This window comes from Psittacula echo, assembly GCF_963264785.1.
Source record: "Psittacula echo genome assembly, chromosome: 1".
In the NCBI taxonomy this organism is placed as follows: Eukaryota; Metazoa; Chordata; class Aves; order Psittaciformes; family Psittacidae; genus Psittacula; species Psittacula echo.
Window position 1 is genome coordinate 153920218 of NC_137735.1, and position 226015 is coordinate 154146232.

General features: G+C 40.0%; 2 protein-coding genes across 2 annotated transcripts; one reads left to right on the plus strand and one right to left on the minus strand.

Moving 5' to 3' along the window:
* Positions 1–6641: 6641 nt before the first annotated feature.
* Positions 6642–10451, minus strand: LOC308217405 (prolactin-like; the record flags this gene model as incomplete). Its single annotated transcript, XM_080610465.1, has 4 exons — positions 6642–6836; positions 8485–8662; positions 10042–10152; positions 10258–10451. 4 exons carry the CDS (start codon positions 10449–10451, stop codon positions 6642–6644), a joined length of 678 nt encoding a protein of 225 aa, XP_080466591.1.
* Positions 10452–57156: 46705 nt separating this feature from the next.
* On the plus strand, positions 57157–210452 carry NELL2 (neural EGFL like 2; the record flags this gene model as incomplete). The annotated part of the gene is made up of 20 exons (XM_080634423.1): positions 57157–57211; positions 57362–57490; positions 77562–77712; positions 92453–92626; positions 92729–92825; positions 97187–97259; positions 97435–97517; positions 98527–98655; positions 99909–100011; positions 119709–119800; positions 122614–122716; positions 125721–125849; positions 139830–139955; positions 168605–168727; positions 171320–171415; positions 194124–194264; positions 203907–204100; positions 205042–205218; positions 207346–207570; positions 210402–210452. The coding sequence occupies 20 exons, from the start codon at positions 57157–57159 to the stop codon at positions 210450–210452; spliced, it is 2451 nt and encodes an 816-aa protein (XP_080490549.1).
* Positions 210453–226015: the final 15563 nt, after the last annotated feature.

Consider the following 226015-nt stretch of genomic DNA (forward strand, 5'->3'; position numbering starts at 1 on the left):
GTACACATGGGGATGAATCATAGAAGCACAGAATGGTTTGGTTTGGAAGGGACCTTAAGATCATCCAGTTCCAACCTCCCTGCCACAGACAGGGACACCTCCCACTAGACCATGTAGCTCAAAGCTCTGTCCAACCTGTCCTTGAACACTTCCGGGCACGGGGCATCCACACCTTCTCTGGGCAACCTGAATTTATTGCCCGATTGTCCTCTTGAAATCCTAGTCCTGCCCTGTTTGACTAGCTCCTACCTGAAGGACCAGCAAGCTCTGGTCAGCAAGTGCTCGTCCTTCAGATGGGAGCCCAGTAGCCCGGATTCTTCTTCAGGTAGCCGGGATTCTACCTTCAGGTAGCCCGGATTCTTCTGAAATGATGTTTGCTAGTGTCTGCCTACAATGAAAGGCATAGAGGCATTTGCAGATTACCATCAAATGATCAAGTGGAGGTACACGTGTGTGTGGGTATTTACCAGTGCTTCCCATTTTGGAGGAAATAATTTTGGGGTGGAGGTGATTGGGGTTTTCCAGTCTCACCTTTCAGGGAAAGGAAGTTTTCACAGCTGCTCATACTCTTTTACTGCAAGTTAATTGAGCATCAATATTAGAAGCAGCGCTTCTGGAGAAGGGAGGTAGGATTTAGAGTGCTCCTTGGGAAATTCTTCCAGTTGATGGTTTTGCAAGCCCCAAAAGTGATCTGCTCTCAAAACAGAGCTGATGTGCTAAGCAGAATACATCTGAAGGATGTACCGCTGAGGCAAAGATCAAGCAAGGCTCATGCAGAATTAGTTTCACGGTTATATGTGTTTTAAATTGGCTCTCCAAATCTCTTTAACACCTACTATCAGTATTCTTACTCCACGGCTAAAATAAAGTTCCACTATGCCAGATAAAACATTTTTTACTTGAAAATACTGATCAAGCTTTCTTAAAAACCCTGAAAGTATAGACGTAAATTTTGAATTATACCTAAAATAATCTTGATTAAATTAGTCAAAAAGGATTTAGGCCCGTCCATGGCACATACAACCTCAATTTCTCTCATTTTAAGCTATTGAAAGGAGAAATTTCCCTTCAGTCCATACTGTGAAAACTTGGTAAATACGGAACAGCACCCAGTATGAATACAAAAATAAGATGTATTTACAGTGCCAGTCTTTCCTGTGTGACGGATCAAGTAGTAGTTGTTTTCTTCAAATAATGTATGCACACTAGTTACAAAAGAACAAAGAAAGCATAAATTATATGCAGAATCCCCAGCAGATGTTTGAAGTGCTTTGCAACAGGCTTATTGCAGAGGCGTAAGTGTAGAATGCATCTGGTATTATGGAGTGATGTGATAGGTACTTCACAGTTAAAATCAGCAACGTATCACTTTACTTTGAAGATACAACCTACAGGGTAACCTTGCAGCATTGTTGTAGGGTATCTGAGGTATTTCCTTTGTGTGGCATTTTGAGACTATAGTTCCAACCTGTAGAGTATTACGAAGGACATTTGTTGAGATCCTGGGGCTGGGAAGAGATCAGGTACCTCGAATTGCGAACTGCAGTCAAAAAACCACAATTCTTCAGAGGCCACAAACAAAGCAGATACTTTATTCGCTGGGCACCTCTCTGTTTAGTCTGGCAATTTATCAATGCTAATGTAATACAGAATACAACAGGGAGAGAGGGCTCAGCACTGAGACTCAGTGCCTGCTTTGTTTCCCGAGTTGCAGACTCCTGTGCCCTCAGGCTGTGCTGCTGACACATGGATCTCGCTGCCCAACCAAGCAGCCTCTGGAGCAGGAGAGACTTTTCTCACCCCACCTATTGGAGATCCTCCAAATGGGTCTGAATGTGGAGCTTGAAAGTCTATTCTTAATGTCAGGCACCCAAAGGAGCTCCTCTGATACCTAACAAGAAGGTACCAGTCTACATCAGGCGTGGCAACAGTGACATTTTACTGTGAGACTGAACACGAGAGGCCAGCTAGCTCCTCTGTGGATCTCATATAGCACTGCTAAAAGCTTGATTTGCTGACCACACCTGTGTCAGCACTTACACTCTGGTTGTATAGATCTAAAGTATGAAATAATTTTCTACAAATTCTCTTGATTCTTTGCCAAGCAGATATTAATTGTTATGATCTGTTGAGGAGAACAGGACTGCATTAAGGCACGGAACTGCATTACTAACTTCAGTGTCAGAACAATAGTACAGGGGTCAAATGTCACTAATACATCAGATTTGTTTTATCTGCTGTAATTTACTAGTACTGGGTTTTAAATACCAGTTGCCATCACTGTGGCCACACAGCTCCTCTGATGAATATATGTTCTACAGTCAAAAGACTGACATAAATTAAATGCTTTCACATGCTTCAGCACCCTCTACCAACAAGACCGTTACTGATTTCCACAAACTAGAAGGAAAGACAAACCAATTTCAAGCAGTTTAGCTGTAAATTCAGTGCCTAAAAAAAAGACTGGGGAGAAATTAGGGTCCAGTTAACTTACGACCTGGCTTTGGACCATGGGGAGACTAAAAAGCCCCTGCAGAGGAAAGTTCACAGTGGATGGAATTGCCATTGAGCATAGAAGTCTTTAATATCCGTGCTCCTAAGTTATGTTTCTAACAACTGCTGCTGTATAAGATAACCTGAGGGATGTAAACCTGGATCTCAGATGTTCCTCATGTGGGCTTGCACCTAAGTTAATGGCCAGAAAATGGCAACTCCCACTCTTTGGTTTCCTGTACAGGCTGGTTGTAATTCTAAGCAATGAAACTGGGCAGGGTGGATGGGGATGTCACAAAGCAACATCTCAACAGTGATCCTCCAAACACACGGAAGTCTCACCTTTTATAAACATACAATCCTTGAGGAATTCCTAAGTTTTTCCAAGTAAGTTTTCTTTTGCATGTCAACATTTGAATGTAGTTCAGAGTAGCTGAACATTCATGTTCATACTGTTCATATCCATTTGCTATCATACAGATTTATTTCAGAGTTATAACTACAAGTGACATCTGTCACTTAATCTATCATGAAAACAACAGCACGTATGAGATTGAGTCTAAATTTAATGTACACTACCAAAACCATTTAGCACATTATGAAAGGAACAAAATGAATTTTCAGTCACTGAGAGTGTCTCTCATATCCGTCTTCCTCATTCTGAAAAACTGGAAAAGTTATGACAAGGAAATCTCTAAAGTGCAAAAGCAGCTTCCAATAACTGAAAAAATTAATTGGACTATGCAAAAATGAGGTTACCCTGCAGCATTTTATGGAACAAGGTCTGAAGAAAAAGGACGATGGTTGTAATTATTAAATTTACTTAGAAAAATAAGGAAAGTTAATGGAAACAGGTTTTTTCACAAACAGAAATTAGGCTGTGACTTACCTATCTCTGGTTTCTGATTTTCCAGTTATTTACAAAATTGCAAACTTTGTAAATTAATGTAATGGGAAAAGGTGCAAATGATGCATTCTCAGACTCCAAAGCATTTGATTGTAGTGCACAGTTTTGCATTTTCAATGTATAGTTCCATATTCCTAACTAGATTTGCTGCTGTTTTGGAGAGAAACCATGCAGGAGATGAAGTGTTTCCCTGTGTAAAATGCAACCACTGCTGGCATTGCTCTTTTAGTTGGTGGCCACCAACACCCCCCCAAGGCAGGGCCACCTAGAGCAGGTTACACAGGAATGTGTTCAGGCAGGTTTTGAATATCTCTAGAGGGAGACTCCACAACCTCCCTGGGCAGCCTGTTCCAGTGCTCTGCCACCCTCAATGTAAATAAGTTCTTCCTCATGTTGAAGTGAAACTTCTTGTGTTTTAGTTTATGGCTACTGCTCCTTGTCCTGTCGCTGGGCACCACTGAAAAGAGCCTGGCACCATCCTCCTGGCACCCACCTTTGAGAGACTTATATGCATTAATGAGATCCCCTCTCAGTCTTCTCTAGTCTAAACAGGCCCAGCTCCTGCAGTCTCTCCTCATAAGAGATGCTCCAGACCCCTGATCATCCCTGTGGCACCATCCTGAGCAATGTGCTGTAGGTGACCCTGCCTGAGCAGGGGGATTGGACTAGATGACCCGCGGTGGTCCCTCTCAACCTCAACCAGTCTGATACAGTCTGTGGCCTGCTCCATTTCAGCATGTTTTCCACCTCACTTCACATGTTTTCAGCCGCAAACCCTGGGGTGTCTTCCCAGCGGCGGGAGTTCCTCCTAGCCATTACGGTTGATTTCAGAGTCACCTGGCAACTCACGCCGAAAGCCACCACGACCCTGCCCGCGGGGACACGGACTCCCTCAGCTGCGCCACACAGCGCCCCCTTGTGCCAGCGCGGGGCGCAGCGCGCCAGTCCCGGACCAGGGCCCCGCGGAGCGGGACAGGACGGGGCGGGTCACAGCCGGTGCCGGAGACAGCGTCCTTCCGTCAGCCTTGCGTGAGCCAGTAACGCCTCCCGTGTCTGTCACCTCTGGTCTGCTGCAGGGTGGCTGCCGCGGATCTGCTGTGCGCGGCGCCGGCTTTGCCGGGATGTGGAGGGGTTACACCCAACACCGTTTTTCTCTTTAAGGAATACGCACTCGCCGAGCTTCAGCATTTCAGAGCCAGCAATAATCCCTAAAAGGCACAGCGGGGACACACCGCCAGCGTGCTGCTGTACCCTGGGGCTGTGGCTACACTGTGTGACGGGATAAACCCTAAACCACTAATTACTGGTACATCTGTGATTGCGGATAGATGCAGGCAGAGTCCCCTCTCTGGTTCCGCTTGCCCAGAGGAGCCTGCATTTACTCTCTTGAAAGCTGTGTTTTGTTTGCTTTGTTTCCGGAATTTCTTTAAAATTTGCACATGATGCTGCTATGTTGTTATTTGTTGGTAGGATCTTACTCCTTAAGGAACTGCAGCTAGTAACTTCTTCAGGGCAGGCACTACATAACCCCTCGTATTTCTACCATACCTGGCACAAACAGGAAATAGAATGGCGAACGCTCATAGCTTCTAGCTGAGAAAGTCCATCAGCTGTCTACTAGATAGCAGATATCTGAGGATATTAGTAGTTATGGAGATGTAACTGAAAAGATTTTTCCTCTGTTCTCCGTAAGCGTTTCTTCAAATTGTTTCCCTGCTGAGTTTCTCAAGCCCAAATCCAGGATCATTATTAAATAATCAGCAGCATTTCAGTCTCCATTCTTGGCAGCCTGAGCTTCAACTACTGTCAACAGCCATCAAGATCAGGGGAAGCCAGGAAAGAGCATTCAGGGATGAAATAGTCAAGAATATCAAAGATAAATCCATGCTGATTATAAATGCCTGCTCAAATGGCTCATTTAGGATCTGAATACAAAGATGTTTTGTTCTATAAACAACCATTAGCACCACCCTGCTGCTAAGAAAATGCGACTGCTATAAAATATCTGACAGCTTTCAGATTTGTATTAGCTATGGAGTTTGTCATCATTACTGCAAACCCCAAGCCCTGTGTCAGAGTGTGTGACAGGAAAGAGACTTATTGCTACAGCAGCCATGCTCAGCTTTTGGACTGAAATGGTGCTTGGGTTAGAATTCATAGAATCACAGAATCATAGAGTAGTTAGGGTTGGAAAGGACCTTAAGATCATCCAGTTCCAACCCCCCTGCCATGGGCAGAGACACCTCACACTAAACCATGCCAACCCAAGTCTTCGTCCAGCCTGGCCTTAAACACCACCAGGGATGGAGCATTCACAACTTCCTTGGGCAACCCATTCCAGTATCTCACCACCCTAACAGTAAAGAATTTCTTCCTTATATCCAATCTAAACTTCCTCTGTTTAAGTCTGAACCCGTTACCCCTTGTCCTGTCACTACAGTCCCCGATGAATAGTCCATCCCCAGCATCCTTGTAGGCCCTCTTCAGATACTGGAAGGCTGCTATGAGGTCTCCATGCAGCCTTCTCTTCTCCAGGCTGAACAGCCCCAACTTTCTCAGCCTATCTTCATACAGGAGGTGCTTCAGTCCCCTGATCATCCGACTTATCTTTCCTATGAAAACTTTTTCTTTAGAAGCTTCCATTTAAACCAATGAAGTGTAGAAGAGCATTCATAATGAATGAACATGCTAGGAACTAGATCTTATAGGGCACATGTGGAGACCCATATAAATTAATAAGAAGTATGATGTGAACATAAAAGTCTGCTGTGGGTACTGCAGTTATATGAACTGATCCACAGCAATACCACTCTTCAGTGTTAAGCAATGTTCTGCAGGTATGTGTGTATGTCGAAATAGGTAAAAACTATTTTTTTTACATAAAAATATACTTTATTGATAGTATATAGATACATTTGTATGGAGATTTAACAAACTGAGTTTCACTTTCAGTTACGTTTATATCTAAACTGTGTGAATAATGTCACAGTGTAATGGGCAAGGACATCTATTTATCTGCTGCTAGAGTACTCTTTTTTACATGGTGCGTTAACCCACATCCACATAATGGTGCTTTATTTAATATTTCATCTTAGCATAGGACAGCTGTGTCAAGTAGCTGCCAAAGAATTTCAAAACCACTTTCCTTAATAGGAATTCCTGCAAATGTGATAGTTTCTAAATTCTATTTTTCCACCTTTACAAACAACACGCTAAAGACTACTTGTCAAGACATTACAACTCAACAACTATTTTCTGGCATAATCCTACATTTAAGAATTTTTAAGTAGCTTTGTACTTTATTGGAATCTCTCCTGAAGCAGTGAATAAAGTCTGAGTCACTTATCTTGTTTGCTTCATTACTAATTGATAAACCAGCGGCTTCAGAAGATGCCATTCCATTTAATGCATTTCTGATGATCCCCATTGACTGCATCTGTATTGAAAACAGGAAAAGAAGTACAATTTATAACAACACATATAATAAATCTTTAAAATACTAGTGCAGAAGCCAGCTGAGACGTCACTATGTTGGGCTGTTTTACTCCAAACCTTTCACAAACTAATTGAAGGTACATATAAATAGAATAACATTGTCTTTTTATCTTAACGGTATCCACACAACCTTTAAACTAGCCTGAAATGATCTGATATACTAATAGTCCAAGAATACTGGGATATAACTCCATCTGAGTTTAAGTATAGGAACCCCTGTTTGATAATTGTTATTTCCTCTTGAAGTAATGTAGCAAAGAAGTATTGAGATCTTTTTAGCCATTTATTTTAATAAGTTTTGTGAAGGGAAGCTTCTCATGTGAGCACTTGCCAGCGCTGTTTAACCTGGAGAACTCTGCAGCCTGTTACCACCTCTCAGAGTAGGAGCTTCACAACAGAACCAAGCACAGAATTAGTGTCCTAGAAAAAAGCACAGCTGCAAAATGCTGGGATTCAATTGCATTTTTGCTTCATTTTTTTAATTATATTTCTACCCTGTGGTATGTGCTTGGTACAGACAGGTCAAACCTTCAAAGCTTTCCTTCTTAGTAGTTCCTTCAGAGGGCTGTTAGAAAAATAAAATCAGGTAAATATACCAGAAGTGCGTAGCTAGTTTAGAGTTGATGGATTGCTTCAGTTAAAGAATGAAGCAAAGAAAGGTCAGGCTGTGAGGTTGTGCACCTCTAAGTTTAAGGTCATTTTAATCCAGAACCATGGCTGCATTTGGACTTCCCATTTGTAACTCTGAGTGACCTTCATGAGGGCTGCATTTTAGAACAAGGTTCAATTCCTCCTATTCTAGTAATGAACTACCTATCATTTTAGAACTTGTATTTCCCATCTGTGTTCATAAAGCTGAGAGGTGATCTACTTGTGTAAGATAATTAGTTATTATTCGCATTTTAGTGAAACAGGTGCCTTGGCTGTGTAAATATTTCTGAATGGACACACAGCCCATTTGTTTAGCCAAAACTACAAATAAATTTGAATATGAATGCACAAGAAATGCAAAGATCAGGACTTCTAGCTAGTAATGAGAAGACAGAAATGTAAATAACAAAAAATTACATCAAATTATTTATATATGAGCTGCTAGGATTTGGAATGGAGTTTTGAAATTTGTCTTTGATTGGAATCTGACTTAAGCAATGACACTGTTGTCTTGAAGAACTTATCCCAGCATGCAATTGTTGCCTTAGGAAAGAGGTCTTTGCAGCAGACAGCATTGATACTTGGTTTACTTAAAATTCAAATACCAGTAAAACTAAAACCAATAATTATGTGTGTTGTCAGTCTGTCTACACCTCCTTACTGCCCTAGAAAATTCAAGTCATTACTGGCTCATATATGAAGATGCATATAGCTCTAATCTCTGTACTTGTGTCTTTCTCTTATATGTTTTTTATTAATAAAATACTGCTCTACACCTATGGACATTCATAATGCTATCTATGTATCTGCTAACCCATAAACTAAATGACATCCTTTGTTGGCATTAAGCTATAGTGCACATGAAAGCAGATATTGCCCCATCCCAAAGTCACTCACACCACATGACTGATATAAATTAAAGCTAATTCAAACCTTGCCTTTTCTGTTACTTTCTCAACCCCAGTCTTCAGCTCATGTATCATATTGCTGATTTGCTTAGCTTTGCTAAGACTATCATCAGGTAGCTTTTGATGGTGCTCAATATGCTGGTTAAAGTGGGAAAGTAGTTCCTTCCAGGCTTGCAAAAGTCTCAGTATCAAGTGAGTTAGTTCTTGTCTCGTATAAATTAAAACAGTAAAGAATGTATCTGTTAGTTTGCAGTATTCGGTCAGCAGTTTTCAAATATTAAGGGCCACTCTGGTTATTTGCTTATATAGAAGCAATTTCATATTTGTCTTGTTTTCAGGTTTCTTAGATTCCTAATCTCATTAGTACCTTAAACAGTGAATACAGCATTAGCAAAATGGTGATGTTCCTGTCAAACTTGGTACTCAAACAGCTTTCAGAAGCCCCTAGAGGTCTCAAGAGCTCAAGAAGCCTCACCTAGAGATCTCTGTCTGCTGATGGAAGTGCTGGTGTTTCCTCACACCTGATGTGGTTGTAGCTGTGTTGGTTAGAGATTTGCTTCAGACACACTTCCCAGAGGGTGCCTGGTGGTCAGGATGGTTGCTTTTTGCCAGGAAAGGTTGGACTAGATGATCCTGGAGGTCCCTTCCAACCTGCTATTCTATGATCTTCTAACAGACTCAATGGCTGTAAGACCTCACTTGCAATGTAAGTTCAGAAATAAGGTTGGGTAATTAAAGCTTTCTAAAGCAGTCAGGGCCTCGTTTCCTATTGCCTTTCCAGGGAAGTTTCTAAACATCTTGGGGGAAGCACCTCACTCCATCACAACCAAAGAGCAAAACATTAACATTCATCTCAATCTGTCTCCTAAATGCAAAAGTTTCTCCAACTGCTGTATCCTTGACTTTAATTTGCTCTTTCTCTGTAAACTCTTCCTGCTCTTCTCTAAACAAGTAACAGTATTTTTTTTTGCTCTTTGCCATTACATTTGTCTAAAACAATTTGCTGTTCTTTTCCCCTTACCCAAGTACCGATTCAGAGATAATGACTGTTATTTCTTTCCCCTGGCTGCTTTTTGTACTTTGCAGTGACACAGATTAATTTAACTTATCTTTAACATCTTTAACTTATCTGTCACATTCACGGGATTCTCAATTTCTGTTCCACAGAGACTGCCACAACAAAATCAAAGGGATGTCTGTCTGTCAGTCATTTGGACGAAGTACTACTGCAATACCCTATAATAAATATGATCTGAGCATATGTAACCATATACAGCTTTTAAAACACAGCAAACTAAGGATTCTTACGCAATTCCTCTGTGATGTGCAGTTCTTTAGGGTCAAAACTTACCAGCTTCTTCAACCCAAACTAGTGTTGAAGCACCAGAGGCTCTCTCTGTCTACCTCTAGCCCTAGCTAGGGGGGACCAGTTCAGCCTGAGAGGTGGGACATTTTAGGGCTCAGACGGGACGGGGGATATTTTCACCTTTCTTCAGGGAGGCAAAGGCGGTGGTGTGACTCGCTGAGCGCCCACTCAGCCCCCCAGCCCCGCGGGGGCCCCGCTGCCACCCCGTCTTCGCCCGCCACTTTACCGGGATATTTTGGGCGTATTCTTTGCCTTTGGGGGTTAGCATGCCCGACGTGTGGCACTTCCGAGCGGGCTTCCCCAGCTCGCTGACACGGGGAGGAAAGTTTTTCCTATGGGGGAAGAAAACCTAAAGAAACACCGAGCACCCCGCCCCACCGGCAGCCGCTCCCAGGGCGGTGGCAGACCTGTTCGCGGCGGCGGGGCCGGCCCGGCACTCACCAGCTCCGCGCAGAGCGCTGTGGATCCTGGCCCTGTGCTGGATCACCCGGTCCAAGAGATATACCACAGTCAGGAAGCGGCAGCCGGCGTCCCGCGGGGCGCAGAGCAGCATCCACAGCAGCGCCAGAGCAGCGGTGGCACCTGCGGGGAGGCCGGCGGCGTCGGGGGGCGCAGGGCCCTGGCCCGGCATGGCACAGCCCTCCCTCTCCCCTCTGCTCCCCACTGTCCTCACCTACTCGCCTCGCAGCCCGGATTAGGGCCATGGCAGCGCGGAGCCTGCTGCCTGGCTTCGAACAGCTGAGATCGGCCAGAGACGGCGTTGGCCCCGTATCCCATGATACATGTATTTATATGAGGGATGGGGTTGTACGTGGCGTTGCACGGCTCCCTCCGTGGCGTGCCCATCCAGCGGCCACCGTAAGCAAGCAGCCCGGAGCGGGGCTTCCGGCTCGGCTGGCTGGCGTGAGCGCCCTCGCACCGGCGGGACCAGCTTCCCTCGGTAACCCAGAGGACGCAGCAGAAATGGGTGTCAGTGGCTTTGCGATGCGGCTGCTGCTGACCCCGCTGTGGGACCAGGGCTGCCCGGGGGATCGTGTCACGTCCCGTCTCTCCCGACAACGAACAGAGTGGGCGCCTTCTTCACCCAGGGGAGCGGCGCGGGCAGATCTGTACCAATGTGCCCTCTGCCGCCGGGGGAGAGCACTGAGACCCGGCAGATACACTGCTCTTGTCACTGACGACGGGAGGCAGTTTACACAGGACAGCGATGGGCAAAAGGAGGAGTAGGGGAGAAGCCTGGCCTGATGGCTTCACCTCTCAACTATCTGCTAATCACACGGTTAAGATCAGATCTGCTTTCCCTTCTGTCTTGCAGGCGGTCAGAGGTAAGTTCACTGGAGGTGTGATGGCTGGTGATTGCACACTTGTGGAGAAAGCGTGCTTGAAGATGGTTGGTGATGCCCCTTATAGCTAAAAGGTTAAAGAAGTAACACAGCAAAGCACCTAGATGAGGTTCCCCAAAGGGGTGCAAGTCCTGTGGACTGAATTGCTGTTCTTAGTTTCTGTGTTTAAGGTCCTGAGAAACCCTGCGAGACATACAAGGAAAGCTAGGATGTTTGTCATGAGGCTTATGACTGCTGACACGTCAAACGCGAGCTGCTTCAAGCTGACCATCAGGGAAACCTCAGAACAAGGTCTCACTGCTGTGTTTTCTAGGTTTTAGCACCCTACCCCTTTGAACAAGGACTCACAGGCCCTTGTTCTCCTGGGGGACGTCGACTACCCTGACATCTGTTGGAGCTGTGGTATGGCCCGGCACAAGCAATCCAGGAGGTTCCTCGATTGCATGGAAGACAGCTTCCTTCTGCAAGTAATAGAGGAGCCAAGCCTTGGTTGTAGCAATCATGAGATGGTCGAATTCGAGATCCTCAGGACAGCGAGAAGAGCGTGCAGCAAGCTCACTGCCCTAGACTTCAAGAGAGCAGACTTTGGCCTCTTCAAGAACCTGCTTAGTACGGTTCCATGGGACACAGCCCTAGAGGACAGGGGGGCCCAAGACTGTTGGTTGATACTCAAGGATTATCTGCTACAGGCTCAGGAGTGTTGCATCACAGCTAGAAGGAAGTGCAGCAGGAGGGCCAGGAGACCTCCTTGGATGGATAAGGAGCTGTTGAGGAAAATTCAAAGGAAAAAAGAGGCTTATAAAAGGTGGAAGCAGGGACAGGCGGCCTGGGAAGAATACAGGGATGCTGTCCGGGAAGCTAGGGACCAGGTTAGGAAAGCTAAGGCCCAGTTAGAATTAAGCTTGGCTAGGGATGTTAAGGATAATAGGAAGGGATTCTATAGGTATGTAGCGAATAAAAGACAGACTAGGAACAACGTAGGCCCCCTTCGGAAGATATCGGGAGAACTGGCTACCCGGAATTTGGAGAAGGCTGAGGTTCTTAATGACTTCTTTGCCTCGGTCTTCACTGGCAAAGGCTCTGACCGCACCACCCAAATCTTGGAAGGCGGATGTAGGGACTGTGAGAATGAAGACCCTAGGCCCACTGTAGGAGAGGATCTGGTTTGAGACCATCTTAAAAACCTAAATGCACACAAGTCCATGGGACCTGATGAAATCCATCCGCGGGTCCTGAAGGAGCTGGCGAATGAAGTTGCTAAGCCACTGGCCATCATATTTGAAAAATCAGGGCAGTCAGGTGAAGTTCCTGACGACTGGAAAAAGGGAAATGTAACCCCTGTTTTCAAGAAGGGGAAAATGGATGACCCGGGGAATTACAGACCAGTCAGTCTCACCTCTGTGCCTGGCAAACTCTTGGAGCAGATTCTCCTGGAAGGCATGCTAAGGCACATGAAAAACAAGGAGGTGGTTGGTGACAGCCAGCATGGCTTCACTAAGGGGAAATCCTGCCTGACCAATTTGGTGGCCTTCTATGATGGGGCTACAGAACTGATGGACAGGGGTAGAGCAGCTGATGGACTACCTACCTGGACTTGTGCAAAGCATTTGACACTGTTCTGCACAACATCCTTGTCTCTAAATTGGAGAGACATCAATTTGATGGGTGGACCACTGGGTGGATAAAGAACTGGCTGGATGGCTGCACGCAAAGAGTTGTGGTCAAGGGCTCGATGTCCGGCTGGAGACCGGTAACGAGTGGTGTCCCTCAGGGATCGGTGTTGGGACCGGTCTTGTTCAACATCTTTGTCGGTGACATGGACAGTGGGATTGAGTGCGCCCTCAGCAAGTTTGCCGATGACACCAAGCTGTGTGGTTCAGTTGATACTCTGGAGGGAAGGGATGCCATCCAGAGGGACCTCAACACGCTTGTGAGGTGGGCTGATGCCAACCTTATGAAGTTAAACCAAGCCAAGTGCAAGGTCCTACACCTGGGTCGGAGCAATCCCAGGCACAGCTACAGGTTGGTCAGAGAAAAGATTCAGAGCAGCCCTGCGGAGAAGGACTTGGGGGTGTTGGTCGATGAGAAACTGAACATGAGCTGGCTTCAGTGTGCACTCGCAGCCCAGAAAGCCAACCGTATCCTGGGCTGCATCAAAAGGAGCGTGACCAGCGAGTCAAAGGAGGTGATCCTGCCCCTCTACTCTGCTCTCGTGAGACCTCACTTGGAGTATTGTGTGCAGTTCTGGTGTCCTCAACATAAAAAGGACATGGAACTGTTGGAACAAGTCCAGAGGAGGGCCATGAGGATGATCAGGGGACTGGAGCACCTCCTGTGTGGAGACAGGCTGGGGAAGTTGGGGCTGTTCAGCCTGGAGAAGAGAAGGCTGCGTGGAGACCTCATAGCAGCCTTCCAGTATCTGAAGGGGGCCTGTAAGGGTGCTGGAGGAGGACTCTTCATCAGGGACTGTAGTGACAGGACAAGGGGTAACGGGTTCAAACTTAAACAAGGAAAGTTTAGATTGGATATAAGGAAGAAATTCTTTACTGTTAGGGTGGTGAGGCACTGGAATGGGTTGCTCAGGGAAGCTGTGAATGCTCCATCCCTGGTGATGTTCAAGGCCAGGCTGGACGAAGACTTGGGTTGGCATGGTTTAGTGTGAGGTGTCCCTGCCTGTGGCAGGGGGTTGGAACTGGATGATCTTAAGGTCCTTTCCAACCCTAACTATTCTATGATTCGAAATCCAATGGGAAGAGCTCAGGGTCTTGTAGAGCTAGAATCAGGCACCCTTCCTACCTGTGGGTATTCAAGCTGAGGATGGCTGGGGGACTGCCATAACTGGTGGCTCTTATGACATGGAGAATGAATCAGCTCTGCCTTTCATCGTGTTGAAGTTTTTCACTACCGAGGTAGCAGTCTGTTTAGAGATGAGTATACATCTGACATGAAACTGTCATCTTTCTTTTGTGAGTACCCCAGCCACTATGCTAGAGTCATGGATCTGTTTTCTAGACCCTGAATCCCAGTTTCCTTTATGGAAAATGGAAGGACCATACCTTCGCTAGAATGATGAATAATATCCCTCTCTCCTGGCTTTTGAGGACAGTTGAGTGACTAGGATGCCTTCTAGAGGTGGAAGACCAGAGTTTGACTAGCTCTTGGCCAAGGAGGAAATTACCTGGGTCACTTATACTTTGTGTGTGGATGCTAAAAAATTGGTAGAAAACAAGTAAAGGCAGCTTCTATATCCCCATCTTAAAAGTAATTGTCATGCCACTGCATTCTGCATGGAGTCAAGTGGCACTTCCAAAGGATTCACATTTTGAAATAAAAGCTTTTCCAAAGAGTTAGGTGTCAATTTCTAGGCTCTGAGTAGGTGTCTTCATGGCTATTCACTGAACTCCAAAGCCTGTCAAAGCCGACACATTTTGGGACATGAACAGCTTCAAAACATTGAGAGGTGAAGACCTTAATGCTCGCAGAAGTCGCTGTGAAGTAGGGTCCCCTGTTTGCATACTAGTACTTTCTGTGTGGGTTCTGTTTTCCTTGTTTGCATCTGCTTTGGATTTGACTCTTTGGAAATGAGTCAGATTTTTGAGTAGGGAAAAAAAGAGATTTTGATTTCCTTTTGCCCAAAGGAAGGTTGAACAGACAGCACATGAGAAGGGATATTCAGATGCCTTTCTCACACAGTCTACATAGCCTTCATTAATACAGACATCTCAAAGGAAGGTTACTTCTCTCTGAGCTACCCACAAATTGTGTGTCCTTCTGGGGACCTTGTCTTGCTGTGATGTGCCCTGAGCTAGCTAGATTTGATATAGTTAAGTGACTGCAATCTCCAAAAAGACTTAACCTTTTTTCTTGATGGAGTTAGATCAGTATCAGTAAATACTGGATATCTCACCACTGGACTAGTCCACAAGCTCCTCAGCCTTTATCAGCAACCAGCTCAGTCAGCCCTTCAAGTCAACCTATTTCTGAACCCAATGGACCAAAGTCACTACTCTAAAATTCCCCAAAGTCACTTCTAAAGGCTGATAGTGCAGTGGGTCCCTTTTGTCCCTCTTAAAAAAAATAATTCTAAAATTACTTAAAAAATTAGTTAGTTAAGATGTGTTTAATCATCTACACTATACAGCAGACGTTATTCTCATTCTCTTGCCTCTGCTTTATTTCTAATGAATAAAACAATGCAGTTAATTTGAGTGGTTGGAGCTGCTGAGCCAGTTTTTTATGGGGATCATACACTAAGCTTTAGCAATAGCTTTAAGCTCTTTGGCAGCTGATAAAATAGATCTGACTTGTGGTCCAACAGAAGGCTTGGAATACCAGTATTATTTCTGATAACTATCAGAAAATGAGCAATCATGCATATGAAGGGATCTGAAAAGCACTGGTAGTGTGCATACAGGAAGCACATGGATAAATCACTTATTTTTGTTGGCCAATAGCCATTTTATTTTGGTTTTCTTGGTCTTGGAGAAATCCTGACATATACAAATCTTACCCTAGAAAAGGTTCTTTAAAATGTTAAAACGACTTTGGAGTTTTGAAGAAGCTGTGAACTTGTGCTGTGGAAAATGTAAATGACTTGCACAGCAAAAAATGCAAAGTCTCCTGCTTTCCTTGTCTTCTCTTGGATTCTACAATTGTACACTTTATACATCTTTTTCTCTAGCTGCTTCTTTAGTAGAAACAATCCACAGTAAATGATGAAGTTTTTTTGAAGGTTCTGTTTTCTAAAATGGATGGTATTTTCTTAATGAAAGATATATTGATATTTTAAGTTTGTAGATGGCACCAAGCTGGAAGACGTCACCTTCATTTTAGAATTCAACATGATCTTGAAAATTAGAGAAATGGCCTGAAGAAAGGAAGGTACAGTTCAGTAAAAAACAAATGCTTAGACAGGAGCTTAGACTGCCCAAATACAGAATGAGGAAGCAGTTGAACAGAAGGGGATTGTGGCTTGTATGAAATGACAACCTGAACCTAAGTCAGTAATATCTTACTGTTGCTTTGAGTGGTTTATTCATTAATTTGTTTTGAAATCTGGGTTATGTCCTTTGAAATGCTGTCTGGGTCTTCTGCCATACCTTCTGTTTGTAAGGCCTCTGCTAGAATACTGTGTTCAGTGTTGGACATCCCATTTCAATAGAGATATGAGTCAGATGGAAAGAGCCCAGAGGAAAAAAGCAAGAATGATCACAGGTTAAAACACACCAGGGCCTACAAGGAAAGACTGAAAGAAGTGTGTTTGCTTACTCTCTAGCAGGGAAAGATGAGGCAATGATACAGTTTTCAGATGTGTGGAAGGTAGCAGCAAAGAGGAAGGGAATCAATTATTCACTACATTCATTATGGATACAAGATATAATAAGATTAAACTGCAGTAAGGGAGATTTAAATTAGACATTGGAAAGAACTTCTTAATGGTTAGGAGAGTTAAGGCCTGGAACAGATTGCTCAGGGGCACCATGAAAGCTCCATCATTATCTAACCTTTCTTACAAGCTTTCAAACAATTTTCAGACAGTCAGTAGTGATGTTCATCCTGCCATGGGCAGCAGGGTGAGTGGGCTATATCAGATCTTTCTCCTGTCCAGCCTGCCAGAGTTTTATAGTGCAAGACCAACCGAAGTTCATTATGTCCTCAAAATCTCTCCTAAATTCACATCAGAAAAGAGTAAAAGCTGAAATGAAAAGGTTTGTTTTAACCAAGTGCTGTTTGCTATTGATTCGCCCTTTTCCTATAACAGTAATAGGGATGTTCTACAACTCAAGAAGGAACAAATCACACACTTTTACTCTGAAAGTTGATAATATGAGCTCTCGAATAAACCAGTATGGAAATCATGTAGCCTGGATTTTAAAAGTGAAATGAAAAAACAGCTGACTACCCACTTAAAGGGTAAACAAAAAAGCATGCTTCTGCTTTTGTAAAAGTGTTTGGCTTTTCTAGTTTCTAACTTCTCTGCTCTTCTCTTCTCATGGAAAGAGCTGTGCCCAATTCAGTGTCTCCCATACTCTTCCAGTCATTCACAACAGGATGTCTCTCCTCAGTTGTGAGCATCTAGGGTTTAGAAATGGGCACCCTCTGAGGTTCATCTGGACATAGATGCCCATCACTTATCTCTGGGGGTGCCTGGTTTTGCCAGTTGATTGTCAGGGGAGCTTAGGGTGATAAGTATAGACTAAGTTAGGGCAGAGGAATCCCATTTTCTGTTTGCAAATGTAGTCCAGGAGCTGGCAGACCATGTGCTTGACACATTGAATGGAAGAAGAGTGCTGCTTCTCCCGCTACTCATCTTCTGGACAGCCTATTATAGATCTTGCATGTCTGCCTCTTCTGGGGCTACAAAGTTTGTCCTTAGCAGCCAGGTAAACATCTTCCTTACTGTTTGTGATAGAGATGCTAGCACACAAGTAGAGAGAAACATGTTCTTGAAATCTCTGTTCTGTTCCAACCCTCTGGAGAAAATTAATCCCTTAGCTGATCTTCTGACTACTCCTCAGAATGATCTGCTGTGCTATTTTAAGGAAGACGTGCATGCGCATAAAGATTAAGTAAAACAGAAGATAAAAACCCAGTTACAAATTCAGGAACTTTAAGTTTTGGAGTCCTTCATTATACATCCTGCTAAAGAGGTGGAACCAATTATGTAAAGATGGATTGGTGTCTATGTGTGAGAAAAAATTAGCCATGTTAAAGAGATATTACTGTAAATCAGTGACTTCCACCATTATGAAAGTGTCACACAAGTCCAATGGGAAAATCCGTGCCTTGATGTTTTATCTACAAAGTGATGTTCTTTTGGGTATTGTTTCAGTTAATTTTTTAAGGGAAAAACATTTCTATTCTCATCTCTGTTGACTTCAGTGGGATTGCTTATATGTGTGAATTTAGTTCTGCTTGATAGGAGATTTACTTAATATTCATGATTTGGAGGGACTGATCCAATCATAGGGAAGGGTGGGTTCTGCGAAAACTCTGATCTTCACTTGAAACTTGAAAGGGTAATATTCCCTACAAGGTCTTGACTTTGAATCTTAGATCCTTTTCTACACCAACTTTTGTTTATGAAATTTAATTTTTTCAAATATGTTGCATATTTTATATTAGATTTTATATATTTCAACTTTACAATGCTTGAAAGTGTCCTGGGGAAACAAACTACGGAATTTGAGCATGAAAGGTAGAATCAATAATTATAACATTTAATATAACATTTTTATTTAAACAATGAAAGTTCAGGAGAAAATAAGCTCTGTACTCTGGGATGTACAATTCCATTGAAGAATGCATTCATGTACAAATGTTAAATATTTCTAAAAAATATAAAAATGAAAGAATATAAAATAGATTTAGAAAAGAGAAAGGCAAGACTGAATCCTACTATTTGAAGATTTACGAATTGCCTAAAAAAGACAGGGAGATATGAGGTGTCATATTTTACCAGCTACAGATTTTGTGAGACATTTTTTCAATGGAACTGAATTTTCCTTTGAACTGCTATAAAAGAAGGAAGCCTTCTCAAAGTAAGTCACACACTAACTATAAAGGCACATCAACATTCTTTCTACTCCTTACAGTGTCCATATAGGATAGTCTGTACAGTACCTCTAATGTGCTATAACAATACTAAGTGTTTCAAGCTTAGCCATGTTTCTCCTGCTATAAAAAGTGTCACTGCTGTGTCAGCAGGATCAGCAGTAGCATAATAGAGACATGCTAAATTTTAAAAGAGATGGACTTGTATTTGGAGCAACCTTTGTTGTAGATAAAATTAGACATGTAATGTGTGTAAGTGCATCAAGCAAAAATGAATTCTTTAGCTCACGATCAGAAATTATGTGGAGATAAATAGCAGGCAAAGCCATTATCCCAGTTCCGAGAATTTTAAGGAAATAAAGATACCTCCATTACACACTGGAGGCTACCTCAAGGTGATGCCCTTGTGCCCACTGAAATCTCTAATAGGCTTCAGCTGACTTTAATAAATACTGGACTAGAGTGTCGTGCTAGTATAACTACACTCACTTTAATGAATTTACTTTTAGTTCACTCTGGTGCCACAGAGATGGGGTTTAGGTCCTGAGTCTATATTATTGTTAAACATGCACAGTTGAAAATGAACTGTAACCCCCAGGGTTAGTTCTGTAATACCCATCTGGAATAAAATACATGGTATGGCCTCTGTTTAAGAAATCAAATTATTTAGAGCATTTAGTGGAGAAGCGAAGCAGACCCTAGCATTACCCTATGCGCATTTTTGGTGGCAGGACTGTCCAGAGATTTGAAGTGATGCTTCATTTAAATTGTGACTTCCCATCTGCCACCATATTGAAATCATCACTGTAGAAGAGAAGCATGTCAGAGATACCGAAGGTCCAAGTTTTTTATGAGTGCAGTATGGACATAAGTTAACTGCAGTTCATTTAACATCTGGCTACTGTCAGGTGTTGCCAAGCTGTGTCTTTCCCACTGGCATAATTTTTTACAGCATAGTTTGCAAGATCTCAAGCTTTGCTTTTTTTATAGCAGGACTCATGGGCAAAATGACATAAATATTTGAGTCCTCCATTTTGTCAAATACTTCATCGTTTCTGTTGTTGCTTTTCATATTCTCAAGTATTGTAAAGAAATCTGTCATTATAAAACGCTCCTTACTGCAGTTGAAAATACTAAGCATGCTATGGAATCTTCCTTCACATTCCTTATGTCTACAAGGGTAATACCTTTAATGACATGACTGAATCGTATTTTTTTCACATAGTTTCTTCTTGGTTTTGTATGCTGCATTCAGCTGAATAGGCAGCTACAGAGTTTGATTTTTCTTTTGCTGTTCACTGGGTACTGCAATGCCTTATTTACTGCACACCATTCAAACCCATTCTGAATACGGAAGGCAGAGAACCAGATCTCTTTCTCCTAGGAAGTATTAACAGTATGCACTATTCCACTTAGGAGGTAGGAGGTATTTTTTGTTTACTTACAGATGTAAGAAACACTTAGTGGAAAAGTGACTGACCCAAGGTGCTGCAAGTTTTCCTGGCCAGGAATTAACTCCCCTGCCTTTCAGAGAGAGTTCTTGTCTGTGAGGTTAGATCACAGGAGAGGATGCTTCCTCTAAACAGACTGGGTGCTCCTTGTTGAGGCAGGACTGGTGTATTTGCTTCTGACATTTATGTTCTTGGATCTGTAGGAAGTTCCAAATTATACTCTTGTAGCTTTTTAATAAATATTTTATAAAGTGACAAGTTATTCAGGAGCAGAAAAAAAAAAAAATTGCTCCTGCTTGTTCTCTTCGTGTTTTTCTTGATATTTTTTTTGTGTGCGTGTTTCCAAATCACTGACTTGTACTTCCATTTATATTCGCATACTTATAGGCTTTATTCCTCTGTCATCCCCTGACTGCAGCCACATGACAGCATAACGATAGCGAGAAAGCCTGCAGGTTTTCTTACCAAACTGCTGCAAACCGTTTAATAGATTGGAATAAGTGGCTAACCTTCCACTTTCTTATGTAAGATGATGAACATAGATTATTTATAGAGGCTGCTGTGTCTAATTTTGTTTACTGTCACATGGAATGTGTTTCTGCTTTTCACGTGTCTCTGTCATAACTCCTTGGAAAAAATAAACCTACCACCAAATGTTAAGAACCCACTGGTCCTGTTGTGCGTTGTAGTTGACAAGGATGAAAAATGACATACTTATAATAAAACAAATTGGAATGAGTAATCGTGTATATATATAATTATCATGCTCATATGTTTGCATCTAACTCATGCCAGAGGAAATCATTAAATACCAAATTACTGTAATGTAACCTAAGGCTTCGTTTCAGAATATCCTAATAATCCTTTGCATTCTCAGGACAGGAATTATTTAAAATGGGTGGCCAGAATATCCTTCAAAGAGGGAGAAGCAGTCATGCAAGTTAAAATTTGCTTTCCCCTGTGTATCTGCCATAACTAACTTTTCATGAAAGAAGTGCAGAGTAAAAACCCTCCTACCCTGAACCAAGCATAACTAGGCAGGAGTACAAGATCCTTCCGGTCTCCTTTTTTTATCTTCTCATATTTCTGAGAGAAGGAGTAATCATCTTTACTAGTCTCTATTCTGGAAACATAGGTTCTGTGCAACTGCAGGGTTCTTCTGGACTGAGCTGTAGGGACCAGTGTGTCACTTGCCAAGATCTCCACCGTTCCTGGGACCAGCCCAAGGGGAATTGCAGCTTCAGGCAGTTCACAGCCAAGTGCAGCACTGGCATGGATAAGACTTTTCCTCCTCCTGACTCCTTTGATCTCCCTGACCACAAGACTAAATAGAAGGAAGAGCGATGTGAGCAGGGACAAAGTAACCAAGCAAAGGCCTGCCATGGAGTATAATGATTTGTGTTTCTGATTAATTCCATGGTGTTGTAAGACTCCAAGACAAACCAGTTTTGTGGTGTTGTGTGGCATGAGGTCTGATGACCCTATTCAGCCACATCCCTTTCTGAGGAGTTCATAAGTCTGCCCAAGGTGTAGGTGACTGTCTCTTCAGTAGCCTTAAGGCATATCTGAATAACATCAAATTCTTTTCTTATTGGGTGTCCATCACAGTAAATTGTATGGTCTTGAAAGAAAGAAACGTGGAAAAAATGGTCTGGAAAAGGGTGGCTTGGGGTAAAAGAATACCTGAGAAGGAAAAAGTAAACAGTGTTACAGAAACCACAGGCCCAGCTGGAAGGAACTAATGGATTTTCCTGTAAAAATGTTCTAATTGCTTCTCTATGCAATGACAAAGAAAAATGTGAAGCCTGGAAGGAATGAGAGAAATAGGAAGGGAAGCAATTCTGAGGGCTAGCTACGCTGGTGAAAGGAGGAGGATCCCAGGGGGTCAAAATGTTCAGCATTTCAAGCTCACTGCATAGACTGGTCTGTCACTCAGCAAGTGAGAAGAGTGAACAAAGTTTTCCCCATCTCTGAGATAGGCCAGAGAAACCTTTGTGTTCCCATCCCTTCTGATTTATTTTTTCCAAGTTCGTAGCATTGATTTTGTATTTTTTAGGGTCAGCTGAAAACAAATTCTGTAGGAAATGAAAAAAGGGAAGGAAACGCAAGACTGGTTTTCTCAGTGTTATCTAATGGATGTGTGGTTGGAGTTTTCACTTGTTCTTAGGTATGCAGGTATTTTAATTAATATTTGCACAGAAATGAGTAAACCGTCACAGAATCAGACGGAAAACTGTATGTGGCATTAAGAAATAAGTTATAATTGTGTGTTACCAGCTTGTAATGGTCTTTTAGAACTGACAATTCCTATCAGTGAAAGATTGTCCTAGACTTTGTAGTGGAACACATGAACCCTGAAGGAACCATTACAGGCAAACTCATTATTAGCAAATGCTCATTTCTTTAAACTACAAACAGAATATGTTGACAGTGAAACCTAATTGCCAAGAATGTATTTGGTTTAGAATTACTGAACCAAGTACTGGGAGACTTTTAAAAGGAAGTATGTTGTCACACCGTCTTTCTCATTTAAATGGGACCATTAATCATCATACTACAAATCCAAAGCTTAGCAAGAACAGTTCTGTATTTTCTTTAAATGTGTATGGATTTTGAACTATGGCTATGCCATCATAACTTTCCTCATGTGGAGAGAATTTCTTTCCTCTCTATCTCCCACTGTCAGGTCTATCACGTGTATGTAAACATGAAAGGCAATAAGTGTGAGGTTAAGTAACCATTCAGCATACTGAGTTACAGTAAGTATTGCTTGAATTGCAGTATAGATAGGTCTGAAATAACGTAATTAAAATGGTGTGGTTGTCTGTTGCTTTATCAGTGACAGAGTGTGTCTTCAGAAGGGAAAAACTGTCAAAGAAAATTAATACAAAGACATAAGCTCTGCAGAATAGGAAAATGTATGTGTGACTACTGATGTATGCTAGTTGGACTGATTAGCCTTACAGCTGTGGGATTACTCAAAATTCCACTTGAATACCTTTTGAATTTGAAGCTTGAAATCTTAAGGGTTAGATCCAGGTAAGACCTGCAGCTGTGGAGAATCCAGCCGCAGTACAGTGGTAAGGACTGATGGCAACAAGGAAGTCCTGAAGAACCATCTCTGGTATTCCAGGAGATGGCAGCTGAAATTAAACACTCACAGTTGAGGTCTTCCTTTGTACTTGGGATTCTTATTCAAATCCAGAAATAATATAAAACTAACCTCAGGTGAGATTTTAAAGGAGTTCTTCTATTGAAATAATGACTGTTCATAATACCAGTGATGTGACAAATAATATTGACTAGAATGACGATTATTAAAGTCTGCAGTGCTAGTGAATAGGCTGATTTGCTATTTTCTCTGGAGCATAGATTGTATATCCTTTAATGGGAGACATCTGTGTTTTGGAGTCATATTGTTGCTTAAGTAGTCTGACATTTACCAGATGATTTTTCAAGGGGACAGAAAAACAGAACAGCAAAGAGATGGGAAAGTCAGTGGGAGCTCGACTCAGGGTCTTTGAAGATGTTTGCTTTAATTGTTTTTTACGTAATGTGTAAATATCATCTGAGAAGTTCAGTCCATTGTTTAACAAGTTAATATTTTGTCTTTGCCCAGTAGCAAATATTTGACTCATACAATTCAAATCATTAAAAGTGTGCTTCAAGCATGAACACGTGTGGAACTAATTTTTGAATGGTGTTGGTATCATGATTAGGAGGCATCGAATGAGTCACTTCATAATGCAAGGTTAAATAAGGATGTCTTTTACTAGGGTTTATTCTGTCTTGAAGGGGAGGAGGTCACAACACAGGTTTTTCTCCATTGCCCTGTAAGTTCACCTTAATTTTGACCTGCAGCAGTAGCCCCTTGTTAGGCAATGGGGAATTTTAGTTTTATACTTAATTTTTGGTTGTCTTTTGATGTTGAATGTTGGTCTTACTGCTTTTGCTGTAATTTTGTGATATTTGTCAGTTATGTGACAAAGTGAAGTTGATTTGAATTAAAAGATACCAAAGGCCACCAAACTCAAGTCAACCCTAAGCAGTAAAGCCAAAGATGGTATGGTATTAGTGGTTTATTTTGTTGTAACTAGATTTTCTTTTCCCCCAAAAGCAAACATGCTTCATATCTATCGCACATGGTATGTGTTGCCTTTACTGTTAGTTCAGAATCCTGTCATAGTTATTTGACACAGCATCACTGACCTGCATGGGATTGTATTTGCTTATAGTAGCAGATCTTGCAGGTTAGTTTCTTTCTCTCTTCTGCTGATAAATTCTCCATAACACTTCTGAAAAGAGAAAACAAAGAGGATCACTGAACTAAGCAGATGTGGGTGCTGGGCAGTAGAAGCAATATTTCCACAGAGCTGTGGCTAGGTATTACATAGCAAGTAAATCCCAGCCTGCTGTTATCCGCACCCCTTGCTTCCAGGGGCAAAAAGTGGTGGCATAGCATTTTACACGCAATTTGAGCAGCTTAAGTAGGATCAAGGACCAGGATGGCAAGGTTGAAGGTGATGACAAAGTGTCTCTGATGAATCAGATGTTAGTACTGAGCAGTAGAGCGGATACAGTGATAATAAAGCTGATGAAAGGCAACATCAGGAAGAACAGTAATAAAGAGATGCAAAAATCTATAGGGGGAATGGGAAGGGAGGATGACAAAGTGTAACTAGCCTGAGGAACAGTGCGACTGTTTGTCCTGTGGCACTGTTTAGCAATCAGGACACACCAACACAAGACAAGAGTACAGGCAGATATACTCAGCATTGGTCTCTGGGAAGTGGATGGAGGGGACATGATTCAAAGGAAACCCAAGGGGGTAAGATGGGGCTATTAAGTCAATTTGTGATGGTATCTGTGGACCCAGTTGGAGAAAAAAGCACAATTAAGAGAGGAAATGGAGAAGAAAAGTGCAGGGCTGGCTCACTTAGGAGCAGAGTTGGCCACTGAGGATGGCAGAATTACTAAAGATGGACAGATAGTGCTTGCTTTGGCTTGCTGAAGTCAATAAGGCATCCACTTTGATGGAAGTTATACAACATTTTAATACAAGTGAAAAGCTAACTGAAATTATGTGGAACTCAACAGCTGAAAGCAAAATCATTTTTCAGTCCTTCTGGGAAAGATAAATTGAACCCAAATAAATTGAACCCAAATAAATTGAACTCAAATAAATGTGGTGGTTTCCTGATACAAAGGAATGAATAGAACAGTATGGTTTCTAAACATCCAAAGATTCATCCAGTCAAAGCAAAAAGCCATTCAAACAGTGGACCCTCAATTGAATGTAAACATGTCAAGCCTCTATGACATCTGGAGAAGATGTTTTATTTTAATGTGTATATATATTCTCCTTTTTCCCATAGAAATATAGAAAGTATGGAGGGTGTCGTGGTTTAAGCCAGAGGGATGGGGAGGAGAATCGAAAGAATGTAACTCCCACGGGCTGAGATAAAAACAGTCCAGTAACTAAAGTATAACACAAACCACTGCTGCTACCACCAATAATAATAATGATAAGGGAAATAACAAGGGGAGAGAATACGATACCGCCCACCGGAAATGAGCCCGACAGAGAAGAGGTCGTGCCCTTCCGGGGAACTCCCAGTTACATCCCTGGGCATGACGTGCTGTGGTATGGAATACCTCCCTGGCCAGTCTGGGTCAGGCTCCCTGTCCCTGCCTCCTCCCAGCTTCCCCTTGTCCCTGGCAGAGCATGAGACTCACAAAGTCCTTGGTCAGAGTAAACATTCTGACCAGCAACTGAAAACATCGGTTTCATCAGCGCCATCCCCAGGCCGAAAGTCAAAACCACAGCGCTGCACCAGCTACTAAGAAGTAGAAAAAGCGACTGCTGCTGCTGAACCCAAGACAGTGGTGAAGAATTACTTCAAAATAAACACTTTTGTTGTTAGAAGAGTGTAGCATTTATTCAATTGGGAAAAATATTTAAAACTATATTTACAGTCATTAGGCAGTTACTGAAGAAAATACAGTGCAGCTTCCTAAAAAAACACTTCACAAAACTTCACACTTTCTTCCCTTATCGATTCTATAACCTGTCATTCACTGGAAAATGTCAGGTTTCTTGGGGCAGCTTTTCTAGCCGCAATAGGGAAAGTAACCTGAAATATATTAAAACATTTGTAGACGTTATTATCACAAGCTGTAAATTGTCTGGAATGTTTCTAGAAGGAAAAAAAAATCTTAAACAGTTCAGTGCTCTTGTTTCTCCTCAGCCAAATAGCAAAAGGAACAGCGTTTTGATATGTAACTCTGCATTGTGGTCACAGGCAACACTTGTGTTTGCAGTCAAGGACCTAAATGTCAGCACTCTGCTTTTTATTCAGATAGGAACGGAAAGGTCCTGGTGAGAGCTCTTTGGAGATGTGACCTACATGTCTAGCGTGTTGCTGATAATACATTTTTAAAGACAGAAAGATAAAGGAGAAATTGAGATTCAAACACAGCTATAGCATTTAAAGCAAAATGGCTGTTGGGGAAAGGGTCATGGCTTCAGGAATTGCTTCACTGCAAATTTAGTGCCTTATTTAAGACATAAATAGATAGTTAACGGAGAACTGGTGAAAGTACAATATATCCCAGATAAAGAAAAAACTCAGCCTCCTCGACAAGCAAACCTTTTTCTTCTTTAAGGTTGAGGCTTTTTTGTTTGCCAAGGTGAACACTGAAAGGTATGGGTTGCAATTCATTCCCCTTTTCTCTCTTTCTCTTCTAAAAAAATGAAAAGGAGAGGCTATTTTTCATTTGGAAAAAAACTCCAGAAAATTTAGATCAGAACTCTTTCCTCAACCCTACCCCACAGAAATTGCATTTCCATTAAGACATTCAGTTTCATCTACTTTGGTCTGACAATTGTCTCCTTGAGTTATGCAAAATGTTAGGGATATACATAAATATTTGAAGGGCTGGAGCTTTACTCATTTTCTTTGATTTTTGTTAGACCAATTGGATATCAGAGCATGAACCTTTAGATCACTGTTATGGTTATGGAAAAATTATACTGAAAGAAAGCTTTTGAGGAAAAATACTTTGTTATTACCTTGTTTAGCCACATGTTCTTTTCCCAAATTTCAGTATTACTCTTTTTTATGTCTTTTTTTTCTTAGTTATGTTTCATCACTAACAGACTTTCTGCATTGCTGATCTCTTCATTCTGATCTACTCAAGGCTTTGAGTAGAGTTTTTTGAAATAGAAGTACAAGTGTACTTCTGTTTCATGACCAGATGATATAGCCTGCATCTCCCAAGTCAGTGGTTATAACTGTTGGAAAGTACCATCAATTTTACCCTCTTGCCCAGTCTGTGTTAGTCTAGTCCTGCAGTGTTACTCTTAGTTTTCACATTTGCCACAATTTTTACTTCTGTTTTCTTCCTTTTTCCTTTCTTTCATTTTCATTATCAGGTACTGCAAGTACCTCTGCCTCTAGCACATAAAAGGAACTAAGACTGATCTAAATAACTAACATATTGTATAATGCTTTTTATCTAGCTGTGAGCATGCTGGCATTAGATGTGACAGCAATTAAATGTTCTCAGATTATCACACGTGTGAGCTGAACTTGATCTGCTCCACATACTTTGTCTCTGCCTTTGAAAATTGATTGTTACTTATTGTAATGGGCTGGGCCATTCGTGCTGTCTGGAACACTCAAAGCCAGCATAATGTCTCCAGCTACCTGAATAATAGCCACTGAATATATATAAAAAATTTATGATCCTTTAAAATAAGGGATTCAACAGCTTAATATTTTTTTCCACTTTATGTTATCAGAACTAATAGTCTGAAAACAAATAAGTGAATTTTGTTTTCTTTCTCATTTAGATTGACTCTTGTTGAGAACGTCTTCAGAATGACTACTTTATCGAAGCACTGATACAACACAGCAGCAGAATATATGAGCTTTTGTAGCCTGTTATGATGAGGTATGGAAACACAATGCTAGGGGAGCTCAGCAGGGATTTTCCAGAGCTTGAATCTATTCATAAGGGTGAGAGGGTCTCTAAACTAAGGGTTTGCAGAGGAAGGTTCCCCGATTTCTTCACAGTGCCAGAGTAGGCTCAAGTGGTAGCTGTTGCAGCAGTATTTCTGAAGCAATGACATACTTATTCAGCAAAACTAAAAAATCTTACCAGCAGGAAATCTCTCAATGCAACTACAATATAATAGCAATTTTTTCATGGTTCTTCACGTAACATTCCATTCAAGCAGCTTTATGAGATGTACATTATAGAAATATCTTGGAACTTTAGCATATCATCAACATATCTATGATAACCTTCCTAAACCAATATATATATCTGCATATGTGTGAGAGAAAGAGATGTGGAAATGCTAGGGCTAAGGTGGAGACAGGCTGGTGTCAGGATCATCACACAGAATAAGATGCTGAGGAGTTTCTTGGCTAGTGTCAGAGGCGGTTATCGGGTGTTCAACACATACGGGGCTGGTTATGGGGTTCTGAAAGCAGCCAGACTTTCTGAGGGTGTTGTAGATGCCAAAAAGCACCCTGAAGATGTGAAGCTGGGACTGTTGTCTTAGGGCTACCAGTATTGTCACGAAGTTTGTCTGTTTTCAGTGCTTAAAATATTGAAGGTCATCTATTGGTGCGTTTGACATCGTAACTCAATCAATGGAAGAAGCTCTTGTCAAGAAGAGGCCACTGCTAGGCACTTGGGAAACCCTTAGCGGAAATGTGATGAAAAGTGGAGAGAATTAATACTTTTTATCCGTTTTTTGAAAACTTCTAGCGTAGGATAGCTATTCCTTAAATCAGCTTCTCTGTTCAATTTTTAAGGCTATTTCCTTAGCCACAAGCGGTACTTAATGACAGTTTAAAATGGGGCTTTCTGCCACACGATGGCACTGCAATCCTTTAGATAACAATGAGGGACGGTGTTAAACTTTGTTTTCTCTTTCTAGACAGAAACTTTCAGAACACCTGCACAAAACAACGCTTTGAAAAGTCTGTTTCCAACAGCTTTGAGAGTTTAGGGTAAAGGGGCATGATGGTTGTTTTAACTATTATTCACAGTTACAGCCAAAACAATTCACCCTATGCATGAACACGCAAACTGCTGTTTAATTATTTGGCGCATAAAATTGTTCTATTGAGTAGGTTTGTACAGCAAATGGGAGATTTTGTGGTGATACACTTTAGATACATCCCTGGTGGCTGCAATATATGGATGGCTTATTATAGTACATTTCTTTTGCGTGTACCTATATGCAAACTTCTACTGCTTGGAAGAAAGTTGGATGTCAGAGTGTACCCAAGCGCTTTGCAAATACAAGATCCTAGACCACTATTTGGCTTGACACCTGGCACTTCCTTAGCTTCCCCAACCTCTCTGCTGCAAGGGCATTGTTGAGATCTATTTTTCTTTGTCAATAGCCCAGAAGTTTCCATCTAGGTACCAACTGGGATAAAATTAGGTGAAGAAATGAAGAATCCCAGCTTAGAGAATGAATCAAAGACAGTAAGGTAAGAAAACAAGATGAGACAGGGACCACAGCTGATTCTTCCAAATGCTTCCTTCACAGGGCTGTGGTCAGCGGTATGATTTGTAAAGTTCCTTGAATGAGTTTTCTGTTCTTTTTATGTACAGCCAAAGGCACTCAAAGATAGTTTGAAAAGGTTAACTTAAAAACCCACTTTGCTGTTAAAGATTTAAAACACAATGCCTGCCATCAGTATATAATCAGCATATACTAAAGGCAATTAGAGAGATGCAAATTTCTCTAGGTTTAGTAAGATATGTCAAAATGTCTCATTTTTGTTGTTGTATTGACTTGCAAAATCTGCCTTAGGTTGGACATGGTTAAAATCTGGGCTTGTGCAGTTCTGCTCACTGCCGTGCTTCTGTGTGACACTGTAGTCAGGGAGATAAAGAACAGGGAGAGTAGTTTTTCATCGATGTCTCAGTCCTTATCTCTGAAAGCAGAATTACAATTCACTCCTACTTTCTCATCTGGATATCCCATCTATTTTGAACTTTAAATGCTTCTGTTTCTGTACATTTACAAAATTTACTTGACTAAATTGCAACTTGAGCTACTACTGCGATACTGCTAACACTGTAATTAAATGCACTATCATTGTATGAATAAACTTGAGTGTGACTTGGCAATCTTGCGTTAGATAAGACATTTGCTCACAGATTTACTATATCAGTCCAGTGTTATACACTGTATTTATTTAGGTGCTTGCTAATATGGGGATTTCTTTTCCCCCTTTCAGAATACTTCATCTCACCATTTTGCTCTAACAACAGCACATTTCTCTGGCAGTATAAAGTGTTACAAACAGGCTTTTTATTTAGCTGAATTACTATCAACAGTCAGTACAGGAGTAAGTGAGGTCAACTGGAGCTATGGTGACACGTGCATGGAGGACTGCAGTGTACTGCATGCTCTGTAACCGATAAAACCGTTCAGATTTTGGGGAACTGCTGTCATAAAGTTTATCTTTGCTCGTAAAAATAACACACTGTTGATGCATGAGCGACACTTTTTTTTCTAGTTTAAACCTTCCCAGGCAAGCAGACCCAAAGCTTCCTTTAGTGGCTGGCAAGGGCCAGACACTGCAGTGCCTGTCCCATGGTCTGCCTCCATCTCTTCCCCATACACCCTTGCAGCTGCCCAGTGCAGCATTCGGTGCTTCTGTATTCACTGTGGGTATGTGCAGGTAAACTCAAACTGCTGTCACGAGACCAACCCTGGCAAAGGAGGCAGACAGCAGTGACCTATCCTGTTAGTGGCAGAATAATCACAGGGTTTCTTCCCAGTTTTCCCCACTCCATCTGTTTGGGCAGGTCCTTATTATACCTTATTATATACCTTATATACTTATTATACCTTATTAGTGTATATAAATATATAAAGGGGGAGTGTCATGAGGATGGAGCCAGGCTCTTCTCAATGGCTAACAATGATAAGACAAGGGGTAATGGGTATAAACTGGAACACAAGAGGTTCCACTTAAACTTGAGAAGAAACTTCTTCTCAGTGAGGGTGACAGAACTCTGGAACAGGCTGCCCAGGGAGGTTGTGGAGTCTCCTTCTCTGGAGACATTCAAAACCCGCCTGGACACATTCCTGTGTAACCTTATCTAGGTGTTCCTGCTCTGGCAGGGGGATTGGACTAGATGATCTTTTGAGGTCCCTTCCAATCTCTAACATACTGTGATACTGTGATAGGTCGGAGGCTGGATGAGTTGGTTCAATTGTGCCTTTCTGGGAACCCCATGACACAACAGGAGAGGGACAGGACATGGGGTAGCCCAGCCTCAGGAGGGGCAGTGACTCAGTGCTGCCTCCAGAACAAAGTGTTTGCTCTGAGCAGCTGCTGGGGAGCATCCAAGCAGGGTCTTGAAGTAGGAGGGATGCTGAGCTGGTTGGTTGCAGGCTGACCACCTCCATCTTAAGGAGATCACCAAGCTGGGAATGGTTTGTAAATAGAAACTAAAATTCTTCAGGCTTACAAGTAAAACATGATGCTACATTTTTCTTAACAGTCACCTTGTCCTCTTCATTTTGCACTGTATGAGGAAGAGCATGAATGCATGAGACCTAGTTGGAAAGAGCTGAGTTAGTGTCAAGAACACCTACACTTATTAATGAAGCATGAAATAAAACTGTGTATTGTAGCAAAAGAAAATTAATACTGGCCATGGAACTTCCTGTTTTATAAATTAGAATAAGTGTATCTGGTGCAGTGTATCACTTTCAATAGATTACTTTGCTTCAGTAATCTTAGAGAACTGACTCTTCCATATATCTGGGCCTGTAGCACTATGTACCACTAAGTCTGCCTGATTAAAAATGACAATTTTAACCATTTTTATGATGACATTAAAGTCCGTTTTACTTGAAATTCTCCATACTGAGATTATAGCCTCTCAGCAAAATTATTTTAACAGTTTTGGCTAAAGCAGCCCATCCATTCATTGAGAAAGTGATTGTTTTGCCCAGCAGCCTCAGGAAGGAGGCCAGGTACTGAGGAGGAAGCAAGGACATGATAAAAAGTTTGTGTGAGTCTAATGTAAAGGCTAAGACTGGGTATTACTTGGCAGGAAGATACAGACTGGAGAGAAAATGAAGGGAGGAAAGGGCTCTCTGGAAGGAGAATTAGCACTGAAATGAGAAACTTGAGATGTGGAAATACAGATTTTCTATAAAAGCAAACATGATTGTACTGAATGGAGAGGAAAGAGCCTGACAAAGAATCTTGAGAGGAAATTATATAGAGCTACAGAAGTAGAAAAATCGTTTATACCTGCTAGTGAAAAGCTGGAATAAAAATAGTCTAGGGATAAGGATAGGAAAGCAACCACTCAGAAGCAAGTTTGGAGGAAATGCTCAATGAAGATCACATAACCCTCGTGCTGCAAGAAGAACCCTAAGATTGACAGCAAGTCTTTAGATTACATGTATATGTCACCTGAAACTTATTTCCAGTTTTATGTGCAGACTTTTGCCTGTACAAGAACATATATACCATACTCCAAAGGAGAGGTTTCTCAGATTACGGAAGGAATTATTAATCAGGGAGACAGAAATACATACGTGCAAAGGAGGTCTAATGCCTGGTTTCCTTCATACTCTGAACCTTTTATGGACAACAATTATCCATTTTCATTTTGGCTTTTGTCATCACATCAGAACATCCCATATATGCAAAGTGATCTTCATGAAAGTCCCATGAGATGTGTATGTGGGGTGATACAGATCATCTTCCTCAGATGAAGACTTTAAGCCTGAAAGCTTAAAGACAAAAGTACCTACAGGTTCTGAGAAGTTTAGGTGTTCAGAGCACAAGCTCTTTTCATAGCACTCTGTCTGTCAGTGTCCACTCCAGAATCTGCCTTATGTTTTGGCTGGGGCATCAAGAAGCTCTCCAATGACCCTCATTTTTATCCAGCTCACTTCACAAACACAGTATTTCCCCTACTAGAACTAGAAACCTTTCTCTTTGGTAAGCCCACACATCATCTTACCTGACATAAAAGGAAAATTTTGGATCCAAGCTCTGGGAGCCTGGCACAAAGATATGAGGTTGTTCATGTTGTTTCCTTCCCTCATCTTTGTAGATCTCTCTGCCACTCAGCAGGTACTCTGAATTTTCTGTTCCTGAAGTATGAGTTGCTACAGATCACTGCAAGATGGTTTTACCTGTGTTTTCTGAGACTTGTTCCCCCTTTGTGACACTGCCTTCTACAGAATTTGTTGGATGTGCAGAGCAGTGCATGCTGCATATGAACTTGGCAGTGCCTCACACCCCTTGAACCAACCCAGAGTTCCTTGTCATGCACTTAAATAAATATCCAGGCATGCCAAATACAGACTGCTCTGTGATGTTCTCATAAATCCCATGTATATATATTATATGCAAAGGCCTGACTCTAAGCAGGTATAAAGAACTTTTATATTCAAATACTTACTGAGCTTTGAAAACATCTGTTTACTGTGCATGAAAACACCCACAGAGAAGAGCATTGGATTTAAATAACATGCATTTGTTTTCACTAATGACTTTTCTTCCCTTATGCTTCCATTAAATATTTACCAAGCAATAACAATAAGTTCACTAGGGCCCAGATCACCCCCATGCATGTGATATAATGATCCTTACTAGTCTTCTCCTTTACCAGCCAGCCCAGGCTGTAAGCTGTGATGCCACCCCATCCAACATTGTCCTCTTTCAGCAAGGTTCTGTATAACCAGAACCATGCATATTAGGAGGCACCTTTCAAGCTCTTGTTCCATTTTGTTTCTTGTCAATCTCTGCTTAAAACCGCATATAGTTTCTATAGCCGTAAACCTACATTAAACAAGGTTATTATGACTAGAGGCTGAAAATTCACACTCAGTGACCTGAGTCAGGTTGTTATTGGTTATTGGATCTCTCAGCACCTTCCATGGAACTTTTTACCAGGAAGTAAAGTACCTTCTGGTACTACGATATAAATATGCAGAGACATTGAGTAAATGTTTCTAAAACTGCAATAGTGTTTTATTGTGCCTCCAGTCATAAAAATGTCTTCAGCAATTAAGTGCTGTGTTTGCATAATTTAGACAGATTTTGCAGGAGATGGATAATTCTTGCTTTAATTTTTCTTTGCATTGTTTGTGATTTGGTCCAGGAAGGTCATTAATTCAAGTGTAGCCAATTAAATTCCAAGGAACTGCAGATTTCCTTCCTGAACCAGTGTAATTACTCTGCTGCAATGCTGACTGTGGTCTCCCCTGATAATAAAAGCCTGGAGAACACGGCCACAGAATCCTTGTTGATTATACAATACATAGGAAACCAGGAATTTATACACACATGGGTTTGTAAAGAAGAGCTTTTTCACCAGCATAATGGAGAGACACATACTATCTTCTGCTTTGCTTCTGCTGAAGTTAGAATCACAGAACCATAGAATAGTTTGGGTTGGAAGGGACCTTAAAGACCACCTAGTTCTAACTGTCCTGCCATAGGCAGGGACAGGTTGCTCAACCAGGTTGGTCCCTGTCCAGCCTGGCCTTGAACGCTGCCAGGGATGGAGCATCCACAGCTGCTCTAGGCAACCTGTTCCAATGTATCACCACCCTCATAGTAAAGACTTTTTTCTTAAAATCTAATCTCAATCTTCCCTCTTGTTCTATCACTATATGCCCTTGTAAAAAGTCCCTCTCCAGTTTAAAAAGGAAGCAAATCCCCAGTCTACAAAAGAACAGAACTAGGCTTATGGTTAACTATTAGAATGATATAAGACAAAACCCAAAAGCTGGCCACTTCGCTTTTCATTTTCTGCACCACTTCACTGTTTCTGCAATTACTCTCTTTCCCAACCTCCATTTGGGGTACATTGGAAAAATCGTTAAAAAAAGGCATAAACCCCAAAATGACTGAGATGAGCACAGGTATAGAAAGAAAAGGCAGCTGCAAGAGGGCAAGTCATTTAAAGTAAATACATCAGAAGGAAAAGAGTTCAGAGAATGTATTAGAAACTGTTACTTGAATTCAGCTGATGTGTTTTATCATTTGGGTCATTTCACCATCACAGCTGGGGGTCCTCCAGTGAATGAATTGTGTTTGGGTACTGTTGTCATTTCTATGGGAAAGGAGCTGTTCTGAAAATGGGCCTCGTTAGTTCACAGCTCATATTTTCAGTGGAATAAATATAGCGGGTGTGAGGGAAGGGATCACGGAGAGTGTCAAAAAGCAGGGACTCGTGGGTGTAAGCCTCAAGGACTGGTTGAGAAGCTGTTCTCTCTGCTGCAGCAACCTTCTTCCAAGGTGAACATATGCTGTGCTTCCCCCAAAAAAGTGAAGAGTTTGTGGGAGGCGGGTTTTAAGTCAGATTAAAAGATGCTTTAGCAAACCTTCCCCATCAGCAGTATTGTGCTCAACCTCCCTGTTGGTTTATGGCCCAAAAGGCTCCTCAGTAAATCACGCGGGGCATAAAGGAGCTGCAGGCTCTGGCTGAGGCTTTAGCAGGTTGGGTTAGAGGAAAGTGAGGTCTTCAAATGACTACTCCTCAAAATGCAGTGTGAATGTGCTTGAGTTTACTCAGGATTTGACTTTCTTGCCTTCTTTGCTGAGTCTTGCTTCTACTGATGCTCTGTGTAGCCAGGTTAATGTTGCCTTGGGTTCAACTAAATGTCCTGCCCTTTCATCACTGACACACCATGAACATACCCTTTGCCAGCCATGATTTCCGATTTATTTCTAAAAGGACTTCATTGGGAAAGCTGAGCTCTTGAACAGTCATCAGTGTAACGAAATCTCGCTTCACTTTGTCTTCTCTAGGGCTTCAGGGACTTTAATCATTTAGTTTGTCTGCAAAACTTTGGAGATTTCATGGTAAGGAAGATAGAGAATGCTTTCACAAAGGTAACTGGGCTGCAGAAGTGACTTTCCAGATTGTGGGGCCAAACAGAACAGAATAAGCTCACACAGGATCTTTTTGAACTATCACTTGTTACCCAAATTCCAGAGAGAACAGAAGTTGATACTTGGAACTTAGTACTATACCGCTCATTGATCTCGGTTTAAGGAAATACTGTTTCTTAAGACAATTCAGTGTGCTTGATAGAAGTTCCATTTAAGTCCTTTAAAATGACTAAGTCTTTCAGAACAGACCCATACATCTCTGGCAAATACAGATGTCTGATTTCATAAGACAAAGCTGGTGGTAGAACTTGAATCAATTTTCTAACTTGTTTTGTGCTGTGAAAAACTTGTTCTGCCTGATGATGAATTGGTATGCATCTAGGTCTGAGCAGGTCATCTAGACACCCTTTATAGAGAGAAATCGGGCCTTCTATGCTATTATTATCTTACCCTGAATCCAACATCTAAAATGGGTCAGATGAATCAACACCCAGACATGTCTCCTTCAGATGAAGGAAATTTAGCATAATAAGCTTAGATGGAAGCACATGTATTGCAAATGTCTCAGGTGAGGTGAAATGAATCTGTTTATCCACCTTTCTTTCCTGGATTGTGTCCTGTAGATGACTGAGAAGCTGTCTCAAGAATTCTATCCCTACCTTCTAATTTCTTTAGTTCTACTGGGCCATGTTTACAAGACTGTCTGTTTGAGATCATTGATTGTCAAAGCAAGAAGGTCTTAATACTCTAGAATGCTCAAACCTCAGATATCTTGAATTATTTTCTGCAAGAAGCATGATACAGTTTATCTTGAACAACACCTTGTTGAGTTGTCGATGGTGGTCCATATTAACAAAAAAATATTCACTTTATCCGCTCTTCTATGACAAGAGAAGTACTGGAGAAAAATCTGATGCTTTCCTCCATAAGAAGATAGAGTCACAAACCAATCAAGTGCAGTCAGAAAGGCTGTGTTACATCACAACATCTTATGTCCTGGGATGAGGAACATATGGGCTGTTGTAGGTCACGCTGATTGTGAAGTAGAGTGGTTACAGCCCCTCTTAACTTTCTCTTCTCTCTATCCAACACATCCATACCTGCTTTACTCTCATCAACGGGAAGTCAATTTGAATGAGAGCTGATATCAAAATACAGTGTACTATTCATCAGTTGTAATGGGGAAGGAATAATTTCTGTCACACACTTGTCTTCATATGTAATCTGTTCACCCCATACTCATACAAATGAAGTGTCAGGCTACCTGTTTCAGCTTCCTAGATGTACCATTGTGGCATGGCAGTACCTATCATCCTACTGCATGCAGTGATTATAATCTGATATGAAACATTATAATCTTCCACAAAAATATTAACATTCCTGTTAGGTTTTTAATGAGTTCTGTGCCATTTTTCAAGGCACATACTTATTCTTTTTTCTCACAAGCAGCATTTGTATGACACAGAAGTGTAAGCAGGTAGAAAACTGGCACAAACACTGGATAATTCCAGAAACACTTAGCTGTCAGACAGAAGACCTAAGATTCAATACTCTGGACATTCAGTTGACACTGTGATGTGGTTTTTCTTAGTATTTTCAGAGACAAGTGTACAATGTGTAAAATATATAGTGCAAGATGAAACAAAGCTTTGTCTTCCTGAAGAAAATGGAAACGTGTGTAAAGTTAACTAAATTGTCCTTGCTGTCTTTTTCATTTTTTCTATTCTGCAAAGGAAAAATAGAGTTTTTTTCTTGCTCTCCTAAAAATAAAAGCTTGATGAAAATGATGCACGACATGCACATCAGGAAAATGCACCCTGACATTTTTGCACAGAATATGCGTTACATGTTGAGAGATTTTTGCTAGAAAACTGACAGTTTTAGTGCAAGCTGTTTCTGCCATGACTATAGGGAATAGATAGCAAAAGGGAAAAGTATAATTTACACTATACACACTTGAAATGAACCTGACAGGCTACAAGGTGGCTTAGTTGTTCCAAGCAAAGGTACCATAAGGTATCTAAAACTGGTTCCCATACCCTTTATAGAACAACATCCCTAAACATTATACTTGTAATGAGATGAACGGATTACAGGAAAATCACAAATCTCTCTACAGATTTTCACATGCATTTTAGAAGAATTGGTGTGGACCAGTGCATTGAAGTCTTCGTGAGATTCCATCTCTTCCCCCAAACATACATAATGCAAAACCAAAATTCCTTTAAAAATGTACATGAAACAAGACTGCTTATTTACGAAAATATTAACAAAGGTGACCATGATTTATCTGCATAGTTCTAAAGACTTTTTACAAGAAATAAAAATGGCAGCCGTACTTGTAGCAAATGAAACACTTGGCTGCACAGTATGTATCTATTTTAAATGAGGGTACATCTGAAAAAAATCTTTCTTGTTGCATAAAGGCTATCATCAAAGATATAATATATTAAAACTCAATACAAAATGTCATTTTACTAATAAATTCCTTATGCTTTGAAATTGCAAAGAAGTGGAAAGCTCTTTCAAAAGCAATGATTAAATATGCAAATATAATCCTTGCAGCCTTTATTTTTTTGTAAGAAAGGTACCTTTAAGAAACTTATCTGCAGAGAAATCTTACTTTTTCCTCATCTTGTTTTTCTTCTCCCCCTCTTCAATTTTTAATGATGGATTGCTACACAGTAGGCTGAACACCACACAGCTTCAGTCTTAAGTATTCAGATTTAAGTAAGGAGAGCATTAGATTTCTAATCTTGGGCAGTCTCACTTCCATTCTCCCATTGCTTGAGGGTTTTTCTGTTGTCACCTGAAGCTAAATCCTTCTCATTTTTTCACATGAAGCATCAACTTTCATATAACTGACAAAATAGGTAAGACCAGAAGGACGTGGTCCCATATTTATTTCAGTAACAGCTTTCTTCAGTGTAACTGCTACACAGAATGACAGTAAGCCTCCGCTATTCACACCCACTAGTTTCTAGAAGAACAACTTGATTTTTGTTTTCTTACAGTGTAAGCTATGCAGTAAAGTTGCAAGAAATGGGTAAATCAGGCATATCCTCCAAACCCAGCTCAGTTTTGATTTCCTCGGCATTACTGTCTGCTGCTATTCTGCTCTGTACCTCTTGAGGCTCTCTTTTTGTTGATTTTTATATGCTGGCTCTAGGTTTGACTCATTTCTAGAACTCTCGCAATGGGCCATGGTTGCAAAGACACATGATTGACAGAGCTATTCTGACGAAGTATTGGAGGATCGAGGCTGAAATTTTAAAGCTCGTTCAGAAGGTGAATAAGTATGATCTTGAACAGCGAGAAGGAGAAGGGGGATGAAGAGGAGGAGCAGGAGGAGGAGGATGATGAAGAAGATGAGGATGGGGGTGAGGAGGAGGAGTCCTTCATATTCAGAGAAGTTGCTGCACAATGGCTGATGTCAGAGACCTGTAAAACAGCTGGACATCAGCTCTTTCCTTTGGTGCTCATCCTACCTGAGTGCAGGAAACAAGTCCTGGAGTTGCACAGGAGAAAGCTGGGGCTAGAGCCATGAAATATTTTAAATACCCCTGTAACAATGTGGGTTCCTCAAGACTACACCTTTTGGGGTCTTTTTATTGGAAATCAAAATTTCTCTGGACTCTAAACCGTATGTGTACTCTACCGATGCAGAGGTCCTCCTGCACTTAGGTGGCCCAGAAGGCTACTGTGGTCAAGACGTGAATGTGACCAACAGCACTGAAAAAAGTGATGTAGCTGGCATTGCATCCAGCCACCCTTCACTTTCCAAACCCTAAGTTTAAAAACCCTAAGACTAAGTAGTAAAGGCAGCTACTGCCCAGGGCATGAGGGAAGGTTGAAATGGGTCAGAAAGGTATTCTGGGTCAAGTGGTAGCAGAGTCCTGGCATCCCATCCCTTTGCTTTGTTTAATCCTAGAGCAGTTATTCGGGTTCTTTGGTTTCTTTAAACAGTGCACATAGATCTGCCACCTTCTCCTTGCTGAAAGAGACACAGGGCATAATCAGTCTCCCTGTGCTGTCTCTCTCTCCCCTTCACACTTCCCTGGAGCTGCTGTGCCAAGTCTCCCAGTATTGATGCTGCCTCTCTGCATGTCCCTTGCAATCAGCAGTGAAGCCACTTGGACCTGGACTGAGAGGCAGTGACACAGCAGAGGAGATGGGGAAGACATTACAGCTGATCTGGAGTATGCAAGGGGAGACATACGCAGAGCAAAATGTATCCCTGACTTTTGCCTTTTCCTTATGTATCTGGTCAATGTGCAGTGCTGCATCTTGTTAAAAAGGCAGAAGAAGGGCTAGAAAAGCTGCTGCTGCTGCTGTCTATCCCCATTTCTACGTTCAGTGTCAGGGTGTCTCACTGCTAGGGGAAACCATCTGTCAAGGAAGCTGCTGCAAGCTTGGTACAAGCAACAGCAGCAGCAATGCAAATTCTCTCCCAGTCTATCCCTCTCCCACAGGAGATGATACAGTCTGGGGGCAGCTGAAACTTTAGATCTGCCATCTGCTTCCACAGAGCTGTAAGAAAGAGACTACTGCTGGTCAAAACCATAGATGACAGATGAGTACAAGACAGAAATGTGCTGAGCAATCCAAAAGAAAAGAAGTTTCTCTTCTAAAACCACAATGCAATAATGATTCTGGAGAAAGCAAGGTTGTGTAGTAAGCTGTTCAAAAAATATATTCTGATTGATATTGAAGTAGGGGATAATTATGAGTTGGAGAGATTATTCCTCACTTTTCTGAGCTCAACCATTACAGCAGTTTCATCTTGCCTACCTTCTCCAAGACTAGGTCACGTTGGACGGGACTTTGAGCAAGCTGGTCTAGTGGAAGGTGTCCCTGCCGGTGGCAGGAGTGTTGGAACAGGATGAGCGATGAGCTTTAAGGTCCCTTCCAACTCAAACCTTCTATGACTCTATGACTAGAGATCCTCCATGGTCACCCACCTAGAGCATAGGGAGCAAAGTTATTGTGTCTCATAGGCTAGCGTCCAAAGATATCTTCAACATGCTGCTGATTTGTTGCAGAGAAATCTATCATGAGTACAACCCAGGAGGAGATAGGAAGAAGTAGGAGTGGAGTGGAAAGAAAGGAGTGATGCTTATTGTCATGGAAACATTTCCCTACTGTATTATTGGCCAGCACTTACAGATATGGCTTACCAAACAGCGAGGCAGGCCTACAGAATCCATCATCAGCGGTACATATGACCTGGTGTGTGATGGACAAGGTATTTGCAGTCTTGCTACGATTGCATAGCTACTTGTACATTGCAATCAATAAACTACTTGAGCCCAGTAGTCCAAGACACTTGCAGTAACCTGGATACTTCGCTACTGATGAAGACAAATGTAGGATATCTGCAGAGTGCAAATTCTGCTATGGGGCTGTTCTGCATTCTAATGGTTGATTCTAAGTAATGTATTTTATGACCCTGGGTGCTGCGTTTATTTTTGAAGAAGCTTGAGAATCACTTTCAAATTATTGGAGGGAGAGTTGCAATCTCCATTTTTTTCCAAGTGCATTGCTTTCAATTCCCATGTGTCCTTTCAGACACCTCCTTTATTAAATGGTCACAGAAGATGAATAACAGTGGTGTGAATTCTTCAAAATCACAATACATGTTATTCTGCTCCTTATTAATGTTCTACGTTGTTTTATTTATGATAAACTTGTGAACAGTAAGATGAGATGGCATCCACATGGTCTTTACATACCGATGAAAAGTGAATCCAGTGTATCAGTAACATCCAAGGATGGGAAAACCAATAAAAAGCAGGAACAAAGGAGAGAAAATGTTTCCAAAATTAGGTCAGAAATTAAAGGAAGATTGTTACTGCTATGTATTTGGATGAGCTCTTTCTTAGTTGCCAAGGTTTTAAAGATCTATTTGTGTAATTAATTTAATTGTCAGAAGTTCACATACTTCTCTTGTAACACCTACTGTATGCTAATGTGTCTTTTTCTAAAGGATTTTATTCAGAGTTATTTAATACACACAAAAATGAACACTGCAAATTTTGTATTGCCTTTACTGGCTCCAAATACAGTGTATCACGGAGAGCTTTGAGATCATGGGAAGAAAGGTTTTCCTTCTGCTATATATTTGCTCCATGGATTGGACTATTCCAGCATTTTCACTATTAGGATGAAATGATCCATGTGGCTTATTTGCAGTATCTTAACAGTATGGTAAACATTCCCTAGATAAGGAGCAAATAGTAGTTGATTAAACCATTTTCTACATCATCGCATCTATAATAAAATATTTTAAAGTCTATTACATGTGAAACTATGTTCTGTACCACTTCCCTGGCTGCTTGAGAAAACTTTCAGGTTATGAAATCTGCTTCACTGCGAGGTGCCTCCATTATGGAGGTAATGATAGAAGGACATTTGCAGTTTTAATAGAAGAATTATGATTCTGCAAGTCCATTCTGTGTGTGGGTTCCCTTTCCTTTTCCACAGCGCACACAGGCATCAAGCCTGCTCCAGTTGTCTGTCCCTCCATTTATATTACCACTAAGTTCAATGCTCAAAAACCATGGCTCAGTATCAAAAACTCTTGACATTGCTTATATTGGGATTTAAAAAACCTACCCTAATTTCAGGTATCTTCTCATTTCCTTTTTTTTTTGCTTTAGAGCATTTAGGTGTATCTGAGTCATATTTTCAAGCTTTTATCTATGAATATAAGTGATGAATGCTCTTCTTTTTTCTTTTTCTATTTTTTTTTTCTTTAATGGAAGCTGATAGAGTCACGCTATTGCTTGCTGCTAGCTCTGGCTTTCAGAAAACAGCAAACATCCCAAGAGTCAAAGTAAAATATGAGTGCTGCCAAGATAGCCATCAAAACTTCTCTGCTTTTTAGGCTTTTTATGGGGAAACTGAATAATCACGAAGGGCAAGTAAAGGTGTTAGTAAGTAGTGCAGAGCTTTATGGTGGGAATAAGAGGTACAGAAACAGAAGCGTTCTGATGAACAGAAGGCAGAGAGTAGAAAATATGTTTCTGTCAGAGCCATCTGTTGTGGATCTCCCCAGGCTCAGTTGTGGATACGGGTGGAGATCTCTGTAAGGTGACGGAAGAATTATCTGTTGGTAGGAGTTTTTAACTTGTATATATAGATTGGAAAGTTATGCTACCAGTAATTGTAAAGTCCTGGTATTCTTGGATATGAACGTCTGCATGTTCTGCTATAGGGTCAATATATCAACCAGACTACGATCCTGCTTTAAACTCAGATACTTACAGAGTTATAAAGGAACTGGCTGTCAAAAGTCATCTTTGATCAGGTGGTTATAAATCAGTTAAGACAGGTCTGTAACTATAGTTTTGGATTCAGAATGGCAATTTTTGTGAGTGTGAAATAAGGCTCAGTGGAGTGAGGAGCTCAAGAATTTTAATGTGAAGGAGGCTTGGAGTTCATTTAAGTCAAAAGTGTGTATTATTTAAGAGTTTTCTTGTGTATTGCAGGCACAAGGGGAAAATGGTAGGAAAAGAAACTTGACCCATCTGGCAAAAACAAGCAGCCACAGAAAGTGTTCAGGAGTGAGAAGAAACCTGCCTCTAATGGAAAAGGAACTGACAGCTGGGAGAGCTAGGTCTCGAAGGTCAGAAAATGCAGAGATAAACTGAGAATGTTCAAAAACCTTGCTGAGGTGCACCTCATGAAGAAAATTAAAATAAATAGCAGGAGATACTATATCCTGTGAAATAAAAAGGGAGCAAAAAGGCAAGAAGTGTGGGAACTGCTGACTGACAGATAGAAATGAAAGGTTAATCCTGGTAAGGCCAAACAGTAAATTAATCCTATTCCAAGGATCTGGAAGGGGATAGCGCTGGGATGTGAATGCAAATGCCAGGGTGATGGAAGTCATCCTTTCCCGAGGCAAAAGTGAAACAAAGGGCCCATTTGCACAGTATGCTGTGCTCAGATGTGAAACTGCTGTGACCTGGCCCATTAGGAGGTAGTGTTGCAGTAGGCACTGCTGAACTGCACCAGTGTGGCACCGGCAGCGAACTAACACATATGACAGTGGAAAAGCAAAGAGAGCTTTCATGCAGCCCTTCCACGAAGCACTGATTAGCAGCTTGAAAGGTCTAATCCAGTTTTGAGCTGTCTTTAGTGAAAACTAAGCCAGTAAGGCTGGCTTCATCACCCACTTGGAAATGTGAGAAACTCTGTTCCAGCCTGGACAAGCAGCAAGTGACGCTTCTTCTCTCCCAAACTGCAAGTTAGGCAGATGGTCTTAGGCAAACAGAAACTTTATTGTAGTGTTTAAACATACTGAGAGGGGAAACCTGAGCAATCTGCCACGACCAGGCAAACACTTCACATAATTTACTGGCAATAATCCTGACCACATCTTCTTCTCCACCGCCGTGTTGGGTGAGGTGTGAAGTGTTTGCTGGCTGCCAGGCTGATACATTTAGTTGGGCTAGTGAGGGGCCCAGACAGCTGGTGCTTCCCTGCCCTATAGAAACTAAGGCAGCTGCATATACATTAAAAATGCTGCAAGCCCTGAACTGTCAGAGCCTTACCTGTGCATCTAAAAGGCAACCTGGTTGACTCCCTCATCCGGCTGAGAAGCCTTTGGGTGTAGGAGCTGGTCCTTTTGAGCTGCTCCTGCTCATTTTTTGGTAGACGAGCATATCCGCTGTCATTACTCAGCAGTCCTGCCCTCTCTGCTCCTTAAGTCTGTCCTCAGGCTGCAGTTTTACTGTGCTTCTGGCATGGCCTAGCTTTCAGCCCTGCCTTTCCCAGGAACCCTCCTCTCTGTGCCCCAGCACTCATTTGTTTTGGAAAAGCAGCAAGGACAGCCAGGATCTGTATGGAGTCCTTCCCAGTACAGGGAGAATTTCCTGAACAATCTTTCCCTTCATTAAAAGTCTCTCAGGGTCTTTGAAAGAAATGTCCCCAATGCTATTGAACCTGAATGTTTGTTAAATCTATTAAAGATGCAGTGAAAAAAATGCCCCAAAACAACACCTAAGTAGGACTGGGTGATATCCCAAACACTACTTTTCTCTATCCTGATGCTTCTCGTGCTCAGTAGCTCATTTTCTCCCTGGGAGATGCTGGCAGAGTACTTGTTCTGTGCTGGCACCTCTCCTCCTGCCATTTCTAGCAAGAAACATGCTGCTTCATGGCATGAGCAACGGGAGAAAAAAACCCAACAAAGTGGATGAGGGAGATAAAGACAATCACAGCTCAGTTTGATGTTGTCCTGTATGAACCCCAGAAAAGATTTTAGGGAATAAATATGGATGAAAAGGCAAATAAAAAGTGGACTGAATCTCTATAGATTTAAGGGAAGTGTTGAGACAGGGTGTGCCTCACAGGAACTAATATTTAAGTAAGAACTGATAGAAGGTTAATTATGAAATTGTAGGACAGAGGAGTCTGCTGGATTACAGGAGTAGAGAGCAATAGTCACATTCCTTGTGAGGGCAGCCTTGGCCCCCATCTGGTTTGATGCCTTTTTTCATGACCTTGGTGCAAGAACTAGATGTGCACTTACAAAATCTGCAGATGACACAAAGCTGGTACGTACAGCTAATACAGGCAAGAGGAAGACTTGATTATTATGCAGGAAAAATTAGATGACCTTGTGGAACAGCAGAATAGAAACAGCATGAAATTTAATAATCCAAAGTGCAAAATCATGCCCTTGAAGACTAATCATGAGAACTTTTGCTATAGGAAAGGGGTTCATGAGCCAGAGGAAGGAGAAAAGAACAAACTGATTGACCATAGGATGGCCATATGCCCCTCCGTGCTATATGGCTGTGAAAACACCTAATGATGCTCCAAAATGTGCCTGGCGAGTATTTGTAGCGGAGTTGGGAAGAAGTCAGTAGCAGTGTGAAAGGCATTGGGCTCAGAAGATCGTATGCATTTCGACTCACCTGTTAGAAAGATACTTAAAACAAATGCAGAGCAAGGTGGGTAAATACAAGTAGGAAAGGTCAGGCTGGGTAGCAGTGATATTGCCATTTCTGTGTCATGTGCCTCATCCCAAGCTTTCATACAAGATTTGCTGCTCTGTGTGTATGTTGTCCTTATTGAGTTATTCCCATCCCCTAAGGGATATTCCAGTCACCCGAAGAGCTGAAGAAGTGAAATCCCCTTTCCACTGATGTATAACTTCATTAGAGCTTGGCTACAGTAGGATATTAAGGCAAGCATGTAGCATCCTGGGAAATCAGCCTGTGCCTGTCAACTGTACCCTCTTCACCAGCTCAGGGCTGAACTGACACACATGGATGAGCAGGAGTGATGGAGATGCCAGCAGTGTCCACACTTTGGGGCTGGGTACTGGCAATGACAGCTTGGTACCCAAGTGCTGGTCCATCCATGCTCTCTCTCTCTCACCCTATTGTTAAGGTGTGTCTTTGCCAAGCTACTCCACATTTACACCAGTGCAAGGGAAAAAGAGGACTGGGCCCAGCATAAGGTTTTCAGGGCACTGCTGGCATTTTCTTCCTCTTCCTACTGCCTTTCACGTTTTCTGGCCCACTTGGGGTTGGAAGAAGGGAAGGAAATTCTTCAGTGGGTTGGGCAATGGGAGTTTTCAGCAAACCCTCTCCCATCAGCAGCGTAATCTGTAAAAATACCTTGCAAAAAGGACAGGCTGTTCATTCTCCTCTGTGCAGTTTGGCTCATCCCATGTAAGCAGAGGCTATCTTTAGCATGTTGTTGGTCTTTTTTATGAAAAGATATAAAAGCTCCCACGGCAGGAGTCCTCTGACTGTGAGACTGGGCAAAGGAATGAGGCTATGACAGACTGCTTAGCTGGCCCCACCGTTCAGAGAAATTTGCTTGCCAAGATTTCTCAGCTATGAAGAGAGAGATAGAAACTGCCCTTCTCAGCGGTGGTATATCACCACAGGTATTGAGCACTACACAGAGATTAGGAAGGGTTCAGGTAAAATGAAACCCAAACAATTTAAACAGATCAAAAAAATAAAAAAGGTACGTTGTACTATCTGCTATTTTAAAACAGTCCCTCTAGCTGTAAATAAGCAACAAAACATAGTAGTTCTCCTCTCCCAAATACAAATCAGTCCCAAATACAAATTACTCTCCTGTAATTCATTCAGATCCCATTAATGAGTATAAGCAGTTTAAGCAGTTTATTTTATGGCCATATCTCTGCAGTTGCTTATGCTGAACATCATTTCCTTTCCTGTTGCTAGCTTTGCAACAAGTCCCAAGAGTTATGTACAGACACCTCAGTTTTATCTAATTTAACAGCTTTGTGTTGTCAGCAGTTTTGCCATCTCATTGTATTCCCTCTCTTCCTGGTCATTAATAAATAGACGGGGCCAGAGAAAGAGCGGAATTAATCCTAGCAGTGGTCCTCTGGTACAGTCCCTGTGCATCACACTCGTAGCACTTTTTCATCCCAATCATCTGCCATTTATCCTCATCCTTTTCTCTCTCTTTAACCCGTAACAAAGACCTTATCTCCTACCCCAGGGTTACTGAGTTTCCTTAAAAGCTTCATGTGAATGATATTATCAAATGTCTCTGTAAATGCATCTCCTGTGATCCTCTTTTAGTCAATATTTTGCTAAGTCTTTATAACATTTGAACAGGTTAGGAAAGCACAATTTATCCTCACTGATAAGTATATCAATTTATCTCTGCTGATCTGTGCTGACTTGCAATTTATACATCCTGATTTTTTTCTCTCCTCCATTTTACCTGTAGGTGTTTTATAACTATTTTAAGTGATTTTCTCAACTATTTTCCCCATTAATAAATTAAGACTCTCTAGATTTCAGTTCCAAGGGGCAGTCTTAAGACCTATTTTAAAGATTGCTCCACTGTTGGCCATCTTCCAGGTATCCACCAGAGTGGCTGTTTTAATGACAAATTACATATCTTTAATGATAAATTATGGTAGGCTGAAATTGTGCTTCATTCTTAGGATTTCCTCAGAATCTCAGATGAGTTCCATTTTGTACCATTAATTATTGGAACATATATTTCTGGAGTTGTTATACCACTGATATTTTTAATATCTTTCATCTAGAAGGGCTTTCACATCATTACATGCAACTTCAGAGTTAAGATTCACCCCCAGCCCTTCTTTTCTGACGCCAAATAAATCATGTATCTTCACTGCAATCTTTTCTCACCCTGTGCTTTCTTCCTTTACACTTAGAAGTCTCACAAGCCTACGTATAATAGTCAGCTTTCTGTATGTGATTTACTTGCATCACTTATTTGTTGTCATGCATTTGACTGTTTTTGCATATTTTCTGAGCTTCATCTTATTGTATGATTTTTATTTTTTCTGCCAAATATTCCATTTTATTTGCATTGCTTTAATTGGGTATCCATTCCTGAAAGATGCTTTGAGAATCAAAATTAATCCTTTAATTTTACCATTTAATTATCCTATGTCTTCCCTCATTTCTTTGTTCTGAACTGTGGAGATCTGCTAAAACGCAGGTTATAAATAGCTTCCACTCTAAAGTTATAAATCACATTTAAAAAATAATTATTTCTCTGGAAGGAAAAGGTCTGTTTTATTTTTTTTTTCATTTAAAAAATGCTGATATTTTGCTTAATTTTCTTTTTGTTCTGAATATGATTCCATTCTCCCATACTTCTAATTCTATCAGCTTCAAGGGAAATACTCATGTAAATTGCACTTGGGACCATACTCTCTGAACTGAACCCTGCTGTTAGTAAGCTAACGAGCTCTATTGCATATAGTATTTCTTCATGCTTAATCATTTTGATCCATAGGTATGTGGTGTGTTTACAGCACTGGATTTGTTTTTCTAGGGTCTAAAATTTGTGCTAACAGTCAGTTTCTCCTACACACCCTGAGTTCCCCTCAGCGAAACCACTGAGGTAGCACACTTTACCTCCTACTGCCTTTATCCTCCTGTAAAAAAGCTGATCATCATTGAATGTCTTTTGTTCTTCCCTTCTAATAAATGTTACTTATTCACAGTTGCTTCATTTCTTCCCAGCCTGGTACTGGTTTCTCAACCGTCAGTAACTCTCCCCTCCTGTACCTCTGTACCTTTCTGTTACTTACACACCTGTGATTTAGCATGCGTGGCTCCTGAATCCCCCTTCTCATCCAAGAAGAAATCACTGATGTTATTTTAGATGCTTTATTTCTTGAGCTTACACTGTTGTTAAAATTAAGAATGCAAGGAATTCCCAGCTTCTAAAATTATTTTTCCATCAATAGTTATGTATTAAAGCTACTGCAGGTTCCCATTAGTTTAACTCCCATAGCCAAGCAATGACGTTAAAATACAGAATCTCTAGCTTTACATGTGCTTGAACAACTAATGAGTAAAACTGCAAGTGATGCTCATGAGAAATGTCTAGTGCCCAGACTTCTGAAAAACAGACCACTTAGATTACGACTAATCAAGCATTTGATAGTGAAATAATTTTCTGATAGAAATAACTCAAGAGTTGGGTGCTCACTAGCAATAGAGATAACCCAGGATGAAGCATACGTTGTAATCAGATGAAGCAGGTACTTGAACCTGGTCCTCCTAGCCCTACGTGCATTTCTGCTACTAAGGGAACAAGGAGCAGGTTCTAAAATATGTGCTAAAATTAGTCAATAGTATCTAATTTTTAAGAAAATATGGGCCCAAATCTCTCTCTTCCTTTTGCTTGTTCAAAAAATTGATTAATGGAATTAGTATCATGTTCAATACTGATTTTGCTATATTAATTAATGGAGAATTTAAATTTTGTGGCTTAAAAAGCAATGTTAAAATGATACAAAACTTAAAATACCTAATGTACATTTACACTTTGGAATTGCCAATCAAATTTATTACTAGACTGCTGGTTCTGGCTCTTTGGAAATGGGGTTTCTTTATAACATCTATAGGGCTATCCTAACGAAGTGCGGACTAAGGCTCAGAATGAATTTCTTCTTCCTGATGATGCAAGCCAGGTCTCCCTTCAGCTGCAGGAAGGCGTGGTGAGACTGGCACTGGGTATGTTTGGTCCCTGCGGTGAAGCAGGGTTCAGAAATCCCCAGGCGTTGCCATGCCAGGGTGCAGTGCTGTTCAAAGCTGCTTCCTTGGGTCTAGAAGCCACCTATGGTGTCCCAGCACTACAACATCTCAGCTAACAAGTCCTCACACAGGTCTCAGAGCAAGAGAGGCTGATACAGGTTAGGTGCCTGCACCAAGGTGTAGACAAGTCCCTCACAACCCAAGCTGTTCCCTTTCTTCTACATTTTTCTCCCTAGGTAGTAGAAACACGAATTCCTTTAAGAATTGGAGCTTGATGTGTTAATGCCACTACACAATGTGATGCTATTTAAAGGCCTTCCTCATCATCAGATAGACTGGTAGAATCATTGAAACTATTCTAGCTTGCCCAGTAAATATGCCTTTGGGTATGAAAACTGTATAGATAAAGTCTGAAAAGCCTATTATTTGTCAGGCATTGTAAGAGATCCTGTGACACTTTCTCTCCCAGTGTTGCAGAAGTAATTAGACTATACTAGGAACTGTTCAATTTGTACTTTTAAGGTCATAAGCACATTTTAAACTATTTTTTTCCTCTGTCTACAATGCAAGACCCAAAATCTGTCTTTGCTCAACTGAAAACTACATGGATGTATGTCAGTTATTAATACTCTGTTCCACTTGTGACACACCAGGCAGACTGTATTTCTTTTAAATTATCTGAGCTGGGTTTGGGAAATATGTTGATATGGCAGCTTGGCACATGAGAAGGAAAGCAGAGCCCAGTACCACAAGTGTTTGCTGTTCCTTTGGAGTGACCAGGGTCTGGGGACGAGGTCTGGATCGGTCACCGGTCCAAAGCTGCCTGGAACTTCTCCTTTGACTCCAGCCACCACAGTAAGTTGTAAATGTCATCCCCTAATGTCTGTGACAACCCTGTAAGCGCAGCATGTTCTCTAAAATGGCATCTTCTTTTAATGAAAACAAAGCCTGGAGAATTCATCAAGCCTCTTGTGATCATTAACAAATTCTGCTGTCAGCTATGGATTTGTTCTGATTTGATTCTCAGCTTCTAGATGTTGTTTTCCCTTTGTTTTCTACAGTAGTATCTTCTATTACCAGAAATCCTCTCTCCGCTTTGGCACTTGCAGATGGAATTACCATATTACATTAGGTGGTGGAAGAAGGAAAATATTGCACCCAGCTTCCTTCAGGGACTCATACTCCAGACAGTGTCTGGCTCCAGTGAGGGCTGTGTAGATTCTTTTTCTTTATTACAAGAGTAAAACATAACAGATTAAAGTTCCTTCATGCCATATTTGTTATCATAAATATTGGTGATGGATATGCCGATCCATTTTTAATAAGGGATAATACTTCAGATAGCAAAATGAGCAAAACAGAGAGCACACTCAGGTCAAGGTAATTTAATCTTGCCTAATTGTTATTGCAGTCTGGACTGACAGAACTGAGATAATTAAATCCTTATCATGAACTATCCTCTTCTTACTTCATATGGTTCCACACACCAAATACACCACCAGCACTCCTAGCTGGCATTTTCTGTGAAAAGACATTTTTAGGCATCATAATGTGTGAAGGCTGCCAGCAGGGCAGTCTATCACTTCTACCTTACATTAAAGGGATACGCACCCTCTTGGAGGAATTAAATAAAGCTGGTATGAAAAACAAGGCTCTAGCAAGAAAGGTTAATGTGGGCACCTTGCAACTTCGAAGAGTCTAAGTTCAAATTCAGGAAAAAGAGAGCACAGCCCGCAGTTCCAGCCTTTCTTCCTTGCCCTTGAACCAAACAAGCATCTTTGGGAAAACTTCTGAAAAGTACTTTCATCTCTGCCTCTCATTAACGTAACTGCCTCCATTTCTTCCTGTGCTCAAAAGAACGTGGCCGTAATAACCACCTTGGTAATTTCTACCACTCCTGATGCTGATTCTCCACTCTGACTGCACCAGTCCCCATGCCAAAGCTGCAACCTCAGGCTCAAGATGTGATGTATCCTCAAGCAAAGATGGTATAAAAACCCAGGAAGACATGAAACTTTAAGAGACATAAAGTGTGTTCCTTATATAGCAATAGCCTTTGTTTCACAGCACTGTTTTCTGATGGTAAGGAATTTTCACAATTACAAGAGGGGCAATATCAAATCTTTATGAAACATTCATAACTGTAACTAAAATGGGTGATGTCTCCTCAGCTGATGAGTGCTTGAGAGGAATGCTTTTGATGCCAAGGCTTTTTAAGGGGGCTGGTACTGTTGTGGTTGGGGGTGTAGCTCAGTCAGTTTGACAGTCTCTGATGGGTATTTGCCAAGTGCTGCATTTAAATCCCAAGTTCTTTGAGGCTTTCCTGGTCAGAAAGGCAGAGTGCATTTCTGAGATGGGAAACCTTCAGTCTGCAGGATGCTAATAGAGGTACCAGCCCTCACCTAGAGGAGGCTGCAAGACTGACAAATTGCAAAAAGATGTGCCAAGGAGTGGGTGTTCATGCACGTTTCTGTGTGAAAAAGGGAGAAGAGAGGCAGCACCTCTCTTTGTGGGAGAAAGCTGTTAAAGGGCAGAAAGCATTTGGGGAATCAGGAAGAGGAGACTATGTAAGGCGGGGGGATCTGTGAGGAGGCTAATGAAGCTGCAAAAGTAAATCGTCTGCTTTATAGAAACAAGTAGAGGTGCATATGTGTTGGAGGGAAAGGGTGCCACAGGTGAAGTTCCTACCTCTGGTCATGAATTTAGCAAGAAAAATCTATATATTAAACACCTGAGATTTATTCAAGAGCAGCAGTGTCCGAGCTTTGTTCCTCACTGTTGAAGCCATCATTTAGAAAACAAGTGAAAATGAGTTTGGTGGTCTCACCTTACTCCCATATGGCATTTTACACATCATACAACAACTATACAGTTTTTATACACTGTCTTTGTAGATGGAAAATCTGGATCATAATCATACAGTAGTGCAGACAGAAGTCCACGTTGAAGGGTATTAACAGAAACTGCTGCAGCATAATTTGCCTGCATTTTCGCTGACTGTAACTAATCAAAGCCCTCATTCCTAGCAGTATCAAATTTACTCAAAAAGCTGCTTCTCTATGACAACAGACTATTCTCCTTGTTCCACTTCAAAAAGTATTAATTATGGAACATCATGTTTTACAAATATTTTTCTGTATAAATGCTGCATTAAAGCACAATAATGTTGAGTAAACAACCATGTGTATTTTGCAATATGAGGAAGACTCTTTCCTATACTCTCTAAAAAAAAGAAGTTGCATCAGTGTTTTATAAGTAGGTCAGTGACAATCCTTATGTATTTCTTAAATTCACATGGACTGTCCAGGTTCCGGCATAGGAATACATAGGTAAAACTACTGTGAATAAAATATTCATGTTTTTCTTTAAAACTAAATAGACCCAGATAAGCTTCAGTAAGAGAGGTAATGCTTTCCCAGTGCAAGATTGTCATCTGCATGCTTTAAGAACTTTACTCAGTTCAGTTTATTAGCACATAATTGATAGGAGCGTAATTCATATGAGATTCCCTTTGCAATAAAATCATTCATGAATTTGGGGCTTGTAACACATCCCTTAACTCTTCATTTGACATGAAAATTGTTGTGAATATTAGCCATTATTCAGAAGACCTGTTTTTAGGATCTAGTAGGGGTTTTGGTGAGGGGGATGTCAGCATCATGATATCTGTTTAATCCAAAAATCTCATTGAAATTGAAACACTGATGATCAGGAGACTTTTTATAAGTCACTTGTATTACAGAGCATCAAAGCTGTGTTCCCAGTGTGCTCCTGCTAATGTGACTGAAGGACTTCAGGCTCACTTACCTGTCAAGCAGGGACATCCCTGCCCAGACCATTTGCCCTTCCAGGAGATTTGGTGGCCGAGTCCAATGTCAGCTCCTCAGAAAGCCTTTTCACTTACACTTGGACAAACTGTAAGTGTGGTACTGTTGACATGTCCATTGTTGTGGAATTGCAGGATGTCATTTCATCTTAGAGGTTTCATAAAGAGAAGGTTGTTTCACTGTAGATGTTGTAATGCCTACGACCAGGTGATATTCTATAGAAAGCTGCAGAAGTCCTGTAGCCAGATAGCCTTGTATTCTGCAGATGTTTCCTTGAGTAATCCCACCTCTTGTGTTTGTAGGGAGCAGAACTATCTCAGCTCTCCCCACCCCCTCCCTAAAACCCTCCCCCCCTCCAAAGAAGCTAAGATTGAGATATCTACTGAGAGATGTAAAGGCTAATATCTGAAATGGGCTTCTTTAGACAGAGACTTTGCTTTATATAGAAAGCACTGCAATATTGTGCTTCATCAATGCAGTTATTGCAGATAGGTATATGTTATACCATTTTCTTAGGTCTGTCACCCTTCGCCATGTGTGAAGTAGGTTATTGTGAGCATCAATATGAACTATATGTAGATCTCTTGGCTAAAAGGCATAATTTCCATCAAAAGGAAGAGCATTCCAGCCAGATGAAGGCATAAACCCCACTTTCTTTTAGGTATTTCCATAATATCCAGATTTAAGAAGGAACATGCCCAGAAAGACTGTGAAACTGTGTTTTTAATCAGGAAGTGATTCCATGGGTAGAAAGATGTATTAAGTTTAACCAACTATTTGAAAGATCTAATCATCCATATCATATTCCATGTATTGGTAGAAATTCTTATTTTGCTGTTCACTTATTTCTAGGTTAGCTGAATTGAATCACTATTGACATCTCTGATAGCAGAAACACAGCCCTGTGTAATGCATATAATGTCTGTCCTAGGCTCCATATGGATAAGAGGGAAGAGATAAAGCAGGTTGGATGGCATTTTGAGTGATTTTTCATGTATGTGACATGAAGATGAGTGGCCACTCCCTGGAGATCTGTTGAGAGGGAAATGGATTATCAAAGGGGTGGTCTCCACCTGATTTACATGCTCCCTCCACTCCAGCAGCACCAGTTAATGGAAAATGTCAGGGGCTCCTGGCAGATGCAAAGAGTTCAAGGCAAATGTTTGCCTCTTGGTTTGTGCTCTTGTGTGCCTGACTCAACTGGTGGTGAGGCTCATTATGCACCATTATTGCTCTGGATTTTGAAGCCATTTCTTCTCAAATTAATTGCTTCTGGTTCAGTTATCTGTAACCAATGTGATTGAAAGAGCATGAAAGCAATCACCAATGCGTGGCTGCCATCCATTAACTCCCGCAAGGAAACACATCATTCCTTAGAGCACTCTGGCAGCCAGCGGATTTTGTGAGTTCAGATGCATGGTTCCATGTCAATAACAGGCTGGAGACAAAGCTGTGGTGCAGAAGAGGTGCTAGGCTGATAAGGATGGGTAGGATGTTACTATCTCCTCTGTCCCTGCAAGGCGTAAGTTTAGGGCCACTCTGTTACCAGTTACACAGGTGGTAGCAGTAGCTGGATTCCTTTTTTGGTTTTTAGACCAGTTGCAATGGGAAGTGGCTGGAGAAGCACCTCTCATGGGGCTGTATTGGCTCCACCACCCACAGGAGCAGCCTGTACCTCTTCTGAGGGTGACATGGGTGGCACAGCACACTGGCACTGCTGTGGATTTGGGCTGAAGGATGGGTTGCATTTTCCCAGTTTTTGAAAACTCCTTTCTCCTATTTTTTTTTTCTTACAGGAAAGAAGGTGTTGGCTTTGTCTGTTGTTTAGGATCTCAGTTGGTTAATCTGGCCTGGAAAAGAGATTTACCATTGACTCCCATGTTCATCTCTGAAAGAAAAGAAAGGGGAAAAAAACCCCTTTTCCTTTCAGCCTTTGGATTTATGATTGGGAAAGATTTGTAAAGGTTACTTGTAAAGATTTTATTATTTGTAAAGATCATAAAGGATGAATTTGGGGGATGTCAATAAACAACACTGGGATCACCAATCCTTCATATGACAAATACGACAGACTGGCAACAAGACATTTCTGCCTTGCACATTGGGAGTCTATGAAAAGGAATGGAAGAATAAGGCTATTCTTAGCCCCCTTTATAGGCACATAAAGTAAGGCACAGAAATGTCACTTGCTGGGGATGAGGAGGGTTTGTTATGGAACCGAGGACAGGACTGCTGTGTAAAATCGTTCTTCACGACGGGGCAAATGGGAACCTCCGTGTGACAGCCCTGCTCTAGCTCCGCACGCCCTCATCTTAGTCAACTACTAGAAACGTCCCGGTTCCCCCCCTCCTGAGTTGCTTGCATTCGTGCTCAAAGATCGAGCTGAGGTTTCGCCAGAGCCTGGACGGCTTTGCCTCGGGACTAGAGCTCAAGCGGCCACTTCAGCACAGGGGGACAAACAACAAAGCGCCGAGGCCGCACCGCCGGGAGCCGGGAATTCCCGAGGGCTCATTGCAAGCGCCGCCGGCCACTACAGCCGCTGCCTTCCGCGGGGCAACCCGGCGGCCCCGCTCCCCTCCCGGCCGCTCCCCTCCGACTTCCCAGCGGCGCCCCCGGCTCAGCGGTGCCAGCCCCCCCGGGTCCCCGACATCGGATCTTCCGCCCGGTGCGCCCAGCGCTGCCCGCCGGGCGGGGCGGTGCCTTCTCCCGACCCGGCGGAGGCTGTGGGCGGCTCCCGCGGCCGCGGCATAAACCAGCGGCCCCGCCCGCTGCCGCTGCTGTCCCCGCTGGACGGCGGGGAGGAGAGCGGCGGTCCTGCGGGAGGCGGGTGGGGGCTGCGGCGGCGGCTCCTCTCCAACGGAGGGGCTGCGCCTGGTGGCGGCGGGGCGGGGAGCTGCGGAGCACGAGCGCGACGCCTCCACCTCCCGGGAGCCGCGGCCTCGCTCACTCGTACGGCGGCGGCAGCAGCAGCAGGCTGCGGCGGGCTCCCCCCATTGTCTGCCCGCGGGCAGAGGGCTGCGCTGCCAACCCGTCCCTCGCCTTTGTGTGCTCCGGCAGTCACGGGTTGGCGCTGCGCCCGCCAGGATGAGCGCTGCGGGGCGGCGGGGGGTCCGCTCCTCCCGGTGAGAGGCGGGGAGGGACCCAGTCTCTGCCCCGGAGGTTTTTCACCCGCAGCAGCCGGAGGAGGGGGACTATGGACTGAGCGCATCGGTGTACCATGGAGTCCGGCATCCGCTTGAGCACGCTCTGCTTTCTTCTCTGCCTGGGGCCAGGTAGGCGAATGCCGGACCCTCCGGGAGAGCACCGCGGCAGGGTGCTCGGATACCCGGGCAGCCGCAGGTGCGAGCAGCGGCGGCGGGAGGAAGGGGATGCTCGGAAAGTTGCCGTGTCGGCGGGTCGGGTGACGGCACTTTCTGGGTCAGTTGCAGGCTTTGGCGTGGACCCCTCGCTGCAGATAGACGTGCTGTCCGAGCTACAACTGGGAGGCTCCGTGGAGGGCGTGCGCCAGGTGCCGGGGCTGCACAACGGGAGCAAAGCCTTCCTCTTCTCAGGTACGGCGCGCCCGGCACCGCGCAACTTCAGAGCCCGGAGGCTCGCCCGCACCCCCAGCGAGGGAGCTGCCCGCTCCTCAGCCACACGTCGTCTTTCCTCTTCCTCTCCTGTCCCCTTCCATTCCTCTTCCCCTCACCCCGGTCTTGTTCTCTCTCGCCCCCCCCCCCCCCCCCCCTTTCTTTTTTTCTTTGACTGGTAGACGCTTAATTAAAGTACAGCAGGAACGGGGATGGCAGATGGCTTATTTTGTGAGTCGTGGGGTGCAGTGATGAATAATAGCACCACCCACTCTTGACTGCTTTACTTGGGAAACGCTAAACATACCCCAGTTCCAGCTAAGGGGCTGCTCATTGAAAGTTTTATGTGAATCGAGCAAAACGCTGAAATGAAGTGCCCCGGAGGAAAGAGGCAGATGGCTAAAAATCAGAATACCCTTTTTTATCACGGGAAAGTGGCCCTTGTGAGCCTCCATGTCATACCCCTCGTGAGAAACAAAGAATGAGTTTTAGGCTCTCTGAGTGCTTAGGATTGTTTTTTTGCTCATTTGGGAATAGAAATAAAGTAGTATTCTTCCATCTTTCAAAGATACATTTAGGAGGTTTATTAAAAAAGAATTAAACTTCCTTACATTGTAACTCATAAGGGACTGTAAAATAACTCTCGCTGGCTAGCTGAATTTATTGGCATATATTACATGGTATACACTTGCTTGTATTTTTTTGAATTAAACTTTAGCAATGTACTTATAAATGAAGCTGGAGCCAAGAACATTTTCAGGATAACCCCCCCCACCCCATCTTAATTTTAAAAAAAGCCTCAAAATAGCCTTTAGAAGCAAGTGTCTTTTCTGAAGGATGATGAAATGCCCCTTAGAAACGTAACAAAACAAGGACAGAGAATACGGCTCAATATCTAATGAAGCAAGAGCAAATCTCTACATCAGCCTGTAGTTTTAAAATAGGGAGACTTGATTGCTGGCTTCTGTGTCATGCCAGGAGTTTCAGCTCAGAGCTGGAAGCGTTTCCAGCGCAACAGGCAAGAGGCAGTGTTTCCCATACAGAAGAGTTATAATTCAAGCAAGATAAGATCTGGAAAGGGAATTTCGTTCTCATGTTTGCATTAATGAGCTAATTTATCAGAAGCTAATAGTTGCCAAAGGCTCTTTTTTTTTTTTTTTACTTTGAGGTGACCTCTGTAGCGGTGTTCTTCCCCGGTACAGCCAGCATGTGTCACTCTGAGCATTAATGTGGAAGTGCATAGCCGTATGCGTTCAGAAACATTGACACATGCCAGTTTTAAACGTCCGTGGTGGGCTTGGGGCTGCAGAGCAGAGCCCTCTGACTGCTTAGAATGGCAACATGTTTGTGGGGCTCTGGGGTTTGTCTCCTAAAATAGCTGTGACTTTTAAGGTATGGCTCTGAGTTTAGGCCTTATTGTGCTATAATAGGTTGGGGTGAGGAGGAAGTAAAACACCCTTTGACTTCAGTGGTAGCAGGATTAGAGGTTTGTAAGAATAAGACTTTTTATTGTATATTTTCTCAGTGTTAGCTCCAAAAAAAAAAAAGAAAAAAAAAAGGAAATTTCTGGGTTACTAAGGAATTTTCTGTAAGTTGTTCCTTCTTTCTGTGTAATTATGAGTGTGCATAGTTCCCAAATGATTTAGCAGTTTAGTTGTAACAAAGGAGATGGGAGCTTTGCATTTTCACACCAACATTTTTTTGTTTAGTTGAGAAGAACTAGGGGAATAACAAGAACAAAACCATTTGGGTTGAAATGGTGGTTGAAGTCACTCAGTATCTCTTGGGAATTCTTCAGTGCCCTGCAGGACTGGAGATACTTTTCCTGCTATTGCATATGATGGCTGCTGATTTTCTTATAGTACGTGGTGTCCTTACTGAACAGAAAGGTTTTCGTTTTCAAACTTGCATTTAGAAATGGAGATATTTCCTTCCTTGATCAGACCACTGGGTCCACTTAAGTCACTTTTGCTCTGCTGTTAGAGCTCGCTGTAGGAACATTGCTGCAATATATGCCTCTTAATGTATGTACTTGTAGTGTGTGAATTTCAAGGGTATGTACATGCTGACTTTAAATTTAGGCTTGGCCTATGTGTTTTTTCCTTATTCCAGCTAAAGCCTTAGTCCTAGGCACAAATGATTTTGTGAAAAGGACACAAATGCCTTCAAATGATCTGTGAATGTACTCTCGAAGCTTTAACTTGTGATCCTTTGCCTTTTGGTTTCTTGACATACTGATTTTTTTTTTTTTTTTTTTTTGTTGTACCATATGTATATTTATGACATTTTAGTATGTTGTTTTTTTGATAGGCTGCATTCTCAACTGGTGAAAAGCCTTACTTTACATATGCTTAAAACATACAGGAAGCCTAAATGCTGTTCTTTATTTTAGAGAGAAATTATGAAAGTGTCAGGTTGAACTGCCAATTAAAGGTATATGATGGGAAAATTGCACATACAGCTAGAGTAGTCTCTTTCTTTCTGTTTCTAGGTGAAAAGTCAGTTTTGACTGCTTAATTAGATGTAGCATCATTTTTCAATACAAGGGGTTTAGCATCTAATTGGCTGTTCTGACAAATTTTTCTTTGCATAATTGATTTTCAAAGGAATTTATATTTCAAAGGTATATTACACGGTAAGCAATTACTCTCTAAAGATAGTTTTAGTCTGTTACAGTCCAATCAAGAACATTTATATTGCTTCTTATACAGTTCCTGATTTAGAAATGATTATGGCCATTTGAAATTTGCAGTCCCTTGGACTTGCTTTTTGTGTACCTGTGTGCTCTGTCACTGTGCAAATCTTAAGGAAAGTATCTGTTTCTTCCCAAAGATTTGAGAAACAGAACTCTTCCCACTGCCTTCAACAGGATCAGATACTGTGGTCTTGAATTCTAATGCTTTTTAGGTGCCTGATGCTCCTTGGTTGTAGTGGATGGCAGCACTGGAATGCCACTGTAATCTGGCTCTAGTTAGCTGCAGGGGCTTCTCTTTCTGGAAATGTGATTTGTGAAGTAATTGTCACTTGTGGGAAGAAAGAATTATGAATAGAAAACAGGAAGAAGTCTTCCAAAATGTTAGTGTTGCTGTGTGTGAACATCTGCCAGCACTTCCTAGCCAGCAGCAGATATTATGATGTCAAAATATGTTGAAAGGAAAATTATTCCTCTGCTGGTCATAGCAGCAGAACAGAAGTCAGAGTATCTACACCACAGACTTCCCTTTGTTGATGACTGTTTACATAAGCCAGTGAAATTTTTGATACCTTTATTTTCCCTTTGCAAAAAGAGGCTGATACTAAAGGTAAAGCCCAAATCAAGTGGGTGGATTGAAGTGTAATTAATGTGCTTAAAGAAGGCGCTTGGAGGAGTACCAATTGCCATTCTTTCTTTGTAAATATACTGCATTAATGCAGTTTAAGGAGATCGGTGGAGGTGACAGTCAGTGTAGCCATTTTCCTATGCAAATATGAAAATCATGTTGCTGCAAGAGCACTTGTTGCATATGAAGCTGCAGGGAAAATTGAACAGAGGCTGGAGAGTGCTGAAGGTTTTGGATGGGTCATATTTATCTGACCTGAGTCTATGCTCAGGGGACTTAATGTTAAGCAAATTGAAGGTCCCCAGGAAGCCAGGCATTTCAACTTGCAGTGGGAAATGGGTGTTCTGAGGTGTGAGAATCTAAAAAAGGGCTACAAGGATAACTTGGTTGCCTCTGGCACTCCTCTACACTGTAATTCTGTCACCTTCCCTCCTCCCTTTAGATTCTGTATTGTATATATTTTATAGAAACAGTATTTTGGTAGTCTTTCTGGATCTTGCTTATGGTTGGGAACAAATACTATGTGTCAGGCTATCTTTGCCCAAAGACTGTAGGTGTAGTAATGGAGATGCTTTCCAACCACCTCCAGCAGGAGTGGAGAGTGGTGAAAGGTCCACTGCCAATCAAGTGATGAGAGGCACCAGAAATGAAAAAAGTATATGCCCATCAAAAGGTGTATGTACTCCTCAAAGAAGAGGCTGAAGGGTGGACAGGAGAGTGCAGTCAGATGGTTACAAGCACAGGAACATGTATTTGAGGAAAAGATGAAAAGTACGTAGTAGTCATGAGAATGTGGGAGCTTGTGTATGTGAATGCAGAGCTTGGAACTCATTCAGAGGATAAGCTTTTTCCTCTGCCAGTTAGGATATGTAACTCAATATGGTTATAAATAATACTTGATATTTCTGATGAGGAGGGAGATTTCTAGAGGCACGATATGGTATATTCTGATAAGGAACAAGATGTGCTATGCTACACCAAAGAAACAATTTAATCTGTCAGTGGGATGCATGATAGGACTCAGCACTCCTGTTCTTTGAATTGGCACTTGTTGGCACAAACTGCTGGCAGAAAAAAAAACCCTAAAATAGTCCTCTTGGTGTAAATTATTTGTTACCTGTTGCTGCATGACTGGATCATTAGTCCATTATTTTAAAATGCTAGTGAGACAATATTATTATATATCTAGTATCCCTTTGAAAAGATCACGGGTTTTGGCCCATGACATCATCTCTGGACATTACTAAATAAAGGAGCTAAAAATAAAGCTTTAAAACTAGACTCACATTAACTTTCTCCCATAGAAATAGGGTTTACATTGCCTATGCACTTCACACACACCTTTTTTTCCTTGCCACCTGTCACTGAAACTATGTACAGATGCTTTCTCCAGGTTCCAGCTGAGCCTGCTGAAAATATTACTGTTCCCAGCTGTTTGTCACCACCTGGGAGCTAGAGGTTACTGTCCCCACAACTTTGCCAAAGCAAGAGATCATATGAGCGTTCCCATGTCTGCTTATGGCAGAGTTGGCCAGCATCAGGAGTGAACCTGGCTAACTGCAGTGACATGGATTAGAGGGTCCTGTAAAATCCCCTTTCTCTAGCTGTGCTTGTCTCCCAAAGGAGAAGTAACAGACAGCTGGGGAAGAGGATGCTAATGTTGCCAACTGGCATGGCTGACTGGAGAGTGAATACTTATCTGCAGCTTTTTCTGCCTTGGAAGCAAGCTGGTTTCTCTCAGAATCACTGAATCCTCAAAATGTGGGACCTCCAGCACAGCGATCATCTGTAGATAATAACTCCAAGAGTTTTTCAGAGACAAAGAAAGCCCTTCACCCCTTAGTTCTCAAACTGAAATAATAGTTTAATTTTGGTAAGTACTGGAACGTGTCTCAATGTTAGAAATGCCTAATGTGAGCAACGTGGTAGCCAGAGAGATGCAGGTGTATCTGAAGCAACAGCTTGTGTTTTCCTCCCGCTGGTTCCATCCTCTTTCCCCCTGGCATGTTCCAAAGTAGCCTCTGCACTCATGGAAACAGTAACCACTGTGGTATGACACAGCCAGGGTGGTGATCCATGCTGCTGGGGAATGGGGCTGGATGTTGAAGGAGAGCCCTGAAGAGCTGGGCTGCTTCTGTTTGGGCCTGCAGAGCAGGAGTTGCTGCCATGATGTATCCCCCTTGCTCCAGAAGAACTGAATATTTGCCATCCTCTTCCTCCTCCTACTAGTAGTGGTGCCAAGAGGAGGTGTTTGGGAAGTATCTGCTGCTTGAAGAGCTTGCCCCCAAAAAAAAGGAGGAGGTAGTATGAGAATCCTGCATTCGGCTCCCATCCCAAACCATACTGAGTTACAAAGCATAGAGAACTAGGCTGCACTTACCCGCTGTGTAACCATGCACTGCTGAGTAGTCATGAATATGTCTAATACTGGAGAATGTGCTGCCTGGCAACTACAGCCATGCTGGCTTATTTGTGAAATAGAAGTGGAAAAAGTTATGGGAAGAAAAAACCTGGAATGTTGCAAACTTGTGATTGATGCTTGTAATGGTGCAGCAGAGGGTGAGAAAGTGAATGGGAACCTAATTTTTGGCAGATACCAAGGAAATTCAGGCTTCCAGAGAAGAAAATCTTGTGATCCCTGTATGTAGTCATTAGTGCATAGTTGATACAAATAGTGTTAAGGAATGACGGGAAACTTGGCTTGTAGCATTTGGGGATTGCAACTGTTAATGCTGAAAGTTTCAAAGAGTGTTGCAGAGAGTGTATGTTGGGCATATAAAGCATCACAAAAGTATAAGTGTAGAACAATCAAGTTGTTTTAAGTACTGCTTTAAAAATGATGTCATTGTTTATCACAAGAAAAGGTATTTCACATGGATTTCTTTGTTTTTCTACAGTGGGCTTTTTTGGGGGGAGGGAAAGGAAATAAGCAGAAATTAAATATTCCCTCAGTTGTTTTTGTTTGGTTTTTTTTTTAAATACTTTTGTCTCTTGCCATGTATTTTGATATTGGCTCTTGTCATAGAATCATAGAATGGTTAGGGTTGGGAAGGACTTTAAGATCATCCAGTTCCAACACCCCTCCCATGGGCAGGGACACATCGCTCTAGACCATGTCACCCAAGGCTCTGTCAAACCTGGCCTTGAGCACTGCCTGAGATGGAGCATCCGCAGCTGCTCTGGGGAACCCATTCCAGTGCCTCACCACCCTCACAGTAAGGAACTTCTTCCTTATCTACAATCTAGCCTGAACTTCCCCTGTTTAAGTTTTAACCCATTACTCCTTGTCCAATCCCTACAGTCCCTAGTGAAGAGTCCCTGTCCAGCATCCTTATAGGCCCACTTTTGATACTGCAAGGCTCCTATGAGGTCACCACTCACCTTTCAGTCTCTTAAATTCTTAAGAGCAAGAATTCTGGAAGAAGCCTCATTGTGAGGAGAGGAATGATACCTTCTTGCTGATGTAGGCACTGTCCCTTACATACCCAGATCCCCTTGAGAAATGTTGCCAAGCAGCGTGGCTTCCATGGTTTTGCCTGGGCTTGGTGGGACAGCTGACATTTCCAGCCTCTGCTGCTCCAACCTTTGAAGTGAATTAGTATCCACATTTATTAATCAGTGAGGGTGTGACTCCATTTAGAGGGATGTTGTATTTTATTGTGTTCTCCTGGGCTTGACATGGGGCTTTTCACAGTCAGGTTGCACCTAATATCTGCAATAAATTGAAGTCCTGGGGGATTTGTTTTCTACTGGGACAATGCTGATTCTCTAAAACCTTATTTTAAGGAAAACTTGGTTGTTCAGGTTAATTCAAATAACCATGTTCTCTTCATATGGTCAGTATCACCCAAAACAACTCATACTGATGAATAACAGACAGAATTACATTTGCATTATTCCTACCTTCACAGTGAGGCCTCTTCTAAAACACTGCAAGTACAAAACCCTTGTTGAGCCTAGTATTATCTTGGGGCTTTACCTGGCATGTTTGTTGGAAAGCTGAAGATCAGTTTGATATGCTTGTATGGAGGGCAAACTCATGAAGACAGTGTCAGTATGGTGGTGCGGGGCAGAGCTCTGGTTTGTGCTGTGAGAAGGGTCAGGATGGAAGGGTGGAGGAGTGGAGGCCAAGGAGACCTCTCTCCAAGCTGATGTTCCCATCAGGAGCAGCTGAGTGCAGATGGCTGCTCACCGGGCAGCTGCTCCTGGCAGTGGCCTTGGCTGAAGTTAAAGATGTGATGTTGACAGCAGGACAGCTTCTGTCCTGTGTGCCAGAGAGAATCCAGCCACTGAAGCCTATGTACTCTGAGAGAGGGATGGTGACTCTTCTGGGAAGCTGTCAAAGCCCATCTTTCCATATTGCTGGGGGAGGATTGCATTAGCAAGGGGTAGTGACAAGGGAAAATGGGGTCTTGCTACCCTTATGTAATTGCTTTTGCTGTGATATAGTTCTGTAATCACGAAGCATGGCTGAGACTAGCTGGGTTAATGGTTTTTTTATGGTTTCTCCCCTCCCTGCAGCGTGGCTTGTTCTCCAGTGCGATTCACAGAGGACCGCAGCATTTCCTACATGTCCCTTCATCAAAATCAGTCATAATGTCTGTTTTTTCCCTACTGCTTGCTTATAAGATGTGGGAAATAGGTTTCTTTCCCCTGCATTGCATATGTTCTTCTAGTCTGTATCCTCCAGGGCATATAGGTGCTGGCTTGGAAAAATAACTCCAAGAATTGCTAACTTCTCTGCTTCCACTGAGGCTTAAGGGAGGTACAGAGCTTAGCTTATAAGTTATTTAAAACCAGTGGGTAAGAGCTGGAGATTATATATAGCTGTCATGGGAAACTGTACTTCCATGTAGTGATTCTTCAGTTCCCTGTGCATCGTCCCATCTGGTTGTGTGCCGAGGTGCAGATCTCCTACCTGCGCTGCTACAGTACAGCTGAATAAGCAGTGAAAAATTATTTTGTGCTGACTTTTTTTTGCTGTCAATCTTTTGTCTCAATTCCTCTATATTTTGTCTCAATGTTTAAGAATTGATAATTTTTCCATCTCAGTGTTTGTCCAAAGGATTTCTTCTCAGGAAAATCTGAGAAGATATATGGTAAGAAAGGGTACTTAAATTTTGTGGGGTTTTATTTTTTCCTTGCCTGGTTGTGTTTTCCATCACAAATACCCACTATGAATGTTCACTCAGGTATGCCAGGTAGATGTTACTGAACTTTAGAAACTTAGAACAAGCTTGTAGCAAATAAGTTATTCAAGTTATAGCCCGATTTATGAAGCAAATGTATTTTTTTTGTCTTTTTTTCTTTCGTTTTAAACCCTAGAATCATACAATTGTTTGGACTGGAAGGGATCTTCGAAGGTCATTTAGTCCAGTCCCCTGCAATGAGAAGGGACACCTTCAGGTAGATCAGGTTGCCCAGAACCACATCCGTGTTTGGATGGGAAAAAGTGCTGTAGCCGTTTTCAACGTGGAAGAATTTTACAGCAAAAAAATCTCATTATTTGTTTTGTTTGACAACATTTTGTTTGCTTTTCCTTTTTTGGTGCATATGTTTTTGGGGGTGTGTGATCCTGATGACTCCAGAGAGAAGTGTGAGTTTAGAAAACTGACATTTTTGTTGAGTCATCTTGGCAGATGCTACTCACAACTATGCTGTTGCAAGGTGCTAAAGCAATGGGCATGGTCTAAAAGGAAAAGTAGACTAAGAGACAGTGTTCACAAGGTTTTTAGCAGATTAACATATCTGCAGCAGCAACAGCATTGCTACAATAGACTGTAATATTTCCAAAGGAGCCATTACAATCAATATTGCCAGTGATCCATAACTAAGAAATCTTTTAGTGGAATTTGAGTGGCAATTTCAAACTCTCTGAAAACATAGAGGGAGTATAATGAGGAAAAATCCTCCAGTTTTAGAGTTGTGCTCTCTGGTAGAACAATGTTTATGGTTTCCCCAGCTTAAATGCTTATTTAAGTATAATAAGAAGGTGTTAACATCCATACTGTTTATCCTATCAAGAGAAGATGACACATGCCAGCCTTGACTCCATGGCTGGAAGTCTACCAGTCTCTAAATACAGTTGTGTAATGATCCGGAAGGTTCCAAAGGAGCTTTTGTGTGGTTGAAGTCAATAAGTTCTATTTTCATAACTCCCTAAGCACACATTTGTGTGTTGGGCCACAGCTGTTCCAAAGGCACTCATAAGATTTCCTGTAACATTGGCTAATATCCTTTGAACTTGAAACAGTCTGCAGTTTGCTCAGCATCCATTCAGGGAGTGGGGTGGACTTGAGGAAAGCCCTATCTACCCTGTTCAGTGATGATCTTAAGAATCCCTGCATACACTGTTAGTGTTTGAAGCATAAGGAAATATAGTGAGATCTGTGAGCTGGAGGTTTTTTTTAAAACTGAGATTGCATCTGGGTTATTGCATTCGCTCAGAGTTTCTCTAGAATTCACTGATACTTTTCTGAAGAGAACAACATCAAACCTGATTATACAGCAAAAAGGACCGGCTTACTAAGAAAGCTTTTGAAAGAACTTGTGTATGTACAGCTTGTCCAAAGAATGACAAAAGCGTTGTATGAGTGTCTACTATTAGAAGATTCTTAGAGGTTTAAAATGAAGGAATTATTTAATGTTTGAAGCGGTAGAGGTAAGAGTAACATAATGATGTTATAAATAGAGAGGATTTAAGATAAAAGGAGGCTTTCACAATGAACTAGTTTAGATTGTGGAATAGCTACTCAAAGGAAGTGGTGGAAATCTTCAGACTTTTGATTTTGTAGGAGATAGCATGAAATAAAAAATCTATGACACATTAGCTATGTTGTAGTCATTGTGCGATATTGAGTTAATGTGCTAACGATGGGATGGATGTAAGTCTTTCTGTACGCCGGAGATCTGGAGCATTGGTGGAATTCTTGTGGTATAGGGAGAGATTTTCAATGACACGAAGGGGCATCGAACACCTAATACTCAATGATCAAACTGGTGCCTTTGAATTCTTCCTAAAACTATTCTTTAGGGCACTTGAGTATCTTTTAATGGTACTCAGTTAAAACAAGTCTACAAAAGCAAAGAAATGGGGATTTCGAAGCATTTCTAATTTTAACTCATCCAAGCTTATAAATTGGACATATGTTTAGAACCTGTAGCTGATTCACCGGGGCTAGCAGGCGCATTCACAGAAGTATGAATTCCATTAATATTTGGCTTAAAACTTCTTGCCGGAGAACCTGAGCTCTGGCCCTCCCCAGCTTCCTTGGTACCTCTGGCAACAGTAGCTTGTCTCCCCCTTTCGTGTGCTTTCTGTCAGTCTGCCCTTCTTATAGCTGGGTTGTGTGTATAGTATTCCTTGGTATCTCTACTCTTTCATGTTCCTGATTCAAAATCCTTCTAACCTTTCCTATTCCAGGCATCAAAACAGATATCACATGGGTAGAGATGTTTCCAAGAATGTCAGTATAGCTGGTGGCATGGGTGTCCCTCCTCTCCTTTCCTCTCAGGTGTGGTTTCTCTACCACTTCTCCCTCATTTCTGCTGGTACTTGAATTCTCTTCACAGTCTCCTGCCTTTTCCTCCCATCTGCTGCTGTGTGCTCAGTCTGCTGCTGGAGACCTGTGGCTAGCAACTGAGTTGTTGGATGTGTCTGGCATGCTTCAGATGTAATTTTTTTCCACTGGTGGCCTCCTTCCCCCTGCCTCGCTGCGCTGTTTTTGCTGTGGGCAATAAAGGTTTGGGCTTTCTGGAGCTCTAAGTTGTGACTTTTGATCATTCTTGTGTCAGAAGTTACTCTTTCATGGAACTCTTTCATTGTGGTCATCTGGCAAATTAGGACGGATCTCATACTAGTGCTTCAAGCTCACTATTGTGCTGTATGAAAATAAATCAGCCTAAACACTTAGGAGTTTGGAGAGCTAAATGCAATTAACCCTAATGTGGGTAAAACCCAGTTATACCCCACAAAGCCAGAGGTGACTCAACTAGGATGAGAGATCTGAACCTTTGCAAAGAGGGATAAACCAGTTCTACTGGGGAAAAAACATGAACCCTCCAGAGCATCCACAAATGATTGGGGTTGGGCTAGATGATCTCATGAGGTTTGCTCCATCTGAAGTGATTCTGTGAAACACAGTCTGCAGGTGGTAGGTCCTCAGGAGCAGCAAACTGATCACAGGGAAAGGAGGTTTTGAGAGAAAATGACTGAGCAGAGAGCATGAGCAGGTCTTGCTGACACTTGCAACAAGAGAGGGAGAGCTGTGATGTGTTGCTCAGAGGGTACAGGAGTATCTACACCAAACATTATCCTAATCCAGAGGTGCCATGGTGAGTGCTAATCTTTTACAGCGTGTCATTGCATGACCCAGTTCACCCCTGGAATATATCTTTGAGAAGCTTGAATTGTGTTTTATCTTTTTGGAGAAGGGTTGTTAATGTAATCCAGCTGCATCTACACCTAGCATAACCTGCTTGCATGGTTTATTATTGCCATGAAGTTTGTACTTTATTGTTTTTAATTGATAAGGCTTTGTTTACCTTCAGTAGCCTGCTTTTTCATTTGGAAAAGGCTGACAACACTGCTTCCCCCTCATGTCCTCCCTGTTGTCACGACTTGCATAGCTTTTTTCATCTTGACCATGCTATGTGACTGGGAACTAGAAGTAAATTCAGTCTTTTAGCAGTTCTCATGTGTGTCATGCCCTTATTACAGTAGCAGTAGTGCTGGAAGGCAATGTATTATTTTTCTTATGCTCTTCAGTCTGTGTCGCAGTGTTAACAGCATTTCTTGGTGTGATATTTTTGTTTGTTGTTAGGTCAGTTTGACACAAAGTGCCCATATGACAGCATGAAGCCAAGCATAACTTAGGTGCATGTGCTGCAGATGGCAGTAGCAAGGCAAACAAGATAGGCTTGATTTTCTCCACAGCTTTCAAGGTATTCTCAAAGCAGCTTCTAGAAAACTACTTTGTACCTAAAGGGCTGTGTGTGCATGTATAAATGCAGATATATCTTTATAAAGCTATAGTAGGTGCAACCTTTTAAAATGTAGCTGGAACCTGTCTTGAAATGGAGAAGCAGACAGAAATCTTACTCTAGTTTACCTGTGTGTCCTTGTTCAAACATAATAGGTTTTACAGTGGTATTGGCCATGAAAAACCTAACCAGCATTATTGTAAGTAATATTTGATACTACCTGTGAGGGAGCACATAAAAAGAGTCTTCAGAATTTGAGAGGAACTAAGAATAGTGTTGGAATATAGACTAGAGAAATTTGGTAATCAATAAAGTCATTGCATCGTATAATTGATAACCCAGAACCTATAAATCACCAGAAAGCATTACAGTAATAAATACCTGGCGCAGAACTTACTATACATCACACATTTTAATTTTCTAGGAGTGGAATTTTTGTAACAAGAACAGAAGTCATAATTTATCTTCATCACTTTGTTATCATGTAATACGTCCCTCCTGAGTAGCACCCCCTCTCCTAGCGTCTCCATCTAGCGTGATGATGTAGTTACAGTGAAAGGGGTAGTATTTCTTATGGCAAGGAAGAGTGGTTTTCTGTATCATGTATGCCTTTAAAAATTCCTAATTTTGTTGATGTGATTCCGAATGTGTCGATGTGCACATTCCGTATATTCCTCTCAGAAATGTTTGGGAGCACACATAAATGTTTTCTTTATGAGTTTGGTGGGAGTTGTTTTAGTAACAATCTAGTGTGCTAGGATCTGTATTGCTTGCAATACAATTGAAGCAGCAAATCAGCTGCTTCAGCCTCTTGTGCTAAGACTACAGACTTCGAATCTGGACACCTACACATTCAAAGTTCAGGTTGTCCTGAACCTGTTGGGTTTCTTATCTTTTCATTTGCAAAAGGTTTGAAAAATCGTCAGGAATATGCTATTGTAGATGCAGTCACTAAAAACTTTACTGTATTTGTTTGCCTTTCTTTATTTTTTGCCTACTGAATCCAAAAGTCATGAAACTCTCTGTTATGGACTCTACATGCTTTTGGAAGAGCATACCTGACTTGTTGCAGTGCAGCTGGGCTTCTTTACCTTACAGTAAATGGTTCCCACTTGTAGTCCTGGTGCAAATTCCTTTTCTGAAGGGACCACAGCCAAGGGAGGATGAGAGATGTCTAAGTGTTTTAGCATTGTGTTCTGACAAATTAACCCTGAGATTGAGAGGGCTGTGATACCTAGTCCTGATGTTCAAACGGGTGGGTGTTTATAGTGGTGTAAATCCACCACTTGTTCTCCCTTCATCAATTTTCCTGTGCCATGCAGATCTACAAACCAAGCAAAGGTGCCCTCTTTGGCTGTTTGTATTGAGCTGCTGACATGCTGAGACACACCACCACTGAAAGGACATTTCCCTGATCTGTAATCCAGGCAGGGAATCATGCCGGGCAGCCACACTGTTCATTTCACAGCTTCACCGAAGCAGTTGGATTCTGCTTGTGTACTAGATGGCCAGGCTGGAGGGAAAGATCTGCCTTCCCCATTCCACACAGCACATGTTCTAGTTGAGTATGTATGAACTGTAAAGAGTGATTTCGTAGCCCCAATCTCAAGATCATCTCGGGGGTTGTCCATGTTTTGAAAGAGCTTGTTTGTATTTTAGTGGCTAGCACCTGAACAATTTGTTTTGTAGTCTCACAGGGATGCAAAGGAGGCTGTTTCAGCAGGGGAAGTCAGTATCTGGGCTGTGGAAAGGTAAGCTTAGCATTACAGAAAGATTCAGCTTGATGTGGCTTTCCTTGGTTTCTAGAAGAAGCCAGTACATAAGTTGAGAGGCTTAACCCAGCCACTAGTATAATCACTGTCAAGCTAGCATTGTATCATCTCTTTTGCAGAATGCTTTTAGACAGATTTTGGTGGTACTATTCTTAATCTACAGTGAATGTATAATATATTACAGCTGTAACTTGCCTCAGTCATGGTTTTGCAAGCTCTTTCCTAAACAGTCATCCAAGTCAGTGCCAGGAGCTGGCAGAAATGGTTGAGGTCTTGCTACTGCTCAATTATCTCATTCTATCATATTGGGTAGAAGGTTTTCCCCTATTAAATATGTTCTGGTTTAGTTTCATGTGCATAGTTGTCAATTGTTAATGTTCCTTTACGTTAAAAAACCCCTCAAAAGTTAAAAAAGCAAGCAAACAAGCTTAACAAACCAAGCAAAAATTCCCTGGGGATTTTGACCATGGAGAAGAAAACAGTACAAACAAAGCACTTTGAATGAATGATTACTTACGCAAATGCACAAACTACTCCTAATTACACAAGCAAGTTAGGTCCTTAATAATGTTTGGTTATTTCAGATCAGAGACATAGCAGCTGTATTCAAGCATGTGTGTCGAGGCTTTCGATGCCTTTTCACCCTCTTGTCCCACAGTGGATTTGTGTTCTCAGCTGTGCCCAAATGACTTTAAACACACAAGTGTACCGCTTGTAGGTGAGCCAGAGTTCTGGCCAGAAGCGATATGATTAGTGTTTTGTGAGGGTATAAGTATGAATGGTCAATATAGTTGAGGGAAAAATGTATATGTGTGTGTCTGTTTAGAGAAAGGTCCTTCTTCTAGCCTCCTGCATCAGTCCGTTGTGACTTATAGGACTTTGTGTATCATTTGAGCTGGACGACAGCCCTTCCTGGATGACACACCAAAGCTGTAGCTGACATTCAGAATAGAGAAAGCTACAAAACAAAGGCAATTGGAACCTCCCCAAATGCTGCAAGAACAAACTGTGACATTTTCCCCCTTGTTTTCATTTGATTTAATGATTTGGCTTCAAGTCAGTTTTTGTTTCAATTGTTTTATTTCAGCTGAAGTGCATTTTGCCCTCCTCTTCTCCTTCCTATCCAATGAAGTTCTGTTTGCATATATCCTTACTGAGGCATTTATTTAATGGAAATAAGAAGGGAGGCACACAGAATTGGTGGTCACTGTGGTGGTGTCTCTGGGGTATCCCAAGGTCCTGATCATTCAGCTTGGGAGGTTTATTCAGGTGCTGGGTCCCAGCATTTGTGAGTTTTTGTTCTGGTGAAACCAAGTCGTACCCAGTTTGTAAGGAGCACTTGGGTGCATAAAGTTCTAGATCTAGTGGGATCCTGACACATGATTAGAATCGTAGTCCCAGTGTTCGCTCAGACTTGGGAACTGGGCAGTGCTTCTGGGCCTTTGGGAGTGGACCTTTACAGGCTCAGTGTTTACCCCATATCTTGTAGTCTTTTAAACCTCAGATGGAACTACACCACCTTCCCCCAGGCTCCCACAGAGCTCCTTCATACAACCTTGGAGAAACCAAGCAGGTTTGTGTGGGTTTTGAGAACTGTAGCTGCTCCTGTTTTGCTGTTCTCTCTGAAATGATTCAGAATCCATGAGAACAGGATGAACAAATGTGTAAGAAAAGTAACTCAATGTTTTATCAGCCAGTGTCTTATGTATCAGTTCAAATAAAGAATCAGGTGTGTTGGGAAAAAAAAAGGGCAAACGAATCAACCTTCCCACTGAAGTACCTAAAGCATAACGCATCTAGCAAGGGTTTAGTCTAATAAAGGTTGTTTTACTTCTTTCTATCTTCAGTTTTCATTACAGGAATGCAACTCCTGAATTTGAATGCACTGTGCTCTGCTTAAAAAAACCTGCCGTGCCCTTTCAACCTTGTGAAGATTCTGCTTTTGGATTGGCATTGCTTGCTGCCCCTAGGCTGGGAGCAGCCTAGCCCAAGTCGGTTGTTTAAATAAAAGAACATTATAAAGTAAACAGTCTCTTGTTGCTGTTTGTAGGCTGTGTGAATCCCTAGGTAAGGAAAAGACCGGTCAAAAGTTTTAATATGGGGAAGTGATATGATGTGAGTATATGCTTGTGATGCTGATCTGAATGTGTATAGGAAAATGAAACAGAATCAAGCTAGCCTTATTATATTTTTCAGACCCTTTTTAGCCTGCAGCCCTTCTCCTTTTTCTCACAAACCACTAAAATTTAATTTGGGTAGTTCAGCAAACCTACAGTCAGATGCAGAATTGATTTATAGATGCTGCTATTAAAAGCTGATTATGTGCACACGAAACAAACTCTGGAGCTCAATTAATTAGGATGCCTCCTTCAAAGACTGTTCTGCAGGAGTTTGTTTTATAATTCAGTTCTTAACAGTATCTGTTTAGCTTTAGATGCACTTCAGAAACTCAAGAGCACACCCTTTGCTAAGACAAGCTATCCATTCCATTTAGTAACTGTTTGTTTTTATTATGAACTGGAAAACATCTGTAATGAATGGCTTGTCCTAAACCCATATTTGCATGTAGTCTTTACACTGTGTGATTTAGTAAGGTGATGCTGCTGCACATAGAAGTCTTCCTGCTTACCTCCAGTAACTTGTTCATGGCTGCTTCCAACACCTTTTTGGGGGGAGGTTGGGTGTCTGGTCTAGTTAAAACTGGATTAGGTTGCCTAATATGGCCTCTCATATGTTTTCCATGAGTGCAATTACCACCGTAAGGATGAGGAGAAGGAATTAAAGTCTGGTGACAGAACAAAGGGTAGAACCACCTCTTTCTGCAGCATTAGTTTAGGCTGTGGAGTGAGTCCTTTTGAAAGTTAGACTTACTGTCTTGGTTGCAGCACAGTAATTATCATCTCATGAGCATGAGTGAAGTGACAATATCTGCACTTGACACCTTCTGTGAACACTTGCATTTCTTAGGTGTTTGCTGCAAAGCTCTGACTGCAGATTGTCCCTGAGGGGAGAAGACGTCCTAGTTGTGAGGGCTGTTGCAAGCACAGGGTGGAGACCACCACTAAGTTTGTCCTCTGAAGAGCTGAGTTCCTGCAGGTCCTATGGTCAGTGGGTTTCTTCACAAGGTTTTCAGATTGCTTTGCAATGTTAGATCTTAAAAGACTTGGTTTTCTGTGCCTGTTGCCAGCTGATCAGCTCATAGCTAGATGTTGCAGCTGAAGGTTGACCAGCACCAACTGTTTGTCTGTTTCCTTATAAATTGTTATCATTGCCAACCATGGCATGAATTAATTCTCTCTTCCTCCAGCCTCTTTCCCTCAGTCTGTTGCTTTTTTTTTTCAGTACTTTTGCTAAATTGAATGTCTCAACCCAGCTTCATGTGTTACCATGTGAGGGTTATTCCTTCTATAGGCATTTCCATGCTATAAAAACTTTGACCTGAACAAGGAGTGCAATGTGCTTTGAGTTTGTATTGTTTTGTTTCTTTCATTATCACTTTGAACTTCATTCTTCTATAAAGATGGAGTGTTAACGCTGTGTATTTGTGAGTTATTGTGGTGTGGTCAAACCAAACACATGCAGTGTTCTAGGAAAGTAAACGCAATATACAGGTATCATGGCTAGAGACAAATTTCTCTTTCAAGCTAATAGTTGGCTCCTTATTTTTGCCCTGTAATATGAAAAGATTTATGCCTTTCATTTTGTGTATTAGAAATGTTCACAGTATAACACTTTTATGTAACTGCTGAGAAACCACAAATTGTTATCTGAGATATACCAGTTTGATTTTCCAAGCTATTATGGAAGAAGTCCAGTTCCAGTTAAGTGTTTTCCTCTGGTCTTAAAATGATTTCTAGAAACCAAATGTCAAGAGCAAGCCTGAATCAGTATTTATTGAGCACAGCTGGTGGTCTGTCAAGCACCTACCACTGGTGTTCAAAGGCAATTGGAATGAAGGATTTGCACTGTTGCGTTACTGTAAAAAGAATGGGTCTAATAGATCAAGGACCCTTCAGTTGTCCTTCTTTAAGAAATCCACCTGGTGCCTGCCCTGAGCAAATGGTGTTGGTGCTTCATCAGACTAGTAGTAATTCAAAAGGCTGTGTGGCTTTTTGGTGCAGCAAATATGAACTGACTTATTTGCAATACCAAACTGGAATGGCTGTGTTTAGGCAGTTTAATGCTCTAGAAGTAATGTGACAATAATCTTTATATGTAGGCTTCCAGCATGATCTAATCAGGTCTCGATGCTATTGTCTGTATACAAGAAGATAGTCTATGGTCAGGATGAATAATTATACGGTTAATATAATTATAAGGTAATTATATTAAGAGAAGGTTTTATAGATGAAAGGATGGAAAACTCTCATCCTACCATATCACAGGAGTGACATGAGTGAATCTCAAAAAAGATTCCTCTCTCGAGGGCGGAGAGGCAACTCTGTTTCCCCTGCCTACCCCACTGGAGCAGTGAGGACTGGGAGGGCTTTGGAGAGCTCCACATTACGGTAAGGGTTTGTTTCCTTGCTAAAGAACAGGCCACCTGTAGTGCAGTGTTTGCATCTCAGTAGTTCCAGTTAGAAAAAAGTGCACGTAGGAGGGGGCGATAGATAATTATGTATAACTGGAACTGGCCTTGTGTAATGTTATATTAATGTGTATATACTTTCTTTCATCAGTTGCTAATGAGAATATCATATGTATTTGGTATAATTTTCATCAAAAATGACTCCAGTTCAACCTGGTGTGACAGTGTGCAGGAGCTTGGTTAGGACTTCAGGATTGTACAGCTTGTTTAGTTTCTTCAACGCATATTGAAGGATATTCCTGGTCTGTGAACCACAATAAACTGCTGTTAATGCAGAGTAACATCTTCACAGGTAGAGCTTAAAGACTAAACCTGTTTTTAAGAACCGTGGTGTAAACGTACTTGAGAGCTCAGCATCCATCACTGCCAAAAGAAAATCACCTTGTGGAGAATCTATTGCCAATAGCTCTCTACTGCTGAATTAGTGTCCCTGAGTTAAAGCAGGATGGTCCAATTGCAATGACAAGAAGCTTGTGGATTCATTTAGCTCCTACACAGTTGATTACACATACTAATGAATTGATTTTGTGCATTAAAAATATATATTAATTATTTTCTAGTATAACGTACTATGGAAAACCTTGGGAATTGTTTCTTTAGCATTTGACATCTTATTTTGTAAATTCTCTCTCTAGAGGGCTGAATGTTGAGCCTTTTTATTTTCTGTGCATGTTCTGTGCAGATTCAGCAGAAACATTGCTTTGCGTCTTGGTTGTGTGTGGGGTTTTAAAAGCAAAATCTTAATTGTGTGTGTGTAATTACTCTAACAAATGTTCATGACATCCTGTGCAAGAAGCAGCAGCGATGTGCTGCACAACTGGAGTATATAGTGATTAATTAGCAACAATGTATTTTTAATGATGGTGAGGTTTTAAGTAAATTTATAACTATTACTTAAAGCTGAGTAAATTGTGTCCCCCAAGAGATGCTGCTCTTTTTAATTCCATTTTTTTGTCTCTAATTAACTGTGCATAGCTATTAAGCATAACATTTTTGTAGAAGTCATTAAGAAGTTGCCCAGGTCACACTTCACAGCGTAAGTTCATACCCAATGTTGTCACTCAGTCCACATTTTGGACGAGATATTAAAGGTACCATCTGGCCATCCATGGAGAAAGTAAAAGGGTTATGACCCTGTGTTAAAAACAAAACAACCCATCCATACCCAGCACAGAATTTTCTAGGTGTCCTAGAAAATGTGTTCTGTTTCACTGAAATGGATCCCATTGATTGTGCAAGCTGGTGCTTAAAATACCTTGGTCCCTGCTTTTTCCTGTCTGTGCTCCTCAGAAGCAGCTAGTTATTTTGTAAGCTCTTTGAGTTGGGGATGTAAAGTAAAACAAGATTTTATATGAGTGTTTTTTCTGTTTCTTTTTTTTTTTTTCCCTCAGATACTTCAAGAAGTGTCAAGGCATCTCCAGAAACAGCTGAAATCTTTTTTCAGAAGTTAAGAAATAAATATGAATTCACAATCCTGGTGACCTTAAAACAAGCCCATTTGAATTCAGGAGTTATTCTCTCTATTCATCATTTAGATCACAGGTAAGTAATGCTACCTGTATTCTAGTTAATGAAAGTATGTATATTAACAGAGTCAAAAATTGAGCATAAATTAGAGAAAAATTGTTGTGTAATAGGTCATTTGCAAATATTTATAGTGTTTGGGTAGGCATATTGTGCAGATTCATAAAAATTCACAAGTCCAAATCAGTGAAGGGAGAGTGGAACAGCTGTTCTCTTCAAATGTCTCTTGTAACTGAGGGCAGGAAAAGCCAGTTCTCTCTTGTCATTAATAAGCATAAGGACCAGATGCTTAGCTGGTGTAAAACTGTCGTATCAATACAGCTATGCTGTAAAGCCTAGCCTTGTACATCCACCTCTTCACCAGTTGGTATTTAACACTGCAAGCAGTTTAAAAAAAGGCAAAAAATCCTAAATTTCTGGGCTTACACCTCCCATGAGTGGCAGAGCACTTTATTCAAAATGTTGTCAAAAGCTAAAGTGAATAACATGGAGCATTTGAGGATTATCCCTTTGATAGGATAACGACTGCTAGAGAAATTAGATATTCTTTATATATCTGTCTGAGTAACAGCTATTAAAGATAACTGCCCTATGATTCTGTGACAGAATAAAAAGGGGTTTTAAAATGTGCACTTTCTAAGCAGGCATTAGCATGAGCAACAGATGACCTCTGCTTGAGGTTCATAGTGCTTTTTATTTTCCTATGTACAGTCCAATAATTCTTGATGATGGTCTCAATACAAAATAGCAAAAAAGAAACAAAAGGTGAAGACAGATGTTCAAGCAAAGCAAAATGTGGCTGTTATTCACATGACTCTACAAGTTGTCATTAGCAGCAGTGACAATTATTTTGTGCTGGAAGATGCTCTAATTCTACTTTTTTTTTCTGTTTCCCAAAAGCCCCATCTTCTGCAATGTACCTGTTTAAAAAAGGCAAACACCACAAAACAGACAAAAAGAATAAGAGAAAAGGGGAAGCATTCCCAAGGGTCATTATATGCCCACTTTGTAAAAAACATCTTTAAGTGTTGCAAGGGGGTGGTTGAATGCCTGTTGGATGGTGCTTACAGATGTTATACCATGGAACCACCATGGGGCTTCTCTATTAGTTGTTACTTAATTCTCATCTGCAGGAGTGAGCAATTTGCAAGGGATAGAATTTGGCAGCTGTGATTAAGTTTCAAACTCAGACTGTACCTCCCTGTGTACACCCTGTGTAAAAGTTCATTCTGTCTCAAATGAGAGGGTAGGTTTGCAGAGCCAGCTGTGCCCTGCCAAAGCCTATTCCTACATTTGAAGGATGAACATAGATTAGTTAGGCTATTGCAACTATATTTGAAATACCAAAATTAGAGATGAAGCCTTCATGTGCCAAAATAGCTGCTGAGGTGGGCAAATAGGTCACCAATGTGAAACTCTCAGACTCTGGAGAAGAGGGTAACCATAGGCTTTTTGAAGGGAGGCAATGTTTGCTAGAAAACCTTTCCTGGCCCCCTGAATGGAATATAGAAAGAGATGTACTATAGAAGATCAAAAACATGTCTAATGTATAACTGGGCAAAACTCAATAAACATTAAGTTGGAGGGTGGTGAGCTGGGAGAACACACTTGCCACTTAATGATTATGAAGAGTGATAAAATTACAAAAAATAATGTGCAATGAACTTTCATTGTAGGGTTGCAGAAGAATTTGAGATATTGTTTGGGAAAGTAGTTCTTGATGTGAGTAAAGACCACTACTGGTCTTACGCAAACAAGAATGCATTAAATTGATTCTATTCAGCAGCAGCAAAGAAAAGAAAAGGCCAGAACAGTGCCTGGTGTCCAGGTCAAGTGGCCAAACAAACATAATGGTGTTTATATAATTTGAATCTGGTCCGTCCGTGTCATCGTCTATGCCTGTATATAATACAGTTGTGAAAGGGTGACAAATAGGACTCTGAAAATCCTATTATTTTATATTGGTATATTCTTAGGGATGGGTGATTAGATTTTTTTAACAGTATGTTGATAACATTGATGCTTTTTCAAGAAATTTCTTTCATATCTTAAATATTTGCAGGTTTTATTGTTACTTTTTCACCATCTTTGTTTATCTGCATATTGGAATTTGAACTGCTTAACTGCAAGGGAAAACATTTGTCAGGGTTTATAGCTGAAATCAGAAGGTCTCCATTATGTGCATAGGTATTTTAGCTGTGAATGTGTAACTATAGCATTGATGAGTGGTTTTGAGGCCCCTTTTCTTTTAACTGTGGAAAGCCTTTGTACTCCATGATGTTAGAGGTATGAAAAATGAAGCTAGTACCCAGTTCATATCTTGCTGGAAAAAAACCCTCCTACCACCACTTTAGCCAGTGTGACCTCTTTGTCTTACTATGTTCTCTTAAGTAACACCTACTGTTTACAATTTTTCTATAGGGATGTATGCTTTATGGTTGTTTTAGGGATCTCCTTGTAAGGCTTTGGGTAATCAAAAAGGAAGAAGAATAAAAACATTCCAGGTGTTTCGGGCAAATAGTCACTCATTAGGTCAGCTTTGGGTGAGGCAGCTAAAGAATAATCTACTTGTGAATATTTCATTGCTTTCTTTGGGGGAATATTAGGTAACATATTTAAAAAGAAACTTGAAGAATTTGTTTTAAAAATGTTAGGCCTAATCTGATCCCTTTACAATCAGGGAAAAATCTTCATTATCTTTAGCAGGTGCAAAATCAGTCTCAACAAATGTAAGGCCAGAAAGAACTTGTGGCTATTAAATTAGATGTGCCTTTAAGCTTTTAATGAGCACATTCTGGTCTATTCTCTGCCAGGATGTACAGAGGGATGTCTGTGTGCCACAGTAGTGTTTGATCAATTTAATGGTGCTAAAATGAGGGCTGACTTAGGTGTGGATAATACTGGAATTAGTCTAGCATTTCTGAGTCTTCTGTAGTATCTCCTATGTCTTTAATTTTCTTTTATGATGAATGACAATAAAGACAAGAGAATGTAGTTAAAAATAAGCACTAGAATGCCTTACATTACATAACTGCTTCTTCAGGGCTGGATTTCCATCTTTCTGACCTTGCCCACTTCTGATCAAGGACTTGCCTGCAATAGTCCTTTATTTCTAAAACACCTCCCTGTCACAGCAGTCATCATAGTTGGTAGCAGAAGGAGCAATGTCAGGCCTAACTCCATTCTTTTGCATCAGCTTTAGCCTTGCATAGCTCCTCTGATGTCAAAAAGTCATGCTACTAATTAACTGCTGCCTTATGGGATAGAATCACACCTGGCTGTAGTCTTTAACTTATAGAAGGCAATACTAGCTCCGGCTTTTCTGAAACAAAGAGTGGAATGGTGTTAAGGGAGGCTGAAGGTGGCAGTAACTGAAGGATATAATCAGTTATCAAAGTGACTTTTCATGTGTTTTATTTTACAGAGGTTTCATAACAATTAATGGTTCTGGGGTAGAAATTTGTAGGGTACAAGAAAATCAGAATGTTTGTTTAAAAGTGGAAAAAGATGTGCTCGCTGGCTTTGGAAATATGTGTTTTTGAAAATAAATCAGAGTAAAAACTCATCCTGTCTTTGAATGGGTCTATGGTGCAAATGCACTAATTTACAGCAACTGAGGACATTTCCTAAATTGCAGGTACTTTTAAAGTTCTGTAATTCTCTTTAAAACTGTACACTTAAAATAGTTTACATGATTCAGAGTTTACTGATTCAGTCTGTGTTGTCTAGTTCTATGGGCTTTTTTTGTTCTCTGTGTGTTTGTTTTGTTCTTTTTTGCTGGTTCCCTGGTGAGGAATGTAAAAAATGAATACTTCCACTGAGATATGGTCATGCAACTGCTTAAGGCTTTGAGTCTTAGAAGCTGACAGGACAGCTCTTCCAAAGTTTCCCCTCTAATGTCATATAGTGAATACTGTCCCCAGGCTATCAGAGAGATGCAGAAGTTCATTTAAATCTGAGGCTTGGGCATTTGCTGAGGCTGAGCTGTTGCCGTTACCACAAAAAGGAGTTCCTGAAAGGTTTTTCTGCAGACATCTTTTTCTACTCTATTGAATGTTTTTTTTTTCCTTTTCCTAGTTAAGTATCAAAGGTGTCTTCCCTTTTTAAGATGAATATGTTTTTCTCTAGTATTTAATATAATCAAATCTATTAAAAATGATCTTAGAATCATAGAATCATAGAAGAGTTAGGGTTGGAAAGGACCTTAAGATCATCTAGTTCCAACCCCCCTGCCATGGGCAGGGACACCTCACACTAAACCATGCCACCCAAGGCTCTGTCCAACCTGGCCTTGAATCTGAAAGCGAATGAATCTGAAATTATACCTGCTACTGTCCCTTTCTAGTTTATTCATATGCTTCTTCAGAGATTGCTTTTTTCCCCACTGACTAGAGCAACCAAGGAGTTCAGGCAGTGGTAGTTTTCGGTATACTTTGGAAGTGATACTTTCCAGAAAACTCTTGTGGTGTCAGGGAATCCATACTGCATATCAGTAATCCTTCAGATGAGTTTCTGCATCTTTCTGGGCAGATTTATGTATGGAATGTATCTGAAAGGCAAAGTTATAAATGTTTTCTTAGCTTGAGAGCGTCACCTTGACCATATAGAGTGCCCTGTCTAAAATATATTGTTCTTTACAATTACAAGGTAAGTGTTTTGAATGATGCCTCAAGTCAAGTGGAAGCATTGTTAAATGCTGATTGCTGTGTGCTTGCTCTCAGCCTTCAGTTTAAGCTGTATTATCCTCTTAATTTCACTTCTGAATTCATCTCACCTTTTTTTTTTTTTGATGGAAGAATCAGCAGAGAGATGATTTTAATCTGTGAGGGGGTTGTAATATATGTTAGTCTCACTATTCCATTGTATATTTTCATTTAATTGGCAACAGTGGAGAGATGTAATAAAGCTTTTCCTCCCTTTGTGGTTAGATGGCTTTATGCAACTAATGTTATATTCATATCTCTTGAGATCCTGTGTATTAAGGCTCTTAAAGGATGAAATCACTGGATTGTAGTTTAACCATTTTTTCCCTTCAGTTAATGCTCTTTATATCTTGAAACAGAATACTGAAATCAATGGAATATTATGGACAGACATTCTCTACACTTAATTGTGTATCTCTACTAATTTACTCAATTTCTGCCTTACTTAACACTTTCTTTCACAGTTGTTGGTGTCTTGTGGTTGTCTACTGTCAAATGGACTGCACTGGAGAGCAGTTTCAGACCTCTTTCAGTATCTAGGACAAAATTATCTGGAATAAGTTCTTTCTTACTGACATAGGCGTACAAGGACATAAGTTGCCAGAAGTGTTTGTTCTGTTACTTGACCATTATTTTAAGATAGAGGTGGAATGGCTTTTGATGTATTAGTGTCTGTATTTCTTGGCTAGTGTGAAGTATCCTCTCAGACACCACAAAATCTGTTGCAAAAGCGTTACACTGAGAATAACTTCCAGTAAATTCCACTTAAGCCAATATTGTTGAGTTATGTTCGGTTTGTTTGAGGGAAATCTCCCATTGATAACTTGCAGAGCAGAGATTAGGCAAGAATAACATGGGATTAATTTTCAGAAGTTAAAGGTGTACGTGGCTGTTCCCTCTGCCAAAAGTAGCAGTAGCATATTTCTGCTCTTTAAACTGCTCTGTGCTGTTCTTTGATGGAAGAGTGGAGGGTTGTGATTCTGTGTTTTGGGGTTTTTTTGGTAGTATATCTTAGTTGCTGTTTCTTACTGGTCTGACTATAGTTATGAACCCTCTTAAATTTGTTCATAACAGTCAATTGCTTTTGAGCTGACTTCTGCTAGCGATTGAAAACTCCTTTCCTATCAGCCTTCTTTTCTTTTGATGCAGTTTTTTTCACCAAAGGTGTCAAAAAAATAATAATAGAAAAAGCACTATTTTCTTTATTCCCTGCTTTTTTAGTGTGTGAGAAGATTCATTCCATGGGACAAAGGATTCTCTATGTAGATACTGACAGCTTGGCTGGGCTCTTTTCTCTATCCCTAAAGAGAAAACTTCCTTGTTTCTATTGGTTCAGGAGATTAACTTCTATCCTTGAGTGTGTGGTTGAATTGAAATGTTATACTCAGTTTAATGTTTTGATAATGTTGGGAATCACAGAATGATTTGAGTTAGAAGGGACCTTTAAGATCATCTTGTTCCGATCTCCCTGCCATGGGCAAGGACACCTTCCACTAGACCAGGTTGCTCAAAGCCCCATCCAACCTGGCCTTGAACTTTTCCAGGAATGAGGCAGCCACAGCTTCTCTGGGCAAACTGTTCCAGTGTCTCACCACCCTCACAGTAAAGAACATCTTCCTTACATCTAATCTAAATCCACCTTCTGTCAGTTTAAAGCCATGTCCCCCTGTTCTGTCACTACATGCCTTTCTGAAAAGTCTCTCTCCAGCTTTCTTGTAGGTGCCCTTTAGGTACTGGAAGGCTGCTCTAAGGTTTCCCTGGAGCCTTCTGTTTTCCAGGCTGAAAACCTCCAGCTCTTTCAGCCTGTCTTCACAGGAGAGCTGCTTTACCCCTCAGATCATGTTTGTGGTACTCCTCTGAACTTGCTTCAACAGGTCCATGTCCTTTTATGTTGGAGACCCCAGAGCTGTACACAGTACTGAGAGTGGGGTCTCATCAGAGCGGAGTAGAGGGGGAGAATCACCTCCCTTGACCTGCTGGTCACGTTCCTTTTGATGCAGCCCAGTACATGGTTGGCAGTGCACACTGCTGGGCTGTGTTGGGCTTCTCATCAACCAACACCCCCAAGTCCTTCTCCTAAAGGCTGCTCTCAGTCCTTTGAGTTCAATGAGTCCATTGAGTCCAATGCTCAGCCTGTATTTTGCCCCGACTCACCTGTAGGACCTTGGGCTTGGCCTTGTTGAACTTCATGAGGTTGGCATTGGCCCACCTCTCAAGCATGTCAGTGTCCTTCTGGATGCCATCCTTTCCCTCCAGTGTTTTGACCACACCACACAGGTTGGTGTCATTGGCAAACTTGCTATATTGCTGACAAAGATGTTGAACAGTGGTGGTTCCGATACCAGTTCCCTGAGGAACACCACTTGTCACTGGTCTTCACTTGGACATTGAGCTGTTGACCACAACTCTTCGAGTGTAACCATCCATCCAGTTCCTTTTTCCATCCATCAAACCTATGTCTCTCCAGTTCAGAGATGAGAATGTCATATGGGAGAGTGTTAAATGTCTTGCGCAAGTCCAGGTAGATGGTGTCAGTTGCTCTTCCTTTGTCCCCCAGCGCTGTCACTCCATTGTAGTAGGCCACCAGATTTGTCAAGCACAATTTTCCCTTAGTTGGCAGTCACCAATCACCTGTTTCTTTAAGTGTTGTTTATAAGGGATATTATTAAATTGATTGATGCCTTGTCACTATTGCCTGGGGCTTTTTTGCTTCAGTTTAGTTTATGCTTTGTGACCAAAAGAAAAAAAAAAAAAGGAAAAGATTGCCAATAGGAATGTAAATCATTGTAATGCATACACCTTAAAAACACCTTCTTGTAACTTTGTTAAATCAAATGAGGCCAGCCTGTTTGCTGATGTAAATCATCACAGCACCAACTAATCCAGAGTGATTTGATCAAGAACTTCTTAGAAAATGTTCTTGTGAGCCTGGATCCTGTAGATTGAATTGAGACTAGTGACAGACCTATGTTGTGCTGTGGCTTCTTTCTGACTGGAGAGAAGCTGCAATACCGGGCAGTTTTGTGTGGGTGAATGTTGTGTGGATGGTGTGTTTCTGCCCTTCCAGTCACTTACTGCCTGGCTTTTCTCTCCCATGAACATTCCAACATGGAGGGTGTTCCTCGATGCATGTCCCAGCATGGGCTCTGTCTCCTGTGCTTATCAGGAATCATAGAATAGTTAGGGTTGGAAAGGACCTTAAGATCATCAAGTTCCAACCCCCCTGACATGGGCAGGGACACCTCACACTAAACCATGTCACCCAAGGCCTCATCCAGCCTGGCCTTAAACACCGCCAAGGATGGAGCATTCACAACCTCCCTGGGCAACCCATTCCAGTGCCTCACCACCCTCACAGTAAAGAATTTCTTCCTTAGATCCAATCTAAACTTCCCCTGTTTAAGTTTGAACCCATTACCCCTTGTCCTGTCACTACAGTCCCTGATGAAGAGTCCCTCCCCAGCATCCTTGTAGGCCCCCTTCAGATACTGGAATGCTGCTATGAGGTCTCCACGCAGCCTTCTCTTCTCCAGGCTCAACAGCCCCAACTTTCTCAGCCTGTCTCCATACGGGACGTGCTCCAGTCCCCTGATCATCCTCGTGGCCTCCTCTGGACTTGTTCCAACAGTTCCATGTCCTTTTTATGTTGAGGACACCAGAACTGCACACAATGCTCCAAGTGAGGTCTCATGAGAGCAGAGTAGAGGGGCAGGATCACCTCCTTCGACCTGCTGGTCACGCTCCTCTTGATGCAGCCCAGGATACGGTTGGCTTTCTGGGCTGTGAGCGCACACTGAGGCCGGCTCATGTTCATTTTTGTATCGACCAACACCCCCAAGTCCTTCTCTGCAGGGCTGCTCTGAATCTCTTCTCTGCCCAACCTGTAACCGTGCCTGGGATTGCTCCAACCCAGGTGGAATGCACCTTCCTCCTCCTCACTTGTCCTCCATAGCTATCCAGTGCAATGAGCAGTGTTGTGCTGGAGCAGAGCTGAAGAGGCTGACCTCTTTCGTGGTGGGAGAAGAGCTCGGTAGCTCTCTGCCTGGGGTGCTTCAGAGGCTTTTTCCTTGCAGTGTTAATCTCTGCTCTGCCTGATTTGGAGAGGGACTTGAACTTGAGTCTTTTCCATCTGAGACAAGTGTCCTGAGCCGCACCATTCTCCCTTCCCCTCCTCACTCAGTGCAGTAAAAAGCTTTGTTGGCAGTGCCTGGCAGGGGCTAAGCCAGTAAACCAAGCAGTGCCCAGACTGCAGCGCTGGCCTACTGTTGTCTATTCTGTGTAATTGTTAGCATCCTCCGTGGCATGCTTTTAGCACCCTTGTGGATGATGTCAGGGCACGGTTTGTGGAGCAGCATTGGCCAGGGACTGTTTCCAACATGTGGCATGTTAAAAAACACCTATTTCAGGGAAAAAGTGGGAGGGAGCACACATACAGGTGTGAGTTGTAGCGGAGCACCACTGTTAATATTTGTCTTCAAGGCCACGGAGTGGACCTTGCTGGCTTTATTTATTAGAATAGGCATAGGACTTGATCTCAACTTGCTGAATTTAGGTTGTTCTTGTACCTAGCTTAATCTTTTGGATGGGTTAATTCTATGTAATGGAAGAGCCTCATCAAGTTCACCTGGGAGACTGGTTTTTCCGTCCCATTCTTTGTGCACTCTGGTTTGACATGGGAAATATCCTCTTCTGATTTCAACCTGTTTTCACTTGCAACTTCTGCTTTCAAATAGGTAATAACTGCTGGATTAAAGAGTATTTGAGAGTCTTTCAGAGTGCCTTAAGTTTGCTCTCTGTCTCTCATTTTAACAAGCATTTCATCCTGGACCCCACAAGCCTTGCTGCCAGAATGTTTGTTTCTATGAAAAGGTTTTGTTTTAATGAATGAGCATTTTTGAACAAAAATAACCTGTGTCAGAAAATTCTGCCTCTAAAACTACTCCATGAAAGAAAGGGACAGAAACTGAATTGGTGGCTTTCCTGCCCACTGTGCATTTGCAGTAGGTGCTACTAATTTAAGCTGAACAGTAAAGACCATTATTTATCACTCCCTGGCAAAACTGCCAGTCATCTGCTGCCTAGGTGGAGCTCTAGATAGCCAGGGAAAAGGGCAAAGCCAGTGAAGGCCAAGCGGTAGTGTAAATGAGAGGTGGGGATTAGGTTTTCACAGGTATAGTACAGATGCCACTTGGCATTTAGAATCCATCGGGGGGATATTTTGATGTTGTATTGTTCTAGGGAACGCACCAAGCAGTAAAAATTCCTAGTTAATGTTTCAGAACACTTTAAGTGTTACTTTTAAACACAAAAAATAAGTCTCGTGCTGATAGCCCAGTCATCGTACCATGGAAAATAGCAAGTAACACATTCCTGAATGTAGTAATGTGGTGGCTGTGTTGCGTGAATTGCTTTTACATCTTCATAATCTACACCCAGCAGAACTGCTTACTGCTATTGTAGCCATAGTTTGCAATAAACAGGGTCTACTGAGTAGGATCTCTTTTGATGTTTTATGTAATTATACTTAATGAAAAAGCCAGGACTTTGGTATTAAAAATCTTCAGGTAAAGTTTTTTATAAGTAATGGATTTAAGGATTTTATTTTTTTTTCTTCAGTACATACTCCTATATTCCTCTTTAATTTTATTGGTTTTTCTTTTCTTAGTGTAGATCTAAGTGATGAAGAACTCTCTTAATGCTAAAAGTATAAATGTGAGTAGTAGAAGTGTAAAGAAAACCCTGTAAGAAATTCATAAGCAGCAAACATGGTATCTTGCCTATAGCTTCTAAAATATTTGTCTACATGCTGTAGATTGAAGTTGAAATTATTAGCTGCCTGGAGTCAGAGTGGGCAGCTGCAGTGTGGGTTTGCTGTGTGAGCAGGGATGCCAAATGAACGAGTGAGCCGTCAAAGGCTTGGTGTTACCAACGCTAGTTGTTAGATGGAAGGGCCATACCTCGCTCTTCTCAAATACCTCTACTAGGTACACTAGGACCATCTGGTGTTTCAACTCCTTATTCTCCAGCTTTTTATTGTACATCCTGACCTGCTGACTCTCAGCTCTTATCCAGCAGTTACCATAGCGCTGGCAGCAGAGAAAACATCACTGCTTTCTGTCTCTGATTCCTCTGGGGCATTTGAAACAAATTTCTTCTTAGGAAGATAGTCTCAGACTTAGTCACTACATAAGGAGTTTCTTGCTTGCTGATTTCCAAGCAGAGCATCTGATCTTATGGTGGCCTTGGCTTTTACCTTTGCAATGACTGCATGCACAATGTGATCTACAGAGAGTAACAACGCCTTTTTCCAGGTTGGTATTTTCTTGTCTCTATGTCACACGTAATAAAGCTAAGCACATATCATCTCCCTGCAAAGTTAAATCTGTTTGACCCAAAGTATTTGTGTGGATTTTGGAGGGTTAAAATCAAGTAGGCTTGTATTGATTAAACAACCACAGAGATCATGGTAAAGGGGGAAGCAGGTTCTCCTGTTGTACTGTGTTTATTTTTATTTTTCACTCCAAGACCTGTTTGCCTTTTGCAGCGTGAAAGAGTGCCTTGGACCTGTTAGGAGAACCAGCAGCGGCATTAATAATGGGACAACTTTGGCTGCTGCTCCCCCTGAAGTGGGTGGGCTGGGCTGCTGGGGACAAGAAACTACTGATTCAGCTGATGAGGTCCTGCTGAAACTTTTCAGTAATGAGATTTCTTGTTTAGAAGAAGACTACAATACTGTGCAGTTACTGTTTCCTTTAGGAACCAAGATCACCCTCTTTTTCTCTCAAAAGATTAGGAATCCTGAGTGTACAGAGAAGTGTATTTTTGTCACTGTAAATAAATTTTAAAAATCCAGGTGTGTTCGTTCATGCTTAGCTTACTTTCTCTAGAACTCTTCCAGACCTTTGGAAAGCATGTACCCAAGTGTTACAACCTCACAAATGGCACATGAAGCCTCACTGCGGGCAGACTTTGCTTTTCTCTCTGTCACTGCTGAGGCTTGTGCCATCTTCTAAAATTAACAAGACTGAGCCAGAGCTGTTTAGGTTTGGGCAGTTAAACAAACTTAGAAAAGTGGAAAAGCAAGCACAATGTTTTGTAAAAAATGATGTGAAAAGGATTCACTTTCGCTTCCCTGTGTTTAAGTGTCATGGCGTTAGTTCAAGCTGAAAGCAGTATTGTGTCACCTGTTCTACTTTTCTAATTGCATTTAACTGCTGTCTCTACAGATTATCAGTAAAACATAATTATTCTCTTAATCCTCCTAATGGCTATTATTTTCTTTTTCATTTTGATGCGTGTTTTCTCTAACAATCATCTCAAACCTTTGGAAGGTAGATGTACTTTTTAGTTTACCAAATGAAAGAGCAAAAGAGTTTTTCTGTGGATCTCGAAACAGTGTGTTAAATAAAGTTAAAACAAAACTCCAAGCGTCCACAATTTTTGCCGAGCTTCATGTGGGAAGGTTTCCTTGCTTATTGCAGCCTCCTCGAATCTCAGCATCCCCTCTCAGCAGTTCTTAATTCATCTTTTTTTTACAGCAATGTCTTCTTTTCATTGGGAAATCCATGTTTCATTCTCAGAGTTTTCAGCGTCTTACCTGCATAAGGGACAACATGAGTGTTCATTTTAAACTTCCTGTACTGACTGTGTGTCTACTGGTGTAGTGTGCAGTAGTTACCAGGAGATAACGTTTCAACGTATCCATTGCCTTTCTTTTTCCAAATTGTATTCGCAAGTGGTTGGAGACACTTAAAAGTTGCTGGAAGAGTCCAATTCCATAATGTTCCCTTTCTCTTTTAGGTTGAGAGTGACCTTATTTTTATCCTTGAAGCTTGAGTTATGAAGGAGGTTATTAAACTGACTGATGTCTTGCCAGTACTGCTCTTTTTTTTTTTTTTTCCAGCCAGGCTTTCAATTAGTTTACATTTCTTGCCAATGCAGAAATTATTCTTGGGCCATGATGAGGTAAATTATCTCAGGTTGTAAAATTTATTGCTGACTCTAGTTAAATGCTTTGTTAATACTGGGGACAAAGAAGAACTTGCCCTTTGCCAGTTTTGCAAAAGGATAGTTGGTTTTGTGCTGTTGTTAGGTACGTTCCACTGTGAAACGTCATGAAGGAAGGAGAGTGCAGTGAGCCCAGCGTCATCCTAGGGATAATGATTGTGCAAGTTGGTTTGATTCAGTCTCATCTTCACCCTTAAAAATGGCAGTCATTGTCGTGTCTGTTCTTTAATGTAGACAGTGTTAAAGTTAATGACCTCACCCTAAAACACATGTGCACTCAGATTACAAACCAGTCATGCCTGATTGTAGATGTAGCAGCAAAAATGGACAAAAAATGAGTTGTCCGTTCTCCCAGCTGTGCATATCCCCGCATACTATGTTATTTCCTGCACTTTAGCTGTAGGTTGCATATGATTGTTAGAAAATCTCAATTTCTGTTTTTCTTTCTTGTTTTAAAAGCTTTTTAAGGGGGAACTTTAAAATGAGTAACTTAGTAATTGGAAGGCAAATGGTTCGGTTTGTCAAGCTTGTTCCCAGGAGAGGTCATATATGCAAGAGACAGGCCTGTCAGACTAAGTACCAACTTTGGTTATGGGGTGCTTTTTAAATTGATCTGCTGGTATTCCACCAGCAAAGCTAGTCTTTGCAATCTGCAAACCTGGTGTATGGTACAGCTGCAATGCTGGGATTTTACCATGTATATACCTATATGTGTATATGTATTGATTTGGAGAAAACTCCAGGAACAAACTCGCCAACAGAGTTATCAAGGTGACAAGCAGGTATTCTTTATTGCGGCGCCGGGATACGCGGTGTATAGCTCCTCCTAATATGTCTTCGAATTGCTAAACAAGTTGTCCTCATATAGTCACTAAGCATACATATTCATTATGTACACACATGCATATTCATGAGGCTACTTGTGTATTACATCATTCTTCTAGAAAGTTTCCCTACATGCGTACAAAACTGTGGTGGTGGTCTTTGGGGGTCGTTTACTTCTTCCAACAATCTTCATCACTTCTGGCAGCCTTTAAAGCATGCCCAGTAGATGTTTATACCAGCTTAATTGATTCATTAACACCACAGACACAGCAATCATCCTGTCCTTCTACTTATCAGTTAGTTTAACTGCAGCCCATCCTGGACACCTGCTATTCCCAGATACTCCTTATCCTTACCTCCTGTTTTTCTATCCTGTTTTTCTACGCTCATTTTGTACTAAGGTCATAAGGGCCTAAAACTACGTCAACTACAACGATTTATCTCTTACAAAAATTCTCAGTATGTTCTCTAGCTGTACTCTATTTTTTTCTCTGTGAAGCATGCACCTCAGTAATTTTCCATTGCTACTGTTACAAAGCCATCAAACTTAACATTGCTTACAACTGATTCTAAAGGTTTATATTATTTCATTTTGTGATTTTCTGCTCCTTTTGTCTCAGTATACATATGTGTATATACACATACACCCCACAAATACTCATTTAACAAAGCACATAAATATACATATAGAAGTTCTGCTGAAGAATTAACTCTTCTTGATTTTGTATTTCTTTGGAGAAGTTTCATTACAAAAATGAAAGGAGATGTTAACAGTACATCCAAACCCAAACAAAGCAGTGTTCAGTCTCAGTTCTTGCTTAGTTCCTTGGTTGGTAATGGCTAATGATGTCTTTATTGCAAAACTTTTGTGCATTCATGTCTTCAGAGGACCCTCACTGTGCTTCAGGATACGAGGCAATTATTCGTAATAGGGTAATTATATTTCCAATCAGATCTTGTTATGGAGAATGGTGTTGCTAGAGGACAAAAATACTTGGCTTGGAATCTTGTGTACTTACATGAAAGTTGGAACCTGCTATTATGTGTTTCTGAGAAGCATGCAGTGCATTTCTGAAAAGTGTCTACTCTCATCTTTGTATCTCCTCACTCGTCTTTCCCCCTTTTCTAAATAGTTCCTACATGATAATGAGAAGTTGTCTTATGTAAAATGTTGCCGTGCTGATAAGAATGGTTCATGACATGGTGATGCATTTATGGTACAGGTACCTGGAGCTGGAAAGCAGCGGTCATCGAAATGAAATCAGGTTGCATTATCGTTCAGGCAGTCATCGCTCCCACACAGAAGTGTTCCCATACATTTTGGCAGATGATAAATGGCACAGGCTTTCCTTAGCAATCAGTGCCTCTCACTTGATTTTACATGTGGACTGCAATAAGTAAGTTAAATGTTTTATAAGAAGTTTTCACATTTGGAACATTCCAGCTCTGAGCAAATCAAATAATAACAACTTGGGACTGTATTTTTCCTTCCTTTTCAGAATTTATGAAAGAGTTGTGGAGAAGCCCTTCATGGACTTACCTTTGGGTACAACCTTTTGGCTGGGACAAAGGAATAATGCACATGGTTATTTTAAGGTATGCATTCCCTGAAAGGAAGAGTGAACTTGAAAATGATTAAGGAGCATATCTCATATGAGGGACAGCTGAGAGAGCTGGAATTGTTCAGCCTAGAGAAGAGGGGGCTCAGGAGGGATCTCATCAGTATGTTTAAATACCTGAAAGTGTGTGGGGAATGAAGGTAAGGGGTCCAGACTCAGGGGTGCCCACTTACAGGCCAAGAAGCAATGGGCAAAACCTGAAACACCTGAGATTCCATCTGAACTTAAGAAAACAATTCTGCTATGGGGCTGGTTGAAGTAGGACTACTATGGAAATATTCAAAAGCCATTTGGGCAGAGTCCTGAGCAACCTGCTGAGGCTGATCCTGCTTGAACAGGGAGTTGAAGTAGATGATCTCAGGAGGTGCCTCCCAGTCTCAACTATTCTGTGCTTCTGTAATCATAATACAATTTTTAGGGCTATGGTGTGTTGTGTAGCAGCTTATCTGATGCAGTGAGCTGTGTTTCCATCAATAAATAAAGTTGCAGAGCCAGATGCATAGGGCTCAGTGTCACCAAGTGACACAGCCAACTGCAGCTGAAGACAGGGAAAGATAAATGGCTGAGTGCAACAGAATTCCAGGAAATAAATGGTCAGATTATTGTCTGTTTCATAGATAAATGTATTTTTTTTTTTTTTGTGTGTCACAGAACACTACAGTCTAGGGAAGTCCAATTTAATTTCCTCTGTAGGATTTAGATTTCATCACAGTATCTTCTCTGCTCAGAAATGAATGAGATGACTAGCATCAGTGATGAAAACGCTTTTTCCCTCAGGGAGAATATTTGTATGTGTTTTGCTTACTGCTTCTGCTTTAAGATGTATATATAGCAAGAACCTGGTGTATAGGAAGATTGAGAAAGTGAATGCTATGTTGAACTGGAGTGTAAATTTTGATTCCTCTGAGTCTATTAGGTAGCACACATTGGTCATAGCCACTGTCTATCATTTGTCCTGTCTTCTCTGGAGCTGCTTTAACAAATGATGGCATCCCTGTGGATACGTTCCACACTGCAGTCCCATTTTCCTCCCAGTAGGCATCTTTTTACTTGAGCTGCAAAATGGAATTGATGATGTTGATCACAGACAGAATCACTTTTTTAAAGTATGGCCTGTTAAATCATTTTCTTTTTTTTTCAATGTAAACCACTTTGGTTATGGCTTTCACAGCAAGTTCCGTGCTTTTGTACCGAAATCAGGTTTTGGATGTTGAAATAGTGTTTCCTATACTTGTATGCTAACATATATCCTTGTACAGAGGTCCAGTGGGACAATCAGATTTGGAAACTGGAGCATGACTTTTTGTTTTTCAACTCAATATGTGTTTTCTTTTCCTCAAAAGACTAAGAGGATTTCTGCTAAACAAATTGCAAAATTTTTTTCCTGGCTTAAATAAAGTTGACTCCATGAATAAAATCAGAAAATATTAATGTATTATTTAAACTGATCTCAAATACATATTCTTTATTCTCCTTCTATTTTTCTTGTGCTTTCTCGGCTTTTGACTTGATTATGTTCTTCTTTTTGCCAAATCATAGTCACTGCAAAGAAGCTTATTCGTTGTAGAAAAAAGAATACCCCAGTAGTGGACTGTTTTTTGTTTTTCCTTTTTTCTTTCCTTTCAAGAAAGATAAAATTAAACAAAATTACATGGAGAATTTTGCCATGGTTACAAATATAAACCAGCTTATCAGAAATATGGAAGTGGACAGCTGTTAAAAGAGCTTTGATACAGCCAAAATATACTGTGCTTTGATTTCTCCAGCCTAATACAGTACCAGTGGTCAAACTGCATCTGAAAATGTGACTTTGTTGTACAGGGGTTTTATCAGTTTAGAAGATGAGGACTTTCAGTGTTTCTTAGTGTTTTGGAGAGCATTTATTTTTAGGCAGCCACTGTGGGATAACTCCTACTGGTGTGATTTTGGGAGGGCCAGGTGCTTAGCTGTTTCTGAAAATCAGGCTGCTTTGAGAAGATGAAATGGATTGTCCAGAGGAATCAACGTAGTCAAAATCATTAGTCGCTCTGAAAAAGATTTTATTTGGCTGTATTTGATTTTGAACGTTATATGACTGTACTAAACCAATGTGCCGTAGGCATATTCACCGGGATATATTTGTACCTGTTTCACTTTAAGGTGTGAAGTCTGAGAAAGCAGTTCTGCCGATCTGATTTTTGGTACTCTGTAACTTCTCTCAGTACCTGGCATCCAGCAATGGTGTGTTAATTTGAAATACTAGGTTCTTTAAGAGCCTGTGCAAAGCCTCACATGAATTGTCAGGAGGTTCTGATTTGGGAGCCCAGGTGGGTTTGGTGTCACAGCTCCCTTTTGTTACTTTGGGAGAATAAGGATCCTGAATTCTTGGTGAGTAGCAGAGCCCAGCTCACATCGAATAGCTGATACATGATGAATACAGCTTCTCAAATAGCTGGAGAAACTTTTCTGGTGGTTAATAGCTAAATTGTTTGAATACTCTCCTCTGTTCAGTTAAGAGTGTTTTAAACTTGAATGGGTTGGACCCCGCCATACCTCTTTTTCATGAAAGTGCCATAACTTGGATTCACATGAGATGGAACTTGATAGCGCTGGGGATGGAAGGGAAAAGAAATAAATACAGCAAGCTTTTTGGTGCACTCTTCAAAGAGGTCTTTGCTTCTGACTTGCAGAGCACATACTGTGGGGAGGTCCTGACATGGAGCCCTGTCTCAGGCATGCCTGTTTTTTTCACAATTGACAAATTGCTGCAGCTCCTTGCGCAGCAAGGGGAAGCATCTGATCACCCTAGATTGTAGCTGTGTTATTAAGGGAGAAAGGCAGGCATGGTATTCAAGTATCCTCTTAGTTGCCCTCCAGTGGCACTTACTTTTCTCTGTAGGTCACTTAGGTTGCTAAGTCATCCCAGGTCATTCACTTGAAGTCAAAATTCTGTTGTTTTTTTATTGACTTTGCAACTTTTGCAACATCTGTATTGAATGCCCTGTGCATGTGGATGAAATTGGACTTTTGCAGTGTGTTCTTAGTGTCATGAAACATTCTCTTTAGAAGCACACTGAAGCATGTTGTAATTATTTTACTTTTCTTCCTAAGAAGGAGTTTTGGAGATGCAGGAAGTCATAGAGGAAAGGAACATCTGGAATGATATGATAGGATGGCTGACTTCGAAATTGCTATTTGGCCTTTGCTTTTGGAGACCAGTGAAGTGTCTGCTAATTATAGGTTAAGGGTACATGTAAATTCTGCCTGCAAGCATGGGATCTATTTTGCTGGCATAGTTGAATTTCAAGCTAAACGCCCCCTAAGTTCTTGCCAACATACAACTCTGCAGCAGTGTAGCAGGCCTAGTTTCTCAGCATTCTGCATGCTTTATGGAAAGGATCCCCATCAAAATCTGTCATGGTTTAACCCCAGCTGGCAGCTAAGCATCACAGAGCTACTTGCTCACTCTCCTCTGTAGGGGGTTGAACGGAGAGAATCAGGAGGGTAAAAGTGATAAAACCTGTGGGTTGAGATAAAGACAGTTTAGAAGGTAAAGCAAAAGCTGCTCACAAAAGCAAAGCAAACCAAGGAATTCATTCACCACTTCCCATGGACAGACAGGTGTTCAGCCATCTCCAGGACAGCAGAGCTCCATCATGAGCAACCATTACTTGGGACAAACGCCATCACCTCCCAACTCTTTGTGCACCCCCAGCCTGCTTGCTGATGGGATGAGGAGCAGAAAGAGCCTTGAGGATGTGTAAGCACTGCTCTGCAATAAGGAAAACATTCTTGTGTTATCTACACTGTTTTCATCACAAATCGAAAACTTAGCCCCATACTAGCTACTATGAAGAAAATTAACTCTACCCCAGACAAAACCAGCACAAAATCATACAGGATTTACATGAATGTGTTTTTCCTGACTCAAGTTCCTTTAATCTTCACCTCTTTTTGACAGGCATAGATTAGGAAGAGATTTGCATTTTTAAAGTTTTCAAAGTAACTGAAACTGCAACTGTTTTTCACATTACTTTTAAAGGTCATTTTCAAGTTTTTCTCAAATGGCTAACTAAAAATAACAATGAAACCACCAAATTCTTGCCATATAATTACATCTTGGCATTTACTCTTATGCCTTTAAAAATGGTGAAGTATGTCTGTATCTATTCCTATTTTACTTTGTGTTTATTCTTCTATCACTGCATTGGATCAAGGCAAGAAGTTGTATATTCATAAGTATTGTTTTTATCAGGCAGTTTTTCTGTGTGGGCTTTAATGCTTTGCATGGTGAATGAAAAACATAATTTTGACAGGTATAAATAATGTATCTTTTTTTTTCTCTCCACTTACACATAGGGCATAATGCAAGATGTGCAATTACTTGTCATGCCTCAAGGATTTATTTCTCAATGCCCAGATCTTAATCGCAGTAAGTCTATTAATTCTTATGCCATAAAATGAAAGGTGTACTTTGTACCTACTTTCTGTCCAACAAGATTTCTTAAAACCTTGAGTTTCACTGCATTAGTTGTCTACTCTGACATGAGTGAGCCTATTGTGAATACAGTTTGTATTTTATTAATATGCATATTTTGTTGTTCTAGCATGCCCAACTTGTAATGACTTCCATGGACTTGTGCAGAAAATTATGGAACTACAAGACATTTTAGCCAAAACATCAGCTAAGGTAATGTTTACTGGGAGTCACAGCATGGCAGAAATGAGGACTCTGGTTTTTTAGATTATTTGTGCCTACGTGGGGATGTGTGCGTGATTGTGTGGAACATCCCTGCATGGTATGTTTGTATTTGTATATCTGTGCCTAGTGTCTATATGTATGAATTCTGAGTTCAGAAAGCTTTCTGGTGTTTTCATATTTTTATAGAATCATATATTTCAATAGGGAACAGAGTCTAAATCCCTGAGGAGGGAAAGGGCTCATATATTCAAACTGTATTTATTAGGCTAACAAGTAAATCTAGAATGAAATAGGTTGCTGTGCTTATAATGCTTATTGCATCAAGACTTATTGGTCCAAGCCTTTTCTAGACCTGAGCTGCAAAAGCATGTTCAGGCAAAATATATACAAGACAAAGAATTAAGAATCCAAAGCAGCATTTTCTTTCTATTTTTCCTAGAATATCACACAAAAATCATTAATGTCTGCTGGTGAACATACACTAGTATTCTAGTTTTAAATGTCAGTTCTATAGATGTCTGCAGGGATGCTGTTAGCTGGCTGATTTGATATAGAAATGTTAAAAATACCTTGGTTGAAGTGGAGAAACAATTGCTAACATGTTGGTTTTGAGCTTTATCTCCAATTTTGCATCTCTTCGTATTCAGTCTTTTGTGTATAATCTAATATCTGCAAGTAGTTAATGCAGAGCAAGAGTCTTGGTCAGTTCACACATACAAAGATGAGAAATCATGGGCAAAACCCATCTTGACCTACTTGTTTTGCTTCATGATGTTCCTGATGTTAAAGAAAGATGAAATGTGTTGTGTCTTGCTTCTTAGTTCCCATCTCTGAATGACTGATGGTCATTACATCATAGTGTATTTTACCATGTTTTATTGTCTTTGACTGCATTTGCCTATGTATATTATTTCATCTACATGCCTGATGATCACGTTTATACTAATGTGGAAACCATTTACGAATTCAAAACTTCTTCTGTGAATTATAAATATAGTTGTCCCAAGCTGAGCAGAGGATGAACAAGTTGGATCAATGCTACTGTGAAAGGACCTGCACAATGAAAGGCACGACTTACAGAGAGTTTGAATCGTGGACAGATGGCTGTAAGAACTGCACTTGCATGGTATGGCTATAGTTTGAACGGAGACTCAGGAACTGGTGTTTCCTCTGATTACAGTTTTACTGAGGCAAATGATGAAAACTCCTAGGTGTGTGCTAGGTAGTAACAAAAAAGTGCTAGAAAACCTATTCTACATCTAAGGAATAGTATTAATGAATGTGTTTTCCTATTGTTTCAGCAGTGCCAGCATATGTAGCTCACGTATATTTCACATATATTTAGCTATCATGTTATTCCTATGCACTCAGTTGCAAACAGTTTCTCTGGATAATTAATTCCCTGCTTTTTGTCACTATAAATGTAGCCTTTTTCTTAGCAAATTATTTAATGGATCCCTTGTGTCTGATTTCCTTTGGTTGCCTTTGGTTACATCTCAGTAATACAAAGTAAAAAGTCAGGGTCATATGCATGCTCTGTTGTACCACAAATGAAAAAGATTTGCTAGGTGGATGGAAGATTCCCAAGGGTATCACAACTGCAGAAGTGATAGCATAGTCTGGTATCCTTTCAGGTGCCAGATCATGGCATCTTTGTTATTGTCTATTTGTGTAAAACTCATTAATTTCACTTGAACTCCTTAAATGCCTAGTCCAAAGGCCATTAGTAATCAGTGAAAAGGGTGTTGTCTGTACTGCACCTTAGATTGATTTGCTGCTATCTATAATTTGTTAAATGTTTCTTCTTAAGCTCAGCATGATTTTGACCTTTGTATTTCCATAGGGATATTAATTTTGCTTTTAGTTTTTTGTGTTTGATGAGAAGATGACTTAGTCCAAGGTATGAAATCTGGCTGATAGCTATTTAGATATTGAATTTAGTGTTAAATGCATTAAGTATTTTTGTCTCAGATTTTTCTTGCAGCTGTGAAATTATTACCTTTTAGGCATGTATTGTCTCTCATGTGAAAATCAGAAGGCAGAGTATTGTTCTGCGAGGTTGCTATTTCACACTGATCTGTCAATTTGCTGTTGACTGGCAGAATGTTTTACCTCCAAATAGATTTGCCTCTAAAAAAAATAAATTTGATCATTATCATCTCAAAGAACACATCATATATGTCTAAAAGATTATATGCATGATATTCTAAAGGTATAGTTTCTGTTCTTGTAGTTATTAAAAGAACCAAATTAAAACGTATTTTTAGGTAGTGTTAGAGAGTTCATTGCATTTAAAAATAGACTTTAAGTTCCTGTATTTGAGAACATTTCTGCTCTTTCTATATATAACTACCAGTTGTGCACCTTTTGTTCTTCTAGAATGGTACTGTGCAGTGCGAGGCTTTGATTTGCCCCCTCTCTGACTGCCCGCTTAACTTTGCCCTGGCATATGTGGATGGCAAGTGCTGCAAAGAATGTCAATGTAAGTTTTACTGTGGTGCTTCCTTCAATGAATATTTTGAAATCTGTACAGAAAAGGAACCCGTCTGTAAACATGTCAGTGAAAGAACTGATCAGGGAATGAAATATTCAAGTTAAGGAATCAGGGAGCTTTGACTTCTCTGAAATAGTTTTAGAAATTGATAACCAGAAGGTGTTAATTTTTCTGGTGATGGTATTTAATTTGATTTTTTTTTTAATCATAAGTATTTCTGATCAATATTTAAGAAGGAAAGATAAATTAAAGAACTTTCTACAGGCTTTTATAGTCTGTCTTTTAGACCAAACTGCTAGAAATTCAAGAACGATTGCCTGGTGTTTGTTTTTGCCAGTGTTTCTAAGACCTCTATCACAAGAATAATGTACTTTCAACCTTATGTTGTAGTGCTAGATATAGAGGTTCAGATTTATGATTCTTCTTCTGTAATTAAAGGAAGAGAAAACTCATACTAGACTCAAGAGACCAGCAAAAACCAGACACCTAGAAATGTTCTTTCACAAAAGGTCAGACAGAATTATAAGGAAACTGGAAAGAGGTAATTTAAGGTTGTCATTTAAGATAGGTGATTACCTTTTGGGTTTATATCATTTTGATTTTGTTGCAAATTGGGTCCAGAGAAGGGAAATTTTAGGTTAATCACTGTCTAGATGGATTAGATACAATACTTTAGGTTGATTATGGATGTGTGTGCCATATGTGATGGTTATTTATTTTAGGCTACAGGGGAATCCATTCTTGAAATTGAGCATGAGATGCACACGCTTTATTCTGTAAATGATGAGATTTTTCTCTGTGATTTCATCACTATTCTACTGCTGTATAAAACTTACAGAGTATGGAGAAATATATAACTGGTTAAAATGACATGTTGTAAGATAAAATTCAGGAAGACATTTTGTACTCCATTGATCTTGCTCCCACAGGAGTTTATTAATATTTAATTGTGTTAGAAGTTACACAAACCATCCCATTTTATGAAACCTTATTAACTTACTCAATTAGATTAATTCTAACTGAGAGGAAATGGGAATTCAAATATTTTATTTTTTTAATCAGCTACACAGAATTTCCATGCATATTGGATGGCTGAGGGCATTGGCATTTCAGGGAAGTGAGATGTATGGAGTTCAAGCCTCTATTTGGATCCTTGACCATGTTGGCAGAGTTCAAAAATCTGATCCTCTGAAGTATGTTTTTGTAATGTACTGCCTGTGAATTGAGTTGGGAATTCACCATCCAGATGTTAATGGAGAAGTGCTCACATTGAGTGACTTATTATGAAGTTGCTTTTATTGGAAGTCTTGATAAAGGTCGAGCAATGTGAATGAGCATATGGACACTGACCTTGTCATACAGCATTGCTACTCTCCTTTCAATTAATTGAAAGCAAGTGCTAATACAGCCACTTTGAAGTTTACTCTGATACTGCCTTTTTGATATTTTTAATATTATCAAAAACCTTTTAGCTTCCAGTGTTGTTAACTTGATGCCAGTGCATAATTCAGTTTATAACTAATATGCGCACATATAACTCTTGAGAAACTACCAGAAAAATTAGTAGATCAAAAAATATAAACAAAAATTGCTTTTGCAAAATTATCCCTAATTTCATCTAGGTTATTTAAAGTGCCTTTAAAAAAATCAAACAACTTTTTAAAGTGGCCAAATCCCTGGAACCAAAGGATGGAGACTATAAATTGGAGTCCCATTGACAAGGTAGTTAAATTCCAGTGAAAAGAGCATTGAGAATGGAAGTTAGAGGCAATGGAGACTGCAGGACCCTTGCATTTTCTCCAGGCCAGTTTGGTGGAATTGCTGAGTTGTTGCTGAGCTCATGTATATATGTGACAGCTGTATCCTGTCTTTAGTGCCTTCAACTCAAGATCTGAGCTTGACTGAGGTCAGTATGCTCAGTGATCACAATTCTTGCTCAAGGGGTCAAAGCTGAGTTCCTCCATTTGCATAGGTTCTGAGAATAACTTTTTTCAATTCTCAGAACAGTATCAGGGGATGTAGGATCTGACAGGATTATGTAGAGTGAACACAGATGGCTGATAATTGGAAAGGCAGTAAATTGGGTTGTGTTACTCAAGGAGCCACTATTCTTAGTATTGGACATCAGTCATAACTGCTGAGAAAAGGTGATGCCTAATACACTGTTCTTTAGCTGGGTTTAGTATTTGTTTCAAGACAGAACACTTATGAATATCTCGTTTCCTTCCTGGTATTTGTGGTACCGTGTACCAGATGATGAGTTGTTTCTGCCAAACTGTTGTGTGAGCTTGAACTGCCCAGGCAGTGGTAGCTGTGGCAGCCTTCTTGTGGCTGTCTCACCTGGGGCTGAGTGCTTCCCTCCACACTTGTTTCTTCTGCTAGGGTTCAAACAAAGCCACCAAGAATGAAACAAGAGGGATCTGATTTAATGGCAGCTGGCACAGCAGAGTGAAAGTGTAGAGCATTTAAGGCTTTTACAGTGGCCAGCAAGCAGGCTTCACAGGTTTTTTTGGTTTATTTGGTTTGTTCTTTTTTCCCCCTGAGTGACTGAGGATGGATTCTTTCTGCATGGCTTTAAGCACATTGAATTTGTGAATATAATCTGAAGGGGCTTCATTTGTACTGGTAAATAGAACAGGGCAGGCACAGTCCTGTGGCCGTGGTGCCAGGTGACACATGTGGCCCACACCTACATGGATAAACTTGCTTCCCTCCAACAAAGTATCTGCATCCAGATGGATGACTGGAAATGGCCTCTGATCGGTGATGTCCCCCTAGCTATGCCTGGCACTGCTTCATAGCATGTTGGCTGATACAGGCCAAAATGGTGCCATGATGTGTGCTAATGCTCAGACTGCATGAAGAATTGCAGATTGTAATCAAGCATTTTCAAGCCTGTTGTCATTTACTCTTTCATTACCTGTTGTATTTCGTTTGTTAGTTATGGACATCATCAGTTAAGCTCTCTTGGTAGTCAGTGGAAGAGATTGACATCTCCAGAGGACATTTGGTGCTGAGAAGGGGCTAGAAGGGATGGAATGAATTGCCTTTTGGAGGTAGATATCTCTTTCCATGAATTGTAAAGGGAGCCCAGATGATTAGAGTAGATCCTGAACTTTTAGACAGGTAGTTGTGAGGTTAATCTTTCCATCAGTTACTGTAATGTGTGTCAGCTAGGAATGGAAAGTGCTGGATTTGAGACCTGGTCCTGACATTAGCACTTATGCTAATAGGCTTGTGGGAGCCTACCACGCTGCCAAGCCCTAGGAATTTAATTTCAGCCCAGCATTTACAACAAAGCTGCACTGTCCAATATGTGTCTTGTTTGATGGCGTTCAACACTTAAAAAATTTCAGCACAACCGACTCTTCCTGTTTTTCTTAAATGTTGAGTTCAGGGAAGAACATCTGGTAAGGAATGTTGTAGATTTATCTTTAACCATTGTTGTTTTGCCTTTGGTTCTTCTTGTGAGCCAAATGAAACAACCAACCAACCAACCTAAACCCTGGTGGTCTTCCCTAACTCTGTACCTTTGTTTGAGGGTATTCAGACAACTTGTTCTGTTTTGCCTTGTGTGAAGGTCGATGCTGGTAGTGTAAGGAATGGCAATGCATGCAAATTTTCATTGTGTTCTCCATTAGTAGTAATGGGCTAAAAGAAGCAACATTTTTCAAGGGCCACAAATTGGCCAGAGTATTGAGCATATGTTTCTGCTGCAGACAAGCTATTCAACTCAAAAATCAGTCCAGCTATCAGACCATACATCTTAGATCAATGGGAACTTCCTGTGAAGAATTGTTTGAAGCTGGAAGGCAGAGACAACTTTCTTTTCTATTCCCAATGCAATTTTAAACCTATCTGAGAAAGTATGTGGAAGAGATCGTTAAATTCTTTTCTCCTCTGAAGAGACAGATGCATTTTGTGGTGATAGGCACTGATAGGAATAGGGGATAGATTAAGCTCCCTTAGCGACCCTATAAAGTGTTGCTTTAGACCACAGACTTGGCTTAAGAAGTACAAGGACGAGTTCATTTATGTCAAGTGAACTGTGGAAGGTCTGCCAATGTCTTAGCTGAGACAAGTGGTACTATGTCAGCAAATCTTTTTACGGTAACGTTTTTATTAGTCAGTGTGTTAACACTAAGGCCTTGCTTCCAATAGCTTATGTAATATATATATATTTTAAAGGAAGCCAGTGCATTTTTAAAAACCAGGTGATTTTCATATTTACCTTTTTTTTTAAAGATGAAGTGATATTTGCACGGCATCTGGTGCAGTAATAATTCCCATCACCAGAGACTGATCTCCAGGAAGAAATTGCTCTCTTCTTATCACTGTCTTCCTCCCAGTGATACTGTAGATACTTACAGACCTCATATCAAACTATTTAAATCTATCCCAACAGATATCAGTGGAGGTTAAAGTCTGAGCCATTATGTTTAAATCTGTGGGCTGTGACTTTTCCATGTACTTGCTTTTTTTTATTAAACAGGGGATTTGATGGATTTCTGGTGCATTTTAGCCAAATCTGCACTCAAACACAAGTATTTTAATCGAGCGTGAGAAGCATTGGACTGCACTGGATCGGCTCACGCTCCTGTTACTAGCAGGCATGAAGAAAGAGTGTGTAAAGAGGCATTATAACTCTGAAAGGATTTTTGAACAAAACAAAACACAAATATGGACATGGTAGTTCTTACAACATGCATGGGTTTCTGATGCAGTGACCTGTCTTGTTAGCTTACAGAAACTTCTATTGTTTTTATTAAAATTAAGGGCATTTCCCCTCTTGCATTTCATGATGCACTGTTCTTTCCCCACCCAAAGTTACACTCTTCTGCAAGCTCCTACAAGCAGGCTCCTTGTAGCCTATTGACAGAGAGGGAAGGAACTGTGAAAGCCCATCTGCTTCTCATTTGCACAGCAACTGACCATCTGCAAGAGTGCAAAATTTTTACCTAAAAACTTAAGGAATATTCATTAACCTCTCTCTGAAATTCACCATTTATCCATTTATTATATATGGATATACAATATATCCATATTATATATCATATACCATATAATATGGTATTATATTGTGATACCATAATATCCGAGGTATTATGGATTTAAGCCTGTGCTGCTCACTGGGTTCTTCACCTTTTCACAAAATTGTCAGCTTCTTTTCTGGGCAGAAGGAGTGGTGCTGTCTTGGCTTAGGTAATGTCCATCAGTGGCACAGTGACATGACAGCCCCTGCCTTGATCAACCAAGTGCTGAAGGAGCTTCTGCATTCAGTGGGGCACAGAGAAGAGGCTGCAGTGCAGAGAAATGATTGAGCAACAGAACAGGCATCGGTACTGGAGGAAGAAGAGGCAGGTTTTAGCAGTGAAGTGATGATTAGTCATTTATCATAGCTTTTTTAAAAAATGAACACTTCAGAATATAAAGAAGAAGCAACATTCCGGCTAATGCAAAAGTTTAGTTGCTTTTTGATTATGAATACTTATAGGTGACGCTTTCAAGATACAAATGTAAATAAAACATGAATTCTATTATTTTGATTTTTTTTTTTTTTTTTTTATTAGGAAGAATCAGATAAATTAACTTAGTTCAGAACAGAGCTGGCAGATATCTGAAATGTAGCCGGCACTGGATTATTACCTAGAGCCATGCCGTTTATTAAAGTCTGCTGTAGTCAGCATGCAGAAATTATGAATGTTATTTATCATTTAGCAGAATAGTGTCCATTTAGCCTCTACTTTCTGGATTTTCTACGCTGAAATGATTCACATCAACCTTATTTCTCAGGCTTTTGAAAAACATACAATGATAGTATCACATTGTAATGACAGATAAAAAGCATTATATGCACACTTGTACTACTGCGATGAGTTAACACTGTACTTTACTGCCCATTTTATACCTTTTTATTTCTCCAGCAACTCTGTGTCTTCAAAAGAAAGGCAGTATTTATATTCATTTAGAGACATTTTTTCTAAAGAAATATTTTTCAAGGGAAAAAAATGTATCCTTGAATTCGTATGGGTCAATAAAATCAGTGATGCTATTTTGGATTTGCAAAGCTATAGTGGAAAAGCATAATTGATGCATGTATCATCTGTGAATCCAGCATAGCTCCTACAATCTCAGTGTCCCACAGAATGGTTGAAGTACCAAGGGATCTCTGGAGGTCATCTGGTCCAACCCCCTTATACTCCAGCATGGCCACCTACAGCAGGCTGCCCAGGACTAAACGTTCTACACAGATGCAGACTCCACAACCACTCTGGGCAACCTCTGCATGTGTTCGGTCACCCTCACAGTAAAAAATAACAACCTGCTTTCTTATGTCGAAATGGATTTTCATGTGTTTTTAATTCATGCCCATTGCCTCTTGTCCTGTCACTGGGCATGACTGAGAACAGTCTCTCTCTTCTTCATTCCTTTCCATCAGTAGTTTTCACAGATTGGGAAGATCTCCTCAGAGCCTTCTCTGGGAAGTGTAAGATCTTGGGAAGCTGAACATTGAGATACCTTAAGAATGTTTTGAAGCCTTTCCTGTGATGAAGACAGTGTAAAAAATCCCCTTGGCTTTGGTAGGCAAGGACAATCTCACCCGTGACCCTAGGTGCTCAGTCACTACCCTATTTTCCATGGTAAAGGTATAGAAATTTTCAAACTAGTCTTACACCGTAGCAATATGTTTGGTTTGTGTCTGTTATATATCCAATTGCAGGATTATCAAGGGCTTCTTGGTGCGGAGCTTGTAGTCCCTAATGACCTTTGTCCTTTGTAAGTTAGGCAGTATACCTCCGTTAGACAGGAAACACTGAGTCTTTTCACTTGCAGTTCCCTGCTGAGCAGGAAACTCGCTCCTCCTATGCTCTGTAAATTCAAATACAGCTTACAGTAATTGGACTTCTTAGAATATTCTGCTTCTGCGTTACCTTTCCTCCTCCTCCTCCTCCGCCTCCTCCATGTCCTTTGAGTTTCATTGTTCCACATTAGCAGAAGAGGACTTGGGGGAGTCAGTGCACTGTGTGTCAGTCAGGCTTTTCATGCATCAAAGCACAGTTCCCTCCTAGGCAAGTGCCTTTTTAGCTTTTCTGAACCCTGTGCATTATGGAACTCCACTGGAAGACTCTAGATCTGGAGGCAATGTATTAGTATATGAGGAGAATTCCAGTTAATGGTAAAGTCATCTAGTTTTAGTCTTACTGTGTGCCTAAGGAATGAATTCTAAAGCAAAGTATGCTTAAGAAAATCCTTATTCATTAAAATATATTACACTGAACGTGTAGCAATCTGCACTAAAGAAGAAATTGAAACGATATTAGTAATTTTAGTGGTAGAGGATTAAAAACATTTTTTTACATGGGAAATTTTGCTGTAAGCCATGCTCTGCTCTTCCCTGCTCTTCTTATAACCTACTTTGGCAAGGCTGTCTGGGAAAAGAACCTATCCTTTTCCATTTCTTTCTCATTATGTTCTTGCTAGGGAGTTCAAAAATACAAAATACCTGCAGCGCATTATTATTCTAGTTTATTTCCAGTGAAAATGAAACATTAACATATGTTAGGTATGAATATTTTTGCTTTCAGACAGCTGGGAGTGGACAGACTGGCAGTGTTTCAGTCTGTAGTAAGTTACTATTCTGACTTTAGTAATGCTGATTTCACTAGAATTTGCTTAGTCAGGTGGCTGTGAAATAATAATTTAACCCCCCCCCTGCTTCTGTTTATAATTACAGAAATCACCTAGGATATGTGGGTGTTCATGTGGCTATGTGCTGATTTTAGTATGTTTGTTCTCACCAGTGGTGTATCATTGCGACTCTGCACCTGCATCACTGGAGTGTGGTTTTTTTGGTCCCACAACCAGGAACACACTGCCAAATCAGCAGCTTGTAGCCAGTGTCCTAGTTTCTGCTTGGAGCTTTTCCTCTGTAGATCTTGCAAATTTCTGTAGTAGTAACAATGATCTTTAATGGGCACATGTTCTGAAAAGAGCAGAACTTTTCTTTAGCTGAAAACCCCAAAACTGCAGGTTTTGGACAAGGTCACTGAAAAGTAACAAGTTTGAGACAGAAAGCACTTCTTGGAGCTGGATAGAGCAAAATACCAAAACACAACTAACCAACCAAGATTCATGGCTTGTTGAGGCCTGTGCAGTTTGCATCTGACACTCTAATTCCTAACAGGATCGCCACATTGACAAGGGCCATCTGGGTGGAAAGCTGGCATAGGGAAGACACTGGTAGGAGCCATGGGAGTAAAAGAAGACAACAGATACGGTTTTCTGACAGTGCCTGTCATATGAAATGAAAAAATGGGAAGGTTGTGGAGGCTGAAACTCAATAAATGAAATACTGAAAAAAACCCCACCACAAAACCATCAATAATAATGTGGTCTTATTTCTTTGTCAATCTAAGGAAGGGATGTAAAATATAAATGAAGTTGGTTCAGTGGGAGTCACATTAAATGATTTTTAGTGTTATCCTTTATTTGTCTTTCTGTAAAGATGATTCAGACCAGTGGCTTTCAGTCTTTTGGACTGCGGAAGTTTGAACGTTTTTCAGTGGGAACATGTAATGAGGTAAATCTTTTGCTGCATGGTTTACTTCTCTTAGCCATCACTTGCAGGTATCCGACGTATAGACCTCCAGGCTGTTATTGATCATTGTTTCTACATCTGTCAGCTCATAAAGTATGTTTGGCTTCAAATAACAACTACTTTGTCCCATGTGAGACACAACTTTAAAATTGAAATCTCATCAGCTATGGTGTAACAGTCCTTTCTCATACTCTCTTCATGATCCCTTCAAAACAATTGTTGCAGTCCTCTTTATTTGAAGAGTTTCTGCTATTTATCATAGAATCATAGAACAGTTAGGGTTGGAAAGGACCTTAAGATCAACTAGTTCCAACCCCCCGAATTCGCTTCTTTTCACTGTACCGGGCACAGAACCGTATCTGTGGTGATTCCCATGTATCACTGTTCTGCTTCTTTGCCAGTTTAGAGAATGTTATTACTAATTTGTGCCTTTTTGAAGGGTTTTGTTTGGCACTAGTTTTCACTAAGAAGAAAGCTCTGTCCATCTGTTTGGGAGGGTAGTTGCCCATTCTAAGCCTTTCTGCACAGAGTAGCTGACTAGTATTTTTTCCTTCTACTTGCTGAAATTATTTCTCTAACTTTCTGCTTGTAAATGAGAATGCTGGTACTCTCCTGCTTGCTTTTGGAAAAATGGTATGCAAATTTTTTTCAAGTAGAATTTTGACCATTTTCCCAGGTTTCATTTTCTTTTTAATTGGTGACATTTGGTTAAAATCCTTTAAAATGGTTTGATATCTAGTTTTGTTTTTTCTTTTCCTGACAGATGAATAAAATTGGAAGATGTAATTAGATTTGCTGTTTTGCATTGTCAAAAGCTATTATGGTGAAGAACAGGATTATTTTTATCTTGCCCATTTATGATTTTCAATATATACTTATATGTTGTAGTTAGAATGGTACTACAGTGACATCATTGTTTGATGTAATAAGCTGGCATAAAATACACTGGTTTCAATTATTAGGATTCCCCTCTATCCTCCCGTTCCTGAAGGCAAAGCAAGAAAATACACTTAACTCATCTGGAAAATTGGCACATACCTGTTTTTTCTAGAAAGTGAGTGCTTCAAATACTTTGAAGATAAGGAAGTTGAACAGGTGTGATTCTCTCTATGTCATTATTACTTTGATAGAGAGATGTAAATTCAGGTATTATTCCCTTAGGATGTCTCTTAAGGTTATATTCATGGTGACTGAAGTGCAGTATCCTCTCAATGCAAATTTTATAGGCTTGTAAAGAGGGAGTTTGTTTTGTAGATGTTTTCCTCATGCCATATCCAGAAACTCTCTAGATCCTTAAGACACCTAAATGAGAAATCAAATCTGAGTACAGCATAGAAGAGATAACAATCTTGCATATGGTAGTTGTGAAGTTCTCAGGTTTCTTACTAGTAGTCTCATATGACTTTCATACAGAATGCTTAAATCTTGTCCATGGTCTTCTGTGGCTCTGTATGTGTAGAGTTGGTAGTCTGATGTAAGCAGCTAACCACAAATTTTTCCTTTTACTAATTTTGCAGTACTTTATTGCAGAGTTGCTCTGAAGAAATATGAGAATAAATAAATACATTTAAAAACAGAAAATTAAAATAGACATATAAATAAAGGCATCACATCCTAATTTTTATCCAAGTTTAACTATCTTCATTCACATGTTTGCACCTTTCCAGTGTGACCTCTTGAGTCCTGTGAAAACTCAATGGAATAAACAGGTTGGTTCTTACATTGTGAGCAAACAGATTAAAAGCCCTCTCCTTGGCTTCTGCTCTACTCTGAGAACCAGTCTCTGTGTACCTTGCAACAGCCTTTCATCATCTAGAAAGCTATTTACTAGTGCTGTTTAAAACAAGTCCAAATCATTCTCTTTTTGCGCTGACAATTGATCATATACAGCAAGAGCCGTGTTCATTCTTTCCAATAAAATTCCATGGTTTTAAGTCTAACTTTTCTAAACATATGGGGACAGATATCAAAGTCTGTTAAATCCTAAGGCAGCTGTTGAAATAAAATGTTTTGTGGAACAGAAGAAACTCTCTCGCGTGGAATGATAGCCCTTATATTTCCCTCTCCTCCCTCCGCCAAATCATGAAGGTCAAATTGCAAAACAAATCAGATGCTGCTTTTCTGAGTGCAGTTCTTAACAGACCATGTTTGACTTTCAAGCAGGGAGGTGTGGAGAGCAAATTCAGTTAAGGAGCTGTATTTTATTTCTATCTGTTATTTCTATCAATTACTTGAGTAAGGTAGCTTTAAAACCCATCAGTCTAGTTACTGTACACACGAAAGACAGTCCTTTGTTCTAGGATTTGAGAATTTTGAGTTTAAGAGATTAAGGTGTATTGGGTATAGATGCAAACAAGGTCTTTGCTAATGAAATATTGATAATAAATTGAAGAATTTATCAATGCACACTGCTGATGTTCTCTTGTGTTTTCAAGAGTCTGAAAAAAATGAAAAACACTGGGAATGGGTTTCTTAAAATTCATCTTAATACTATTTAACCTATTCTAGTCATTTCTGAGATTCTTGGTAATGAAAGGAATTACATTTAAAGATGTACCATTTTTCTTTTCTGTGCCATTAAATTGCAGAATTGTACTTGGCCTTATGCAGGTTTAATGTTAATAGGCAGTAATTAAAAGTGAAATCTGGTTTTTAATTGTACTTTCTGATTATTGGTTTCCATATAGTGATAGTGGTAGACAAAGGAAAAGGCAAAAAATGAGTTGGCTGATGTATCAGTAAGATGAAAGTATTGCAGCTCTCCTAGAGACTGGCATACACTGCAGCCCCATTTAGACAAACACACCTGGTTACACAAGCATGTGAACTCTGAGTCTAACATTTGGAAAGATCCACTTGAAGATGATAGGAATACTAACATAGATAATGACTTTTTTCTTAATTATCAGTGACTCTAAGGATTTCTTTCATTGATGTAGTTCCCAAACAGAAAAGAATAGTCACATTAACAGTTGCTGTGAACTCCAGCTTACTGTTTTTCTTATTGGGCTGAGCATCAACTGGTGCACTCTGGAGAAATTAGCTGTAACAAAGGAGAATCTGTGAGCATCTGCTCCAGCTCCTTTTACATTTTTAATTATTTCAAATCCTGAACCGGCTTTAGACATGAAGTGTTGTATTGTTTGGGAATGCTCATTGGACAATAGTAACTTCTGACAGCCTTGAGAAACAGGGTCATGATGTTAGATGTACAAAGATTTCTATTTAAAGTTGTCTTGAAGATTTCCAACACTATTAGTATCAGCAGATTTTTTTTAGATTTTTTGATTAAATGCTATTTGATAATGAATGTTAAGAGTGAGTATATAACAAATTTGGAAAACCATTTGCATAATCGACTTTAATCAGGATTTCAAAAAATGTGTTTACCTTGCTGTCTGTGTTGAAAACCTTTTGCTGAACTAATGCTAAGGACTTAGCTTAAGAATGTTAAGTAGAGTTCTCTGGAGTGTTTGTGATTATGCCAACTAATCCTGTCATTCTTGCTGAAATGAGGGAGGAAGATGATGGGTCTCCCAGGAGAGACAGGGGGATAGGCAGATTTCGTTATGCGAGAGCAAAGACTGGTGGAAGAAGAGCTGGGCGTATGAAACCTTGCATGCAGCTAGATGCAGGTGCTTTAGAAGAACTGAGATCTAACAACAGCAATAGATATGGTTCTCCACCTGTGCACTAATCCACTCCTGGGAATATTTAAACATATTAGACTGGCTGTGCCATTATGCAGATAAGGCATACGTGATTATTACTGTAATATCGAAGTTAACAAGGGGCTGCCATTTGTATGGGGAGTGAAAGCACTTGGATTTGATAGGAAACTAAATACAGTGAAATGGAGCTACATGATGCCAGGTCACAGGATGTTGTGCCTTCGCCAGGGAGGCATGTGCATTAAAGTCACAGTGCAGAATTTGTAACCAAAGAGTCTGTGAAAATTGTGCTGGGTCAAAGAGAGTCCAATTGAGAATGGGAACATCTGTAGGATCCATTGCAGTCACTTATATATGGGTGTATTTTAATGGGTGCTTGAATAGCGTGGCAAGCTGTTTGGTCAGAAACTCCCATCACTGTTGGAAGTAGCTATAAATGCTTGGAGCGTGGAAATGTCACTTCCAAATTCTTTTCACTCAAATAAATGCCAGATTTACTATTTTTTGGTGAGCTGAATAGTTTTGGTGTTTGTATAGGATGTTTTTTAATGCTGTTGAATCATACACTGTCAAAATGTCTGAAAGTGTTGCCATGCAGAGGTACTTACCTCTTATTGAAAATGCTCTTATGTTCTGTTTCCACAAGGCTGCAGAAAGTGGCTATCTCAGTAGTCATGTGCAAAAAGGTGTCTTTGAAAATGATGCATAATTGGTGCACTCTATTTTTTTCATGCTAAATCTGGGCAAAATATCCCAATGAATAAAATGCTTTATTTCAACCTCTGCCCTGTTTGAAGTCTCTGTGGAGCAGAGTAACGGCTATCCTGTGTAAGTGTTGTTGCAGAAGTAGGTGTCTTCCCTTGTCATGTCCATAGGTGGTTTTACAACATGGCAATGGAGAACACAACCTTCTTTTTATGCGGTAAGTTAATGCTGATGGGTGATAACTATTTAGCTGTCATAGATTTTAAGTAGTGACTCAAAAGTACACAGGTCTTTAGCAGTTTTTTCATTACTTTCAGAAACTTTCAACAGTAAGTCCTAATCTATTAACTGGATTTTGTCTTGCATATGGAATGCTATGACTTGAGGCTTCCTGGTGGGTGTGTGAGTTTAATCATGTTATGAAGTACAAGGCATTCTAGGGAGGTGTCTACTTAGTTTTCTACACTGTGCCATTTTTCTCTTAACAAAGTTTTCAGACACGCACCCTGTCATTAGTAGCTATCAGCGTTTGATACTGTATCTGTTGGCGCCTTCACTAAATACAGCTGTGTCACTATTATTGCAGATAGCTGACATAAGGAGTCCATCAGATAATATCTAATCCCACTTTTATGAGAATTAAGCAGGCATGTAATGTTTGCATTGGAGTTCTTTTGGTCTGGCAGACTGTTGTGCTATTTCTAATTCTTATTTATAGATGTAATACAGTGTTCATATAATATTAACCTTAATTGATTTTCTTATCTTGACACCATGGAAGGCTTTTGTCTTGGCATTTGATTATATCATTTGACATTTTGCAGTGAAAGTTGTTTGAGTATTGAATGGCCAACATTGCTAATTTGGCATAAAATGGATGGGCATTTTGATTACATTAGTCAAGTTTTCAGAATCCCATGTTTAGAGTTGAAAATATTCCAGTCCTGTTTAATAAGCAGAATATGGTCCCTTGCTCTAAAGCTGAAGTTGTGCATGTTTGTCATTAGAAATATTTTGGCTGCCATATTCAACCAAGCTGAATTGGTTGAATATGGCAGCCAAATGCCAAAAATGGCATTATTGCTACCACGATAGCAATAATGCCATTTTTAAGAGAAGCTGACATCAAACACATTGTCCAGATTGGGTCTTTGCTTAGCTTTGATTGGTTGCAAGCTCTTTCCCAGACTCCCTGTCAGGCAGTCTACTTTTAAAGTTTTACTTCATCTGTCAGGTCTATTTGCCTCAGCTGAACTGCTACCAACAGAGTTTTTAGTCACATTTTGATGTTCTTTTTCAGTGTTCAGATTGCTTTTTTAAGTCTTAAAAGATGCCTCAAGGAGCCCTCATTCTAGGGCTCAGATGTATTGTACAGAAGATACCCCAGCAAGAACACATGGGATAGATGAATTATGTCATTCCCCCGTAGTAGCTGATGTAAAGATAGGAAACATGACGGGTTGGTGAAAGAATTTATAATTTTAGATTGACTCCTTGCCAATGTAATTCAACAGCATGTTAGTGTTGTTGGAGGTGGCTCACACCACAGATGCTTTTAAATGATTGCAAGAGCACTGTAGAACGACTGCATGTTTTCGGTGTAATAGAGATACATAGCTTTTCTGTCTAACAAGAAATAAGATACAAATAGTAATTGATTCCTAATTATTATGAAGTTTCATATCAGATTTTCCTTTTTTGCCTGAGGAAGCAGAAGCAGATATATGCAGCTTTTGAGCAGTGATTGGACTGGAAAAATCAGCAATACATTTTCGAGCTTGGAATCTAGAATAATTTTGAATTGTTGAGGGAGGTGGCATGACCCGAAGCAAGTCTGCAGCCTCACTGACCACAGTAACAGAGGAGCTTGTGCTCTCCAGAAGATGAACATAGAAAAAGTAATGCCAAATCCCTGCAAAGATAAATGAGAAAGGGGTGAGAGCAATGCTAGTAATGGCATGGCAGTCAAGAGAGAGACGTTCAGAAAAGGTGACAATTATCTCTGTGCACATTTCTAAGGCTAAAGCCACGCAGTGGTCTTGCACTGTGTAAGCTTGCAAAGTAGGATTAATGGAACTTACACAATGCCTAAGCCTTGATCTCTGAAGAGTAGAAAATATAATCAAGGAGAGCCCCAGGAGGAGGCTGGAAAATTAAATGAATGAGGCAGGGTTATTTTTTTGTGTGCTTTTTTTTGATGTTTTCTCCCAACCTCAAACTCAACATTTGTGAACAAAGAATGCAGCAACATAGACTTAATCACCAGATTTATATTGTACATTGAAAATCACTGACAAATTTCACAAAACTTCAAGTCACATCTGCCACTCATTGGGCAATTATGAATACGAGAAAATAAAGTACTTTGAGGAGTTCACCAGTGTGCTAAACTTCCTGCTTTCTGTTGGTGGTGAGTCTGAATCAAAATCAGTTTAGATACCAGTGTGAAGCGTACTTCCTCAGAGGAAGGCATATGCAACCTAAATAGCAAAGGTGATAAATACATAAATGAGAAAATGTACTACATGACAACCTGTGAACTCAGCGAATGGAAGGAAGGAGTTAGCTGGGTCATGGATTTTGCATAGGCATTTTAAGAAATACACAAGGAAAGTGTCATTTGGAGGCCAGTAGGAAGAAACAAGGGCTGTGGAAGAGAAGTGATGATTTGACAAACTGTTGCTAATTCATTGAGTGAACACAGCCACTGTATTCCTTTTGCTGAATGAATATGGAGAAGATGCCATGCCATCACAAAGTATTAAATAATGCTACAGGGAATAGCTGTGTTATCAGTCACCTGCATAAATATAAGCAGACCTTGCTAATAATACTTTAGACCCTGTACTGATGACTGCCAATGTAATATTTGATCATCTTCTGTATACAAATAGATGAAAAGTAGTCAAACTTCCTAGCAGGGTTTGTAGACTTCCTCTTTCATCTTCTTAGAAACCTGTGCTTTGAATAATATGGGTTGTTTTAGCTACTAGGGGAATGTGGAAGTGTGATGGCAAAAGGAAATGGTTGATGTAATTCATCTGTAGATGAAATCCTAAATAGGCAATAACTATCAAGTTCTGGAACAACTAATCATTAGTTAATTTCTTGACTGTGACTCAGTCTGTTGAATGAAAGGGCTCAGGAAGAGGAAAGATGATATGTTTCCCTGGAGAAACACCAATCACAAACTAATCAAAGTATCATGGGAAGCATCTAGCCAAGCAGAAATTAAATCTTTGCTGGGCTTTCCGATTACACAGTTCTAGTCCAGATGTTCATGTTGTTGAAATATCTTGATTTCTGAAGGAAAATAAAGACATGAAACACCGCCATCATGGCATGTGTATTGGCTGTGACAGTTGCTGTCAGGAGGCAGGGGAAACGTTCTGTTCTACACTGCCTGGGACATGGGCCCTGCTGTTATAGGAGAAAAGTGGGGCAGAAGAAAGTTAGTAGCTTTGTCTTTCTAGAAATCTCTCCAAGTGTGCTCAATGCCCACCTAACCAGACAACCTTAGAGTGAGGTTTTTAGAAGCCTTCAGGTAGCCTGACGTAAACCTGTCTTTTGCTGTCTGGCAGGATGTGGGCAGTAGAAGAAGAGCAGGCTGACAAGAGAAAAGGAGAGGCAGAGGCACATAAGGGGGTATTGGAGAAAAAGTCTGTACTAGCAAACGTACACCATCACTAAACCCACTAGTATTTTTCTTGTTAAATATGGAACCAGTGGTACTGGTGTAGATTAAGTGCCTGTCTGGTTTTTGTAAACTCATTTGGCTTAGATTAGCATAGGTGAGGAGAGAAAAATCAAGCAATAGTGCTCTGAATTACAGCTTCAGTGTACTTTAGCTCTTGCTGCTTTTTAATGGAGGGAACTGCCCAAATACAGAATCCTTCATGTTTTAGAGAACACTAGTAGGAAAGAAATGAGCCGGGTAGTGTTGATTTTGATGATTTTAAGGAGAAATGTCCCCTTTGAATGTAGTCAGTGAGAGCAGCAGTCCGTAAGAAAGCATGTTTAAACTTGTGTTCAGATTGTTCAGGCTAACAGGTTTTCAATTTAGTTTCAGTTGGGCATTTATTAGGTTAGGTTTTCTCTTTTCTTAAACATAGTTTGGTCACTCTGTAGTGACTAGAGGCAGGTCCCTGATACCTGGGGGCTTTATAACCTTGCTGACAAAATCCTAATGTTTATTTAAGGGCATTCAGTGAATGAAATCTAATTTTCTTAGCTGCTTGATGGCCAGGTGTTGTGGTTGTGGAGGTGGGGATGTGAGCACTGCTTGAAATTTCTGGGACCCACACAGGCAAGTGTCTAAACACATGCACTCTCCTGACACTTTCTAGCCTTCGAGAAAGCAATCTTTGCGTGTATGAAGGCACACAGGAAAGGGGCAAGGGCTGTCTGGGCAGAGCCATTTCTCACAGCCCTGGAATCTGTAATTTTTTATTGTTTCCAAGGCTTCATGGAGAAGAGTTGATTTTCTTGCTGACAGCAAGTGTTTGCATTACTGCATCACTGCATTACAAGGATTGTATATGCCAAGACTTCCGAAAGCTGTTGGTGGAAACAACAAATAACTGCATGATTTCACACTAGGCTGGATATATTCTTTTGATGTTTTTTCTGTACATTATTTTTTAAGTTTCTCTGAAGAATCAGAGGTTTGTCGCCATTGATGAGAAGACTGGATTCAGTGGACTATGCTTTGAGGTACTATGGATATATATATTTTTTAAGATGCCTAGGTGGTCTTATTCATATGTTAAGAGCGGTTTTGCTTCAGGAGGATGTTTTCTTCCTAGACAGAATGACAGCAATTTTGTTGTTTTTTGCCTTTCCTGCGAACAGGTGTGATCTGCCTGTTGGAAACATGAGGGTGTGATATCAGTCCGTTGCCATTGTGTGGTCCTAAGGCATTGCTATACTTCTTTTTTTCCTGTCACATGTAGTTGTTCTTGGAAGCTTGAAATGTACGAAGCAAAAGAAAGGGCTTAATATATGAGTATTTCAGTTTAGGGTTGTGGCCTGTAATACGAAGGAGGTGATATGTCTGACTGCATGGCTGTCTCATCCTGTGTGGATTCAAGATCTGCTAGTCCCCAGTAAAGATGTATATAGGATTTTTTTTCACATCCTTCTAGAAAAGCTTGTTTTCCGGGAGAGGATAGAGGCACTGTATTGAGCTTTTCTGACTCTTTCTGACCTTTCTTTGTAGATGATGTACAAACTTCCTCCTTCTGTTAGCCCTAGGGCTCTCTTCTGTGGCTCTTTTCTGTACTTTATTAACTCTGACTGCAAACTCTGCCATTCATAATTTTTGGAGCATTGCAACATGCTGTGATATTACTGCTTGAAAGTGCTCTGCAGGCTTATATCACACAAAGTACTTTCTATTTTGTAATATATGATAACTCATATTTGGAATTTGAATAAAAAAACTTCTTTGTCACTATGCCCATCATGTCTTTTTCAACACCAGTTCCAAGAGTTGACATTTACATGCTGACAGAGTAACAAGGAGTTTGTAAAATCAAGGAACTTCAAGCTAAAAAGTAAAGGAGAATTGAAAATAAGAGCAGTGATGGCAATTAATATAGGTCACACAATGAAAATTCTTTTACTTCTAGGTATTTTAAAATTATCTACTGATTGTAGTCTATTTAAACAGAATCAAGAAATCTCTCTGTGAATGAATTGTAGAATAATTGATTTACATCTCCGAATAAATGATTAGCAAATTAGATAACTTGTAATCTAGAACTTGAAAAGCGGTAACCTACTCTTGCTATTTCATGATTATGCTTATTTGATGAGCCTTGACTGTGTCCTGAGCAAGAGATACCTGATTTTCTATACCTAGCAGTTACATTACTTAGCCTTTATACTTTGCATAATGTAATTGTAGTAACGGACTAATTTAAAACAAAGACAGTTTGCCTTGAAGATATTTTACGTAACCCTTAAATACCACATAGGAACTTCAGGGAGCAATCCAGTATGAGCTCAGTTGGCACGCTGCTGTAAAACTGGTACTGGCAGGTCACAGGGGTGGCACCAGCCCAGGCTGTGGTATAACAAACACTGATCCTAAGAGGATCACTGTGTCATTTGATCATTGGAGACTTGATACTACTTCTGTTGGGGGTAAAAAAAGAAGATAGTCACTGAAGGTCAGTTCCTGTACAATAAAATTCATCAACTTTATGCTTTAGCAGGTAATGGTAAGTAACTGGGATAAGATACAAACATGTAATGTTTAAACAACTATGTAGAGTGATGAAACATTGAAGGACTGTGACAACTAATAAATATGTGAGCACCCTTTGTCATGCAACATTCTTCTTCAAGAAACTGATTATCTATTAATGCCACTTGCACTGCTCTCACCATTTGACTTTTTGCCCTGAGCTGTGTTGCAGGCAGTCTTAGCTTCCTTGGCAAGACCTGGGACAGTTTCTGTTCTCTCAATAGCTATCTGTACTCCATATGTGTGCTTTATTGGTTCTTCTGTGGTGGTTTTTTTCTCCTCTGATTTGTTTTGTTGTGGTATCGAGTCCTGCAGGTAGGTTTAGAATATCCTTGCAGCTGAGTCAATGTTTTCATTGTGAAATGGAGTTATTTCTAAGAAAATGTATCAATTCTATAAGCAGAGTACTAACACTTTCTGACAAAATTATTGTGTGGTTTTGTTTTGTTTTCTGCTGAAGCCGTGTGCATATTTGAAGGCAGAACCTACTTTGAAGGACAAAGAGAAACTGTGTATTCAAGCTCAGGGGACTGTGTTCTGTTTGAGTGCAAGGTAAGACTGTTGATGTTAAAGAAAATAAAAATCTTGCATGTTAGAAATATCAAAGTCACACTGAAACAAGCTGTTGAGATTCAGACAGGTCTACCTTAGGAAATGGCAACAGTAAAGCATCTAAGGGGTCCTGTGCTTATTTTGTGTTACTGTGTTCCACATCAGATTTTGCAACTGAGTTTACTTTGCATAGCTGTAAGCTTTGATTAGGCAGCTTGACAATCAAGCTGCATTCTTTCCTCCTTAGGTATTGTCTACATCATCAGTAATAAAAAACACCCAGAAGACTACCTTATGTTTCCATAGACACACGTGCAATGTTATTGTAAAAAATTAGGTGCTTAGATAAGGGAGAGGCATGAATGTGATGAGGGCTTAATTTGGAATTCAGGATAATTCTTATAGGAAAAGCTAGATGAAAAAAAAGGAAGAGAGCTGGCACACCAGGTGTCTGGTATTTCTAGTGATGAAAGTAGAATAGGGCTGCTGTTTTATTTGTGGACAGATGCCTGAGGCTGAGTCAGTCTTGTCCAGCTGCATAACCAGAAGTGCTTTTCAGGGCACAAATGCACTTTAAGGAGAAAATATACCCCAGGAATGGCTGCGGGTTGAGAATTAAACAAACTGCTGCAGTGAGTCCCACGTTGCCCCTCTGGGGGAGAGATGGGGAGGAATTTCCTCTGGTTAGGGGACCGCACGCTGTGGAGTTGGAAACCTGAATGCACGTTTCTAGGGCACAGAAAGAGCTGGCTCCTCTGGCCATGCTGCCGCTATCTATTCCCAGTTCCTGGAAATCTCAAAAAATTTTCATACGGTTATGAAAAAGTGTGTTTCATAAAGTAGACATAGACTGTTGTCTTACTGCTGCTGATTTTAATCTTTGTGAGCTTTATACCTGGAGTAGGTGCTTTAAAACCCTTTTGAGAAAGGAAAAGATGACCAGAAATAACTTTGGGTTGTATGCCTTCCAGGGCTGTGAGCTTGTATTTTCAACGTGACATCTGGGACATGAATTCTGTGATTAGTCAATGGATTAACAATTACAATTCATTAAAATGCCAATAACAACCATCAGAAGTTATAGAATCATAGAATAGAATCACAGAACAGTTTGGGTTAGAAGGGACCAAATATTATGTGATGTTGCCTCGTGTTTTTTGCAGCTGGCAAGTGCAATACTGTGTGAGCAAACTGCCTCTGTTGGCTGTGCTATTCAGTGTTTTGTTGATTATAATTCTTTGCTTATGGGCTGCCTGACTGTCCTGGTAGAAATATTAAGTAGCAACTTTGGCAGATTCAAATGCTGCTTTCTCATGGACTGACGTACATACAATTTCTGCTGAACAGCCTCATGAGTGATAATTCAGTGGAGAAAATCCACATACTGTAAACTGTGTTTGGTCAGTTAAGTCATAGGTGGGCACTACTTTATTACTGCCGGAGTTCCCATAAAAGGATTTAATTAGTGAGTCCAGCTGAAGAGAAACTTAATAGGAAAGGCACAAATACTGATTTAATACAGGCTTATAATGATGTTATCAAGGCAGTGTAGGGAATTTCTTCTTTTTGTCTGCATGTAATTCTAAACATAGTTTTTGTTTTGTTTCACTGCTGCAGTTGTGCCTGCTATAGGCATGCACTTTTCTGTTTGAATATTACTGAACAAGTAAATGAAAAATTATCTTCTATATTAGAATGTGTAAAAGAATTAAATGCAATTTAGACTGCTACAATTAATATTATGTCTATCAATTTTTTTTTTTTATTATTATTATTTATTTTTGGGGATTGCTGGCTTTTGCTTGTCCTGGTGTACAATACATCTGTGGTTGGTTCAGTATTACCAGGTTAAGGTTGCTTTCTTTGTCAGAATTGTTTAAGGTTAAGTTTGAGCAGTAATTTTGATACTGGCCATGGTGTTTGTGCTTCATCTTTATATTTCATGCTTAAAAAGAGGATTTGAAATTAAATGGTAGATCCATAATAATAATAACCCATGCAATGGCATATGCATGATTTTAGGCACTTTTCTTCCATGCAGAAATAATAGGGTCATGAGTTCAGTGAGCTCATATTGTATTGTAACTAGATCTCTGATTTTAAGGCAGATGCCTCTGAGGAGCATGTTGTTGTTTGCCTTGTGTTCTGTCTTTGCCATAGCATGACTAGAGCGCTGCAAGACACATTAATTAGGGCCCGAGGGAGCCTAAAGGTGGTACATCTGCAGTATTTCCTGTGGTCACGCTGAAATTGTTGTGTGTGACCTGCTCCAACTGCCTGAAGATATTCTCAGGGCATTGGACATTTCCAGATGCCTGATCCAAACTTAGCTGAGAAACCCTCTCTTTCCTAACAGCAAATCAGTGCTAGTTTCCTTCAGTGTTACCACCACAGTGTGAAGATCAGAGATATTCAAGATTGGTTTTACTTGCTATATAAATAACAGCTTCTTTAGAGTATTCATTATGAGCACCCTTGATAGTGGAATCTGCTGCTTCAGTTTCTTAGAAACCATAGTTACTCTGTCAGGCATAATTTCAAGAGAAACTTCTGAGGCAAATTGCTTGACATCTAAGATAAGAAAAGAACGAGAGTCATTGCCACACTTCTGCTTGCTTGAAAAGGTTTGCGTATAGGAGAGTACCTGATGCTTTTATTGTGTGACATTGTCCTGTCAAATGGTTTTCAAAGGCACCTGAAGTTTGGCATAGGCAGTTTTTTGTTTGTACATTATAACACTAAAACCCCATTAAAGTTATAATGTATCTTTCTTTCATATTTCACCATATTAATTGATTACTTCAATTTAACAGAACCACAAAATGCAGCGTATTCCAAAAGATAGATGTACAGCTTTGAACTGCCCAGAATCTCAACAGATCCCCTTATCTCACAGTTGCTGCAAAATCTGTAAAGGTAAGGTAATAGCAGGATGTGTATAAGCTCACTGTAATTTTCTGTTCTTACTGATTATATAGATTTTTTTTCCTGATAATTTTGAATAGGACACTTCTACGCATGGTGATCACTAAATTTTGGGAAGCTGAATAGATGACATCTGCATTGTGACAACTGAAAATTGTTTGTAAATGTTGAATGGTATAAATTCTCAGAATGTGTTTAATTTTAGCCAAAAAAGGGTGAAAAGTCAAAGAAATCTTATACATAATTAGTGATTTTACCCTTCATGCATTCCAGTGTCCAAACAAAATGACATTGGAGAAATATCCATGTTCACCAACATCTTTCTGAAATGCTTTGAGATGGCTGTTGGTGCTATGCAGCTATTTGAAGACTGGAGTAACTTGTTCGCCTGTTTGAGGTTGTAGTCTGCATCTAGAAGCAGAAGCTTTGGGGAGTGTTTTTGTATGCTGTGTACCTTTGTGTGTTGCACCGAGTCTGCTCCTTATGAAAGGAGAGAGGTGCAGGAAGTGCTCTGTGTCTTGAGCCCACTCTTTTGATCTGGACTAATACTGGTATCTTCAAAGCTACGAGCAATTGCATCTTCAAGTGGCTACATCTGTTTCTTCTGTAGATAAATAAGATAAATCGATACCTGGCATGAAAAAAGATGTTAGACTCTTTGGGCTGATTTTAGGTGTACTTTGGTGTAAAGACAAGTGCATCTATAGTTTCTTCCATGCTACTCAGTGCAAACACGAAGGATATGATTAATGACATCAAGCAAAGTGATAAAAGTAGAAGAAAAGAACTGAAGAGAAGATAGGTTTTGAAGTCTATCACAGTCAAAAAGGATCTTTTTTAATGATAATTTCTATAAAATCTTCAGTGGCTTAGAGGAAAGAATTCTGTTTCTTGTGCTTAGTAGAGTTGGAAAATTTTAATGTATGTTGGATGAATTCTTTCTGAACTATTTTATCCTCCCTGAACCATGCTAGCTTGGTCTCTCATGAGCTATGGAGCTTATTCTTTAAACAAGAAGCTGCTGTATCCTATTCTTCAGTAGCATGTATTTTGTTTATTAATACAGCTGATACAGAAGTGTTGAGAATCTTCAGAATAACAAAAAAATCAGTAAAAAAGCCCTAACCCTTTCTGGATGACATGTATATTGTTAGCTGTTTAATGCAAAAATCTGATACAAACCAATCCCAGCCAGGAAATCAAAAAGTAAGACTATTGCTTTGTCATTAACTTGGGCTTCAATGAGGAAGACAACAAAAAAGCAAAGAGTAGATGTTGCCATGGCCAGAGGTTGCTTTTGACTCACACACTTCTGCTGTCATCAGTGGGTATTGAAGATTCTGTAACGCTAAGGAAAGTGTAAAGCTTTTTGCTTCCTAATGTCCTATGTTAGATAACAGCCTTGTGTTAGTGACAATGAATTATAACATTTAAGTAACATCATCTAGATAATATATCTCTAGGTTCTGGGGAGGCAATCCACAGTGGGAGAAAGGAGAGGAAGAAAAAAATCAACCTCTCTTATCGCTGTAGGTCTGTGATGTTTGCATCATGACTGTCTCTGGGTCTCAGCACTCAAACATTCTGCCTTTATGGGCTATTCTGTCTCTTTTATCTTGTTTTGCTTGGTTTATCTTGCTTCGCACTGTTCTTGAGCTGCCCAAGTGCAGAACACCTCTCTGACCTCACCTGACCTGCAAGCAGACTCCGCCGTTGTCCTTGAAGTGCTCATTTAACATAGCTTCAGTGACGTTAGGGATAGAAGCTCTTTCATAGCAAAACATGAAACAGAAGCCAGGTGTAGTGATAAAAATAATAATCCTTACTGCCAACAAATACTTGTTTGTTATTTTGTAAGAGACCTGTGTTGCAGCCTGATTCCAGCTTGCATTCTGGAGCTGTTTCTGTTACACCAGGCATGGTCCCCTGAGCCTGACCCACATTCCCCAGTTCTCCTGTGGGAGTTTTGAGAGAAGAAAATAGTTACTGGAAAACAACAGTGAAGTATTGCTGCTTGATCAATTCTAATGCTTCAGCTAAAAAAGGAAGCTTTAAACAAATGACATTCTTGAGAAAACAATGAAGGAGACAAACACCACACCTTTATAGACAGATGTGGAAATTGCAGAAGCTTCAAATCAGTTACTACAGCCATCTTGAATTCAGCATAATAAAGGAAGATTTAATGGTGTTCAGCAGCAAAGCAGCGTTAGATCTCATGAGAGCAAACAGGAGGAATTAAAAAAACCCAAACAACTACCGAGTTTAAAGGTTCAATCTAAATTTTCCAGCCTGCAAAAACTCAGATTCTTATAAATTTGCAATGAAGGTGTAATTCAAAATGGTGAAACTGATGAAAAATGCAAGGGGGAGAATAGGCAATAGGGATGGCTATAAGGGGAGATTTTAAAGATAAATTTCTCTGAAATGCAAAGGATGACTCAATCAGGGGAGAGTATTCAGTCAGTGGAGCTTGAAAGGAAAAGAATAAGGGGAAGAGAAAAACAAAACAAGGAAATGTTAATCAAAGACTTTCCATTAAATGTGGAAAGATTTTATATATACACCTGGGAGTCAAAAGTGGTAGGAAAAGAAGTGATGGCACTTGTAAATGAGCTACTGAATGTCCAAGCTATTGAGCTCTTTTATAAACGTCCTAAAAAAAACAACAAAAAAATATTAAGAAGCATCCTATAAAAGTACTTTACAGTGACAAGGAGACAGTAAGGGGATTTAAGTAAGCCTCCTATTCAGCTGCCTTAGATCAATGCCATAACTTGAAATTGAATCGAAGACCTAGAGACAGCCTGTTCTTGTGGCCTTTACTACTCTTTTCATCTGTTTCATGCTTGATACAATTTATTTTTCTATATCTCATGGACAATAGAAAGGTATTCTTTGACCTAACTGAGAAAAAGATAGGACTGTCTTTGACAGGGGTGTTTTAAAATCCCTGGATTCTTTTTAACTCTCAATCATATTTGTTTCTGTACAGGCCATGACTTTTGTACTGAAGGACATAGCTGCATGGAGCATTCGGTCTGCCGAAACCTAGATGACAGAGCTGTCTGTAGCTGCCGAGATGGCTTCCGCGCCCTTCGAGAAGACAATGCTTACTGTGAAGGTAATACCTTGTATAGATTCTTAACTCCTCTGTATAAATTACCATGGGATGAACGTATTGATTCATAAGTTGTCAAAGGGATAGACCTCTTAAATGCTAAGAGTTAGATATGCAGCATATTAATCAACAAAAAGAATTCTCTTTTCAATTTAGTTCTTAAAAGAACAGAAATTAAAAGTCTGATCAATGTCAAAGTGGCAAGTTGGTGTGGCTGAGTCTTGAATTAGAAACATGCTTCTATAGGAAATTTTTTCCCTTTATTTTTTTTTCATAATATTCAGATATTCAGGCAACCTAAAAGTCAACCATCTGAATAACGCATAGGTATAACATTTAGTTTCTCTTTTCACTGCTGCCTTTTCCCATTCTCTCTCCCCAGGAAGTAAGTAAATGCTATAGAGTAGATACTAGTGTTGTTAATCATACTGAGTAATGATTTATTGTTTGAGCTGCTCTTTTGATATCAGGGAGCAGCAAGCTACTTAATCACAAGAGAAGCCTCTATAATTTGTGCCTTTACAATCTAACATAATCCTGTGGAAAAAAACCCCACATCCCCACTCCAGCAGCGACAGCCAAAGTCCTCTGTGCAGTCTCCTAGCTTTTGTGCTAGCTGTTGCTCTTCCTCCTGAAAACCCTGGTTCTGCAAACACATAATACTAGTGTACTATCAGGCCATTCGTACCATGCAGCTTAAGTGTTGGAAGCAGGATGGCCTTTGACTAATAAGCAGTTTGGTTCAGGTTTAGCCTGCTAAATTGAAAGTCAGCATGTGTGAGTAGAGTCTTCAGGTACTCTGCAGCTCTGTCTAATATGTGGATCGTTCTCTGGCAATGCACGATTAAATGGGATGAATCAAGGCATTTTAAGACTGTTCCTGCGGCTGAATTCTACAAAAGTTAATGCCTGCGGCTTGAGTTAGTAGCTGCATTAATATCAGAGAGAACGATCATCTGTAGATTTAGATTTGAGAATTCATGACTGTTTTCAGGAGAGGAGTGTGCAATTAATTCAGATCCACATACATCTCTGCTTAATCTTTGTGGCAAGCCTTCTGGTGGAAGCCTGTTTTGAGAACTAAAAATCATGCAGAAACAAATCCCTTGCCCCTCATCATGTCCCAGCAGGCATCTGACATCAGGACCTGCTGTATAGCTTGTTCTGTGTTGCAGCATCAGCCACTTTTTACCTGGAGACTATGCTGAAGGTTGGGCTGCAGATCTCATTTCTGGGAACTCATTAGCCATTTCCTATTAGAGGGGGTCACTGGAGCAATGGACTTATGCTTAAATCCGGTGCTTTAAGAAGGTTTTTTCTGCAGCTCTATTGTTACTCTGCTGACTGAAAGCAGAAAAACCAAGTTATGCTCTCTTAGTGATCTGCATGTCACTCAAATTAGTCTGTTGCTATATGTGAAACTTGCCAGGCATGTCATAAGCAAAAACTAGATGAAGCTTTTTGATTGGCATCGGTGATGAAATACTTAGAAAATACTTAGATGAGGACAAAGTAGGTTATCATATGTAAGACTGATGTATTTGTATAATGAGTAGATTTACCAGTTTGTGCGCTACCTGAATTCAGTATGATGATCTTTTCAGAAGATTTCTTGGCTGATTACTTCTGTATGGGCAAATGACATTGTTTCTGGGTGGTAATTATCCATCTGCTTAAGTGCTTTCAATAAACTCGCGTAAGTGAATAAAAGGTGGGGACACATTATTTACATAAAAATAATAATTTTATATATTACTATACTTGGATGCCTTAAATTCTCTCTTAAAAATGTGTATGATTTGTAGCCTGATCCAAGAGCAGTTGCTTACCTTGGAGACAACAGAAGTCCTATTAGGAAGACGTGCCCATGTGAGCAGAACTCATGAGACTGGGTCCCAGCCAGATGAAGTTCTCCCAGCCAAGGGCAAAGCTAACTCAGCAGGCAAAACAGCCTACCTTTGCTGCTAGTTACGTACTGTAGCTGCAGTGTAGACACTGTGCTTGAACTACGTACACTTGGTACACAGGTCCAAACATGACCTTGGGTGTCTGTCCCTGAATGTGCAGCTGGAAAGAGGGGAAATAAATAAGGTTAGGGATTAAAATTTGGGATTGTTTTTGTGGAACAGAAGCAGCAGGGATTGAAATATCCTTGTTTCCTCGGAGTTGTGCTTTTAGTATTATATCCTTTTTTCCAGCCCAAATGTCTCTTTGAGCACTGAGGGTTTTTTTTTATTTCTGGAAAGACACTCTTACCTTAATATTAAACAATGTAGTAGCAAAGGGCACAATAGCAATAGCATAACACCAAGTCTTTTCAGAGTCCTGTCTCTCATCTTGAAAGGCTGAAATGGTCCCTACCTGCCTTTCTCAGCCCATACCCGTTCTTCACTGTGCCATTATCATGGCTTTAATTACTAGCAGTGCCAAGTATAGAAATGTCGAGTTAATACAAAGCCTTTCAGAGAAGGCTTTTTGTAATGGCTGGACCCTGTGGATATGAGAGCTGTTTCAATGTTTGCACTTCACAAACTTCAGATGTACTGCAAAATTGGATGCCTTGATTCTGTGTTACAGCCAAATTTCACTAAATACAGTCCTGATTTGTGCCTCAGCACTGTCAAAGTTCAAAGAATAAACGGAAGTAATGATGCTCCCGTTGGCAGAACTTCTCTGTAAGGTAGAAGACCAAAAATAAAAATATTCAAAGCTGGTTTCAGTGTGGGTCTGGAAAAGCTACATATATTTCATCTGAATGATGGAAGAGTTTGGCTTCTGTCCTAGAAAGAACTGGTGCTTTTCCAAAGCTGTGTGATGTCTCTGGATACTGTTATGATGGATACCTTTCTGTTTCATAATAATAATATTTGTTAATATTTATGTCACTTTCAGTTTTCCCTTGAAGGACTGTGTAAAAACAGCACTTAGAATATTGGGATTCCTTTGTTTGTGTGCTGTAAGCCTTATTCCAAGTACTTTGAAACCTACTGTCTGTCTCAGATTATTATGCAGTTTGAGATACCTTGTGGGCAGTTTAGGTATGGATTGTGCTGTGCTGCCCAGGTGCAGGTGCTTTTGAATATAGCATCCTTGGTGTATAGCTTAACATCAATGCTTTACAAAACCAGATGTTCTGATGGAGTGTAATTAGTTTTTCCCAAAGCAACACCTGGAGTGCTCACAAGCTGATTATCACCCTTTGGGAGGTATTTCAGACCACCTTCAACTCCCACTACATTTGTGGTGGCGTTACGCTGAAAAAGATTTTAAGGATGGAATTTGTTACTCTTGGCTACTAAGATATTCTGATACGTCTAGAGAAATGAAATATACCCATATTTAAAATATGGTTGGTTTCCAAATAGTCTGCTGGTGGCAGATTTACACGTTCTTTTCAGTTCCTTGAACCTAAGCTGTTTTCATGCACCATGTCATGCACTTTTGGCAGTCCTCAAAAGTTGTGTTTGGGGGAGGAGGTGTTACTTGTACCCTTTGGAGACTGCACTTGGAAGGATTGTTTGATGCCTGATTTTCTGATTTAAGAGTAGCACTCAACTATCTCTGATTTCACTTCAGAGGTGTTGCCAAGGATTGCTCATTAGAGAGGAGAGTAGGCTCAAGAAAAAAGACAGGAGAATGCAGTAATCATTTGTAAGCACCAGGACTGAACATGAGCTGAGAAAAACTGGTGATTTGTTTCTTTATCAAGAGGATTTTGTGTGATACAGAGGCTGTTTTACATCATGTACTGATTTTGGCTGGGGTGGAGTAAATTTTCTTCATAGCAGCCTGTGTTGTGCTCTGATTTTTAGATTTGTGATTTTTTAGATTTGTGACTAGAGCAATGATGATAACAAGGGGATGTTCTAACTACAGTGGAATGGTGCTTGCACAGTGTTGAGGCCATCTCTGTTTCTCACTTCCCTGCAGTGAGTATGCTGGGAGTGGACAAGAGATTGGGAAAGAAAAACTGGGACAACTGGGCCCAGCTGAGCAAAGGGATATCCCAGACCATACAACATCATGCGCAGCAGTAAAAACAGGGTACCCTTTCTAAGGTGCCTGTTGCTTTAAGACTTGCTGGGCATCAGTGTGTTGGTGAGAGCTGGAGAGTGATTGCCTTTGAATCACTTTTTTTCCCCCCTTTCCCTCTTCACTTATTAACAGTTTTTATCTCAACCGATGAGTTTTTCCTCACTTTTGCTCTTTTAATTCTCTTCCCCATCCCACTGGAGAGGAGAATGAGTGAGAGACTAATGGGTGCTGAATTGCTGACCAGGGTCAACCACATCACAAATTTATTTATCTTATGGTGTGTGGACCATAATGTTTATTTTCTGATTTGGGAATTTAGTTATACTAGTTGCACAGTACACAGCCTAGCTAACTTATCTCAACAGTTTTAGATCATATAATATTGTTAAACAGATTTTTGTGAAACCATTATCATTTCAATGTATCCGTTTTCCTCCTAACTCTTCTAGTTTCTCTGCTGTTGCCATGTTTTGTCCCCTTTTCGAGTGTAGCAGCTGAAATGAGACTAAAGACTGAGTGACTTCATCTACATTTGAGAATTGCATCAGCTTCACAGATGATTGTCCCTTGAGGGGACAGTTTATAAATCTGCTTTTGAATAAACTGGCTTGATTTGAGTCATTGTCAGTAGAGGGAAACAGGCAGTCTTAGAGAATGAATTGTGTCTTTCCAGAGTAGGTATCTGAAGCACGCTGGAAGTGCCACTCTGTTGGACCTTATCAGGTTTTCCTTAGCTCAGAGTTGTACGTTTGCATTCTGGTTGGAAAGATTTACTATTTATCCCTGCCTTCTGGTAAAAATACTAATGCATTATTCAGCCTTCTTCCTCAGCAACAAAAACATTTCACTTCTTCACTTACCTAGTTAGTACCATCTTTTGTTAATCTTGTTTTTAACTACTGGATTACAAAAGTAAAGTACATTTTCAGAATGAGTCTGATTTTTACCAATTGCAGTGAAGAGAAGAACTCTTACAAAAGAGAAACAGTGATAATCAAATTGCAGTAGGATATGTGTTGCAACATAGTGGCCAAGTGATCAACAATACATTTCTTCTTGAAACAAATGTAATATTGAGAAGAGCATAAGTAAGATAGAGACTTCTGTAATGGAGATAAATCCCAGAGTATTAAAAATTATTATATTAAGTCCTCTAGGTTTTTAATAACCACTACTGGGCTATTTGCTAGCTATGCACCATGTATTTTGGGTGAGAGTCCTACTTAGGAGCTCGTCAGTGCTGTCAGTTTTGTGAAACTGGGAAGGTTATCCAAGCTTCTCTTTTCATGCATAGATTCTTTTTTGTAAGTGTGATGTGGCAATAGTAGCACATATAGCTAAGAAATGAAGATTTCCATCTCCATCAACTGGCAGTGTTTGAGTCGTTACCTTGTCATCTTTGGGTTGTGTTGAAAAAACTAATCAAGCAGAAAGAAAAACTTTCACTCCAGGAGGGCAGGATGTTATTTCCAATTCTCTATTAAAAAGTAATTAAACATTATTAATATTTAAATTAAACATTCATATTAAATGGCATTAATATGGTATCAATTATCAATATTTTTCTCAGCAAAGGCAGTGTCATCTTATTTCCATCATTATGTTACTGAGAAAACTAAATAGGAAGAATTATCAAGCCACTTCTAATGTATCAGTGTGTCAGAGTGGGCCAGATCCTTCTTCTCTGCCACGGTGCTTACATAGGAAGATACTGAAGCATATTCCTAACTTAAAGTGTGCAAGTAGTATCCCTGACACCAGTTCATAGAGTGCGATGCATACTGGGGTACAGATAGTATGACTGCCTGTAGCAGCGGGATAGTTTTTAAGCATCCAAATTGCAGGATGTGATTCAGTGTTATTTGATTTTAATTACTTCTACAGGCAGTATGTTCACACTGATTCTATCATCTACCTGTAGCCAGGATAGACAGTTATGTTACTATGATAAAAAAAGCTGAAACTAATCATATAAAGGGAGCCTCTTGGAAACTCTTTTAAACTCCTCTGTGCTGCTAGGAGATGCGTTATTGTACCAAGAGCAGCCCTTTTCCACCAGCAATGAAAACATATGTTGCATTTTGGTTCAAATGGGAAATTAAGATGAATTTTTTCATACAAATTGCTTAAGTCAGAAACCTGAAAGCAAAAAAGAAAAGAAACTAAAGTCTTCATTTTGGTCTTGTTTTCCTTCCTTTTCAGTTTTCATTAGGAGCCGGGAGGCGGCTACTGAAAGAATCAGCTGCTGTCCCTGTGCTGAGAAAAAGTACTTACAGGCAGTTTGCTGAGTTTCTTTCATAATTTAAAAATCTCAGTCTGAAAGCATCTTAACGATATGTGGAATCTTGATCCCAAGAGCTGTAACAAACACACAGAAATGCCTGGCATTAAACCAAACCAGACTTAAAATAAATATTCTTTTATGAAGAGTGCAGAGCAATAGCAGCCACACTGACTGTATCTGTTACGCTCCTCTGAGTAGTGTGGCACCATTGGAGAGACAGCTGAGTTGTGATACCAGCACTTGTTCCTGTAGAACAGGCAGTAGTCTAATGGATAGCTTGCATGAATGTGCTCCTCCTACTCAAACCCCAGATACAGTCTAGCCCACCACAGGGGTCTTACCACAGCTTACAGGTACTATGTGTACATCTGGCTTCCAGCAAGGGGTTTTAAAATACCCACGTGCAGTACAATCTGTGCTGTCTCTTCCTAAGAAGAATCTGATATATATTTGTGATTTCTGTATAAAACCATAAATGCTCTTTATTCCCCTTTTAGAATAGGGGAAAACAAAAACACTAACAGTGGCAAGTATTTCTAAATTCTTGACATTCCCAGTTCAAAATGATGAGAAGCTGTTATAAATGGGGAAAAAAAAAAGATGATTATTTTGCAATTCAAATGTAAAGACCTATTTCTGAGTGCTGTGCTGAAGGGGGATGGATCATGAATTGGAGTCTCCGTAAGCCTGAATTTCAGAATTCACTAATTAATCATATACAACATCCTTTTTATTCTCAGTATGCCGGTACATCACACTAGTTATTTGGTGCCTAAGGAAAGGCCCCCCAGGATGCTTTCATGTCTGACAGATAGCTATATATAATTACTTGTTTTGTCATGTATACACTACCATATGCATTAATTATAAGATATTAAATAGTAAGAAGATGCAGTTTGCCAAGTAAAACATTACATGATGGCAGACAATATTCGTTTGCAAAAATTTCCTAAGTTTTTTTTTTTATATATATATTTATATTTGTATTTCTTTTATATATATATATATATAAACTACATAATGTGTGTGGTGTCCAGTGATGTTTTCATGAGACTGAGATGCTAAGATTTCACTTTCTTCCAAGAGTCTCACTTGCATGGGTAGCTGTTGAGCAGTATCTCCTGCTGCATGTTTAACAAGGACAGTTTTATCTCAACAATCTGTCTTCCTTTCCAAAAACTGGGGCAAGCTGAAATAAAAACAACTCTTTGTACTGTTAAAAAATGATATTTTTGAAGTGCTGTAATGTTGTATTGCATCCTTTCAAAGTTATATAGAGCTTCTGTTAGGGAATAGACCTTGAGTGACTTTGCTTTTATTTTAAGAGTATTTTCTGTCCCAGTAGCCCCCTCTCAGGCTGCAGGAGAGGGACAGAGAAATCACAAACTTAAGCAAAGATCAGAGATTTAAAATAAAGTGAAGGGACAAGCACCAGGATGTGTACAATCTGTGTATGTGTTATCTGTGCAGTTTAGTTATGGGCAAGGAAAAAAACACACCTTGTGTGAAGATCCAATAATTAGAATTTATTTTTAGTCTAATTCATGCTTAGGAGTCTAGTCAAGATATAACAACCTCTTATTAGCTCAATTACAATGGTACTAACACTTATAATACAACTCACCCAGTTTCTTTTAAGGTCCATTAATAATTCAATAAAAATCAATAGACACATGTAGCTGCTCATTTTCTCTTCCCTCTCTATGCATTGCTACAGTGAGTTGTTAGTGGCCCAAATTCTTTCCTGGGAACAGATGGTGGAAGGTTATTTTATTTTTTCTCCTTGGTCTTTGTGTATGCTTGAGGTTATTTTTGTATGTTTTAACTCAATACATGGGGTGTATTCTTGCTGTAGGTACACAAGGTTAGCTATATTATGATTCATTAGGCTTTAGTGATTTTCTCTTTTGAGGGAGGAGGGACACACAACTGCAGAAAGGTAGGCAAAAATAATAATAATACTTGCAAACAACTAAACCTCCCACAGTTTCAGAAGTAGATCATATACATACCACCACTCAGTAATTTTACTGCTGGAGCTAGGCTTTTAGTGGCTGGTGGTAATTGGTAGCACTAAAGGCACAGGGCTATATATATATTTAGAGAGAAGAAAAAGTCAAAGATTATCTATAGAGGGTATGAGTGATGATGACACCTATGGTGGTGCAGTCAGCTGGAATAAATGACGGAGAAGATTCAGAGCAAATACACAATTTTGATTTAAGTTGTTGCTAACATCCTTTGTGGAATATGTCGGTTGGAAAACTGCTGAACTTGATTTAAGAGAGCAAAGCAAAACAAAAGTGCAGTGATCGGTTTGTGGCTGACTGGAGTAGCAGTAGTAGTTAAACCGTAGGCTTGCCTACTGATGGAAAGCCTAGAAATAGTAGTGGTAAGAGAAGAAGTGAGGGCTGTGCCAGTGCCTGGACATATTTTATCTTCTTAGACAGGAGGTAAGAAAGGATATAGGCAAGCGCAGATGCATAGGAAGATAATGCGGAACTTAAAGCACTTGACATACTGAAACCAGCTTGTAGCTGAAAGTAAAGGGAGCCTGGAGGGAATACAAGCTTGGAAATACGGTCAGGGAAGTGAGAGAGAGCCTACTAAGACCATTCTTACTGGAGCAATAGTCTGGGGAGTTTTAATGTACTAAACACTTGAGCAACTGGGAAGGAAGAATCTGAGGATGAATTAAGGTATTTGGTGGTGAAAGTTAAAAACCCAATGCTTTCACAGATAGGTAAGCTGGTTATCATGGTTACCAAAGTTATAGTCTATACTTTTTTTTTTTAAGGAGGAGGAGCTGTTGAGGGGAAGGGTTGAAGACAGGCGGAGAGACAAGGTGAGGAAGATTGGAGGCAGGACCAAACCTAGTCAGATAGAAAGTGGGTGAGGAAGGAAAATGGCAGAGAAGCTTGATGTCAGAGGAAGGTGAGAAAAGAAGGGCTATTGTCAGTAGAGAGAAGACAGAAAGAAAAAGGACAGAACTTCTTTTCCTTTGTGACCCTGTCCAGGATAGGTTGTATTTCTTTTCAATACATGTTTACCTTTTTCAATTGTATTGGTTGCTGTGATTGGTCACTGTGACTCTTTCATAGTCCCCTAATGGGTGAGGAACACCTGCTGATTTTGTGATGCCCTTCAGATCAGGGACCAGATGAGAAAGTCTCAACCTTTCCCAGCATGTCTATTTCAGTGTGAGTCAGGTCAGTAGTGATAAAAACAAGGGCCTGAAGATCCTTTATGCCAGACATTGTTAACTGGCATCCATCCTTGGGATTCCTAGCAGAGAGGCCCAAGATTCACAGGAATGATGGGTAAATGAAGCCCTTGCTCTTAGCAGTGGAGCCCTCAGATCAGGATGGAGGTTTGCTGATGTTGTTCTGTGGGATAGGTGGAAAACCATTAATATCTTCAGCAGGTAAATATAGGGTTTCATATTTAAGGGCTGTGAAGACAGAACCTTTCATTAACATAAAAAATGTGGGTTTTTTTTGTTTTGTTTTGTTTTTAAATTGTAGGCCTAATCTGCTCTGCTTTTGTATTCAGGAATTTATGAAATATTTCTTTATAAATAAAGCTTTTTATGTTCCTGTTTGCTCTCTTCTTAGGTATTTAATATAATTTATTGCAAAAATCCTGCAAGAGCATCTCCCTGCTCACCATGTGCCTCTGTAAGTGTGACCAGGGAGACCACTGATGCTAGATACCATTGAGTTTTAAAGGAAATGGCTGGAGGCAGGACACTGTCCATAAAGTTCTGGAAACAGCCTCCTTTCTTTACAGCCCAGATTTACTGACTTAGTACCAGACTCATTTGTTCCGGCAGGGTTTTGTGGTGGATAAAGGCAATGATGGATAGTGAGGCTGAAGGAGAAGCTTTTTTGTTAGCATGAGGCTTTGGTCAACAATGATTTGTAGATTGCAGGTCAAGTTCTTTTCTTACTAATGGGATTGTAAAACATAACTGTGAATTTCACTCACTAAGCAAACTCACTAAGGTGCAGATGGAAGGGGTAGAGGGAAACTTTTCCTGGCTTATATGTTTTGCATAAATTTTGTTTGAGTGCTTGAGGGGATAAAGGAAGACTTTTCTTTTCAGTTTTGATGTTTTTGCAAGTATAAATAAATCATTGAAGTGCAGATTCCAAACACTTTTGCACTAACCAATTTTCCCAGAGATGCCTCTTTTGTCTGTTCTGCTGGGAATAAAGCAGGTTGATGATCTCCATGACTACATTGTTGTCTGTACATCACAGCTGGTGGCTCAGTATCACATCACAAACTTCAAGCACACAAGTCTTTATTGTTGAATGTGTAGAGCCATTGAAGTGGTGCATTCATCCTATTGAACTGATTTTAGCATCTTACTGACTAAACAGTAAGACATTAATGTGCATTAATATGCTAACTAGGCTTTTTGGCAGGAGAAAATTAAGATAAATGTTGTAGTCTTCCTTAGATATTGAAACGCATCAGGTTTTCTGTTGTAGTTAGTGCATTTGTATCTGAAGGTGGATAAAAAGCTACACCAGTGTTTCAACCACTAAGCAGGATGAAAAGGCTTCTGTTTTGGTAGCTTTGAAAGAGAACAGATGTTGGGCTTTTTCCCTGCCCCAGTTCAGTCTTCCTTGATGTGTAATACCTTAACATAATGCATACAAAGCTTGCATATGGAATGCTAAGGAGGGAATGGAATCACATAGTGTTAGTGTGCTTGATCTCTGTGTGACTAGTTGTCATTTCACTCTCACTTTACGCTTTTTGTATTAATTATCTTCTGTGTCCAGTGGCAATATGATTTATTGCTAAAGTTGCAAACTGTTTGTAAAAGCAGCTTATCAGCTGTGCATCCACAGTGTAGAGCAGTGGAGTTTTGACACCTGATTAAGGTCTTTAGGTGCCAATGTAATATAATGTGACAGTAGCAGTAATAATCACCTTATTTCCTTTGCATTGTGTATAGCTTTTCTAGAGAGCTGACTGGGAAAGAGTTCTGTTTTCCAGTGAGGGTTTAAAAACTGTGGACAGTGTCTTTGCAAATCAGTTTGAGAAAAAATAGTATCAGATTTGTTCATCTGAAACACTTCAAAGGCAATCTGATCGGTTGTGGTGTCTTGTTTGTTGGATTTTTTTGTTTTGGTTGTTTTTTTTGTAACAATTGAAAAAGCGAGGGTTTGAAATAAAGTGAGCTAAAAATAAAACATTTTGCAAAATCTCAATATGTGGTATGTTGGCAAAACGAAAGCTTTTATTTTGAACGCTTCTGAATTAGGTGGTTTGAATAAAAGTGGCTCTGGCTTCAAGTTTTTCACTGCAAAATGGAAACCATTAGCATTTTGGGTCTCCCGTGGCTATTTGCATGCCAAAGCAATCATTAATATAGTTTTCAGAAAGTTCTATTTAATGCCTTTGAGGCTTTGGATCTTTAAGTAGAATTTTCTGAGAGTGCTAAAGCTGGCTCCTAGGCAGTCTGTTGACATCAAGAACATAAGGTCTCTAATTTACTGGGAAACTGATGTTGTTATATAAATACAAATCAACACCATTAATTTAATATGGAGTTGTGAACTAGAATTATGAAAGACACAAGTTGCATTGTCTGTGCTAGTAGCTGAGGCGTATGTTGTAACTGCTGGCTGCTTTTGTGAACTCTGCATTTATGTTTCTACAGAACATCTGTGCATCAGGAGATCTGTGCCGTGTTCCACTTTCTGTGCAAAACCAGCTGCCTCTGTGGTAGTCTTGTGATAGCTTTGCTTTTTTTTTTTTGCTTTCGTAGATGACTCTCACAAAATGTGATTTGAGCCTTAGTATGCTCACTGTGCTCACTGTAAATAGACATTTATTGGTGTAGGTAAGTTTTAAAATTAACTTTTCTGAACCAGCACCCTACTAAAGCTATGATTCTTCCATGCCATCAGAGCTTATAGGGAAAAGAAGGGAAGAAAACCAACTGAAGTATATTGAAACTCAAAGGAACTGAATTTGTGCAAAGTGGACTGGACTTTCCACCCTGAGCATTCGCTCAGGGAGCGGACACCTTCATTGTTCATAGCCAAGTCCCCGCAGCTTCTCCAGCAAAACCCAGCAGAACAGTTGCACTGGACAGAGAAACTGGGGAAATAGAAACTTTTTCTAAACTGAATGAAATTAGGAAATTTCTGTGGAATTGCTAATATTCAGTGTATCTCATTGTTTTGTACTGGAAGGCAAATTTTATTCCGGAAATATAAAGGGAAACAGAAAAGCAGGCAATGAGTACAGCTGTCAAGTAGCTATTGATTTAAAGACATTGGGAAGAGAGGAAGAAATGGGAGATAAGCGTACGACCTAAACAGAAGTACAGGAGTTAACACTGTTGACCTTTAGCATCACAGCATTAAGAAGTCAACCCTAATTTGAGTTTGTACATCCAGTCTATTGTTTTGAACAATCATCAGACTCTGGAACAGTTTTCCATCCAGGTGTTTTATTTTCAACTTTGGAAGCTGTAAACATCACTGAAAACAGGGAGGAAATCAAAACTGATGAGCAGGGGAAGAAAAGCCAAACAAATAAACAAGCCAACAATCCACCTTTTTGACTTTTAATATGTTTTTGTAGCAAGGTTCAGTGGCACATTGCATGACAATATATGTAGATGTACAGAGCACCTCAGAAATGCTGTCTTTATCATTGATATTACAGGAAGAGTGTGCTACTGAGCACTACCAAATTAATATAGCTTTTCTTCTTTACAGCATAATAATCATATGCAGGGTTTTTTCTGTTATTTGTGGTGCTTTCTCTGTCTTATTGTTGATATATAACCTGCTACAAGAAATACATCTAATTTTGCAGCCCGAGGGAGTAACAGAACCAAACAGGTTTTGAATTCCATACCTACAGTGATTTATGTCTGGAGTTTGCTCTACGACTTTGTACTGCAGCAGGTATTCCACCCCAACGAGTATTTTATCAAGTTGCAATTTTTTCTGTCAGAGCAGTTTTTTATATAAATTAGGTTCTTTCAGGTTCCTTTCAGATATGTGTGTGTATGTACCTATATACATATATATGTTGATAGGTACAGACATAGATTTATGTGTGTATATGTAGTAAATTTACCAATTTGCTACTTTAGAGTTCCAAGAGAAACTATATATATATATATATATATATAAGTTCTGGTGTCTCTTCAGGTTTTAATATGTTCCTTAGAGTTTCTTCCCAAATGATACCTATTAGATCAAAGGCACATACTATGCATATAATAGTGTGTTTGTATACTGATGACTGCAGTGACTATACAGGTACAGTGATGGATGACATTGCAGTGCTGAGGCAGTTGGTCTGCTGTTCAGGCCCCCAGGTTTTTTTTGTTCTTATTTAAATCATAGCAATAACATCATAGGCACTTCAAAAGGAAAGATGTAAGCCAATATAATCTTCTTTGTAACTCCACTCACAGCTGTGCACAGAAAGCTCATGCTAATTCTGTTGTTTAAACACTTCAAGCAGGTTTTATGAAGGAGAAAACAAAGAAGTTTGCCAAAATGCATTGCTGTTTAAGTAACTTTTTAGTCTAACCCACTACTGGTGGATGTGAGTAGCGGTGTATTGAGACTGTGAAGAATGCTGCTGAATTTGACTCGTGTTTCTCTTTGCCTTATTGACAGATATTGATGAATGTGCTGAAGGACGGCATTACTGTCGTGAGAATACCGTGTGTGTAAATACTCCAGGATCCTTCATGTGCATCTGCAAAACTGGGTATATACGCATTGATGATTATTCATGTACAGGTAAGAGCTGTGCGTTTGTGAATGGAAATAACAAGATGATGGTATATACAAGCACTGATGGGATTCTTCTAAAGTTAATCTTTGTTAGAATCACAGAATGTCTACATGAAATGTTAAACAGTATAAACACCAAAATAATAACAAGAATACGGTGCACTGTAACATGCTAATATATTGTATTGTTTGCCTGGAATTGTAAGGCCGTCTGGATGGTCTCATATGTCTGCATGGTTTTGGCTGCTGATGGAAAAGGTGAAGGGAGGAGGAGGCTGGAGGGAAAATAAGAAAGCAAAAATAGTGCTATGGGTTACTGAGTTTCCATGTGGCACACAAGTACAACTTCACTTGGAATATGATTACTCTTCTGCAAACTTTTGATGGAGTTCAATTTGATGCATATTAGAAGTGGCTGTTTCCTCATTTTAAACTCTGTCTCACTGGGGAGGCTCTCCAGCTGGGTCCTGAGTTCAGAGAGCAGGAGCTCTGCCTGCCTTGAGCCTCCTTACAACATGGTCAGACTTATCTCTGGATCTCCCCTTTTTGTTCTGCTGCCAGTGGATGCTGTAGAGATGTTTGGTTTATACTGATTTTCTGTCTTCTAGTCTTCTTTTATTGCAAGATATTGTAGCGTTATGGAATGAACGCTGGACATTTAAAGCAGCCTTCTTTATCAGAGCCAGGCTGACTGTATGTGTTCCTAGGAGGAATGTGTTTTTTCCTACTAGACAGATAAAGCAAATATGATTTAAAGATTTGGTACATTCAGTGAAGAAAAATGTATGTGAACAAAATAATACCACTAATTTGTGTGCACGGGGAATGCATTAGCTCTTTCTATAAGAGGATATATTTATTCAGTAAAACTTGCTTGGAGCTCATATTACCAGTGAAGCTGGTTATAAATGGAGGAGAGTATTCAGAATGTGGAGATAGCACTGTGAAGTTAATTTCTAAATTTATTTAATTTTGTTCATTATGTCTTGGCATTTTTGAGCATCAATGATATGTCTTGCTACAGAAACAGCTTCTTCATAAGGCAGCATAATTTGCTTGCCCAAACATGCACAACACTTGGGGAGATGGATTTGAAACCATATTATGTGTGATTTTTGTGCCTACTGTGTTGCCTGTACTTGACATTCACCTCACATACACTGGTGAGCACTATTTTCCTGCAGTAAGTCCAGTTCTTGAAGGACCAAGTTATCGACTGCTTGCAGCATGTCCTTTCTGAAGCAACCAGTATCTTTCTGGTCACTTTACTCTCAGCTGAGTAAAGCAATTGTTTCACTACCTATTGAGTGCGAATGTTGGGATTATTTTGGGACTGACTTCATCTAAATCGCTGTGATACTTTTTCTGCTTTGCTTCCCTTAACTTGCTGTTCTGATTGAACTGTGGAAATTATAAACCATTGCAAGCAACTTCACGGGGGCATTTGGTGCCTATAAATAAAGATATTTCATGATACTCTGCACATTGCATACCTTATATTTGCTGGAAGGTACTGTTGTGAAATTCAGTGTAGTTCAGGAGATCGGGACAAACAAACTGGTGTAAAACTTGACGGAAATCCAGTACAGATCTCACATTGCAAACTGAGTTTGGCTTCACACTTGTAAATAATAGTTTCCTGTGAAATCAGCCTGATGGGTGACAAAACAAATGATTTCTTTTCCAGCTTTCCCTTCATCAAGGTGGAAAAAGTTAATGCTAAAGGCAGCAAAATAGATTAAATGGTTTCATAAGATTTCAGTCTTAAGACTCACTAGGCCAGATGAGCTATAAATTATGCAGTTACCTTCTGTATGTCTGAGCAATACCACTCGCTGTTGTTTGGGACATGGAGCTTTTCTGGAGTTAAATTACAGTGAATTTTGGACACTGAGGGGCATGGAGTGTCTGTTGGTTGGTAGCATTTCCATGAATGGCAACCTCACATCAGTGTATATGTCACAAAATCACTGTGCTTTTCTTCTGGTTCCATGGCTTGTGTGAGTACCTCTGGTGGAGGCACTGGTCAGTTACTGAAGTATAAGTAGACTTATGAGACTCTTGTATGACATTTCCACTGAACAACTAGTGAGTGAAAGGTCAATTATGTTTTAAAAATTGAAGGAAACACAGTATACATTTAAAGTCATGTGCTTTGATTAGTGAATGGCATTTTGTGCTTGTTTTAATCTGTTTGAGCGACACTGAGAGCATTTACCTTATAGCGCTTGTATTAAAGCAGGTGGCAAGTGTATATACCTGTACAGGAGACTGCCATAGGTTTTTCACACCTCAGCATATGCTTTGCTCTTTGCTGGTTTTGCCATCTATTAAGGCTCCTAATGTTGGAAAGTTCCATGTGCATCCAAAGATGGTAAAGTGAACACTAGTAGGGAGGGTATGTCAATGTGTCTCTTAAGAGGGAGTCTATGGAAGTTTTGAACTACTACATTGCTTAGCATTGTCTCTGTTGAAGAAACTTGCTCTGTTCTGAGAACCAGCAAAAAGTTCTGTGCAGTAGAAACACTGACCATGTTTACAGAACATTGCTGAAAAATGTGTATGTTAATAAATCAATGCAAAATAAGAATGGAGGTGTTGGAGCAAGTCTAGCGGAGGGCCGTGAGGATGATAAGGGTGCTGGAACACCTCCCATACAAAGACAGACTAAGTAAATTGGGGCTGTTCAGCCTGGAGAAGAGAAGGCTGTGTGGAGACCTCCAGTGTCCTAAGGCAGCCTGAAAAGATGCCACAGAGGGATTCTTCATCATGGACTGTAGTTATAATACAAGGGGTAATGGGTTCAAACTTAAACAGGGGAAGTTCAGGTTAGATATGAGGAAAAAGTTCTTTACTGTGAGGGTGGTGGGGCACTGGAACAGGTTGTCCAAGGAAGTCGTGAATGCTCCATCCGTGACAATGTTCAAGGCCAGGCTGGACAGAGCCTTGGGCGACATCATCTAATGTGAGGTGTCCCTGCCCATGGCAGGGGGGTTGGAACTTGATGATCTTAAGGTCCTTTCCAACCCAAACCATTCCATGATTCTAAGAAAATAACAGTGGGAGGGAGTATGATGCTAATGACAGTACTTTGCTGTCCTGCAGTCAGACCAAGAGGTTTAATCCAGGCTTAGGTATAGCTGACTTTTTATACGCATGATTTTTATCTTACAGCATGCTGTGGTATTTTAAAGCAAGTATTTTACAAAGAAAACCCATTATACTTCCCTTTATTGTCCTTTTTTGTTTGTTTGTTTGTTTGTTTCTTATTGAAGTGGAGCCTTAATGACTTTCAGCTAAACAAATGATACCTAGGACTTGAGAAAGAAAAGTATTTTCCAAATATCAAGGGAAGTGAAGTGTGTTTAGGGATCTCAGCCTGACTCAGGCAACTTTGCATTTGCTCTGTTTAAGTCTATCAGTTTAATCTGCCTTTTATGATTTTAGAAAGCAGCAAGTAGAAATCTTTGCACTTTGAGAATCAAGATACCACTTGTCCATGCCCACCATGCCTCACTGTTCATTGCGAGCTCACAGCGTATTCACTACAGCTGGGAATTACTTTGATTAAGCTCAATTTTCGTGCTATCATGATGCTAGTTCTTGAAGTTAAGGGCATAAACCAAGCCTTTTTGTCTAGCAGAAAAGCAAGACAGTAAGGAGAAAAGCAATCATGATAGACCAAAGAGACAGAGCTCTGCAAATTAAGGAGATATTTTTGAAAGGGTTTGTGAAGAATACCCTGTTTAACTTGGCATATCTGTGAAAGTAAGGCTGTGCACTGTCTATAACAGAGTTTTCTGGGCTTTCCATATTTTTTTTTTTTTTTTTTTGTTCTAATAATTGGATTTGTTGTAGAAGCTGCACAGGATAGTTGATGTATTCCATAGTCCACAGAAAAACCTGGTGTTTACATATGGCAAAAATGAAAAGTGGGAAGGATGTCTGTAGAAGAAATGGTATTTTAAAACCAATTCAAATACTGATATGGAAAATATGTTTACATTTATACCATTGGATAGATTCTGTTTTATGTAATTTGTGCAAAAAGTGGTTATTGTAGGACATAACTGTTGCATTGCTTTTTTCTATTTTCCTCAAGATAGCTGGAAGCATCGGCTTTGATAGCATCAGTTTTCAGCTTCTGCGGAAGGGTTGTGTAAAGATGCCTCTGGCCAACTACTCATGAGAACCATGCTGCAGAAGCCTCACAGGAACATCTCTTGCATGCAGAGGCAATCCTGAATATTTTAGGGGCACTTTGCCATGGCAAGCATGCCACAAAAACTACTGAAGGCTTCTGTATTTCCATTGGTGTGGTTATATAGTATGCAATTCTGTTCAAGTCTCTCAGTACTCATGTACAGGGGGTCCAATGCACTTTGGTTTTTGCCAGTGTTTGGAACTAAATTTTGCTATTCAACCCTTTTTTGCCTTCTGCAGAATTTAAAGTTCTTGGCAAATCTCTGTTTGCCTCATTGACAGTTCTGGGTTTAACTTGCTGGCTGAAATATCTATCAATCTGAAGAAGAGGAAGATTTTTAGTCAAGTTCAGGAGTAACAAGAATAAGGCAAACAAGCAACAAGTGACCCTGTGTGTTACTAAATGTTATATTTTTAAAATGTATTTCAGCTCACACTGTTTCTTGTTATGCTGTTATGGAACCATAGCTGTGCATAAAATAGCTGACTTACCATGAGCTAGACCAGAAGCTCCAGAAGCGCATCCTTGGGAATGTTAGTAAGCAGCAAAAAATGTTCTGGGGCTTGGCAGTAATATGTCATTGTTTGCACAGGATAGCTGGAGCACAGGAAGGAGATGTTGAAAAATTATACCTGAACCTTGATTAGGCAGGTTATGATGTGAGTGATATCCACACAGTTTGCTGGCAGACTAATGTAAAATGTCTTACTGTTCCATTCTATGCACACATATATAATTTAGCAGTCATTGATCAAAATAGAAAAGAGACATAAAATCAGTGACATTGAAGAGTTTTTCTCTTGTACGAGACATTTCAAAAGAAATCTGTGCTATCTATCTGTGTCGGAGTCCTGGGCACAAAAGACTGATTTAGACAGCATATAGTTGCTTCCAAAGCAGCTCCAGTCTGTTTCTTCTTGGCATGTTTATTGCAAGGTTTACGATAGATCTGAATGACACTTTTATTTTCACAACAAAGGATGTAATGAAGACATCAATTTCAGATTTTGTTATTTGTGTTCATCTTGGAAGCAAGATTCACAGGGTTAGATTGAGTTAGTCACAACCATATTTACACAGAATTCTGTTCGTGACTGATTTTTATGTTCAGAAATCAATCATAGGTATGAGAAGGGGAGATGAGTCCTAATCTGCACCCATATGCCAGATGGGTGCACAAACTGCAAATTAAAGGCATAAAAAATATGCCCTGAGCTACCATGCTTTCCCTGCATTGGTATCATCTCATTCCCCTTCCACTTTGCTTCACAGAACCTGAAATGTAATGGTGTTTAGCTGAAGGAAGGGAGGCAGAAAAAGGCATGAGTCTCTGCTGGGGTAGTTTTCTATGTGTAGCAGTTTGCTACACCATCACTGTTAGATATGATTAAATCTGAATATCTTAGTATTTTTCTGGTATAGTAACACCTATGTGTTTCCTCTGCCTGGGGTTACAAAAATGCACGGGCTGTTTTCTTGGCTGGAAAAAAAGAGTTTTCCTTCTAGACTCAAGGATGTAGCCAGTGTTCCCTCCAGTCTTTCAGGCTGCTGTGTAATCCACAGCTGGTATCAGAGCTCTGAACAGCACAATACATACCCTTCCTGCACCATTTTATTATTTCTTTTTTTAATGGAAAAGGGAGAAGTTAGAAAATGAGAGATGAGAACTTTTTTTCTTACACTTGCTCTAACAGTGAGGAATTCTGATTAGCACAGTGGATGGTTAATCACATTTAGGCTGAGTAAATCACATTTAGGCTGTCTTAAGTTTCCTGCCTTGGGACCACTCACCCATCTAAGTAACCCATCATAAATGGAACAGAAGAAAGACCCTGTGAGATTTAGTGCATCCTTCCTAGATCCTATTAAGATGCATGCTGTGGGCTGGAGAAGCCATGGATTTTCTGAGCCCCAGATGATTTTTTAAAGCTGTTTCTCTGCAAGCTCATGGGACACCTTCTCTTCTTTTTTTTTTTTTGTTTTGTTTTGTTTTGGCTTTCCAGTCAGTGTAAAGGTGATGGAAGTGCTGGTGATGTGCTCAGCCTCTTCTGTGGGCGGGAGTCCCAAGGTGATGTGGGGAAGGTAACGCAGCTCATGTTAACTACCCAGAGAATTCCTCCCCAGGGGCTGTTATATGTTTCACATTTAATGGAAAAGGAAAGGGAGGTATTGGGCTCTCTGTAAGTATCCTAGGATGGTGTCTTCAGTTGACTCTCCCTGTACGTGTGGTCTAGGTGGGATGTTAAATGACTGAATATGAAATGGACATATGAAGTATGGACTGTGTTAGTATATAAGCCTGACTCTTTGAGTTAATGTTTGTATATTTTGTCATCTGTGGAGCTTAGTAAATTACCTATTCTGTATTTCTTTTTTAAATTTTTTTTCTCTTCTATTTTATTTTGAGAGAGAGGAATAATCTACAGTTATATACCCTGACAGCACTGAGGTTTTACAATTGCACTGTACTTTGGCAGGAAATACATGTGAATTCTTAACTGATTAATTATGAAAAGCATATCAGGTATGTTGCAAATCGTGGCCTACTTCTTCCAAGCATGGTCCAGCCATGTGAGCAGACATGTCTATCCCCATGGCAGTGCTGAGATGTGTGGGACCACTCCCACGTGCGGAGCTAGTTGCTCACATACATATTTTAATTGTATGCAGACTTTATAACTTTTATCTTCATAATCATTTTGCTGAATCTATTCCAGACAGTTTTGTCTTTTCATTTTCACTCAAGCCAAGTGATGCTGTTTTTTTTGCTACTGCTTGCTTTTAGAAAGAAATAGCTTAGAAGCCAAAAGAAATGGCAAAATAGGTGGAGAATCTAAGTCTGTGAGGCTGTTATTGTGTGTTACAATCTGGTGCCATCATGTTTGTGCTCCTGGGTTTGTTTTTTGACTTCTAAAGAAAATTGAGGAGAATTTTTCTATAGCATACTATGACTGTGGTGGGAATATTTGCAGGGTTTATTCTTCAGAGTCTAAATAGGTGGAAGGGATGAAGTACTACTCCTTTAGAATAAAAGGACTGAGTGGAACAGATGAATGGTTTTGGTCTTTATTTTTCTGACCTTGCCGTGTGGAAGGCCTACTCAAGGCAACAAAAGATATATTGAACTCACTGGGCTTTAACTAGGTGTTTCTAGCTGGACCTTGCTAGGCTTCCCTCTTCTTCTGCCCCGGCCCAGCTAAGTCTTTACGAGTATCAGAGATTTTTTCTAACATTTTTCTGAAAATGGTGTCAATGCATTCAGCAACGTTTAATTTCTTCTCTGTTTTTGGCAGTAGCCTCTCACTGAAGTCTACAGTCTCACAGTAAACTGAAGTCTAGTAATTGCTTCCACATAAATTACCAGGAAGCATGGTGATAGCAAGTTGAGTGACACCTGAAATGTTAATTCTTTGGAATACTGGCAGCTCTGAATATTTTTCAAATCAAATTAAACCACAAATCTGTTGCAAATTGGAAGGAATTCCAAGATCAACATTAAAATAATTAAGAGTCTGGGGAGATTGACTTGACATATGGGAAAGGTTTAAGAAGAAAACTACACATTAGCTGCATAATGATGATGAATGTGCAAAACCAGGAATTATGATTACAATAATATTTATTAATAATGACTTGGCAGTTTCAATAGTAAAGGGGAAAATGCAGGGGAAAGGCCTGCACCGCTGCAGATCAGTGGCCAGTACTTTCTGACATTAGCTTTTCACATCTGACCTGTATTTTTTGCTCTTTAATGACACTGTGGGATGACTGAAACAAATTCACCTCGATATAATGCATAGAAAACAGATAGTCACATTTATCCCATTCAGCACTCATATACCAGATACTCTCTCACCTATCCTTGGCTTTTTTTCCTATGCAGCCTTAAATGTTTTCTCACTTTGATTTTCTAACAAGCCACATCATTGTGATTTGCTTTAAATTTACTTTGCCAACAGCAATCAAACTTGCATCGTCTTCTGTTTGGTTTCATCATTGTAGATAGTCGTGGCTTACAAATAATCTATACATTTGCTTGAATTTTAGCTAATGCCACTGCAATGCCCACACTTAAGAAAAATACCTGTTGGTTTGGTGTTCGGATACATGATAGGATTTTTGACTGTGTGTTTGTGTATGAAGGATTTTGAAGAAACATCTCTGGAACACTTCTATCCCCATGCTGGCTCTGAGTCAGGAGATGATGGGCTAATGATGTTCTCCAGAGAGTGGGAGACTTTTATTTTAGAACTTTCTCCACTCTTTTTGAACATGAAGTGTTAAAAGTGTGGTAATACTCTTCAGTAGAAATCGAGGTTACATTTAGGGGCTTCTTTCTCTTCTCTCCCCATCTTTGAAAGTCTCAGTTGTGTACATCTGACAAAAAGATCTGCTTTATATGTGTCAGCGCTCAGTTTTCACTATCCTATCAGCCAGGAAATAAACTCATATCCATTTGGTTTTTGTTTGTTTGTTTTTTGTATAGTGACAGCCAAATAGTGACAGTTGGGTCTTGCCTCCTTTTCCTTCATTAATGCTTTGTTTACAATGTAAGTCTTCTGATGATGCTTTTGAGGAAACAGAGGCAGCGTCTTTGCAATGCTAGTGCAGCCCATCTTTATCCCTAGAGTGCAGATGCCCCCACTATGAGAACCACCAGTCTGGTATCTGGATGGACTTGAAATACCAGTAACAGGGACTGTTGAAATAACGCAACTCATATACTCTTTATGATTCATATCCCCAGATTATCAGAGGGGTTCCTGGCTGCCCAGTTGTTACTCTGCTTCTTGCAAGACACAGCTATCTTTAAGGGGGGGAATATACTCCCTGTCACATGTGGTCTTTTATTAACATAGTACTCTGCCACACTTTGGATGAATGATTCCTCTTGGCATCTAGAAACTCAGGTTCATAAAAGTTCATTTGCCTGTGGGCTTCTGTGCAGATTTTACTGGTTTGTTTTTGACTTCTAAACCTGCCAGCTGTTTGAGACATCAACAGTCTGAGAAATCTCTTTTTCCTGTACTGTGTGGCAGAAGTGATGGTTAGTGGCAGGGATGCTTGAGAAAAAGTTTTGTTGAATTGCTTGTGAGGATGCTGAAGGCAGAATCCATCTTTAATCCCTAGGGCACAGGCGAGGTAAAATTCCAGATTTGCAATACATTCCTTTCAGATATTCAGGAAAGTTAATTGATGGGTTCTGACGTGGGGGAGGAAATGGGTTTGCACCACTGTCCATTGGTAGGATTCCAGCTAGCTTTGAAGTATGGATATTTTACAATGTCATGTATTACTAGCTATTTTTGATCCAACCGTACATTTCAGTTCCCAGAAGTGCATTCTGAGAACTGAAAGGGAATGGCTCTCCTTATTTAAAAGGAAGAATAAAATCTAGTTTACATGCAAGGAATGTGGTCTGTGTTGTAGCACCTGCACCAGTCTCTTCTAAGAGTGGTATAGTTGCCTCGGATTCTATGGAGGAAAAGCTACTGTAAGACTGATGTAATTCAGAGTTAAATGAAGTCATCCAGCTTCTGTGTTTAAAGCTGCACGTTTGTCCTCAGTTAATTAACAGTATAAAATTGTCCTGCTTTTTCAGACACACAAGAGCATCCACAAGTCATCCTGAGGATAATAAGAGCTGATAGCGCTCATTTACATTGGTAAATGGGGCCACTTTAATAAGTGACTAAATATGGCCACAAGGTGCAACTTTATTCAGCACTGCTGTATACCCTTTTACCTTCACTGCTGCAAAGAAGGTAAAAAGAAAGTCTGTGACCTCAGATTAGTCATATGCTTATAGTACACTAGCTTTGTTACTTGAAAATACAGCAATGGGAGACATGATGACAATAAAAAAAGCTAAGTTCTTCCTCTTTATTTCCCTTGACTTATTTTGATGAATTCAGCAACATTTCAAGTTTTCCTCAAATTCTTCAGCTGGTACAACAGCTGAGTGCATTGACTGGTTAAATAAAGCCAGAATAATTGTACAGTATAGTGCAAGGGACAGAGCTACAAACAAGCGTACTGACAAGGGCTTGTTTTAACATTGCTGGAGTGACATACTTGAGTAAGGAAATGTTTTAGTCAGCAAACCACCAGAGAAAACATGCAGTTCTGGATTTATAATGATGTGGGCAAGATGAACCATCTGTCTTTTCCATCCCTGATTTTGGTGACCCCTTCCCCAATTATATTAGAAGTAATATGCATGAACATGCATTATCACACAGTGTAATCCAAACTCCACCAAGGCAATGGTGTCCAGCTATATTGTCAGGGTTGGTGTTAGTCGTAAACACCCCAGAAGCCAGCTTGAATGCACAGAGCATTTTTAATTTAAAACCTTTTTGATTTTGATTTCCATTACTTGGCCCAGTTTCCATTCTGCTTTATAGTATGTCAGCCTACATGAAGCTCTCAATCCTCTTTCAGGATAAATTGTCTCCAATATCCACTTTCTAGCTGCAAGATAATTCACAAAGCTAATAAAGGAATGATCATTCAGACTGAGCTTGTTGCTATGCGACTGCATGACTAAGATAACAACACAAGTCATTTTTATATATCTGCTATATCTTACACAACAGAACTCATTTATGCTTTATTTGGATTGAATCAGGTTATTGTTGCAACTTAGTTTGGAGGTTGTTTCAACTTGGAATGAGACCTTATTTTTTTTTTTTTTCCTAGAGGATACTTTTTAGGTTCTCTTTCCTCCTTGGTTATGGACCCAGATCATAACAACTGTTCATCTGGCTATGTAATTATAGCAGGATTGATTTCTGAGCTGATCAAAATCTAACACATTTTTAAAGGGTCCTTGGTAGAATATGATTTGACTTGTTAAACAGCCAATGTATTCCTTTGACAAAATCTTCAGTATTGGATGCCTAATTCTTTTACAGAAATATTTCTTTTACTGAATATATATGTATTTGGTGTATGTGTGTGTATATCTATATATCTATGTCTATCAATGCATTATAGAGCTGGATTACCTATTTGCCTTCGTAATACAGGGTGATGAAAGGTATTATATCAAAACCAAGTCTTTAACTATTTTGTGTTTCTGCAGTTTCTGTATGCTGTTTAAAATCTGTCTTTCTGTAAAAGTTGACATCAGAATTTATTATTTTGTTTTACAAGGAATATATTTTGCATTGTTAGCATGATGATGAGTTTTTCAATATTTAAAAGTGCGCAGGTATCAACGAGAATATACTCAGTTTGAAACAGTAACTCACGAAAGAATGGGAACTTTCTTTTATAGGAATTCTGAACTGACAATATTTTCAAATATTAACATTGCTTAGTATTTATCTTGCAGTATTATAACAGTGTACCTCCCATTTCTCAGTGTTCTGAACCTTTCTGCAGCTTCCAAGCACCCTGTGTCCCTTGACAGTTTCTACAATGCAGTTATGTGCTGTGTCTGTACAATATGACTGGAAATTAGAGATGTATGTAGGGGTATAGCAAAATTAGCAGAGTATATTGTAAGAATAGACAGTCTAACAAACTGTACAGCACTGAATGAATTATTAATTTCTATAGCTAATTACTTTGACTCATCAAGTTAGAATTTTACTTAAGTTGACACAGGAGGTGGAATTGAGTTTGCACTTAAGACACCCCAATGTAGATGTCTTCATGTAAGCTCACATTGTAATAAACAGACGTCAAGGATTCAGCTGGACCCAACTCAGTTGTCCATTTACAGGTTCTAGACAGTGGTCATCATAGGATTAGCAGATCCAACACAGGTAAGCTTTTTGAGTTTTGCTGGATGCAAGCAGAATAAGTTACCTCTTTCCATGGGTCTGAGCACCTTATCTGTGGGCAACTCGATCCGATGTTAGGTATCTAATTTACACTTACTGAGTTCTGTAGGTTACACTGACTGGAATGGGAACTTAGATGTCTATAGCCAGATCTGGTTGCCCAGTTATAGGTCTAGTAGTGTCTTTTTAGATGCTGTGGTGTGTCCTACTTGCTCTGCACCTGCTTTTACATTCTTCCCATAGAGCCTTTGCTGATGTCTCGAATATCCATGAGGTGTCAGGCTAGATGTGATTTCTTAGACTGGTGCATGTTTATGCAGCGTAATCCTGCCTAGTAACACGCACGTAGACACTGCATTTAGATATCTAAATCTGGAGCTGGATTACACTCAGAATTACTAATAACCAAACAGATGCAGTTTTTCTTTGTAAGAGTTTAAGTACAAGAGACTGAATATTATGTGGGGTATTGTCTGGTTAAAACTTCATCTGTTCATCCCAATACTGGATGGTAGTTGTTGGCTGTGGGAATGGTAGTGAGAGAATGGCTGGTATTAATTAACTGCAGCATGACAACCTTTCACAGGTGGACCTTCCCTGGCCCATCCTTCTGTAGATGATCACAGACTATGAAAGATAGGTTGCAAAGATCAGGAAACACAGTGGGTAACCTTGAGGACAGTTTCTTTGAAGTCATAAGGATCTTTCTGGCTCAGGAGATAAGAATCTGCTGCTGACTCATTGAGAAAGCCAGAAATGAAGAAAGTTGGATATGTCACATCCATCATGTCTGAGCCAGCTGGTGATTGCCTCATGCGAGGAGAGTATAGCCTGCTCTCAGAGGGACTCCAGTCAAGGTCAGTAAGAGACTGGAGCTACTGTATGAAGCAAGTTTTTAAAAGGGAACAGTGGAGTTATTTAAGGTTATGTGGTCGTGCTGTAGTGAAATCAGCAGTTTTCTACACATTCACAGTAAAATCAAGGTGGCTATAGCCATGATATGAATTAAACAGGTTTTAAGGGTAGATACAATTGGTACTATATGGATATGTCTGTTTGTTTGCACTCTAGTGTTGAAAAAGATTTCCAAACTTAACATGGGTGTAAGAAAAGGCAGAGGCTGAAAGAGAGAACTGTCATCATTTGTAAGAGGAGACAAACCATTTTTTAATTTTGCCCAGTACTTCACAGAATCACAGAATCCCAAGGGTTGGAAGGGACCTCAAAAGATCATCTAGTCCAACCCCCCTGCAAGAGCAGGGTAACCTAGAGTACATCACACAGGAACTTGTCCAGCCGGGCCTTGAATATCTCCAACGTAGGAGACTCCACAACCCCCCTGGGCAACCTGTTCCTGTGCTCTGTCACTCTCACAGTAAAGAAGTTTTTCCTGATGTTCACATGGAACCTCTTATGCTCCAGTTTACACCCATTACCCCTTGTCCTATCACTGGACATTACTGAGAAAAGCCTGGCTCCATCATCCTGACACTCACCCTTTACATATTTGTAAACATTGATGAGGTCACCCCTCAGTCTCCTCTTCTCCAAGCTAAAGAGACCCAGCTCCCTCAGCCTCTCCTCATAAGGGAGATGCTCCACTCCCTTAATCATCTTTGTGGCTCTGCGCTGGACTCTTTCAAGCAATTCCCTGTCCTTCTTGAACTGAGGGGCCCAGAACTGGACACAATATTCCAGATGCGGCCTTACCAAGGCAGAGTAGGGGGGGAGCAGAACCTCTCTTGACCTACTAACCACAGCCTTTCTAATGCACCCTAGGATGCCATTGGCCTTCTTGGCCACAAGGGCACATTGCTGGCTCATGGTCATCCTCCTATCCACCAGGACCCCAGGTCCCTTTCCCCTTCACTACTTTTCAGCTTCAAAGCCTTCTCTTTTACTATTCTAGCTGCAAGATTTTTCTTTGAATGAATATAAAAGTTTCCTGTTTGGACAGATAAGAATCCCTGAATTATTTCATTTCAGACAATCTGTGAGCATGGAAACTTTTAATTCTTTATCATTTGATTCTCACTGCATGCCACATGGCATGTCCAGTAGTCATTGACTCCTGAAACAACTTAGAAGTGTCATTTGTTTTTCATGAAATGTTTATAAGGGATTAAGCTGCTTTATGCTAAAAGGCAAGCTGTTTCTTTAACTCACGTTTTATACTGTCGGTCATTACAATTTAGTATTTGTCACCTTCTTTGACAAATCCTCCCTAGGTTTGTCTCTGCAATAAATCTTTATCAATAGGACTCCCTTTTGTCAGTCTTTTGGACTGATGATTCTTGACTTACAAAACCAGATGTACTTTGCTGCATCAGAGTGCTTCTTCAAGTAAGAAATTTATTTCTACAGTCAGAATAATTCAGAAGTAGCCTTATGAGTTGCAGCCCTTTCTTCTGGCCATGTGCTTGAGTAGTGGCCTTACTTCTGGTTTGAGTAGCGGACTTGCTTGTGGTGTAAACCCCTTGACCATAGCAGGAGTTGCATCCTTGGTAGTCCTTCTCTGCACATAGAATTATGCTGAAATCTACCCTGAAATGTGTTGGTGTGCAAAGTAAACATATGGGTTTATCCACTTCACTGACTCATCTGGTGCCTGTGTTCCTATGTGTAATCCCAAAGAAAGGCTTATCTTTTTAGTTCCACTTATAACTTCTGATTCACAGTGAAATGTGCTGATGATTCTGAAGCCAGTCTGTGGCTGGTCCTGCACAGATGCATAACATGGAAGCTAACCTCATGCTTTTTCTGCCCTTCTAATTTTGACTAAAACTAGTTTCAGTTCCTGAATTTGCTCTGTCAGTGTTTGCCTGCTCATCTAACTGAATAAAGACAGAATAATTGGCAGCATCTCTCTACAGCACTCAGAAAGAGTGGGCCAACAAGGAGGAACAAATAGCACCTACTGAAAAAATATATTGGAACCCATCCATAGGGTTTTGTTCTGCTGATGCCTCAAGCAACACTGGCCAAATCATCATCTTTAATTTGAAAAGTCACATTGATACAAAGGGAAGCCTTGCTGTCTACAGTGTGCTCCTGTGTAACATAATCCTAAACTTCTTGGGTGAAGTTTCCATTTAGTGAGTGAAGTTGCAGATTGTGAGGCAGTGTTTCTGAAAGTACTGCTTCTGTAAAGGATACTTGATATTTTTCCCGAGGCATTCTCAATATACAGAACTGTTCTGTCTTGCCTTTTTTTCCCTTTTTTAAGAAAACACCACTGGTTTTGAGGCATCTTCAAGACTGAACTAGAAAACTGAAAACAGAAATTATTTCAAAAGTGGTACTCAATTTACTTGCCTGAAATCAGTCCCCTTTACAATTTATGTAATCAGATGAGGCCCTCCCCATCAAATAACAAAAAACTTTGACATTCTTGATATTTCTCTTGAGATCCAAGAGGTCTGTTAACAAGTTTAGCAGTAAAATAGGAGGCTGCTCTACCTAAATGGTTTGTAGGAGTTTTTGTAGGAGTATTTTTTCTTCCTGAAAAGCTTCCAAATCGTCTTAAAAAGACTGTATGTGTTTCCTACTGTCATTATATGCTGCAATCTTTTCACATCATCTTAGTATATTCTTAGGAAAAATGGTTCAAGGAATTGTATCTACTTTATATTTTAAAAGTAAAAGGAATGCTGGTCAACACTTGCAGTCAGCTGGCTTGATTGGCTTTTAACTCGTGCTGCTGCAAATCAAAAGTCACTGTTGTCTTTTGTAGGTGTTCTTTAAAATTGTCACAAGAAGGCAATGAGACTAAAGTATCTTAATGTTTTATCACTTATTTTTTTTACCTCATGTTTTGCTTTGGGAATGAGCATATTGTGAAATGTCAATGTACTTATTTATTTGCAATTTATTCCTTCATTTTACTTACCTGTTTCAATATGTTTGCCTTCCAATATATTAGTAAGAGAACTGCGCGTTTAATTTAAATGGGGAAGAGAATTTCATTGTGAATACCTATTTTCTAATGCAAAATCATATTAGAGTGGTAGACTGTTTAATCATGCAATGAAAGATGAAGTTATACTATCCCAAATGTCTGTCTTTGCAGATACTGAAACTAATTTGTAAATACTTCCTAAGTTAATGTCCAAGTCACATGGAAATGGAGATTTAGACTGGACTGACAAAGATAAGCAGCTCTGAGTCACACAGACCAATCACTAGGGAAAATATATTGTCAGCAACAGTAATTACAGCAGGTAATTGTGTCATTTACCCTGTTACAGAGCAGTAAATGTGATGAGTTTGGAACATACCAGCTGTCACACAGTGTTAGCTTTGATGTTCAGGGTTTGGAACTGTAGTTGAATCTTCTAATGATGGTGCAATTAAAAAAAAAGAAAATAAAGGTTTCACAAAGTTCAAAGCAGGCAAAAATGGCCAGTTATTTTTAACATAAGAGGATTGATTTCTGGAAAGGTGGGGGTCCATCAAGAGTAATCTGTTTTCATTTTTTCCTGTGTTTTTAAGAAGTTCAGAGTGTGCATATGCTTGGTAGGAAGAATTTATTACCTTTTTCCTAGCTCTTCAGAAGTGAACATGGATGTAGAATTCAACTTAACTTCTGTTTACATCATTTTAATGTTTGGGAGGTAAATAGACATTGTGGTTGGTAGTAGCCTGAATGGATATTCCAATCTGATTGAATACCCAGTGTTTACGCACTTAGTACACCTTCCATGGAGTGGGCTTCATCTTAGTTTGAAGTCTTCCAAACTTTTTCACAGCATCTCAGCTTAAATCCTCTATTTTTTGAAGAGGAGACATGTAAAGAAGCTCTATTTTGGTGCTTGATGATTCATGTCCCAAAAAATTGTCAGATTTGGGAACACTGTGCTTTAAATGTTCCTTATAGTGGTAGTCAGTACTTAAGGGACCAGTACTGTTTAATATCTTCATCAGTGACATAGACAGTGGGATTGAGTGCATCACCAACAAGTTCGCAGATGACACAAAGCTGAGTAGTGCAGTTGGCATCCCTAAGGGACAGGATGCCATGCAGAGGAACTTTGACAGGCTCGAGAAGTGGGCCCATGTGAACCTCATGAGGTGCAACGGGGCCAAGTGCAGGGTGCACTCGGTAGCTCTGAGGGGAAGGACTTAAGGGTACTGGTGGATGAAAGATTGAACAGGAGCAGGCAATGTGCACTTGTAGCCCAGAAGGCCAGTTGTACCTTGGGCTGCATCCAAAGGAGCGTGACCAACAGGTCAAGGGAGGTGGTCCTGCCCCTCTACTCTGCTCTGGTGAGACCCCACCTGGAGAACTGTGTGCAGCTCTGGAGTCCTCAGTACAGAAAATATGTGGACTTGTGGGAGAGGGTCCAGAGGAGGCCCCAAAATTGATCAGATGGATGGAGCACCTCTCCTGTGAGGAAAGGCTGAGATAGTTGGGGTTATTCATTCTGGAGAAGAGAAGACTCTGGGAAAACCTTATTGTGGCCTTTCAGTTCTTAAAAGGGGCCTATGAGAAAGGGGGGGGGAGACTTTGTAGCAGAGCCTGTTGTGATACGATGAGGGGGTGATGGTTTTAAACTTAGAGGGGGGATTCAGGCTGGATGACAGGTAGAAATCCTTTACAATGAGGGTGGCAAAATCCTGGCACAGGTTGCCCTGAGGTGGTGCATGCACTATTCCTGGAGATATTTAAGAACAGGATGTATGTGATTCTGGACAACCTGATCTAGATTATGTCCCTACGCATTGCAGGGGGGTTGGACTAGATGACATTTGGGGGTCCCTTCCAACCCAAACTATTCTGCGATTCTATGATTCTGTAAACGAAGTAGGATTACAAATGTGAACTCATCCTTGGATGACAGTAGTATTAGGAATATGGAATATCTGGTCAGAATTTACTTTTTTTCTTAACTCTGTAGTTTGATTCTGTTTTTCATATGAATATACTTCTCATATTTTCTCATATTTTTCTCATATTTTTCTCATATTTTCTCATATTTCTTCTCAATTTTCTCATATTTTTCATATGAATATATTTCTTCTCTTCTCAAATATTCTTATTTTGAATATTTGAGACCTGAACAATAATGAAGACTTAATGACATCCGTGGTTCTGCTTATTAGAGCAAATTCATAGTGTTTTTAAACAGGACAGCTAGTTTGATGGCAGAATTTTTTAGATTTGTAAAGTTTACCAAAATGTGCTTGTGCAAATATTAGTCTGTTAATATAAAATGCACATTAGTATCCATATATGTAAGTACAGAAATAATTATTTGTAAGCTTGGTTTACACTAGTGGTTGAACTGTGGCAGCAAAAGCATGGTGTGGGCTAGAAAACCTACCCATGAAACAAATTAGCCAGCCAATGCTGAGTTTCATACCATGCAGGTGGGGAAAGGAAGATAAAAGCTAGTTTCGTTGCATCTCCACTACTATGCTGTGCTGGTTTTTGTTAGAAGCAGCGCAGATAGCTCTGCAGGTTGTCTCCTGCCATCAAGGGCACTATCTAAACTGCAGAAGACAGGAGGACTTCCTGGCTTCCAAGAATGGGTATGTATGTTAGCTTTTCCCTGACACTATGCTGTGGTGAGAACTGGCTGTACCATTCTCTCCAGGTGCATTTGTTTCCAGGAAAGGCATCTTAGGTGCAGTGTTTGTGAAGTGTACATTTGTGCTGTTTTGGTGTGCCTTCACAAGCTATCAGGGAGGATATGCCCTAGGGAAAATGGGGAGCATCACTAGAGATGGTATCAAGGCTGACCTAAGGGCAAAGCATCAGTGTTCTTCTGCTTTACCATCACTGAAGCATATCTTCGTCCCAGTTTTCAAGTAAAGAGCCCTCTTCAAAATCAGATGAGCAGCAATTAAGGAAGGCCTCCTCTCCCTATAGAGCTCAAGCACTACAGTTGTCTTATCAAAAATAGTACTGTCCTAGTTGATATCCAGTGAGTCATCTGAGTGCCTATGTCACAGTACCGCAAGGGAAATAAGAGGAACCATCTCATGCATCAAGAAATCTCCCTGCTGCATAAAAGGACAGAAACCCCATTTGTTGCTCAGTACTTATGGTTAGGTAAATTGCTCCAGATTCCTGTGAACGAGAGCAGGGTCAAAGCAACAACAGCATTGCATCCACCACTGTGGTGCCTCTAATTTTCTTCGCCTAACAAGCCCTGTCCTTGGTAATGGTGCTGTATGTTGTAACTGTGATTATCCCAGAAGCCCCTGGAATGAGTTGGCAAAACCTGGTCATGATGCTACCCGAAAAAGAATAGAAGAAGGGCACCAACTGTGTCTAGAGGGCTTTGAGTATGCCTGTATTTTATCAAACCAACTTTGGCTAGTACTTGATTGATAAGATATCTTTCTCCTGTCCCACTGTATATTCACCCTTCTGTTAACTCTGTGCTGAAAAATTGTTCCGAGGGGCTTTTGTGAAGCCCTCTGGTTGTATAGACGGTCTGTAAGTTACTGGTGAAATACAAGAAGAGGCAGCAAGTTAGGAGCCTCAGCAGAAGTCAGATAGCCATTTTCCTGCTTTCTTTGTATAATCAAAACAGGTGTAGGATGGAGGCCAAATATCCAACATGTGTCTCTTGCTAGTGGCAGACTTGTTATAACATGGAGCCTTTTAGTAAGGGAACAGTAAATTAAAAGGGTTGGCATTAGGAGAAGTCGTAAAATAAACATTTTTCAGTTGGCTGAGGAGATTGGAGTAGCATATTTACAGCTCTAGTCTGGCTGTTCTACTAGCAATAAAGTAGGAAACACTACTATGGATGTGGAATTTGCTATCATTGTCACTTTTGACAACATAATAGAAGATTTTGAAAGCATCAGTTTATCATAAGTGCCTGGAGGTTTCGTGTAAAATACAAGTTGGAATTCTAAAAAAAAAAGATTTACCTAGGAACAAATAATGCATCTGGTTCAATAAAAAAAAAAAGAAGATGAATTCATGGAGAAAGCCTACATGATGAAATACCTTTTTAAAGATAGAAGCCTTATTTTAAAATGTCAGTGGTAAAAGAGGCAAGATATTAAGAGATCAGTTTGAATTAAGGCAAGAAAGAAGTGGGTGACAAGGTCACAGACCTTATGTCTAGATTGAAATCTCTTAAGGTGGGATTTTCAAAATAATTTTGCATTTGCATTACAGTCCTGCCATTAAAATCAGTGGGAGTTACAGATTTTCCTTTAGAGGAAACAGTTAGGCCTATGCTAAGCGCTTTAGAAAATCTTTCCCTTAAACTTTTCTGTTCAAGAAGGAATATAGGAAATGGCAGACATGAAGGGAAGTGGAGATAAATTAAAGCTTTTTAACTTTAGCTGTCATATTAAATATTCTTCATTATATTTCTTCTGCCTAACTGGTTGAAAAGTGTAAAAATTCACAGGATGTTACATGAAGTAACACTGATTAATACTACAATAGAAGCCCCCATGAGAGGAGTGTGTCTGTTTTGCAAAAATATGTCTTGTTCAATGAAATCGCAAATCACAATTACAAGACACATTTGGAAGATGATGACACTTAGGTGAGTTTAAGAAAGTATTTGCTGCACAGCTGTGGAGGAAGGTGAAGTGGGTGTTGGTAGGCCTGCCTTGAAATATGTACTTTACCCATCAGCCTGTCTGTTGTGGCTGAGACCGAGAATATTTTTGTCTTCCCTGAGTTCCAGGAGATCTTGGTACAGACTTTTTGGTGTGCAGGTACCAAAGGAATGGTGGACTGGTCAATATTGAAGTCATATGTTACACTTTTCAAGTTAAGTCCTAGGGGACAGCATATCCTGCTTAGAGCCATAAAATCCGTTAGAGCTACAAAATGCGGAATTACTAGTGAATAATTCGAAGGAACTTACAGCTAAGAGGTATGTATTTCTTCAGTCAATAAGGAAACCCCAGAACAGGAATAACAAAAAAATAATGAAAAGAGACTTTATGCAAAGAAAAAAGTCTTAAAGTCAAAAGGTAGGGGAAAAAGGTATGTGCCTCTTGTGTGATGCTTTGGTGAGTGAAATAGTTTAGATGAAAGTCTGTTGTAAAATAAAATCTAAAATTGAAAGTCTTCTTAGAATATGTTTTCAAAAAACTAGTGTTTACTATGATTGGAATGTCTCATGTTTTTCTAAGTTACATTTACATATAGGTATGCAGTATTTCTCTACGGATTTCTGGTCCCAAGATTTTTCTTGTGGACTCTCTTGCATTCTCTTGGGGCTTTCTTCAAAGCCTTCCTACCTTCACAGGCAGATGCAAGCACATAATCACTGCTCGTTCTTTCTCTTGATCAAGTTTTTTTTCAGCTGCTCTTAATCCTATATCAATAATTGCTAGTAATATATATTCCCTGTGTTGTGGTTTAAGCCTAGCTGGCAACTAAATATCACACAGCTGCTCACTCCCTTCCACTCCCCAGTGGGATGGGGAGGAGAATTGAAAAATAAAATGTAAAAACCCATGGGTTGAGATAAGAACAGTTTAATAATTGAGATTAAACTAAAATATAGTAATAATAATTATATATAATAATAGTAAAATGAAATAGAGAGAGAGGAAGGAGTAAACCCTGTCCCCTGAGAAAAATTACACAAGTGATGCACAATACAATTGCTCACCACCCATTGACTGATGTCCAGCTTGTCCCCAAGCAGTGTTCGGCTCCTCCTGGCCAACTCCCCCCAGTTTGTATACTGGACATGATGTGCTGTCGTATGGAATACCCCTTTGGCTAGTTTGAGTCAGGTGTCCAGTTTCTGCTCCCTCCCGTCTTCTTGTGCCCCTTCTCACTGGCAGAGCATGAGAGCACTTACCCTTGATCAGGCTAAGTGCTACTCAGAAGCAACTAAAACATCGGTGTTACCAGCATTGTTCTCAGACTAAAGCCGAAACACACTACTGTACCAGATATTAGGAAGAAAATCAACTGTATTCCAGCTGAAACCGGGTCCACCTGTTATATCTTCCTGGTAGTACAACTAAGTTACAGTCCTAGAGCTTTCTCATAATGTATATGAAAGGGAACACTGGGTTTTGGCTGTATCCCAAAAAGGATTTTCTTCCTAAGGCTTCTGTAATGTTTTCTTGGTTTTCCTTTTTTTCATATTAACAACATGTATAGAATAAGCCAATAAGCTAATAGATAAAAGGGATTAGACATCTGGATGAGATGATGGCAGCTGTTCTCCCTGAAGAACAACAATGAACTAGTAATTAGAGACAGAAACAGCATTTCAGCAAGCAGAATGGTCTCTAAACAGACCTTGAAAATAGAACATGCACATTCTAGAACTATTTTTATTATCAACATAATTAAAAGAAAAAAGTAGGAAAACTGTGGACATAGATCTACAGAAATTATTGTTTAAGGCTTCACTGAAGAAAGAATTAAAAAATGAGGACTAAGATCAGCATGGATATATGGGACTGGATGAAGGTGAAAATCACAGGATGAGTGGTGAATAGACTGTTGTAGGGAGACCTGGCCTTTCATATCCCCAGCTTTGAACAGAGGACAACTGCTAGTGGTCATTAATGACTTCAGCATTAACTAAGGGTAAACTGTGATGGTAACTCTACGAGTAATTAAAGCATGGGTTCCATTTTGCATTTGAATTAAGGAATATTTATATAAGAATGAATTGGGGCATATCTGAATTGGGAATGTTAACCCAAAAATTTAGCATAAATATATGAAAAACAGAATTGTTTAGGTTGGAAGTGACCTTTAAGACCACTGAGTTCAACTGCTAACCTAACATTGCCACGTCCACCACTAAACCATGTCCCTAAGCGACACATCTACACATCCATTAAATATCTGCAGGGATGGTGACTCCACCACTTCGCTGGGCAGCCTGTTTCAATGCTTGACAGCCCTTTCAGTGAAGAAATTATACCTAATGTCCAATATAAACCTGCTCTAGTGCAGCTTGATGCCATTTCCTCTTGTCCTATTGCTTGTTACTTGGGAGAAGAGGCTGATACCCAGCTTGCTGTAACCTCCTATTAGGTAGTAGTAGAGAGTGATAAAGTACCCCCGAGCTTCCTTTTCTCCAGGCTAAACAACCCCAGTTCCCTCAGTCATTTCTCATAAGACTTGTGCTCTGCACCATTCACCAGGTTGTTGCCCCTCTTTGGATGCGCTCCAGCAAATAGCATAATTCAATAAATTTACAGCACTTGCTCTTTGAAGTTGGTGTGCATATACTGAGACTTCAAGTAATCCTGCCAATTAGAGTTTAAACTAGTTCATATGAAGTCTGACAGAAATTAGCCATCTGTCATTTCCCAAATGATCTTAATGGAATAAGTCTTCCAAACTACCCATATAATTACTACTAATTTTTGTCTTGTACATGAATGGTATGAGCTTTAATTAAGATAAACTGCAAGTGGGTAGTTAAGTGTGTCGGCTATTGATAATTCAGGTAACTCATATCTGTTGTCACTGCCATGTTGGATGGTCAGATTGGCACCATGGTTCTATAGATCTATACCTAATCAATCGCGAGGAGACAGGAGGCCAAAAGTAATTGAAGTTCTAGACTGCAAAGGCCTCAAGAGGAGAAAATAGCTAATATATTCTCTTTATTTAAATTATTTTAATTTAATCCTGATTAACTCAGAAATTAGTATCCGTTGCATTGTGTTACAAGATTACAATTGGAGGGGTGTATTTTGTTTTCATTTTTGGGAACTTTTATGCATTTCTGTGCCTTAAGTGTGTCAGCTCTTTTCCAATGGTGGTAATGGATGGTTCAGAAAAACTGCCAGCATAAAGTTCTTTACCCATAAGTAAGTGATGCAACTCAGTCATCATTCCTTTTTGCTGTTAGATTGAATTGTGTTGGTTGGTTGTTTTTTTTCTTTGATATCTGCAGAATTTGCTCAAGGCAAATACTGGGAAGGCTTGCAATATGCAAGGAAGAAATATATGGACTTTCGTTGTTTATTTTTAGTCATGAAATACACAGCAGGAACATTAGGGGCTGATGTGGATGTGGCATAGTGCTAAGGTAACAAGGAGAAGGCAGCTGACACACCTTGTGGACAGCACGTTAAATTTTACTGAGTTCTGGAAGAATCTCTACACAGGTAATGAACTTGGTATGACAGATCTGCTGCTGTCATTGCATTGACATATATCATAGAATCTAGTGGGTTCCTATCAGTCTATGCCAGCATTCTTTTTCCCTAGGATGCAGTAGTTCACCCTAGATATCCTTCTGAAGTAACAACATTTTTGTCAAGCAAACCATATGGAATATTCTGGAGTATGATTTCAAAACAAACTGAAGTAAAATAAAGTACATCACCCTTACTGTATGTGCATATACATATGTATTTGTGTATGTATAGCAATTGATTTGCTGCACACCCAAATGTGCATAGGTGAGATAATTACGTTGTCACATAATTTTTTTGCATCTCTGAGTCATTTATGTCATAACAGCTATTTAATGGGATATTTGTACTCACTGTTACTGTTGTTATTACCATGGAGCAAATTTTGGAGTTGACAGTTTTTTTCTATCAAGAAAGACCTCATTCCAGAGATAGCTTAGTCAATATAAATACCATATTTAAAACTTTGGTTGATTCCCAGAACAGAGATTTTATTAATTTTTAACAGTGCTGACCATAGAGTCCTGAACAGTGTAAAATGGAATTTAGATATATTAGATAATAAGGCTTTAGAAGTAATCATTGAAACTAGTGCATTTGGTCTTTATAGAAATGTTTATGCAAATTCAGGTTTGTTAATCATTAGAATCTCTCTGCAAAAGTAATTTTTATTTCTTTGCCTCTGTAATACTATTGTACCTGGCCTCTCCGCATCTTCATTATGGTGTCCAGTGAAATAATATAGAACTTTTGTTAAATGTGTTTCACATGATTTCTAAAGATGCTTGAAAAATATGACCTCAGTGTTCTTGTTGCAGTATCAGAAATGCATTTGATCAGTACTGACACTTCTGAATAAAGCAAATAATGTTTATATACTGGTTTTTGAACTTAAAAATCATATTAATGGTTCTCTTTAAGAAATTCTTCTGTAAATGGCTTTTTTGCTTCTTTGTAACGCACGGTCCTATCTGCTTCTACACTTCCTATTTTGATACATAAGATTGCTGAACACAGTCTCTGCAGTGTGTTCCTTATTTAAGGTGACTTAGCAAGTGCTTGATTAAAAAAACAACCAAAGTGATAAGCATGAATTAATGGAAGAAATACCAAAGAAGCACCAGCCTTCTTATTATAAAAAAGTATTTCTATCTTTAATAAAACTAGACAGTCCAACTTGTTACTAGTAGAGAATTCTGGAAGAAGTTACTTCTGATGGTCTCCTTAAATTGGTGTGGATAGTGTGCCATGTGCTGGAAGAGCGAATGTAGTAAGATGCTTTGTGTACAGGATTTTTTCAAGTATAGTTTAACCCTTTGTAATTAGTCCATAAAAGAGCCAGTCGTGCAGTGGAGGGTGACTGCTCTGTTAGTTGCCTCTGTAGGAATGAATATGAAGAAGTACCATGTTTATAGAATAGAATCATAGAATAGTTAGGGTTGGAAAGGACCTTAAGATCATCTAGTTCCAAACTCAGATAATATAGAGTGACAAATCTATATGTATTGTAAAACATCCTGATTTTTTTTTTTTTTTGCTGATTTTTCCATTCCTATAATTTTGAAATCTCTGTTTCCTTCATTGAATCATAAAATTTCCTCTTGCTCCAAGGCGCTTTCCTCCTAAAAAATGACATGTAAACTTCAATCCAAGAATCGTTTATCAGATCCGTGAATTTTTAATGGGTTGCTACTTTTTGATTTAAATAAAAATAGACCTGAAGTTTGAGCAGATAACCACAGAAGCAGAAGTGCTGTCTGTTCTGATACAGTTTGGATTATGTGCTCGAGCCTCCTGAAATGTTAACAAGCCTCTTCTGTGAACTTTCTTAGAGGAGAAGATACTGAAGTTTCTTATGTAGAGTAGGAAACAAAGCATATTATCTTTGATTCAAGCCCCATTACTTAGCTGATGGAAAATTAATTTTGTTGATACTGTACACTTTAAGGAAAATCCATCTTAAAACTCAGTAGTTTTTCTTATACCAGAGAGTAACAGTTAGGAAGGCACACTCAGGCGTGACATTCATCTTTTTATATGAAGGGCATACATCTGTTCAAATGGTCTTCAAGGCCCTGGTAACACAAGGTATTATAAATATGGTTAATACCTTGGACTAGAATACCAATAGCAAGTTTTCTTGGCATTGAGGCCAGAGCACTTGCCCTACCTGTGGGTGCCTTGACAGGCTTTCAGAGCTGCTCCAACCATGTGCATAGAGGTGTTCCTCTTAGCGTGACAGTCTGTGATCGCCTGCTTTCCTCTAATATACTCTTATCTATAGTAAAGAGCTGCCATATGTGCTAGGTGTGCTTTTGAATTCCTAAGGCATGGGGTGGATGGGTACACTTCCTCCTTGAGGAAACTAAATATACTTAGTTTGTCAAATTCAGTGATTTGAGCTGAGTTTATCAGTGTGATGTATCATTGTATAGACCCTTCCTTCTAACATACAAAGATAATGGCTTTGCAAGATTTTTTTTGACTTGCTGAGTGCATGATGTTTCACACATTGCCATAGTTATTTTCCTGTTGTATGTTACTGCAGACACTTTATAAATGAGAAAGTAGTATGTGTTTAATACTTAAATAGCATACCATATTTAAATAAGATCATAAGATTAACACAAACTGAGCAAGGCAGGATGTTATTACTGTACAGATAACAGTTTTTGCCTATTATGCATGGTCATCACTTTATTTTTCTTTTATTTTATGGACTGATTTAGCATAAATACTTTTTCGGCCACCACAAGAGATTTCACTGTATTAGGAGGTTGGAGTCAAATATTGTAATTGGCTTTTTAAAGTGCTGGATCATTTGGTGAACAATAACAATTTTAGTTATTCATGCTGAGAGCAAAGTAATTAAATCTCATGCTTCAGGGCAGAGGTCTAAAGCCTGTGCTCCACTGCATCCAGTAAGGGACTCAGCTCAGTAAGTGTTGGTGCGTCCCGGCTGAGGATTGAGGGGGGCATTGTTGATGATGTCAGAGACATAAATCCTTGTTTAGAAGAGGGATATTAGGTTAGTATTATAAAAAAACAACCAAATAAATACTCAACAACAACACCAAGAACAAACCCACAAAAACACCCCCAAACATCTAAACCTAGGTAGTGTTTAAAATTGATTAGCTACATTGTGGTGAATTTCCGCCTCTTTTAAACAATAAGTTCTTGCCATTACCAGAGGACAATTTATATCTACTGATGGATTAGAGATGTGCCATTCTGTCAGTTTTATACTCTTACAGTTTATGGCTGGTATTGAAACAGCAAGTTGAATATTTCCATAGTGATTTGAAAATGTTAAGAAATTAATTTTTCTGACAAGTCTGTGGGGTATGTGCAGACTTCTGTTTGTTTATGAAGGGGAGGATTCAGAACAGTGTGACATACCCAAAATGGGGGAAGAAAGATGATCCAACTCCAGATTTGTGTCAGATAGCCAGAGCTGGCATAAGCTGCAATAATGAAGTTTGCTAAATCTTGGTCAAAATGATTACTATGAAAACCCCACATGCAGGTTAGTCCATGTGTGCTGATTGAAATTAGGTGCCTTTATGTTCCAGAAAGAGTTGCTTTTCCTGAAATGAAAATTTCGGGGCTCTTAATGATGAATACTGTTGATTTAAAGAAAATGCAAGGAATATTTCCAGAAAATGGAAACATTTCATTTTGATGACTACAGACTAAGATCCTGCATATTGAAAATAGCAGAGCATTTCAAGTAGCATTTTGGAATGATACTTTAGGGCATCTTATTTTGAAATCGCATCTTCCATTTCTTAAATACCACAAATGGAAACATTAAAATTTTAGTAACGTAAACACACTTTTTTGTTTGTTTGCTTCAGATTGAGCCGTGAATTGCAAATTAACACAAAACCATATTGTCCAGACTTTCGTTTTACCCAAAAAGGGTATTTCCTGGTGTGTCTGAGTCTGACTGAGGAGTCTCATCCATCGCACTCTGGTGCTGGGACATGCCATACCAAAAGTCCCCTGAACAGCAGGCAGACCTTTGGTCTTGGGGTTTTTTTTCATCTAAATAAAGTGCTGCATATGCACCGAAGGGATGGAAAACACGGGCTATGTTTTGAAGTCCTGCCTTCTGCTAACCATATCTTTTGCAGTTTGGAGTGTATGTCTTACACCATTAGTCAGCTTTCTGAAGGAAACCCCTTGAATCCTGCATAAGATAAACCTGCATGAATAAATTATATAGTAGAACCAGCATATGGATTTTCAGTATGCTAGCTGGCTCTTCGGCAAATGTTTACAAGAAAACTGTAGCCCACATAGAAAGTGTAATGATGGTGGCTCCTTTTAATGAAAGTGGAATTATGCAGCAGCACAGTTATCACATGCTAGTATGTGCTAAAAATACATACTGTGGCTATCCCATGGTTACATGCTCACATAGCCCTGTTGTCAATAACTGTTACTGTGTTTATCTCTTTTTAATATGGAGGCCTATACAAAGCTTTTATTTTGTTGTGTTTTAAAAATTCAGGACCATCCCATTCTTGTTTTCTTTCTAGAGCATGACGAGTGTGTAACAAACCAGCACAACTGTGACGAAAATGCGCTCTGCTTCAACACTGTTGGTGGGCACAACTGTGTCTGCAAGCCAGGTTACACGGGAAATGGTACCATCTGCAAAGGTAAGCTGCTGAAAACCCCAGGGCTCGACAGTCTTTGTACTGCATGAGGTGCTTTGTCATAGTTGACACAAATCTGGACACATGCCTTGAAGAAGGCAGACAAATTGCTAGGCTAGGCATTTAGGTCCTGCCCCTGTAAGAAGATCTTCACAGACAGATATAAAATGACTTTGCGTTTGGCAGTGTTCACAATAATTTGAGGATGATGCATACATAGATAGTATGCTCTAAAATTTGAAGTAATTATGTTTCATTTTGGTGTCAGTTTAACAGTTTCTATACATGCTATACTATTCAAGAATGCCCAAAGTTACCAACAAAGTTACCAACAAAGTTACAGCTGTGAAAACACTGTCAGATCTACACTGTCATATCTACATTGTGTGTTATCAATCACTTGCTATTTTTCTTGGATGAATTGAAATTTGTTTGGTGTGTTTTTTATTGTAAGTGGGAGAAGCAGTAGACATGCATGCACAAAACCTTTGGTGCACATGAGGTGGTGCCTTGCTTTCTAATGTTCTCATTCACTGGTAAATGTTAGAAGTGCCCATCTAGTTTTAGAAAGATGCTTACCCAGAGATACAGCGCTGCGTTTATTTCCATTGCATTTCATGTCAGAGGAGGTGATACTTAGTACTTGAGCCCAAATCCTTGGAAATCGTCAAGCTCTGAGCGTAGGATTTAGAGAATGCTTGAAAATAAAAGTAATGTAGCTGTAGGGCAGTGGGCTCAGATGCAAGAAGTGGTCCAGCTGCAGCAATACCATACCCAGTGTTCCTTGAAATTGTGCCTCAGTCCTATTGATCTGTTAGGTGTCAGAATCTAAGGGGATGGAGTTAACATGGGTAATATCCCATAAATACCTTCTGCTGCTGTGTATTATCAAAGCTAAGCAACCCACAAATTCTCTAATTGGTAAGCCTGATTAAGATCTTAGTACTTAGATTCCCTCACCTGAGTCACAGTATGATTTTTCTAAATATTCCTAACATAAATGAGCACCTTGTAAAACAAAACATGGTCCGCTTCCAGTCAAACCCATGGGTAGAGGGAGAGATGCCTGCAAATATGCCCTTTTATGCTGGGCTCCCTCCTCTTGGGAAAGGGAAAAAAGTCTTAACCTGAGGAGGTTGAAACCCAGAGCCACTTCTCTCAGAAGAGAGCTCTGCCAGTGCAGCTTACTCCAGTGCTGTGCTTGAGAGTATTCCTCAATCCTTCTGCTGGAGATGTGTCAGCTTACAAAAAGGTAATTGAGATTTTGGGTCAAAGAGAAGGTGCCTAACCTTAAGAGCAGTGCATTCAGTTCTTCTGTTCCCTGAATTATCACTCTGAATGCAGGTGTGACATTTCAGAGAGGACCTAGCTGCGCTGTGAAAGAAAAGTGCATCCCTCCCTCCTTTTTCAGTACAGAAAAGACAGTGTGCAGGAGAAAGCTCTGAGCCCATTTATTGCAATCTGAGAAATGTACTTCTCTGCAGCCCTTGCTGGGATGCCAGTGTCCTTCAGAGAGACCTGGATGTGCCTCTTGTCTCCATGGCTTTGGCAGCTTTTCATGCATGGTGCTGCCAGCTGTGCTCCTGTGTACCATGTCGTCCCTCACCAGGGAGCTTAGATGTCTCACTCAGTGCTGGGGATCTCACACCACAAGGCTGGTGCCTGAAAACTGAGAGGTGGAAAACTCACATTGATAACACTCATATTCTCTCTCAGATGAGCCTTAAGACCTCATCAGTGGTGCTGTTACACAGAGCAGCTTCAATCTGAAGCCTGGCATCTCTGCTGGCTGGTTTACAAGTGCAGAGCTAGACCAGTGCCCTGGAGCAACTCTTCATGTTGGTGATGACCTCCATTTGCCTAGTTTCACCTACAGTTTCTTGTGACCAGAGAATTTCTGACTCTGTATTGCAGGTGCAATCAGAGCACTTAACAGCAGCTGTGTTTTCTATCAGAATGATTACATTCCTTTGTCTGCTGAGGGGACTCTTTAAAGCTTAGGCGTATTCACAACTGTATCTGGAGAATGCTGTGCCAAAATATGTAAGCGCAGCTTCTCAGATTGCATTGTGCCAAAGAAAAATCCAGGGATTGACTTAAAACTGTAAATAGCAAAAGTTTTAAAGTTCTTCAGAATCCCTTGAGAGAAAATTACTATTTTTATTGTTTCGATGTAATTGCTTAATCAAGGGATAAGGTACCCAGACAATTCAGTGTTCAGTTATGCCTATTATGCCCAGGTGTTTATTTGGGCAGCAGAGAAGACCAGCACTGCCCTAGAAAGTGTCTGTTCCTAGGAAAGATGCTGCCTTTCACTGCTTCCCTGTGCATGTGAAGGAGCACATATGTAAGCTGTTGTCTTCAGATGATTTACTCTAATCTCCTTCTGTAGCTTGTCAGCCCATCTGGTCAGTGAGGCAGGGGGGGAGGGCATCAACCATCTCTTAATGACCTCTATCCTTAAGGAGAAGGCCATCTCTGCACATATTACTGCACAGACAGCATTTCGTGTCAGCCTGCCAGCAGCCCATGGCAGCCTGTGTGTCTGCTGAGTGTAGTCCTGTTACCCATGCATTGTGATTTTGTATTTTGCAGCATTTTGCAAAGACGGGTGTAGGAATGGAGGAGCCTGTATTGCTTCCAATGTGTGTGCCTGCCCACAAGGCTTCACTGGGCTCAGCTGTGAAACTGGTAAGATTATAACTGAATTTACAATGAAGGTAATCCAAAGAGAATGTTTGAGGTAATCCAAGAATAAAGGATTGTTTAAGTGTGTGGCCTGAAAGAGGAAGCTGCTACTTAGAAGTTACTCACTTTTCTTATATGCCTCCCAAGAGAATATATTGCAGCAGTTCTAATTAGAAGCACATGGACTCCAAAAATGAGAAAATTAATTAAGACATCTTGGGTTTTGATGTTTCATAATTAATAAGATTATTATAGACTTGCTTTTCACCTCAAAAGGCCTTTGGTAGCTCCTCTAAATCACTGATAATATGGCATCTAGAAATAAATTCCAATAATTGATTAATTCTGTGCTGTAAATTTGTGGCTGGTTCAGTAGTCCACCTTCCCTTCAACCTTATTTGAAGACTTCTGATTAACTCAGCCTTCTTTATTCAGTTTTAAGGCAGGTTTCATTGTTCTGACTGCTTTTGCCTCCTTTCACAAGCATTCCTTTCTCTTCCTCCTATCCCTTAGGATGGCAATACCATAAAGCCTTGTTTTAGAGCTTTATTTTTTAAGTCTTGGATCTAGTCAAATTGTACTGCCCTGCAGAGTATGCAGAATATTAATACTTAGCATCTTAAGTTCCTGTAAATAATTTCTCAAAGTTCAAATGAATTGTTTCAGCACCTTTATTTATTGTTGCAGAATTTTTAAAGACATTCTAACTGTGCATGCCTCCAGGAGAGAGAGAGAGAGAGCTTGCTTAGATTAATTGGCTTCAGTATGCTTAACAAAAGGGCAGTCTGCCACCTATGATTGACTGTTGTTGCGATTCTATATTGCCTTCAATGAATCTTCCAAACAGAGGAAAGGAGGTCATTTGAGCAAGTATTGCTTTCATCTGACTTGTAAACATGTCCAGTTTAATGAAAAACACAGACTGATCTGAATTCTGTATTATCTCATCCATTTGAGAGGTGAGAAATGTGATTGTTTTCATTCTTCTGTATTTCAGTGGATATTACCACAGTGCACAAGGGGGATGCTGTGTGAAAAGCAGTATCCTGATCGTTCATCTGTTTTTTGAATAATGTCAAAAGAGCAAGTTTTCAAGTATTCCTGTCTGTTTCACAGACTGCAAATAATGTGGTAGAGGATACCAAGGTCTCTTCAGTGTAACACTGTTGTGTTTTTGCTTGGAACAAATTGTGTGCTAAGATAATGTTCAAGTATTAAAACAGCTACTTTGTTTTAGTAATATTTGTCTTATATGCTCCTTGCAGCATTCTGTTGTTGTCAACTAAATATAATGTGTATAGTTTCAAAGCTTACATTTGTCTTTTCCAGCTTTATAACTCCTGCCCAAAATGTGTAGACTAGGAGCATATTTGCTTTACTCTCCTTGTATAGTCAATATTAACAGCCACTATCAAAGACAGATCTCACTAGTTTTTTTGAATTGCCCTTGGAAGTCCTCTCTCTGCTCTCTTCTTTAGAGGAGAACCCAGGGACACTGTTCCTGATCCAGAAAGTTCAGGCACCTTAAACTAGCTTAAATTAGTTTAAGTGCATTCAGCCCAAATGTCCTTCTCAAGCAATTGCACTGCTGGCCTAACTGACCGCCCTTCTTGCCCCTCAGAAACATATAGAAGGGCAGGTAGAGACTTGGACCAGATCTGATGCCTTTCTGGATGTCCGATCTCAGTATTTAACGTAAGGTTAGTATGGCAGTGACCTGATAATCCATAGCTAGTGATATTCCTATTATAATTTGCAGCCAGTTTGCCAGCCCCAAACCAGTTTCATAGATCAGCTTTGGCAGGAGAAGTTTCTCTGTCCTGGTAGACCTCCACTGAATATCATATTTTTTCTTACTGGTGAAATAATTAATGCTAGAAATCAGCCACAGGAGTATGGGTCTGGTTACTTCATTTAGATATTAATGTGCAGGAGTAGGATTATAATCTACTTGAACATGGCTTTGAAACATACGGTCTGAAATGCTGTCAGAGTGGCAAATGGAAGGACTGTTCTGTCAATAAAGAGGAAAAGCTGATTTGTTCTGAAATAGTATTGTCAGAAAAATGGGGCTGTATACAGCCATAAAAGAAAACCCAAGCTTCAGATAATACATATCACTCCCAGTGACTGCAACAGAGTTTCCCAAAGGTACTTCTTGTTAGGCTTGAAGTGATTCAAGACATTCACACTACAAATAATTTATGCTGGAAGCTTTACCTTTTTGAAAAGTCACAGTATCTACAAAGGTGATGTAATCTTTTCTAGGCAGACATCTTTAGTTACGGATTGATATAAAGCTGCCAAATCTATTTTTAAATCTCATGTTACTTCTGTTTCTGTTACATATATTTAAAAACTGCTTATTGAAGAATCTTGGCAATTTTAACTTACCATAAAACATATATAGAAATATATGTTTTATTCAGCTGCTGAGCCTATGAATTAATTAACAGGAGATTGAATCCATACCCTATATTTGAATAACCTAGAAAATACAGTCACCAGTTCTTCCTGTTTCCTTCTGTAAAAGGCCTTTAATAGTTCTGTTTAAATCCTTTCTCAGAGTCATAGAAAGGATGAGGTTGGAAGGAACGTCTGGAGATCGTTTTGTCTAATCTCCCTGCTCAGAGCAGGGTCAAATAGAGCTGGTTTCTCAAAACTGTGCCCGGCTGGATTTGGAGTATTTTCAGCGTTGAAGATTCCACGAGCTCTCTGGGCAGCTGATTCCATGTTCAGTCACCCTCACAGTGAAAAAAAAAAAAAGAAAAGTAAATATTCCTTTTCATTATACTCAAATGCAGATTCCCATTCCCCTAGTCCTCTTCCTGAGCATGACTGAGAAGCATCTGGCTTCCTGCAACACCGTTAGGTATTTATACATATTGATAACATCCTCCTCAGGCTTTTCATTTTCAGGCTGAATAGCTCAGCTGTATTAGCCTCTCCTTGTGTGGCAGGTGCTCTGGTCCCTTAATCATCTTCACAGTGCTGATTTGCTCCATGTCTCTCTTGTACTGGGGAGCCCAGCACTGGACCCAGCACTCAGATGTGACCTCAACAGCATGTAATAGAGGGGAAGGATCACCTTCACTTGACCGCTGGCAATGTTCTTCTTAACACAGCCCAGGAGGCTGTTGTCCTTCTTTGCTGCAAGGGCTCTTTGCTGGCTCATGTTCAACTTGGTGTCCACCAGGACCTAGAGATCCTTTTCTATAAAGCTGCTTTCACACTGGCCAGTCCTCAACCTGTACTGGTATCTGGGGCTGTTCCTTAATAGCTGTAAGACTTGGCATTCCCACTGAACTTGATAACATTCCTGTTGGCCCATTTCTCCAGCCTGTTGAGGTCCCTCTGAATGGCAGCACAATTACTTGGTGTAGCCACCCCTCCTCCAAATTTTGTATTGTCTGCAAACATGTTGAGGGAATGCTCTGCTTTCTTGTCCAAATGTTAAACAGAACTGGTCCAGTACCCAGTATTTACCCAGGTGTATGCTGCTGACTAGCCTACAACTGGACATTGTATGGCTGATCACAGCCCTCTGAGCCCAGCCATTCAGCAAGTTTTCACTCCACCTCACTTCATTTATTTAGCCTGCACTTCTTAGCTTGTCTGAGGGTGTTACGAGAGCATCAAAAGCCTTACTAAAGTTAAAATAAACAACATCCACTGCTCTCATTCCCCAACCTAGTCACCTTATTTTAGAAGGCTATCAGGTTGGTAAGGCATAATTTCCTCTTCATAACTCAATCAATGCTGCCTATTCCAAATCTCCTTATCTCCTTAATATGTTTGGAAAAGGTATCCAGGGGGATGCCATCAGCTTTCCAGGGTGGAAGTGAGGCTGAAAGATAGGAAGGATATTTGACTTTCTCCAGTTCTCAGGAGCTTCTCTCAGGCACCATGACCTTTTAAAGATAATTGAGGTTGGCCTCACAATGACATCAGCCACGTCCCTCAGCACACCTGGGTGCATCCTGTCAGGTTTAATAAACCTGTTTTTTTTCCAATTTATTTAGATATTGATCCTCTTCCATCAAGGGTAAATTTTTCTTGCACCAGACTTTCCCACTGGTCTTGGCAACTTTGTTCTCCTGAAGGCAAATCTTGCCAGTAAAGGCCAAGATGGAGAAAGCCCTGAATACCTCACTGTTTTCTGTCTGCTTTCCAAAACTGATCCTTGCACATTTGATTAGTGTCTTTGTGTTCCTTCCAGATACTGAGAGGGATGATGCTGTCCATACTTAGGCTCTGCCTATGGAGCCAGGCTTGTGTTGTAGACAGGCCATTGACCAAGAACAAGAATAAACCAAATCTGAAATAGCTGAAATTGTTGGTGTTCAGAGCATCCCACTACATTTTCAATGAGGCTGTCTACGGAGTGGCAAAGACTTGGCCTATTTCCTTGGTGCTCTTGTTGGCTGGGGAGATTTAGGGTTCTATGTGATGGGACTAACAGCTCCTTCAGGCTTTCTAATGGAGCAGAGGAGTGAAAGCAGTGATCAGCAGGGCACTGCTGAGTAGGAAGCAGAAAGCCTGCTTCTGATGAGAGAGGTCAAAAGTCTTTTGACTGAATTATCCTGAGATTGAAATGTGGTTTCGGGACAAACTCATTCACACAGAACTTGGAGCGGCTTTTGCAGTTCTGGTGGATTAGCACCAAAAGCTTGTGTTTATGGGCACAGCTGTAACTCTTTTCACCTCTATCAGCTGCCATGGAAAGGCTATGTCAGATTCCTTAAACTCATGCAGCTTTTGCAAAGAGAGTTAAAATCCTCTGTATTTAAACACGTTAATGGTTTCATGAATTTTTTTGCTTTCAAATGGGTGCTCTGTAGTGTCGGTATGAGCCATGTCTCAGAAACATGAGAAGAAGAGTCAGCTACTACTGCTAGTCAGGTACTTCCATGAGAAGAAGTATTCACTGTGGAGTGTCTTGCAGTTAGCAGAGCTATTGCAACAGCTCAGAATGATCTCTTGGAAGCTTTTTGGATTAATCATGGCCCATGCCCTGTGGAAATGGATCACTGGAATGAGAAGGAGATGAAAGAATCGTGCAGATATATCAACCTCTAGCAACTTTTTGGTGTTTTTTGTTTGTTTATTTGTTTTGTTTTTTAAATTGGTAATAGGACATAAAAATGAGACATGGGAGAAATCCTATTTCTCTTAGCAACGGATGTAGGTTGGGGCATTGTTCATGTTGGGGATGCAGTTATTGGCTTAGGGAGGTGGGGGTTATGTGTTAAAAAGTTTTTCAAGTCTTACAAAGCACAGCAGTAGTTAACCTGGTAGAGCACCCTTCTGCAGTGTAGAGAGCTGAGACTGCCAAGGGAATCTAAAAATATTGGTGCCTGTTAAACTTTTTCGAAATGCCTGGCTTAATACTGCCCTGTTTGATTGCAAACTTATTAATTCTTCAATGGCATTTTTCAATGCTATCTTAAATTGTATTTGAAAAGTGTTATTTTAGAATCCAGCACAAGATGACTGTGTTAGATCTGCTTGATGTTACTGTAACTCCCCTTTAATTTGATGACAAAGCTTTAAGAGTGGATTTGTTCTCCTAGCATATATGCATATCTGCTAGTGCATGTATACAAAGATTACTGCATTTTTTCTGCTTGTCAGCTTCTTTTGAGTATTTGTGCTTTGAGTATTCCCTTGGACTGCTTTTGATTATGCATGTGATCACATAGCGGTTTCACTACTAGTAGTGTTTTAGTGTAGTTTTTGTTAACAGGTTGGTTGGAAGTATGTAGCATTTTTATGGATGATTGGCTGTAACTTGCATTTCCTGATAATGAACTTTCCTTGGGTATCACAGGACCCGTGTCCACCTGTTCTTAAACAATCCATGGCAAGCTGCTGAAAATAAACTGGCACACAAAGCTGTCACCTTTGAAAGGAACTGTTGAGAAAAAGTCTAACTTACAGATTCGATGTTCATTCAGCCATATGTTATTACTAACAGTTGGCTTAATTAAATGGATAACTGAATTTATGAAAAAAATAATGAGCACCGGGCTATGTGAGATCACCCCCTCGTATCAGATCTCCTATCAGAAATAGCCAAAACCAATGAAAGCAAACTATTTGGCTCTTCTCTGTTTATTCCCTCCTTTTTTTCCCCATGTGTGGAAAGCTCAAACAAAAATAGTGTGGGTGTTGTGAGTACTTCATGGAGAAGGAAAATAATGTTGATGTTTCTAAAACAAATTTTTATAACTTTGTGCTTAATATTTGTAGCTCAAACTACAGAAACATAACTCAGGCAAGTAATTTGGGTGAAAATTGTTATAGACCAGATCTCTAGAGTTTTGTGCCACTTTCTATATAAGCTAAATAATTAACATGTGTGACTGTTGGTCTTTTCAGCAAATCCAAATTAATTTGTTCATGTGCACTGATCATAGTAGTAGCAGGCTTCAGATTATTGAAGACTATTATTATTCATGCTCCAAAGGAAGCTTGTGAAAACTTTTTAATTCTGATACCCCAATTATTAGGAAAATCATTTTACTGCTATTGGAATAGAAGGCTTTGCCAAAGTAACCAGAAAGCTTGTTAACTTTGCTGATTTTGCAAAAATGAAGTATTTTACTACTTTTATCATCATAAGAGAGCTGCTTCCATTTAAGCTCTTGATCCGTTGTGTTCAGCTAAAACAACCACAATCAGCTTGTGGCCAGGTACGCTCTGAAGCTAAAGCTCTGACTCAAATGACATTTGAAGCCCAGAGAGCACTGAACCAATTCTGTAAGAACTGGAATTACTTTTGGCAGAATTCTTAAAATTTCTTGGCTCCAGTCTATAGAAAACTCTCTGTAAGATGTGAAAGTATCAAAACTTTCCCAACAACTCATGAATCTGCCTTTTGTTCAGTTTTATTTTCACAATGAAGACATAAATTATGGATAGTCGGATTGGGATTTACAACAATTATATGAATAGGCTCAAATTTGTGATGCAAGTATGCAAGGTCCTGCACAAACCTAGAGTTTCAATAGTTCATAGTCTAACCAGGGGAAGCCAGTGGCATGCTGAGGTATATCAGAGCAACATACTAAATCCTTGAATAGAAAGTATATAGGGTTAATCATGTTAGGCTCTGAAATTCTTGAGTGGCTCATGGACCTTTTAATGGAGGAGGAGAAGGGAGCAAGAGCAAAGTGGAGCTAACTTGAAGGCAGAACAGACATGGACTGTCGAGAGCAATAGCTGTAGGACCTAGGGATGCTTCCATAGTTCATTTGCTTTCATAACCCACCTCTTGCTTGGATCCTCGTGTCCTGAGAATTGAGGCTGTCATTTTTGGGGAAGCTCCCAGGTTCGAGACTTAGGACATACTTTCTGGCAGGAAATGTTTTCATTACATTAAAGGGCTGACTTCAATTCACAGCAATAAGAAGATGATGAGTTAATCTTTAGGGCCTGGATACAATTTTTACAAACCAATAGTATTTGAGTATGATTTGCAGTGTAAAACATTTTAGTAGGCTCCAGTGTGCAGTAGGAACTCATCATATTCTGAAATTTAGGTCTTTTGGAGTAACTCAAGTCTGGTATTTCAACATCAGTAATTTTCAAAGTTCATAGGCTATTCAAAACTTTTCCCTTGGTGCAAGCAAAAAAAGTCATCCAGGACAAAACCCAGAGAAGCTAGATTATGGCTTGTAAGCTGTTGAGGTCCAGCTTGCATGCTGGGCTGCCTGCTGCTACAGCCCTGCAGCAGTGCTGAGGCTGGTATCAGGTCCTGGGGTAACTCAGAACCCAGCGGTGGTAGGAAGAGAGTGAAGAAGATGCTGGAGCTGACATGCCCAGCTTGTCGCTGGATTTTGATGCCCTAGCCTTGGGGAACCACTGCCATTTCTCCTCCTTGAGTCCTTTTAAGTGCTCTCCATTTTCTTGGCAAGTGTCCTATAGAAATACGGATATGTGGCGTGTTGGGTTCGTAAGTCTGTCCTTTCCAGCCATAGCTGTATTGTAGATGGAGACAGAGTTCTCAGGATCCTGTTCAAACTTTTAAACTTTTAACAGTAAATATTGAATTGTACTTTCTATTCTCAGGAGCTGAATCTCTGAAAGGAAAACACTTCTGAATTACTGCACTCACCTTCATTTAATTAATATTTTCTCTGGTTTCCATTTCAGCAGAAAAAGATGGGACCTAGCTGCTAAAAATAATGTAACGATTTTGCTGAGGATGCTGAAACATCTTGCTTTATAACTTGTGTCTTTGCTATATAAAGTCACTGCCCAGCTTGCACAGGCTTGGTAAAGAGTGGTCTGTGTTACAGTCTTGGCCTTCTCAAAAATGGCTATTTTGCATGTCAGTTACTGATTTCAGAGGCAAGAACAGTGTTGCTTGTGCTGGCCTTGGTTTATTGAGATAATGCCTGTAACTAGTGTGTTTAGTGATGCCACCTCATATTCTGTTATTCCATTTTAAATGCTGTCTTACTGCAGGAAAAACAGATTGTAGAATCATGGGCAAACTTATGGGAAACATACTATAATATCAATTTCTATGTATTCTTTAAGCATAACAGATAATTCTACGTAAAAAGACTAATATGTCATCATAATTTTTCAATTGTTGCAAAGCCCTAATAATGAATTTTGAAATACATAATTTGTGTTTTGCAGTCCTATCACTGAACTATGATTGTGCAATGTGAAACAAGCATCTTTCCATAGAATTTTTTTGGTGGCTTGAGGAGAAGTTAGCAGGATATGACTGTATGAGTTATTTCCTTACAAAGCCATACCAGTATATCTGATTGCCAAAATCTATGCACTGCTTCTGGTTGCAAAAATGTTTACTGTTTTCAAAATATAAGGTGGCGTTTGAGATTTGAACAAGCACTAGTATGGAGTAGGTTAAAATCACACAGTAATTTGCATGGTCAACTTACTGTAATTTTCCTGATGCTCGGGGTGAAAGCTATCATATTTTGTCTTCTGAGCTACTGTAGGCAAAGAGTGCCTAAGAGCAATGATTCACATACTGTTCCCCACTGTGCCCCAGTGAACCATCTAATCCAGTACCTTGGTGTTGCCCCCAAGTCCCTTCAGTACTTGGAAAGCATATCCATTCTTTTTTATTTTATTTTTTCTTTTTTGGCTTGCCTCAATTTTAAATAAATAAGTTTTGAGAACAGTAATTCTTGAAATTTGGTCCTCTGCACTGCTTACACGCTTCTGCATTGTTTTGTTTGGTTAATACAATTTTCTGATGTACTGCTTAGGGCACAGTGTATTGCATGTGCTTCTGACTGGTGATTAATAGGGGGAAATAGCCTCAGTAAGAGAGACTGTTCCAGGCAGATGGGCCTAATTTGTACTGTCAAACCTGAAATTCCTGGAGAGTCTCAGAAAAAGTTTGTTTGGCAGCTCTAGATCAGAGAATACAAAGTAGCTTTTGGTTCCTGTATTTTTGTTTATGTGTTCCTGTTGATATGCTTTACATAAAATCATGAGGTTAGGAGCTGTCATCTTCACAGCTTCTGTTCTGGTCAGGAGCTTTGTTCATATGATCTATCTGGTGAGAGGAGGAAAGAAACCAGTCAAATTATGGTCTTGAATTCATGGTTTTTCAGCTCCCAAAGTCTAAGTGTCATGGTTTAAATCCAGCTGGTAACTCAGAACCACACAGCCACTAACTCACTCCATCCTTCTTCCCCCCTACCCCCGGTGGGGTAGGGAGGAGGATCAAAAGAATGTAACTCTCGTGGGTTGAGATAAAAACAGTCCAATAACTAAGGTATAACAAAAACCACTGCTGCTACCACCAATAATAGTAATGATAAGGGAAATAACAAGGGGAGAGAATATAAAATTAAAAAGGGAAGGGGGGAAAAAAACAACCCATTAAACACAAGTGATGCAGTCCTGTCTCTGCTTCCTCCCAGCTTCTTGTGCTCCTTCTCACTGGCAGAGCATGAGACTGAAAAGTCCATGATCAGAGTAGATATTACTTAGAAACAACTAAAACATCGGTGTGTTACCAGCACTGTTCTCAGGCTAAAGTCAAAAACACAGCACTGCACCAGCTACTAGGAAGAAGAAAAATAACTATTACAGCTGAACCCTGGACACTGAGGCAAGGGGGGATTTTTTGTATACCTCACAGCTTGAAGCTGTATGGGTGTTACTGAAAAACTGGCACTGTAAGTCCTGTAGGGTTCTGCTGATGAAATGGTTTATATTCCTCAGTTATGGTCTTTGGTAGTCAGCCAAAGGTATTTTATTAAAGATATAAAGTATTATTGGTTTTGAACCACTTTTCTGTGATTCAGAATTAGTGGTTGTCTTTCTTATTTGCCATACTCCTCATCTGTTTTGGTTTCTAGACAAATGTGATAAACAGCAACTGTTTTCCCAACTGATCTAACCTCTCATGCTTTCATTTCACTAAAGCTGGGCCTTGTATTCAGCTGATAAAATTTGATACAGTTCTCATGGTGTACACAGCTATGGGCTTTTGATGAGTTTCCTTTGCATATGATCTAGTTTCTCTTGTTTATTTCTACTAGGGAATGATAAGAACAAGTTGTAATGAGTCATTCTAAAATGCCCATTTGTGCTGATGCAAAAATGATTCTTTACCATTGATGGTCAAGACTGTCTCAATATCTTTGACCAACCTTAAGGAAAAAAAGGACCACAAGGCATGCTGTTGTAATGCTCACTGTTACACATATTTCTGAAGTCAGGCCTTGGGTGAGCAGGAATTCCATTCAGTTTGAGTCTAGCTGAAGGAACTGTAGCACGCAATGTGTTCATAGCTTTATTCATAAATCATCTGCCTCTCCCATAACTAATTAGTAGTATAGGTGAATAGGTGCTCAGTCCAACATGTGTAAAAATAAAACAACTTGCTACTAGTGCTTGTACTGTTAGGAATAATAAGCACATAATGGTTTGAAAAAAGTCAAGATAGGATTGATGGCAAAAGAGGCTTTAGACCCAGAAAAGATCTCAAGTGTGATGCACTTGAAAGTGCATCATCTATTGTGCATCAAGATATTTAAATGGATTAATGAAGGATATGTTGGCTTTGCCTAAGTCTAAAATCACTGTAAAGCATTTGATATAACATCTTAAGGAACAATGAGCACTAAAGAGGCAAATACTGCAATCTCCACTTTTCAAATTGGCCTTCAGTTGCGCTTATGAACATAAGCAGAAACAAACACTGTCAGAAGCTAACTCAAGGCAAAGATTTTAACTCTTCTGACTGTGCCTCTCTTTTAACTGGCGTTTCCTTTGATGCCAAAGTCCTGTGGAGGTAGAGAGAGAGCAGTGTGCGCAATGCATGATGCAGTAGCAGCTTTGCTCCCAGGGACTGTAGGTGGCAAAGAACATGTCCTGCACTCTGTCTAAAACAGATATGCTCAAAGAAAGAGGTGAAGCTTGAAGGAAGGGGACAATTTATCCAGACGCAAGATGAAAGCTCATGAATGAACAGGAGGAGCAACACAGATTTGATGAGGGTCTTACTCAGCTGGTAAAGCTGTTAACTACAAACTGTATGTAAAGTCTGAGGAATAATCTGGTAGGAAATAGGTTACAACTGCAGGTTGTCCAGGCTGCCACCACATGTGTGTTATGTTGACCCTGGCTGGATACGAGGTGCCCATCAAAGCCACTCTATTACTGCCCTCCTCAGCTGGACAAGGGAGAGAAAATATAGCAAAAGGCTCATGGGTGGAGAGACAGAGAGGGAGAGATCACTCAGCATTTACTATCATGGGTAAAACACTATTAGTTTGGGGAAATGAGTTTATTACCAATCAAATCAGAGTAGGGTAATAAGAAATAAAAACTAAATCTTAAAACACTTTCTCCCCACCATTCCCTTCTTCCCAGGCTCATCTTCTGATTTTTCTGCCTCCTCTTCCTCAGTGGCACAGGAGGAGGGGGAATAGGGTTTGTAGTCAATTCATCACTTTGTCGCTGCCGCTCCTTCTTCCTCAGGAGAGGACTTTCCCTGCTCCAGCGTGGGGTCCCTCATGAAGTTCCTTCATGAACTTCTCCAACGTGAGTCCTTCCCACAGGCTGCAGTTCTTCATGAACTGCTCCAACGTGGTCCCTTCCATGGGCTGCAGCCCTTCAGGAACTGACTCCAGTGCAGGTCCCTCCGTGGAGTCACAAGTTCTGCAGCAAACCTGCTCCAGTGCGGACTTCACTCTCCATGGGTGCACAGGTCCTGCCAACAAACTTCATCTATCTCCAAATAAAAGCCAAAACTTCATATGATTGACAGTCTAAGAAACTGTAGTAGGGAGGTGTTCAGCTAACCCCTGGAGAACAAGTCATTCCTGCAAGGAATGCTCTATTTTAACAGTGCTCTAAGTGCTGATTCAGGCTACAGAAAAGCAGACATTTGGAACCAGGACATGGGAGCAAACATGGCATATATGACACAGATAAGCTGTTTGTAAGTAAGATTCTGAAATTCAGTGTACTGATATACAAAATTGTTTCTTGCTCCTCTCTTTTTCTAAATATTTTCCCTGAATATATATAATAATATGAAGTTAATTACATTTTGCAGATAGCCATAAAAATTAAAGATCCTTAGAGTGCAGCAGAACTACACAGGAGACTGTTAAAAGCAGCAATTGTGGCCTACATTGTGAGATCTGTTTGAAACGAACAATTTGAGACATAAATTACTATCAATGAGTTTCCTTGTGACTTCTATGTTCTGTGCTACCAAATAAAGCAGGTGGTGGAGAAAGGCCAAGGGGTGCAGCCTCCATCTCTACAGCTTAATGCTCTTCTCACCTCTCCCCAGAAAACGTTGACCTCTTCTCTAGTTCCTGATTCCCAGTGTGTTACTGTTCGTCAAACCATGCCTTGGCATCATCACTTGTGGTATTCGCCAAATCAGCATTGTTACTTAAATTTTTTTACCCATAGTTGTTTATGTACAAAGCATAGGACCTGGTAGAAGCACTTTCTCCCTATTTTACAGATGTGGAAGTCAAAACACATGGGGAAGGTTGAATAGGTGGCAGGGTTTGCATAAGAAGGCAGTGGCAGAAGTCCCCATAAGATACTGGTCATCTAACTTCTGCTCCCCTTGCTCCTTTGTTCAATATGTCAGTAGCTGAGAGAAGACATGGAATTGATATTGTATTTTTTCTGAGTGGAAAGGGCAGTCAATTCATAAAACCTGAGAAAATGCTTTTCCTTTGAATTTCAAAAAGGCCATATTCTAAAATGGCTAGCTCATTAAATTGCAGAAAAAGGTTTAAAAGTTTTCTGTGGGATCTGCAGCAAGCCAAGAGGAAAGCCAGGGTCCTGTGGATGGGATGCATTTTTCTTGGCTGCAAGCGTCTGGAAGGGAGGTGACCCTAATCCCCTTATCACCTGAATTTTTCTCAGATATGGTAAAAAAAGCTCAGAAAATGAGCACTGAAACAAGGGCTGGTGACTTCAGAAGCTTGGGATGTTTTACTTTGCTTTATATTTTAACTTATATTTATTCACAAAATAAATATTTGACAGAAGTTAAGCAAAAAATGTCCATATTGAGTTTGAAGAACATTCTGGATTTAGGCATGAATCCTACTTACCTCATCTTTTCTGTTTGATTGATTAAGATGCTTTGCTGCTTCATCCTTCTGCATCTTTTTCTCCCTTCATTTTTCTTGCCTGACACAGTTTCTCACTTCTTTCCTCCCTCAGAGTCCCTGTCAGTTTTAAATAACAAAAGATTCTTTTTTCTGCTAAAGAGCCACATACTAGTACTTATCTTTTTCTCTTTATATTTTCTTTAGCTTGTTGCAACACCACATCCTATATGTAGCAGCTTAAAAAAAAAAAAAAAAAGGCAAAAAAGAAACCAGGGAAAAGAGAAAGTTACAAAAAAAGCTTTGAGAAGACAGGATTTTTTTTCTTTTTTGTTAAAAACATCAAAATACATCCACTACTTGAGTGTTATTTGCTATGGGAAAGAACTTCCTCTGCTAAACATGAAAACTAAAATTTCAATTAGGTTCTTAAAATACAGTGGGCTATAAATAGAATGTGAATAGTGCAGCTGGGCAGCATTATAATAGAATTTCCTTCGGTTATATAGGAGAGATAGAAACGACCTTCATCACTCACTGTAAGCTCTCTCTTTTATGAATTACGAGCCGTTCAACTATTAGTGGAATTAAAATCTATAACACTGCCAATCATTGTCCCATGTCCCTATGGAGTCCTTCCTTTTGCTGTCAACATGCAGGACTCTGCAGTCTCTGCAGATATATGCCAATGATATGTTTATAGCCCAAGCCAAGGAACAGTGTTTTTTAACTCTTCTGTGCTTCAGCAGTTTGGTACAATCTCTACATGACTTTACACTTCAGGAGCAGCAGTGTAAATTAATGGTCACTGGTCTATGGACCGAGAGTCATGGTAACAAGCCACTGGTATGAAAATATGGGGAAGAATATTTTAAACTTCAGCATGTATATAATATGCATTGAAGTGCTTTATGGGTGTTTCTGGTTGTCTTCCTTAAATGGCTTCTGACCTAAATCCTTAGAAATTTACTGTAATTCATACCAGAGCTGATCTGAAACAGTGTTTTCCAAAGCCGAACCCAAACTAAGCTGAGAATGTGCTAGTTGCATCACTGATTCATATATGTAGAAATCATAACTCGTGGTTATGACCGACTTGACTCTTACTTGAGAAAACTCAAGATCTTTGGTCAGTACAAGGCAAGTAAAGTCTTCCTTCCCACCCATTAGAAAAGAGATAACAGCTGGCCAAGCTAGCTTTTCTTTTTTTGAACAAATTACTTCTCTTTTGTTTAGGACTTGGCTACTCTTACACAGAGACCTTTAGTGAGTAGCACTAGTGTGTTAGTCCTATTTTTCTAACGTGCAAACGGAGCTATGTAATTTTCATACACTAGTATGTATCTACAATGGATTTGTTAGTGTATTTCAAGGTATAAAATTGCTTTTGCTGTCTGGAAGAAAATCATTACTTCTTTATAAACATAGGAGTAACAAGGAAACAGAAGTATGTGTTACAATTAGGATGAGGCAGTGTACTGAGAATGATGAACAAAGTGAAAGCAAAACCACATCTTTGTCAATTACTAGAAATACAGACCCAATGCATCTCAATTATTCTTTCAAATGGGGATTGGCACAATGGTTTTGACAGAATCTTGTTGAAAATTATATTCTATTTTTTAACACTGTTCATGGATGTGCCTAGATCACCACGGCTAATTAGATGTTCTGAATTACCATCTTCAACTGTTACACATACCACGTCCTTTGATGATATTGGGTGTGTAATGAGAGACTGTCATAGTTTCAGTTATCGATGGGGCTGTGATTGATCAATTTTTGACAACAAAGAATTATTAACAGGGCTGCATGTTGAAGCAGTCAGTGGAAAATTCCCTTTCATAATGTTTTTATCTAATTTTGGAGTGCCGCTACTGCCACACATGAAATAACAACACGATTGAATTTCTTTTTGCTGGCATTTAGCAGGACCTATGGGGGTGTGAAGAAATCAATGGGGGATCAGGAGTCTGGAAAATTACATACTTGAAGAATTAATGAACTATAATTCTGTATTACATCCTCAATCACATTCTGCTTCCTTTTCATTAATAGAACTAAATTAGTTTTCCATGGACAGGGTACTTTAAAAATTGCAATCATGGTCTTGCTAGGATTAAAAAAAAAAAAGAGAGGCCTGTTTTAACAATAGTTATATTTTCGTGCAATGTGACAGTTGGAAATTTTTAGCAAAGAGCATATTTGCAGCACTGACTCAACCTGTTGAAGTGATTTTTAACATGACATTTGTAGCCCCAGCCCTGGTTTCCTGCACTTTGAGCCAGATTATGGTTAAAAGGTGACCCAGCCAGAATTTCTACTAGATCTATTTAGAGACTGAAGCAGCAACTCCAAAGGCATTTAAAATGTATTATTTTTTTTCCAACCCAGGCCTAATTAATTATCCAGGAGAGTAGGGAGGGGAAAGACTATGGTCTTCACTCCTCTCCGAAGGGTGTATCTAAGGTAACTGATGTTTCTAGTTACTGTGTAGAGGAATTCCTTTTGCTCACAGAACTGTGTTATGCCAGGATAAAACTGTGGGTGACTCTTCTCTTTGCTTTGCTCCACATACCAGCTGTAGTCTGGGCTTTCATGACTTAAGCTTATAACTGAATGAAATGTTGGGATGCAAACACACTTAAAATCAAGGATATTCTATAGTTTAATGGGGACTTTGATGAGAGAACCCATACAGTGAAAGGCATGTCCTAGTACTTACAATATAATACCATATTTTTAAAGAGTCACTGGGAGCTGAACAAATTGTAGGGAAATTGTAATCAAAATCAGGCTCTAGGACTTGTACTGAACAAGGAAGAAAGTTCCTTTGGGAATTGGCGGCAGTGTCTAGACGAAAGGAGCTGATCAGAATTTACAAAACAGATTTAAAGGACATTCCAAACAACTTTGGTTCTCTGGCATAACTGATATCTTTCTGAATTATTTCAGCAGTCTCAGCTTCTGTATTCTTGGTTTTGTTATTTCGCTGTATGATATTTATATGCATGTGCTATATGCGAATGTAGTGGGATTGAAATTCCAAAAGCTGATATTCTGTTTTAGCAACAAGATAGCTGCAGCATATTGAGCTAGTTTCAGGCTCTTACATACCTGTTTTTGCATAAGATCTCAAATCAAACGTCTTATTGAACAGCAGGGTCTTTTCGAGTATCATCATATTAGAAATCTGCTGTCACATGGAAACCAACACAAACACTTTTGTTAAATGTGAGAGATGGGACTCTAGAACTTGCAGTAGAGATAATGAACCCTTTTCAAAGCCACTCCAGAAAATTGAGTTTTGACAGAAGATACATTATACAGTACAGTGAACTTTCATTTTGTCCTACTGAATAAGGCATTCCCCCCTTGCATACATAGTTAGTAAAATCAGATAACCCAGACATCATCTTAATCCTACTGGGCATTCTGTTATCTAAGTCTGAATAGTTAGGACATGGTCGTTTATATCCAAGCCAGACATAACGTCCTTGAAAACATGACATTTGCAAAGACATTCAGTCTGACTGTTCCAGATGTACCCATGAAAAAACACGTTTATCTTTTTAAACAGCCTCAGTCTCCTAAACCACTTCTTCAATGATCTATTTCTATTTTTTTTTTTTCTCTCAGTGTTTGCCCTTTATTTATACTGTATATAGGGCTGGGATTTAGGTGGCTTTGGAGGTTAAAATTAGGCTGGAAAGGCTGTTGCCTTTGAAATGAGATCTAAAATTTAGCCAAAGTCAGTAGTGATTGAATATTATGGAGGTTGCTGGCTGCTCATTAATCTTTATAACTATATCCAGTGATAATAACCCAATTAGCACTGGGACAGATTATTGCATTTGGGAGTCTGTATTAATTGGCAGTCTTAGCTGAATGCCATGTATTATACTGTCCCAGAAAAACTTCCATGATGGAAATAACTAAACTGTAAGCATTCACAGCTGCCAGTCTGGGGTGTTGCCTTCTTGACAGCAAAGGGCTACTGGGACTTTGGTTTGTATCGACCTGGATTAAGCAGTTTATGAAAGAAAGACTTTTAGGGCTAAGTTGAGCTCTGTGTCTCTGTAACTTTGTGCTTGATAGTGGCATGGGGTCTTTTCTGAGAGGAGGATTTAATGCTTAATATTTCAGTCATGAAGTGAGTAATGTAAAATGATAGAACACACCCCCCCTCTTTTCCCCCACGCCATGGTTATTTGTTGAGTGCAGCTTGACCACATTAGAGAGAGCTTGGTCCTATTGCTGGATGAAAGAGCGCTGCTATCTTTCAAATTGGCAATTTTATACCACTTTCAATCTTCAAAAGCTCTTATTATACAGAAATTCTTTAATAATATTCGTCTGACAGCTAGCTTTCCTTTTTTCTTACTGTACCAGTGGATAATTTGCTAATGATCTTATTTTACTCTTCAGGGAGCAGACTTTTCTCAGTCTCCCCAAGAGCAAGGGGTATAATAACTAAAACCGTTGCCACGGTTCAGGTAATGAATGATTCTGAGGTATAAAGAAGGTGATTTGGAAGAGCAAGATGGTTTCATGCCAAGGTGAGCTAAGTGTATACAGTACTTACTTTCAAAATGCCTGTCACTGTGTGTCTATCAGAGTGGGGCTTCAGGTAGCAAAAAAAGAAGTTTTTTCTGGTTGAAAACAGGTAGCAAAATATGGAAATAAGCAGGTTGACTGATTTCAGTGTAAGTAAAATGCACAGGAGAAAACCTGAATATTTGAAAATCAAATCATGTGCAACATAACTGTGTAATAATCAATTGTTTTGCGGCAGTAGGGAATGTACAGTATTGCCATGCATCCATGAATTACATAGGCTAAATAGAGTCCCCATGTTCCTGGTGTTTTGTGGGCTCACCAGTCTTGTGTGTGTGTTCTCCAGACACAGGGTTTCAAGCACCAGAATCACAAATCATCTGCCATGCAGATGCCATAGGGTGGAAGCACAGCCAGAGCAGCAGTGCTGAAGTGCTATGGTACAGTTGTGTAGCTGCTTTCCAGCTTGGGGTGAAGGTTCCTTCCAGTGACTGTCTTGGTATTACTTTCTGTTGCAAACCTGGACACTTATATCACAGTTTTAGATTTGGTACATGCAGTTGTTCTCTTTATGTGAAAAGGAAAGAGAAAAATAGAAAAAAATGATACATCCATGGGTTTTTTTCTTCAACACCACTTTGTCACAGCTTCTTATAGCCAGTTAAAGAGCAGAACTTGCATACTTAGAATGTCTGTTTTGCCTATTTCATTAAAAATGTCATCACCTGCTACTGAAAAATATATATCCCATCTTTTCTTGTACTTAAACTTTTTTCATAAGTGAAAATATAAAGTAACATCCTTCTATAGAGTAATATTTTGTTTTTCATGCCTTTCTAGTACAGCATCAAACAGCACTTCGTTAGTGCTGTTAATATTCCATATAGCGCACTGATATACCATAGCCACTAGCCAAGCTAAACTTCAATCAGTTTTTCTTCTTTTGTCAGCTCACACCTCTTACTGAGCAGCTGCAAGATGATTCATCAGAGAAGGTTTCACCATAGGACAGAGAAAAATTATTTCTGGCTGCTTTTCCCATCCTGATAAGATAATTTCAGTTGTAGATACTCTTGCAGCACTTCCTGAGCCATGCTATGCCCATTTGAAAATAGAAATCCTTTTATCCAAATGTCAAGAAAATTTTCCATGAAATCAGTGCTTTGGCTCTGCAAGACATTTCTGCTGCGCTTTCCTGTTTAACGGTGTTGCAACAGTTACATTTTGTCCTATTACAGGGCAAGGCTGTGTAGAATTAATAATCAGCATTAGCTGAGAGATTTGAAACAGAATTCTGTGCATAAGGAACATCTGTCTGTATTCTGAAACCCACTGGCATGTGCTATAAAATGTCGCTTGCCTAAAATGTAAGTGGTGATGGGAATTGTTTTGGATTTGTTTGCTGCAAAATCATGTGAGGAGAAATGGGTTTTTCGGCATCAATGCAGCAATGGTTCCAATGCAATGCTTTCAGTATTTTTCTTCAGTATGTTTCTTCAAGACCAGCAGCATGCCTCCATCCGTGCTTGTTATGGAAGGCTTTCTCACATAACTCCACTCAGCGTTGCATGCAGCCATAACAAAACCAGAAGAATGTATTTCTTTGTTTATTGGCATCTGTAAAAGCATTTCATCCCAAGTAATATTTCTTGTGATCTAGGTTTGTCAGCTTGTTTGCAAATAAATGCAGAAAAGCCTCTTTTGTTGTCAGTTTACCAATACTGATGTGACATTCAAGGCATGTTTTTCCTGAATAATCGGTATAGGAGTTCATCAGAATGCATTCAGCCTGTGCCTGCAATATTGCGCTTATAATTAAAAGGCTTACAGGTTCAGAAATAAATTGTTCTGAAGAGAGGAACCAGGCTTTCTTTAATTCAATATCTCTTACTTTGACCACTCTTTTCTCCACCAATAAATACATTCCACTTACCCGTGGAAGAAATATATGCCATCCAGTGTCTTAATGCACGTTATTAAGTAGGCTGTGTGAAGATTCATATCAAGTCTGAACAGCAGCTCTTCCCTTTCAGCCTCTGAGTTTACATGCTTCATTGATTTTCTGGGGCTCATATCTTTGGCGAACCAAACAAGTTACCTTGTACTGACCAGGTTATCCCAAGCATTTAGCACGGTCACCTAGCTTCTGTTCTGCCAGGCAAGCTGTCTGCCAGGCAGCATATTCCCTAGTGGTAAGGGAACACCTAGATTGTAGTCCTTTTTTCTTTTCCTATCCTTTTTCTTAAGTAATCTGCAGGTATGTGAGTGAATAGCAGTAGATAAGGCACAGGCTGCAAACCAACCTTTTCTCACTGCAGTAACATAATTTTCATTGATCTTCCTCTGATCTCTCAAGCACCTCTGAGGTCCCACTGGCTCCTGGCTGCTCACAAGAAAAAGGCCAGAGTTTATACTGATTTAGAGAAAGACAGACTGAACAGCAGAAGGTTTGTGAAGGTTTGTAAAGGTTTGGCATTTCTCAGTCCTGCAGCAGGACTACTTAGATGATTATCTTGGAATTCATATTGGAGTTGAAAATTCTGTGTTTTAAACCAGTAGAGACTTACGACTTAATTTGCGGTACACAAAGTGGCAAAATATGTGGTTGGTGCAATATTCCAGCAGGAGTAGTAGCAATTTTCATCATCAACCATATTGGTCATGTAGACCAGGTGCACCTACTTAGAGAGGCTCTTGATAGAAAAATCAGACTGAGATGTAATGATGAAAATTTCTAATGAAATTTCATCAAGTATCTGTAAAGCTTTTAAAAACCAATACACTCATGAAATGGTTTTACAGTTATTCCAAAGAAATTCCAGAGAGATGGTATTTGCCATGTAAACAAAATACCCAGAGCACATATCACCTACCCCCGACATGTATAAGAAAAATACAACTCAAAACCAAATGTGAGTGACTGAGTGATACCTTATAGTTTGTGTAGGTGTTCCCCACATAGCTAATAATTTTCTTACCTTCAAATGTGGATAAAAGTGGTTGTGATGGATAAAGAAGGCTTCGCTGTTTTTTCTTTTAAATTTGTGTTTGAATAGGTTTCATAAGGGACTGGAGTGAGTATATCTTTGTCTATGCAGACATTAGTATTCTCAGAAAAGAGTTTTGTTACCTTATTGCAGCTCACAAATTATTTTCTTAGCCAGTTTACACTTTCTCTTACAAAAATAACAGATGACATAAATGGGAGCCAACAAGTACTGTGGGCAGAATTTTGACATACTTTACATATATCTCAATAGTCACATCACACCTCCCTCTCCTTCATATCTGCTTCCCAGAGGATATTAGATCAACTGCTGAGGTACTTTTAAAAGTTTGAGGCTTAATTTGTTCTTAGTTTCAAAGTTTCAACTTGGTTTCAAAGATTCAACCTTTTAAAAAAGGGTTATATCCCTACTTTGGACAGAATGGCCAGTAGATTGAGGGTTTATTTGTTATTCAAACTCACAATGAGAAGGTTTTTTGCTTTTTGTTTCTGAAGGCAGTTTGTATGTGTCGTGGCTCCCTCTGTGCTAATTTCATAGGCACCTCTTGGTCAGCTTGCTGCTCAAGTAGGTATGCTACCACTGGTATAAAACACAATGACAGTGAGATGAATCAGGTAAGGGAGGACACAGTTTTATTTCTGTTTGACTCCATACTCCTCGCATTCCCAACCTTTTAAAAACACTCATACTCACACCTATTCTTTAATATGGCTTACTGTGTAATTGAAGCTACTGGAAATGAACATGTCCCAAAGTTCTCTGCATCTCTGCTAAGTCCATAAATTCAGGTGTTTGTAGGACGTGCTTTGGTGGATTTTGGATCTAGGGAGTGCATCCAGAAATCTATTCTATGGTGAATTATTTCTGTAAAGTTTTGTCAGTGGGAGTCAGTATTTGAAAAAACACTGCACATCCCAAAGGAATTATTAAGAGGAGGACAATGTCTTGTATTTAATCTTCAGGGTGTAAGCATTTGTTTGGAATCCCAGCTGTTCTCTTAGGCAGTAAAAGAAGAGACTGCAGTCAGTTATGTTGAGAGTCAGAGGCCCTGGTGTAAGTCAACAGGAACTCCACAAGAGAAGAAAGCCCTACTAATCTAAAATTGGTGTCACAAAAACATAAGCAAGGACCAGCGTGAGTGCTTAATGTTTTGATATGCCCTTAGAAGCACTGTTTGTTTATCAGGCAGCCTGCACCTCTCAGAGGGTTAACGTCTTCTTATTTGAACTGGGATCCAATTCCTTTCTTCACACTGTGAGCAATTTTCACAGATGTCAGGTTACTTATGATGTATTGTGACAAAATGAGTTGCTAATACGTAAACAGTAAATTGGGATTAGCAGAACCTCCACTGTTGGCAAGGCCTACACTATTAGCCAAGTTTTTTTATGGAAATTATTTAAAACCTTACTGCAAATAATTCTAGAAATTCAAGTGTTGGTAATGAAAATAGTTCTGTGAGACCCAGAAATACCAGAGGCGTTGTTCTTCCATCAGGTGAATATAGCAATTTCCTCTGTGAGAATTTTCTCCTTTTTTGTTGTTCTTATTAAACAGACATTGATGAATGCTCAGATGGCTTTGTTCAGTGTGACAGTCGTGCTAACTGCATTAACCTGCCTGGTTGGTACCACTGTGAATGCAGAGATGGCTACCATGACAATGGGATGTTTTCACCAAGTGGAGAATCCTGTGAAGGTCAGTATCTAAAAAAGGTGGGGTATTGTTATGACTCATGTTACAGTAATGTCTAGTATCTCTGACCGTGCTGGTCAAATATTGTCGTGGACACTGTATCAATGAAAGTTAAACCTTGACCCAAAGCAGTATTAGTCTAAATAAGCATCATAACAAAAAGCAAAAGAATATGAAGTGTCAATATTCCTAACACATAGGTGGAGCATTAGTGGCCATTTCTATGATTGCCTAAGATAGCATGTGAAGTCAGGCGTGGTGCTTAAAATGCAGTTTCTCTGGCCCTGCGTCTGCTTCTGTGCATGGCCCTTGCATAAGTGATTTCCCATGGGCTGATAGGACTCACTGTAGTCTGCCACTCCACAGTAACCTGTTTATATGTCAGATTCTTTATATGTAGAAATGGGCCTCAATCCAGACCTCAGTTCTTCCACTTCATTCATGTACAGTAGAATAGGCTGTGATGAAAATATTTCCCATTGCAAAGAATGTTTATGAAGCCCTTACACCACCTCCCTCCCGTATTAATAACTGCGGTGCTTCTCCTGTGCATAGGCTAACCGCTTGTAGAAACTTGCAGTCTGAAGAACAGCCTTGCAGACTGGGAAGCTCAGTGGACTTAGGTCTGGGGCAATAAATTGCTCTTAAATGAGAACATACCGGTCTGTTTTGCTATGGACTAAGGGCAGAATGAGGCACTTTTCTCCCTTCTGTCTCTCAGTGCTGAAATATTCAGTGCTCACACAGTGTAATCTTTCCTACCTCGCTGTTCAAACTCACATTGGTGGGCTGCATCAGTCCCAAAGGGAAGGCAATTGAATTAATTTCAGTAAGGCAGACACACAGACAGTTCTCTGGGAGCGAGATGACCTTTTCAGTATCCCCATCATCAATACTTTATTTCAACACATTTTCACCACAGCTGAAAGCCTGTATTCTCAGGAGGAATCAGCAATTTGAGTCAGCCACTGCTTTCATAAGTCAAGCTTTCTTTGTCACGAACTAACCAAATATCACTGTTAGCTGGCCAGGTGTTAGGGCAAGAAGATGCAAAGAAGAAGTTGCAATCCCTCTGATTATAACGCTGCTCTTCTGTCACTCACAGCACAGGTAATAGTCTACCCAGGCATTTATGGAAACATCCTCAATACCCCAAGTTGTGTCTGTAGTATCAATATAACATTTGTCTTGTTAGTTGAAGATAATGGTTTGGCACATGCTATCTCAAGAGGTATGCATGATACAAAGTGACTCTGTTGAGATGTGTGCAAGCAGGTAACAATTAGGCAGCAATTTCTAAGCAAGTGGAAAGCCAAGGAAAAATAAATCTTGGTATTGCTATGTGTATGCATAAGTGGCAATTATTAGAATGTTTTGACCTTTTCTACAAAGCACCAACAGCTCTTTATTAAACATACACCAAGGATAATAAGTAATTAGAATTAAATCACAGATGCCAGGAAACTGTCTTCATTGCTGATAACCCTAGTCACTAACAGTGGAATACTTTCAATTTGATTGATTGCAGCTCCGAAGTTTGGAATGCGTAGCAACTTGAGATTGTGAGGAAGGTTAGATAGTTTATTAGTTTTACTACATCACTTCTTATTGGATTGAAGCCTGGGACATTGTGTCTCAGACACAAAATAAAACCTTAAAAGGTATAAAGATGCAGCCTAAAATAGATTGCAGTATGGAAGGTTGAACTTCCAGTAGCAGAGCACAGCAGCACAAAGCAGTCGGCTTTTCTGGTGTCAGATCTTTCCACTGTGAGAGATTCCTCTGCTGGATTTAAAGACATAAAAAAATGGTTTTCTTTTGTCACTTCCTTAGTATCCCCAGTTAGACCGATCAGATTGAGCTGTTCGTGGATGGTCTTTTAGATACTCACTGTGATGGGGGAGCAGCTTTCTGGCTATACTAATCTCAGATTTCAAATCTTGGTACTGTATGAGCCTCTTGGTATACCCAGGACCAGTGTCCTCTTGAAGCTTTTGCCTCATGCAAGTGCTACAGCTTGCACATCTGCAGAAGGAACAGTGCAAAACTGCACAGAAGAGAAGCTTGATTTCTTGGTGGAACAAAAAAGTTAAATCTCAGGAGGATTAGGAAATGTTCTTTGAGGGCTCGTCCCTTTAGCTTTCTGAGAAGACTATTTCAAAGTAGTGTTTTATGTAGAGTGCATAATAGGCTTGTCTTTGACTCATCTTTTTAAAGGTTTAGTTACTTTGAAGAAAGTTCCCTCCTTTAGTGGTGAAAACCTTTAAAAGCCAAGGAAGTGTGGGTTCAAATCTTTCCTTTCTCGATTTTTCTATAAGATCTGCCTCAAATCCTTTTCTGTTTGTGTCTGCTGGACATGTGCTGATAGTACTACAGAGAGCAATTCTGTGATCAGTGTTAGTCAGCTCCTTGTTTTCTAGAGCAAAGCATCCAATTTTAAAAATTCAGGTGGAAACACTTTTGTTAAGATCACAGAGGCACAGGAGCATTTCCTTAAAAACCTCATTTTAACAGAATACCAAAGCTGCACCTACCTCTTTTGCAGAAAATGGTCCCATTAGGACATTGTACTAAATATTCCTACCTAGAGGTGGACTCCTTGGTAGCATTAGACTTTGCCAGTGCTTAATAATGAAATAATAGTTGCTGAATTGCCTGTTTCACACATATATTGACCTTGGCTACTGCTGCTTCTTTGCCACATCTGAGAATACTGAGTATTTTGACTAATGTACTTGAATGCAAAAATTCATAATCCCATTTTATTGTACCTACAGGCAATGGAAGACCTAGAGGTTCCTTTGCTTCACATAATACTCCTGGGTAGACCTGTGGTCTCTATAACAGTTACCGAGAGGAATAATGGGAAATGCAGCACTTGCATTTACACATCCTCGTATTTTCAGCAAAAGTAGTGAAGATCAGCCACTTAGTCTTTGATAATTGCATGGCTTTGGGAAGTCTTAAATTTTATACATATGTAAATATAGCATTCAGCATGTTATATTACCTGGTACCTTCCTCTTTGCCCCCTGCAGCTTTTCTTTATAGTTTCTTTACACAGTCTTATTGGTGCTCTGAAGGTTGTCTCTCATGTACCATTCCATAAAAGAGGGCTAGGCTAAGATAGTAGTTACTGCAGCCTCATGCTTCATTGCATTAAAAAATTGGAACCTCTGAGGGCAAAATCCTAAAATAAGAATGTTCAGGCCCAGTTAATATTTACTCTGCTTCTGTGTAAGATCCTGATTCCTTTGAATTTGTCCCTTTTAATGTATAAAAGCTTCCAAAATCAGTTGAAGAGAGGCTCTATTGGTTTGTATCAGAATAGGGAAGGTTATACCTCATCTGTTGTTGGACATTTTGCATACTTCCTCATTTGAAGAATAGTTCATCTAATTAATGCAGCACCTTAGGATTTACCAAGAGTATCTGGTGGATACCAGCTGTTGTTGGTACAGAATATGAGATCAACATACCATCACTCTCAGCAGGTAGCACATTCCTTAATTGAGACAGGTGCAAATGAAAGGTTTGGAAAGCATCAATCCAGAATGCCCAATTCAAATTGGATCTTTTTACTTATAAAGGTTAACTCACAGTTTAGGATTTCTAGTCTGAAATGTCTTATTATGTTTTTCTTCTGCTGTCCTGCATCCAGAAGTAGAATCACTTCCTTCTCTGTGTGGTAGAACAGGCTGCCTGACAGTACAGAGGGTTGGGGTTCTACCTGAGCAATATTTTCCACCAGATGGAGGTCTATTACAAGCTTCAGTGTCCTCCCCAGCCTTTATGAATGAACAAAGTCCAAAATAGTCACTTCAGCATCCGTGGCTCTGGAAAGCAGAGGAATTTCAGACTGTCAGGATATCTGAATTTATCTCACACAACATCCAGTATTTTAACTAGTGCATGAAATTTCTTGTAGTTGAAAAACCGCTGTCAGTTCATAGTCCTACACTTAGATCTTTCTGTGGTGCTGGTAATGTTTAACAGAATCTTTGTTATTGATAGCACTTAAGGAGACAAGAAATAATCACTGCTCCAGCAGGAAATCTTACTAGCTCTCAAAAGCTCAGTCAAAATCCTTTTGCTTTTATTCATGATCATAAAAGGTCAACAAATAAATTAACTTTTTTTTTTTTTTTTTCCCCATCCATCCCAAGCAGAGTGATAGGCATTAAGGCTTCATTATTGAGTCTGAGAACCCAACTTAAGCATCACCAAACAGAAGTCACATACAGAGACACATTAGTATTTAAATATTCTGGAGCACGGGCAGAATACAAAGTTGGCAGAGTTTCTCCTCTTTTATAAAAGAACTAATAAACCAGAAACTCGACCACTGTATTTTTAAGGTAGTAATTTGAGCACATTTATTGTATCAGGAAACAATGTTTCTGTGAAGCTGGTGTTACTGTCGTCTGAAGTCTCAGCTCTTCATCTTCCACATCTGTTAAGCACTCTGACAGCTGGCTTGCATGAAGTCACAAATAAATTATTCACTCTTTGAAGAATGATTACATCAGTCAATAGATTTACTTAGGACAGAAAAGAGCAGAAACCAAACTTTCTGCTCAGACTATCTTGGGTTCGCTGTCAATTGCACTCCTTCCTTCTTTGTCTTAAGCAAAAAGTAGTCAAATATCCTGATGTTATCACCTTCTTGAGCTAATGCTTCAGAGCTAAGGTAACTGGGAGACTTCAGTTGCTTCAAAGGAATATTCCACCCTCCCAGCCTGTCTCTTCCAACAGCATATTTCTCAGTGATACAGGTGTTCATCTCTTCTTTACACAGATGACACTCTAACTGATACCAGAATGATTCTGGTAGAAAATAATGTCTGAGGGAAACCTTTTTGGACTTTATTTGAGCATCCTGAACATAAGTCTGGATAGCTCATCAGAGGAGGAAAAATTGAAACTTTCCATCAGCTATATCAGAATGGATCTTTGAGCTCTTTGTCACTTCCTAGCAAGGTGTACACAGGTTTTGGGTTTTTTTTCTAATTGTGCCTTGTTCATGTTCCTTGTGAGTTATTACAAGTTTTCTTGTCTGTTGTTATCAATGTTGTATTTGTGGGGTTTTTTTCCCAAAGCATAATTGAGCTGTCATTTTAATAGAGATATCCACAGTAGCTCCAAGATCTCTATCCAGAACAGATCTAAAAGACTGATTTGATTTTTTGAATGGGTATTTCCCCATGCACCTTACAATTGAATCTTATCTGACATATTGTTTATTCAGTCAATATAATGAAATACTTCTATATTTCACTGTCAATTTTTTTGTTTTAATACTTTCTTATCAACAGTCTTTTTCATCCCACTGTTCATCCATTCCCCCAGATCACTAGGTATATTGGGCAGTGCACATTCTGACACAGATTCTTGGGGAGCTTCCATGGGACTGCTCCCCATTGTGACAACCTGACCATTTGTGGCTGCCTTTTATTACTTACTAATTAACCTGTGAGTCAACAACCTCTTTTATTCCATTGTACATAGTCCCTTTAAGAGCATGTATTACACAAGGGAGTTCATTAAGTTTTCGGATAAAAGTATTGCAGTATATGAAATGTATCCCCCCTTTAATATATTAAATATATATTTGTATTTTTTTATTTAATATATTTTTATATAGTATACATTTATTCTGAATCTATAATGTAGTCTTTTTAAACAATCTTCTTTCTATCTGAAAACATGTTCTCCTTTTGGTTGCTAGTTTTAATAAGTCTTTAAACTTCATCTTTTTAGCATAATACCCTCTTTGAAACTGAGCACTACCACAGAGATTCTTTTTTGCAGCCATTTAAATTTCTTTGAGGATGTTGAACTTGCATACACTGTGGTTGCTGCTGGTCACCAACACAGAGTAGTTGCTCAGCAGAGACATTTTGAATCAGAGCCCTCACACTGCACAGGGCCAAGTCAAATGATGCTTTGTTCATTTGGGATTCTTTGATTGTCTGTTCCAAGAAGCAGTCAGTAAATCTGTTAAATACAGCCTTGGGTCACAGCCTGGTGGGGCAATTGAAATTCCCAGTTTTATGGAGTTTTCTACCTTTGCAGTCTCTCAAATCCTGCAAATAGAGTTTAGTCATTCCAGGCACTGTCACCATTTTTTATCGCTTTAGTGCCCAGTATTTTTCCTGTGTAGGCATGAGATTACTTGAGATGCAATTAACTCTTAGCTTTCTGTAATATGTATCACTGCTTCTTCATCACATGGCACTCATTGCAACATAAGTTGGATCCAGGGATGATGGTAAGTAAAGGAAAATCCTTAAAATATGTGCCAGATGATATCTGCTGTAATTTTTAGTGTAGGTTAGATGAGTAAGTCCTGGTCCTCAATTTAGCACTAGATAACTAGTTACATTTTATTTCTGTTGCTTTCTGAGGCAAGTCTCCAAGTCTTTTGAGACTTAATGTTCTAATGTCATAACATTCAAGCTGCTTGATTCCTAAGCAGTGTGTTGCAAATAGCCTGAAGTTAGTTATTTGTTGGGTTTTTTGTTGTGTTTTTTAAAGGAAAAAAAACCACCACCACCACCAAAAAACTACAAACCCTCCCCCAAAACCCCAAGCCAATATGACAGTGATAATAACATGCCTCTGTGGCTGGATATACTGGAAATATCCAGCCTATAATCCAAGGGGCTAGTGTACCCCTATCCATATGGTTACGGAAATTGGAGAGCTGGTTATGGCTGTAAACAAAATGTCAGTAACTTAATTCACCATTCATTACAAATACAAAGTAAAAAAGCTGCGCAGAGTTTTGCTTGGTATGGATGATTCGTGTGCATGTTCTTTGCAGATAATGCCTGAAGTTTGATGTGGATAAATCATGCAGATGAGAATTTGGTGCAAGCAAATTTTGTGTTTCCCTTGCTGCATTATAAACACACTGCTGTTTCTGGTTAGGTTAGATTCAAAATGTAAATAGCTCCTGCTTTGACCAGGGATATTTAAATTGCCCTATCCAGAACATTTATTTTCACGAATCAAACAACTGAAAAAAACAAGGCTGAGATTTTTCATAAGTTGTTGAATAAACTCAGCAATTATTTTCTGTAACAATGCACTAACCAGTACCATGTTGGAAAACGAACCCCAGAAGCCTTTTTCTCATGGGAAAATTGTGAAATACACTTGTACATAAATGCCAAATGCAGACTTTGTGTTTATAGGGTCACCATTTGTTGCTTAAAGGAAGCTGTTCTTATTTACATGGCAGCTGAACTTCGTCCAAGTATGGCTGCTTTCAGTTAAGTGGCCAGGTTGTTGAGAAGTGATGTATTACTCCTTTATGACACAGACTGTGTGAAAGATTCATACAAAAGAGTGTTTTAAACAAATGAATGCAAATGTAGGGAAGTAATTTATTAAAAATTACTTCACTGATAGCCAAGAATCCTGCTGTTAATTTGAATCATTATATTTAAACAGGATTTGTGTTTGTTCTCTATGTTGCGTAACTTAAAACCAGTTAGACAGAGTATATGGAGATCTTAGTTTAAAATTGTTAGATTGTATTGCTTTCAGTATGGATTTAAGAGAAGATGGAGAGAGCAGCTTGTCTATCCCTCTGCTCTGCCCAGACCAGCATCACTCAAACCATTCCTGTTAGCTTCTTGTCTAAAAGCCTTCAAGGCTGGAGGTTGGACAGCCTCCGCAGGGCTGTCTGTTCCACTAACTAGGTATCCTTACAGTTTGTATGGGTTTCCCTGCCTGATGTGCCTGTGACATTTCAGCTGTTCAGATCCATACGAACAGCCACACCGAATTAGGTTCCTGATCCCAGTTATCTTCTGCCTTTTGCAACAGTGGCTGACTCCAAATGCTTCAGAATTTAAAGAAGTAGAAGATGTGGAGATCTGAGATGATTTGCCTGTTCTGGGTTATCTCATATGTAAATAAGGACACCATAGACCCTAATGCATGAAATGTAATCTCTCTTACAAAATCTGTTAGCACTGCAAATTGAATATTCTTGCTAGCTTTGTACGGTCTTGGCTATGCAATTGTTTTTCCTCTCTTAACATTCTGTGGCAGTGAGTGTCATAGTTTGTTTATGCATTGTATGAAAAGTTATTTCCTTTTATCAGGCTTAAATTTGTTGTCTTTCAGTTGCATTCACTGTCCCCTCTCTTCTGCGTTTGGCAATGTGGAGAACAAAAGCTCTCAACATGTCTCCTCTGGAGTATTCATTATTTTTTTGGTTATATCCCTTCTTCCTAATGTTCTTTTAGAGATGAACAATCCATTTCTTTTCAGTTCTCCTCAAAGGACGTTTTTCTCATCCTTCCCGTAAGCCCTAGTAATTTTGCAATATGTTTTTTTTTGAGATGGTACCACTGTTATTGCACACAGTATTTGAAGGAAACCTACAATGCTGCTTATTTATACCCCGGAATTCTAATAATTTCCCTGCTGTTTTTCATCCCAGTTCATATTCATGTTAACAACTTGTTTACTTTTTTTCTTTTTAAATGCAACCACACTTGGAATTGAAATGATAATTGAGTTGTTTTGCTTTCAACTGAATGTGCTTGAGGTGAATTGGAGGTTTCATCTCCATTATTGAACCCAAAGCTGAGTGTTTTATTGTATTTTTATGGTGAAAGATACGTGCAAGACCGTATGGCTTATTTTGTCTTATGCTGATCTGTTGGACATTTAAATATCGCAGTGCTACTTTTTAATGAACTCTAATTAGGAGCTTGGGCCAGACTGTTGTGAAATTGTATTTAGAGTTGAACTCGGTATATCAATATTTACAGTCACCATAGATCTAGTATTTTCTAGTATTTTCCATGTTTTATCGCATATAACTGTTTACTTCATGCCCTTTCAAAGCTTTTTTCCCAGATGACTTTTCTCCATATGGACAGCTGAAAACACTAAATAAAGACTATCCAAGTAGAAGGCAGTGTTTGCTGCTAGTTTGCCCTTGCAAAATAATCGTGGAAGGGCACAATTGATGAATTAAGCCTTTAAAGGTACTCTTGAATTCTTTGAGATATGATTGCTTTGAAGTAATTTACCTTTATTCACGGGAGACATTCTTTTTTTCTTTATTTTCTATGCTAGACACAAGGGCTATAGATGTCACTGCAACTTGAATAATTGAAATATTCTAGTTTGCACACCCTAATAAATGATGCAACTTAAAGCATGGTGTGCTAGTTTAAATGAGCTTACAGTCAGACATCACCTTTCACATTAACTTCTCAGCAAGTGAAATCAAAGGTAGCAGACAAAGCCAGCAAAGGTTTTGAAAAGAAGATTCTGCAGCTTTTCTTGTTTCACTGAACATATCTCATGAATGTTTAGAGAGCTAAGAATTATTTTTGTTCTTATGTTGCCTGTGATTTCTTCATTCTAACTACCTTACCTAATAGCTTTCACTTAAAAAGGTATACAGGAAAACTCAAAATATTGTCTTTTAAAAGTTGATGTGACTTGAAGAATATTTTTTTGTGAACTTGTAAGTTATTTCTCCCTGTTCTGGTGAAGTGCAAATTAATTTTCCACTGAAGACTTAATGGCCAAGAATCATTTATATTGAGTGCCGCAAGAACATTTTTGTTAATTGAATGTGGTCTAAGAGCATTACATGGCATGTTTTTGCAGACATTGATGAATGTGGAACTGGAAGGCATAGCTGTGCCAATGACACTGTTTGCTTTAACTTGGATGGTGGGTACGACTGTCGATGTCCCCATGGCAAGAACTGCACAGGAGACTGTATCCATGAAAACAAAATCAAGCACAACGGTCAGATTTGGGTGCTGGAGAATGACAGGTGCTCTGTCTGCTCATGCCAGGTCAGTAGAAATAGAAGGAGCTGCTTCTTGCAAGATGGTACTAGGGATGATGGGAAGAATGTTGTGATTCAAGTGAAATTCCTGTTTTAGCTGCCTTGTCAGGTAATATATCTGGTGCTACAGAAAAATGGTATTATATATTATACATGGTTTTGGGGAGAGCTCTCTCCAACCTGCATGAGCAGAACTTTCACATGAGGTTTATTATGGAAAGACAATAGTGCTATTTTGTTAACAGAGATGCCACCCATGTTTTCTGAGTGGGAGTAGCAGCATTTTCATGCAAAGAAGCTGTCTGTCTAGACACATATTGGAGCTGGTGACTGATGCCAGTATCTTTAACAGATGGCTACAAATAGAAGTAGGTTCTGTATCTGCAGACTATTTCAGCTTAACTTTCTCAAATGTTTCCTGTGAGAGGCTTGATCACAAGCTAAATGCTGATGCAGAATAAATGCCCAATACACGGCTGACAAAGTCCTGAGCATTTCAGCAGCTCAGGTTTCATGAGCATTAATTTAATTTCAGATTATCTATCATCTTTCTTGTGAGAATAATTACAGAAGGGAGGGATTGATCTGGAAGTTTAAAGCAAGACTTGACTAGCATCCATATGAGAATGAGATAAACTTAGTGCAAGCCATTAAAATTTGACCCTTGGGAAAGACACTCTTGGGTTTTATCACCTTAAGGGAGAGCTGCCTGAAGATTGGTTGTATGAAGGATGTATGTAAGACAACATGGTAAATTTGTGGCAGTTATTCAGTGTGCATTGTGGTTTCTGCTTCTGTTTGAATTGTATTTTGACAAAGAAATGGTATAGTGAAAAAACTTGTGAGCTGCTGGTGGCTTACAGTCAAGCCAAAAAATCAGATTATGGTACCAGCACTGCTGGAATTTTGTGGATTTTTGCCATTGCTCTGTCTGTCTTTCAACAACAGAGTGGATACGTGATGTGCCGACGAATGGTCTGTGACTGTGAAAATCCCACTGTTGACCTCTTTTGCTGTCCTGAATGTGACCCAAGGCTCAGCAGTCAATGTTTACATCAGAGCGGGGAGCTTTCCTATAACAGTGGTGAATCCTGGATACAGAACTGTCAGCAGTGTCGCTGTTTGGTAAGGCTCCTTGATTACAGCAGGAGAGACAGGAGGGAAAAAGGGTATGAGATATTCTGATCTGTGAATAGTTAATTTTCACGCATTAGCATCCATTTAATTTCCCCTGGAGTATGTGTGTAATCAAAATCTGTTTTTCATGGATTTTAGTCAGTATTATGAAGTTCCAGTCAAAAATGCATTTTGACACAATAGGAGTAATATAAATTATTCAATCATGAAGATTGTTTTAGCAAAGGGTGGAGGTCATTTGGATATAGCACCTACACAGCAGCACTCATGTGTTCACTTATTCAAAGACCGATGAAGCTGAGTAAGGAAATTCTAAATATGTATTTGTTATCACAGTTGATAATTTCAAAGATGCTGATAGACTAAAATTTGTTTATTCATTCAGGCATTTTTAGTAACAGAAAAAATAATACAACTTGATGCCTTTTTCAAAACAGTGAAATGAGGTTGGAAAAAAATAAAATCTGTTAAAGTTTGTAATCTTTTTCCTAGGCATGCATTTCAGAGTCTGAGCAAAAACTACTCTGAATAATGCCACTCTGGAAGTTTCTATGACAGAAAAAATCCCAAGATAAAAATAACTAGCTTTTATCACAGGTCATCTCCAAATGTAAATCCTAGTCCATCTAGCAGCTTTGCCTTGTCAGAGTACCACGAATAACAGCCAGAAACCAATTTCTGTAGACACTGTGCTTTCAGTGTTACCATTGCTAAAATTTAATGAAATAGATTCCCAGGTGCTTCATTAAGTGTCTTAAAAACAAACCAAAACAACCTACAGTTTGGGATCTCGATAGATGGGGGCTTTTTTCAAGATGTTACTTCTGTAACTAAAGCCTGCTTTCTTTCAATTGTCAAGGATTTTTTTGGTGACAGTATATTGTCTACTCCTTGTACTGTCCATCAATGCAAACATAAATTGAAAGAAATACCAAGATCAAGGAGTGGTTTTAAAGATCGCTTTCATTCTAACTATCAGGTGATTCAAAAAGGGGAAAATTCACCCAGATGATAATTTTGTAAAAGTAACTTGACAATACTTTCTACAACAAGAAGAGTAAATCTGGAGCTATTGCAAATCCCTGGGAATTTTTTTCAGCTTTTGCTGTGGAGATACTGAACCCCTCATTCTCAAAACCTTAGGTAGAGCTTTTGTCAGTAAACTTCTTTCCAAGGCACAAATTCTCTCTGCCCCACTTCAAGACAGACTACTGTCTGTGCTCAAATGAGGTAAATAAACTGAAGGTCAGAGATGGACCTGTTCCAGAAGAAATATGCGTTAATGACTTCTCTGAAGTCTTTTTTTTGACCAATAAATCTGAAACTTTGGTCTTCGACCAGAGTTGGAGGGAAGCTGACCCCAACTTCTAGTAACTGATGTGAACAATTAGACATCTATAGATTTACGTACAGGAATACAGTAACTTCCCCCAAGAATATTCTGGCCCAACACAGGTCTCTGCTCTGACTTTTTCATACCCTGGCTGTACTAAACCCATCATGCAGGAAGTGTGATTAAGTTTGGAAGTTCAGGTATTCTGATTGTAACATCCTAAATGGATGGTAAGTTGGTGGAGGTCTTCTCAGTGGAAACACACTGGTGTTCCCTGTTACACTGAGCTGCTGGCAGCTTGGCATACTTATTCCAGCTAATGCATTTGTAACTGTGAAAGATAAACTCTAGGCCATCCAGAGGTCAATTTGGAGGCTTTTTGTGACAAACAGTCAGAATTGAAGTAACAACTAGGTGAAACCTGCTATTTGGAAGCACTTTTGCAGTGCAGTCCTGTTAAGGCTTCTGTCACTTGCAAAAGCAGGACTTCACAAGGACAGGTCCATATTCTCCATTGCATGATATTTGTGGAGAATTGCCAGCTGCAGTTTGATGTAGAGTGTATTGAAGGAAGTTAAATCTAATACACTTCCTGAAGAGAATGCAGAAAATGCACTCAACTTGCTGTGTTTCTCAAATACCAGTGTTCTCCGCACTGACTTCTGAATAGGACCAGATGGGCAAAATTAGCCGGCTAAGAAAAATAATGCTGATTCAGATGACTGGATGATGAAACAAAACAAGAGCTAATATTCTTCTCTTGTTGCTCATATTGTAAACAGCAAGGTGAAGTTGACTGCTGGCCTTTGCCATGCCCAGAGGTGGATTGTGAATTCAGTGTCCTCCCTGAAAACGAGTGTTGCCCGCACTGTGTCACTGACCCCTGCCAAGCAGACACTATTCGCAATGACATCACTAAAACCTGCCTGGATGAAACCAATGTCGTTCGCTTCACTGGATCTTCTTGGATTAAGCATGGCACAGAGTGCACCCTCTGCCAGTGTAAGGTAAAGAGCATAAAAATTAAGCCGAGATGCTTATATCCCAGCAGGACTGGTCAATGACCAGTTGGTGTCTACACTTGTTTTAAAGTAGCAGAGATAAAAGTAAGAGTGTTCAGCTTAGTCAACTTTACTCTTATGTGTCCTAGAAGGATGGTTTAATGTGCTAGCAGGTCAGAAGCAGGCCAACAGATAATAGTGTAGTGTGCTGGAGACACAGCAGTGGGCTTTGCTTTTTCATCAGGATAGCTCAATTTAAGTTTGATCGCAGTTCTTACTATATAGCTCCATGCTATCTTGGAAACATATGCAGTAACACGTTGGTATGTAAGTCCAGGTTTCACACAATAAATTGTTCTGTGTGATACTATAGCGTCACCAGAAGTGATCAAATTGGTTTTTGAGAAGAGTAATTGTTTTGAGAATTAAGGGACTAATTATATGGTTACATACCTTTATTGCTTTAAAATTAGTTATATATTAATTTTAAATTATTAATAATATTTAAAATTAATATTAATAATAACATTAATAGTATAAAAAACAATGTTTAAAAAATTTTATAGTTTTCGTAGTCAAAGGAATTCCTTGTCTGAGGAGAAAAGTTAATGGCTATGGGCTATGAATTCTGGCATCTCTTTTTAAAGGTGCAAAAGGAGGTTAAAATAAATCCTTCCATTAAAAATAAGCCTGTAAGGTGAACTGTTTTCTCCACCATTCAATACTGAAGAATGACAGTGTTTCTACAGTAGCCAAGGAGAGACAGCAGGATTCATCCATAGATCTTTAATTATTACTGAAATTCACAGTTGATTTTGGTCCTTAGTCTATGACCTTCCCAAGCAAGATGCTTCCCAAGCTCAAGCACATCATACAATTGATTACTTTGAAAAGTTTCTCACAAAAAAATAGTCTAACTGCAACACCTCCTTCTGGGAGAGATGGGGAGTAACTGATGATATAGCAGAGCTGTCAAGTGCCACCTTCTTTTTCCATTTTGCCTGATTCAATACTGTGTGCAACAGCAGTTTTTGCTGTGGGACTCTTCATAGGGACTGTAGCGATAGTACAAGGGGAAATGGGTTCAAACTGAAACAGGGGAAGTTCAGGTTAGATGTAAGGAAGAAGTTCTTTACTGTAAGGGTGGTGAGGCACTGGAACAGATTGCCCGAGGAAGTAGTGAATGCTTGATCCCTGACAGTGTTCAAGGCCAGGTTGGACAGAGCCTTGGGTGTCATGATGTGGTGTGAGGTGTCCCTGCCCATGGCAGGGGGCTGGAACTAGACAATTTTAAGGTCCTTTCCAACCCAACCCATTCTCTGATTCTGTGATTTGGTGGAGTGGCTAATGGTTAGAAAGCTAGCTGCTGTCCAAAGGATGCTGAAACAAGCTTATGTGCGAAGCCCATGCTTTTGGGGTACATAACTGGTGGCATACACCAACTCCAGTGCTAGAAGTTACTTTTTGCTTGGGCAAGTTGCTGAGGCTTATGTTTATCTGTTTTCCCATCTGTAAAACAAATAGGTGTGATTCTTCTCTAAAGTGCTTTTGAGATTCAGTGATGGGAAGTATGTTCTCATTGTTGTACTGCTAATCAATGGCAATGCAGAAGCTGTGTATCAGTTCTGCTGATGGCCACCTGTGTACTGCTCCCATCTGCCCTTTCCTCTTAAGCAAAGACTTAACCTTAAGCATCAACTAATTTGTATCCAGTGTAAACACATACACAGACTAATAAAATCCATCACTGCATTGTGAACGTATGTAAGTTTAAAACAGCTACTCTTCCAAACCCCACAGTTTTTTGGCTCAGGTGTGAACCTGCATAACAGTGGATGTATCTGCCCCTCAGCAAGCTAAATCTTATGCAATTCTCTTTATAGAGCAGTTGTCTTTTTTAAATGCACTATCTGCTCATATTGGCAGCATTTTAATATTGTAGTTCTGTATACAAACAGCCTGTTCCCTCCAGATCAGGTTAATTGTGTACCCATTTTGAATCATTCTCCTCATTCATCCTGTGTCACCCCAGTCTTTTCTTGCAGAGCATCACATGGAAGGTCAAAGCTCTGGTCTAAGCCTCTCTAAGCACGCTATAGCAAAACAGGTTTACACAAATCCTTTAAGAATTCAGAAACCTGGGCATCAGCTAAAGCTGACTTAGCCACAAAACCATTTCAAATCGCAAGTAAAGAAGATGGGCAGTAGGATTTTCTAATGTCCTGTAACAGCTGTTATTTGCATTGTAAGAATCAGATTTAAGAAGTAGTAGAGATGCAGAAAACAGTTTCTCCGTTACTTGAATGATGTCCACAGGCAATCTGTTCCCCTAATTGCTAATATTCTCAGAAGAATATCTGGAGTATCAGGGAAAAATTTATGGATTGATGTTTGCTGGTTTTACAGCCAGGATGTATTAACTTGAAGCATTCAGGGCTAAATAAAATCCAAAGTCCCTTCTGTCTGACCTAAATAAAACTCCCAAGTGACCTGTCTTGTTCAACAGCTTTGTGTACTTGAGCAGATGCCTGATACCTTTATGTTGGGGACATTTCCTCCAGTGATGCCAGCTTCTTTCAGTTTGATTGTTGTAGCTCTGGGATACAGACCACAGCAAATCAAGCAACTAATGGAATCATAGTAGCCCATTCCCTTGGGCAAAGGAAGGACATGACAATAATGTCATGAATCTGATCAGAATGTGTATGTCTTGTATTTTACAAGTCTGTACATTCAAATCTGGTGGGTGTTTTCAAATGCCTGAGCTTGTTAAATTTACTTGTTCTGTCCTAAATGCTGCTTGTTTCAATTCTTCTTTCTGTTTTTCATCCCTTTAGAATGGCCACGTCTGTTGCTCAGTGGACCCACAGTGCCTTCAGGAACTGTGACACCAACAACCATCTCTCACAAGCAGTTTCTGGTTGAAGAATTTTCCTTCACAATAGAGACCTTTAGACCAAAAATCAGTCAAAATTAAAGCTAAAATTAGATTGGGTTTGTCCATCTAAAGTGCAGATATGTGATGAACTCAGTTACCTGAATCAGAGTGAAATTGATGGGACTCAAGACAAGCTCAGATGTGTATACCTTTGTATGAGGTTAGGCCCAAATCTTCTGGCTATTTGTCTGTCTGGCATCATTGTGCAGAATATTTAGGTTAGTGTGAAGTGACACATTGTAATGCTGTACATAACGATGTCAAGATCCAAAAGCAACTAGGAGCTCTTAGAGAGTCTTCCAAAGCTTTAAGACTCTAACACTTGACCAGATACAGAGATTTTTACCTAATCTTATTTGGAACTGCACAAATGTGTTTGGTTGCTTAATGCAGAATTTAGCAGACATTTGAGTAAAAAGGATGAAGCCTTCAGGAATAAAGAACCTAGCAGCTAAGATATGGTATGTACAGTATGTGCGCTGAGAAAAAAAAAAAAAAAAAGAAGTTATTGTAAAAATAAAAAAAAAATTAAAAAAAATTCAAAAAGAAAACCCGTGATGCACAGGCATGGCTTCTTAATGTTTTCTGATGGAAAAAGTCATCAATATTTCCTTGTTTTACTGCACTTCCTATTATTTCTTGATTGAATTTGTTCAGTATAAGCTCGTTATTGTGCAAATTTAAATAAATATTTCTCTTATGTTAAGTTTCTGCTTGGGCTCCTTTTCCTTTTCAAGGATGTGATTTTCATGTGTGTTACTGTTTTCTTCTTTACCAGCATGTCTAGGCATGGGAGCTTCTGCCCAGCACAGCTTTATACCTGTCATATCTTACCTTTGTTATTCTGAGAACACATTAAGTAAATTCATGCGTCTGAGTCATTACAGTGGATTGATCAACAAATTCATGTACCTAAAGCTCAGACCTTATGTGCCAGTGGGATGCTGTCACCCAGAGTGGGTACGGACCGTTTTTGTGTGACTTACATCTCTTCAGATTTACAGGGGATCTTCTCCAAATTCCTCCTATCTCCAGCTGCCATGAGTTCTGTAAGCTCCACAGCCATTTTAGTTGTTTGTGTAAAGTATCTTAATGCTTGGGGATCACTTCAATATGCAAACCCTATTTTCACTTCTGCACTCTCGGGACAATAAAGAAAAGAGGCTACATGACCGAAGCTGTGTTATTCTGGAAGAGGAAAAAAGAATAAAGCAGTGCTTACAAATTAGACTGAAAAGGCTGAATTTGTAAGGAATGCATTACAAACAGTAGAGGCAAAACAGGAAAGGAGGAAACTGCCCAAGATAACAGCATCCTTTGAATACTGCTTTAGTAGTCATGTTCTTTCCAAAGTGCCTTGCTGCTCTTCAGCATCTCTCTTACCAGTTCAGTAGATTTTCATGCAACCTAGACAGGCAAAACTTCCATTAATATTACCCCTGTGTATTATTAAGTTACAAGGAAGCAAATGTATATGTTTTATACCAAGCAGAATTCTTTTCCTGCAAACAGATGTTACTTGACAGTGTTTCCAGTACAGCAGGAGATCAAAGGAATGCCATGCAACTGCATGTATCTGGTAGGTATTCCCTTGTGCCTTCATGTCTGCTGAGTACTGTATGCTTTTGGAGCAGGGAATACAAGATATGCTAGGTCACTGAATGTAAATAATACAAATAAACAAAATCAAGAAACTAAAAATGTGCAAAAAAGCCCCAAATGGATAGTCTACATTGGACCATTAAAGTTATGAAGATTTTCAGACTAAACACACCTTTTTCCTTGCCTAGTCCATAAATAACAGGTACTCAAGGGTTTTACTGTATTGTCCAGTTCCTGGCAAGCTGCAATCAAAGTTTTTAAAGAAGAGCGTTAGCTCCTTGAAAAAGAAGCTGCTTTTTGTACAGTGTTTTCTTGCCTGCATGGTAATTGTCAGGAGGTCATGGTTTCCTCTCAGGCACAGAGGCACATCTCCAGTGGGTTTCAGTGGCAGCTGCATGCCTGTTTCTGAGAGAAAGTTTACCAGAAAGTGTTACCATTTAAGAACTGCACATCAATTTCCTTCAAGAATAGGTATAAGATAGACACATGACATGCATGAAGAGCAGACTTCTCTTTTTGAAAAGAGCGAATGTTTCTCAAGGGCAGAATCCTCAGGCTCTGACAGAGGTTGCAGAAAGCTCGAAGGGAAAGCTGTGGAGCACTTAGAGAGAAAGCAGATAGCCGCAGAACAGTGGTAAGCATCCCTGGTTTGGGTCCTTGGATAGATAAAAAGTTTTCTCAATCCTTTCTCAAAGACAGAGTAATACTGGTATTTAATCCCAGCTTTTAATTAAATATAAAATGGTGTATAGATGGAAAACAACTTTTCCTTTTGTTGCCTACACTGACCTTGTAGGATCTTTCTGCTATTGTAGGTTTGTGAAGCACTGTGCAATACAATAAGAAGCAGGCTAAAAAGCCAGGAATTGAGACACAATGTAATAGCTAAAACTTGAATCAAGTCCTTGGAGAGACAGTGAGTGTCATGTACGTAAACAGCAGAAGTCATACTGCTGAACAAAGCTGAAAGTCTCTGCTAAATAAAACATGAGAATGGGTTGAGTGAATATTGTCTAATTTATCAATGTTCAAGGTTTCTAATCAGTTGGGAGTTCTAAAGGTCAGCAAACTCCAGGGAGACATCTCAGTGACCCTTGTTTTCATTCCCTTTCACCCTCTCTTCCCCATCTTCCTCCTGTTCGTTCAAGCCTGTAATTAGTAGCTCATGTTTTTAATTTTCCTTGGAAAGTAAATTTAAATATTATTAAAAATTGATGTCTAATTTCTAGGCCTAAATTATCTGTCAGATGGTAGAGTCCATAAAGACAAAATTATATTTCTGAACAATGCAGGTACGTTGTGCTCTCTTACTGGCCTTTCATTATTGATGCACTGTTTGCAGTACCAGAATTCAATAACTTCCATAAAGAAATTGTCACCTCTCTGCAGAATAATTGCCCTAAGTTAATAGACCTACAGATAGAAAGGCAGAGATGTCTTCAGTTACAATGCTGAATTCAATGCTACTTTGAAACAAGCTGACAGAAAGCAGCAGTATTGTAAAATGTTGAAAAGGGAGCTAACTGCTGCTGCAAATTCAGTTACTTACAAATATGCCATAGGCAAGAACAGGGTGCTGGCCTCAGTCGTCCTTATGGCTAAGAACATCTTTGCTTCTGTGGGAGCTCCACCTTTAACAGCGCAACTGGTGAAACATAGTCATTAACTGTAATAGCAACCATTCCTTTTTTGTAGAGTGCCTAAAGGCAGAAGTTCCTGCAGGGAGTGCTGTAAAACTGTCCTCATTCAGTGCCAGCATAGGGTCTTGCCATTAACTGTGTTGTGCTACAGCAGATTCACCCTGGGGCACCTCAGAGAAGCACAACCTCATGAGCCACAGAGCCTGGATCTTCCTGCTGTCTTCAAACGCAGGATGTGTATGAGGTGACATCTCCTCAATGGACATGGTGAATCTCACTTTGAACGAGTCTGCCTCACTGGCAGAGCATGGGACACTGACAAGTCTGTGATTTAGGGTAAGTACTACTTAGCAGCAACTAAAACATTGATGTGTTATCCACATTGTTCTCAAACTAAAGCCTAAACACAGCACTACATCAGCTACTAGGAAGAAAATTAACTCTGTTCCAGCTGAAACCAGGACAGTGGATCTCTTCCAAACTGAATCTCACTGCAGCACAGTGATGGAGCTCAGCCCACATAGCCTCTCAACAGTCAAGGGCTCCCTTGATTTCTCAGGCAAAATTAGCAGTAGCTTTAAAGTAGGGCTCAGCTAAATGCTTTTTAACAGTGAAACTTACTTACAGACAAGTGCAGTTTAACTTGTCCCCAAACCAGTTAATAATTAAAGTTAAAAATCACCAGAATACTTTTGCCAATTATGTAAAGAAAATGTTTCAGAGTAATATGAGTAAGAAAACTAGAGCAGTTCTGGCATCTCCTGAGTGGGTGACCCGTGGAGAAGCATCTCTTCAGTGCACCAGTAAAGCCCACTGCAGTCATGTCTTCTGTCCAAGTCACAGCCATATTTGCCAATTCACAGTCCAGGCCATCTCTTTTGCTGCTATTTTAATTTCTAATTAAAAGTCTAAAACTTCTTTTTGCTTTATCTGGCCAAGTGTTTGTCCTGGGAGAAAACACAAAGCATTACCATTGGATTTTTGAGTAAGAAGCAGTGTTTTGGAGAGAGTCTGAAGTGAAAAAGACAGTGCCAAACCCCCCTTTACTCAGAGGTCTGTGGCTGTTCATCAGCCATGTGAACAGCCACGAGCATGTCAGTGTGTTTCAGGTTTTTTGGTTTTGTCAGTATGGTGCTAATGCAAAATGATAAAAATAAAAAATCAATTGTTAAAATCAATTACTCATCTAGGTCCCCGCTAATCAGTATTTTCTTATTGCCAGGGTTTATACAGTCTGTAAAATGCCAAATAGGCATTGTTTACTGTAACAGATTTGCAACCCTATATCCTACTTATCTGTTCATAGATTATTTCTATAAGATGAAACTTTAACTACTACAAACCATAATAATCTATTGATCACATAATATTTCATCCATGAGAGCCAAACTCAATAACTATCCTTCATCTTAAAATCTGCTTTTATCATTAATCTCATTTTACCATTTTAGATTCCAAATGTAACTTCTAGGATGTCATTTTGGTATCAGCAGTATTGCTTGGAACCATAAAATAAAGTTGTTTAAGGGCTTATTTTAAGACTGAGCCGTATTTGAAAGCCAAAGTAACCAGAACTGCATCAACACAGGTAGAGAGCATCCTTCTAAGTAGAATAGCAGAAACAAAGTACTGACTTTTGGTGTGGAGGTAGGACAATTTCTTCGAGGGGAACAAGGAACAAAGCAGAAAATCAACCAGCAATCCCAGCGATGCCAGCCCAGTCCTGTCCCTCTTTCAATGACTGCTGATCTGAACAAGAAGACGGATAAAGCCTGGTGACCTTAGTTCTGAGCAAGAAGCTCCTCAGCTGATGCTGCTTTTGAATATTTCATTTGTCTGAGTGGGTCACAGTTTATTTCCTTCGTGCCTTTGGTAAAAAATGTAAAAAATGCTTGGGACAACCACAATGCAAACTGTTTTTTCCCAAGGTTGGGACTGGCCCACTTCGAAGGCAGGCGCTGCACCACAAGCTGCAGGCTTCAGTCTGGCAGATGGTAGCACCCTAGCTAAAAGCGTCTTTGTGCAGTCCTGCCCTGGTATTAGCTATGTGTAGTTGGATCTTCCATAAGCTGTGAACAGAATGACCCACTTTAAACTGGTTCCTCTGGAAACCTAGACCCCACCTTTTGGCTGCCTTAGATGGATTTCACAGGTCAAGTGTTTGTCCGTGCAGAGGGATGCAGGAGTAGGACTGGGACTGTCCCAGGAGCTCCCCTATCACCCCAACATGTGCAGCCACAGCCCAGGAAAGGTGAGACTTGCATTCAAGTCAGGAACAAAAAGTTCTTTTTGTCTTAAAAGTATTTCTCCCTGAGAAGAGGCAAGAAGCCAGGCCCTTTATTTGCTTTCCAAGGAAAAAATCCAGTGTTCGTCTCATTTGCAGTGGCCATGGACAGCATACGAGTGCTCACAATCCCCTCAGCTTGCAGTCCTTTCACTGCTTTGGTGTTTCATGGCCATATGGTTCTGCAGAAGCTACCCCAGTCAACTGAGAGCAAGCCTTCCCCCATGGCCAGCTTTCCCTCTGCAGGACCTTTTTTGGGAGATGCCTGTAGATGCTGCCTTGCAGCTGATAGCTGCCTGGCCAGGACTGGGCAGCCCCTCTTATCCTGCCCAGACGGGTCAGGCTAGTGATAAATGAATGACCAAGCCCAGCTAATGCAGATGGTGTGAAAATTTGGCCTTGCAGACATTGCCTGTGGCAAAACGAGGGGGCAATGTTGGTACTGCTTAAGTGATCTTTTTTTAATTAGTCTGTTTTCCATTTTAAGTTTCCATTGGGTAATAATTATATTTGATGGGTCCTGATGCTTCTGTGAAGAACACAGCAGGGGAGGAAGAAATAATTCTTGCCTCACTTAGTAAACTTGAGAGGCTGCTCAGCTGCTGCTGCCTTCAAAGGAAGGAGAGATGCAACCCACAGAGCCTGTGATCCCACCAAAACCAGCACAACTCAGCAGAAATACACATGGCACCTAGACCAGTCCCTGCCTGCTAGGGCAGCTCCTGCCCTCCAGCCACAGCAGCACAAGCACTTGCGTTTAACATCCCTGTTACAGCAAATTAACTCCTTCACCATAAATCTATTGGGTTAGCTTCCTCTGTCTAGAAATAGAATGAGGCAACATACTGAGGGGTTTGCAATCGCATTATATTCTGCTTGGTATTTTTATTCAGGAAATGATGTGCTGCTTCTGCCTACGACTCCTCTAAGGGCTCCAGTATCAGTACCTGGCAGATCACTTTCAGCGCTGGCATATCTCAGCACAGCACTGATGGTTCCCATAACAGATCATTTTATTCTGCCATGCCTTCAAACTTTCTTGTACTCCTTGGGCTAGAGATCACTTGTGCTGTTTCAGAGGTTTCAGCCACGGTTAATCATCCCTTCACAAAAATTAAATACATTCCCACAGTGCATTTTATACATTCCTAAGAAGCTGTACAACTGACATCACTGAATTTGGAGTCAAACTCCCTCTTTAGTCCCAGTTTTCACAGTTCAGACTCATCTATATTTTCTATTGTTCTGGGACTTGAACCAGGCTGAGAATGTGGTTGCTGAAATCCTAATTATCTTTGGTTTTCTTCTGAATGAGGATTAAAGCAAACCAAGGATCCAGGGTTTTGGTTTTTTTGTTTTATCAGAAGCAGCTTCCAGAATCTGCAGCCCGGGAAGCCAGTTTGCACACCCACACCCACAGGTCTAAATTCTTGAATCACCTGACTCCAAAATCTAAAATGCTTCATCAATTCCCAGAAAAGCCATAGATATTCAGACATTTATACACCCAATTTAAGTGGTATTTTTATTTCTTATATAGCAAGTTGTCATCATTTGTGTAACTGTCAAGTGATTTTTACATGCTTCATGTATTTGAATTGCTTCTTGTGGGTAATAACCATTTGCACATAAAGCTTCTCAGCTGTGGATTTGACTTTCTTGAGCTGTTAGAATTTAAGGTTCATTTATGAAATATATCCTTGTGTACACCTGGTCAGCAAAAGCAAGTCCTACAGAGAGATGGATTTGGCCCAGTACACATAACAGTGAAGCCAAACTTGTGTTTGATTTGTGTTTGAACTCTTTCCTCTGTTTTATTGTGCTCTTCAGCTGTGTTCCAGCAGTTTTGCATTACTCTAGTTTATAAGTTTCTGAACAGTCAATCAGTAGAAGGTCAGCTAGAGCCATTGACTGCATAGTGTGAATCAAAGCCTGAGACACATGGACATTTGTAACAATGCAGAGAAGCAGAGTTTTCAGTATAAAACCAAAATGCTTTCCATGTAAAAAAATAAAAATACAGAATGGTTGCGAGTGAATTAGGTCATCAGTTTTCCAGAGGTTCAGTGAGAACAACATCAGAGGAAAGCTTAGATGCGAATGTATAGTGTATTTATGCACTATAGAGCAGGAAATCCTGAGATGGCACTGACTGAATAGTACAGATATTGGTCAGCTGTTTAAAAACTCCCTCAGGATTAAAAAATGTCCTGGACTAAAAAAACTTTTGGTGTTGAGCTTTGGACACGTTGCACAGCTTGTTAAAAGGCACCTGGACATGTGGTCAGATGATGATGGAGGAGCAGTCTGGGGATGCTGCTGTCACCTCCTCTCTGCTGTGGTTCAGCTGACTTCTCCCTAGCTCTCCTTACAGTGGGGTAGGATCAGGCACACAGCAGTTACTGTGCTGTGGCTGAAGGTCTTCAGGAGGTGATCAGCTTGCTATCTTGAGGGTAGATGACCTCCAGCCAGGAAAAAGCCAAACAGGTATCAGAGAGTGGATCCAAGGCCCAGGGAAGTCAGCAGAGATTTTCCCTCATCTTAGGACCGTGGCCCTGAAATATTTATGCAAATGCTAAATGAAAGAGTGCTATTAATCCATAGTTTTTGTAGGGTTGGAGTACTTACACCTCATATCTGGCACAGTGCAGATGTGCTCTTCCATCACTTTCTCTGCAGGGATGAAACTCAAAGGGGCTGCAAATATAAATAAACCTGAAAATTATGTTGACTAGAAATAAAGTTAGTCTATTTTGTTTGACTGAGGCAAAAAGCAAAAAAGTCCTACCTGTTTTAAAGGTACCCTGGCTTCTGAGAGGGAGCTTGGGTTGGTAACGTCAGGAAGGCCCTGGCTGTGTCCCTTGAAGTGTCGCAAAGAAAGGATCCATTCGATACAGGGCAGCTTTTCAAAGGGTGCACAATTAGGGGCAGCAATGCAAAAAATTAGACACAAAGAACAAGAAAGACTTGCAGACATGTGACTGAAACACCACAGCTGTGAAAAAAAGGGTCCGGTCTGTCTAATTGTGTGCCTTGGTGCCCCCAATTACAGATGCAACCTGTTGGCATATCTTCAATAGCTGAGCAAGAAGATTACTTTCACAGTGGTTCCCTGATAAATGTCTGCTTGCTCATTAACATAGGTGACATTTCCTAACTCTGCTCAGATTTGCAGCCTGAGCTAATCCACATCCTATTTAGTTCACAGGCTAAAGTTCAAATGGAACAAATTTTTGATCCTATTTGTATGACTGCATATAATTTCCCACTCTTCTTTGTGGTCAGAATAATAGCTTCAAACCCAGGAAAAAGAAAACAAAACCCCAAAACAAAACCAAACTAAACCAAAAAACCCACCCAACCCCCCAAAGAAAACCTACACAACTAAAGCAGAAAAACTTGTTTGTATTTATTCTGAGACAGAACTGCTTTTTAAGTCTGAATACAATTTCCCCTTATTAATCACTTTCATCTTTAGTTCTGCACAGTAGCAGTTCCTCAAATGTGTATTTCTTTCATACTTGGCCTATATTGCAGTTTTACATATGTACCCCATTAAAGCAACAAACATTTTTTCAATGTATTTGGAAGCTCACCAGATAATGTGTGTTGTTAGAACTAGCAATGTTTTTGACATAGGATGATGACATATTATGTCAAACCAAAGCCTATCTTTAAATAACACCATTTATCATGGCCTGAAATTGTAAAGTATATATCAGAAAATATTTAGCCTAAAGAAATAAATAGAACTTGGGATTTTTTTACTGAAATGTTTGCTTCAACACGGTAATTTTTCAGAGAGCTGTGATGAATCAGGTGAATGCCTGATTTCAAAGGGTCCTTGGGACAAGCTAGAATTCTTTGTCTAAATAAAAACTGTGCTCAGTCAAGCTGTGTTGCAGTGGTACATCTCAGTGCTCTTCTGGAATGGAGGAACCTGGAGTGTAAGACCCTTCTGTTCTTCCTTCACTTGCATAGGAAGCAAGTGCCCAGCCATTACCAACTGCACCCTTCTGATCCTATCCCCACCTTTTCCCTGAGTGCCATAGCCTTGAGCCTAGCCATGCTGTATTTAGCTTGGTGGCCAGGACACTTGAATTCCTGGATGTCCAGTTACCTCAGGGCATGGGATGGATGAGAGGAAGGACTCACCATCCATGTGCCCCCCAAGCCCTGAAGCTGGTGCTTTCAAATGTACTTTAGTGAGTGCCTCTTAGGAGACAGAAAGCTGAATACTGCAGACCAAGGTCCCAGTGATAACAAGGTCACAACAGTGCTCACAACCCACGCAGATTTAGAGATAATCAAATGACAGAATGACAGCTGATCATGAACTTTCCCGTTTCATTTATGGACTGCTAAGTCTTTTTTGGGAATGTTGTCCCACAGGAAAATAACAAGATTTCAATGAATTATTTTTTAATAAAAAAGAAAAATATCCACATGGGATATACTCTCAGTGTCATTTTTAACCTATGAAGCAGCTTTTATTCACTGGATCACAGTCTTTTGTTAACATCCATGAAAAATAATAAAAAGTCATATTAGTCACTGAAGAGCTCCTATTTTATTCCCCATCTACACTAGAAACAAATATAGGATTACAAAGGGAAGCATTAGTTAAAAATTGACATGAAGGGCTGCAAGGACTGATGCAAAGTGCATCAAGCGCTAACAATAGGCATCAAGCGCTAACAATAAGCATCAAGCGCTAACAATAAGCCTCAAGCACTAACAATATAAAATATTCCATACCATCCATGCTTAATACACTGCAGATTGATTTTTCAAAAGAACAACATATTTTACACTAGACCTAAAATTGTCTTCATAAATAATAAACTGTTTGAAAGTATCAGATCAGTGGAGATGAGCAGAAATGGTGGCATCGTAGCTGTTTGTATTACGGTACAGTAGAGTCCCTCCCACGTTTAGATGATAACAGATAGGTAAGGAACCTGGTCCTCCCTTTCTCATCACAAGTAATTTACATTGACATGGAAGAATTAATGCCAATGAAACCTGCAGAGGGCATGAACTCACACAGTCAGCACAAATGTCCAGGAAGGTTCTGCACCACGGCTAAGCCAAAGGAATTCATGTCTGTGTGAAGGACTTTATGACTTTCTTTGAGGGCCATTTGTGGGACAGAAAAAAGAAATCAAAGCTCAGGCTGAGCATTTTTCCTCCTGCCTCTTCCTTTCCCTGCTTGTGCTTTTCTGTGTTCCTGGGGTTTATCTGCTGAGGTTCCTGGCACTGTATGCACAATGATTTCACTCAAGAGGCTTGCATTGCTTCCATATTCTCTGACCACTAAAACCAAACTTAACCAAACAAGACTCTGAGGAATATCCAGCATGTCTGGAAAAGCCAACAGGGCTGTTGAAGATGAATATGTAGACTATGCATTGCATGAATGAGAGGTAATTTAGAAGAACCTCATGTCTTCATGTGCAAAAGTGGCTTGTTTTCCATGTAGTGGCATGCTTTTGAGCCTCTTTCTTGTCTCTCAATTATATGCCTGTCAAAGATAGAGTCAGAAGGTCACAACCACATTACTTTCCTCACTATATAAAACAGCCAACCAAAACCACCACTTCTTAGTGCATTTCAATTATTTATGACCCCGAACCTAGTTGAACAAATACACTTCTAAGACTGAATCTGAAAGCTTAAAGGAGAGAAAAATGGCATCACAGTGGGTCACACCAGACTGGGGAATACAGGCTCCCTTAAATAGTGAGAAATCCTCCTGGCATGCTTTTGTTGAACCACAGATCATGAGGGGTGTAAGGCATTTGACTTTCTTTACATTGTCAGTCCTCCCTGTGTAGTCCTGTGCAGTCCCAAAATTCTCTTCCCTGCAGCCCACAACAAGCCCTATACCTCTGGGCAGTCTTTGGGGTGACCCAGAGAGCCTCCTTGCTGACTCTGGGTGCTGAGTGTCCCCTAGCCTGTGGGGCTGGGCCTGTCCTGGGGCATCCCTGGGGGCAGGAGAGGGGCTTCTGTCCCTGACTAGGGCACTGGGGTCCCTCTACCATCATGCCTTTGGGGCTGTAGGCATGAGCCTTTCATGGGGTGGTGGCCCCTGTGGGGTCCCAGGAGTTGTTGGACAGGGGGGTTTATGGTGGTCTTTGAAGGTATGTGTGCAGCTTTAGTCATGTAACACAACCTTCCCCACTTGCCCCTATCCAAGAGCACACTTGACTGTTGGCTCAGAGCAACACCCAGCTGGATCTCACATGGTTATTGTGGCTATATGCCACTGGGGATTCTTCAGCAAAGAACTGTCATTGAAAGTGAGTTGTAAAAAGCTCTGTATTGACAAAGAACGCACTGAAAATTAACCGGAGAAGACATTCTTACGTACCTGTCATTGATGTAATGAATATTTAAAGCAGAATAAAAGTCCTTCAGTAGAAGGAAAAGAGTGTCTGTCAGGTCCTATGAAGCTTTCCAGGACAGAACAGGTTGTAGCTAAACAGTTATACTCTCTTGCACAACAAAACAGAGTAGAAGGGCTATTAATCAATGCAGCAAGTGGTTTAGACACAGGATTTCAGGTAAGAACATCTCTATCCCTCTTTTCCTGGGTAAGCACTCACTCCCCGTTCACTTCACCAAGAGGACCTACCTCCAAAATCCAAACTGACCTGTGCAATTCAGCTAAGAGATACCTCAGCCTCCACACCTGCCTATGAACCACTGTTGAGATAAGTAGATATTCCCAGGGAGGTATGAGCATGTGGGGTCCCCACATGCCTTCCTGGGGCACAGACCAAATCTGGACCTGGTCCAGCAGAAAAAGGCACAGAGTTTGAAGGGATGGTGGACTTTCTGACAACATCACAGAGGGGAAAAGCTTTTTGCTTGATGTGCCCAGGAGGTACCCAAAGAACATGGTTAGGCAGCACAGGCTCCAGGATAAACTATATTGCCCTAACTGAAAACCTCTGGGGCACAGAGAAGGGGGTTGCACACGCTGCACAGGATCAGCTTAGTGCTGGTCAAGGGTTGGACTCTGTCTTTTACATTTTTCTCACATTAGATATCTGTATAGATGATCAGGTTTGTTTCTCATGCTTTCATTATGAAGGTTATTTATGTTAATTCTGGGCTTGGGTTTTGATTCTTTTGTCGTCTCTCACTATGATTGCAGAAACCGGTTCACTCTGGTTTTTTGTCCAAGGTCTGGGGGAAATATTGAGGAATGTTCCCACTTCTGAACTGGCTTGCTTTGAAAGAAACCCCAGAAAGCTGCTCGTTAGGAACAGCATCGTGTTCTCCAGTGTGTTCCTAACAAAACTGCTCACAGCCTGCAGCCCGTGAGATGAACAAGGTGTGTGGGCCTGGGGCATACAGTTCCTCCTGGGCTCATGCCTCTCGCTGTGGCCATCCTGCTGGTGTTTTGTCCATCTCACTAGTAACACTTTCAGAAATGGAAATGGCCCTATTTCTTCCTTTGCTTATTTACATGCAGACAGGCTAATGCAGTGGCTATTTAAAGTAATGGCAGTCAGCAGAACAGATGCTTAGGACGTGAGTGCTGGTCTATCATTAAAAGACCTCCTATGGGAAACCACAGCCCTCTGGGACTTTTTGGCTTATTAAGAAAGTTTCAAACTGCTGTGTCTTTCTAGCAGGGACTTTACCTTGCATTTTCTTATTATATGTATTTTATACAATATATATATGAAAATTTCCACTCTGATTTCATCTTTTATACTGTTTTCTAGATAAGAGATCATTCTGGGTCTCAGATTGATAATTTAAAGGATACAGAATGGATTTGGATGTGCACATTTCCCTGAGAAAGCAACCGTGTTTCTAATTTAATGGAGTGATTCAGAAAAATTGCAGACTTACAGCTTATTTCTAACACAGGAATGATTTCCTTTTAGTGAACAAATAATCTGTAACATTGAAAGCTGAAGCACATAAGCCTATGTGTTCCTAGCTATATCAGTTCTCAGCAGAAGCAAATCTAGCAGTGTGTGTTCTATATTTCTTTGGTTAATAAGGTGAATTAAGTTGCATTTTGTAAAAAGAAAGATGTGTGTTGCAAAATTTTCCAACATCTCACTTAGAGTGTCATAATCTGTGTGCTGTTTGCTAGCTTTGTGGCTTCTCTAAGTTTTTGATCGTATGGCTTAAGAAATCGATATCTCATTTCTCACATCAGTCAGGTGGATAGGCCAAGCAAGGGCTTCAGCCAAGGCTTTGTGCCATCTGACAGGGAAAAAACATGTTTTCCCTATTTCAAGCTCTACTGTTTACAAGCTGCTATTGGCAGCTTTGCAGTACTTTCTCCAGGTAAGATCTATCATGGTAGAGCTTTAAAGTCTTGCTGCTGTATTTCTTACCCCCTTCCCTCCCACTTGCCAAGTACAGTTGTAAAATCTTTAAGTGCTTCTTACTTTTGCATGTGCTTGCTAAATGTTGAGATTATCCAAGGAATAAAGGAAATGTTCTGAATTTACAGTCAGCCTGGCTCATGCGGATCCTCACAAAAAAAAACCCCCAAAGGTGTCATGAGATTTTGGCTTACAAAAACCTGGCAACTACACTTCCGGGCCCACCGATGGAATTAGTTTCCCTGTATGGATCTATGGCACAGCTCTTCTTTATATCTGTTGCCGAACAAATTGGCAACTGGCAATAGAGAAAGTGTGTTTTTCTGGTCTGTGGTCGTCAGGGAACACATTAAAATAGCAGGTGATTTTTAATACCGGGATTAGGGAGAATACTAATATTGGTATAAAAAAATATCTTCACAGTTAGAAGAGAGCTGAAAAAAGTTATGTTTGCAATGCACTCACTAATAAAATTAAAAACATCATTAGTGGAAGCTTTGATTTTCTACTTGTATGCACAATATATCATAATCACATCCAAAAAAGAGTATTAAAAGATAATTGGACCTTGTGATTGCCAAGTGATTCACTCATTGTATGGGAATGCCAAATAAGAATTATCCGTTTAGCTCCAGTTGGCCATCCTACTCACAGTGCTTATTACAGAGTATTTTTTCCATAGGGAGACGCTGCTTGGCAAAAAGAAGCTGCATTCATTTGCCTGTTTCATCCTTTCTTGTAAAACCTCTGTATTAGCAGGGGCCGAGCGTATGAAGAGTCTCCCTTGAAAGTTTCTTCATAGCAAAATCACTGCCTTATGAGATGTCTGTGAAGCTGGCTTCAAGAAATCTGATGTTAGCATTTAGTGCGTGTAAAGTACAATCAGTATACCTAATTCCCCTGTAATACAAGAAATTTAAATTCAAATGCAGGTACTCCATTTTCCACATGTCACCATCAGGAGAGTTACAGAGGCAGCTCAACTCACAAAGGGAATTTATGTACAAAGCGGACCCTTCATATGCTGGTGGAAAGCGGTGAAATACAAACAAGATCTGTGCAACAATTTTATATTAAATCCTCTTCAAATGCAGACCAGTCCAAGTTCTGTGGTGAATCCAAAAGCTCAGCCTGGGTCTTCCCTCTGCTTTGCTACATCCAGTTTCTTCAGACCTTGAGGTCTCTGGGAAAGCCATTCCTCCTGCAGACCCAGAGTGACAAAGGCTGCCCTTCCCCAGGCTGAGTTTGCTTACTGTGGAGCCTCATTGACACAACCTTAGACCAATGTATTCTATCACAGGGCACTTCTGTAAGCTCAAGGGCTTGCTACTTCATTTACCTTTGAGTTTTCAGGTTCAAAATTTAAAACTGAAACCAGAAGGCTCAAATCTAAGGCAATGTTCATGTTAGCCAGGAGCAATGGCTCAGTCTTTCCTGATGTTTGTGTGAAACTATGAAACATAGTGGGACTGCATAAAGCTTTTTAAATGACTGAGAGGAAGCTATGGAAGCCAGGTTCCGCTTTGCAAAATTTAAAGCAGTGAGGCATGGATCCATTTTCCTTCCATTTGTAACTTCTGAAGTGTAGCTGATTTGGACCAAAGGTTCTGTGTTTCCTGATACCAATTGA